Source organism: Lepus europaeus, chromosome 4 (assembly GCF_033115175.1).
Source record: "Lepus europaeus isolate LE1 chromosome 4, mLepTim1.pri, whole genome shotgun sequence".
NCBI lineage: Eukaryota > Metazoa > Chordata > Mammalia > Lagomorpha > Leporidae > Lepus > Lepus europaeus.
In genome coordinates, this window is record NC_084830.1 from 28396469 (window position 1) to 28684826 (window position 288358).

At 36.3% G+C, this 288358-nt stretch overlaps 1 pseudogene; it reads right to left on the reverse strand.

Annotated features, from left to right (window-relative positions):
• Nucleotides 1-24718: 24718 nt before the first annotated feature.
• LOC133758298 (protein tyrosine phosphatase type IVA 1-like) lies at nucleotides 24719-26204 on the reverse strand (annotated as a pseudogene).
• Between the last annotated feature and the right edge of the window lie 262154 nt (nucleotides 26205-288358).

The following is a 288358-nucleotide window of genomic DNA, read 5'->3' on the forward strand; positions in this document are numbered from 1 at the left end:
CTTTAACAATTTAAAGTAAACAAAGGAATAGAGTTAAATACATTAAAATAAATTGCAGCAATCAATACAGGAGTATGCACCATTTAATTTTATTATTAAAGATTTTTAAAACTTCAATGGAAAATGTTTTTTCAAATGAAAAGATGTTAATTTCACTCAAAGATAGTAAGTTTTAAAATAGAGCTCATTAAAACCATAGTATAAGATTTTTAATATTTTTGAAAGATAGTTAAAGTTTGGCAAAACACTAAACTTGCAGCAAAAATGATACATACATTTCTTTTTGGTTTCTGCTTTTTGGATTTTGAAAACATTTTATCTCACATATAAGGAGAGAACATGCAATATTTGTCTTTGTCTAACTTATTTCAGACAACATAATGTCCTCCAGTTGCATACATTTTGATGCAAATGATAGAATTTCATTATTTATAGTTGAATAATATCCCATTATAAATATGGAATATATATATATATATATTTATATCCTACAATTTCTTTATTCATTCATCTGGTGAGATACCTTGGTTGTTTCCATATTTTGCTTATTGTGAACAGTGCTGCTATAAACATAGTGGTGTGTGTATCTCTTTGATACAATGCAACAACCACCTATACTTGTCAACTGAAAATGAAGAAACTTCAACCTATGGCGAGAACATCTTACAAGTAATGAGATAATGGGTTAGATAGCTTTTTCCCAAGAAAACTTCCTATATTCTTCTTTGGTTAGTCAGATATCTTTCCCTTCTATTGTTTCTTCCTTAATATAAATTTTCTAAATAAATTATGCATATACAGGGGGGGCAATTGATTAATAGTAAAAATTCTTGTCATTATATAGTATTGATCTGCACTTCTTATGAATTTTGTTTTTACTTGATGGCAAAAAAGCAGGATTTTTGATTAATAACTTTGACACTTATTCTTAGGATGAATTTTTGTTTTTACTTCTAACAGAGAACAAGGCATTTGTATCTAAAATTTGCAGATATTTTTCTTTAAGTTTCACTCAACATATCTCATCTATTCAAAAATCCTTAGTTGAGCCCAAGAGTTTTCAATAACAGGGTCTCCATGAATCCTTGTATTACAATACTTCAGTGAATTTACGTGACTTGCTTTGAAGGAAATTTAAGAGGACATTTCTTGTGGAGTTATGCATTTATAGGGACCATAAAACATTCCAGGTAAAAGTTCTTAAAATTTTCCTAAGCTTGACATTTGCCTAGTGGAAGTTGTCAAGAGTAGTTAAACTATCAGAATAAATTTTTAAGTCCTTAAATATTAATTTAACATATTAAAGGAGAAAATCATTGAAAAATACATGTGCTTTTACAATTGCCAAACAAATTATTTCTGGGTGTTTTAAGAATCACTTAGCTGCTTTTTCTTCCATAGTGAAATCATCATCCAACCCTGAACGCTATATTACACTGTGGAAGGATTCTGTTGGAGATTTTTTCATCAATTGCAAAGAAATGTCCAGCAAAAACCAGATTCAAATACACACAGACATTTAAAAATTGCAATCCTTGGAAAAATGTTCCTGTAGGTTGATTATTTAACTGCAATGTAGTAATTTTCTCTGTCTCTATCTTTTGTCCATAAGTTTCTCCCTTTACGTAATCCATTCACTAAACAATTATTAACAATTTTCTGTTTTCCATATCTGGGTATATCCAAAAAGGATGCACAAATTTTATTTCAAAGAAGTCATAGCACAATGGTGGCTATCAACGGGTAACATGACACATTGATTAGTCCACATTGCTCTTTTAAAATCTTGACATCACTTTGCTTGGGAAATAGTGGTTGTAAAAACTATCCAGAATGCCCTGACCTTTATAGTTGTGTTTCCTATGGCTGGGCCAGCTCCTTTTTTTTTTTTTTTTTTTTTTTTTTCTTGCTCTACTCTACCATGGGCTAAGAAGAGCTGTGTAAACCACTCTTGGAGCAGGAGTAAAGGTTCTCCAATTGGAAGAGGAACATATGCAATAGCAAGAGTGCGTTTGGAGAACTCAGAATGTGACTGAAAGAGTGCCTCGGGGCAGAGGCTATTGCAAAGCACATAGGACAATGCTTTTTTTTTTTTTTTTTTGACTAGTTTATATAACTAGAGGAACCACTCAAAGGGATATCTGAAAATAAATCAGGAACAAATTATAGATCTATTCAAATGAAACAATGGGATCAAATTCAATGTGCAAAACATATAGCAACATAAAGTAATTATTTTGTTAGTTTTTGTTTCCCAATATGCAAAATGTAAAAATAAACATGGAGTACCCCTAATCCCAAAATTCAAAATTTGAAATGCTTGAAAATCTGAAACTTTTTGAGTGGCAATACGACACCACAAATGGGAAATTCTACACCTGACTTCTTGTGAGAAATTGAAGTCAAAACATAGTGCACTAAAACCATTGCATAAAATTACTGTCATGTGTATAAGTTGTATAGACAGCATAAATGATTTTTTTAACTGGGAACTACCCCTAGGGTACTTCATTTTACACACACATACACACACACTCTATCTCACACTCACACACTTCTGGTCCCATGTATTTCATATAAGGGACACTCCGACTATAATTTATTTAAGTATGACAAGGAAACATTCCTAAATGGAAAAAAATGCGATATGTTACTTTAGGTTAGAGTATATTGAAATATTTAGGCCTCTTAGGAGGATTCCATGTCTAGTAGTTTATGTGGGAGCTAAATGTTATCTTTTTTAAAGATTTATTTATTTGAAAGTCAGACTCACACACAGAAGGAGAGGGAGAGAGGGAGAGAGAGGTCTTCCATCTGCTGGATCACTCCCCAACTGGCCACAATGGCCAGAGTTGCACTGATACAAAGCCAGGAGCTTCTTCTGGGTCTCCCATGCAGGTGCAGGAGCTCAAGGACTTGGGCCATCCTCCATTACTTTCCTAAGCCATAGCACAGAGCTGGATGGGAAGAGGAGCAACTGGGACTCGAACTGGCGCCCATAAGGAATACCAGTGCTTCAGGCCGGGGCTTTAACCTGCTGTGCCACAGCACCAACCCCAAAACATTAATTTCTTTACCTTGGCTATTAGATTTGGCAGAGTATATCAGAACAGTTAAATAGGGAAAGATTTCTGCTGTAAGAATTATACTACTCTATAAATGTTTGACCAGAAAAGGAAAAAAAAAAAGATAAAAACACTCAACATTAACAAGGAAATCTCACACAAGGACAACAAAAGAAGATTGAGAATGTTTGAGGATAAAAGAAAATCAGAGGGTCAAACATAAAAGGGAAACTTTTAAAGGATGACCTCTTCGATTTTATTTGTATTCATCCAACTGTTTGCCTTCTTATAGCAACTACATGGGGGGAATGCAACTGTCAAATGTAGGAATGACTCATGGATTTTTAAAATGTCCACTGTAAAGCAAATACATTTTTTTAAAGAAAAAATCTCATTTATTTTGGTTGTACCACAAGTTTTCTTGTGACAGACTGAAAATATATTCAGTTCTCCTTTTAAAAGGAATGCTTTATACAACACCACTAATTTCAAGATAAATTTTTCAAGCAAAAGTACTGAGGGTAACTAAAATATCCTCACCTGTTTCAAAGGACTCATTAAAATGAATCTGTGCTGTTTCACTGAGTGACTACTTTATAACAACATGATAACAAAGCATGTTTTACATTTGCAGGCACACAGCAGGAGTTGGAAAGACTGACAGAGACTGTTAGAGATGTTTAATTTTTGTTTGTTCCTTTTAACAAGTAGAGGTGCCCAGGGCACTGTATTTAATAGCACTAAGATCAGAAAGGTAGACAAATCACTCAACAAAGGCCAATATACAACATATTTTATGTGTCTGGGTTTCTGATCCATGAACTCTTCGGCTTCCTGCTGGAGGGCTTTCTCTTTATACTGGTGTTCTCCAAGGCGGTTTTTCTTAGACTTTCTTTGTACTTAAGAAACTTGTATCAACGGATCATTCCTGAGAAAGAAAATTAATGTCTGTTTTCACCAGTTTGAAATATTTGTATGTTTAAATGATTTGGGTTTGAAGTGTCGGGGTATCAGGGCAGCTAATTCTGATGTAACAAAGCAAGCATTTATGTCAGTGGTACTGGGTTAATTTCTCTGTAAGTGAGTTTAAACAAATACTTTCCAACCAAGTTGCAGAAGATTTTGACATTAGAATTTAAGGATGACAAATACACAGGTTTTTAATGAAAAGAGTAAAAAAGACAATCTGAAATGCATTTTGGCAAACAAACATCGGTAAATATTTCATACATTAAGCATATAAATAAGATTCAAAGTTATTTGTGAATAATGGTTAATGATAATATAGACTAATAGTTTGTATTTGTGTGTATGTGTATGAATGTTTTATAAAGTACAGTGTTTTCACAAAATCCACTTTCCTTTCAAATAATCACATGCAATATTCTATTTAACAATTTCATATCCAAAATTGAAATAAATTCAATTATTTTTCAAGGAAGCATTATGGATCTGCAGAAAAGGGAAGATGAAATCCACTTAATCTTATATTTCTTTCTTCTTCCATTGTTACATTATTATGTGTTCCACAAGTTGTCTCATGACAGAACTTGTGGAACGCACATAAATGCAGAAGAGAATTCCTGAAGCAACTATGTTTAAAAGGAAGGTTAGCAAATCAGCATAAAGTGAACAATCACACTGTCCAGATATGATGAATGATAATAATCTATACTGCATTTTTTGTATGATTCTCTGTATTATTTGCAACATTGACTTTTGGAAAAAATTCTCAGAGAACTTCCTGGCATTAATCAACATTTTGTTGTTCTATGGCCAAACTTGGTCAATCCATGAAGCAGAGAGTATCCTCACCATCATGTCCCTCATCACAGCAATGACTCCAGTCCTCACATTTATGTCTGCGTAACCTTAGCTGTTTATTTCCCAAGCTATGGTTCCCTATTCGGAGTTTCCCACCCAGGAATGTATCTTCTACTCCACATTTTCTATCTCTATATACAATTAGTGTAAAAATCCTTGAGCTCAGTGTATTTTAATTTGTTTACAGAGTAAGTGTTCTTGAGAATCTGCTTTCTATTATCTGAAATAATGATTTTCATCCCTTATCTCAGTCTTCATCTTGAATACACACGCGCACACACACACACACACACGAAAAACAAAAGCTTGTCCAGTGACAAAGTATTCAACCTGCAAAAGAAAACTTTTCAGTGATCATGAAACTTGCAGCTTCACAACTGAGAAGGGCTATTGGTGTGGCATCTTGAAATAGATGGCAGCTTACATATGCTTTTCCCTTTTAATTTAAAGGCTAGAGTGACCTCCAGGAAAAGCCATAAGTGAATGGATTACCGAAAAATGTATTACAAGGGCTGGAGCCCTGGTATAGGGTGTTAAGCCACTTTCCGCATTGCCTTATTGGATCTCTAGTTCAAGTCCTCCTGGCTGCTCTGCTTTTGATCCAGGTCCCTGCAGGTGCACCAGGGAAGGCAGCAGATGATGGCCAATGTAGTTGGACCCCTGCCATCCAAATGGAAGATTTGTATGGAAATTCAGGCTCCTAGATTTCAGCTGGCCCAGTCTTGGCCTTTGCAGCCATTTGTATATATGATGTCTTTCTTGCTCTCTCCCTCTCTGTTACTTTGTTTTTCAGATAGGAAAAATAGATCTTAAAAAAAAAGAAATGTGTTATATAGTGACGTCCCTGTACTCAGAAATTTATTCATCCTTGAAATACACATGGCTGCTGTGATGAGGCACAGGGCTTGACATTGCATATGGTTAGGATCAAACCAGGCATATCCATGTTATTTGTCAAGTTTACAACATGCTGCATCCAGTCCTTCTATTAATTGCATGATATTGTCTCTTTGAGAAAATTGCTAACTCTCACTGAGATCTTTTCCCTATGTACAAAATAAGGAATATGGCAGTGTCTTCATTGCAATGTTGCTTTTCCCCCATATTCTTAAAAAATTTAAGGCATTCAAATTTACTGTATTTCATATAAACTGATTTAGGAACATAGTGAAACTTCCCATCCTTCCCTCCCTCCTGCCCTTGTTCCCTTATTGCTTTAAGGACTTTATTATGTAAGGCATTTGATTGTTTGATGCTATGCCACTTAGAAAATATTCAACGCCTGTCAGCTATCAGTATTTCATTTTCTAATATTGGCGAACATGTTAGGATTCTATTCATTCTTTCTGTCTCACACAATATATTTAATCTTGTTCTTTTAATCACAATTTATGGGACAGGAGAGTATGGGGCAGCTGAGAAAACATCTCATAAATGCACGCTTGAAATGATCAGTGGTTTTTAAAGAGACCATTATGTCTGATGCAGTGAGGTCAGTGATTTTCTCCCTGTGTGTGTATAGAAGAAACAAATTATCAATATGCTTTTATAATAAATATTAGTTTTAAAATTACTTAAAGCTCACATGTGTAGCACAGTATAGGTATTAAGGTAACTGTTTTTAAGAAACTAATAATTTGTTATATAAAACACTTTCTAATTCATTCCTCAATTAAAGAGCTTTCTTTTTTTTTAAAGAAATTATTTGAATTGCAGAGTTAGAGAAGTGGGGGAGGGAGGGCTAGAAAGAGACAGAGTCGGTGATATTCCTTTCACTAGTTCACTCCTCAAATGGCCCCAACAGCCAGAGCTGGGCCAAACTGAAGCCCTGAGTCAGGAACTTGCTTTGGGTCTCCCATGTGGATACAGGGGCCCAAGCATTTGGGCCATCTTCCACTGCTTTCCTAAGCACCTTAGCAGTGAGCTGGATTGGAAGTAGAGCAGCCAGGTCTCAAATCTTTGCCCATGTGGGATGCGAGCATCACAGGTGGCAGCTTTACCCACTGGCTTTACCTGCCATGCCACGATAGTAACCCCTCCTCCAACAAGAGCCTACTTTTACCGTTGCAACTTTACAATAGAAACAGAAAGCTTATGTCAAAAATATTTCAGTACAGGCCGGTGCCGCAGCTCACTAGGCTAATCCTCCGCCTTGTGGCGCCAGCACACCGGGTTCTAGTCCCGGTCGGGGCACCGATCCTGTCCCGGTTGCCCCTCTTCCAGGCCAGCTCTCTGCTGTGGCCAGGGAGTGCAGTGGAGGATGGCCCAAGCCCTTGGGCCCTGCACCCCATGGGAGACCAGGATAAGCACCTGGCTGCTGCCATCGGATCAGCGCTGTGCGTCGGCCGCAGCGCGCCTAGTGCGGCGGCCATTGGAGGGTGAACCAACGGCAAAAGGAAGACCTTTCTCTCTGTCTTCCTCTCACTGTCCACTCTGCCTGTCAAAAATTAAAAAAAAAAATATTTCAGTACAATTGTGGATGTCATCCTAATCTCAAATTCATTTATAACAGAAACATAGGAAGTGCTACTTGTCTATTCTATTTTATTTCCATTTTATTTTTTTCTATGCAGATAAAGACAGGGAGAGATACAGAGAGAAACAAAGAGATGGACAGACAGAGCTCCCATTCATGGTTAACTCCTCAAATGCCAGCAAGAACAGGAACTCCTAATTAAGAAAAGTTCAGCTGGCGCTGAGGCTCACTAGGCTAATCCTCTGCCTGCGGCACTGGCATCCTGGGTTCTAGTCCCCGTTGGGGCACCAGATTCTGTCCCGGTTGCTCCTTTTCCAGTCCAGCTCTCTGCTGTGGCCTGGGAGTGCAGTGGAGGATGGCCCAGGTCCTTGGGCCCTGCAGCTGCATGGGAGACGAGGAGGAAGCACCTGGCTCCTGGCTTTGGACCTGCCGCAGTGTGCTGACCATAGCGGCCGCTTGGGAGGTGAACCAACGGCAAAAGGAAGACCTTGCTCTCTGTCTCTCTCTCTGTCCACTCTGCCTGTCCAAAAAAAAAAAAAAAAAAGTGGGTGGCAGGAACTCTATTGCTCCAACAATCACCCACTGCCTTCCAAGGTCTGAATTAGCAGGATGCCGAATCAGGACCCAAGATGAGGACATAGGGATAGCTTAACCATTGGCAAAATGCTGACTTCATTTGTCTGTTCTTAATTCTGGTCAATTCTCAGTAATTCAGCATTCACCACACTGGCATGCCCATATTCTCCAGACATATTATTTTTAACTGAATACCAGGAATTCCATACGACAAATTCCATTATTGACTAATAATTTTGAACTCAGCTCTAAATGATAGACCCTTAAAAAAACCATCAAGCTGTTGTTAAAAATAATTCTTTATATCAATATTCTTTGTTCAAATGTATCTATTTTTCTGTATCTTTTATACAGTTTATTTCAATCAAGATCCATGTGTTATAATTAATTATTAAGAATGTCCATGTGTCGTTACAATTAATGTATCTTTGAAGTCATCCATAATTTGGAAGTTCCCCCTCCATCTCGTTTTTTCTGCAAATTTGTGGAAGGAATTGAGAAGTCCTACTTATACTGTTAGAGTTCTGCCACTGTGATAAATCAAGTGGTTCAGAAGTGGCCATACCTATGTGTTTATACAATCCTGAATATTCTTTTTGTGGTGATTTCCAAGCCCACTGTGAGTTGCAGTTTGTTTCTCCTATTAGATCTGGGAGAGTTTGTGACCACGGTTAACTGTTTTGTTCAATGCAGTTGGGGTAGATGTGATGCCATGGCAATTCTACAGGGAAGTCAGCAAAGGACATAGTTGTTTTTTTTTTTTTCCTGTATCATTCTGTTTCTATGGTTGTTGGTGCTGGAACACAACCAACATCACCCTGTTGTGCAGAAAATCAAGACACTTATTGGCAGTCCACCTAGGCCCTCAGCTCATGGCCAGTATTTCCCACCAGTCATGTGAATGGGTGAGACTTTTGATAATTTCACATCCTTCAAACATTCTGGTGAGACCTCCAATGTTGTGAAGCATAAATAAAGAATACAGTCAGTGCCATGTTTCATATCATAAAATTTGTGAGACTTAATAGCTTAAAATGACAATAATCACTTAAGTTTTGGGAGATTGTATTTTGCAAGAATTAGTATTGTAACTATTTCTGGATTTTATTGCTTACCTTATAGGTGGCATTATCCGTTTCAATCAAAAGGGCCAGAATCTTTATTCATCTTATTTTGTGGCCTTAGTATTCTTTTGCAACAAAACTGGTGATCTTTGCTTAAATCACATTTCCTTATAGGTTGTTAAATCTTGAAATGCTAATCCTACCATTCCTCATACAATAACTAGAGTATTTATATAAGGGTAGCATTTGCTGTCATTGGTTGTGCACCTAAAATACAATTTGAATGAAAGCAAGATTAAAAATACAACATCTAGGCTGGCGCCGCGGCTCAATAGGCTAATCCTCCGCCTAGCGGCGCCGGCACACCGGGTTCTAGTCCCGGTTGGGGCACCGATCCTGTCCCGGTTGCCCCTCTTCCAGGCCAGCTCTCTGCTGTGGCCAGGGAGTGCAGTGGAGGATGGCCCAAGCCCTTGGGCCCTGCACCCCATGGGAGACCAGGATAAACACCTGGCTCCTGCCATCGGATCAGCGCGGTGCGCCGGCCGCAGCGCGCTACCGCGGCGGCCATTGGAGGGTGAACCAAGGGCAAAAGGAAGACCTTTCTCTCTGTCTCTGTCTCTCACTGTCCACTCTGCCTGTCAAAAATAAAAAAAAAAATTTAAAAAAAATTAAAAAAAAAATACAACATCCAGACCTTTAAAAATTCTTTTTTTTTTTTTTTTTTTTTTTTTTTTTTTTTTGACAGGCAGAGTGGACAGTGAGAGAGAGAGAGAGAGAGAAAGGTCTTCCTTTGCCGTTGGTTCACCCTCCAATGGCCGCCGCGGTAGCGCGCTGCGGCCGGCGCACCGCGCTGTTCCGATGGCAGGAGCCAGGTGCTTCTCCTGGTCTCCCATGGGGTGCAGGACCCAAGGACTTGGGCCATCCTCCACTGCACTCCCTAGCCACAGCAGAGAGCTGGCCTGGAAGAGGGGCAACCGGGACAGGATCGGTGCCCCAACCGGGACTAGAACCCGGTGTGCCGGCGCCGCAAGGCGGAGGATTAGCCTGTTGAGCCACGGCGCCGGCCTAAACCTTTAAAAATTCTTATTGGCACTGGTATTGATGGATGATTCCTAAGCTAGACCAGTGTAAATGACATCAGAATATCCTGTTCAGGAAGTCTGCTATAGTCCCTAAGAATCTGAATTATTAGCAAATTTCCAGGCAATACTTGTGCTAATGGTGGTCAGGGTACCAGACTTTGAAAATCACTATTTGATGTTTCTTTTGCATTCCTAGAAGTAAGTATTCTTAAATTCCTATAACTTTACACCTTTTTTGAAATCTATCCAACAAACTTTTATTAGACTTAAATGTTAAATTCATGACAATTTGTTCTTTGTGATTATATTTCTAATTTCTTATTCAAGTAAGATTTCAACAAAACTAAAAAATCTATTAAAATATAAACACAAAAACCACAACATCATATATGCATTCATTGCTTTATTTATGGCTCCTTTCTTTACCTTCTTTAATCCAATCTTATAAAGACTCATTTACATTTATTGTGTCTCTTCCAATACCCATTCACATGTGGCATGCTATGTCCTGGCTTTAGAGTAGCTATACCGTTGAATATTAAGGAACACATAGTCAATAAAATGAGGAATAATTTTCTTCATTTTTTATTTTGATACAAACATTGAAACACATTAAACTGTAGTCCTAGAAAACATAAATCTTTGCTTGGAATTTAAGATGGGTGAATGGTAGAGTGAGGGGCGTGGGACTACCAAGGAGTAATTTGTGTGGTCATGGATATCTTCATTGTGTTGCATGTGAAACTATTTAATTCCACAGTATACATAAAATCTAGATTATTTCCAGTTAGATCTCAATAAAGTTGGCTAAAAATAAAGAAAAAAAGTTTATATACTTATTTCCTGTAACTTTACACATTATCAAAACAACTAACATTTTCAAACAGTGATTCTAGTTTCAAACTTCTGGATTTCCCTGATGGCTAAGAAGTAAGATCTCAAATGACTCAGTTTATTTTAAAAGACTTATACCTACAAATGTAGGAGTACAGAGTAACAATTCCATACATGTACATCACATATAATTATCAAATCAGCATTTTTGGCATTTCCTTAAACATTTATCCTTTCTTTGTGTTGGGTACTTCAGACTCCCCTGTGTAGTCCTTTCAAAAATACATAATTTTTTAGAAACTGTCATCATCTTACTCTTCTATAAAACACCATACCTTATTCCTCTCATTTAATTGTTTTTTTTAACTTTTATTTAATGAATATAAATTTCCAGTATACAGCTTATGGATTACAATGGCTTCCCCTTCCCATAACTTCCCTCCTACCCGCAACCCTCCCCTCTCCCGCTCCCTCTCCCCTTCCATTCACATCAAGATTCATTTTCAATTCTATTTATATACAGAAGATCAATTTAGTATAAAATACTTCAACAGTTTGCACCCACATAGAAACACAAAGTGAAACATACTGTTTGAGTACTAGTTATAGCATTAAATCAAAATGTACAGTACATCAAGGACAGAGATCCCACATCAGGAGCAAGCGCACAGTGGCTCCTGTTGTTGACCCAACAAATTGACACTCTAGTTTATGGCGCCAGTAACCACCCTAGGCTGTCGTCATGAGTTGCCAAGGCTATGGAAGCCTTCCAAGTTCCCCGACTCTGATCATATTTAGACAAGGTCATGAAAGACAGGGTGAGGATAGTAACCAATGATCCTAAGAGTGGCCTTAACCAGGTCTGAACAATTATACAGCATTAAGTGGGGAAGAGGACCATCAGTACACACAGGTTGGGAGTAGAGCCATTGGTGGTAGAGTAGAGGTTATGATTACAAAGGAATGAGGCTCAAGTGCACTAGACAGGGTCTAGAACAAAGGACAGAGTCATTATTAGAGGAGCTAAGAAAGGTGCTGTCTAAGCTACAAGTAATTTTTCTGATTGAGAGGCAAATAGAACCTGATAGAAGGGGCTTGATAATAATCTGGTGGGCTTTAGGCCTTGTAAGTTAAGAGGCCCAGACCTATCTATCTCTTCACATGGGGTATATCCTAAGGGAGGTGTGAACCTCCTAGGGGAAGGCACTCTGTTGACTTTCATTACTTGGCTGGCCTGGGAGGAGAGCTGGCCAGGTAAAGGCAGGTGGCATCTCTAACAAGAAATTTACAGTTCTGCCTGCAATGTTGCTGACCCTACTTGACCATCCCCTCAGCTGCAGTGGTCACTTTGGAAGTTGGGCTGAGTGAAGGGCTTTTCAGCTTGGAGCCAATAAGATCTGTGGCTCTGACCTGGGCATCCTTCGATTCCAGGGCAGGTCCATTTCCAGTGATGCAACTCTTGGCAGAGCTGCCAGGGCTCTTCACAAGCTGACTTCTGCTGAAGCCCAGGCTTACCACATTGAAAGCCACTGCAGTGGACTGGCCTGTTGGGTCTCCTTGAGGGCAGATCACTGCACAGATCAGCCATTAATAGGCCTGCCACCCATTGCTTCTGATGCACATTTGTACAATCTCCCTCTATTACCCCTCCCTCCAACCTGGCTTACCTCTAGTGACCACTGTTTTATTCTTCTACTCTCTATACCTATGAATTTTTAATTTTAATTTTGTTTTTACTGTCCATGTATGACTGAGAAATTGTACAGGCTTGTTTCACCTACCAGTGTTGCTATAATTGATAAGAATTCATTCTTTTTTTTTTATGGCTAAACAATATTGTTAGGAAAAGAGTTGCAGATTGGTGGTTCCTCACACGGGGCACCAAAATGCTAGGAAAAGAGGTGTTGAGAGGAGGCAGTATACGAATTTACAGCCAGACTGAGTTTATTCAGAGAAAATGAATCCGTAGAGGTGGGTGACCAACTGCCCATGTGTCCATGATGGAACACGTGGCAGAAGGCCCTGACCCCAGGGGCTGAGCTTTTTTGTATTTTAGGAAGGCTGGAATGGGGGTGGTTATGGGGCAACAGGCAGAGGGGAATTCCTGGAACTGGTCTTTGTGGTGACTGGAGGGTGTGAGACCTATTTGAGATTCAAGGGCAAGAAATACATTCCAGTGTTTATCTCCTTTGGGCAATGAGGTAGAATGGTTGAGGCTTACGTCCTTGTTCCATCAAATATTGTTTATTTTTTTGTGCACGTCTGTGTATGTGTACATACATCACATTTTCTCTATTTTTCTGTTGATCTGTACCATGATTAATTCCATATCTTGGCTGTTGTGAATAGTGCTGCAATAAACATGGTAATGCATGGCAATACATGGTAAAACGATTGCATTTCCTTTGGATTTATACCCAGTAACGGGATGTATGGACCACATGGTTAGTCTATTGTCAGTTTTTTAGGGAGTCTCTATTCTGTTTTCCATAGTGGCAATGCAAATTTACATTTTGCCAATAGTGTATCAGAGGTCCTGTTTCTATGTATTAAGTGATTTTAATTTGTATTTTTTTATGACAAGGATCATCATCTTTTATTCTGAGGTATTTTGAGCTGCCGCTTCATAAACAGACTCAATGAAATATGTATGTTTATACCTTTAAAGAAATTACCATAGAATAAACAACATAAAAGCCTAACCTCAAACTTGATTTGTAACCCATCAACTAAAAATGAAGGAAATTACCAGAAAGTGCAAAGTCTATCTTATACCATCTTCTCACATTTTCCCATAAATTTCTCAGGAAGTAACTCCTGATGGTAGACAGTTCAACAAACATTTATCATATTTATGCTATGTTGTGAAAAAACTAGAACCAAATTTCAAGAAAGTTCACTAAATATAGCAATAAAGGTTAATTTTTCTAATTTGGGGAAGATTGACCAAAAGACAAAGAAAATTACTCAGATAACACAAGTCAAATAATTTAAATTTTATGTGGATGTAGTGAACATTTTAGGAAAATCTTTTCTAATACACCAGAATAGAGGGCGGTAAGTACATAACGTATTAAGACTTCAAAGCTGAAGTGTGCTGATTTATCTGCATACTTGTTACATTTCCTCCTCAGTTTATAAACTTATACGCCATAATGTTCTCTCGAGCTACTGCATCACATTTGAAACTCTAGATCAAGAATATATTTATCTACCCATGGGAGAAGCAGAGAGACAGACAGATTTTCCATCTGATGGTTCACTCCCCAGACACCCTCAATGGTCAGGACTGAAGCTGAAACTCGGAACCAGCAACTCAATCCATGACTTCCACGTGGGTTGTAGGAACTCCAGTTACTTAACACCACTGCCTTCCAGGACCTGTGCTAGCTGGAAGCTGCAGTCAGGAGCCGGAGTTAGCTATTGTACTCAGGCATTCCAATACAGGACACAAACATCTCAACTGGCAACTCAACTGCTGGGCCACTCACCCACCCTTAGAAAATTAGTATGAAATTTGTTCTTCAATTAGCAAACTTATGCAGTGCTCATCAATCTTATGTGTGTAATTATGAAAAATACTTTTATAATGCCTTTTAATAAAAAACATCAGATATACCATATACAAAAGAATATCTCATTAGCTATAACCCCTTATGTCTACTTTCTAAGCAATGAAACAGTAAATAGAGTGAATTAGAGGAGGAACTAAGATATTTATACAAATTTATACAAAATCGTTTATACAAATGAATTTCAGTTGTGTGAATATATACAGAAATTTCTTGCCTGAAATTTTCAGCATAGATATTGATATCCTTAAGAACTTCTCTGGCTGCTTCTTTCAGATTTTATAGTAGTTTATTAGTTTAGTAGTTTATTACAGTAGTAATCTTTGATTCCCCACTAAAGCATAATTAATTTGTATAAAATTCCCAAAACTAAAAATATATTCCATAAAATCCAACCTTAAATAGAGATTGTAAATATAGAAAAAATAATTCATTTTTGAAGTCCCTAGTGTGGCAGAAGAAACAAGTTCAAAGAAATAAAGGGGGAGGGGTGAGTTCAGAAAACTGCAGAAAAGAAAAACAACAGAGAGCCTGGGGCATCTGAGACAGGGGAAGAGTAAGCTTCCTCTGAAATGGAAGTAACTTTGAAAGCATCAATCCCATCCTTCAGCAAGAAAAAACTGAGAAAAGTTAGTCAATGACTTTTCTTGGACCATTGGATAATTGAGATTGTGGCGAGACAGCATGGCAAGTTTTAGAAAGGTAAGGTTGTTTAGCCAAGATCTCATATGTGGGGCAGATGGAGCCAAACACTGATAATATCACTTACATGGTGATTTTGATATAATGCCCAAAGCATTGATGGGGACTGTAAGACACAGAATCTCCTAAGACATGCTTAAACTTCTGTGGTTACCTCTAGAGCCCCACTAATTCTCACAGTAAAAGTATGATAAATATTCCCTTACGGCTCTCACAGAGAGAGATGCAGAGTAAGTATGGTGAAGTATATCAAAGCCTTTCACAGACAAAAATTAAATGTACAATGAAAAAAGCCTTAGCTAGAGACTTTGCTAGGGAAGTCCAGTCTTTTCAAAGCTTGTCTGTTTCACTAAATAGTTAGAAGACAGTTGATAAGGAGCAGGCAGTCAAAAAAAAAAAAAAATAGACTGGGAACATAGCCGCTCAAGAGAGGAATGGCAACAACAGGAGAAACAATGCTACAACATGGAAGAATCAAAGGTGAAGCTCAGAGCCTTGAGACATGCACCTACTAAAGCTTGGAGATGTAATTGGAAGATTAACTATTTAGTGTCCCTCACCCGTCCTACCATTGAACCAACAAAGTCCCTTTATAATAAAAGCTGATTAAATCTGAAAGATTGGCAAGAAACTGTTGTAGTTATTGATATGGGTATATAAACTAAATGTATAGCCAATTCATGATTCCATGCTCAGTAAAACCTCTCCACCTAGAAACTGTAAAATTTATACAAAACAATTCTGGGGTTAAATTGGGAATAGACATGAAAATTTTTAATTAAAAAAATCATAGCCATAAAAATGCTAAAATTTAAATCCATATGTCAAAAGCAGTAATCAGACAAGAAACAAATTTCTAAAATACTATCATGTTTTAACATGAAGATGAATTAAGCCAATATCAGTCTCAATAAATAAGGAAAAAGAATAATAAGACAAAACACACATACACAACACACAAAACCATACAATAAAAATTGAGGCAGAAATCTTTGAGATGGAAGGACTAGCTGAAAAATCAGAATTCTAGAGGCTGGCACTGTGGCATAGCAAGTTAAGCAATCGTCTGAAGTGATGGCATCCCATATGAGTGGGTGTCCATTCAAGTCCTAGCTGCTCCACTTCCAATACAGCTCCCTGACAATGCTCCTGGAAAACAATGAGAGATGACTGAAATGCTTGGGTCCCCGCAACCACATGGAAGACCCAGAAGATGCTTCTGGCTTGGGTCTGGCCCATGTCTGGCCATTGTAGCCGTTTGGGGAGTGAACCAGCAGATGGAAGATTTCTCTCTCTCTCTCTCTCTCCCTCTCTCCTTCTCTCTCAACTTTCTCTCCACTTTCTCTTTCTCTAACTCTGCCTTTAAAATGAATAAAATTTTAGAAAAGAATTCTAGATTTTTCAAAAAGTATAAGATTGAACAAACCACTAACTAGCTTACAAAAAAGGAAAAAAAAATAAGACAAGAAATGACCAGGAGGATAATTAATGAAATAAAAGAACTCTAAAAAATATTTTGAGGTTTTTGTTTGGATAGTTTAAGAATTTTATCTTTAATTCAGAGTTCATTATTCTATGTTAATGTTCTCGGATATGCAGTGAGCCCTTTCAGGATATAAATTTGGTGGTTTTGTTTTGGAAGGTATCTTAAATCATAGTTACATTCAATGAGCTCTATTTCATTGCATTGCTTAAGGATTCCAATATTATGAATGCAAGTGTGCTTCAAAAAGTTCATGCAGAATAAAATTAATGTGTAATTTGGTGAAAATATTTTTAAAATATATACCTTTAAAATATATATCATAATATGCATTTTTGTGAATCTTTGGAAGATTCCTTCATATTATTCAGAGTCACAGGTTTTCACTACACTCTGTGAAAGTAGTGTTTTCATACTATTTTCATTTTGTTGGTTGTTTTCTAGTCTTTCTTCAGTGTTTTTTTTTCGATATTTTTGTTTATATTTTTAAAATATTTTTAAAAATTCTCTCCTGAGTTTAATCATCTCACTCTTACTCTTTTTCGTTTTGCCTTTTCCTTTCTTCACATTTTGTTATTTTGAATAAAGATGCTTATTAAGTTTGCACTCTTTACTTGCGATTGTCTTTGGCTTCGTAACTGTTTTGGAGGGGATAGATTTTTCCCTATTAGTTTATGTGATATGTGACTTCTTGATGTGTTTTCCACTAGATAGGTATGGAGTTGTTGACCCTCTGGCTCATTTTAATGCTATTTCTGTGGTTGAAATATTTCTGGTTTATGACACCCACTTCTGTCAGTCTAGCAAAGTCCAGATCTTTTAATTGTTTGCTTATTTGTCTTTGTTTCCTTTGGTGATGAGGAGAGGGATTAAGGATCCTCCAATTTGTGGTTCACCTACATCTTGCAATAATCATTTTTTATTTCCTTTCCCATCACCTCTCCATCGCTAAAGGCATTTCACCTTTCATGACTCTTAAATACCACAGAAGGCATGCATGTAAGACTGTCCTTTTAAATTATTTCTGTCACAAAATAAAACTTTTAATGCCTTAATATCCCTTTTCCTATAGTTCATGCTTTGACTTGCCTAATCAGATGTCTAGTTTGTTCAAACATAGTGTGCACTTTAAGTAGCAGTATCATGTACTGGTATCCTCTGCCTGTCTTTGCCAGTCTTCCTTTGCCTTTGTTCTCTACAGAGTACTGAAAGAGGCAAAAGTGGAATGAAAAATTGATAGATGATGCATAGCTGTTTTGAAATCTTAGCATTTTCAATCATCAATTTATGCTGACAGTGTGGTTCTTATAGATTTATTTTTCCTTCTTATTGTATTGCGTGCTTTTTGGAAGATGTATTAGAAGATACCTCAATAGTCAGCAGCCATTATGTTTATCAATGCCTCTTCATAAAATCTTTCAAGTGTTCGAAGTTGCACATTAGATCCTATATAAATCTTTCCTTTTCATGGTTAGTGTTTAAAATCATTTTTCATTTCCTTTACCCTTTTTCTAAGAAATTTTAACTGCTTATAATATAACAAAATTTTATATATTATTTATCCATAATATTATTCTAAAGAATCATTTTTATTTTATTTTACCTGTTCAGAAACAATCAGAAGGAAATACAATGGACTTTCAAATGTCACAAAAACTATCAAGTAGGCCTAAATTCAGTTTTAGATTTACAAAAATATTAAGGTGATAGTAGAGAAAATTTTCATAATCTACCCTTGCACACAGAATTCCCCATAGTACATTTGTTGTAAGTAATGAATCAATATTAATATTTTATTATTTTTAAAGATTTATTATTGTATAAGAAGCAGAATTACAGAGGGATGAAGTGACAGATCTTTCTTTCTTTTTTTTTAAAGCTTTTGTTTAATGAATATAAATTTCCAAAGTACAGCTTATGGATTGCAATGGCTCCCCCCCTCCATAACTTCCCTCCCACCTGCAACCCTCCCCTTTCCCATTCTCTCTCCCCTTCCATTCACATCAAATTCATTTTCAATTCTCTTTAGATACAGAAAATCAGTTCAGTATATATAAAGTAAAGATTTCAACAGTTTTCCCCCACATAGCAACACAAAGTGAAAAATACTGTTGGAGTACTAGTTATAGCATCAAATCACAGTGTACAGTACATTAATGACAGAGATCCTACATGATGTTTTTTTTAAAAAAATTGATTAATTTTCTATGTAATTTCCAATTTAACACCAAGTTTTATTTTTGTTTGTTTGTTTGTTTTGTTTTGATTTTTTCATTTTCAATTATCTATATACAGGAGATCGATTCAGTATATACTAAGTAAAGATTTCATCAGTTTGCACCCACACAGACACACACAGTGTAAAAATACTGTTTTAGTACTAGTTATAGCATTACTTCACATTGGACAACACATTAAGGACAGATCCCACATGGGACGTAAGTACATAGTGACTCTTGATGTTGATTTAACAATTTGACACTCTTGTTTATGGCGTCAGTAATCTCCCTAGGCTCCAGTCATGAGTTGCCAAGGCTATGGAAGCCTTTTGAGTTCGCCGACTTCAATCTTATTCTGACAGGGTCATAGTCAAAGTGGAAGTTCTCTCCTCCCTTCAGAGAAAGGTACCTCCTACTTTGATGGCCCCATTCTTTCCACGGGGATCTTGCTCGCAGAGATTTTTCATTTAGGTCTTCTTTTTTTTTTTCCCCCCAGAGTGTCTTAGCTTTCCATGCCTACAATACTCTCATGGGCTCTTCAGCCAGATGTGAATGCCTTAAGGGCTGATTCTGAGGCCAGAGTGCTATTTAGGACATCTGCCATTCTATGAGTCTGCTGTGTCTCCCACTTCCCATGTTGGATCCTTCTCTCCCTTTTTATTTTATCAGTTAGTATTAGCAGACACTAGTCTTGTTTGTGTGATCCCTTTGACTCTTAGACCTATCAGTGTGATCAATTGTGAACTGAAATTGATCACATGGACTAGTGAGATGGCATTGGTACATGCCACCTTGACGGGATTTTATTGAAATCCCCTGGCACATTTCTAAATCCAACATTTGGGGCAAGTCCGATTCAGCATCTCCCCAAATGTACATCTCCCTCTATTTTTCTCATTCTTATATTTAACCGGGATCACTTTTCAGTTAAAATTTAAATACCTAAGAATAATTGTGTGTTAATTACAGAGTTCAACCACTAGTACTAGAACAAAAAAATACTAAAATGGATAAAGTATTACATTGTACAACAACAGTCAGCACAAGAGCTGATCAAGTCACTGTTTCTCATAGTGTCCATTTCACTTCCACAGGTTTCCCCTTTGGTGCTCATTTAGTTGTCACTGATCAGGGAAAACAAATGATATTTGTCCCTTTGGACTGGCTTAATTCACTCTGCACAATGTTTTCCAGATTCCTCCATCTTGTTGCAAATGACCAGATTTCATTGTTTCTTACTGCTGTATAGTATTCTATGGAGTACATGTCCCATAATTTCTTTATCCAGTCTACTGTTGATGGGCATTTGGGTTGGTTCCAGGTCTTAGCTATTGTGAATTGAGCTGCAATAAATGTTAATATGCAGACAGCTTTTTTATTAGCCAAATTAATTTCCTTTGGGTAAATTCCAAGGAGTGGGATGGCTGGGTTGAATGGTAGGGTTATATTCAGGTTTCTGAGGAATCTCCTGACTGACTTCCATAGTGGCTTAACCAGTTTGCATTCCCACCAACAGTGGGTTAGTGTCCCTTTTTCCCCACATCCTCTCCAGCATCTATTGTTGGTAGATTTCTGAATGTGAGCCATTCTCACTGGGGTGAGGTGAAACCTCATTGTGGTTTTGATTTGCATTTCCCTGATGGCTAGTGATCTTGAACATTTTTTCATGTGCCTGTTGGCCATTTGGATTTCCTATTTGGAAAAATGTCTATGAGGTCCTTGGCCCATCTATTAAGTGGGTTGTTTGTTTTGATGATGTAGAGTTTCTTGATTTCTTTGTAGATTCTGGTTATCAACCCTTTATCTGTTGTGTAGTTTGCAAATATTTTTTCCCATTCTGTCGGTTTCCTATTCACTTTCCTGAATGTTTCTTTTGCAGTACAGAAACTTCTCAATTTGATGCAATCCCAATAGTTAATTTTGGCTTTGACTGCCTGTGCTCCTGGGGTATTTTCCAAGAAGTCTTTGCCAGTACTATATCTTGCAGGGTTTCTCCAATGCTCTCTAATAATTTGATGGTTTCGGGTCATATTTTAGGTCTTTAATCCATGTAGAGTGAATTTTTGTGTAAGGTGAAAGGTAGGGGTCTTGCTTCATGATTCTGCACGTGGAAATCCAGTTTTCCCAGCACCATGTATTGAATAGATTGTCCTTACTCCAGGGATTGGTTTTGCATCCTTGATCAAATATAAGTTGGCTGTAGATGTTTGGATTGATTTCTGGTGTTTCTATTCTGTTCCATTGGTCTATCCATCTGTTTCTGTACCAGTACCATGCTGTTTTGATAACAACTGCACTGTAGTATGTCCTGAAATCTGGTATTGTGATGCCACCAGCTTTGTTTTTGTTGTACAAAATTGCTTTAGCTATTCGAGGTCTCCCATGTCTCCATATGAATTTCAGCATCAGTTTTTCCAGATCTGAGAAGAATGCCTTTGATATTTTGATTGGTAATGCATTGAATCTGTAAATTGCTTTTGGGAGAATGGACATTTTGATGATGTTGATTCTTCCAATCCATGAGCATGGAAGATTTTTCCATTTTTTGGTATCCTCTTCTATTTCTTTCTTTAAGGTTTCGTAATTTTCATAGTAGAGATCTTTAATGTCCATTGACTGGTTCATTCCCAAATGCCTGCAACCGCCAGGCTGGGTCAGGGCAATGCTAGGAGAAAGAAACTCCATCGAGATCTCACACAGGTAGTAGTGGTCCAAATACTCAGGTTATCTTCTGCTTTCCCATGTGCGTTATCAGGGGAGCTGTATCAGATATGGAGCAGCTGATAATCGGACTAGTGCTCCAGTATGGCATTAGAAAATAAGAACTTGGTAGTATATGCACTCATTTCTACAGAAACATCTTTTCTTTCAGTCTCCATAAGCTAATAGAATAAAGAAAGAAATGGAAGTATACTAACCCATGTACATACAGATAAATGTATATTGTGATAAACAAAATTACTTACTGATGTCTCCAACTCTAACCCATCAACCATGTATTACTGGAAGCCCACTGCTTTCCACAATCTGTGTCATCCATTTATTTTCTAAATTCTAGTATACCATTCTAGTAGTATCACAATTATTAACCCATAGCCCAGTGGAGAACAACTTTATCAACCAGATATTGGGTTAGTGTGCTGTTCCTTTCACTTTTAGTCTTACTGACTCCATTAATTCCCAAAGCTACTGGATCAGCACCTTTCCTCCCTTATCTCCATCTGTGAAGTTGTGGCATCCATTTTTTAAAAAATTTATTTTATTTATTTGGAAGGCAGAATTGAGAGAGAAAGAAAGAGTTGGTTTCCATTTGAAATATAGATGAACTGCCTTATCACAATAATCTTTCCTTCTTCCCGGGATGTTCTACCTTCTAAAATAATTATTTTTTTAAATTTAGAATACATTAAGGTTCACTCTGTGCAATAAGTTTCTATAGACTTTTTTTAGATTTATTTATTTATTTATTTGAGAGGTAGAGTTACAGACCGTGAGAGGGAGAGACTGAAAGGTCTTCCTTCCACAGGTTCACTTCCCAAATGGCCGCAGCTGATCTGAAGCCAAGAGCTAGGCACTTCTTCCGGGTCTCCTGCATGCATGCAGGGGCCCAAGCACTTCTACCACTTTCCCAGGCCATAGCAGAGAGCTGGATTGGAAGAGGAGAAGCCAGGACTAGAAATTACATCCATATGAGATGCTGGCACAGCAGGTAGAAGATTAACCTACTGCGCCATGGCACAGGCCCTGATATAGACCTTAACAAATGCATAATGTCCTATATCTAGGCTTAGATATAATATGTTATACTTTCACCTTCCAAGATATCCCTGATACTTCTCTTCCTGCCTACCTCCATCTCTCAACATTTTTTAAAGATTTTTATGTATTTATTTGTTTATCTGGGGAGTCATCACTCCCCAGATGACTGTAATGGCTGGAGCTGCATTGATCTGAAGTCAGGAGCCAGAAGCTTCTTCCAGGCCTCCCACACGGGTGCAGAGCCCGAGAACTTGGGCCATCTTCTGCTGCTTTTCCAGGCCATAGCAGAGAGCTAGATAAAAAGTGGATCAGCAAGGACTAAAAATGGCACCACATGGAATGCCAGCACCGCAGGTGGCAGCTCAATCTGCTATGCCACAGTGCTGGCCCCTATCTCTCATCTTGAACCTCTGACAACCACCATTCTTTTAAATGTCTCTATAATTGTGACTACCAAAATGTCATATACTGAGAAAATATAGCTGCTTGTTTTTTTATTTTTTTAACCTGGCTTCTTCCCCTTAATATTATGTGCTTAGAATTCCTCTGTACCTATACATAACTTAATTACTTAATTTAGTTGCTAGATACAATACTTATTTGTCTAGTGAGAAACATCTTGATTGGTTCCAGGTTTTATTGATTATTAATACAATTTTCCATATTAATAATGTATGGAATTTGTATAGAATACAATTTTCAAATCAATTGGAACATGATTTCTAGGATATTATTACTGTATCTTAATAATGTCATGTTTATTTTTGTAAGAATCTGCTACACTTCCAAAGTTACCGAAACATTCTTACTATACCAGCAATGAATGAGATTTCCCATTGCTCCATTTCCTTACCAAGTATACTGCTATCAGGTTTGAAATGTTAACCATCCTAAGTCTGCCATGCTATCTTGTGGCTTTAAGTTTTAATTCTTCCTGACATATCACTTAAGTATCTTTTCATAAGCCTTGCCATTTGTATATTTTCTCAGGTGAGATGTCTTTTCATCGACTTAGAATTGGGCTATTTGCTTTTGTATTGCTGAATTTTAAGAATTGTTTGAATATTTTTGATGTCAGTCATTTCTTGGACATGTGCTGGGTCAATATGTCTGTTGGCCTTCATACCTCAGCTCTTCCATGAATACAATAATATTAATTGATTTTAGTTTGTTCAACTATTCCTTTCCATGAAAACTGCATTGATAACTTTCAGACTATATTTTGAGCTGAAAGCAGAAGCTTTTTGGATTAGTATAAGTGGGCATGGTAGATGGAAATTTTGAGAATTCTAATTCCTCAAGTTGACTACATGGGGAACCTAGGAGCATCAAAAAATTTTAGAATCAGTTAAGGATATATTAAGTACATTTATATTTCTACTCATAGGATTCTATTGATGTGAGAAAGCTAGACTGAAAATTAACTGCGTATATAAAAACATGATATAAATATAATGCAACATTAAACAAATATATTTTCATATATTCACATATGACTTAAAAAATCAATGGTTAAGCAAACTTGATGTGTACTGGTATGAATGTGGGAGATGTAAATATAGAGTGAGCAAGCAAATAACCATATGGTCCCCATGTTAAGTGTCTGAAATGACTGAAGGAATAAATTACATGAGGTCTAGAGTGTTCATAGTTCCAGGGATTTTAATTTTGTATGATACTAAAAATGTACCAGTGTTTTGCTGGGTATTTTGGCCCCTAGTCTTTATAAATTTCTTACATATTGATAAGATTCTGGCAGGGGAATAGATTTAAGATAAACTCAATACTGCATAATTATGGAAAGATCAATTGGTACAAATGTTAAGCACAACTTAAATGCTAAACTGCAAGAATCTTTGTTGCTAGATGTCCAAATAGGTTGGTTATAACCCAAAGAGGTTGCAGTTCTGCCAAACTTGTGGCCTGGCAAAACTGCTTTTTAGTAATGTTTAGGAAACTTCATTAAACTTATTCACCAAGCCAACTTGTTGGCTAAAATGTATGACAAATTAGAACCTGTTTCAATTCTACTTCCAAGTCCATAGCGTGAAGCACCCCAGTTTTATTGAATGCAATGGTTGTCTCTAGGATCACTGGAATCTTTGAAGTGTATCTGGATCTTTTTTTATTTTTTTAGATTTTATCTATTTGAGAAGTAGTTATAGAAAGAGAGTGGAAGAGACAGAAAGGTCTTCCAACCACTGGTTCACCTGCACATGGCCACAATGTAACTGGGTCAGACCAAAGCCAGGCACTTCATCTGGGTCTCCCACATGGCTGGTGGGGGCCCAGGCACTTAGGCCATCTTCTGCTGCTTTCCCAGGCACATTAGCAGGGAGCTGGATTGGAAGTGGAACAGTTGGGTCTCAAACTGGTGCCCATATGGGATGCCATTGTCGCAGGTGGTTTTACTTGCTATGCCACAGCACCGGCCCCTCAGCTGCATCTTAGGACTATATTTTTCCAAATACAAAAGCTATTTTCAGTTAAAAGCTGCATACCGCTTTGGTCTTATAAACATACTGCATCTTCATATATCATTCCACCTTCAATGAATGCGAGAGTAATAAGGACTAGAGTTCTCTCAAGCACTGCAACACAATGAACAGCAGTACAGCAACTGCTCTACACAAAATTTAATTTTTACAAGATTTAACCAGTCATCAACAATCTGGTAAGACTAAAGGCTAATGAAGATTATGCTAGAGATCGCACCATGCCCTAGTAAGCTAAGCCTCTGCACTGACATCCCATATGAGTGTAGGTTCGTCTCTCGGTGGCTCCACTTTCAATCCAGCTCCCTGCTAATGGCCTGGGAAAGCAGTGGAAGTGGCCCAGATGCTTGGGTCCCTGCACCCATGTAGGAGACTGGGAGAAGGTTCCCGCCTCCTGGCTTTGGGTCAACCCAGTTCCATTCATTGCAGCCATTTGGGGAGTGAACCAGAGGATGGAAGATATCTCTGTCTCTCCTCCTCTCTATAACTATGCGTCTCAAATAAATAAATGTTTTTAAAAATGCACGTCATGTTTCTCCACAAACGTCACGGCATACGTTGTTTCACATACTCTTACTAGTGTGGTCACTCCATATTTCTTTTTTTTTAAGATTTATTTTGTTTATTTGAACGATAAAGTTACAGATAGACATAGAGCCAGAGAGAGAGGTTTTTGATCTGCTGGTTCACTCCCCAAATGACCACAATGGCCAGATCTGAGCTGATCTGAATCCAGGAGCCAGGAGCTTCTTCCGGTATCCCACGTGGGTGCAGGGGTCCAAGAGGTCGGGCAATCTTCTGCCATCCCAGGCCAAAGCATAGAGCTGGATAGGAAGTGGAGCAACCAGGACTTGAACCAGCGCCCAGATGAGATGCCGGTGCTGCAGGCTGAGGCTTTAACCCGCTGGCCACAGCACTGGCCCCAAGTCACTCCATATTTCTTAAGTTCCTCAATAAATTTGTTTAACACTTCATTGGTTGGATTATAAAAATAAAGGATCTCATGTTCTTGTATGTGATTTCCACAGGATCGGGGCAGTTCATTTGAGCCATGTTAATTTACTTAAAAACATTTAGTAGGGCTATGAAAGAATTTTAAAAACTGAATACAGAAATCATGCAAAGAAACTACAATCTACCTCACTATCTTCTATTTAGAATTTTCAGTGTTTTGAGTGTGAATTTGGGAGTAATGAGAAATAAAATGAAGCCCTCTTAACAAGAAGCAGCCATTAGGGGGTGGTGGTGTTCCTCATGGTGGTAGCCATGCAGGCAGCGGCAGGGGCACCATACTCTATGGTGCAGTGAGTGGCTCCAAGGAGAGGGCTCAGCTTGTCTTTCAAATATTGAGTTCCACCCAGTAAAAACTTGCTTATCTCTCTCCATTGTCTTTAGATCATTGTTCCTTTGTTGTGTTTGCTTTTGTCCAGTACTTACCAGTGGAAGTGTCTGTTCCAGCAGGAGCATATTCAGCAGTTCTAAGGACATAGCCTCTCATATGTAGCATCCAAAGACGATTTATCTGCCATCCATCTTTGTGTTTATCTTTCTATTTGAAAGGCAGAATTAATGTGTGGGTAGCAGAGAAAGTGAGAAACAGAGATCTTCCATCCAATGGTTCACTTCCAACAACCTCCAGGGCTGGGCCAGGTCAGAGCCGGGACCAAAGAAGTGTATCTGGTTCACCTCTGGGGGCGGCAGGAACCCAAATACTTGGGCCATCTGCTGCCTCCCACACATATAGGCAGGAAACTGGATTGAAAGCAGAGGCCAAACACAGTCCCAGGACTACGATAGTATTTATCTCTCTTTTTCTCAATTATTCATTTTTAGATGACTAGCACTCTCGGAGTCAGATTGTCAATTATATTAGGTTTGCTTCCTATCCTTGATATTACCACCACTACTTAATCAGGTCCTCCCTCTCTTCAGGTTTCAATAATACTTTCTGCATTTTTTGTTTTTGAGGCCCCACCTATGGCTTACTTGAGGCTGTCGGCTTCGAGGGAGGGCACTTTGCTTTTAGATTTTAGTCTAATCTCAATACCAAGGCCACACAATTTATAGTTTCATTATCAAAGTACCCCACTTTCCAATAACAAAAGCCCACGTTTAATAATATATTCCCCCAAAGTAGATGGATTGAACAGCAGTAATGAGTTCATTATTATCTGTCATGTTCCTAGGAAAATATTGTAATCAGCTAGATGATTTTCCTCCTCATGGTTGTCAAAGAGTGGAGGAACAGGGGTCATGTAGGATCCTTTATCACTGACAGGCTGCTGACTTAAACCCCAGATGGGTTCTGGGATGAATTGCCAACACAAGTTCTCTCCAGTTTTCTCCCTTTAACTATACTGGATGCTAATATGTTCGAGAAGAAAGTATTTCAGATACTAGAAATAGAAGCTGTCAAGATATAAAAAGCCTACATCGGACCAACCCACTGGCCAGTATCACTTTTTCTGTATTATAGTCATAGCAGATAAAGATACCAAATCTGAGAGCAGTGAGTAAAAACATCACATTTCAGTAGTGAAGTATCAAAGGGTTGTGTGGTCATATTTTAAAACTGTTGTATTGAAAGTTTGGATTCAGATTGCATTTCCAAAATGCAGCCTAACTTTATGACAGTGGCCAGTGTTTAGTTTCTTTTCTTCCTTCCTTGCTTTTCTTTCTTTATTCTCTTTCAGTATATTTTAAAAATTCTATAGTTGTGTTATTTTTCAAGGATCAAGTCAAATGCTGTTTGAAATTCATGTATACTTTAATACAGCATATGTATATATACATGTACATACCTTGTGTTGTTTTTAGTAAATCATATTCTTCCATGGTTGTTAGTAGTAGTTCTGAACGACCGCTCTTATTTAATAATGTTGAAGAGTTGTCTGTACTTTTCTGTTTCCTTTCACAATCCCCTCTTGCCCCCACCCTTTCATTTTTTTCTACCATATCATCCTATCTGTTTGTATAATCACCATTTCTTACATCTAACACTTTTTGGTTACCTTTTGCTTAATTTCTCTTTAGCTTCTAACATACTTAACTTAAAAAAAAAAAAGATTTATTTTATTTATTTGAAAGAGTCACAGAGAGAGGCAGAGACAGAGAGAGACTTCTTCCTTCCGCTGGTTCACTCCCCAGATGGCTGCAACCACCGGAGCTGTGCCGATCTGAAATCAGGAGCTTCTTCTGGGTCTCCCACATGGGTGCAGGGGCCCAAGGACTTGGGCCATCTTCTACTGCTTTCCCAGGCCACAGCAGAGAGCTGGATCGGAAGAGGAGCAGCTGGGACTCGAACCAGTGCCCATATGGGTTGCCGGTGCTTCAGGCCAGGGTGTTAACCCGGTGCTCCACAGTGCTGGCCCCTAACATACTTAACTTTTAAACTGATTTGTAGCTTCTTCACTCACTTTTCATAATGGCAGAATAGTCCTTATTTCTCTGAGATTAATTATAGCCCCTACATTTTCTTTTGCATGAAGAATTAATACATAAACATTTTTGTTTTAGGTTTTTTTTTTTCTTTGACACTTTAGAAGAATTTCTCAAATATCTAGTGGTCTTTGGATATTTGTGAGTTACTTATATGGTATATGTTGACTGTAACTAATAGGTTCAGAAGCTGGACTCACCAACTAATGGACTTCATTTGTTTTTATCAGGAATGGATGTGGCCATATTTTGAAGAACCTACAAGTAATTTTGATGAGTTATTTTCCAAGAGAAGAATATATCAGTTTCTAAAGTGATCTTTTATATTTTTTTCCAGCATTCAGAAGACAGGAAACTAGGAAGGAACTTGGGGTTTCCTCCATTATGTGTACAGACTTGATCTGTTTCCATTAAGTTAGCTACCTCATTGCTATAGGTGGATTCTACTTGAGAGATCTTCTAGATCCCTCCACACATTCTTCTTAGTGGCTATGGGGAATGTGATGTCATTGTACGACTCTTATTTTTTCATTCCTTTAAAAAAGTGTCTTTTTTATGTTCTTTATGCAATATTAGCAGATATTCAGGAATAAATAAAGAAAAATATGTATATTTGCTCTGGATTTTCCTTGAAGATATTAACCATTATGGCTATCAAAAAATCTGAAATATAAAAATCAAGATTAATTTACTTAAATAATCACAAACCTATTATGTAATATGAAATTATAATTTATTATTTTTATTGACATAAACAGAACCGATTTAAAGTAGATCATAAATACAGTTCTAAGAATATAATGATAATTCCATCCATCCCTAACTCCTCGTTCCTTTTTTTCCTTTTTCCCATTTTTTAACTATTAAAATAACATGTATGTAATTTATCTTACAATCACAGGGCTGATGCTCCACTAAATACAGGGATCAATAAGTTAAAAGTAGAAATACCACTGTTGAACTGGAATATATACACAAGGGCTATAATAACAAATCCTAAGTTGTCAATTTCACTCGTATATATTAAGTTGCTATTATTGTTTTAAATATACGCTACTTTTAGCGTATATATATATGAAAGAATGTGATATATTTTTTTTTGAGTCTGACTTTTTATCTAAACATAATGGTCGCTACTTATATTCCACTTTGTTGCAAAGACAGGATTTTGTTGTTTTTGGTTTTGAGTAGTATTTCATCATGTATATATACCACATTTTCTTTATCCAGTCATCAGTCATCAGTTGATGGACATCTGGGTAGATTTCATATTTTAGCTAATGTGAATTGATCTACAAAAGCATAGAGGTACAAGCAGCTCTTTCATATGCTGATTTCATTTCCTTTGGTTAAATTCCCAGGAGTGGAATGGCTGTATCATTGGGAGATTTATTATTAGAAGTCTGAGGAATCTCTGTACTGTCTTCAATAATGGTTGCACTGGTTTACATTCCCACCAACAATGAACCATTTTCTACACATCCTTGCCAGTATTTGTTATTTTGGGATTTTTGTACGAAAGCTATTCTAACTTGGAGGAGGTGAAACCTCATTGTGGTGGTTTTTCTTTGCATTTCCCTGATGGCTAGTGATTCTGAACATCTTTCTATGTGTCTGTTGTCAATTTGCATTTCATCCTATGAAAAATGCCTGTTCATGTCCTTTGCCCATTTCTTAACTGAATTGTTTGTTTTGTTGCTCTTGAGTTTCTTGAAATCTTATATATTCTGGATATTAATCATTTATCTGATGCATAGTTTGCAAATATTTTCTCCCATTTTGTTGTTTCCTCTTTGTTGATGTTTCCTAAGCTGTGTAAAAACTTTTTGTGAAGAGGTATAAAAGTAGCCTTTGGGAGCAGAAATATTTTATATGTGATATTGATATAGTTCAGATTTATCTCATTTTTTTGTTCCCTTAACTCACATATTTTTAGAAATATATAAACTTAAAATTTAACAATCAGCATTTATCTAAAATACATAATTTAAAGTTACATTTTATATATAAGTATGCTTCAATGGTTATTTAGTCTGGAACATTATATTAAATGTTCTTTTTTTTATTTGACAGATAGAATTATAGACAGTGAGAGAGACAGAGATAAAGGTCTTCCTTCCGTTGGTTCACTCCCCTAATGGTCGCTATGGCCGGTGCTGCGCCGATCCAAAGCCAGGAGCCGGTTGCTTCCTACCGGTCTCCCATGCGGGTGCAGGGACCCAAGCACTTGGGCCATCCTCCGTTGCCCTCCTGGGCCACAGCAGAGAGCTGGAAAGGAAGAGGAGCAATCGGGACTAGTACCTGGCACCTCAACCGGGACTAGAACCTGAGGTGCTGGCACTGCAGGCAGAGGATTAGCCTAGTGAGCCATGGCGCCAGCCAAATTTTCTTTTCTTAATGCATATGCTCTAAAAGTTGAAAATTCCCTTTATTTCAAAAATTATCAATTCTAATAGTGGAAAAGGAAAAGGGTTATGTTGTATTGCTATTCTTTGTAAATCTTGCTTCAGAGATAAACCAAATGTTCAAGACAAAGGAGATTTGGCAAAGTAATGACTTCTGCTTCCCTGCAACATGGACTATTCCGATGCAGAAAAAAAAATGGCAATGACCATGCTTTGACAAAATATGAATTCTAGGATATAGATAGATAATGTATCCAACAACATAGATGATATCATAGATGATAATGTGGGCAACCTGCCCACTTCAAAGGCAGCTATTGATGTACATATGTTTGTATTTGTAGATCATCAGGCATATGCACACACATGCACATGTACAGATTTGAGATAGTGTAAAAACTGAGAGAATATAGATCAATATTTTTCATAGCAAAGAAAACTATGATAAGGAAAAAGTCAGTCTAAATCCAAGAGTACAGGAAAAGCCACCAAAGTCTCAACATGAGGATTTATTTAATACCTTGAACTGAATCCAGCCTACTTTAAGAAATATAAGTAGGCAGGATTACAGCATTCTCTAATTTAACAAAACAACCTGGAATATATTTCCGTCACAATCTGTGGACTCAGACTGATACCAGTTTATAAACTTGTTTTACTGTTTTGGCTTGAGCAAATTCCTGAACATTTTAAGAAACTGTTTATTAATACAGAAAGTTTTCAGAGAGACTTGATAAGATAGTTTATGCAAATATGTTAGGTACCTAGAAATAGGCCTATTTCAAATATTAAACAAATTTCTATTGTCATCACACTCGAGGAAGATGGTTATAAAAATTATAAAGGTTAGGCCAGAAACAAGGTATTATTCAAATCTCCCATTTGGGTGGTAGGAACCCAAATTCTTTGGGTCATCTTCCATTACCTCTGAGGTGTGTTAGTGGGAGAGTATGTCACAAGTGGAGGGAGGACTCATTTGCAGGCACTATGACCTGGGATATGAGCACACCAATTGGTGGGCTGTAATACCTGCTCCAGTTTTCTCTTTTTTCAAAAAAATATTTATGTATTCATTTGAAAGGCAGAGTCACAGAGAGAATGGAAACGAAAGAGACAGAGACAGAAAGAGAGAGTGAGTGATCTTGCATCCACTGATTCATTCCCCACATGGCTGCTGGGACTGGGGAAGGCCCCAAGCAAGTCCAAGGCCAAGACCTCCATCTTTGTCTCCCATGTGGTACAGGGGCCTAAGCACTTGGGGCATCTTCTGCTATTTTTCCCAGGCCATTAGCTGGGAGCTGGGCTGGGTCTTGAAATTATGTGGATATAGAATGTCAGCATTGCATATGGTGCCTTCACTCACTAAGCCTGGACACTGGCCCTTCCAGTCTCCTAATTTTGACAGATGTACTGTAGTTTTGTAAAATAGCAACCCTAGGAAAAGCTGGGTGAAGACTGTGTAGGAACTCTAGAAACTTTTATCATAATACTTCCACACTAAAATATTATTTTAAAAATTAAAAAAAATCGTTTTAAAGGTTAATTCTCAGTATCTGAGTTTTCTATAGTCTTGTGAAAGAATAAAGTTATTAATTAAAAAAACACAGCCAAAAAAAAAAAAAAGCCACAGTTTACAGGCCCTTTGACATCTTGAATAATTCTTAATGACCCTTTGCCTACCCACACATAGAACATACAAGGAGTAAAGAGTGTTGTTAAAGCATTAACAATTCAGTCAAAACAGCAATCCTGAAACATATGATGTGTCTTGATTGTGGAAGTATTCATATTAGAAATTGGAAAAGGAAAGAGTAAAATTGTGGGAATGTAGGTAGTGAGGAGAGGAGCTATGGTTGACAGCTCCAGCCAAAGTGCGACTGGGCAGCCCTTGCCTTGCCTGTCCCATGGCAGGTTGGCCACAGCCGTCAAACCGCAGACTTCCAGGTGCTGTCAATCTCTGGTCTGCTTGGGTGAGTGACCAGCTGTCCAAGGACAGTAAAACTGTGGGAGTGCAGGTGGCTAGGAGAGGAACTGAAGTCAGGGAGCTCCGGCCTAACTGCTGCTGGACAACCCATCGCCGACCTCTGCTAGTGTGCAGCTCGGTGATTGACAGCTCAAGCCAAAACACTGTTGGACAGCTCATAGTTTCTGTGCAGGTGATAGCACTAAGCAATCGGTGTTTTGATAGCTACATTCATTCAACCTGCCATGGGGGAGTTGCGCTGGCCTGGCCCCGGCTGCATGCAGGTCCCATTCTGTGCACTATCCAAATTCCGTTCCCTTTCTGTGCAGAACCCAAGCCTCCCTGTCAGTTGATAGTGCAGGCCCACCTCCCCATGTATCAGCAAAGTACCACCCCTCCCCCCCAAACACACATACACACGTGCACTTTCCATATAGCGGAAACAAATCTGGAACCAGAACAACTGGAAACATCCATCATGGCTGCAGGATGTGTCTCCCCCAATGACCTTTATAATAAAATTACAGTGACCGGCACTCCCACTCCTATTGTGCACCTGTTGCCATGACAGTTCTGATATTTCCTAAAAAGGGCACGAAAATGGGCAGTGTTGAACCCTGCCCCAAACTCCATCCTCTTAGTATTCAACTGGACTCTTCCCCTTAAGGATATAAAGAGAAGTCTTAACCTTGTTTAGAGGGCTTTTTTTTGTTGTTGAGGGTTTTTTCACTGTTGGCTCTTTTTCCTTGGTGAGCAGTTTTTCTTTGGGAATTTTGCATTTGATGCTTGTTTGTGTGCTACTTAAATCTTGAGTTTTCACTTTCGTTTTGCTCTGAATAATACTGCTTTCCTGTACATCTATATGCTTCCAACTTCAAATTCTCTCATGTATGGAGGGAAGAACCTACAATATACCCAGCTGGCAGCCCTGCTGGCCACAAAAAAACAAGAACAAAATGTGGTTTCATCAGAAATTCTTCCTCCATGGATAATACAAATAAATATATTTAGGTAATAGTAGCAGAATAATCCAGTGGATATCATTGCAAAAACAGAATGTGGAAAAATTCACAAGTCATTAAAGAAGAAAATTTAGTTTTACAAAGAAATTATTTATTTAAGAGTCAGAATGTGTATGAGAGAGATTCTTCTATTCACTGGTTCACTCCCCAAATGCTAGCAAATGCCAGAGTGCACAGGGCTGCAGCTTGGAGTCAGGAACTCTACACAGCTCTTTATTGTGGGACTGCAATTACTTGAGATAGCTTTGCTTCCTCCAAGGGCCTTCATGAGCAAGGAGCTGGAGTCAGGAATCCAAACCAGGCACTCTAATCAAGGGACTGAGTTTCTTAAGTGCGAGGCCCAATGTCTGCACCAAAATTTACTTTTGGTTTCACAATCACTTTCATGCTTGTAAAAAAAAATTACAGAATATCTTCATTGCTGGTATTTATGTGACTTCTTACTAGTTCTTCACGTTAAAATCCAGTTAATTATAAAATTATCTTAATGGATCCTGGTTACACAATCTACATAAACTGTGGATGACTTTTAACATCAGTTAACAAATTGATACTTTACTATCAGATAAAATCTATGACTATATTCTCAAAGCTGAGATATAGTCTGTCCATCAGCTTAGAAAGTTGTTCAGCCTGAACTAATCTCTTATTACTCTGGGAGAAATTTTTTATGTTAATCCAATCTAAAAGGGTACAAAGGATAAAACTAGCTATATGACTCTAACCACTCTTTCGTTAAAAAGCCTCACTTTGAAGTTTTTCTCTTACATGGTTGTAATTATCACTTCCATTGCCTATTTTACTAGAATGTCTATTCGTCCGTTTCTTGGGTTTCTCTGATATAATTGAAGGATAAGCTCAGAGGATCTCCATGGTGGTATAATCAGCACACTGAAACAGAATCTGAAGAGACCAAGCAAGAGACATAGAGACATATAAAGTCATATAATCAAGCAAAAAAAAAACTGTAGAAACTGGGAGAATAATGAAAGATAATAAAAGATTATTGCATAATATCCCAAAAATAGAGAAGTACAGATAGATGAACAGTCAAGAATGCATGGTTGTTTTCCTATGTTACATGAAATTCTATATTGATCAGGTGGTTGAGGTAAGTATTTTTTTTTTTACATTTCTTCCTAAAGTAATGTTTAAAGAAGGCATGAAATATCAGTTATTATTATTAATCTCATTGTAAGCACTATTAGATAATTAGCCCCTACAGTTTTTTTTTTGTTTGTTTTTTTGTTTTTACTCAATCTCTACCTAATTATTCTCCCTGCGTAGCCATCCTTTAGTGCCTCTCAGTTGCTCACCTGGAGTGCTGTATAAACATGCCAGTGTTCCTGCCCAGCTTTTTTCTCATCGTGGTCTACATTATACTTTACTTTTTCAACAAAAACCTAATCATGTTGCCTCTATGCCCATAAACATCTGTAAGCTCTGCTACCTACAGTGTCCAAATTCTTTGATGGGATATTTAAGGTTATTAAATATTTGGCCTTGCATATACTTCCAGTGTTATCTTTTGTGACTTGTCCCTTCTGTCTTCTTAGATGAACCTGTGAACATTCTCTGGTCATATCATGCAAGTCAAGACCATGAGTCTGTTTCAACATTATTCAACATTAATTTATCTGCTGACAACTCTCTTGGTCAGTTTTTGATTATTTTAGTAAGTTTTCTGAGAGAAGCTTCTGGTGAAGGAAGAAGGTTTATTTTGGCTTACAGTTTTGGGGTTTAAAGTCCTAAATCACCTGGTCCTATTATCTGTTGTCTGGGAAGAGTGGTGGAAGATGGCTACAAATGGATGGAGTATTGCATGGAGATTCAGGAAGCATAGAGGGGCAAACTTATCATCCTCTCTACGTGGTATTTCTTTATAAAGCCACCAAATTGCCTCTCATTGGGTAACGTCTCTGACAACCTAATCCAATCTATTAACTTTCTAGGTCTTGGCCTTCAGACACTTTAATTGAATTAAATCTATCCTTAATCCATTAACACAGAACTCTGAGGACAGAGTGTCCAACACATGTGCCTTTGGTAGACATCAAAAACATTATGCAGACAACAGAGGCCTTAACAGTTTCCTTTCTCCATTTAAAAACTGGTTCAAATGCCATTTCCTTTTAAATACATTCTACTACTAACTAACACAGCAAAAGATAGTATATGGTTACTTTCTATGTTTCTTACATGTTGAATTAAACATTTAGATTATACCACAATATAAAATTTTGATGTTTTAAAATAAACTTCACTTTAAAAATATTGTAGACATTATTACCTGTGTTTTATTTAATTCTTACCACAGGACATGTGAAAATGTATGCCACACACTTTAGTTTCAAGCAATTCTAAATTGATTACAATAAATTAATCTTGGCTGGCGCCACGGCTCAATAGGCTAATCCTCCACCTAGCGGCGCCTACATACCAGGTTCTAGTGCTGGTCGGGGCACCAGATTCTGTCCTGGTTTCTCCTCTTCTAGTCCAGCTCTCTGCTATGGCCCGGCAGTGCAGTTGAGGATGGCCCAAGGGTTTGGCCCTGCACCCTGAAGGAGACCAGGAGAAGCACCTGGCTCCTGCCTTCCAATCAGTGCAGTTCGCTGGCCGCAGTGCACCGGCCGTGGCGGCCATTGGAGGGTGAACCAAGGGCAAAAAGAAGACCTTTCTCTCTCTCTCTCTCACTGTCCACTCTGCCTGTCAAAAAATAAATAAAAATAAAAATAAATTAATCTTGTTTATCATTTGTATGATTAGTCACATTTGAGATTTCAAATATTCAACATTATATAGCATTTATAAGATTTTAAAAATTATAGCATTTACATTTTTCTAAATTTTTTATAATTCATGAAATCCTCAATTTTCCCTTAATACACATGAGTTCCTTGAATTTTCACTTGTTTTTAATCATATCTACTTTATATCTTAAGGTATATTAGTTATTAATGGTTTGATTCATAATGGGAAGTAAAGATGCACTAAATTTAGTTGAGCTAATCTCTTCTTAAGACCAATGTCAATTTGAATATTTATGTAAGTACTCTAACAGAAAGATGTTTCCCTCAAAATGCATGATTTTGAAAGATTTGCTCCTCATAAATCATCTTTGTTTACATGGGGCTTTGAGCTTAGCAGAGCACATCTTAGGTGTACTTCTAGAAAAGGCATCCTTTCTGAAAACAGAGCTGTTAAACGTCTTAAAATTTTCTTCTGCCTTAACACATTACTGCTTTTCACCACCTTTGTTTCTCTTTTTTAAAAAATTTTATGCAAAGAACACAAACTTCATGCATTTCATACATACAAATTTAGGAACATAGTGATTCTTCCCACCCTCCTTCCCTCCTGCCTGTACTCCCACTCTTCTTCCTCCCTCTCCCCTTCCCATTCTTATTTTTCACAATGATTATTTTTGGTTAACTATATTCATAAGATTAAACCTGTACTAAATAGAGAGTTCAACAAATATTAGGAAGGAAAAACAAAAACAAAAAAAAATTCTTCATTAGTCAAGACAAGGGTGGTTCAATTTCACTCCTATAGATTACCTTTTGGTTCTCAGAACAGATCAGAGAGAATATATGGTATTTATCTTTTTTGGGTTGGCTTATTTCACTAAGTATAATGGTTTCTAGGTACAATATTTTGTTACAAATGAGAGAATTTCATTTTTTATTGCTGTGTAGTATTCCATAGTGTATATATACCGTAATTTTTTTATTCAGTCTTCAGTTAATGGACATCTGGGTTGATTACATACCTTATCTATTGTGAATTGAGCTGCAATGTACACAGGGGTACAGATAACTCTTGCAAATTCTGATTTCATTTCCTTTGGGTACAATTCCTACAGTGGGATGGCTGGGTCATATGATAGATCTACATTCACATTTTTTTTTAAGATTTATTTTTTTTATTTGAAAGACAGAGTTACAGAGAGAGGTAGAGACAGAGAGAGAGGTCTTCCATCTGCTGGTTCACTCCCCAGATGGCTGCAATGGCTGGAATTATGCTGATTTGAAGCCAGGGGCCAGGTGCTTCTTCCCAGTCTCCCATGTGGGTGTAGGGGCCCAAGGACTTGGGCCATCTTCTACTGCTTTCCCAGGCCATAGCAGAGAGCTGGATCAGAAGAGGAGCAGTGGGGAATAGAACCGGTGCCCATATGGGATGTGGGCACTTCAGGCCAGGTCATTAACCCACTGTGCCACAGCACTGGCCCCCACATTAAGATTTCTCAGATATCTTCATACTGTCTTCCACAGTGACTATACCAGTTTACACACCCACCAATTGTGGATTAGTGTACCCCTTTCCTCACATGCTTGCCAACATTTGCTTGTTGATTTCTGAATGAAAGCCATTCTACCTGGGGTGAGGTAAAACCTCATTGTAGTTTTGATTTTCATTTCCCTAATGGCTAGTAATCCTGAGCATTTTTTCAAGTGTCTCTTGGCCATTTGAATTACTTCCCTTGAAAAATGTCCAAATCCTTTGCGTATTTCTTAATTGAATTATTTGTTGTTTTGTTACTGAGCTTTTGAGCTCTTTATAGGTTCTGGATATTAATCCTTTATCAGTTGTATGGTTTGCAAATATTTTCTCAGGCTCTGTAGGTTGCTGCTTCACTTGCTGAGTGTTTGTTTTGCGGTACAGAAGCATCTCAGCTTGATGTAGTCCCATTTGTCAGTTTTGGCTTTGATTGCCCGTGCATCTGGGTCTTTTTGAAGAAGTCTTTGCCTGTGCCAATGTCTTGCAGGATTTCCCTAATGTCCTCTAGTAATTTAATGGCATTAGGTTGCAGATTTTAGAGTGGATTCTTGAGTACAGTGTAAGGTAGGGATCTTGTTTCATACTTCTACAAGTGGAGATTGAGTTTTTACAGCACTGTTTGTTGAAGAGAGAATGTCTTTGTTCTGGGGATTAACTTTAGCTCCTTTGCCAAAGTTAAGTTGGTTGGAGATGCATGGATTGATTTCTGGAGTTTTTGTTCTGTTTCATTGGTATACATGCCTGTTTTGGTGCCAGTGCCAGGCAGTTTTGATTATAAACTGCCCTGTAGTATGTCTTCAAATCTGGTATTGTGATGCATCCAGCTTTGTTTTTGTTCTATAAGATTGCTTTAGCTATTTGAGGTCTCCTGTGTTTCCATATGAATTTTAGCCTCACTTTTTCTTTATCTGAGAAGAATGTCCTTGGTATTTTGATAGAGATTGCAGTGAATCTGTAAATTCCATTTGGTAGTATAAACATTTTTATTATCTTGATTTTCCCAATCCATGGACATGGAAGATATTTCCATTTTTGTCTTTCTTATATTTCTTTAATACTTTATAATTTTCATAATAGAGCTATTTCACCTATTTAGTCAATTTTATTGCAAGGTCTTTGATTATTTTTGTGACTATTTTGAATAGAATTGATTTTAAAAGTTCTTTCTTAGCCATGATATTATCAATATTTATAAAAGCTATAAATTGTTGTCTTTTAATGTTATATATTACTGCTTCACCTTTTATGAGTTCCAATAGTGTCTCAGTGGAGTCTTTTGGACCCCCTATTTATAGAATGATGTCATCTGCAAATAAGGATACTTTGACTGCTTCCTTTCCAATTTGTGTTATTTGATTTCTTTTTCTTGCCTAATGGTTCTTGCTAAAACTTTCAGGAAATTATTGAACAGCAGTGGTAAAAGTGGACATCACTCTGTGATTCTGGGTCTTAGTGGAAACGCTTCCAGTTTTCCCCATTCAGTAAGATGCTGGCTTGGGTTTATTCCTTAAATATCCAATTTGTTTAAGATTTCATCATGAAAGGACATTGTATTTATCAAATGCTTTCTGTGCTTCTATTGAGATAATCATATGGTTTTTGTTATTCAGTTTGTTAATGTGATGTAGCAAATCTATTGATTTGCAGATGTTGAATCATCATTGCATACCGGGAAAAATCCCACTTGGTCTGAGGGAATAATCTTTCTGATGTGTGGTTAGATTCAATTAGCTAATTTTTTATTTAGGATTTTTGCATGTATGTTCATCAGGGAAATTGGTCTACAGTTCTTTTTCTCTGTTGAATCATTACCTCGTTTAGTAACTAAGGTGATGCTGGCTTCATAGGTATTTAGGAGGATTCCCTCCCTTTAAATTGTTCTGAATAACTTAAGAAGCATTGGAGTTAGTTCTTTAAATGCCTGGTAGAATTCATCAGCGAAGCCACTGATCCTGGGCTTTTCTTTGTTGGGCTCTTTATTACTGAATCATTTTCAGGTTTGGTTATTAGTCTGTTTAGGTTTTTGATATCTTCATGGCTCAATTTTGGTAGATTAAATGTGTCCAGGAATCTTTTATCTTCTAGGTTTCCCAAGTTGTTGGTGTACAGCCATAGTAATTCCTGCTGATTCTTTTTATTTCTGTGGTATCTGTTGTTACATTTTCTTTTTCATCCCTGAATTTATTGATTTGTACCTTCTCTCTAATTTTTGGTTAGCTCAGCCAATGGTTTATCACTTTTATTTTCTTTTTGAATCAGTACTTCATTTCATTGATCTTTTGTAATTTTTTATATTCTATTTGGTTTATTCTCTAATGTTAATTCTTTCTTTCTTCCTACTATTTCCTCCTACTAATTTTGCTATTTTTCTGGGTCCTTGAGATGCATTGATAGCTCATTCATATGGCATATTTACAATTTCTTCTTGTAGGCATTAGTTGCTATAAACTGCTCTCTTAACACTGCTTTCACTGTACCCTCTAAGTTTTTATATGGTGAACTGTCATCTTCATTCATTTCTAGAAATGTTTGATTTCTTCTATGACCCACTGTTCATTCAGGAGCATGTTGTTAAGTATCCATGTGTTTGAATATGTTCTAGAGTTTCTTGGTTGTTGATTTCCAGCTTCAACCCATTATGGTCAGAGAAGATGCATGGTAAAATTTTGAGATTTTGAATTTTTGAGAATTCTTTTATGGCCTAGCATATGGCCTATTCTAGAGAAAGTTCCGTAAACTGATGGAAAGAATGTATATTCTGCAACTGTGGACTGAAAAGTTTTGTAGATATCATGTCTATTTGGTCCATAGTGTCAGTTAGCTCTTTTGTCTATTGATTTTCTATCTAGTTGATTTGTCCATTTATGAAATTGGGGTGTTGAAGTCCCCCCATTACTATTGTATTGAGTCTATGTCTCCCTTTAGATCCATTAACATTTCTTTTACATAGCCAAGCTTCCTGCAATAGGGTGCATATATATTTATTATAGTCACATATTCCTGTTGAATTGATCCCTTAATTGTTGCATAAAGCCCTTCTTTGTTTCTTTGAACTGCTTTTGTATTAGTCTATTTTGTCTGATTCTAGGATATCTACATCAGCTCTTTTTTTGGTTTCTGTTGGCATGGAATATCTTTTTCCATCCATTCACTTTCAGTCTGCGTGCATCTTTGTAGGTGAGATATGTTTCCTGTAGGCAGCAAATAGATTGGTTTTGTTTTTTAATCCATTCAACCAGTCTGTATCTTTTAACTCTACTTTTAGACAGTTGAGGCCATTTGCATTCAAAGTGACTATTGATAAATAAGGACATGGCCCTGGCATTTTCTCATAAGTATTCTTATTGTTTACTTTTATTTCCTTTGTACTTTTAATGGGAGATTGTCTGCCTTCACCTGCCTTCATAGTGATGACTATCTTTCTGTGTTTCTGTGTGTAGCACATCCTTAAGCATCTTTTGTAAGGTTGGACGAGTGGTGACAAATTCTTTGAATTTCTGTTTGTTATGGGAGGTCTTTATTTCATCTTTATTCATAAATGAGAGCTTTGCAGGGTGTAGTATCCTGTGTTTTTTTTTGTTGTTGTTGTTGTTTTAATGCTTGAAATATGTCTTACCATTCCCTGATAGCCTGTATTACTGTTAAAAGTTTGACTACAATGTATCATAGTTGAAGATCTTTTCTGGCATGGTTATTAGGAGGGTTTTTTTTTTAAGATTTTATTTATTTATTTGAGAGGTAGAGTTACAGAGAGAGGGAGATACTGAAAGGTCTTCCGCTCATTGGTCCATTCCTTTGGGGGCATGATATTATCTACCTTGTTTTTTCTTGAATTTTTTCCTTATTCTTGTTTCTTGAATTTCTCTCTCTCTCTCTCTCTCTCTCTCTCTCTCTCTCTGTGTGTGTGTGTGTGTGTGTGTTAGGCATTTGTAGAGATACTTGTTGTGTTTTTTTACTCTGATGTATTTTATCCATGAACTATGCCTCTGTGGTTTAGTGAAATGTCTATACTTTCAGTGACTCTACAGAGGTGTATGCTGGGTATGGCTAGGGAATGTTGGCCAGTGCTCCAGGGTGGGCTCCAAGTTGGGCATGGTAGATCTCCTCTTCTAACAGAAGGGAGGTTATGGTCACCTCTGGTGTGGTCACATCCTCATCTCCTCTCTTCTAAGGTGATCAATGCCTGGGTATTAGTCCTCAATGGGTGTAATACTCACCTGCACTGCAAGTGAACAGCACAAATGATCTGTGCAGTCCTCACTGTCAACACGGATCCTACTTAATGCCCCTCCACCCCAGGCAGTTAGGGAGCTCTGAGCATGTGCAGCCCCACACAGTGATTTCCCAGAGACACAGCTACACCTTGCATCATATTGTGCAGTCACAAAGTCCCCACAGTCTCAGCACACAAGACTCTCATAGTCACAGGGTTCAGAGTATGCACTCTGCCCAGCTTGCCTGTCCAGTCCACAGAGTGGTAGACGTTCCTAGAGCCAGCTGCCTGTGAATGCTCTACCTTGGCAGTTTGTGCCCTGGAACCTGCTTTACATTGGGAGCCCAGGGGCACTTCACAGTTCCACATGGGTGCCCAGCCCCCTATCAATCCTCCCAGCCATACTCAAAGTCAGCCAGGAGTGTGGAATTTTCCTTCTGCTAGAATCTCTGAATCATCATGTGTGTACATAAGAGTCTGGCCAAATGTCGCTTTCTCTTTGCCAGTTGCCGCCAGTACTGCTGACAAGATGGTGTCTTGTCTCAGCTGGTTGCTGTGCATGCACAAAAGATCTTCCACAGCTGCTGCTTATGCCCAAAATGGCACCTGCCCTCTCTTAGCCTGTTGTCAGGTTCCATTAGAGGGAGGAGGGTGGTGTGAGAGAAGTGTGCCATGGACACCCTCTCTCCCTTAGGACTCCAGGCTGAACTCATGCCATCCCTCCAGCTATATCAGCAGTGGCAGGGGTTGCTCTAGTCTAACCTCACCTCAGTCTCCACTTTCGTGGGCTCTTGGCTGCTGGAGTCATGTGTTGTGTCAGTGTTCATGCTTTGTGTCTACATCTTGCATTCAGATTCACGGTGTTCCTCTTCCTTCCATAGAATTTCCATTGTGGCTTTTCTCTAACTCTCCCTGAGAATGTACAACTCTCCCTGAGAATGTATTTCCTACCTTTTTTTTTAACTATTTGTCCCAATCCTAGCATACTATGCACTCCCCTATTCTGCCATATTGGAATCTCCTATTCCTTCTTTTTTCTTTCTTTCATACAGAACTTATGAATCAAACAGATTTTTTTTTACTGTAACTCATAATTTACAGGAGCTGGTGGTGTGCTTTTATTGTCTTTTCTCTACCAGGTGAACACAATTAATCCTTCAGAATTTATTTCAAATGTTACCTCTTCATGAAATGACCCTTTGCTTGCATTTTTTCTTTTTATTATTTTTGTTTTTATAGATTGGGGGGAGGAAAGCTTGTACAACTCCTTCACTCTCCGAATGCTCAAAACGTCTGAGGTGGTGCTGTGGCCAGAACCAGATACCAGAAACTCTATCCATGTCTTCCATGTGAGTGGCAGGGAGCCAGTTACCTAACTGTAGCTTCTGCCTCAGAGAGTATGCATCAATGGGAAGCTGGAATCAGGGGCTAGAGCTTGGTAGAACCCTGGCACTTCAATGGGCAACACTGGCCACCTAACTCCTAGGCTAAATGCCTGCTCCTGAAGCTTTTCTTCATTTAACCTAGCAAAGTAATTTATTCCCTCCTCTCATTGCTTTTGAAAAATTTACATTTTAGTATAATTTTTTGTTTGCAATTTATCTTCTCAACAAGATGAATTTCTTTTTTTTTTTACATTAATTTTTTTATTTAGTAAATATAAATTTCCAAAGAACAGTCTATGGATTACAATGCTTCCCCCCACATAATTTCCCTCCCTCTTGCACCCCTCCCATCTCCCACTCTCTCTCCCATTCCATTCACATCAAGATTCATTTTCAATTCTCTTTATATACAGAAGATTGATTTAGTATATATTAAGTAAAGATTTCATCAGTTTGCACCCACACAGAAACACAAAATGTAAAATACTATTTCAGTACTAGTTATAGCATTACTTCACATTGGACAACACATTAAGGACAGATCCCACATGAGATATAAGTACACAGTGACTCCTGTTGTTGACTTAACAATTTGACACTCTTGTTTATGGCATCAGCAATCTCCCTAGGCTCTAGTTATGAGTTGCCAAGGCTATGGAAGCTTTTGAGTTCTCTGACTTTGATCTTATTCTGACAGGGTCATAGTCAAAGTGGAAGTTCTCTCCTCCCTTCAGAGAAAGGTACCTACTTCTTTGATGGCCCCGTTCTTTCCACTGAGATCTCACTTGCAGAGATCTTTCATTTAGGTCTTCTTTTTTTTTTTTTTTTCAGAGTGTCTTAGCTTTCCACGCCTAAAATACTCTCATGGGCTCTTGAGCCAGATCCGAATGCCTTTAGGGCTGATTCTGAGGCCAGAGTGCTATTTAGGACATCTGCCATTCTATGAGTCTGATGTGCATCCCACTTCCCATGATGGATCCTTCTCTCCCTTTTTTATTCTATCAATTAGTAATAGCAGACACTTGTCTTGTTTGTGTGATCCCTTTGACTCTTAGACCTCTCAGTGTGATCAATTGTGAACTGAAATTGATTACTTGGACTAGTGAGATGGCATTGGTACATGCCACCTTGATGGGATTGTATTGGAATCCCCTGGCACGTTTCTAAGATGAATTTCTTGAGGATAATAGCTTACAAAATTTTTCTTTTATGGACTCCAAGCTGCCAACAAATATTCCAAAGCTAGAGAGTCAAAATAGGATTCTAAACTGAAGCCATGGCATTTTATCTCTTAAATGTATTTTGATAAATTAGCTTTGTATAATATTTTCATTGTGAATGTGCACTGAAATTACTTGAGGGTTCTTTTAAGAATTGCAATTGTTGCTGCTATCCCACAATCATCATCGTCTACTGTATAATGTTAACATTGTGTGGAACTATGTTTTTAAAGCTTTTATTTAATGAATACAATTCTCATAAGTACAACTTTAGGAATATAGGGGTTTTTCCCCTCACAACCACCCTCCCTCCCCCACTTCCGTCCCACCTCCTACTGCCTCTCCCATCCCATTCTTTTTCAAGATTCATTTTTAATTAACTTTATATACAGAAGACCAACTCTATACCAAGTAAAGATTTCAACAGTTTGCACACATACACACACAATGTAAAAAATACTGTTTTAGAACAAGTTTTGCAGTTAAATTTTCATAGTACAACTATAAGGACCGAGGTCCTACACAAGGAGTAAGTGCACAGTGACTTCTGTTGTTAATTTAATAATTAACACTCTTATTTATGACCTCAGTGATCACCTAAGGCTCTTGTCATGAGCTGCCAGGGTTATGCAAGTATTCTGTGACCACGAACTCTGTCAGTATTTAGACAAGTCCATAAGCAAAGTGGAAATCCTCTCTCCCCTTCAGAGAAAAGTATGTCCTTCTTTGGCCCCTTCTTTCCACTGGGATCTCATTCACAAAGATCCTTCATGTAGGATATTTTTGCCACAATGCCTTGGCTTTCCATGACTGCATTGCTCTCATGGGCTTTTGAGCAATATCCAAGTGCTTTAAGACTGATTCTGAGGTCAGAGTGTTACTTAAAGTGATTGTCATTCAGTGAGTCTACTGTGTGGATTGCTTTCCATGTTGGACATTCCCTCCTACTTAATTCTTTCTATTGTTATTACTCAGCACTTGATGACATTTATATTGTCTCTTTAACATTTAATCCTATCTATATATTCACTTTAACACTTAATATGATCACTTTAACAATTAAGATGGCATTTTACAGCTTTACAGTTAGAAACTTCCTCCTCTCTCTCTATTCCCACTCTTATTTTTACTGAGATCTATTTTCAATTGACTTGATATATATATATATATATATATATATATATATCTGATTATGTTAAGTAAAGAGTTCAACATATAGTATGAAGAATAAAAAAAGAAAAAAATGAAAAGAATAAAATAAATAAAAAATAAAAAACTGTTCCTTGACAGTCAAGACGAGAGCTGTTCAAGTTATTGTTTCTCAAAGTGTCAATTTTACTTCTACAGCTTTCATTTTAGGTGTGCTATTAGTTCTCACAGATCAAGGAGAACCTATAGTATTTGTCCCTTTGGGACTGGCTTGTTTCACTAAGTATGGAGTTTTCCAGATTGGTCCACTTTGTAGCAAATGACCAGATTTCATTTTCTTTTACTGCTGTGTAGTATTCCATAGTATACGTATCTGTATGTAACTATTGAAATAGACCTTATAAAACACTGTCAGGTTGAAGATGTCTACATTGAGTTAAATGTCAGTTCATGGTCCTGTCTCCTGTAATCATACATACTTTAAAGCTCCATCCACTTATGTGTACAAATTTCATAAGGGACTTATCTTAGTCACATCTATAAATTGACTTAAATGAATATTTCTCACAGTAACTGCAGCCTGGGAAGTCCATGATCAAGGTTCCAGTAGATGCTGTGTCTGGGGAGGGATTTCTCCTAGTATACAGAATGCTGTCTTCTCATTAAACCTGCAGCCTGCTGCTGTGTAGCTTCTTATAAGGTACTAATTACATTCAAGAGTATTTATAAGAGCTCTAGTCTCATGACCTAATTACTTTGTAAAGGCCTTGTCTAATGCCATTGTGTTGAGGGTTAGAATTACAATAAATGAATTTGGTGTGTTTGGGAAGGGAACTTTCAGTCCATAACAAGACTTTGTCATGTGGAAGATTCTATAGGACAACATAGAAACTACATACAAGTTTGATACCAGAAATATTCTATTTATCCTGTGATTTGCTAACTGTTTGAAAGACCAACACAACACATGTATATACGTTCTTTTTAAATATCAGTAACTGTTTTCCTATCAAATATTTTCATGTGGATTCTGAATTATGTAGTGAACATAATCATATTTGATGTTAACTTATTATTTTTAACCTCATCCTAAGGTAAACACAAACAATTGGGTCCTATATTTTTTAGTAAGTTATCTGGACCCATTTTCACTTCATTATAGAAGACTTTTTAAGCCTGGGGGCACAAGTGCTGACTTTACCTAAACTTAGAAACTTGCTTACTGTTTTTGATAATGGCATCAGGATTTAGGTTTTTGTTGGACAGCGAATGGGGTTCACAAATCACCTTTAGGTTCTTTCGGTAATAGGCAAAACTGCATTGCATTTTCTCTCTTGACATCAACAATTGGCTCATGCCAATATTCTATCGCCTTTTTTAAATTAAACTCTGCTTTTTGTGCTGCCACGTGGAACCACTTTAGCAAAAAAGGAGAGGCTATGTGAGATGCTTCCAGGGACTGCCATTTGAAGGAAAAGATGGGGGATTATTTGAATGTGGATGAAATAAATTGTTTGCTTTGGTAAGGTTTCTTACTAAGTAAATATAGGCCAACTTAAAAACAGGAAGAAAATCTTGACAATACAACCTTTATTTCATTTTCCCAGGCAAGAGAAATATTGGCTACCCAAGCAATATTTTAATGTGGTTTTAAAGGCTGTAGTATGACATATTACCTTGCTGGAATCAAATATTTCAAAAGCCTTTAATGATTTAAAATTATAATCAGGTGTTCAGAATCAGTTTCTTTAGGATTTTAGTTCAATAAAAACAAATTCATTGGAATAGGCTCAGAGAATAAAATGTATTTTCTGAAGGACTCTAAATTTTTCTGTTTTCAAAGCATATTTTTACTGCCACTCTTATTAGTCGGAGAGGGGTTGTATTGGTTGATCTTAAAAAAAAATGCCATTTTCCTAAATCACAATAACAGAATTTATCATGCACAGAAATGAGAACAGGTCATCCTTATGTCACTTAGTTGAGCATTGTATTTGAAATTTTCATTTAAAATAACTGATTCTGTAACAGATATATGGCTTTATGAGTGGTCAGAAGGCAAACCTTTATTTCTGGAGGCACATCACAGTGCCTGAGCACCAGCTTCTTTCATCTGAATGGCTGCACCCAGAAAACACAACTCACCATGTATGGGGACTAGTACTAGGGGAAGCTCAACATGCCAAGGAAGTAATGGATGGGAGTCTGAGGTTCATTTAATGCCTGGAATGGAAGAAAAAGAAATGGAACTGAGTGACAGAAGTAGAAAAGGAAAGCCTCAGAAATCAGTTAGGCAGAAGGCATCAGAGAAGTCCAGCTGGGAGGACAGGACCCTGACATGCACTCTTCAGGACATCAAGGGAGTTTGGGAACACTGGCAAGGGCAAGTTCTAGATACCTCCTTAATAATTAACAGCAGCCATAACAAAAGGTCATGATAATAATTATATTTCCATTAAGAGAGGTCAAGGAACTCTGCCTGCCATTTGCATTTAATCTGCCAATGTGCTTGTCAGATAGGCATGACTAACAAATACAGGAACTGAGGATCCCAGAGGTTAAACACCCTGTCTAACTAAACAGCATGTAATCAGAGAAACTGGTGTTCTACTGTACTCCATCATGTACCTGAGGAATGAAAGAGAAAAATACTATACACATAACTGCATTAGATTACAAGCTGAGGGTTGAATCTCAGAAAATAAAGCAGGGATCTTAGATTTCCAGTGAAGGAGAAAAGATGAAGAGACTAGTATGTCCTTGTTTTAGGATTAGATGGTATTCCACGTGTCTGACTCTGGGCTTTACTTTAGAATGCAAATAATAACGAATGCTCAGGTAAATAATAACGAATGCTCAGGTAGTAAGGCTGGTCCATAAAGATAAATATAATTTGCTGTGTAATGGAAAATGCATAATGATAGTTTAGCTCAACTAAATCAGTGCTTTTCAAAATTAAGGTTGGCAACAGTTATATTTTTAATTAACAAAATAATAAACTTTTTTTATGTTTTCTAGCTCCTGACGAGCTGCATTCCTGCCCCCTTTCCCATGCCTCAGGAATCTTCTATGCATTTGGCTATGTTAGATGTTTCATATATGGGATCATAGAGTAGGAAATCATTTATAGGGACAGGCATTTGCCATAGAAGTTAAGTAGCCTTTTTAAAATTAATTAATTATCTGAAACACAGAGTGATGAAAGAAACAAAGATGAAAGGCAGAGAAAGATCTTCTATCCCTACGTTTTTTCCCCCAAATGGCCACAACATCCAAATCTGGGCCAAGCTAAAGCCAGGAGACAGGAACTCCATTCTAGTCTCCTCTCCACAGATGGCAGGGGCCCATGTATTTGGGAAATCCTTTATTGCTTTCTCAGACACATCAGAAGAAAAGTGGATCAGAAACAGAGCAGCAAGGTCAAACCAGCACTCTGATATGGGAAGCTAGGGTCACAGAGGGCAGATCAACTTGCTGTGATACAACACTGGCCCATAAGCAGCCACTTGTTGTACATACAATCTCATACTGGAATGCCTGGGTTCAAAAATGGGCTCTGTTACAAAGTCTAGCTCCTTGGAAGGCAGCAGGTGATAGCTCAAGTAGTTGGTTCTCTTCCACTCACATGAGAGTTCTTAGCTTCTGGTTTTAGGCTGGCTCAGCCCTGATTGTTAAGGACATTTGGGAAGTAAACCAGCAGATGGGAGATCCCAGTATCTTTCTTTGCCTTTCAAATACAATTAATTAATTAATGAAAATCATTTATAAAACACAATGTTTTTTCTATTAAATTAGCCATATTGTATGTCTAGCATAAATGTAATATCAAATGTTATATCAATTCTACTTAAATTTAATCAATATTACTGGGACTATACAATCCTTTATTTTGTGGATACTCTCTGAATGAACATGATGTTTAATATTAAATTTTTCTATCCTGATTATTCAGAAAGAAACTTAGTTTTTCATAACTCCAATAATCCATCATAATTTAAATTGTATGCCTTTAGGGTTTTCCTCCTGCTCTAATAATTTTCTAATTTAATTTCCACATGTTACGTAATGGGCTTTTCTGTGGACTTGAATTTGTGTATATTTCAAAGATGGAGAGAAAAATATATCCTGCAAGGTTTAAAAAAAAAAAAAAAAACTTGGGCCTGTGAAATAAACAAATTCAAGAGGTGATTTACTAGCCACATTGGACATTTGTGTATTCACATTCTTTTTTGGCATCAAATACGCTGAAAAATTGTAAAAAATAATAAATATCTTGCTAAATATTCAGTGAAATGATTGAAATCTACACAAGATGGAGACTTTTGACCATAGGCAGGTTGCTTAATATTTCGCTGCCTTATTTGTCATGTGTAAAAAATAATAGTATATATATATATATTAAGTTTGTTATGAATATTGAAAATAACACATATACAGCATCCAGCATATAAAAAGTATTTTTAAAAATCATTATTTCTTTTGCTCTTTTTACTGTTTATTAATATACTTAAAATCTCTCAAATAAGTACACATTATTTTTATAAGTCATGAACAATTTAGGAATGAGTCACAATGTTGGCTTTTTTGATATCTTTAATTCAAAGTGGAACTGAAAATGCATATACTTGATAAATCTATCCACACATTTATTAAAGGAAATAAATTAAGCCTTTGTATATAATGCAAATTTAAAATGTTATTTAAAGAAAGAAAAGAAAAAGATAAATCAAAAGAGAAAGGAAGGGAAGGAGGGAGTCAGGGAGGTTGGCAGGAAGGGAAGTATCCTTATATTCTGAGGCTTTTATCCATGAACTACTTTGAATTTTTTCTCTTTGTGTTAATATCATATTAACATATGAATTGATGAAAATTTTGTTGTAATTATGCATTTGCTGTGACCCTGAGAATCTAATGTATTAATAAAAAGGAAGTTCTGGAAAAATATTAATTAATAGCATATGTATTTTTGTAATACACTAAACTATATTTTGTCAGCAAAAGAAACACTTCAAACAAATGCATGATAGATTAAAATGAATAGCTTGGAGAATATATCATAAAAATATAAAGAGAAGTTTAGCATTTGTGTTAATAGACAAAATAGCATTTAGGCAAAATATAAATACTAGTTATATATAATTCATTTAAAATAAAATGTATTTATAGTAAGCAACCCCTTTATGTTAAATCACATTGCTTTCCAAATATTCATTCTCTGTTCGTGGAGAAAGACTATCTCTTCTCTATTGATTTCAGCCTTACTGGCTTCATTCTTTAACTAAAGAAATAGAACAGAAGTGACTCAACTGTTGTCTATCAGAAGCACTGAAAGCTGTCGTGTGGTTCTGTCATCTGTCCATTTGCTGTAAGTTATGTAGACGTGTCCCTGATCAAGGGTGCTCCTTTCTCCTGGTGCTCGGGGTGAAGAGGAAGTGATGGAACCAAGCTGCAGGTGGTATGCAAATAGAACCTTTCATGTAGTTTTAAGCCTCAAGTTCTGCTGTCATTTGTTGCAATGTCACTTAGCTTTAGCTAACTGACATAATTCTTAATGCCATGTACTTAAAAAAAAATTAAGCCAGAACCAACGGGACGAGAAGGAAATATGATATTAATAGTATTGCTATTACAGTGTTTGCTTAAGTGATCCTCCTCAGTGTGGCTAAGAAAGGGTGAAACTGTGACTCTTTTACTTTAGGTATAACTTACAGGAATACCAAAAACTCAGGAATCAAAATGAATGATACATGTATGACTTTAGACATTTACATATCTTTGAGAATTAAAAAGTGATGCAAATTATGCATGATAAAAATATTCAATTTTTACATAAAAATATCAGTGTCTATTCTGTGCCAATCCATAATGGAGCGTGAAGCAAAAGAAAAAAAAAGAAAAAACTGATTTTAACCTTTTAAAATTACATTTAAAGTTATTTATCTTGCATAATAGGTTTTGTTGACCCTACTATATTTAGTGCCTAAGGTATGTGTTGAAGCCCTGTTTTTAATTATCCGGTAAATTGAATGAAAATAGATAGCAATATGTAAGATCCCAAAATTACATTTGATATGCTTAAAATATATAGATACAGGACGTGCAGCATCCAACACTGGGCATATTCTGTAATTTTCTTAAGCAAACATAGGACATGTATATGTATAGAATGAATAACAGAGCACTAAGGAAACACAGCCATAATGCAGTATACAGCTAGGACATAAATGCAAAATCATATAAACTGAAAGCAATATTATACATGCATGAAATCTGAAGAAACTGCTTACCTTACCTTTTGTTATTAGTACTCCACTCAAAAACTAAAACACAAGAGCACTCAAAAATAGATTTATCTTAGGCCGACGCCGTGGCTTAACAGGCTAATCCTCCGCCTTGCAGCGCCGGCACACCGGGTTCTAGTCCCGGTCGGGGCACCGGATTCTATCCCGGTTGCCCCTCTTCCAGGCCAGCCCTCTGCTATGGCCTGGGAAGGCAGTGGAGGATGGCCCAAGTCCCTGGGCCCTGCACCCGCATTGGAGACCAGGAGAAGCACCTGGCTCCTGGCTTCGGATCAGCGAGATGCGCCGCCCGCAGCGGCCATTGGTGGGTAAAACGGCAAAAAGGAAGACCTTTCTCTCTGTCTCTCTCTCTCTCTCACTATCCACTCTGCCTGTCAAAAAAAAAAAAATAGATTTATCTTAAAAGTTAATTTTATCAGCTGGCGCTGCGGCTCACTAGGCTAATCCTCCGCCTTGTGGCGCCAGCACACCGGGTTCTAGTCCTGGTCGGGGCACCGATCCTGTCCCGGTTGCCCCTCTTCCAGTCCAGCTCTCTGCTGTGGCCAGGGAGTGCAGTGGAGGATGGCCCAAGTGCTTGGGCCCCGCACCCCATGGGAGACCAGGAGAAGCACCTGGCTCCTGCCATCGGATCAGCATGGTGCGCCGTCCGCAGCGCGCCTACTGCGGCGGCCATTGGAGGATGAACCAACTGCAAAAGGAAGACCTTTCTCTCTGTCTCTCTCTCACTGTCCACTCTGCATGTCAAAAAAAAAAAGTTAACTTTATCAAACTTACAAAAAATGATTTTTCTGGTACATACTGTGTCAAATTAGAAAAATACATAAAATCTGCCTGTTTTACTTTTGTGATGGTTGTATGGCAATGATCCAATACCAAGATAGTAAAATAAATAATCTATAGGTCATTTAATACATCAATTTATATACAGTAAATAGATTAATTTTGCATATATTTTAAGTAATGAAAAAATGCAAAAATTTAACAAACTGAAAGATTTGTTTTTTCAAAAAAAAATATTAACCATCTAGCATGGATGACCAGGTTTTCTTTGTGATTTGCACTCCAAATAAGAAAAAAGCTACATAATCTGAAAAAATTCAAAAAAATTTGAAGCAATGGGAAACTTATCAGGGCTGTAGATATTTGAATAGCCAAAACAAGATAAAGAAAGCAAGCCAAAAGAGATGAGGTAGATATTTGAGACTATTTATCTTTGGAGACAAATACTGATTTCAAACATGAAACCAACAATGAATCTTTAAAAAAAAAGATTTATTTACTTATTTGAAAGGCAGAGTTATAGAGAGACAGAGGCAGAGAGAGAGGTCTTCCATCTGCTGGTTCACTCCACAAGGTTGCAACAGTCAGAGCTGGTCCCTTCCAAAGCCAAGAACCAGGAGCTTCTTCTAGGTCACCCAAATCGGTGTAAGGGCCTAAGCAGTTGGGACATCTTCCAATGCTTTCCCAGGCCATAGCAAAGAGTGGATCTGAAGTGGAGCAGCCAGGAAACAAACCAGCACCCATATGGGACGCTGGCACTGCTGGCAGTAGCTTTACCTGATACACCACAGCACCAGCCCTGGAAGAGTGAGAATCTTATCTTAAAGAGAGTTTTTGGGTATCACACAGGGCTTTAGGCACATACAGTAAGATCCAGAACTCAGCAGAAATGAAGACAGAAAATAGCCTCATATTGCCAAAAATGCTAAAGAGAATGAGTCTGTGTTACTCTAGATTACTATGTCAATAGCATAAATGCTAAAGAATAAACAGTTTTTTGCCTTCAAATTAGAGAACCTGGTACTGTGCCAACCCTGTTACTACAAAAGCCATAAAAGTTAAATGAGTCAAATATTTCTATGCATTGGACATAGGCAGTGCAACACTGTGATTTCTGAGAAAAGGAAAATTAACAAAATGAGCCTCAGAACTGGACCAGATCTCTACATGGGACTGACTTGCTATCTACAATACAGAAGTTCTGACTTCAAAGCAAAATAATGGGCCCTTCTGTGATGAGAGATGATAATGGAATTTTGGCAACAAAGCTGCTATAATTATGGAGTAGGAGATGAATTGATGGAACAGAATGTGGATTGCCAGACGCTGACTTATTAGTCTTTGGTGGAGAACAAGGCTGTTTCTCATCTAAGGTGAGACAATCTACCTGATGCTTACTAGGAAGCAACTGCTATAGAGCTGAGGATGGAATAGAGGTTTATGAGTAGAGGAAATGATAGAGTATATTAGAACTCTAGTCTAGCACGGATGTAAGATCTCAAACATCTGTAAGTTCTAAGTTTCATTTGGTACCAGATAAGGACTTCAAACACTTACTATAGAATCAAGGGCAAATGTATTCAAAAACTTAAAGGGAATTATAGTTTGAAGATTTGAGCAGATAAGTACTCTCAGCAGGAAAAAAAAAATCTATAACAATGAAACACTATGAGCTAATAAGCCAAATGTCTTCGATGAAAATTTCACTTGATAGTCTTATTAGCAAACTAGAGCCAATAAAATAAAGTTAGTAAACTTGGAAACAATTGATGCATAGAATAGCAAAGGGAAAAATTAAAAAAAAAAATGAACAGAGTGTCAGGAATGTGTGAAATCATGCCAAATAGTGAAGCATGTATAATTTGAGTCACAGAAAAAGAGAGGTAATGAAAATTGAACAGGATATTTGAACACATGGTGGTGAAATTTTTCTAAATTTTGATTTCCAGTAGAAATCCAGGTAGCACAAAAAACTCCAGGCAATAAAAGCATGAAAAGAAAAAAAAAAAAAAACTCACCAAGGTCACTACATCATATTCAAGTTGCGCAAAAAAAAAAAAAAATCTTGAAATTAGCCTGAGAATGTAGGATACATGACAGAGATAACAACTTCTTAGAAAAAATGGATAATGGAAGGCAATGGCAGAGTATCTTTAAAGTACTGACAGGAAGCATGAGAAAACTGAGAATTCAAAGGAAGAGATTTTTGTTTGAAAATGTGAGCAATGAAGAGTTTGGTTTTTTTTTTTTTTTTTTTGACAGGCAGAGTGGACAGTGAGAGAGAGAGAGACAGAGAGAAAGGTCTTCCTTTGCCGTTGGTTCACCCTCCAATGGCCACTGTGGCTGGCGCACCGCGCTGATCCCAAGGCAGGAGCCAGGTGCTTCTCCTGGTGTCCCATGGGGTGCAGGGCCCAATCACTTGGGCCATCCTCCACTGCCTTCCTGGGCCACAGCAGAAAGCTGGAATGGAAGAGGGGCAACAGGGACAGAATCCGGCGCCCCGACCGGGACTAGAACCTGGTGTGCCGGCGCCGCAAGGCGGAGGATTAGCCTGTTGAGCCACAGCACCGGCCACAATGAAGACATTTTAACATAAATAAATTGGAAAATTATATTACTAAAATATTGAGCCAAAGAAATAATAGGTTTTTCTTGGGGAAGGGGGGTGGGGGAAGAAAAGAAGTGATGCCGAGTAACAGATATACAGAAGGAAATGGAAGAGAATTTGAAAATGAAAAATAAAAAAGGATATAAACATTATTTGATCTCAAAATTAGAAACAGATCTCTTATAGCAAAATAATTATAAGCTATGAATTAAGCATATATTTAGAAGGAAGAGATGTAAAAATGACAGTATAAAATACAGTACAAAATGACTACAAAAATAGAACACAGGTAACTGATATTATACTGTTGGGGGTTAATTAAATGTGTGGAAAATACAAAGTGTGAAGTACAAAGCATTGGAATAGGAAGAAAGGAATTGGCAATGTATCATCTGATCTGAAGTTTAAAGTAGTGAAATGAGAAGTAGGAAATAATTTGCAAGGCCCATTGGTTATAAATTTGAATTATTACATTGAATAGCTAAAATAGTGATTCAAGTACACTTTCATTTTAACCTAAGGAAACATATTCTCAGCCCTAGAGTAAGTAAATATTAACATATTAACATGTCCATCAGGAGATATCATGAATTGATTCCAGGACTTCCCCTCACCCCATCAGATAAAAATAAATAGGTGGATGCTCAAGTTCTTTATGTAAAATGGCATATATTTGCACATAACCTATGTACATCCACCTCTATAATTTAAACAATCGCCATACCATTTGTAAGACATAATATGGTGTAAATATTACATGATTGTCTTAAGGTATTCATGGAATAACCAAGAGAAAAATCTGTATATACTCAGTACAAATGCAATGGTTTTTAGTATTTTCAAACCATGCTTGGTTAAATCCATGGATGTGGAACTCATGGATACAGAAGAGTGACTGTAATTATTTCTAAGACAGTAGTTTCTTAAATGCATGAGCAAAATAATACCTGATAAAAAACAAGAGAATAACGCATGATTTTTTTTTTTTTTGGACAGGCAGAGTGGATAGTGAGAGAGAGAGAGAGAAAGAGAAAGGTCTTCCTTTGCCATTGGTTCACCCTCCAATGGCCGCTGCGGCCGGCGCACCATGCTGATCCGAAGCCAGGAGGCAGGCGCTTCTCCTGGTCTCCCATGCGGGTGCAGGGCCCAAGCACTTGGGCCATCCTCCACTGCCTTCCTGGGCAATAGCAGAGAGCTGGCCTGGAAGAGGGGCAACCGGGATAGAATCCGACGCCCCAACCGGGACTAGAACTTGGTGTGCCGGCACTGCTAGGCGGAGGATTAGCCTGTTGAGCCGCGGTGCCGGCCATAACGCATGATTTTATAGATGCATGAAAGAATAACTTCACTAACATTTCTAGAGTTAATTCTTTGTGCTAAAAACAAAAGTAGTGAAGAATCTAACAACTTCCAGAAAGCAATATGAAGCAGAAACAAATTGTGTGTGTGTGTGGGGGGGTGAATATTTAAATAGAATTGTTAGTTGATAGAAGCATTAATTTTTTCTGGAAGCAAGTGTGAAGTGTCAAGCTAAGTTATTCACATCTCCCATGCATATGTGCATTTTCTGAATAATTATAATACAGATAACAGCAGTCCTAATTTACTCTAAAGTTTTGGTATATCTTCAGTGATAATTAACCCTGCTTTAATGTCAGTACATGCACACCACTGAGGCATAATTTATTTGAAACTTATTTTCCAAAGAATGATAATATGGTACCTAAAGTGCTATTAGACATTTCAAAGTCATGTCTTAGAAAGAAAAATGATTACACAGAATGTCAGGCACTTTCTGTATTTTAATCCTAGATGATTGTCTAATGATTTATCTTTAGGAAGGATTTTCTTTACATATTACAGCTGTGGTAACAAAGTCATTTCATGGACAGTTAATAAATGTTTACAAAATGAATAACTGGAGAGCAGAACTTACGACGGTTATAACTTAGTTTTAGCTTGCTATTCAGGTAACATAATGAACTATAAAAACCTTTCTGCCTTCAGAAATAAGTCTGACATAGTTGTGAAATTCCTGTCCTCCTACCCTAGGCGTAGCTTCTGAATCTTATCTCTTTCTCAACTATTTTTCTCATTGAAAAGCTGTGGGATTAGGGAAACTATGGAACCATTCTAAGTATGGGATGGCATATAGGTATTTTCTAGAATTATAATCCTGGCATTTCACAGTCCCAAGCCAAATATTCACATATCTAATTGTTAAGCAGTTTTCATAGTGTTCTTGTCAACAATGAGTCTGTGAATGCTATTTTCCATGAAACTATTTTTTTTTCCATTTGATGAATTCCCCCTAATTTTTCAAGATTAAGATATTTCCTTTTTATTGATTCTTCATTACAACAAACTAATTTTTAAGAGTTTTTTTATGTTTTATGCATTTTATTTTGTTTTTTTAAATTTTTTTAAAGTATACAAATCTCATGTATTTCATGTTAGGAACATAATGATACTTACAACCCTACGCTCCAATCCATGCACAATCCTACCCTCTCTCTCCCTTACTCTCCTGTTCCATCACTTAATTTTTACAATGATCTACTTTGATTTTACCTTATACTCATAAGATTAACCATAGATTAAGAGTTCAACAAATAATATGAAGAAAAAAAAATGTTTCTCAAAAGTAAAGACAATGACTGTAAACAATCATTGAAACTTAAATGTCAATTTCACTCCCATACATTACATTTTCAGTTCTCTATTAGTTACCACAGATCAGGGAAAACATATGCTATTTGTCTTTTGGGAACTGGCTTATTTCAATAAATATAATGGTTTCCAGTTGCACACATTTTGATGCAAAAGACGGGATTGCATCTTTTTTTTTTTTTTTACAGCTGAGTAGTGTTCCATAGTATATATACTTCATAATTTCTTTATCCAGTCATCAACTGATAGGTATCTGGGTTGATTCAATATCTTAGATATTGTGAATTGAGATGCAATACAAATGGTGGTACAGGTAACTCTATCATATGATGATTTCATTTCCCTTGGCTAGATTCCAAGGAGTGGGTTGGCCAAGTCATTTGGTAGGTCTATATTCAGTTATCTGAGGTATCTTCATACTCTCTTCACTGTGGCTATACTATTTACATTCCCACTAACAGTAGATTAGGGTACCTTTCCCCACATCCTTCCCAGCCTTTATTGTTTATTGATATCTGTATGAGAGCCATTTTACCTGTGGTGAGTTAAAGCCTCACTGTAGTTTTCCTTTGCATTTCTCTGGCTAATGATCCTGAGCATTTTTTCATGTGTCTGTTGGTCATTTGAATTTCATCTTTTGAAAAATGCCTGTTCAAGTCATTGGCCTTTTTTTAACTGGAATGTTTGTTTTGTTATTGTTGAGTTTCTTGAGCTCTTTAGAGATGCTGGATATTAATCCTTTATGAGTATCATAGTTCGCAAATATTTTCTCCCATTCTGTTAGGTGCCTCTTCTCTTTGCTGAGTTTTTTTTTTAAGGATTTATTTATTTATTTGAAAATCAGTTATACAGAGAGAGAAGGAGAGGCAGAGAGAGAGGTCTTCCATCCTCTGGTTCACTCCCCAGATGGCTGCAATGGCTGGAGCTGCGCCGATCCAAAGCCAGGAGCCAGGAGCTTCTTCCAAGTCTCCCACACCAGTGCAGGGGCCAAGGACTTGGGCCATCTTCTACTACTTTCCCAGGCCATAGCAGAGAGCTGGATCAGAAGAGGAGCAGCTGGGACTAGAACCGGCATCCATATGGGATGCTGGTGCTGCAGGCAGAGGATTAACCTACTACACCACAACTCTGGCCCCTCTTTGCTGAGTCTTCCGCAGTGCAGGAGCTTCTTAGCTTTATGTGACCCCAATTGTATATTTTTACTTTGATTGCCTTGCTTCTGGAGTATTTTCTAAGAAGTCTTTGTACATGTCAATGTCTTGCAGAGCTCCCCCAATGTTCTCCTCAAGTTTTTTGATGTTATTAGGTTATAGATTAAGATCCTTGATACATTTTGAGTTGATTTTTGTATAATATGTAAGGTAGAGTTCTTGTTTTCTATTTATGCACACAGAGATTCAATTTTCCCAGCACCATTTGTTAAAGAGAGTATCCTTTTCCAGCCAGTGATTAATTTTAGCTCATTTGTCAGAGATTAGCTGGTTTTAGATGTGTAGATTGATTTCTGGAGTTTCTGTTCTTTTTCATTGGTCTACATGTCTGTTTTTGTGCTAGAACCAGGCTGTTTTGAATCTAAGTGCCCTGTACTATGTCTTGAAATCTGGTATTGTAATTTCTCCAGCTTTGCTTTTGTTGTATAAAATTGTTTTGCCTATTCAGGGGCCTCTTGTGTTTCCATATTAATTTTACTTTCACTTTATCTAGATCTGAGAAGAGTGTGTTGGTATGTTGACTGGGATTACATTGAATCTGTATGTACTTAGAATAGTATGGACATTTTGATGCTGTTAATTCTTCCAATCAATGACCATGAACAATTTTTCTATTTTTAAGCGACTTATTCTATTTCTTTTTTTTTCTTCAAAAATAATTTATTTGCTTCTGATCACAACACAGGAAGCTTTGAGGACAGCAGGTGTGCCTCCTGGCTGCCCCCTTCCTGGCCTGCACCTGTACAGGCACCTCATACAACACCAGGCTCAGGGCGCCCAGCCTCTCCTCCCATTCTAACAGCTGCAGAGTATGTGGCCCAGCCAGACCCCACTCCCCTTCCAGTGTGGGCCCCTCTCAGCTGGGGCCAGCTCAGCCCTGCGTGTCTCAGACCAGCCCCGTCCACAGGGCCCCTGGGGGCTGCGCCCTGCAGCGGTCACTAGGCCCTCGCGTGCCCAGGAGGCGATGGAGGAAGGGCAGCCAGGCTAGTGAGGAACCAAGTCTTTATTGTGCTCAGACCAGGAGCCCGTGGGTCTTGAGGACCTCTGTGAACTTGCTGATCTTCTGCTCCACGTTCTTCTCGGCCTGCTTCCGGAGCCTCATGAGCTGCTTTCTTTTCATTGTTTCAAAAAAAGTTTTATTTCAAAGTCAGAGTTACAGACAGAGAGCGAGGCAGAGAAAGAGACCTTCCATCTACTGCTTCACTCCAGAAATGGCCACAGTGGCTGAAGCTGGGCCAGTCTGAAGCCAGGAGCCAGGAGCTTCTTCCAGGTCTCTCATATAGGTACAAGGGCCCAAACACTTGGGCCATCTCCTGCTGCTTTCCCAGGCCATTAACAGGGAGCTGGATTGGAAGTGGAGAAGTTAGGACTCAAAATGCCACACATATGGGATACCAGCTTGGCAGGAGGAGGCTTAACTTAATGCATTGTGGCTCTAGCCCCTATTTCTTTCTTTCATGCTTTACAATATTCATTGTAGAGACCTTTCGCTCCTTGGTAAATTTATTGCACAATTTTTCTGTAGCTATTGTGAATGAGATTGACCTTAGAAGTTCTTTGTCAACCATGGTATTGTCTATGTATACAGACTATTGATTTTTTTCATCTTTGTGATTTTTAAAAAATTTTTATTTAAGTTATACAAGTTTCATGTATTTCATATATACGAATTTAGGAACATAGTGATACTTCCCACCCAACCCTGCCTCCTGCCCATTCTCCAACCTTCTTCCTCCTCCCTCTCCCATACCCACTCTTAATTTTTACAAAGATCTATTTTCAGTTTACTTAATGATCTGAAAGCCAACTCTACAGTAAGCAAGAGTTCAACAAATAGTATGAAGGAAAATAAAATCTGTTCCTCACCAGAAATGACAAGGGCTATAACAATCATCAAATCTCAAAATGTCCATTTCATTCCAATACATTGCATTTTAGATATTCTATCAGTTAGCTCAAGGAAAACATACAGTATCTGTCTTCCTGGGACTAGCATATTTTACTAAATATAATGGTTTCCAGTTGCATCTATTTGGTTGCAAAAGTCAGTATTTTTTTTACAGCTGAGTAGTATTCCATAGTGTATACATACCATAATTACCATAATTTCTTTATTCAGTAAATAGTTGTTGGACATCTGGGTTGATTTCATATTTAGCTATTGTAATTGTGCTGCAATGAATTTGAGGGTACAGGTAACTCTTTCAGATGCTAATTTTTTTTTGGTGTGGGAGCATGATGACTGTATCATATAGTAGGTCTACTTTCAGATTTTAAATGTATCTACATACAATCTTCCACAGTGGCTGCACCAGTATTCATTCCCACCAACAGTGGATTTCGTACCTTTTCCCCACATCTTCACCAAAATTTATTGGTTGTTGATTTCTATATGAGAGCCATTACAACTGGGGAGAGGTGAAACCTCATGGTGGTTTTCATTTGCATTTCCCTGATGGCTAATAATTATGGGCATTTTCTCAAGTCTGTTGACCATTTGCATTTACTCTCTTGAAAAATACCTGTTAAATTAATTGACTTATTCCTTAACTGGATCGTTTCTTTTATTGCTGTTGGATTTCTTGAGCTCTCTATAGATTCTGTATATTATAGATTCTGAATATTAACCCTTTATCAAATGGAAATATTTTCTCCCATTCTGTTTGTTGCTTCTTTACTTTGCTGAGTGTTTCTTATGCAGTGCAGAAGTTTCTCAGCTTGATGCAGTCCCATTTGTCAGTCTTGGTTTTGATTGCCTGTGCTTCTGTGGTCTTTTCCAAGAAGTCTTTGCCTAGGCCAATGTCTTGCAGAGTTTCCCCAGTGGTTCTAGTAATTTGATGGTAGTGAGTCATTTATGCTTTGTGTAATTATCTTATTGAATAGATCTTCTAATCCATTTTATCTCTCCAGACCTTCAGGAACACCTAAAATTATATGTTGGGTCATTTCAGAGTATCCCATAAATTTCCAACACTTTATACAATTTTTTCTAATTACTTTTTTTGATCTTTCTGAAAAATTCCCATAAATTTGTCTTCCAGCTTAGATATTCTTTCCTCTGACTCAACATGTCTGTTGTTAAGGTTTTCTACTGCATTTTTATTTGACATTTTATTCAATCAAACTGATTTCTCTTCAAAATCTCAATCTCATGGGAGAATTTTTCTTTCATGTCATGTATGGATTTCTGTAACTCGTGAATTTGCTTCTCATTGCTTCTGAGTAATCGTATGAATTCATTTTCAGGTATTACATCAATCTCCTTGTCTTCATATTCTAATATTGAAGTATTATTTTGTTCTTTTGGGTAAGTCATGTTAACTTCCTTATTCTTATTTCTTAAGTTTCTGCATTTATATTTGGCATTTGTGAAACAATTTGTTGATTTTTCTCTTCTGATGGATTTTTGTCTTTGAACTTGCTACTATGGGTTAGTAGAGTGTCTGTTCTTTCAGTAAATACCCAGAGGCATATACTAGGTGTGGGGAGGGAACTATGGTCAATGCTCAAGTTTATGTGAGTATACAAAGTGACACCGAATTTGGGCATGGTAGATCTCCTTGTCAGAAGAAAGGAGTGGTTTTTTAATTATTTTTTTATTTAATAAATGTGAATTTACAAAGTGCAATTTTTGCATTGCTTTGGCTCCCCCCCCCAACCTCCCTCCCACCCGCAGCCCTCCCATCTCCCACTCCCTCTCCCATCCCACTCTTCATCAAGTTTAATTTTCAATTATTTTTATATACACATGATCAACTTAGTATATACTAAGCAAAGATTTCAACAGACTGCACCCACACAACCGCGCAAGATAAAGGAGTGTTTGTTTACTTCTGTTGGTGTAATCTCACCCTCACCTCATTTATTCCAAGGTGATCAGTGCCCAGGGTTAACACACAGTGGGTACACACTCATCCATGCTGCCACATGAACCCCACAAACTATTTGTGCAGTCCTCATATGAACATTGATATGGATACAATGACCCACCACAGGCAATCAGGATCTCTTAGCATTTTGTGCTGTACACGGTGATTGCCCATAGACCCAGCTGCACCCTGCTCCCTATCATGCAGTCTTTCCACAGTCTTAGCACACAAAGCTCCCTCAGTCATGGGGTACAGTAGATCCAATCCACCCTGCTAGCCTATCACATACATGGATAAAGCAGAGTCGTCCAAGTTGCCTATGGGTCCTCCACCTTGGCAGAACCTGTGATATGATGAGAAGTTGGAGACACCTCACAGTCCTATGTGGGCACCCACCCAGCTTTCAGTCCTCTCAGCCAGATTCAGTCATTGGCACTTGGATTTTTCCCTTGTAAAAATCCCTGGATCACACGTTTCTGCAACAGCTGCTGCTACTGATTTCACAATTGCTCCTTCTCCCAGCTCATTGCTGCTTGCCATTGTGGGGGGAGGGAGAGAGAGAAATATGACCTTTATCCACTTGGTTAGGTGGCATGCTGTCCCTCTTGGGGCTCCGGGCCAGACTTAAACACCATGTACCCTTCCAGGCTCTCCCTCCAGCTATATCACTAGTGGCAGAACCTGCTGCAGTCGGCTGTCACTTCAATCTCCAAAGCTGGTGCTTCCTTGAGCTCTCAGCTGCAGGGGTTGTGTGTTGTGCCCATGCTCCTTGCTGTGCATCTGCACCTTCCACACTGAGCCATGGTTCCCTTCCTTCTTGCGTAGAATTTCCACTGCTTATTTCTTTCCAACTCTACCATAGGGATGCACTTCCTCCACTTTTTTGCTACTGGTTTCTCCTAGCCTAACGCAGTATATTTTTCCCTATTCCACCATCTTCAACAGCCTCCTTTCAAAACTATTTTATATCTCTTTTTTAGTTTCTTACTCACATGTGATTATTTCTTTTCCTCATGTTTGTTCTCTGAGAAGGGCAGGGAAAGACTATTTCTCATTTGCAACTCACAGTGAGAAAACAAAATCTCCTAAACTAAGCATCTCCCTCCTGCTACACCTCTCATTTCACATCCCTTTATAATTCCTTTCCATAGCCACACTCTCCCTTTCTTATTTATCACTCCCGTTTCAGTTTTCCCATAAGTCCTATAATCATACCATTCTCAGTCACTAATGACCTTGTGTCAAAACCAATGAAAAAATCTCCAGTTTTTTTAATCTCTGAAAGTTATTTGTCATCATTGACAATCTTCTTTAATGGATTCTTCTCTTCTTCTGGAGGTGCTACCATTTGTTATGTTTGTTCTTATCCACTGGTTGATCCTTCTCATTGTTTGTTATGTCATTCACTTTATACCCATTGAAGTGAACACTTTGTCATTCTGATCTATAATTACTCTCAAGGAGATTTTGTATAGTACCATATTAAATATCATGTAAACATTCATGACACCCAAATTCACTTGTCCATAATTGTATATTCTATGACTAATTCAATATTTCCATTTGAATATGTAATAGGGGTTTTGAATTTAAAAGTGCAAAATTAAAATTTTCATTTTACTCTGAGACAAATATACTCTCTTAATCGAATTGTTCATGTTTATGTATAGCAGTTATGTATCTCCATGAAATTTTATTCATTAGAATGCTTCCTGCCTTTTGTTACAAATCTTTCTCCATGTATGAATCATACAACCTCTCCCAATAATATCTGACTGTAAGTCCTTGGCTTCTCGCTTCTAAAGTATTTCAGTAGGTTCTTAAAAATGTGTTTCTTTTTCCATTCTTCTTTTTAAATTATTTGATAGCAAGGTAACCATTGTTACTCTTTAAAACTATAACTATAAATTATCTCAAGGCACTAACTACACTGTAGCTTTCCCACACACTTGAAAAATATCCATAATCCTTAATAAGGCCTACAGTAGCTATGGAACCTACTCAAGAGTTCTTCAACAAAACATATGTGTTCTTTTGAAAGTACAGTGATACTTCCAGGGGTAGAGAGGCTGAGATAATTTTAGTGTAACAATAAGGGGTGGGGAATACCTGACTTATGGGTCATGTAACGCCTGTGAACTCGTGTGGTCTGTCTTCTGGAAGATGACTGCAATCAGGAGTTGTAATTCAATAAACCTGTAGCAGACTAGTTTTTAAGTTGATAATTTTGTGTGACCCAAGAATGATGCTAGAAATATCCAAATGGCCCACTGGATTCTCGACTTCTCTTCATAGTGTTAAGATACATTATCAGCCGGGATCCCCTTTTCTGTCAACACTTTCACGAACTTTCTTCTTTTGCTGTACAAAGGAAATTCTGATTTTACCATGTGAAGAAGGGATTTTTTCAGGGATTTGATAAATTTCAGGGGCACTTTGAAGAGGGAATTGGTCAAAGCTCTTTTATTAGGACATTTAGTTGGGCTCTTCCCTGGCTAGGTGGCTAGTTGAATGGCTATAAATTAGATAGATAGATGATGGATAGACAGACAATGCAATAGCCTATTTTGTCCTGTATTTGAATATTCTGATTTAAGATAGGCTTATAAGAGGATGAGAGTAATGACTATTTTTTTAACTTTTATTTAATAAATATAAATTTCCAAAGTACAACTTTTGGATTATAGCAGCTTCCCCCTCCCATAACCACCCTCCCACCCACAACCATCCCATCTCCCACTCCCTCTCCCATCCCATTCTTCATCAAGATTCATTTTCAATTATCTTTATATATAGAAGATCAATTTAGTATATATTAAGTAAAGATGTCAACAGTTTACACCCACTCAGACACACAAAGTATAATGTACTGTTTGAATACTAGTTATACCGTTAATTCACATAGTACAACACATTAAGGACAGAGATCCTACATGGGGAGTAGATGCACAATGACTCCTGTTGTTGATTTAACATATTGACACTCTTATTTATGAGAAATACTCTCATGGGCTTTTAGGCCAGAACTGAATGCCTTAAGGGCTGATTTTGAGGCCAGAGTGCTGTTTCGGACATCTGCCATTCTATGAATCTGCTGTGTATCCTGCTTCCCATGTTGGATCGTTCTCTCCTTTTTAATTCTATCAGTAAGTATTAGCAGACACTAGTCTTGTTTATGTGATCCCTTTGACACTTAATCCTATCATTATGATCAATTATGAACTGAAACTGATCACTTTAACTAGTGAGATGACATTGGTACATGCCACCTTGATGGGATTGAATTAGAATCCCCAGGCACGTTTCTAACTCTACCATTAGAGGTGAGTCTGAGTGAAAATGTGCCGAATTTATATAGAGAACAGATTTCATATATTTCATATATAAGATTTTAATCACATAATGATACTTCCCAGACTCCATCTCACCCTTCTTTACTTCTTTTTGTTTGTCTTAATTTTTGTGATTACATACTTTCAATTTGCTTTATAAACATAGGCTTAATCTTTCACCAAATAAAGAACATAATAAGTCGAAAATGGAAAGAACATTGCTCTTTAGGAGTTTCTAATAAGTTTAGTTCTTTCATCTTCTGACCATTTTCAAAGAATTCTTAACTATTCATGGAGTCTTACAGCAGAAAATCTAATAAACTATAGGTCAGTAATGCTTAGGGAAGCAGCCCATTTTCTTGAGTTAAGCAAAACCACATAAAAAGTGTGATAGATACAAAGAGGTGTCACTCAGATCCCCCTTCAATATAGAGTTTGCAGCTCTGGGCAGGGAGGTTAGCTGACACTTTTGCTTTAGGATGTTTCTTGCCTGTAGAGTGCTACTTCATTCTGGACTTCCCAAGATTGCAGCACTCAGGGCCGGTGCCGTGGCTCACTTGGTTAATCCTCTGCCTTGCGGTGCCGGCATCCCAAATGGGCACCAGATTCTAGTCCAGGTTGCTCCTCTTCCAGCCCAGCTCTCTGCTGTGGTGCGGGAGGGCAGTGGAAGATGGCCCAAGTGCTTGGGCCCCTGCACCCACATGGAAGACCAGGATAAGCCCCTGGCTCCTGGCTTCAGATCGGCGCAGCGCCAGCCGTAGCGGCCATTTGGGGAGTGAACTAATGGAAGGAAGACCTTTCTCTCTGTCTCTCACTGTCTATAACTCTACCTGTCAAATAAATAAATAAATAAATAAAATAAATAAAAAGATATCAGCACTTATCTGGTGACTGAATCACGTTGAAGCATAAAGCTGGGCATTTCTGTAGCACATGGAATCTGCTGAAAGGCAAGTATTCTCTCTGTAATCAGCAGGACCGTTCTGCTGGGTAAACCAATGACGTGTTACTTCTCTCCCTACTTAAATCTGCTTGTTTTTACTCCTCTTCATAGATGTTATCCCAAAATAAATATTTTGCCTCCTAAATTTTCTCTCAGACTGCTTCTGAAGATCTCAAACTGCAAGATATCATTAGAGGAGAGGTCTGAGAAAGTGAAAGACAAAATGAGATTTTGCAGCTATACCATTCCCTATCTACTCTAAATGAGGACGTCATCACTAATTGTAGGTGAAAAGAAAACAGGTCCTGAAGTTCCAGTATTAACTGTCACATTGGTGTTGGACAGGAGTGCTGTCCTCCTAGAAACTAGTGGTGTGACAAATCAGTACAAGTCCCAAAGTGGACTGTAGCTGCAGTACGATGTTACATGTTCATGGCATGGACCCACTAATGTGGACTTCCACTTACCAAGGATTATCAAGCTACTTAGGCCACAGAATGTCCAATTCACCAGCAACAGGGAGTATCTCAAGGTTATCATTAAGGCACCATTTGTCAAGGAGATTAATGAGACACTTGGAGATACCTTGACTTCCTTAAGTTCCTTTCATTTTGGTGGGCCTAGTGATTTGCTCTCCAAGAATTAATGTTTGATTCACCAGTGTGGATTCCTGTTTAATGTTGCATCAAACCAAATGATTCACTTAATACAAACAAGGAATGAGATCGGACCCCTGAACAGGATACTGACTGGTGACACCTTTTATCATAACATTCAGCAGCTACAAAAGTGACGGGGAGTTAAAATTGTGTACTGAAGGCACAATGAAGTCCTCGGATAGAGACATTATTCTGTAAAGAAGAGAACTCATCCATTTGGGTTGTGGCATTGTTTATGGTTAGAATTCTTGCATCCCATATCATGGTGCCTAGGTTCAAGTCCCATATCCACTCCTGATTCCAGTGTCCTAATGTGCACTCTGAGAGACTGCAGCTGATTTTTTATTTATATAAAATTTTTTTTCTAGTTTTCTCCAGAGAGACAGAACTAATATGATGAATAGATGCAGATATGAGTCTTCAAAATGTTCCTGGAAAACATATATTATTTAAAAAGTTTCCATTTTGGACACCAAAAATAACCATATTTTAATTCCAATTTGCCACAAACGTTGAAATTCCCTCATATATGAGACAGCGTTTAATGAAGGAAGTGGTTCACATAATGACAGAGACTGAGCCGTCAGTCCTACCACAGGCTATCTGCAAGCTGGAGACTCTATGTGATAGCTCTGACCAAGTCCGAATGCCTGAGAACCAAGGGAGCTAATGGTGCATGTAAGTCGCAGTCAGAGGCCAAAATCCTAAGACCCTAGAAGGCTGCTGGTATAAGCCCTGGAGTGCAAATGCTATAGACCCTGAGCTCTGATGTGCAATGGCAAGAGGAGAATATAGAAGAGAGTGAATTCATCTTTATTCTTTGTTTCCCTTCTGTCTATGACCCCAATCATTTGAATGCTGCCTGCCTACATTGAGGGTAGAAACTTCCCACTCAGTCCACTTGACACACTCTCACAGACACACCCAGAAATAATGAATAACTAGTTTTCCAGGCGTCCCTTAATCCAATCAAGCCAGTACCCAAAATTATAGGTTCAAAGGGGCGGAAGTAGAAGCAGCACCATTTACCATCACTTTTAATGTCTCATCAGGGAACACTAAACTTCCCATCTCACAAACTCGGACTGTGCAGAATTAGAGCTTCTAGGTCTTGATGTACTTTGCCATGATACATATCAGAATCCCAATGCTGTATAAGGTACGGCTGGTACCTAGAAATCGTGGGGCCCTTTTGTCTAGGGAGCAGCATGTGAGAAATCTATAGTTGGCAGAGGATACTGACCTTGATCATCAGGAGGCTGCTATTACACCATGGAAATAGGATTATAAATGGACTCCAGGTGTTTCACTTGGATGCTTCTGGGTACACCCTGATTCAACTGGCTGCAAATGACCAAATTTAGTAAGCCTAGTTATAGAATTACAAGGTAACTCACAGTTCATCTTCTCCTCAGGTGTGAGGGTCAAGGTTAGGCCAAAAGATGAGCCACAGGGGCCAGTGTTACCTAGGGTAAGTAGAATCTAGAGTGAATAATGGACAGAGTTTAATGATGAATATTAGTTGTGGCATTGAAACACACTACAGGGCTGAAGATCAGTTTTCCTCACTAACATCCTCCATTTTCTTAAGATGAAGGAAGCACTAGAATATTGGAGGAGGTGCTCTCTATATTTGGAGAAGTGGATATGACAAACACAAAAAGTAGTTTTTGGTAGACACAGGAGCATACCACTCAATTTCCATGTTAAGGAAGTGCTTGTTACCAGAATGCAAGAAATGAGGTAGCACAATGCCTCCTACAGGTTTACTTTGACTCCAGAGAGCTGTTTCACTCTAAGACTATATGGGGTAGCTTACATCCATTAAGCAAAGGCAGTACAAATGTTTGTCATTTTAGACCCAAATGAAACACTACAAAGAACCTCGATTTTCTTTTTAACTCAAGTTCCTCACTAGGATGAGTGAGACTTGTTAGACCTGTGGTACAGATTGACTTTTCCCTCTGTGCAATCCTAATCCTCCTTCCTTATTAATAACAGTAGTAGTAGTAGTAATAGCAGCAGTAATATCAGTATTTATTTGATATGGTGAATGAAAGTCTCAGTCCTCTGGTTCAGTCCCTCAAATGCCCACGACAGTTGGGGTTAGGCTGATATCAAAGCAGAGAGCTAGGAATTTACCCTGGGTCTCCCATATGGGAGGCAAGAATCTGATTACCTGAGCATTTACTGTCTCCCAAAGTCTGCAATAGCAGGAAATTGGAGTCGGGAGCTGGAGTTGGGCATTGTATCCATTCACACTAATATGGATGCAAGTATTTTAAACACCTGATCCTTTTTTATAAGTGATAATTGCTAATTTTTAAAATATTTTTTAAGATTTTTATTTATTTGAGAGGTAGAGTTACAGACAGTGAGAGGTAGAGTCAGAGAGGTCTTCCATCCGCTGGTTCACTCCCCCAGTTGACCGCAACGGCCGGAGCTGCACTGATCTGAAGCCAAGAGCCAGGCTTCTTCCTGGTCTCCCATGTGGGTGCAGGAGCCCAGGGACCTGTGTCATCCTCCACTGCCTTCCCAGGCCACAGCAGAGAGCTAGATTGGAAGTGGAGCAACCAGGACTAGAACTGGTGCCCACATGGGATGCCAGGGCCACAGGTGGAGGATTAACCTACACCACAGCATTGGCCCCAAAAATATTTATTTATTTAATTGACAGGCAGAGTTACAGAAAATCAGAGAGAGGTCTTCCATCTGCTAGTTCACTCCCCAAATGGCCACAATGGCCGGAGCTGGGCTGATCTGAAACCAGGAGCCAAGAGCTTTTTCTGGGTCTCCCAAGTGGGTGCAGGGGTCAAGCACTAGGGCCATCTTCTACTGCCTTCTCGGGCCATAGCAGAGAGCTGATTCTGTAGAGCAGCTGGGACTTGAACTGGTACCCAAATGGGATGCCTGAACTACAGACCAGAGCTTTAACCCACTGTTCCACAGCACTGGCCCCTCGGATTGAAATTAGAAATTCTTTCTTGGGGCCAGTGTTGTGGCATAGTGGGTAAAGCTGTCACCTGCAGTGCCAGCATCCCTTATAGGCACCCGTTTGAGTACTGGCTGCTCCACTTCCAATCCAGCTCTCTGCTATGGCCTGAGAAAGCAGTGGAGGATGGCCCAACCATCCAAGTGAGACACAGAAGAAGCTCCTGGCTTAGGATTGGCACAGCTCTGGCTATTGCAGCCATATGGGGAGTGAACCAGCAGATAAAAGACCTCTCTCTCTCTCTCTCTCCCCCCTTTCCTCTCCTCTCCTCTCCCCTCCTCTCTGTTTAACTCTGACTTTCAAATAAATAAACCTTAAAAAAAAGTTCTTTCTCAATCATGGCATTGTACATGTATACAGAGGCTATTGATATGGGATGTCAGCACTACAGGCGGTAGCTTTACCTGCTAAGCCATAATGCTGGCTCCAAAGCTATTTTTATGAATACACAATTGTAATATAAAAAAATACAATTTATGTAGTTGTAGTCATCAATACATATTTACATTATTTATTTTTCTAAAGAGTTTATTTATTTGAGAGGTAGAGTTACAGACAGTGAGAGGGAGAGACAGAAGGGTCTTCCATCCGTGGGTTCAGTACCCAAGTGGCCACAACTGCTGGAGCTGAAATGATCCAAAGACAGGAGCCGGGGGTCTCCTCTGGGCTTCCCACATCGGTGCAGGGGCCCAAGCACTTGGGCCATCCTCCACTGCTATCCCTGACTACTAGCAGAGAGCTGGATCAGAAGAGGAACAGCCAAGACTGGAACCAGTGCCCATATGGGATGCTGGTGCTGCAGGTGGAGAATCAACCTACTGTGCCACAGCGCGAGCCCCTACATTATTTTTAAAATCACTATTCTTCATCTCCTTATAAGAGATATATTTCTCATAAAATTATGTTTAAAAAATAAGCATTTATAATAAGTTTATATTGTCTTGAACAAGTGTATACTACCATTAATTTTAATTACAAATTAAAGTAAAAAGTTATACTGAAACCTAAAATGTTTTTAAAATATTTGATCATATCTTTAGGTCATAATACAGAAGAGGCGCTTTTTTTTCCCATTTAAGCTGTTATTTCATAGTAAAGAAAAAAACAGTATAGATGAGTTTTACTTAAATTTTTACTAAATAATAATTTAAAAGAAAACATAAAAACCAAAAAAAAGCTTACTTGGTTTCTATAATAGCCAAGTGTGAATGAAGTTTAAAGAACAGGGAAGTATAGGGTCAGCAGGTATTGCAAATGTTTTCTGAAGTTTCAAGTGTCAAACATTGAACTGATTTTATATTACTTTTTTTTAAAAAACACAATGCTTTATTTTTATTGCAAAAAATACTATTAAGAATTAATAATTTAAAATATTTTCCTTATTTTTAAAATGTTGAAAAAAGACAGCTCTACTTTGTATCCCAGGAATTAAGATTAATTCATTTTATTTTATAGAAAAATCCCAGTGTAATAGAATAATTTTAATTTTGTACTCCCTTTGGGTATTTTAACTAAAATTTTAGAAATAATTTGTTTTGATCAGTGTGTTTCAGTGTGAATGTATTAAATAGAATGATTCTGGCATTTGTGTGTAAATGTCCTATTTCACAGAGGGGAGCTGAATATTTGCAAAATTACAACCACAATATCACAAAAAACAGTTTGAGTAGCTGCTGAAAGGAAACTGAATGAGGGGATAATGAGAGACTATCAGAATAAGGGAACTCAATGAAATTAGGTCCTGGTGCTAAAACTGCCTTTAGTGTAACAGAGTTCATAGAAATTACTTGAGCAGAGCTAAACATAAACAAAATGACTCAATGGAAACTTTATCAGTACATGTTAAGCCAAAATTTAATAAGCAATAAAATTTTAGTAGGGTTTATTAGGTGAGAATTCCAAAAGTTGATTGGTTTTCAGTACAGCTTTTGCAGCAAGACAAACAAAAATTCAGAGGGTTAAAAATCAAAGAGGGTTTCTCCAGTTTCTCTCTTGAGACAAAATTTACTAGAGGCTACAATAATGCAGAAAATAAAAGTGTCTGTCGATGTATATCATGTGCAGGTAAAAAAGGAAAACAAATTTTGGACACTGCATCGCACATCAGAGTGCCAGTTTTAGTCCCAGCTTGTCTCCTTCCAATCCAGCTAATTCCTGCTAATTCCTGCTAATGCACCTGAAAGACAGCAGGTGATGGCTCAAATACTTGAGATCTGATACCCATGTGGGAGACCAGAATGCTATTCCTGGTTTCTGGCCCAGACCTGGTTTTTGCAGACATTTGGGTAGTGAATCAGTGAATGAAAGATCTCTATCTGTGTCTCACCTTCTCTCTGTCATTCTGTCTTTCAAATAAAGAAATCTTTACAAAAAAGAGCAAAGAATTTAGAAATAATGAAAGGAGAAACATATTCCTTACAGATATAGCTCTCAATAGATTGAGGCATTCATATTTTTTATATTTCTAATATATGTTAAGACACAAAGAGATACTATATCTTAAAAATTTAGTGCATTTTAAGTATTACATTTTTTCATGATAGGCAAGGAACAATTCTAGGAAATAACATTTGGGGTAATAAAAAGAACCAAATATTGTGTGGTAATATGTACTAATTATAGCTTTTGATTATACTTTGGGGGATTTTCATTATCCTAGTCACCTAGCATTTTGAACATAGGACATAAATACCTTAATCAGAAAGAACAGTAGTGGAATCCTAATGACACTCTGCCAAGTTGACTTATAATACTCATTTTTATATTTTTACATTTTCGAATTGCTAGTTTTTTTTTTACTTATTCACATATTAGGTATGTTTAATGAGGCCATTAACTGCTATATAATTCAGGAAAAAAAATAATAGCCCAACCAACTAGAGCTGCTGTAAATTGCATTCTAGTATAAGGCAGAATAATCAGGTGAGGGACTAGAACCTCACTCAGGTATGTACCTTCCAATTTTACTCTATTCTAGTGAGCAGGAGTTGGCTAATTCCTCTTTTCCCACGCCGATATTAAAAGCAGCTAGGTAATGCTGTTGGGGTCTGATTCTCACTACAACTTTATGACTCATTTTAGCTATGGACATGCATCAGTTCAAATTCTATGGTCAGGCATCTGAGTTGTTTGTCAGTTATATTTGTTGAGAAACTTCATTAGAACTCATACAGTACTAGTGAACCAATAGATGAGTCCATTGTCCAATCAGTTATATCAGGAGGCTGAAAACAAGGAGTGATCCCACAGATCAGAAAATGGAAGTTTAATTTGTCGAGTTTGAAAACCATATACAACATCAGCATTTTGAAGAAGCTTTGATGACTTGATCATTGTATAGAATTTTTAATACTCTTTTCTCCTTGATGAAATTTTCTGAACCCTAAGTTCCTATCATTTTTAACTTTCTTCATTCTATCTGAAACTTTATTCTCATTCATTTTCATATATTGAATATTCTTAACTCCTAATGTTGCCAAATTTACATATTAGACAGATGAAATAAAAGTATGGAATTTTAAGATCCTGAATTTGTGTTTCTGGCTGTGTAACAGATTAGATCCCTGGAGGATCCCTGCAGAGAGGGGGAAGTATAGAAACACTTTAAAAACCAATCTGTAAGGTAACCAGAAATACGCGATCCTTGGAGACCAATAAAAAAAAGATAGTATTTTGAATCTAGAAACTCAGACTTTGAAACTAAATTTTTCCTTGTGAGCATTCGATTAAATGTAACTTCAAATTTGTGTTATGTAACTACACAGTTTGCAGGAAATAAGTGATGAAGCTTGGGCCCATTCAAGTGAGATGGTCTTATCGGAGACGTATAAGGACAGAACTACAAAGGGCTATAATGTCATTATGAGGTAACCTACACATAAGCACCATTCATAAAAGTAACATCAAAAAAACATATGTTGGGGCCGGTGCTGTGGCCATCATCCCATATGGGCACCAGTTCTAGTTCCGGCTGCTCCTCTTCCGATCCAGCTCTCTGCTATGGCCTGGGATAGCAGTAGAAGAGGGCCCAAGTCCTTGGGCCCCTGCACCTGCAGGGAAACCCGAAAAAAGCTCCTGGCTTCGGATCGGTGCAGCTCTGCCCACTGCGGCCACTGGTGAGTGAACCATTGGATGGAAGACCTCTCTCTCTCTGCCTCTCCTTTCTCTGTGTAACTCTGACTTTGAAATAAAAATAAATAAATCTTTTAAAAAATTTATGTTCACATTAATGAAAAAAATCTTTCCTGAAAATTCAGTGCAAAAGCACTTCCTCTGTGGTAAAATTTCCATCTTGGAATGTCTCTCTATATTGGAAAGATTTTGAGTGACCATATGTTGTCAGTGCCCACAGAAAACATGCAAAAAGTTAATACAAATATCTGTCTTCTTGACCAAACATCTTAAATCAAGGAATCCAAGAATCTCCACAGAGAACAATCCAATGAACTTAAATAAAAATATACCAAGACTAGGAAGAACAACATACAGCCAGGTGGGAGCCATAAATCTAATAATCACCAGGTCTAGAGCTCACTAAGGGGAGATCGCTGAGGAAATAAATCCTAAGAATAACAGTATGTTCTCAGTATACCAGTATTCTCAGGGACTCGAAAACGTGGTTTAAAGCTATTAAAGCTCTGATTAGAGTCAGGTGATCTAGGATTGCTACTGCCTATAGCCTGAGTGACTGACATACACAAATGTTAACTCTTTCTGGGTAAGAATATCATCTGTATATTATGCTTGCCTCATTTTTAATGTTCACTGTGTAGACGGGAGGCAAAAGAAGCTGTACAGTAGTTTAATTTGGGAATATCTTGGTGGTATAAAGGCTGAACCTCCTTGTGAACATGTAAAAGTGGTAGAGTAAGCCTGCTACATCCGTGTTCTGCATCCACGAGTTCAACCAACTGTGGGCTGAAATATTTGAAAACTTTACTGTGTACTGAACATGTACAGTTTTTTTCTTGTTATTCAAACAATACTGTATAATAACAATTTACATCTATCTTGCAGTGCATTAGATATCCAAAGTAATCTAAAAGTATACAAGAAAATTAGTGCAGGTAGTATGCAAATACGGTGCCATTTTATTTAACAAACTTAAGCATCTATGCATTTTTTTAAAGATTCATTTATTCATTTGAAAGAGGAGAGGCAGAGAGGGAGGGAGGGAGGGAGGAAAGGTCTTCCATCCGATGGTTCACTCCCCAGATGGCCACAACCGCCAGAGCTGTGCTGATCTGAAGTCAGGAGCCAGGAGCTGCCTCCAGATCTCCCATGTGGGTGCAGGGGCCCAAGGACTTAGGCCATCTCTGACTGCTTTCCCAGGCCATAGCAGAGAGCTGGATTGGAAGTGGAGCAGCCAGTATTTGAACTGGCACCCATATGGGACGCTGGCGCTTCAGGCCACGGCATTAACCCACTGTACCACAGCGTCGGCCCCATATCTATGCATTTTGGTATTATGTGAAGATCCCTATAGTCAGTCACCCTGAGATATTAAGAAATAACTATATTGTATGGAAACCTAAATGTGCCTAGTAAGCCTGGTAGTATTAATTTTGCTGTTGTTGAAGTTCTATATTGAAATGAAACTGATTTTTTTATTTTTTAAATTTATATACAGTGAACAAATTTCATATATACAGATTTAAGAGCATAATGACACTCTTCAGGCTACCCTCCCTTACCATCCATGCTCCTGCCTTTTGTAATATTTTCTTTTGATTTTTACAGTGGCAAACTTTCAGTTTATCTTATAATCACATTCTTAACCTCCACCAAATAAAACATTCAAAAAGTAGTAAGTAACCACTGTTCCACAAGAGTATAGACAATGATTCTAAAAAATAATCAAATCTCGATGTGTAAAGTTATCTCATTTGCATTGCATTTTTGGAGTTGCCAGAAATCAAAGAAAATATATGATGTTTGTCTTTTCAAGACTGGTTTATTTCACTAAGCATAATGGTTTCCAGTTGTACCCATTTTGTTGTAACACTAGGATTTAATTATTATTTTATGGCTGAGCGGTATTTTAAAGTGTATGTACAAGACATTTTCTTTATTCAATCATCAGTTGATAGACATCTGGGTTGATTCCATATGTTAGCTATTGTGAATTGAGTTACAATGAACATGGGAGTAAAGATAACTCTTTCATATGTTGATTTCATTTAGTTTGGGTAAATACCCAGGAGTGGGATAGCTGAGTGAAATGACAGATTTATTTTCAGATTGCTGAGGAATCTTCATACTGTTTTCTATAGTGGTTGTACTAGTTTGAAGTACCCTTTTTGCCAACATCTTGCAAGCATTTGATTTTTGAATGATAGCAATTACAATTGGGATGAGGTAAAACCTCATTGTGGTTTTTTAATCAGCATTTCCCTCATGGCTAGTGATCCTGAGCATTTTTTTATATCTGTTTTCAATTGAATTTCCTCTTTTGAAAAAAAAAATTCAGATCCTTTGCTGGTTCTTTATCTGGATTGTTTGTTCTGTTGTTAAGTTTTTTGAGCTCTTTATAGATTCTGCTTATTAATCATTTATCAGTTGCATATTTTGTAAATATATTCTCTCATTCTGTCCATTTGCTATTCATTCTGTTGAGTGATTCCTTTGCAGTGTAGAGGCTTCTTAGCTTGATGTAATCTCATTTATCTATATTTTATTGTCTGTGTTTCTGGGGTTTTTCTAAGAAGCCTTAACATATGCCAATGTCTTGTAGGGTTTCCCTGATGTTTCCCTATAGTAATTTGATGGTATCAGGTCATAGGTTGAGATCCTTTATCCATTTAAAGTTGAATTTTACATAAGGTATAAGACATAGGTCTTGTTTCATACTTCTGCATATGTAGCTACAATTTTCCCAGCACCATTTGTTGAAAAGATTGTCCTATCTTTGGGGATTGATTTTAGCTCCTTTGTCAAAGATCAGTTGATTGTAGATGGAGGTATTAATTTCTGGGGTTTCTATTCCATTCTACTTATCTACATATCCATTTTTGTTCAGTGCCTGGCTGTTTTTATTATAACTGCCCTATAATATATCTTGAAATCTGGTATTGTGATGCCTCCAGCTTTGTTTCCTTTAAGATTGGGTTAGGTATTTGGATCTCTTGTGTTTCCATATGAATTTTGGCATTTTTTTTCCTAGACCTGAGAAGAATGTTATTGATATTTTGATTGACACCTCATTGAATCTGTAAATTGATTCATGTAGTATTGGCTGTTTTGATGATATGATACTATTTCTTCCAACTCACGAACATGGAATATTTTTTTTCCTTTTTTGTGTCTTCTCTTTCTCTTTTTTATAATTTTCATAGTGGAAATCTTTTACACCCTTTCATAAATTTAAGGTATTTAGATTTTTTGTAGGTGTTGTGCATAGTACTGATATTTCAGTTCTTTCTCAGCCATGACATTGTCTCTGTATACAAATCTATTGATATTTATGTGTCAACTATGTCCTGCAACTTTGCTGAACTCTTTTATGAGTTCCAATAGTCCCTTAGTGGAGTCGTCTGGTTTCTCTCTATATAGGATCATGTCACCTGCCAACAGAGATAATTTGATTTCCTCCTTTCCAATTTCTATCCTTTCATTGCTTTTTCTTGCCTAATGGCTCTGGCTAAATCTTCCAGAACTGTACTGAATAACAGTGGTGACTTGGACATCCTTGCCTAGTTCCAGATCTTAGTGAAAAGGCTTCCAACTTTTCCCCATTTAATATGATGCTGCCTCTGGGATTGTCATATATTTCACTGATGGTAATGAGGAATGTTCTTTCTATACCCCGTCTGCTTAATGTTGTTATCATGCAAGATATTGTATTTTATCAAATGTTTTCTCTTCTCCTGTTGGGATATTCATATGCTTTTTATTCTTCAGTTTATTAATGTGATGTATCATATTTATTTATTTAAATATGTTGAACCATTCCTGCATAACAATTTTAAGTCCCACTTGGTCTGGGTGAATGAACTTTCTGATGTGTAGTTGGATTCGATTACCCCAGTATTTTCTTGGGGATTTTTTTTGGATTTCTATCAGGGCTATTAGTCTATAATTCTCTTTCTCTGTTGTACCTTTCTATGGTTTTGGAATTAAAGTGATGCTGTCCTCATAGAAGCAGTTTGGGAGGATTCCCTCACTTTCATTTGTCTTTCATTTGTTTTGAATATTTGAGAAGAATGGAATTGGCTGTTCTTCAAATGCTTGGTAGAATTCAGCAGTGAATTCATCAAGTCCTGGGCTTTTATTTGTTGGGAGGGTCTTTAGTATTGATTTAATCTCCACCTTAGTTTTTTGTCTGCTTAGGTTTTCTGTTTCTTCATTTCTCAATTTTCGTAGACTTTATGTGTTCAGAAATCTATCCATTTCTTCTAGATTTTCCAATATGTTGACTTATAGGCCTTTGTAGTAATTCCGAATGATTGATTTTATTCCTAGAGTATCTGTTGTAGCATCTTTTTCATCTCATTTAATAATAATTTGGGTCTTCTTCCATCTCCTTTTCTATTTTTTGGATAGTTGGGCCAATGATGTATTAATTTTGTTTGTTTATTTCAAAGACCCAGCTCTTCATTTATCTGATTTTTTGTGTCTTTTTTGTTTCAATTTTGTTTATTTAATTTTTATTTTTTTCCTCCTGGCAATTTTGTTTGATTTGTTCTTGTTTTTCTAGGTCCTTGAGAAGCACTGATAGCTCATTTATTTGATACCTTTGTGATTTATTGATGTAGGCTCTAATTGCTATTAACTTGCCTCTTAACACTGCTTTTGCTGTATCCTATAAGTTTTGATTGTTTTCATTGTCATCTTTATTCATTTCCAGAAAACTTTTTAATTTTCTATTTTGATTTCTTCTATGGCCCACTGTTCATTCAGAAGTATGTTTTTCAGTCTCCATGTATTGCATATATTCTAGAATTCTTAAGTTAATTTCCATCTTCATTCCATTGTAGTCACAAGAGACATTTGGTCTAATTTCAATTTTTTTAATTTGTTGATATTTACTTTATGGCCTAGCATATAGTCTATTCTAGAAACAATCCCATGCACAGATGCAAAGAATGTGTATTCTGCAGCTATGGGTATGAATGTTCTGTAGAAATTAATTAGTCTTGCCAGCGCCACGGCTCACTAGGCTAATCCTCTGCCTTGCAGTGCTGGCCCACCGGGTTCTAGTCCTGGTCAGGGCGCCGGATTCTGTCCCGGTTGCCCCTCTTCCAGGCCAGCTCTCTGCTGTGGCCAGGGAGTGTAGTGGAGGATGGCCCAGGTCCTTGGGCCCTGCACCCCATGGGAGACCAGGAGAAGCACCTGGCTCCTGCCATCAGATCAGCGCGGTGCACTGGCCGCAGCGCGCCAGCCGCAGCAGCCATTGGAGGGTGAACCAACGGCAAAGGAAGACCTTTCTCTCTTCTCTCTCTCACTCTGCCTGTCCAAAAAAAAAAAAAAAAAAAGAAATTAGTCTATTTTGTATTTTGTCCATAGTGTCAATTAGCTCTGTTGTTTCTTTATTGTTTTTTGTCTAGTTAATTGGTCCATTGATGAAAGTGAGGTGAAAAAAAGTCCCTCATTACTTATTGTATTGGTGTCTGTTTCCCTTTACATCCATTAACATTTGTTTTAAATAGCTAGGCTCCATGGCATTGGGTGCATATACAGTTATGATAGTCACATCTTCCAGTTGATTTGATCCCTTAATCATTACATATGCCCTTCTTTGTCTCCTTTAAAAAAAAATTGTTTTAAAGCTATTTTGACGTATGTTAATTAGTATGGGTACTCCTGCACTTTTGCTTTTCATTAGTATGGAATATCTATTTCCATCCTTTCACTTTTAGTCCGCATGTATCATTGTTGGTAAGGTTTGTTTCTTGTAGGTAACAAATAGAAGGCCCTAATTTTTTAATCCATTCCAATAGCTTGAATCTTTTAATTGGATAATCTAGGCCATTTATATTCAAGTTTGTTTATATGTAATGACTTGTTCTTGCTATTTTTTCATAAATGTTACTGTTGTTTGCTGTGGATTTCCTTTTTACTTTTATTAGGAGATTTTTTTTACCTTCCCATTCTTTCATACTGATGAATATCTCCATCTGTTTCTCATGTAGCACATCCTTAAGTAGCATCTGTAAGGCTGAAGTAGTAGTGACAAATTCTTTCAATTTCTGTTTAAAAGGTCTTTCACCTTCATTTATAAATGAAAGCTTTGCTGCATATGGTATTCTAGGTTGATAGTTAATTTCTTTTGGGACTTGTAATTTCTCTTCCATTCTCTCCTAGCCTATGGGGTTTCTTATGGTAAACTGGGTATCAGTCTAATTGTAGATCCTCTTAAGGTAATCTGTCATTTATCTCATGCACATCTTTTCTTATGTTTTACTGTTGAAAGATTGGCTATAATGTGTTTTTGTGAAGATATATTCTGGTCATGTCTATTAGGAGTTCTGTGTGTTTCTTGTACTTGAATGTCCCTTTGTTTCTTCAAATTACACAAGTTTTTGCTATTATTTCACTTAATAGACTTTCTTTTTATAAAAGAATTATAGTTATTTGTTTGAGAGGTAGAATACAGAGAGAGGGAGAGAAAGAGAACCATCTACTGGTTCACTCCCAAATGGGTGCAATGTCTGGAGCTGGGACAATCTGAAGCCATTATCCAGGAGCTTCTTCTGGATCTCCCATGTGGGTACAAGGGGTTCAAGCTCTTGAGCCATCTTCTATTGCTTTCCCAGTTCTTAGCAGAGAGCCGGATCAGAAGAGGAGCAGCTGGGACATGAACTGGCACCCATATGGGATGCCTTTCATACCACAGCTCTGGCTCCTGAATAGGCCTTCTAATTCATTCTCTGTTTCAGGAACGCCTAAGCCTTGTATGTTAGGTCATTTGACAGTATCTCATAAATCTTGAACATTCCTCCTCCTCCTTTCCTTCTTTCCTTTTTGTCTGACCGAGATATTTCCAAAGCTATGTCTTCTAGTTAGGATATTCTTTATTCTTTCTCACCAAGTCCATTTTAAAGCTTTCCACTGTACTTTAACTCGACATAATAAATTTTTTCATTTATATTCAGTATGATTCCTCTCCAATATCTCTCTTGGCAAAATTTTTCATCCATGTCATGTATGAATTTCTTTAACTCATGAATCTTATGATCATTTTTTTAATTCCTTTTCAGGTTTTTCAATATCTTCCTCTTCACATTGTAATATTGAAGTATTGTGTTCCTTTGTGTGGGAGTCTTATTGTTTGTCTTATTCATGTTTCTCATATTTCTACATTTATTTTTAGGGATTTGCCGAACCACTTGTTGGTTTTCTCATCTGATGGGTTTTATCTTTGAACTATGCCTCTGTAGCTTAGTGGAGTGTCTGCTCCTTTAGTAGATATTCAGAAGCATGGGCTAGTTGGGCCAGAAAGCTCCAGTTAGTGCTGTGGAGTGGTGCAAGTTTTCCAGGGTGACACTCAAGTTGGGCATGGTAGATCTTTCTTTTCAGCAGAGGGGAGGGCATGGTCACATCAGCTGGTTTGATGACTGCTTCTCCTCTGTGCTGTGGCGATCAAAACCATGGACTACCCCACAGTGTCTACACACTCAACCCATACAGTTGCATGAATTGCACAAAATATCTGTGTGGTCCTCAGAACCCTCTGCAGTGACCCAATCCAAGTACTCAAGGAACTTAGCCTCTGAAGTCAGAAACAATGATTTTTCAGAGACCCTCTAACACCCCATTCTTCCATGAAGAGACTGAGGTGTTCTCAGATCCTGATGCCTTTGGTGTTGCTCCTTGGCAGCTTGAGTATGGTTACCCATCATAGAGTGAGGGGAGGGGAGTGACTCCTAGGCTACCCCATACCCTGCCAACTCTCCAAGTCAGAATTCCAAATTAGTGGGGCCCGAGGAATTAACTCCTCAGTTATAATCCCCTATTCCCATGCACACCAGCCAAAACTGCCTGCACTTACCTTATCAAGATGGTGCGTCTTCCCTGCTATTCCCCTGCAGCCTTTGTTGTGGGGAGAATGGGAAGCAGAAGGTAGTGTGCTCTCTGTTCATAGGGTTAGGTGGGCACCCTGCTCCCCTGCTAGCACTCCAGGCCAGATTCAAGGTCAGCGTGGACTGCAAGGTTCTGCTCTGGCAACATCAGCAGTGCCATAGGTTGCCACAGTCTCCTCTCACTTCTTTATAAGGAGATGGTGTCTCTTCCTGATGCTGATTCTTATGCTGACAGGAGTGGAACCAAAGCTCACTGCTAGGCTTTCTGCTGCTGAGTATGGCGCTCTGGGAACAGAGACTGGGAGAGGTATGGGGGAGGAAGCAAGGTGGCTCTCCTGCTCCAAGCCTGGCAGTTTCTAGGATCCCCAGGCTTTTAAGTCAGTTAGTGACTGTGGAATTCCCTCTGAGCTAAAACTGTGAATAGATAGGCTTGCATCAATTTCTTCCTCCCTTGACATGGTAAAATGGTAGCTGACAGTTGGCCGAGCCATGTGGCTGGCTGCAGCTGTGCCTCTTCTCTTCCTCCCTCTTGTTCCAAGGAGCTTGTTCTCTTCTTCACCAAAAATTTCCATCAGCCAGACCCTGGAAACATGGTCCTATTTTGTTCTTTTCATATCCCAGAGCTGCTAACATTAGTGTGGCGATACTCTATTCAGCCATTTTGGAAGACCTCTTGGGGTAAATCTTAAACCCCAAACCAGGCCTGGGCTGATGTGGTTTTTAAAGCAAATAAGATGTGTGCAAAGCCAGAATTAGTGAACTATAAGATGTGAAAACAAAGATGCCAAACACAGAGAAAATATTAAAGAAAAGTAATGAGGAATGTGAAATACAGGAGAAGGTATGAGAGTTAACAAAATGAATTCCAGAATTAAATAAAGAGAAGCTTTATTATAAAGTTTTATATTTTTGTACAGATGGTTTGCACATGCTGTTCATCATAAGTTTAATACTTAACATTGTGAATATCACTTATGCAGATATTATACCCATTTAAAATCTAAAACTAAATTAAAATCAGGATACCTTCCCTCTGATTGGTCACACAGCTTAGAAAAGAGGTTCTTAAACTTTGTAATTGTTTGTTGCTATATTTCTAAAAAAAATGTATATCCTCTCTTTAACAAAAAAGAAAAAAAAAAATCGACACTCCTGTACCCACTACATTTTTCATGTAATTTAGAGGGTTCATTCTCTAAACACCTCATGGAACAAAAGTAATGGTGTAAAAACAACTGGTTTTAACTAGGAATACTGTAGAAGGCTGAAAATTATAAGAATTGACATTGAATTACACCTGAAGAATAAATGACATTTACGTGTATTTAAAGAGGAAAAGCACCTTTCAATTAATGGATATAAATTTTATCCACTTATAAATTATATAAACATGTAACATTTAATAATAAAATGAAATAATATAATATGTGTAAGTGCAAATAAGTATATTGATAACATTTTCAAAATCCAAAGGAAAAAATATATATAAAAGATGTATTTACTTGAAAGTTCCAGAGAGAGGTAGAGCCAGAGAGGGAGAGAGAGAGAGAGAGAGGTCTTCCATTGCACTAGTTCACTCCCCAAATGACTGCGATGGCCAGAGCTGAGCCAATCTGAAGCCAGGAGCTTCTTCTGGTTCTCTGATGCAGGTGCAGCTGACCAAGGACTTGGGCCATCTTCTACTGCTTTCCCAGGCCATAGCAGAGAGCTGGATTGGAAGAGGAGCAGCCAGGACTCAAACTGGTGTCCATATGGGATGCTGGTGCTGCAGGTTGGGCCATTAACATGCTGCACCACAGCACTGGCCCCCGGGGAATATATATTTAATATAGTTGAAGTAAACATAACTAGCTCAGCAAAACTGCAGTATTGATAATACATTATGTTCTAAAAGTCTATCATTTACAATTTCATTAATGGTTACAAACTAAAATGGATCCCTCTGCATTATTCCTGTTTTCATACTTTTAGAACATAATTACCCTGCAGCTTCTAATTAAGTCTGTTTTAAGGCACAAAAGAAAGCTGCTTTGGATTTCCACTTCACATGAGGACTCATTAAATATTTTTTGCAACAAGCTATCTAATTAACATTCTCTAAGAATTATTTGAAAGGTAAGAACATGTTTATCAGTTTGATCAACAATAGTATATTCTATATAGTTAGACTTGCCAAGTGCCGTAGGCATTAAATACGTGCAAAAAAAAAAACAAACACAAAGAATTACTTTCTGTAACATAAGTGCTACATTAATTAACGTAAAAACTCATTTATTTTATTCATCTGTATAATTAAAGGCTTGTCAAACCATGTAGTTCTTCATCTCATCAGTGATGAGCTTCAGCATTACATATCTTCTGGCAAATTTTATTTAGTGACAGGCATCACATGTAGCAAATAAAATTGAAAACCTGAAGGCGATTATGTGAGGGACATTGATTGAAAAATAAACTAAAATATGTTTATTTTGGTGAGTTTTTTTCTGAAATCTTTGTACAGTTTTCTATAAGAGTTTCCCATGTTTTTTATTTATTCAACAAGAATATAAAATCATAACAAGAACAGTGAGGTTTGTGATGTTTTAACTTGTCCTTGGTTGGTCCTGTGCTCTCTTGCTCAGGATAACCTTGAAACATAGCATACCCTTTGCACCTCAAAGCTACCAGAGCATGCAGAAAAGGTCTAGAGATTTTTCCAAGCCTTACTCGGAGAAATCCCAAAGAATTGTCATTATCTGGCTATCTTCAGTCAATGGAATAATATATGACTGACTGCTTTAACAGCAGAATAGACCAAGTAGAGAAAAGAATTTCTGACCTGAGGACAAGACTTTCAAAATACCCCAGACAAAAATAAAGAGAAAATAATTTAAATGAATGAAGAAAATTTACATGAAACTTGGGATACCATAAAATTCCTATTATAGTTTTCCTGAAGGAGAAGAAAGAAAAAAGATACTGAGAACACGCTAAACAAAGTAGTTGAAAATTTACCACATCTTGAAAGAGACATGGGCATTCAAATACAGGAAGCTCAAAAGACACCTAGCCACCTCAACCCGAAAAGATCTTCTCCATTCTAGTCAAATTAGCAAAAGGTAAAGATAAGGAAAGATCCTAAAGACAGTAAGAGAAAAGCATCAAGTTAAAAACCAATCAGATTAATCTCAGATTTCTGAGCAGAAACCCTACAGGTCAGAAGAAAGTGGGATGATACAGTCAAGGTCTTAGAATATTCTCGGTTTCAAGTTTTGTTTTATCTAATGAAGCTGTCCTTTATAAGTGAAGGAGAAATGATGTATTTTCCAGATAAGCAAAACTTGGGAGAATTCATCACCAGCAAACTAACGTTACAGGAGCTCTTGAAGGGGGTTCCTGCCTTAGAAGTAAATATCATGAAAACACATGATCACCAAATTCACTAACAGAGCTGCTATGATCAGTATCCAATCAATGAAGTGACAAGTGTGAGTTCTTATCTATCAATACTAACTTTGAAACTAAATGGATTAACATCTCTAGCCAAAAGCTGAATGGATAAAAAAAATGAATTAAAAAAAAAAAACCCAGACCTCACTATAAGCTGCCTATAAGACACTTACTTTACAAAGATACACACAGACTGAAGGTAAAGGACTGGGAAAATATATACCTGGCAAATGGAAACCAAATTTGAGCAAGAGTAGGTGCCCTTTTATCAGATAAAACAGGTTTTAAATCAAAAACTGTAGAAAGAGATGAAGATATTGTATTTTGATAAAAGTTTTGATTCAATTGAAGATATAACAATCAAAAATATGTGTACCCAACAGAAGACCATCCAGATATATACAGCAAATGCTATTAGACATAAAAGGAATTCGAATATACTCCAATACAATAATAGTGGGTGATTTCAACACTTTACTCTGATCAGCAGACAGATCAACCAGACAGAAAATCAATAAAGATAAATCAGAGTTGAAACATACTATAAAGCAAATGGACCTAACAGACATTTACAGGACATTGCATCCAACAGCTGAGGAACACACACTCTTCTCATCAGCACATGGAACATTTTCTAGGATATACCACATATAATCAAATCACAGTAGATTTTAAAAGATTGAAATCATACCATCTATCTTCTCAGACCACAAAAGAATAAAACTAGGAATCAAGGAGAACAATAGAATACTCCTATACACATAGAAATTAAAGAACATGCCACTAAATGATCAATGGGAACTGAAGAAATTAAAAAGGGAATTTAAAACTATATTGAAAGAAATGAAAAAACACAACATATCAAAAGCTGTGGGATACAACATAAGCAGTATTATGAGGGAAGATTCTAAAATTAAGATCTTACATTAAAAAACAGAAATGTCTCAAATAAATGATGTATCTTGAAGACTTAGAAAAACATGAACAAACAAAACCTCAAAACAGCAGGAGGCAAGAAATAATAGGGATCAGAGTAGGAAGAAATTAAATTGAAGCTACAAAAATAATACACAAGATCAAGAAAATAAAAATATGTTGAGATGATAAACAAAATAAACTTTTATCCAGAGTAACAAGAGAATAAATAAATAAAATTAGAGTTGAAAAAGGAGACATTACACCTGACACCACTAAATACAAAGGATCATATGAAACTACTATGAAAATCTATATGCTAATAAACTGGAAAACCTCAATTAATGGGTTAATTTCTGATTATATATTATCTACCAAGATTAAATCAAGAATATATAGACAATCTTAACAGACTCATATCAATGAATGAAATTGAAGAGTAATTAGAATTCTTCCATCAAAGAAAAGTCCAGAACCTAGTGGCTTTACAACTGAATTCTACAAAACATTTAAAGAACTAACTCTAATATATTTCAAACTATTCTAAAATATGAAATAGGATAGAACTCTGCCAAACTTCTTTTATGATAACAGCTTCACACTGATATCCAAATCAACCAGATATAACATAAAAAGAAAACGATAGGCCTGTATAATTGATGACCATAGATGCAAAGATTCTCAATAAAATACTAGCCAAGCAACTCCAAAATCACATCAAAATGATCATATATCATGATTAAGTGGGATTTATCCCCTAGATGCAAGGGTGGTTCAACATTCACCAATCAATAAAGTCATAAATCGCATCAACAGAATGAGAAACAAAACCCATATTGTCATCTCAATAAATGTAGAGAAAACATGTGAAAATTTAATACCCTTCATGATATAAACACTCTACAAATTAGGTATAGGAGGAACATATTTTAAATTATAAAGGCTATTTATGACTAACAGCCAATATCAAACTAGCATTAGCATTCTTTATAGAATTAGAAAAACATTCTAAAATTCATATGAGGGGCTGATGTTGTAGCATAGTGGGTTAATCCATAACCTGCAATGCCAGCAACTCCTATGGGTGCAGTGTTGAGGCCTGGTAGCTCCGCCTCAGACCCAGCTACCTGCTAATGATTTGTAGAAAAGTAGCAGAACGTGGTACAAGTGCTTGGGCCCCTGCCTTCCATGTGGGAAGCCCAAATGAAGCTTCTAGCTCTTGGCTTCAACTTGGCCCAATGCTAGCAATTGTGGCCATCTGGAGAGGGAATCAGCTGATGCAAGATATGTATCTGTCTGTCTGTGACTTTCAAAATAAGTAAGTAAATATTTAAAAAGAAGCCATATGAAATCACAAAGGAATCATAATATCCAAAGCAATCCTTAGGTTGGGGGAGGGAAATCAAGCTGGAGCCATCATTTCAAAGCATACTATAGGCTATAGTATTAAAGCAGTGTGGTGCTGGCATAACAAGTTGAAGACAGATCAAAGGATCAGGAAAGGTAGCCCAGAAATTAATTGGCTATTATCAAAAACAGAGAGTAACAAATACTGGCAAATATATGGAAAAAAGGGGAACACAAACTATTGATTGGAACGTAAATTAGTGCAGTCATTGTAGAAAATAGTATTGTGATTTCTTAAACTAGAAATAAACTTGCCATATAGCCGGAATCCTGGTTATATACCCAATACATGAATGTATTATATCAAAAAGATACCTGCACCACTGTGTTTATAGCAGTTCTGTTCACAATAACCAAAATATGGAGTCAACCAAGGTATCCATCATCAGATAGATGGATAAAGAAAATGTGGCATATGTATGCAACAGAGTATTATTCAAAAGAAAAAGGAATGAAATTCTACTATTTGCATCAAAATGGATGCAACTAGAAAACATCATGTTGAATGAAATAAGCCAGATGCAGAAACACAAATACCACGTGTTATTCCTTACATATGTGAGCCAAAATTAAAAAAAAAAAAAACTAAAGAAAAATGCCTGTGTGTAGCAGTATTGTTGCAAATATATTTTTGACCAACTGTTTCATTTCTTTGTCAACTTGTGGTTAAGAATGTTATATTACTAGAGTTTTTTTTTTATTTTTATTTTATTTTTTGACAGGCAGAGTGGACAGTGAGAGAGAGAGAGAGAGAGAAAGAAAGGTCTTCCTTTGCCATTGGTCTACGCTCCAATGGCCGCTGCGGCTGGCGCGCTGAGGCTGGCGCACCGCGCTGATCCGATGGCAGGAGTCAGGTGCTTTTCCTGGTCTCCCATGCGGGTGCAGCGCCCAAGCACTTGGGCCATTCTCCACTGCACTCCCGGGCCACAGCTGAGAGCTGGACTGGAAGAGGGGCAACCGGGATAGAATCCGGCACCCCGACCGGGACTAGAACCAGGGGTGCTGGCGTTGCAGGTGGAGGATTAGCCTATTGAGCCACAGTGCCGGCCTATTTTGCCTTTCAAATAAATTTAAAAAAATACATAAACCAGACAACTATGGGAAGTATCAATTCCACATACTGGTTGAAGTTAATTGTATTTATGGGATTGGCATTTTGGTGCAGCAGATTAAGCTGTCACCTGCAATGATGGCATTCTCTATCAGCACTGGTTCGAGCCCAAGTTGCTTCACTTCTATCCCAGCTCCCTGATATTGTGCCTGGGAAATCATCAGAAGGTAGTATAACATTTGGGGCCCTGTCACACACGTGGGAGACATAAATGGAGTTCTGGGCTCCTGGCTTTGGCCTGGCTCAGTCTCAGACATTGTAGCCATTTAGGGAGTGAACTATGGAAGATCTCCTCCTCTCTTTACTCTGCCTTTCAAATAAATAAATCATTTTGTGATATTTTTTCATGTGAATACATGGAGAACAGATTTAGGAGTTTATAGACAATTCTAATATTCACCTCTACCTTCTGCCTCCCCTTCTTTCCTTCCTCCCTTTATCTGTTCCTTCTGCTTCTCTCTCTTCATTTTTTTACATTTTTGAGTTAACATTTTAATTAACATTATAATGGTTTAATGCTCCACTAAATAAAGAGATCAACAAGTAAAAAGAGTAATTCAGCAGTAATATAGGCAAGGGCTTTCAACAATAATCGAATGGAAAGACAACCATTTCATTCACATATAGATAGTTTTAAAATAATCACAGATCATTAAAACTCTAGTAGTGGCTGGCTCCGTGGCTCAATAGGCTAATCCTATTAGCCTATAGGCTCTCCCCAAGGGAGACCAGGAAAAGCACCTGGCTCCTGCCATCGGATCAGTCCCATGTGCCAGCTGCAGCGGCCATTGGAGGGTGAACCAACGGTAAAGGAAGACCTTTCTCTCTGTCTCTCTCTCTCACTGTCCACTCTGCCTGTCAAAAAATAAATAAATAAAATATAAAAAAAAAAGAAAGGCAAAACAGATTTTATAGAGATAGAGATGCTAGAGATGGATCTTTTCTCTGCTGGTTCACTACCAAATGGCCTACAGCACTTAGGGATGGGCCAGTTTGAAGTCAGGAGCCAGTTCTTTCCAGACCTCCCACAGGGGTGGCAGCAAACCAAGTACTTGAACCATCATCTTTTGTCTCCCAGCGTGTGCATTAGTAGGAAGCTGGATTGAAAGCAGAGGTGAGACTCAGCCCTAGGCACTGTGATATGAGATGTGAGCATCCCAAGGAGCAGTGAACTTTTTAACACAAGACCTGCCCCTGCCTGTCTTTCAATTACTTCAGATCAACTAGAACTGCTCAGGAAGAGATCCAAGAGTCCAAATTAAATCTGAATTTGACTTACGTCACATTTCATTGTGTACATTGAGCTCAACCCAATTGTCCAGTGTCAACCTTAGAGCTAAATCATTTTCAGTAACTCAAAGCACCCAGTTACTTTTGGTCATTCTTACACAATGTCAGCAGAAAGACCTCATACTAAATTACAAAATATTACATGCATTATTTGACAAACATAGTTCCAAAGTGCTATAGGGTATTTTTAGGTTATTATAAAATTTAGCTAGCTTGCTTAGTATATAATATCATAATTCTGAGATTTAATTAAGTTGCCACCATGGTAGGTTCCTAACAGAATATGACACATGGTCTGCTAGTAGCTCCAGTACATGGAGTATTGGGAGAATCAAAAGAAGTCATATATATATATATATATATATATATATATATATATATATATATAGTTAAATATATATTTAAAATACATATATATAGTTTATATATACTAACATATAAAAATCTGAACATATCAGTATTATTCTTAATTAGCCATAAATGGCACAAACTATAACTTAAACCTAATATGCTTTAAAATTAAAAAGTTTCTTTTCTACAAAATCTGTATTCTTCAGATACTAGTGAGTACTTATTCCATAACAGTTGTCTAAAGGGATAACTTTTCCGAATCCTATTACAGAGATCCAATGTCACACCCTAAGCATGCTGAGGAAATGTGCTGGTTGTGTTTCTTTTGATGTTGACACTGTCTAAATCAGAAATCAATAAGTATTGTAAAATTATCATTCACTTGGGCAGCTCACAAATACCTTAAATTCTTTTAAGCATTTGTAAATTTATGTGGAAATAAATAAACCTAAGGATGATTCATTGTTTGTACAGCAGCTGTGAAATCTCTAAAGGTAACTTAATGAAACCAAGCTATTCTGTCAACACCACTGTACAAATTGCGCCATTAAAGTTGGTGACAGTGATTTAGGAGATCTGATAGTTGCATTCATTTAACAATTATTTCCTGAAGTCTACTGTATGCCAAGAATTTTGCTAGGTTCCAAGAATTTAGGTTGAATTAAAAAAAGGCACTACTTTATTAGGATCATTATTTAATGAGAGAGACAATTGCAAACAAATAATTAGCGCATGGTGAGATAGTGCTAAAATGAAGGCTTGTGTAAGGTGTTATGGAAGCAGAGGAACACCCACTTTATGCCTGCTTTTTGAAGGGAAGAAAATCATAAATCTAGTAGAGTATTTATAAGGTCTTTTTGTAACTTAGGGAGGAATTAATCAATGAAGACAGAAGCATGACTCATGTTTTAAGATAATTACAGCCTAGCAACTTCAACCATTTAAGCAAAACATTATGAGACAAATGAAGATATGTATATATAAAACAAAGAGCGGTGCCTACAGATCTGTGGGTGTATATATAATTTATACATACAAGTGATATTGCTCTTCAAGGCAGTAAAGGATTTGAAGACAAAGGCAGAATTAAAGGATATGAACAATGATTGTTCGATAGAATACCTGGATTCTCTGTACTTTCGGGGGCGTTCTTTATCATAAAAGTTAATTTTTCCTCTATTATTGGATATCAATTTAACACAGTTATATCCATCTAATTCTATATAAACCTCTGGAGGAAACTTGTTTTATTCTTTGCATATGGTTTTCTACAATTGAGTTGATCATCAAAGTGTGTTTTGTTTGTGCACAGAAACACACTCACACATACCCATCAATGCTCACAAATAGCCAGGAGAAAAACACATTGATATACACCAAACTGTTAATAGAAATCATTTCTGATTTGTATCACATATGACTTCTGAATCTTTGTGCTTTTTCATCTTCGTTATTCATAGTTAATATAGTTTGCTTTTATAATCAGGAAAAGTAAACATTTTAGCTAGAAAAAAAAATGATCAGCATAGAACTTAAACCGTGATGACAAACATGATGTGCTTTTTAGGATTACACACTGAATATATATTTTTTTTATTTTTTATTTTTTTTAACTTTTATTTAATGAATATAAATTTCCAGTGTACAGCTTATGGATTACAATGGCTTCCCCCTCCCATAACTTCCCTCCCACCCACAACCCTCCCCTCCCCCACTCCCTCTCCCCTTCCATTCACATCAAGATTCATTTTCAATTCTCTTTATATAGAGAAGATCAATTTAGTATAAAGATTTCAACAGTTTGCACCCACATAGAAACACAAAGTGAAACATACTGTTTGAGTACTAGTTATAGCATTAAATCAAAATGTACAGTACATTAAGGACAGAGATCCCACATGAGGAGCAAGTGCACAGTGGCTCTTGTTGTTGATCCAACAAATTGACATTCTAGTTTATGGCGCCAGTAACCACCCTAGGCTGTCGTCATGAGTTGCCAAGGCTATGGAAGCCTTCCAAGTTTGCCGACTCTGATCATATTTAGACAAGGTCATAAAAGACAGAGTGAGGATAGTAACCAATGATCCTAAGAGTGGCATTTACCAGGTTTGAACAATTATACAGCATTAAGTGGGGAAGAGGATCATCAGTACACACATGTTGGGAGTAGAGCCATTGGTGGTAGAGTAGAGGTTATGATTACAAAGGAATGAGGCCCAAGTACGCTAGACAGGGTCTAGAACAAAGGACAGAGTCATTATTAGAGGAGCTAAGAAAGGTGCTGTCTAAGCTACAATTAAGTTTTCTGATTGAGAGGCAAATAGAACCTGATAGAAGGGGCTTGATAATAATCTGTTGGGCTTTAGGCCTTGTAAGTTAAGAGGCCCAGACCTATCTATCTCTTCACATGGGGTATATCCTAAGGGAGGTGTGAACCTCCTAGGGGAAGGCACTCTGTTGACTTTCATTACTTGGCTGGCCTGGGAGGAGAGCTGGCCAGGTAAAGGCAGGTGGCATCTCTAACAAGAAATTTACAGTTCTGCCTTCAATGTTGCTGACCCTACTTGACCATCCCCTCAGCTGCAGTGGTCACTTTGGAAGTTGGGCTGAGTGAAGGGCTTTTCAGCTTAGAGCCAATAAGATCTGTGGCTCTGACCTGGGCATCCTTCGACTCCAGGGCAGGTCCATTTCCAGTGATGCAACTCTTGGCAGAGCTGCCAGGGCTCTTCACAAGCTGACTTCTGCTGAAGCCCAGGCTTACCACATGGAAAGCCACTGCAGTGGACTGGCCTGTTGGGTCTCCTTGAGGGCAGATCACTGTACAGATCAGCCATTAATAGGCCTGCCACCCATTGCTTCTGATGCCTAGCTTTCTTTTCCTCCTGGTTTGTGTTAAAGCAGACCAGAGGATGCAAGTCAAAGGAGTGCCCGTATCCCATCTCTAATCTTCGGTGGCCTGAACTACAAGTCTATAGTCACAGGCATGTTCTGTAGTAGTTTTTCTAAGGTAGACAATGCCCATGAGGAAAATTATATTCTCACTTTAAAACTTTCTTTCCCTTTGGTCTGAAAGGGAGGTTTTTTCTACTTACTGTATACTTCGCTGATGGCGAAGTGAATCTAGCTATGAGATTATTATTTAAGTTCTTATTTTGGCTATGCTATTACAGAAAAATGTTAGCCATCTCTTTTATAAGGTTTAAAGATTAAATTGTGCATCCTACAGATTCCTTCATAATAGAATTAGTTTCCTACCTTGAAGAGAATAGAGAAATGAAAGAATAAGTTGGGCTTAGAATAGAGAAATGAGGGAGCAAGTCCTAGATCGCTTGCTGACAATAGCAATATTACATGAATACTTAGCAAACCGTTTCAACCATTAGATAACAACTTAAGAAAACATTTACCAGAGGGTCCAATGCCTTCTCTAAATTTTAAGAATCATATATTTGAAAACACCTCTTAAATATCTAACATGGTGTAGTTTGTTTAACCAGTAAACTTAAGCACAACCATCTAAAGCACACTGAATATATATTACAAATTCTTTTTTTTATTTTTGACAGAGTAGACAGTGAGAGAGAGAGAGACAGAAAGAAAGGTCTTCCTTTTGCCGTTGGTTCACTCTCCAATGGCTACCGCGGCCAGCGCGCTACGGTCGGTGCACCATGCTGATCCAAAGGCAGGAGCCAGGTGCTTCTCCTGGTCTCCCATGTGGGTGCAGGGCCCAAGCACTTGGGCCATCCTCCACTACACTCCCGGGCCATAGCAGAGAGCTGGCCTGGAAGAGGGGCAACCGGGACAGAATCTGGTGCCCTGACCAGGACTAGAACCCGGTGTGCCGGCTCCACAAGGCAGAGGATTAGCCTGTTGAGCCACGGCGCCAGCCAGATATTACAAATTCTAACACCTGCACAAATGAATAAACAGTAATTATATTTGTATATAGAATCCATCTTCAACTTTCACAACTTGTGGCTTGTCAGTTTCAGGCAATTCCTTTCTTTACCATCCCACATAAATAATAGGGAACACCAGAGTCCATTTACTTGTTAGACTCCAAAGGTATTCTATTGGCTGCATAAGCCCTTCCTGCCAGGACAGTGAGACTACATGTATTTAGTTGCAACACAGGCAGTATATATTTTTATAAAAGAGTTATGAGTTACAAAATTATGTAATAGAACATTAACTTTTGTTTCCCTTATAGAATACCTGTCTGCTATGGTCTGGATATTAATTTGGAATTTAACGCCTCCCCCTCCAAGTTCCATGTATTAAAGACTTGGATCCTAGGTCGTCGCTATTGGGAGTAAAAGAAATCTTAGACAACAAGGCTTCATAGGAGATCCTTTTTTACGTATTTAGAAATTATCTATGTACAAAATGTATCTCAGAGAACGACATTCATACATTTTTTGAAACATCCTTAGGTACTGCTAGATTATCAACTAATGTTACTATTCTACTCACCATAGACTGATCTTTACACAAATCCCATTTCAGCACATTAACCTTACCATTGTAGAGCCTACAGACACTGTTAGCAAAATTAGTTGAAGATCTAGCAGTACCTGAGCATGGCTCACAAACTGTATGAATGTCATTGTCTGAGATATATTTTGTACCTAGATAATTTCTAAATAAGAACTATAAATGAGAGTGTTATTGGGGATAACGAATGTTGACATATCTGTTAATGTGATGAAATTTTATATGCATAGAGAAAATTGAGACGTGAATGTAAAGTTTTATTAAGCATAAAATCTATATTATCAGAAGGATTTTGAGGAAAATTCAATATATGACAGACATCCATAAGTTCATGGGAGGAGTGGAAATTAAGCCTAGCAGTTAAGTTACTCACATCCTATATCTGGATACCTGGGTTTGATACCCATCTGTGTCTCTTCATGGCTCTTGAGTACAAATCTCTGCCAATGAAATGCTTCAAAGGCAGTGGTGATAGCTCAAGTGAGTGGGTTCCTGCTATTCACCTGGTACGCCTGGATTGGTAGGTCATAAGGCAACCAACCAGTAGTGGGGGGTACCAGTTTTCCACAATAGCTTTGTCATTATCTGCAGTGTATGTGAGTTCCCATTAATTCACAAGCTGGTTAGTAGAAGATATGCGTATTTATTTATAGCCGTCCAAGTGATTGTGTGGTAAAACACATTGTAATTTGTTTTTTAAAGATTTATTTATTTGGAAGCCAGAGCTACACAGAGAGAGAGGAAGCGGTCGAGAGACAAAGAGAAATGTCTTCCATCTGCTGGTTCACTCCCCAACTGGCTGCAACGGCCAGAGCTGTACCAGTTTGAAACCAGGGCCAAAGAGCTTCCTCTGGGTCTTCTCATGTGGGTGCAGGGGCCCAAGGAATTGGGCCATCTTCTACTGCTCTCCCAGGACATAGCAGAGAACTGGATCAGAAGTGCAGCAGCCATGTCTCGAACCGGTGCCCACTATGGAATGCCCACACTACAGATGGCAGCTTTACTCATTATGCCACAGTGCCAGCCCCAAAACACATTGTAATTTGAATTTCTGTTCTCTTGTTGACTAGACAACTGAGTACCTTTTCATATGTCTCTTTATCTGGGAAGAAGCAACTCTGGTATGTGAAGTAGTTTCAGAACTGCCCCACCAATGTCCTTTCTGAATTTTTCCATTGTGTCCTTGATTCTCGGATGGTCTGAAATGTTGAGATTGTGTAGATTGTCTGGCTTTTAGATGAGAGTAAAGTTTGATCCCTGGCAATATTTCCAATTTGAACTGAAGGTTCCTATTTTTTATATTTTCTTTAAAATAATTTTCAGCTAATTCCCCTTGTCATACATAAACACTAGTTATTATTTCTGTCCTGGTTTTAATATGCAGTAATTTATAATTTTTAAAATCCTATTGCTATTTTGATTTATTTTATGGTCATAGGCTATTTATAAACACACTATTGAACTCCAATCTTATATACCCCTCTTTTGGTGAACTTAGGAACACTTTTCTACTGGGTACATACCCTAATGTTTATAGCAACACTGTTATAACAGCAACAGTGTTATAAGTAGCCAGAAAACAGAAGCAACATAGATATCAAGAGGATCATGATGAAAATGTGTATTTTGGGCCTGGCGCTATGGCACAGCAGGTTAAGCTACAGCTTCTGAGGCCAGCACCCAATATTGGAGGGCTGAATATATTACTAGCTTCTCTGCTTCTAATCAAGCTTCTTCTTAATGCACCTGGAAAGGTAGCAGAGGATGACCCACGCACTAGGGCACCAGATACACATGTGGGAGATGAGGATGGAGTTTCCTGGCTTTGGCCTGGTCCAGAGCTGGCTGTGGTGGGGGCCATTTTGGGAATAAACCAGTGGGTAGAAGATATTTCTCTGTGTGTGTGTGTGTGTGTGTCAGTATTGTTCTGTCTTTCAAATAAAATAGCTTAAAAAGTATATATTTTCAAAATGAGTTACTACATCTCAAACATATAACTCAGTATGACCTATAAAATACAATAAATTATTAAAAAATGAAGGACAATCACATATCTATTGCTTAGTCTATAGTGTTCTTTTAAAACAACAGGAAATAATATAAAATGTTATTTTCAAGTTAAAGGTATGAAATTATTTTTAAGTGAATTATACATGTTAATTTCCTTTTTAGTGGTAAATTATAAAAGAAATCTCAAGACAATGAAGTGATGAAGTGACAGCAACAGTAAAACATTTAAATATACTGTAAAAGTTCATTAATGGGGCAAGAATTAGTGATACAGAATAAAAATAATGAGTTCAGTAAAAATGTTCTTTGACATATTTCCATTGTTCAATTATAAATGCCAAACCTTCTTGAAGAGGATCTTATCAACTATTCTATAATAAGAAAGTAAGGAAATACAGTAATATGCATATTAGAGTGACTTTGGAATTCTAATGCTAGTATTAGAACATTTGAATGATATATTTAAAATATATTACCTTTTTTTAAAGATGTATTTATTTGCTTGAAAGTGAGAGTTACACAGAAAAGGAGAGTCAGAGAGAGAGAGATGTCTTCCATCTACTGTTTCACTCCCCAACTGGCCGCGATGGCTGGAGCTGCGCCAATCCGAAGCCAGGAGCCAGGAGCTTCTTCCAGGTCCCCTATGTGGGAATAGAGGCCCAAGGACTTGGGTCATCTTTTTTTATAGAAAGCCTTTATTTAATAAATATAAATTTCATAGGTACAACTTTTGGATTGTAGTGGTTCTTCCCCCCATACCTGCCCTTCTACCCCCAAACCATCCCACCCTCCTACTCCCTCTCCCATCCCATTCTTCATTAAGATTCGTTTTTAATTATCTTTACATATAGATCAACTCTATACTAAGTAAAGATTTCAACAGTTTGCACCCACACAGACACACAAAGTATAAAGTACTGTTTGAAGAGTAGTTTTACTGTTAATTCTCATAGTACAATTCATTAAGAACAGAGGTCCCACATGGGGAGCAAGTGCACAGTGATTCCTGTTGTTGATTGGGCCATCTTCTGCTTTATCAGGCCATAGCAGAGAGCTGGATTGGAAGTGAAGCAGCCAGGACTTCAAACCCATATGGAATGCCAGCACTGCAGGCCGTGGCTTTACCTGCTACACCACAGCGCCAGCGCCTAAAATATCTTACTTTCTTAAAGTAGTACATAAATTCTGTTCCTCTTAGACAATTCTCCTGTGACCTGTTTATATTTCACAGTTGCTAAAATAAATGACTTTATTGAGTTACATTTAAATATATTTGAATTGCCAAGTAAAATAGGGGTAGGCACAAAACACAAGGGTAAGGCTGCTGCTTGGAATGCCGACCTCCCATGATGGAGTGCCTGGGATCAAGTGCTGCCTCTCTTCCCAATGCATCTTCGTCCTGATGCACACCCCAAAGGGAGCACATGATGGTTCAAGTGCTGGGGTCCCCACTATCCAGGTGGGAGACTTGGAAGAACTTGATGGCTACTGGCTTCAGCCTGGTCCTACCTATCTGTTGTGGCATACACAGACTGATCCAGTGGATGGAAGAGTGTGTGTGTGAGAGAGAGAGAGAGAGAAAGAGAAAGAGAGAGAGACAGACTATTCCTTCCAAATAAATGAATCAATTAATAAACTAAGTAATACATATTGATAAAATATTTTTAGTATTTTGATATTTCTGAAATAAATTGGGTAAATTTAGTGTCTGAATATTTTGGGACTGAAATATATTAATGAGCAGAAGTATATATTCTATCAAATCTTATTTTGCGATAGAAGCATTTTTTCCACTTTGCTTTTTATAATGTGCTGTTGTAATAATGTGGAAATTCATGAAAAATCTTAATGTATTGACAGTTTAGATTAGTTCCTTACCTGTTTTCTTTATGACTTTGACTTTTAAAGTAAATTTCAATGTATGTATTTAAAGAATATAATTCACTGTTATAAAAGACATTATTACGGTAGAACAAAGTAACCTGTCCATCAGACATGGTTACCTATTCTCCCTCTCAGCAAGAGAAGCTATACTCACGTAGCAACAATCCTTGATTCAGTACACCATTATTAATGGTCCTATGGTGTACAATAGATCATTCAGCTTGCTCTTTCTACATATGTTCCACTTTGTATCATTTGACTTGCCCCTTCCATTTCTTCTCCCCATTTCTGACCCCAGTAACCAGCGTTTATTCTGTTTTTATATATTTGCCTTTATTTAGATTCCTTGCATAAGTACAGTCCTGCAATGTCTCAATAGATGTCTAGAAACATGGAAAAAATGAGCAATAAACATATTTGCCATAATATCTTGCCAAGTGAAACAAGGCGTATAATTTCTCATGCCAATTTAAATTCATTTTCAAACAGATAAAACAAAATAACTTGAGGAAAAAGTAGACAGTTTTTTAATGGTTTTGCCAAAACATGTTGTCCACATTTTAACTTCTTTCACATGATGTGGATTTCTTAAACTGACATACTGATTTTGTTTTTCATTCATCAAGTTATTATGAACTGCCTACTATGTACAAGGCTCTTGTATGAAAAACCCCTCCGCTTATGGCATCTCCATTCTAGTGGACAAAAAAATGAGCACGCAGATTTCAACATAAAAAAGTTTGTCTTATGTTGGAAGGTGGTAAGTGATACAGGAAAATTATACAGCATAATTAGAAGAGTGAATGGACAATCGTTCCAATGAAATCTGGTCCAATTCTCCCATACCTGCCCTTCTACCCCAGATCCTGCTAATGTACCCAGGAAATCAGTGGAAGATGGAACAGTTCCTTGATGGAGTTCCAAGCTCCCAGCTTTAACTTGGCTCAACTCCAGTCATTTTGGCCCTTGGGAAGAGACCTAGCAGATGGAAGATCTTTCTCCCTTTCCCTCTCCCCTTGCCCTCCTCCACTCCCTTTCTCTGTAACTTTTACTTTATAAGATTTATTGAACCAAAAAGCAAAGAGTAAATGTGTTGATCAGATGCACATTGGGAGTTGTATGGCAAAAGTATTTGTGTAGTGGCCAGTGCTGTGATGCAGAAGGCCCTGGTCTGCAGTGCCAGAATCAAATGTGGGCACTGGTTCGAGTCCCAGCTGCTCCACTTCCAATCCAGCTCTCTGCTATGGCCCGGGAAGGCAGTGGAGGATGGCCCAAGTCCTTGAGCCCCTGCACCTGCATGGGAGACCCGGAGGAAGCTTCTGGCTTTTGTGGCCATCTAGGGAGTGAACTAGCAGATGGAAATCCTTTCTCTCTGCCTCTGCCTCTGCGCCTGCCTCTCAAATAAATAAACCTTTAAAAATTTGGGAAAAAAATTACATAGGACATGGTTTTAGTCCTAAATGAGCCATCAATATATGGTGTTGTTTTCCCCATATCTAGGGAAAAATTGTATAGGAAGCCAAGCATCAGAAACAAGGATTTGCTATTGTGAGAAAGGAGATCTTGTGGCTGGAGTGGTGTGTTTTTTGTTTTGTTTTGTTTTGCTTTGTTTTGTTTTCATTTGAAAGACAGAGAAAGGTAGAGACAGAGAAAGAGAGTTCTTCCATTTGCTGGTTTACTCCCCAAATGGCCACAACAGCCAGAGCTGGGATGATTTGAAGCCAGGAGCTTCTTCCAGGTCTCCCACGTGGGTGCAGGGGCCCAAGGACTTGGGCCATCCTCCATTGCTTTCCCAGGCCACAGCAGAGAGCTGGATTGGAAGTGCAGCAGCCAAGACTCGAACCAGTGCTCATATATGAGGTTGGTGCTACAGGCTGGGGCTTTAACCTACTGTGCCAGAGCAATGGCCCCATAGCTGGAGTTTTGCCCAAGGTGAAGAGGAGACTGATGTCAGAGCTCTGAGCTATGCATTTGGAGGTTGAGCTGGAGGCAGAGTGAAGACATTGACTTCTTGATGGGCTCCATGCTTGAGATGAAGGGAAAAAGAAAGTGGAGATAAAATATAAATTCAGCATTCCCAGCTTGAAGACTGGGGATAGATAATTAAGACAGGTACTGAGAAAAGATAGAATGTGGTGTAATATGTATAGATTGCAATATTGCTGTTTGTGGAAAACTTAAAATTTTAGGGTATGCTTAGTTTTGGATGAATTTGAGATTCAAAAAAGATGAAATGGTGGTTCTAAAATGGATAAATGTATTTTTCAATTTTATTTAAGGTATACAAATCTCATATATTTCATATACACAGACTTAAGAACACAGTGATACTTTCCAACCTTCTCTCCTCCCACTCATGCTCCAGCCTTCTTCCTCTTCTCTCTCCAATTCTTACTCTTAATTTTTCCAAAGATCTATTTTCACTTTATATTCATAAGGTTAACCCTACACTAAGTAAAGAGATTCAAGAAATAGGATGAAGACAAAAAAACAAAAAACAAAAAACAAAACAAAACACTGTTCCTCAACAGTAGAGAAAAGGTTTATAAACAATCATTGAATCTCAAAATGTCTAGTTCACTCTAACACATTATATATTAGGTACTCTATTAGTTTCACAGATCAGGAAGAACATATGCTATCTGTCTTTTTGGAATAAGTATATTTTTATATTTAATTTATGGAAATATGAAACTATACAATGAAGCTGAAAATATGCTTTGTTCTGAATTCAAAATGAGGATGTGAGTCTATAACATAAACTGAAAGCATCCACAGTCAGGAAGGTGAATACTAAGATGAGGAGGAGAAGGAAGAACAAAGTGAAGAAAGATTTTTGAAAGAACCATGTGTCAGAAATCAAAAGAATAATATTCTGAAAAAGGATATCATGATCTCTTGGGGATAGTGCTCTTGAGAATTTGAGTAAAGATCATTGGAAAGCTACATGTATCATTATTTTTCTATGTACCTGACCTAGTTCATGGGTAACCTAAACAAAATAATTTTCAAAGGCTTTGTTTGGAGCCAAAAGCCAGGTGAAGGTGGATTGAGGTATGAGTGGGAAGGGAAGATGTGACATCAACCTATTCAGATATTTTTAATGTAAGTTTTGCAACACATATCAGGTAAATGTGGTGGCAGACTAAAATAAGGGGCAGATGACAAAACATATGGTTATTGCTGAAATATATTGCCATTGTGAAGTTTTATTCATAGTAAATATGATAGAGAATTCATAGTGTCAAATGTAAGAGCTTAGATTTTAGCCATATAAAATATTACTAACAAGTCTAAAAGAAATGTTATATATCTTGTATTATATATAACATTTAATATAATAATTTAACAATAACATTATATTCCTTATAGATTAACTTGGCAACCAGCTTTGGTCAAACCAACATAGAATCAAGAATGAATGGGGTGCCTATATGTAGTGCAAGTTTTGTATTATATTTTTAGAGATGTTCAAATTATTTTCTCTGGTGTTCTTGGGCTTACAAACTGTTTCAACATTTCTACACCTGGCATGGAGGGATTAGACAACGGTTTTCAACAGGGGATTTGAAGTAAGGGTGAAGTAATTCTATGGATTACCACTAGAGGACAGAAGAGGGTTAGGCAACATGTGAGGAAAACTATTAAGCAACCAGTCCTCCTGGAGGCTAGGACAGACTTCTTTTGCATGAGGAAGTCAGAAATCAGAACCAGACAATAGTTTTGACGAAGCTCATTATTTTTAATTAAAATGAGAGAGCAGAAATACTTCCCAGAGTCACTGTTTGTTTGCATTTCAAAGGTAGTAAGCAATTTTCACTTTATCACCCTGTACTTAGACTTTTACTGTAGCTATCGCTTAATTCTTCATTATGTGTATTGGCTTCTAGGCTTGTCGTGGAACTATATGTAAAAGTTTTGAAGTCTGGAATTGTATCTCATTTTGAGCAGTTCTTTCTTACTTGACTCTCTAGAGATTAGATTTCAACTCTCAACAATATCACAGTAGAGAGAGGCAACAAAAAAGATACTCCCAGATTAATGATCAGGGAAGCAATGATACCAATAAAGGGCACTCATATTCCTCCACACATTTGGTATGGTCAAGTTTAATGCCACAGCCATTGCCTAGGAAATCCATGGGTGTATATATATAGTTTATTTTCTTGGTGAAGAAAGTACAGAGAAAATGATTTGTATTCACTGTGTAATGCAGGCCATTAGTTACATGCTGTTGTGTATTATTTCACTAAATATTCTCAAATTCTTTCACATGGAAATTCTTCTCTTTAGTTTGCAAATAAAGGAACAAAGGAAGACTTAGCAATGTGCCTAATATCGTGCAGCTAGTATACATTGAAGCTATTAAAGAAAAGTACCCAAGATGAGATGTACATAGAAACTGATTTTATTCTTATGCTATTGCCAGCCATAGGAGAGAGAGTACAGAGGAAGCTGGAAAGTGCACCTTCATGAAATATGCAGTGGGGAGAGTTAGAACTGGGGTGGGGGAGATCAGAGTCTATGTTTGCTAATTAGCCTTACCAAAGGAAAACTAAGCTTCCTCTAATCTTCCCAGCAGGACATAGATTCACAACCAGGCAGCTGGGACTCTCCTGCCCTAAGATTCCTTTCAAGTACATGGCTCTGGGCCTTTGACAATGAAAGTCCTGTATGTTTAAGTGACAAGAGTCTTTTCAAAGGTATTTATCAAGAAAGTTTTCTAAAGGAAATGCTCCAAGAAAAAGAAGGTCAGGGACTTAGAGAGCAGGAACTCCCTAAATTTTATTACCCAGAGTGAGACCCAGGTACACCAATTTAAATTTAGCCAACACAGCTACTACTGTGTGAACAAGGACACTTTCTTTAGATCAAGGGTACTTGAAAAACAACACCCAACTTCACCTCTTCCAAAGGTTGCACAGAAGCAAAATCTCCCCTTATTTAATGTCATGAACCAAAGAAGAGTGGATGGGAATCCATGCTGGGTACCCTTGGCTCTGTGGAATTTTCTCTTGCAAAATAATGATCTCAGAGACTTCTCAAGGCTTTTCTAAATCTGCTTACATCGATTTTTTTTCCCACTAACTTAGGGAATAAAGGTGAACTTGGTTCTACATTTTGAGGGCAATAGACTGAATTCATGTAAGTTGACATATCCAGAGCCTAAAATAGGAAACCTTCAAGCAGATCATCGATTGCTGATTCAGATAACAAGGTAATGTCTTTTCTTAGGTTTGTGTAGCAAGGAGAGTATAACAGGATTACTCCTAAAGAGGATGGAGGGTATAGAGGTGGATGGAGGCAAGTCATAGCTGATGTAAACTTTCCAGAAGCATTAAGTAAAGATCTAGAATACTGGAAGGCAGACAATGTGTTTCACACACTCATGTTTTCTCAATAATTAGGGATGCTTGTGAGGGTCAATTAATTTTCCAGCCTATCTCATGCAAAATAAAGGAGAAAACACAACACCCACATATAATAACACCAGCAACAAAACTTTCCTTCTTTCCTATATGCACCAACCTCAGCTCCCGCTTGTTCCCGCTAGTGGAAAAATACCATAAATTAAGAAAATAATTTTTTTAGATTTGTTTCTTTTGTCTATATGAGATAATATGAAAGTCCATTTTTTGCATTAAAGTTAATTATAGAGTGTCATTAAACTACTAGTGTGAATAAGCAAAGAATAAAAATGAAAAAGTTAAAGTACAGGAAGAAGAGTGGCCTATAGATTCGAACATCAGTTAGAATGCTGTGTCTCATCTCCAAGGATCTGTTTAGTGCCCAGTTTCTCTCTTCAGCTTCCTGCTATTGCAGGCGCTGGCAGTCAGCAGTGATGTCTCAAGTAATTGAGTTCCTGCCACCCCTAAAGGAAAGCTGGACTGAATTTGTGGTTTCCGGCTTCCACCTACCACAGCCCATCCTCTGTGGGCACTGGTGGAGTGAACCAGCAGACGAGGGCTCTATTTTTCTGACTCTTGTCTATTTTTCTATGTCTGGCTCAAATAAACAGGCTGTTAACTAATTTATTTAAAGTACAGGGAGAGATAAAAAGATAGATTGATGAAAAATATCTAAATTCACAAATTCACTAATAAAAAAATTTATTAAAACAGCTTTTAAAAAAATACATAGAAAAAAATTAAGATCCAGCTATGCAATTCACTTACATATTGTCTGCAGTTGCTTTCTCTCTACAACAGCAGAGAGCATGAGCACTCACAAGAGAGACTGTAAGCCCCACACTCCTACAATACAATGTTGGTGGGAGGAGTGTGCTAATGCTGCCATAGGGCACCGCCAATTCCTGGGCTTGCTGCTCATGGGCAGCATGTTTCTGCAGCTAAAAATAATTTTATGAGTGGTATCATGAAATACTACTTTTATCACCTTCTTTAATATGTTGTTGGATTGATGTTTTCTTTTTAAAATCAATATGTATTGCTTTACCTTGTTTGAAAAGGAGAGAGAGAGAGAGAGAGAGAGAGAGAGAGAGAGAGAGAGAGAGAGAATGAGAGAGAATGAATGAATATAAATCAATCTCCCTTTGACTGGTTTACTTCCAAAATTCCTACATACCCACGAAAGTCAAGGTGGGTCAGAGTGAACCCTGGAAACAAGAACTCAACAAGAGACCCAACAACTTCAGTTATCTCCTGCTGCTCCCTGCCCAGGGTAGGCATTAGCAGGAGCCTGGAATAGAGAGCAAAGTCGGGACTCCAACCAAGGCACTTAGTTAAAGAAGTCGAGATTTCACCCAAGCAGTGGCATAACAGCTGTTGCAAATACCCTCTCCTATTGTTAAGAATTTTCATAAAAGCAAGAAGTATCCTAGAATGCAAAGAATGAAATAGAAAGCATTTTAACAATTTGAGAACATCATCTCCAAATATTTAAAAGAACTTTACGTAACATGGTCCTCCCATTGTGAAATAAACCTTGATATCCAAAATAATTAAGAATCAAAATACTCACTTTATCCTTATTTGTTAGATGAAAATTTAGAGGCAGCTTAAATATTCAGTAATGCAGATTTTCTTCAGGAAACTTCAAGATTTACTATTTCAAACAGCCATTAAATGTAATATAGAAATATAAGATATGTATATGCTTATGGTAATAGAAAATGTTAAACATTATTAAATACAGAAACAAAGACACAATTTTTTTTAAACTTCTATTTAATGAATATAAATTTCCAAAGTACAGCTTATGGATTACAATGGCTTCCCCCCCACAACTTTCCTGCTACCCGCAGCCCTCCCCTTTCCCACTACCTCTCCCCTTCCATTAACATCAAGATTCATTTTCATTTCCTTTATATACAAAAGATCAGTTTAGTATATATTAAGTAAAGATTTCAACAGTTTGCACCCACATAGAAAACAAAGTGAAAAATACTGTTTGAGTACTAGTTATAGCATTAAATCACAATGTACAGTGCATTAAGGACAGAGATCCTACATGAGGAGTAAGTGCACAGTGACTCCTGTTGTTGACTTAACTATTTGACACTCTTGTTTATGGCATCAGTAATCTCCCTAGGCTCCAGTCATGAGTTGCCAAGGCTATGGAAGCCTCTTGAGTTCACCAACTCTTATATTTAGACAAGGTCATAGTCAAAGTGGAAGTTCTCTCCTCCCTTCAGAGAAAGGTACCTCCTTCTTTGATGACCCGTTCTTTCCACTGGAATCTCACTCGCAGAGATCTTTCATTTAGGTTTTTTTTTTTTTTTTTTTTTTTCCAGAATGTCTTGGCTTTCCATGCCTGAAATACTCTCATGGGCTTTTCAGCCAGATCCGAATGCCCTAAGGGCTGATTCTGAGGCCAGAGTGCTGTTTAGGACATCCGCAAAGACACAATTTTTAAATGATTATTTTTATTAGATGAACATCTAAGACAAGAAAACAGTATAGGAATCAAAATGCAACCAGTCATTCCTCCTCCCCAGAATTGTGCAAAAATTATTTTTTTCCTTTTGTTTTTACTTGGCCACCTTCAATAACAATGAAATATTTATAAATTATAAAAATCCGTAATTTTGAAGATACATGAATACTTCAGTTGTATTCAAGAGTTTTCATGCGTACCCATGCACCTTAGACACACATTAAACTGCACCTGACCAGGAATGACCCCCAGACTAACTTCTCAAAGGCCTAAATTTCTTGTGATCCTGTTTCTGGCGCAGAAAGAACTCTTCAAGGTATCAGAGTACAGATACGTGGATTTTCTGTCACCTTCTCATTGACTTTCTCAACTAATTTAAAGCTATCCTTTGAGAAAAAATTTAGAGTTGGCTGGAATCAATTTTAAGGCTTATCCTCAAGCATAAAATAGGCTGTTACAATATCCAGGTTGACATACAAATAAACATTTTAAGTCTTATCATATGACATCTTCTGAGAACACACATTTGACCTCTAAGAAATAGAAACCATTATTTATTATTATAGAAAACCTCTGCTATTTAACTAAATAGTTTTTTAAAAACCCCTGATATCATCAAGTGCTTTGATGAATGATTCGAGGGGATAGAGAGGCTCTGGTATTTAGTGACTGAAATCATATTCCTCATGTGTATCAATGCTACTTTTTTAATGTAGTGGCATCATCCGTATCAATATATGGATCATGAATAGATGGCCCATGGATTAAAGTGCGAATTCTCTCACTGATGTTTATGATTTTACTGATCTGAACCCACCCTATGTTAACATTTTTGCCTGAGCCCTAGAAGTTCTTGGATGAAATTAGAACTTGATTGCAGTTTCTCATTTATTATGATTTGAGAAGCTACTTCTCTGCTTTTAAACAATCCCTTCTTTTGTCTACAATCATAAATACTATATATCATTTAAAATATGAGTTATATAAGATTAAGATAAAATACAATATGATTATGCACTGAGATGATCAGGAAACCAGTACAAAAGATATAAGAATGGGTTTCCTATCTAATAATACAATCAGAATTTATTTAATAAAGTAAACAAACACTTGGATGTGTAAGTCTACTTTATATATCAACTTCTTCATGTTTTTACATATTATTCTTGCAAAAAATCTGTGCCAATAGCATATTTGCATTCTTACTTTGTTATATGCTTACCTGGAGAAAGTATATACATATGTTAATACTCTAGGGTTCTCAGGTCCTCTTTTTTTCTGATGCAGTCAATTTGTCAAAAATAATTTTGAGAATAAAAGTAAAGCTAATACGACTAATAGACCAAATTTCCTCAGCACCCCTCACTCCAGTGTTTCCAGTTCTCAGAAAGGATGATGCTTCCAAATCTTGGGAGGTAAATAGGAAGGGTAGTGACCTAATATCTCTCCTTATTATCTGTTTGTACCCCTGAGCATTCAACTTTATCTGGAATCTGTCTTAGATACAATCAGGCTTGATAACTAAACAATGGATACTCATTAAGTGTTCTTAGTCCCTAGGCAACCACAGATGTCAATCACTGGAGTTTGAACAAAGCTTTTTCAAGTATTGCTTTTTAAAAATCCTTGAATAGCTCAGCTCTCCAAGATTATCATTTTCCCAGGCTTCTTTAGGCTGGAATATATTGTTGTTGCTGTGTCAGACCTGTCTTCTTGCCTTCCATCTCTTCCTTCTCATCTACCTCTTTAAATAAATATCTTAATGATTGCCTATTTCAACCCTGCATATAAAATCTATAATATGTCCAATTTATATATTGTACTTATTTGCTATCTGTCTGTATCACCAACTATAATTTTGGTCTATAAAGCCAGGGACAGTTTTATTGTGTTGGAAAACTCCTAAAATATTTAGAGAATATATACTCTTTAAATGACTGGTTCAAAGGAGGAGTGTGTGTGTGTGTGTGTGTGTGTGTGTGTGAGACGGGGATGGAGGATGGATAATAGGATGGAATATAAATTCTCCTACTGAGAATTTATGATTACTAATAATCTGGACTAGGCTGGGGCACAAACCTCCACAAGCATGTTCTGTTGCTGTGTGGGTTTTCTGAGCAACGGTCACGGATTTGTTTTTAAAGGGAATTCAAGTAGTAAACATTTTTGGAAGCTTAGAACCAGCATCTCCCTTTGGGTCATTTGGCAGATTGATTTCCTGACTACTATAATTCAGCCATTCCCCCTCACCAAAGTCATTCCAGGATAACAAAGTTATCCTCCTCTCCTCAGAGATGATTCAACACTAAAGATAACATCTTGATCCTGCTCCAGAGAGGAGGACACACAGGACAATAACAGCCAGCCCTAGGTAATCAGAGTCAGATCCTAATTTCAGATCTCCCCATCTGTAGCGCAGCCCACTGCATGTACCGGTAATCTTTGGACCTTCCAACATGTCGAGGGAGTGTAGAGCTGTTTCTGATATGGCTATTGCTTTTGCCATAGGTGATAAACTATATTTCTAGTCCAGAATTCTTATGTCTTTGAAGGTAAGGTTCAAACACTTCAGTTTCTAACTTTATAGACGCTCTACTGTTCTAATGAAATCTGTTATTAGCTTAATAGACACTCTACTGTTCTAATAAAATCTAATAAAATAAAATTGGATTCTCTAAGCATGTACACACTGCTCATGTAGAAAAGTTCCATTTAAAATGTCAGTTTTTTAAATATATAATTTTCAGTTTCTGAAATATATATTACTACACAGAAAAATAAGATTCTATGCATTCCTATGACAACATATTGCATATGAGCAATATCACAACAAGTAAATTCCAGTGATACAATACATTCCACTTGATGCATTGTAGTATCTAGTTGTTCTTTTAACTTTTCAGTTATCTAGGGGGTAATGTAGTTATAGTTTCATTTGCTTATTTGCCATTACTTTAACTGGTAAAATGTCTGTTCATGTATTTGACCTATTTTGTAGCTCGAGAATTTGTCTTTTACTGTCAGATCTTTAGAGTTTTCTTATATATGTTTGACACTAGTCATTGGTTTCATATAATTGGTGCAGTCATGTGAATTTTCTTCTTTAACCTGTTGTAATAGTGGATTACATTGTTTGATTTTCAAGTGCTGAACCAGCTGTTATACCTGAAGAAAAATCCAACATCCTCAGGATACATAATTCTTTTCACCTCAATATTTTGTGAAGGATGTTTGTATAATACTATAAGTCCATATTTTCCTCATGTGAATATAAATGCATTCTCTGTGTGCTTTTGGCATCAGGGTAATACTCTCAGGAAATTTCTTTAAGAGATTGTACTATAATTGGTGTTAATTCAGCCTGCAATTTTTGGTAGATTTGTCCAATTAAGTAATTGTACCTGGGGACTCCTTTATCTGTACCTTTTAAATTACAAATTCCTCTTACATTTATAAGGCTATTCAAGTTGTCCACTTGATTTTGATCGAGTTTTGGTAGTCTGGGGAATTATTCCATATGTTCTACATTTTTGAATATATAAGCATAAAGTTGTTCATAGCATTTTATTAGCCTTTCAATGGATAAAGTCTCTAATGCTCTCTATTTTATTTTTGATATTGGCAGCTGTTTTTTTCATTCTTTTTTGAAAGATTTATTTATTTATTTGAAAGTCAGAATTACAGAGAGAAAAGGAGAGAGACATCTTCTATCTACTGGTTCACTTTCCCAGATGGCCACAACAGATGGGACAGGACTAGGCCAAAGCAAGGAGCCAGGGGCATTTTGCAGGCCTCCCACATGGGTGGAAAGGACCTAAACATTTGGGCCATCTTCTGTTGCATTTCCCAGGCCATTAGCTGAATCCGAAGTGGAACATCTGGGATTCAAACCAGCCCCCATATGGGATCCTGGTACCACAGGCTGCAGCTTTACCTGCTATGCCACAACCCTAGTCCCATATATTTTCTTTTTCTTCTCACTTTGTTATTCTTTTACTGTATATTTTGAAGATATTAAGGCTAATTTCCGGTGTTCTTATTTTATTTTTTATCATGATTTTTTATATTTTCCTGTTTTTAATTTTATTTCAAATATTATTTCTTTGGCTTGTGTTGAGTCTATTTGTCCTCTTTCCTCTAGTGCATGGGATAGGAAATTAGAAAAGAGAAAAGTAGCAAATCAATATTCTAATGAAAGCATGAATTATTATATGTCTATGCACTGCATTATCTACATCCCATAAATTTGCTATGGTGTATTTTCATTTTTATCCAGGTACATATGCCTTTTTAAATTTTTTTGATTTAAGACTTCCTTGTAACTCATATATTGTCCTGAAATGAATTATTTAATTTCAAAGTGCTAGAGGATTTTTTTCTGTTGTCTTTCCACTATTGCCTTCTAGTTCAATTTCATTGTGGTCAGAGAAACTTCATTTTTAAAAAGTTTTTGAGAGTTGTTTTATGTGTCAAGATATAGATACATCCTAGAAAAGCTTCTATGGGCACATGAGAAATGAGTATTCTGTAATTGGATGGAATATTTTATAATTATAAATTTGATCCTTTTGGTTGATAACACTGTCTTGGCCTTTTCTATATTTATGTTCTATAATGTTCCATTGTATAAATGATATTTGTAGATCTTTTAAAATTGTCATGTATAATTTTGAATTTTAATATTTTTATTTCCATTTTTCTTTCATATATTTTGATTCATTATACATTCTTAGACTAATTACACATACATGTGAGACTTTCTTGATGGGTTGATTCTTTTATCCCCCAATTAGGCAATGCCAATTTTTGTATTCAATGATTTTCATTGGTCTGGAATAAATTTTATCTGATATTAATATATCAACTCATCCACTCCTAAATTTAATTTTTTTAAACTTTTATTTATTTTAAAGCAGAGTTAAAGAAAAAGAAATAGGTATATTTCATCCACAACTGCTGGGACTAAGGCCAAAACAAGGAACCATAACCCTATCTGAGTCTCCAATGTGGTGTCAAGGGCCCAAGCACTAGAACCATCTTCTGCTGTTTCCCCAGGCACATTCGAAGGAAGCTGAGTAGGAAGTAAAGCAGCCAGGATTTGAACCAGCACTCATATGTAATGCTGGCATTCCAGGTAGCAGCTTAACCCCTTGTACCACAGTGCCAGCCCACACACCCGAGTTTAAAATTAGTGTTAGTATAACATAATTTTCCATTCAGTCACTTTTATTGTGAAGATTTTGTGTTGGAAATTAATTCTTTGAAGACAGTATTTCATTGAATCTCTTTTAAACTTGTTCTGACAACCTAATCCTTTATTTCATATATTTTGGTCATTTATTTATTTGTAAAGATATATTTTATGTATTTGAAAGGCAGAGTTACAGAGAAAGGAAAGAGACATAGAAATCTTCCACCTGCTGGTTCACTTCCCAAATGGCTGCAATAGCCAGCACTGGGTCAGATGGAAGCCAGAAGCCTGGAGTTTCACTCAGGTCTCCCACACGGGTGCCAAGGGCTCCAATATTTGGACCATCTCTGATGCTTTTCTTAGGGCATTAACAGGGAGCTAGATCAGAAGTAAAGCATACAGGACTGGAACCGGCACCCATATCAGATACCTGTGTCTCCAGTGGTGGCTTCACCTGCAACTCCACAACCTAGACCATTTCCTTTTAAAGTAATTAGTGCAATATAAGAGATTAATTCTTCCTTTTTTGTTTGTTTTCCATTTCTTTGTTTCTTGTACCTCTGTTTCTCATTTGAGGTTTTGGCAGAGTGGACAGTGAGAGAGAGAGACAGAGGGAAAGGTCTTCCTTTACCATTGGTTCACCCTCCAATGGCCGCTGTGGCTGGCACACCGTGCTGATCCAAAGCCAGGAGCCAGCTGCTTCTCCTGGTCTCCCATGCGGGTGCAGGGCCCAAGCACTTAGGCCATCCTCCACTGCACTCCCGGGCCATAGCAGAAAGCTGGACTGGAAGAGGAGCGCCCCAACTGGGACTAGAACCCAGTGTGCCAGTGCCGCAGGTGGAGGATTAGCCTGTTGAGCCGCAGTGCTGGCCCTCATTTGAGTTTTTTAAAATATTGTTTTATTTATACTTCATTTTTTAAAGATTTTATTTATTTGAGAGGTAGAGAGAGAGAAAGGTCTTACATCCATTGGTGTGCTCCCCAAATGCCTGCAATGGCTGGAGCTGGGCTGATCAGAAACCAGGAGCCAGGAGCTTCTTTCCGGTCTCCCCAGCAGGTGCAGTGGCGCACATATTGGGCCATCTTCTACTGCTTTCCCAGGCCAGAGCAGAGAGCTGGATCTGAAGAGGAGCAGCCAGGCCAAAAACCAGAATCTATATAGGATGTTGGCACCTCAGACGGAGGCTTAGCCTACTATGCCACAGTGCCAGCCCCTATTTATACCACTTTTTAGTACAGTTTTCAATAATTTTCTTAGTAAGTGCCCCAGGTCTTTCTCTGCCTATCTCACAACATATAAATACAAATACATGTACATAGCTGTCAATACTTGCTGATAATTTTTTTACAACACTGAATTATTGAGACTTAATTTTATGTCCATTTTAGGTCTTTACTTTTTAAATATATGTCTGGAATATTTCATGTACATTTTTTGTGCAACAAAACAAGTATTGTTACAAGTTTTTCTTCAGTCATCATGTATAGTTGAAGAAACTCATGAGGGGCCAGTGCTGTGGTGTAGCAGGTAAAGCCACCGCCTGCAGTGCCAGCATCCTATGTGGGTGCTGGTTCGAGACCTGGCTGCTCCACTTCTGATCCAGTGCTCTGCTATGGCCTGGGAAAGTAGTGGAAGATGGCCCAAGTCCTTGGGCCCTTGCATCCACATGAGAGACCCTGAAGAATCTCCTGGCTTCAGATTGGTGCAGCTCCAGTCATTGCAGGCATCTGGGGAGTGATCTGGTGGGTGGAAGACCTTTCTCTCTCTGCCTCTGCTTTTCAAGTAAAAATAAATAAATCTTAAAACAAAAACAAAAACAAAAAAAAAACTCATGAGTGAGAGTGAATGTATTAAATCCAGCAATCTAAGATTACCAATCCTAAAGTTCTCTTTCTTTTGTGATGAATCAACTCTTCTTTCAATATTTCCCCTCTGGGTGGAGAGTTTTCCTTAATGGTTTATTAAAACAGTGTTTGTGGAGGGGACTCTAAGAGCAAGATATTTGGCTTAGCAGTTAAGATATTTCTTGGGATGTTTGCATCCCATATGGGAGTGCAGGAATTTGAGTCCTGGCTCAGCTGGCTTCCTGCTGATGTACCTTCTGGGAGGCAGAGGGCTCCCAGAAAGGCTGAGGCACTGATCCTTCTAGTGCTAGGTAGTGTGAACAATGGAATTTATTGCTTTCTGCAGGTGTGGAATGGCCACACTTATAAACCCGTCAGTCAGCACTTGCTGGCGGCTGTGAGGGATGTCCTGGTTCACCGTGAAAGTGTCTGGGTTCCACCGAAGCCTCTGCCTTAGACACTTGAAGTCCACTGTTGACAAAAGATGGGGGATTGCAGATGATTTGGTTTTTCAAACTCTGCTTCCACCATTGCAGCAGGAAAGTCAAGTAATTTTACTATGGCCACTGTCTATACAGAACAGAATTACTTTTACTTAAAATGTTGTTTATAGTTTTGCCTGCATGTGTTGGTGCATCTAGCTTTTTAGGCTCCTTGAGTGCCTTGTGCAGAATGTGCAGCAGACAAAAAGAAAACCCGGGAAATTTCCTTCAGTGCTGGTCTTCAAGTCCTAAGGTTTCTCGCCATCCCCCACATTCTAATTTGCATATTTAGTGACTTCTTAAGACCATTGAGTTTTTGCTGGAGTTATCTGACTATATTTAAATAGTGAGCCTATGTCATGTTCCCCACTACCCCAGTGGATAGCTACTCCTGCCACAACTTTTAAGTTTTATCTTCAACTTCTTCCATTTTCATAACCTGAATACACTTTGAAGATTTAGTTAAAGCATCATTTTTTATATGACCTCTTTTTCCAACTGTTGGACATCTTTTTCTATTCTTTCTCTTTCCAAAATCGTGCTTGTCAAAAGTCAGCTCTCTAAGGAACATTGGAAAAAATGTATTGATCAGGCAAAGCTAAGTTTATTAGTCTTGTTATAGAAAGGCAAGACACTACCTTGACAGAATAGTAGTAGTGTCAGCAAAAGGATCAGAAACAGTCTGACTTCTGTTCTACAAACTTTATCTCCTTATAATTTGCTTGTCTAATTTTTTCTCCCCATCTTTTTTTATATGCATGCTTCCTCTGAAATTACAAACATTGCAAGGCTTATAAAGACCCATTTTCAACAGAATTGTTTTGAAAGACATCTGGATAAAACTGCAGCATCCCCTAGCAATAGTGATGACAGCCCAGAACGATTTTCAACTATCTCAAAAACAGGTTTTGCAGCAGTTGGAGAATGAAGGAAACAGTTACCTCAGCTAAACCACAGGACACATATGCCTGTCCTCAGTCTGTCAAACTGTGGGATACTTTAGCTCAGTTATTTGAACTATACCTGCTTTCTTATGCACATCAGCTGAATAAAGTCTTTAAACCATGATTTTTTTTTCTTTTTTTGCCACATCTCAAGGTAAGTAAATTAGGTAAAGATGGTTGCAGAAATTTATGTGCTCTACTTTGTTATTTTTAGTCAGTGATGAGGTAATGGCTGGGAAAGGACTGATTTTAGGATGGTCATGTTTAATTGTTTAGCATAGCTAGAAGACCTCCCTGAAATGAATTGTAATAGACACTGTTTTACTTCATTTGTAATCTTATCTTCCAGGAACAAAGTATCAAAGGAAAAAGTAGCTATATTTTTTTTTAAAATTTATCTATTTATTTGAAAGAGAGTAACGGGGAGGGGGGGAGACACTATGAGAGAGATCCTCTATCTGCTGGTTCACTCCTCAAATGGCCACAATAGCTGGGTTAGGCCAGGCTGAATCCAGGAACTCTATCCAGGCCTCCCCAGTGGATAGTAGGGACCCAAGACCTTGGGCCATTTTCTGCTGCTTTCCCAGGTGCATTAGCAGGGGGCTGGTTCAAAAGTGGACCAACAAAGACTCAAACTGGTCCTTATATAGGATGCAAACATCACAGGCAGCACATTATCCCACTATGCTGTAATGCTGGTCCCTATTTTAGTTTTCAATGTCTGTTCCATTAGTATTTCAACTAGTTGCAAATGTGTCTGAGCAGTGGTTAGGATGCCACATTAAATACACTCGTCCCATATCAGAGTGCTGATTCTAGTCCTAACTACTCTGCTTTGGATCCAGCTTTTTGCAAATGTGCACCCTGGGTGGCACCAGATGATGGTTAAAGTACTTGGGTACCTGGTACCCATGTGTGAGACTCACTGGGATCTGGGCTTTGTCCTGATCTAGTCTTGGATTTTGAAGGCATCTAGGATGGAGGTAGGAGATGAAAGAGCACTTATGAGGTCTCTCTATGTAGGCTCTCTGTGTCTCCATCATTCAAATAAAATGAAAACAAATAAATAAAAATTGAAGAACATAATTAAGTAAATACAACAGCGTATGTTTGACCCCAACATTTTTCAATGTAATAATATGTGTGGTTCTAAGATTATTTAGTATCAGCATTTGAAAATTTTAAAATTTTTATTTATTAGCCATATATTATTACCTTACATTTATTTATTGTAATTATTTATAATTGCAGCTATTACAACAACCATAATTATTTCACTATTATAGACAGTGCTAGTTGCAGGCCAAATAGTATTTTATTCATCTTTGTAAGCCATTTGGTGAGTGTTTTGTAGGCATAAAATGCAAAGAAATGTATTTATATTAAGAGACATATTTAGAGGATAACAACTATATGAGTAAAGCCCAATACCACAAAAATTAAATACATTTCTAATCTATATTGAACTGTATTAAATCATTTGCTTACTATAACCCAAGGTTTAGCCTAAGGTATATCTGGATTAAAAGCATGCATTTCTCTTCCATGAATAAAGATCTTTGAGATTACATTTCTGTTCTCAATTAAATCATGTTCTAACCAAAAATGAAGTCTTTCATATAATTTAACAGAAATAATTCCAATTGAAGATACATAAAGTGTATCAAGGACCCCTCCATGTAAAAGCAACCAACAGATAATCTGTTTCCCTTTGATTCATTCAGTAGTCACAGAAAGGAAAATGTTAAATATCAAATAAGAGAGATTTATATTTAAGGCAATGAAATATCAACAATTTACGAAGTTTCATCTTATTTTCTCAATCTTTTATGCCTTTTCAGACATATTTTATTTTCAGGAATGTTGATGGGATGAAAAAATTGATTGCAAGAAACATTTGTTACATAACATCTGCAAGGAGGGGATAACTAAGTGCTTTTGATTTCTTGTCACCCAGAAATATTGGGACCAGTGTTGTGGGATAGCAGGTAAAGCTGCTGCCTGCAACACCAGCATCCATATGGGTGCTAGTTGGTGTCCTGACCTCTCCACTTTCAATCCAGTTCCCTGCTAATAGCCTAGGAAAAGTGGTAGAAGATGGCCCAGGTTCTTGGCCCCTGCTACTTATGTGGGAGACGTGAAAGAAGCACCTTGCTGTGGCCTGTCCCAGATGTTGCTGTTGTGGCTATCTGGAAAGTGAACCAGCGGATGGAAAATCTCCCTCTCTCTCTCTCTCTCTAACTCTGACTTTCAAATAAATAAACATATCCTTTTAAAAACCACAAAATGTACAGAATATCATCTTCCCCTAGGTTTATGCAACAGTAAAAATAGACTTATTACTAAAGGTGACATAATGGGGTAAAATGATTTAGGTCAAATTTTTGTCATGTGATTTCAGTGCTGTTTTAACTTTTATTTTTAAGGATTTATTTATTTGAAGGCATAGCTATAGTGAGAGAGAGAGAGAGAACATTAGCACTAGCTTCCATCCAATGATTCACTTCCTAATTGGCCAAAATCACCAATGCTGGGTCACACTGAAGCCAGGAGCCAGCAACCCAGTCCAGGTCTTCCATGTGAGTGGCAGGTGTCATAATACATGGATCATCATCCTTAATCATCCCAGATCATTAGGAGGAAGCTAAATCACAAGCAAAGTAACTGGGACTTGAATCAGCACTCTGACATGAGATACCAGCACCATAAGCAAATACAAATACTCTAACAAAATGCTGGCCCCAAGGAGTCTATTTTTAAACAAATAATATTTTTGTTATAATATGATTTTCTTTGCTGATGTCCTCACATATTTCACATATATGCATGTTGGAAATATTGTCCACATATGGTATTCTGAATTTTAGGAATATCTTAAACTTAAGATATTTGCAATGAAGTTAGTTTTCATTTTAATACATACTTTCTGAGTCCAGCATTGAGGCAGATATTGTAGGCAAAATAGGGACCCACTTTAAAGAAGCTAATATGAACAAGTTATATCTACAAAATATAGCTACATTGGTGGATCTTTTACTACAGCAATCTGGAGTTGAGGCACTCCAACAGTATGGGCAATCAGAGGGCAGGTGGAACACAGGTTGACTAGTACAAGTTTATAGAAAAAATAATCATATGTAGAATGTCTCTGCATGTGGGAAGATCCACAGAATAAGTTGAAGGAAGATGGCATGTTCTTTCTCCCATGTTTACCAAAAACTATAATTCAGAACTTAGTATAGGGAAAACTTTGAGGAATTAAAAGAAAAATAACTTGGGGAAATCATGCATTTTCTATTTTGAGTACTTTCATGTAAATATATTGTCTATGGTCAACCAAAAGCTTTTTTTTTTAAAGATTTATTTATTTATTTGAAAGCAGAGTTACACAGAGGCAGAGAGAAAGAGAGAGGTCTTCCATCTGCTGGTTCACTCCCCAATTAGCCGCAACGGCCGAAGCTGAGCCAATCCAAAGCCAGGAGCTCCCTCTGGGTCCTCAACATGGATGCGAGGGCCCAAGGACTTGGGCCATCTTCCACTGCTTTCCCAGGCCAAAGCAGAGAGCTGGATATGAAGTAGAACAGCCGGGACTCGAACCGGCGCCCATATGGGATGCTGGTACTGCAGGTGGCGGCTTTACCCGCTACGCCACAGTGCCGGCCCCCCAAAGGCTTTTCTGTCCTTAGGAGATTGCTAGCCAGTCAGGAAAGCCCAATAATCATTTCATGAGATTCTTGTAACATCTCCCCAGAGCAATCACTGCTATTGAAATATGCAGGCTTGTGTCCCAGCTGCTCCACTTCTGATCCAGTTCTCTGCTGGTGGTCTAGGAGGGCAACGGAAGATATAGCCCAAGTACTTGGCCCTCAGCCACTCACATGAGAGACCAGGATGAAGCTCTTGGCTTTGGCCTGGGTCAGCCTTGGCTGTTGTGGACACTTGGTGAGTGAAACAACTAATGGAAGATATTTCTCTTTCTCTTCCTTCTCTGTAACATAAATAAATAAATCTTTGACCACATTTTGGAAACTTTTTTTTAAGAGTTCAACTAAAAAAATATAGTGTCTAATCTTTTTTTTTTTTTCAAATATACCTACATCTACATTGTCTATTAAAGCACACCAGATGTTCTGAAATTAAATTGGAGTTCTGTACAAATATACTTAGTAAATGTATAATAGGAAGATATTTATTCAAACTTGTTTATATTTTATTAAGAATAAACTAAGTCACTAAAATTAAGTCCTTACAAGTTAAAATTCAAAGGAATTAAAGTTAAAACACAACTTCTTAAATGTTAAATTTCTTCAGCTTGAATTAAAGGGCTTTTTATACAGAAACTTGTGTAGAGTTGGGATTGCTGGCAAGAAGTAAAGCTTATGTCACTTTTATTCTTTTTAAGGGTGAGGTTACTTTAGAACTTTAGGAATTGAAATAGTCAGTGGTCTTTATCTTATGTGACTAATTTTTTTAATTATTATTATTATTATTTTTTTGACAGGCAGAGTGGACAGTGAGAGAGAGAGAGAGACAGAGAGAAAGGTCTTCCTTTTTGCCACTGGTTCACCCTCCAATGGCCGCTACGGCCAGTGCATCTCACTGATCCAAAGCCAGGAGCCAGGTGCTTCTCCTGGTCTCCCATGCGGGTGCAGGGCCCAAGGACTTGGGCCATCCTCCACTGCCTTCCCGAGCCATAGCAGAAAGCTGTCCTGGAAGAGGGGCAGCCGGGACAGAATCCGGCGCCCCAACTGGGACTAGAACCCGGTGTGCCGGCGCCGCAAGGCGGATGATTAGCCTGTTAAGCCACGGCGCCGGCCTTATGTGACTAATTTTAAGAAAGACCTTATAATTATTGATAGCCAAGGTTATCATAATACAAGCCCTCTATAAACAAACTTTAGGATTCAAGCTAAACTCTGGGGCAAGGGATATGCATGTCTAAGGAATTTATTTTCCCAGGATGCAGTATTGAATTTGATAAACAGCCATTTTGCCAAAGACTATAAAGACATTCACTTATATCCAAGGAACATGAGATAGGCTGAGAACCGGCTTGGTTTCAGTCTACTATTATAAAAGTCAATTTATGATAATTGTACAGAGAATAAGACCTTTGAATTTAAAATAAATTTGGAGATATCACCCTCCATAAGACTATCCTGGACACTTTGCTGTTTTCGAAGGGGAATTGAAATTGAGGGATTTCCATTTACTTGCCAAATTCATAATTTTATAAAAGTTGCAACCCCTGTGTTGCATGAAGAGACCTTCTTTTTAACCCATAATTCAGATCTTCCTAATTTAAGCTTTACCTTTGAGTGCCATGTTTCTTACCACCCAGTGGCAACCTGTCTGTACACTAAATGTGCCCTTCTTTGGTTGTAAGCCAATGTTTTAAATCTCAAATAAAAAAAAAAAAAGACTGCTATGCTGGATTTTTTGCTGATCCACTGGCCCATGTTTTGGAGAACTATGACCCTGGAAGATGTGGAGGATAAAAATCAGTGTCAGACAACATTCAATATACCTGTCATATACACTTCCTGCTTTGACTTGCAGTTTTCTTGTTTGTGTTTGCTATATCTCACTGTAGTGGATGAGACCTCTAGGATCTCAAGGGGTTCTATCATTGCCTCTGTTTTTCAGTATGACTAAACTAAGACTCTAACCATATAGCCTAATTCTTAAATTGGTCCCTTTCTCTTGGCTTTTCTACTTGACAGGAAAATTCAGTTCAAGCAAGAAAAATACATTCTAGCCTCTAGTGTCTATAAAGCTTGTATAAGTTAATGAGAATGTCCAATTGTCCATGGAAAACAGATGGAATGCAACATCTTTAGCTAGTTCTTCTTTGCCCCAAGACACGTTGCTTTAAGCATTTAATCACTTTTGGGGAAAATAATAGGGGAACAAATATAATAAACATGGAGAAAATAGCTTAGCACAAAAACAGGTTATGAAAATTAGAATATTGTCATAGCTTTATGATACTGTGTATATTACTTGCCATGTATATTGATAAATGTTGAGGAAAGAGAAGACTACTTATAAAAATATATTTGAAAATGCAATGTCTAAACTGGGTTTCACACTCTGTAAGGAATTGAAAGTGTTTTAAAATAACATGGTAGCAATTGTTTTAAAGGTTTTAAAATATTGGACATTAATCAATTAGGTTATCTCCTCTTCAGTGTAACCTGCTCTTGCCACCCCAAAAGTGACATCTGGATTTTTGGTTGGTTAAAGAAATACATTACCTGAGATATAGTCAGAAATATTGCAAAAAACAGAATAACTAAAAATATATAACATTTTATCTGGGAATTATACTTAAGGAAAAACCTGTCTTATATGCTTTTGAGGAAAGTATACCTGTTTTTAACATCTTTATCTTCTCATGAGAAATTGCTCTGAATATAGATAATAAGGCACTGCAAGTTCTAGGCTATTTCATTAAACTAATCCATGTTATTTTTCACATGTTTGTGTACAAATGTACATGCATGTATATATACACATAAACATACTACATGAATAGAAACAGTACCCTCCCCAGTGAATCTGAGGAAATCATTGCCTTTTATTTATAGCACTTATTCAGATTCTAGGTAATACACACAATTTTCTACCTATTAACCATGTACACATTTTAATATTAAGATTGCTTTGTTAATATGTACTATTGGTATTTAAGTTAATATAGTAAGTCTTAATATCTATACATTAAGCCTTAAATTGCTTATTATTTTTCTTTCATTATTCTTAAGAATCCATAATGCTTCTTATCTAGGACCTTTGTATCAATCAGCCTTCTTCAGAGAAACAAATGATAGGATAAAGATAGATGACAGATTTTTATGGGAATTGGTTCACCCAGTTATGGAATTGAGAATTTCCATGATACATGTTTTCAAATTGTGATTCGTACAATTCTGTCTCAGTCCAAAGGCCTGAGATGTGCAGTGACAGAGAACGGTTATAATTTCCAGAGTGTGTAGACTTAATATCTTGAAGTCCTGATGTCCTATAGCAAGAGCAGAGGAGTGTCACAGCTCCAGTAGAGAAAGAGGAGAATTGTCTTTATTTTGCCTTTTGCTCTATGCAGGCCCTGAACATCTACATTGTGTGTGGGGGGAGGTCTTTCTTATTTAGTCCCCTTTTCAAAGGGTATTCTCTTTCCAAAATACCCTCACATATGTACCAAAGAATTAAGCTCTACCAGCTATCTGGCTGTCCCTGTCAAGTGGACACATAAAATTGACCATCAAAGACTCCATCCATATAAATAAAATTCCTAATAGTAACAACAATATTATGATCAAGTATACACTGTGCATCTTTTCAATCCTTCCTAGGAATTTTCTCCTTTGTTCCTCCCACCATGCCAGGATGTAGGCTTAGCTTTTCTCATGTTGTGAATGGTAACACTCAGGTATTAGGTAAGTGCACATGTAAGGTCCTTGCACGAGTGGGAGCTAGAATTTGAACGTAGGTCATCAGTTAGCAGAGCTGATGTCCATAGGTACTTTATTAAGTAAGATTAGTATGTGAGCCTGGCAGGAAAATAGTGTCTCACATAATAATTTACAATTCCTTTAAAAAAAAATTATCTGGGAGACAGAGAAAGACACACACACTCATTTGCCACTTGCTAGTTTATTTCCTACATGCCCACAATGGCTAAGGGCAAAACTTGGAGGCAGGAACTCCATGCACACCTAATACACGAGCAGCAGAAACCCAACTCCCCGAGTCATTACCGCTGCTTCCCAGAGTCCGCATCAGCGGGAAGCTGCAGTTAGGAGTCAGAACAGGCATCTAACCCGAATCTTAATCCATGTTTCAGCTGTTAGGCCAATTGCCCACTCCTAGACCCTTTTGAAACAAAGTATAACGTTTGCTACCTCACAGACTGGTGGCAATCATCGGCATATTCCATTCCAGAAGCAGTTCAGCCAAGTGGGTCTAAAGATTTGGTTTCTTAAACTAAAATGAGGAATGTTCTCTCAATATAGTTTATGTATATGACTTAAACTATGTTAAGCACATGGTATGCTCTCAAATCACTCTATAATTAGCTTATTAATAGTAATAAGAATATAACTAGTGGAATATTTAAAAGAATAATTTTCCTTTGAGTATGAAATCTTCCAATCCTGCTAATTAGCTTAATTATGCCCGTCCTGTTCTCTTAATTATATTTACTTTTAACATATGGGAAAATCAATGTGTAAACAGAAATCTTAAATAACTTTTCATGTGTTGATTACTGGACGAATTCAATTTTTTTTTAAATGTATTTTTTTGAAAGGCAGAGTTACCGAAAAAGAAGTAGATATAACCATTTTCCATTTGTTGGTTCAGGTTCCAAATGGCTACAATGGCCAGGGTTAGGCCAGGCTGAAGCCAGAAGCTAAAAATTTCATCCAGGTCTCTCACATGGGTGGCAGGGACCCAGTACTTCATCCATCCCTGCTGCTTCCCAGGTACATTAGCAGGGAGCTGGATTGGAAGTGGAGCAACTGGGACACAAATTGGTGCCCATATGGGATGCTAGTGTCACAGGCGGATGGCTTAACCTGTTATATCACAATAGCAGCCCCCCAAAATTTCAAAGATAATGCATTTTTGGTGCTTGTTAACAAACAAGATATGTTTCATTCTCCATTCTGGAACTTCATTAAATAAATGATTATGTTTGTAGGATAATGCTTAACAGATTGAAAACTCCTAAGAGACAGGCTTTCTTTAAAAATCAAGGTTTTCCATGGTGTCAACATTACGTTGCAACAAGTTAAGCTGCCACTTGGAATACATGTATCCCATATGGAAGTGCCTGGTTTTAGTATTAGCTATCCAGTTGTTTTGATCTAGCTACCTTCTATGCCCATGGGAGGCAGTGGACCATGGCTCAAATTCTTAGGTTCCTGCCACCCATGCAGGTGACCCAGATGCAGCATCTGGGTCTGGGATTCAGCTTGGTCCAGTCCCAGCTTTTTCTGGCTTTCATTTGGGAAGTGAACCAGCAGATGGGAGATTTCCCTCTTCCTGTGTCTACTTCTGTCACTTTCAAATAAATAAATAAATCTTAAAAATAAAGGTTTTTCAGTATACCTCAAATAGTTCCCTAGCCGTGATGAAATGGAAGAGGGCTCCTGAATGTGTAAGCTCCTTTGGTTTCTTGGCTCTTCTACTGAAGCTTTCCTTAAATCCACTGAGGTATAAACAAAATCGTTTGTCTTAAATAAGCTTTGGAGATGTGACACAGATAGCGCTTGCTTGTGGAAAAAGTGACTTTCCTTTTTCCGTTTTTAAAACACAAAGTGATAGTACTGACCTCAGATTACTAGATTTTATCTTTTGTGTGTACTGAAAAATGAGCTTGCTTTACTTCCTGAAGGAAATACAACTAAGTAGCAAGCTTGAAATGTTTCTAATGATAGATACAATTTTTGAAAGCTCTATGAAGCATTTATTTTCTCTACTGTTCAAAAACTGCCAGATTTATGTTAGGCAGGAAATAATCTGCTTATGCTTTGCACTTCAAGTAACAATTTAAATTCATATTTTCTCCTTCCAAATTAAGGCAAAACATCATTTGGAAAATGGCCAATAGTTTCATAATGCTGAGGTGTGGATGTTCAGGGGATATTTGGTATACAGATCTGCTGTGTACTGGACTTTGGACATTGTGTGCATAGACAAATGTTATATTTCTTGACCTCAAGATCTAACATCACAACCTTAGCAACCTCACTTGAAGTCATTTGACTTAGACTATGTTTGGAAATGAGAAATTCTTTGTACTATAAACGTGAGTTGATTTTTAATGTTACTATATTTTTAAAGTTCCCTTTACTAAAAGTTAGAAGGATGATCCCTTAGGCAAGATATTTTAGTAACTTTAAAGAAAAAAAAAAGATTTAAAGCAAGATGAATTGAGAACTTAATAATGGATATAAAGTATATTGACAACGTAGAGGGAAAGGAAAGAATGATAAACAATTGGAAAATTTAAGTTGACCATCAGCACCTGTTAACGTCTTATTCATCCTTTGTGACCAAATTCTTACAGCAACAGTTAAACATTAAACAGCAGTTTTCAGCCTAGCGTGCACATCAAGTGAGCTGGGGAGCTTCAATTCTAACTAGTGCTTCAATATCATCACCAGAAATTCTAATAATAATTTAGCTCCTGTGGTGTACAACTTGAAATATCATACATAATAAAACATCCTTTAGTAAATCTAATTTGTAATATTCTAAAGGAATGCTTAATGCATGTGCTATTATATATTATGGTATAATGTAGTATGAGGAGGTTTTAAAAAATTAATGGAAAAGCGAATTATGATAAACTGTGTAATGGATTTAAAACTTTTTTGCACCAACATGTACTTAGCTCTTAATTCTTTCATGAATTTTTGAAATTCTTTTGTGTAATATAGCATTTTATAGTTATAAAATATTTAATTATGTGTTTTATAAAATTATCCTAATAATCTTCTTTTATCAAAGAGTGAAGTACATCAAGAAACTATATTAGGACCTGATATTCACTATGAAAGCTGCCAAAGGACAAAACTAATTTTTTTGGTCTGTCTATGCTTGTTTTCCTAATTCTTAAGAATTGACATTATCTATCAGCTATGGAATACCAGAACTATTATGCTTCCCATAACCTCTACTATAGTTTATCTTATGTTGTATTTCCATCCTTGACTGGTCTCCTAGCATACTGTAAAATTTTTGAAGATCAGGCAATGATTTTGTTTTTTCATGTCATCATGTTCTTTTATTTGTTTATGTTTTCATTCCTTTAGCACTTAACACAATTATGTTCTGTGTACCACGTTCTAAGTAAATCTTTGCTGAATAAATCATAGATTTTCTGAACTCCTTCTCATTTATTCTAACCCCATACATTGTTATATGTATTATGTCTTACCCATCGTATAATAAATTGAGAACACTTCCATTTTTTGACTCTGAATTCCTTGAAAGTGAATAATATTTAATATTTTATGGAAATTCTCCACTATAGTTGGCATGTAGCTGCAGCATACTAATATGACTGAAATCTAGAATTGGTTTATAGCATGGAAATGTGAGCCCAAGGTATTAATTAGAACATCACCATTTGTCAGGGATCAACTTAATTGTAAATGTATGCTTTTTCATAATTGCAGCATTTAATGAGCATAATTATTCAATTATTGATTCTATAAATTTCACAGATTACAAATACATTTTATATAAGCATATTAAACTGTGAAACATATCTGCCTTCAATAAGTGCATACTTCTGACTGAATGATAAGTAACTATTTGGGCAATGTACTTTTTAAAAATTCCATTTAAGCAAGAAAATTTTTCATATGGAGTATATGAATGTGAATATTCATATACACTCACATAAAAAAGTGCTCAGTAAACTGGAAAAACACAATATGCTCATGAACAAACTTGAGAATAGTTTATCAAATAATTACTCTTTATGGTTTGAATTCTTTAGATGTTCAATTTGAATTTATTTCATTTCATGGTCTAATGAGAAAACTTTTTCATTTCTTGCTGTCATCTGCTGATTTCAACCTCAATAAGTTTTCTAGTTAAATACACTTTGAATTCATAAACACTCTCATTTCTGATCAAGCTGAAAGTATTGAGTCATCAAAATGAATGCCTTTTATTTCATGATGGCTCATACAAAAGAAATGCCCATAGGCATCTCAACTATCCAATTTTCACACATTTGCTGAATTCTATTAATATTCTATTTAATACTACATTCTCACAGATATATACCAATATAATCCTTTCTCTGCCTTTTCTCATTTCTTATTGTCCTTGCCCAATAGAGGGTAAAATGGAAACGTTTGTGTTGATATTAAATATACAAAAGGTTTACAATGCCATCTAATATGTACTTTGAATACAATGAATTGCATTTTATAAAGTTTTTATTCTTTGACTCAACATCTTATCTTTTACCATAACTTAGAATATCCATGCCCTTCTTACATGATGCATCTTACAGACAATTTGTCAGTGTGATATATCTGCATTTTAGGTACTATAGCTTAGGTGCTAGAAACCAAGAAATCGGGAAATGGCTCAGATTTTACTCTTTACCTAGGTTGCTAACATTAACCATCATCATCATTGTTTATAGGTATTGAATTTTTTTTCTTTTCTTTTTTTTTTTTTTTTTTTGGACAGGCAGAGTAGACAGTGAGAGAGAGAGAGAGAGGTCTTCCTTTCCGTTGGTTCACCCTCCAATGGCCACTGTGGAAAGCGCACCGTGCTGATCCGGAGCCAGGAGCCAGGTACTTCTCCTGGTCTCTCATGCGGGTGCAGGGCCCAAGTACTTGGGCCATCCTCCACTGCACTCCAGAGCCACAGCAGAGAGCTGGACAGGTATTGAATTTTATCAAAATATTTTGCATATCTTTTAGAAAAATTAACATAAAATCATTTCATATGTTAATTATGTGAATTTTATTTATTGATATTTAAGAATTAAACCTGGCTTCTTTGAATAATTATGCAGTTATTTATTTTCCTTTTCACATATTATTGACTTAGTTCATTGATATTTTATGGTGTCATAGATTTCATTAAGGCAATTAGGTTTTAATATACTTTTCTTTTTATCATAAAGAATATGTTGTTTTCATAAATGGGGTTTTCTTTTTCATTTTAAAAATAAACTTATTTTAATTTCATTTCCACAAGTATTTTTATTTATTTATTTGAAACACAGAGTAGTCTCTCTCTCTCTCTGTGTGTGTGCATTTTAATCCTCTATTATGCTATGGAAAATATTATTTACTTTTTAAGCCTGCCTTAGTCTATTTTTGTCATTTTCTAAGGTTTAAAGAAGAACACACCAAACTTACTATTTTTGTTTTGAGGAACAAAGGAGTTTTTTTTTCTTCCTTTTAAGGGAAGAACTACATTGAGTTAATAATTACTCTTTCCGTCAAGTTTCCTTAAATCAGTCATATATATATATATGAGGGATGCAACTACCTGAACCATCATTTGCATCCCAGGGCGTGAGTTAGCAAGAAGCCAGACATGGAATCTGGACTGATGTACAGGCACTCATGCAGGATGTGGACACCTCAAAACCAAATGCCTACACCATATCCATTATAACACTTTTAAAATTTATGTATCTCAAATTGTAGCAATGATACTACTTTTATTCCTAATATTAATATGTGCCTCCTCTCTTTTGTAAATCTTCATTTTACTAGGAGAAGCATACATTAGACTTTTCAAAGTACTAACTTTATTTTTTTTGTTTGTTTTAATGTATGGAAAGCATAGAAACTGGGACACCAGTGTCACAGGTGAGTGCTTAACCCATCCTGTGACAATACTGATCCCCTCTGTACTGTCTAGTTAGGACCAATTGCTAAAATCAAAAAGTCTTATTTTGCTTTGCCTTCCTTCTTCTGAAAGTTTTATGAGTTTTTGTAGTATATTTTACCATAATGTTGTTAAGTGCTGTTTCTGTATATTTAGAATTTTATCTTTCTAGCTTTGGCTTAATGCTTTTCTTTGGCTTATGAAGTTCTTATTAATAGTACTCTGACATTTCAACATGTTCTCTTTAGTCCTCCTTTGCAAACACATTTATGTGTGTGTAAACTTATGCAGGACAACATTCCCTTAGGTTCTATAATAAACAATCTTGTCTGTCAATTTTACTGGACCAAAGGATGCCCAAATACCTGGTTAAACATTGATTATGAATATGACCATGAGGGTGTTTTCAGGAGTCCTTTTTTGTTGTTCTTCCTCATGAGATGTAATCAACTGCATTTGGGGCATTTAGCAAATTAACATGGATCACAGGGTATTTGGAAAACAGGAACAAATGCCTTTTTAAAATTTTTAATCTTTTACAAGTAAAAATTGTACTTATTACATTCAGCTTTTTTGGAAATATATATACAATCTGGCTTGACTAAGTCAAACTAATTAACATATACATTCCATATTTATATTTAGAGGATTAGAACACTTAAAATCTACTCTTGTCAATACTGAAGAATAAAAAACACATTATTATTAACAGGAGCCACCATACTGTCAAATAGATGTTTTGAGCTTATGTCTCCTACCTGAAAGTTTCTTTACCATTTGACCAACATATCCCAATTGCCCTCTATAACTCCCACCCTATCCCCTGGCATTTCTGTGAGGTCAATCATTTTAGATTTCATTTGTAAGTGGGACCATGTCTTTTTTTATGCCTGGCTTATCTCATTTAACATAATGTCTTCCAGGGTCACCCATGCTGTTACAAACGATGGTTTCCTCCATTTTTGAGGCTGAATAGGATTTCATCGTGTATGTATCCATTCTTCCATTGATAGCAACTGCCTCTTTACCAGGAAGAAGAATACAGGTTATTTTATGTAATGAATTTGTTGAGACATGCATTAGAAGGACAGATCCATTAGAACACTATGTATTTTGGGAGTGGCAATGTGGCATAATGGCTAAAGACGCTTCCTGAGATGCCAGTATCCCACATGGGAAGAGGAATTGAGAGCCAGAAGAGTTCCAGCTGCTGCAATTCCTATGCAGCTCCCTACTATTGTGCCTGGGACCCTGCACACATGTTGGGGACTAGGAAGAAGCCTCAGACTTAGGCTGGCCCAGCACTAGCCTTTACCGTCAGCTGGGGAGTGAACCAGCACATGGAAGATCTCTCTGTCAATCTCTCTAACTCTGTTTTCCAAATAAAATACATTTTAAAGAGGCTATCTATTCTTAGATCAAAAAGGTGAACAAAATACAGTTGAGACAAGTTTAGAGGCAAATGATAAGAGAACTAGTCTATGAATTATATAGGTAAAATACAGCTTTAAAATTTTAAGTATTTTCAATAATAATATTAAAAAGAGTGTGCCGGCCGCAGCGCGCCTACTGCGGCGGCCATTGAAGGGTGAACCAACGGCAAAAAGGAAGACCTTTCTCTCTGTCTCTCTCTCTAACTGTCCACTCTGCCTGTCAAAAAAAAAAAAAAAAAAAAAAAGAGGAGATACTTACGATAATTCTAGGGACTGAATATTTATATATCCTAAAAGTTAATATTGAAATCATAACTCTCTGTGATGATGGCGACAGCGACTGATGTCATCTCTCTCGCCCTCCTCCTTTTTTTTCCCCTGCTTTCCTCTCTGTCTCTGACATGTACAGGTACATGGAGAACATTGGAACCTTTAAAACAGTGGAATGTCCAGAAACAAGACTTTCCAGAACTGTGATCTAGAATTTTCAGCCTGTGGAACTGTAGTAAACACATACTTGTGTTTAAGCTACCACGTTCATGGAATTCCAAATGAGTAAGATAGTAAAGAAGACAGATATTTTAATTCTTGTTTGCCTTTGGTATTTGGGGTAAAAATGAGATCAAATTAACATGAGCTTATCCTCACTCTGATAAGTACTATCAAGATATATTCATTTTAAAGATATGTGTACCCACTGTCATGATAATAAGTGGCTTAAACAAAAGTAACAAATCAGTGACTACTAATGAAATAAATATTTCCTGGGTAATGGAAAACATTGTAGAGATTCAGGGAATGAGAGGCTGTTTTTTTAAAATTGAGACCTATAATTTAAAGTTAAAAGGAAAACAAATATTCTCCTTGATTTGGGCTATCCATTTCAAAACATCATGGTGTAGAATTTATGTAGCAATAGGGTTCTAAAATTCCCGCACATGGGAAATCTCTTAGGACTCAGATACACTCCAACAGTGACCAATCATCTTCCTATTTGCATAGGACAATGCTCATTTTAGCACTGAAAGTGTATATCACAAAACCTATCAAGTTGGAGCCAACAGGATTTGTGTCACCATGAGTTGAGTAGTGGAAAAATACTTTGTCTATGATTATTTAAATATTTCAAATTATTTATAAGAGACAATAATTGTCACACTGTTCTAATTGTTTCACTGTTCACATCTTACATTTTTAGTCACAAAAACATTTAGTAAACTAAGGAAGGGATCAGTCATTCTCAGTAAATATGGAATCAAAGCTAAGGAGTGTGGACTATTTTTATGAACTGTTATCTAGGCCTTAGAGAAATGAAAAGGATAACTTAGGTACTGCAAAATAGAACACTCTCTCTTAATAGAAAATTGATAATTAACAAATGTCATTCATGCACAACTGTTGTGACTTATGAGTCTTTGATTCTCATTGTTTTACATATGTAGACTTTATAAAAAAGGTATAGAATTTTATGTGGCTTAGTTTACCAAAATTTACTATTAATTATAATAGTTATATACACATAATTACATATATATTAATTATATTCAAGAGTCTTCCTGTCAAAGATTATGCTGAAGGTTTTCTTTCTTTGTTGGTATTTGGAGATTCAAAGAAAGCAACTTGCAGAAAATTTCCCTGTTTTTATTCACTGACATTTTGTAATTATTATGTGAGAATTTTACTAGTTTAACTTCTAAAGGGGAGAAGCTACTTTCCTCATTACTAAATATTTTTCTTATCAACCATCAGAAGTTTTTAAACAGAATAAAACAAACATGAATTGAGAATAGAGTTTAATTACAGTCCATAGAAAATAAATCTTTAGGATGTTAAAATTTAGTATAAAAATGTTGCTTGTAATAGAAAAATGGAAACTTAAGATTATGGGAGGAGAAGTTGGCATTTGAGAGCTAATAATATAGAAATAGAAAAATAATATTTTTAGAAAGTTAAAACATTAAACACATTGTCAGGAAGTAAGAAGTACAGAATTAAAGACTTGTGTGTTTTATTCTGAAACTTATAAAGTACAACAAAGTTAAAATAGTGCCGATTTTTAGCTTTTTTGTATCTCTCTCCATATATACACATACATGTATAGGATACCCATTTTCATACACATATGTTTCACATGGGTATATAATAAATGATGTGTAAATTTTATTTGTCATTTTATTATTTATGAGAATTGATCCTTTCTTGGTTAAATACTTAAAGTACAGTATTTTAAAGCTCAGATGGCTAAAAAGAATATGTAGCTGCAAATAATAAATTTATGTCTGAAAATTTCTTATCATTAAACATTCCTATATTATAAAATAAAAAATATTGCACAGCTAAGTTTTTTCCTTAAATGACTTTTCCAAGGGTGATCTTGTGTGACTTTGCATTACTCTCTTGTGCCTCAGAGGTAAAAGAAGCCCAAGTGAGCAGATGGCATAAACACATCAGCTGTTAACTAAGCATATCTTGGTCTCACCTGGACCATCTCCCCTGGTAGATGGCTGGATGGTGTCAGGCCATACTGGCACATCGCTCCTTCTAATGTTTTCTTTTCTTTTTGCAACAATGGTATAACATTTTATCAACCTCCCCTAGAAAATTTAAATGATTTGTTGCACAATTGTGTGTGCAGGTAAGTAAAATTTACAAGTCTTAACAGAAGCTATTAACTTATTCATAAAATAAGCTATACTGTGACATATAGTCACAGAAATGTTCAAAACAGTTTACATTTAACCATCTATATGGTCTCATGCATTTCCACAATTGTCAAAAGTCATAAAACACATTGCAGTACTTTTGGTAAATAAATTTAAAACAAATTGTACATAAAGAAAAGCACTAGACCCCTTCACTGAAGAAAATATGAAACAGATAATTTATGAAAAGGTAAGCCAGAGCCTATATGATGAGAATAGAAATAGACAACTGATTTTAAGCTTTAGCTTATCACTAACATGATCCACTGTGTTAAGATAGACATAGGATTCTTGCTAAATATTATGTAATTATTTCATTCGAAGAAGATTCATTTGGTGCACCTTTTGTTCTAGATACTAAGATAGTCATTAGGGATAATAAATTGAAATGTCCAAAAGAACAGAGCCATAATTAAATAACAATTTGTAATTCTCATATGTACTTTAAAATGGAAGAATTGACTGTTGTATATGCTTATAAAAGGAATCTGTTCTAATTTAGAAAGGTCAAATGCAGGTTATGTTAATAACATATACAAAAATGTTACAGGAATACAAGCAACAAAAAAGTGAATGGGTGAGTTATTTTTAGGTAGATACAACAGCACACATATGCACATGTTGGAAAAAATGGCAAAAAGAGTTGGTTGTGATGAAAGAAGAAAAGAAGATTTTAAGACAAGGCTGGAAAAAAAAACAAATGTCCTTAAAACATTGGAAATAAAGTGGTGTTTATTCTATGAACAAGAGAGCACTGAGATGATTTTAGTCAAAAAAGTGGCATGCCTATATTTTTCTATATTTCATTTTTTTCTTTAAAATATTCTACACATTTTCAAATAACTAAAGATAGCATGGGGTTTGTGGTATGGCACAGAAGGTTAAGCCATGTCCTGCAATGCTGGCATCCCATATCAGAATGCCAGTTCACATGCTGGCTCAGCACTTCAGATCCAGCTTCCTGCTAATGTGCCTGGGAAGTCAGTAGATGATGGCCAATAGTTTGGTCCTCCATGCTACCCACGTGTGAGTCCTGGATGAAGCTCCTGATCCCTGGCTTTTGCCAAGTTTAGCCCCCTGAATATTTTTGCCATTTGGGGAGTCAACCAGCACTTGGAAAATCTCCCTTCTTTCTCTCTTTCTCTGTTACTTCTTCTTTTAAAGACTACTTATTTTTATTTTAAAAACAATGTTTAGAAAATCCAAATGTCTATCAATAAGGAAATAATACCAGCCAGGTAAAAGAAATATACCTCTTAAAGAAATACACAGGGTAAAAAGGAATAAGTTAATATAGAATAAAATATTTTGTTCTTATTCATCAAATATAATAGCTATTTAAAATCACAGTAACAGTGCATTGGGTACTTAGAGCAAGTGAGTAAGTGAAATGTATGATAGCACTGCTAAGGGATAGAAATCAGGAATTGGGGCTATTTTGTTCTAATAAACCTGCACGGTACAGACATTGCTATGTTATTTAGGGGTGAATTTAGGATAGTAATTAATATATATGGAATGTGTAGAATAGCTACAAAAAAACTGAAAAGGAAGTATATTTTTTAAGACTATAGAAGAAAGTGAAATCAATTAAAGTACTTGATTAAAACTGAAGAAGGTCAAACAAAGGAAAAAAAAAGCAATGAAAGACAAGTGCGGTTTTCAGAAAATACTTGCAAAACTGGTAGATATTAACGCAGTAAATACCCTCTATGAGAATGGTCCAAATACATACATTATAAAATTTTTCAAACTAGGAAATTAGATAAGATACAGTTACATTTCATCTCTTAAATTTACTTCAAATTAAAGTTCTAAAATGTTAAGAGTAAATATATTAAGAAAGACATTCCATTCCAATATTAATAAAATGAAGACAGAATATCTATAATAGTTACAGACAAAGCAGATTTCAGAAAAAGGAAAGCATCAGGTATAAAGAACATGTTAGAATTGTAAAGTGGTCAATTCTCCAAAAAAGACAGCAGTCTTCTACACAGAATCATGAAATGAGTATTTTGAAAAAGTGAGGAGGAAGCTAAAATATCTATGAGAAGTAATAGGGAAATACACTCCTGTAGCTAGAAATCTTAAGATTTGTTCCTTCATTAATATTTCATTGAGGAGACCAATTTTTTTTAAAAAGAATATCAACTAAATATATACAAGCTTTAAGACATACCATAGTTTAGTAGTAGAATAAATACTTTTTCTCTAGCTCGCATGAAACATTCACCAAGACAGGCCACATTGTGGGCTTTAATAAAAACACATTATCGTGGCCAATACCATAGCGAAGCAAGTAAAGCTGCCGCCTGCAGTGCCAGCATCCCATACGGGTGCTGGTTCGAGTCCCAGCAGCTCCACCTCTGATCCAGCTCTCTATAATGCCCTGGGAAAACAGCAGCAGATGTCCCAAGGCCTTGGGCCCCTGTATCTGCCTGGGAAACCCGAAAGAAACTCTGGCCATTGCAGCCATTTGGTGAGTGAACCAGTGGATGGTTCACCGCCTCTGTTCTCTGTAACTCTCCCTTTCAAATAATGTGTTTGGTTTTTTTTTTTAAGATTTATTTATTTATTTGAAAGGAAGATTTAGAGAGAGATGTCTTCCGTCTGCTAATTAACTTCTGAAATGATCCCAATGGTCAGTGCTGAGACCAAAGCCAGGAGCCAGGAGACTCCTCTAGAATTTCCACACAGGTGGCAGGGCCCCAAGCACTTGGGACATCTGCTGCTGCTTTAGATGGACCATTGGCAGGGAGCTAGAAGGGATGTGGAACAGCAGAAACAATAAACTGTATGGAATACATGGCCTATATATGATGTCATTGTTGCAGGCAGTGACTTTACCTACTATGCCACAATACTAGCCCCTGAACAATGTTTGGAACTAGATCAAAATAGAAAAAACAAGTATTGTGGGGTAAAACTAAAATAATACTTAGAGGAGATGTTTATATTATGACATATGTAAACTAGGTGAAGTAAAATATCTAAAACCAATAACAGAAATATTTGGAAACAAAAAAATGAAGAGAAATTTAAAAGGAACAGACATGAAGAAAAAGGAAAGACCAGAAATCAGTGAAATGAAAAACATGGAAATAGAAAAATAAATAAGTATGATATTATATCAAAAGGTAAGTAAATTGACAAGTTCCTAGTCAAGATAATTATGAAAAAGTAAAAAGTATTGAAGATGCAAATTACTGATACTATCCATAAAAGAGAAATCACTATTTATTCCAATGATAGCAAAGGGATAACATAGGAAAGCCATGAATGAGGCTATATCCACAGATTTGAAAATGTAGAAGAAATGGACCAATTTCTTGAAAGACAGAAAATTCTAAGTCACCCACAGTGAGAAACAGATAACCTGAATTGGCCCATACCTAATATATTGGATCAATGCATTTCAGCGAAGGGAGCACCAAGATCAGATTATAGTTGCACTGGTAAATCTACCAAATATTCAAAGGAGAATTAATACCAAATATTCACAAATTATTTCAGAAAAGCGAAGTAAACACTCTGAACTCATTATCTGCGGTCAGAGTTATTCCAATGCCAAAGACAAATAAATGCAGTGAAAGAAAGGAAACTAAAAATCAACAACTCCCTTAAAAACAAATGTAAACATCTTCAACAAAAATATTTGCAAATGGAATTTAAAAATATGCAAAAATAATTTTACACCACCATCCATTGGGATTTATTCCAGGTATACAAGGTTGACTGGACATGCACAAATCTATCCCTGTGGTTCATTATAACAATAGGCTAAAAAAATTATATTCATGCAAGAATTGGTGCAGAAAACATACATGATAAAATTCAAAACAAATTTCTGATAAAAATTTGCAGTAAATAGAGTGAAATTTATAGCTACCTAAACACAAATGACTAAGTTCTTTCCTCTTGAGACAAAGATGCCAGCTCTCACTCTTCTAATCTGACATAGTACTAGAAGTTCTAGTCACTGTAACAAGGCCATCCAATAAAATACAAGACAAATTGTGAAGAGAGAAATAGTTTACATTTTAAAATCACACTCAGTCCCTGTCTATGAGAATTTTTCATGAAAATTATTTTATCACTTTAGCAGCTGTTGGTTACAGAGGACTTTGGTGAGAGTTACATTCTGTGTGTACTTTTAAAAAATTTGTATTTATTTCCTACCTTTCCTGTTATAAAGTTTGATATCCATATATAGTACAGTCATACTATAGTAACCAAGGAAGATTAGTACCAGGAACCTATTTGATTCCCTGCTGTGGCCAGGGAGTGCAGTGGAGGATGGCCCAAGTCCTTGGGCCCTGCACCCCATGGGAGACCAGGATAAGCACCTGGCTCCTGCCATCGGATCAGCGCTGTGCGTCGGCCGCAGCACGCTGGCCACGGCGGCCATTGGAGGTTGAACCAACGGCAAAAGGAAGACCTTTCTCTCTGTCTCTCTCTCTCACTGTCCACTCTGCCTATCAAAAAAAAAAAAATAAATAAATAAAAGTCATCAGAGGGGCTGGCACTGTGGCTCACTAGGCTAATCCTCTGCCTGCAGCACCGGCACTCCGGGTTCTAGTCCTGGTTGGGGCGCTGGTTCTGTCCCGGTTGCTCCTCTTCCAGTCCAGCTCTCTGCTGTGGCCCGGGAGTACAGTGGAGGATGGCCCAAGTGCTCAGGCCTTGCAACCGCATGGGAGACCAGGAGGAAGCACCTGGCTCCTGGCTTCAGATCGGCACAGCATATGGGCTGTGGCAGCCATTTGGGGGGTGAACCAACGGTAAAGGAATACCTTTCTCTCTCTCTCTCTCTTTCTCTCTCTCTCTCACTGTCTAACTCTGCCTGTCCAAAAAAAAAAAAAAAAAAAGTCATCAGAGGAAAAAAACTCCACAAACCCCTAAAAATAAATGCAGTAATTCAAAAAACAAGAATAAGGAAAACACCATGATGCCTCCGAAGAAACAACACAATACTTCAGTATCAAAATGTGAAGATAAAGAGATTGATGAAATGCCAGAAACAGAATTAAAAAGATTAATCATAGGATTACTCAGAAGCAATTAAAATCCAGGAATTAAAGTAATCCACACATGAAATGAATGAACTTTTTTTCCCATGAAATTGAGAATTTTAAAGAAAAATCAAATGAAATATGAGAAATGAAGAACTCAATAGATAAAATAAAAATGTGGTAGAAAGCCTTAACAACAGACTTGGTGAGGCAGAAGAAAGAACATCTAAGTTAGAAGACAAATCTCTGGAAATCTTACAATCAGACCAAAAACAAAAATATGAAATTAGAAAACTTTAAAGACTATTGAAGATTTGTCAGATACTATCAATCAACAAAACATATGAATCTTAGGAGTTTCTAAGATGTGGAAAGAGAAAGGATTAGAAGGCCTGTTCAGCAAAATAATTACAGAAAATTTCCCCAATTTAGAGAAAGAAATTGATGTTCAAGTATAGGAAGCACAAGAACTCCTAATAAACATAACCAGAAAAGATCTTAACCACGACACATTGTAGTCAAACTTCCACAGTAAAACATAAAGAACAGATTCTGAAATGTAAATGAGAGAAATGCCAGATTACTTTCAGAGAAACTCCATTTAAACTCACAGTTGACGTCTCATCAGAAACACAGGCTTGGAGAGAATGGAGAGAAATAGTCCTAGTCTTGAAAAAAAAAAACAAAAAACAAAAAACAACAACAACAAAAAAACAACCTGACAACCCAGAAAACTGTATCCTGCAAAGCTCTCATTTATGAATGCAGATGAAATAGACTTTCCATAACAAAAAGTAATTGAAAGAATTTGTCACCCCTTGTCCAGCCTTACAAAAGATTCTTAAAGATGTGCTGCACACAGAAACACAGAAACATGGTCATCACTATGGAAGAAGTTGAAGGCAGAATATCTCCCAGTAAATGTACAGAGGAAATCCAGAAACATGGCAGGGCCAAGTCATTACTTATCAATAGTAAACTTAAATGTAAATGGCCTCAACTCCAGTTAAATGATATGGACTGGCTGAATGGATTTAAAATAAAAGACCCATCTATTTGCTGCCTACAAGAAAGATATCTCACCAACAAAGTACCAACAGACTGAAAGTGATAGGATGGAAAAAGATATTCAATGCTAATTAAAACCCAAAAGAGGCCGGCACCGCGGCTCACTAGGCTAATCCTCCACCTTGCGGCGCCGGCACACCGGGTTCTAGTCCCGGTCAGGGCACCGGATTCTGTCCCGGTTGCCCCTCTTCCAGGCCAGCTCTCTGCTGTAGCTAGGGAGTGCAGTGGAGGATGGCCCAAGTGCTTGGGCCCTGCACCCCATGAGAGACCAGGATAAGCCCCTGGCTCCTGCCATCGGATCAGCGCGGTGCGCCGGCCTCAGCGCACTACCGCGATGGCCATTGGAGGGTGAACCAACGGCAAAAGGAAGACCTTTCTCTCTGTCTCTCTCTCACTGTCCACTCTGCCTGTCAAAAAAAAAAAAAAAAAAAAAGAACAGTTGTAGCCATCCCAGTATCAGACAAAACAGACTTTAACACACAAACTCTTAAAAGACACAAAGAAAGGCACTATGTAATGATTAAAAGATCAACACAACAGGAATATGTGACTAAAATCAACATATGTGCATTCAGTTACATGGCACTTGGCTGTTTAAAATAAATGTTAATAGACCTAACGCGAGACATAGACGCTATATGATAGTAATTATGAATGTCAACATCCCACTTTCAGTAATGGACAGATCAACCAGACAGGAAAGCAGCCACTGTGCACTTGCTCCTCATGTGGGATCTCTGTCCTTAATGTGCTGTACATTTTGATTTAATGCTATAACTAGTACTCAAACATTATGTTTCACTTTGTGTTTCTATGTGGGTGCAAACTGTTGAAATCTTTATACTAAATTGATCTTCTGTATATAAAGAGAATTGAAAATGAATCTTGATGTGAATGGAAGGGGAGAGGGAGCGGGAGAGGGGAGGGTTGCGGGTGGGAGGGAAGTTATGGGAGGGGGAAGCCATTGTAATCCATAAGCTATACACTGGAAATTTATATTCATTAAATAAAAGTTAAAAATTAAAAAAAAAGAAACAGAATTAATCAACACTACCGAACAAATGAATCTAACAGATATCTACAGAAGTTTTCATCCTACAGTTGCAGAATGCACATTCTTCTCACCAGTGCATGGAAGTTTTTCTAGGATAAACCATTTGGTGAGTCATAAAGCAAGTCTTGGCAAATCTTCTCTGATCACAATGGAATGAACCTGTAAATCAACAACTGAAGAATCTCTAGACAAATGCAGACACATGGAGACAGAGCAACATGCTCTTTAATGATTAGTAGGTCAGAAGAAATCAAAAGAGAAAAAAAATTCTGGAAATGATTGAAAACAACAACACAACGTAACAGAACTATGGAATATGGCAAAAGCAGTGTTAAGAGGGAAGTTTATAGCAATTAGTGCATATATCAAGAAATTGGAAAGAAAACAGATTAAGTGAACTATCAGTGCATCTCAAGGACCTAGAAAAACAACAACATACCAAACACAAAACTAGTAGGAGAAAAGAAATAATTAAAATTAGAGAGGAAATAAATAAAATTGAAACCCAAAAAAGCTATACAAAAGATCAGAGAAAGGAAGATCTGTATTTAAAATTAATAAAGTTAAAACACCATTGGGGCTGGTGCTGTGGCTCACTAGTCTAATCCTCCACCTGTGGTGCTGGCACTCCAGGTTCTAGTCCCGGTTGGGGCGCCAGATTCTGTCCCGGTTGCTCCTCTTCCAGTCCAGCTCTCTGCTGTGGCCCGGGAAGGCAGTGGAGGATGGCCCAAGTGCTTGGGCCCTGCACCCACATGGGAGAGCAGAATGAAGCACCTGACTCCTGGTTTCAGATTGGTGCAGCGCACCAGCCGTAGCGGCCACTTGGAGGGTGAACCAATGGAAGGAAGACCTTTCTTTCTGTCTCTCTCTCTCTCTAATACTGCCTGTCAAAAAATAATTTAAAAAAACTACCATTGGACCAAGTAACCCCTCCAAAAAAATGAGGGAGAAGACACAAATCAATAAAATCAGAGATGAAAAATGAAATGTAACAACTGATGCTATAGAAATAAAAATAATCATCAGGAATTACTACAAAGAGTTATATGCTAACACACTGGGGAACTTAGAAGAAATGTATAGATTCCTAGACACATACAACCTACCTACCATGAGCCATGAAGACAAAACAACAACAAAAAAAAAACAAACAAAAAAAAACAGACCCATTACCAAGAAGGAAATTGAATCAGTAATAAAGACCCTACCAACAAAGAAAAGCCCAGGACTCAATGACTTCATGGCTGAATTCTATCCAACATTTAAAGAAGAATTAAATCCAATGCTTCTCAAGATACTCAAAACAATTGAAAGGGAGGGAATCTTCCTAGATACCTATGAAGAGCACATCACCTTAGTTACTAAGCAGAAAATGATCCAACAGAGGAAGAGAACTATAGAGCAATTTCTCTAATGAACATACATGCAAAATTCATCTACAAAATATTAGCTAATTGAATCCAGCAACACATAAGAAAGATCATTCACCAGGATCAAATCGAATTCATCCCTGATATACAGGGATTGTTCAACATTTGTGAATCAATAAATCTGACACTTCACATTAACAAACTGATGAAGAAAACATTCTAATTACCTCAGCAGATGCAGAGAAAGCATTTGATAAAACAGAACATACTTCATGATGAAAACCTTAAGCAAATTGGGCATAGAAGAAACATTATTCAACACAATCAAAGCAATTTATGACAAACCCATAGCCAGGAACTTATTGAATGGGGAAGAGTTGGAAGCATTCCCACTAATTTCTGGAACCAGACAAGGATGCACAGTCTCACCATTGCTATTAAATACAGTCTTGGAAGTTTTAGCCAGGGCCATTATGCAAGAAAAGAAATCAAAGAATTACAAAGCAGGAAGAAGGAAGTCAAACTATCCCTATTTGCAGATGACTTGATTCTATATGTAGAGGATCCAAAAGACTTTATTAAAAGATTACTGTAACTCATAAAAGAGTTTAGTAAAGTGTCAAGATATCAAATTAACACATAAAAATCAAGAGTTTTTGTATACACAGACACTGCCATGGCAGAGAAAGAACTTCTAAAATCAATCCCATTGACAATAACTACAAAAGATTAAATAACCTGTAATAAATTTAACCAAGGATATCAAAGATCTCTATGATGAAAATTACAATATATTAAAAAATAAATTGAAGTCAGAAATAAATGGAGAAATCTTCCATGTTTTTGATTGGGATTTCAATATCATCAAAATGTCCTCATTACCAAAAGCAATCCACAGATCCGGTGCAATTCCAATCAAAATACGAAGGGCAGTCTTTGCAGATTCAGAAAAAAATGATGCTGGAATTTATATGGAAACACAGGAGACCCCAAATGGATAAAGCAATCTTATATAACAAAAAACAAAGCTGGAGACATCATAAAACCAGATTTCAAGACATACTACAGAGCAGTTAAAATCTAAACAGCCTGGTACTGCCAAAAAAATCATATTGGTAGACCAATGGAACAGAATAGAAACTCCAGAAACCAATCCACACAACTATAACTGAAGGACTTGAACAGGGATTTTTGAAAAGAGGAAATTCAAATGACCAACAGAAACATGAAAAAAATGCTAATGATCAATAGCCATAAGAGAAATACAAATCAAAACCACAATGAGGTTTTACCTCACCCCAGTTAGAATGGCTTTCCTACAGAAATCATCAAATAAATGCTGGCAAGGATGCCTGAGAGGAAAAGGTACCCTAATCCACTGTTTGTGGGAATGTAGACTGCTGCAGCCACTCTGGAAGACATTATAGAGATACCTCAGAAATCTGAATGTAGACCTGCCAATATGGCCCTGTCATCCCACTTCTGGGAATTTATCCAAAGCAAATGAAATCAGCTTATGAAAGAGTTATCTGTACTCCCATATTTATTGCAGCTCAACTCATGAAAATTAAGATATGAAATCAACCCAAATGCCCATCAACTGAAGACTGGATAAAGAAGTTATGGTATATGTACACCATGGCGTACCACACAGCAGTAAGAGAAAATCAAATCCTGCTGTTTTCAACAAAATGAAGGCTACTGCAAATTATTATACTCAATGAAATAAGCCAGTCCCCAAAAGAAAAATACCATATGTTCTCCCTCATCTGTGGTAACTAATAGAGTACCTGAAAGGTCATCTATAGAAGTGAAATTGACACTTTCAAATGCCATGATTTTGAACAGTCGTTGTCTCAACTGTTTAGGAATAGTTTCTTTCTTTTTCACACTATTTTTGAACACTTTATTTAGTATAAGGTTAACCTTACATGTATAAAATTTATTGAAAATAGATCTTTGTGAAAAGTAAGAATGGGAAGAGAAGAGGGAGGAAGAAGAAGGGTGGGAGCGCAGGTAGGAGGGAAGGTAGGTTGGGAAGAACCACAATGATCCTAAATTTGTATGTATAAAATGCATGAAGTTTGTATACCTTAAATAAAAGTTTTCTAGGTAACAATAAAAGCAGTCAGAGCAAGATACACTACAAGGAGCAAATGAAGGAATGCATTTCTCAAAATCCAAATTTTGCACTTAAAATTGACTTTTTATTGTAATAAATTATTTTACTACTACCTATAGTTTACTAAGCATTTAATATATGTGATTTGTAAATATTTTACATAGATTATAGGATATTATATATATATTATTTAAAACCATAAACAAGTGTAAAGATACCTACTAAGCATTTAATAGATGTGTCTTAGAAAATGGAAGGGAAGAGATTCAGATGAAGAAGTGTGAAAGTAACTCAAATGTAAATTTTAGCTTTATAGACGTTTTTAAAGAAAGAATGCTTTCACATAATCAGATTTTTTTGGTTAAAAAGTAAGCAAACATAATAAATTATAATGCAATAAAATTCACAAAATATGAAATGAAATCCTTCTAACGAACTGAAAATGTAAGCCATAGTTAGAATATCTGGATAAAAATATGTGTTTTATGTGATAAATTATTTGTGTTGAGAATATATAATCACATTACAGAAATAAAAGTAACACATGGTATAAATACATAATGTTCAAATCATGTTATATATGTATAAAATAAATAATATGGAATGTTTCAGAAGCAAATAATCATGAACAAATATTTAGACTAGCTTATTTGTAATAACCAAAAATGAGAAACAAGCCAAAATGATAACCACTATGTAGATGTTTAAATCAATCAATTAACCTATCTATCACCAAATGGAATACTTAACAATTAGATGAAATGTGGGAAACAATCACAAAAGTGTTACATAAGAACATTTTGGGGTGATGTTTATATTAATTATTTGGTTATGGATGATGATATAGAGGAAATCCATGCATTAAAGGGATCTTCAAAGAGTTCATAGAATGTTTGTATTATGAAAAAACAGCTATGCATGGATTTAAAAAAGCTTTGGCACCAAAATAAATTTAACTTTAACTTCAATTTTCTATGAAACTTTGGAGCACCTTCATACATGCTTGTCAAAATTTATAATACCATGCACTTAAAATATGAGTAATTAATAGTAAACAATTATACCCCAATGAAGCTTTAAAAACATATCAAAAGAAAAGCCTTACCCTTTCTTCATTTGCTGTTATAGTTTTGATAAAGTTTATGGAAATACAGAACAGTTGGCACCAGCAAATATAACTTCTCTCTTAATAGAAATGATGTTTTTTCTTGTTTGTTTGTTTTTTTTATTTTTTATTTTTAAACAGGCAGAGTTAGTGAGAGAGACAGGGAGAAAGATCTTCCTTCCATTGGTTCACCCCACAAATGGACGCTACCGCTGGCGCATTGTACCGATCCGAAGCCAGGGAGCCAGGTGCTTCCTCCTGGTCTCCCATGTGGTTGCCTTCCCTGGCCACAGCAGAGAGCTGGACTGGAAGAGGAGCAACCGGGACAGAACTGGCACCTCTACTGGGACTAGAACCTGGGGTGCTGGCACCACAGGAGGAGCATTAGCCTAGTGAGCTGTGACGCTTGTTTTTAATTTTGTGGACCATTATAATAAGTAGTGTATGAAATACTTTGTGGTAATCCCCCTTACATTATTTCAATGAATATAGTTAAGTAATTAAATATTTCAGTAAGTGTGACCACAAAGAGCCCTGCACCCTGTTCAACAGGCAAGACAAATGTGACTAAGGCATAATCTCTGCTTTCTGGGAGGTTCATTATTAAAAACAAAGAGAAAAACAAGAGTTGAGCTGTAATACAGGGTGGTAGGTACCATAATGGAGGTCTAAGCAAGTAACTGGCCTGATCAATTTGGAAATAAGAGGACAGAACCATTAATATTCTGATTATGTTTAATGATGCTTTCTGGAAAAGATGATATTTACATTTAAATATCAGGAGCAGAGTTTGGTGTGTTAGGGTATTTGGTGGAAATTGAGATAAATGAAATAAAATAAGAAAATAACACTGAAATATGAAATAAGCATGTTTACTCTAATTCTTCCATTTAATGCTGTTATATTTGATTCTGAACTGTCATGTAGTAAGACTCCTAATTTATGTAAAAGCCTGGACGTTACCAATAGGGAACATTTTTTCCAGCTAGTACTGCTAAATGAAGACGAAAGCATATGCTTCTCTGACCCCTGCTGTGTAATGATTTTGATAGCTTTGAGGAATAGCTTAATTTCATAACAAGCTATTTTAACTTTTTCTCAACAAACGTTCATGGCAGTCTAGTCAGTATTTAATATTATAAAGTATAACTCCAGTACCAAGAAGGATCCACAATGTTTTAGTATGTGAAAGCCCAAAGGATACTTCACCTTCCATTTATACTGTATTTTAATAAAGCAAATTATGTATTTCTGTCCATATAATATTTATGCTCAGCATGTTATTATAGGAATTACCCTATGAATAAAAAAACTGATGTTCTTACTGTTATGCTTACTATTGACAATAGAATTTCTAAAACAATAATTGAACATATTAGGCATATTAAAATACTATAGATAGAGGCATACTGAAATATAAGTAATTCAGTTGGTTGCTTAATTATTTATTTATTTATTTTTTGACAGGCAGAGTGGACAGTGAGAGAGAGAGAGAGACAGAGAGAAAGGTCTTCCTTTTGCCGTTGGTTCACCCTCCAATGGCCGCCGCGGTAGGCGCGCTGCGGCCGGCGCACCGCGCTGTTCTGATGGCAGGAGCCAGGTGCTTCTCCTGGTCTCCCATGGGGTGCAGGGCCCAAGCACTTGGGCCATCCTCCACTGCACTCCCGGGCCACAGCAGAGAGCTGGCCTGGAAGAAGGGCAACCGGGACAGGATCGGTGCCCCGACCGGGACTAGAACCCGGTGTGCCGGCGCCGCAAGGCAGAGGATTAGCCTACTGAGCCGCGGCATCAGCTTTAATTAAAATATAAAATGTGTTATTTCAAATAAGCCTGTACCTTAAATTAAGAATTCTTTGTATTGATCACAGATTTGTGCTTTCTTTGTTCTGCATGAAAATACAGTATAGATTTTTCACATACTGGAAAATGAATAGAAGTCCATTGTAAAGGAATTACTCTAGGCTGGCACCGTGGCTCACTAGGCTAATCCTCCACCTTGCGGCGCCGGCACACCGGGTTCTAGTCCCGGTCGGGGCACCGATCCTGTCCCGGTTGCCCCTCTTCCAGGCCAGCTCTCTGCTGTGGCCAGGGAGTGCAGTGGAGGATGGCCCAAGTGCTTGGGCTCTGCACCCCATGGGAGACCAGGATAAGCCCCTGGCTCCTGCCATCGGATCAGCACGGTGTGCCGGCCGCGGTGTGCCGGCCGCAGTGCGCCAACCACGGCGGCCATTGGAGGGTGAACCAATGGCAAAGGAAGATCTTTCTCTGTCCCTCTCTCACTGTCCACTCTGCCTGTCAAAAAAAAAAAAAAAAAAGGAATTACTCTATAAATGGTTCAATATAACATCTGCCATCAATATTAAACTTATGTTACCTAAATTTTCAGTGCTAAAAACAGAACAGCACTGTATTTCATAGTGACTTTTGATCTTACATGTCAACATTACAAAATACACAGTCAAATAGAAAAATGGGCAAATAAGATATTAGACCATGCTATCTACTGATAAAAATATACAAATGCCATTTGTATGCATTGATGTATATCTAACCTGTCTTAAAATGATTGTATTTTCAATAAAATGTACTTGAGTTTTACCTCGCAGATAACCACCACAGTGCTACTTAACTGCTCTAGGAACACTATTTGCACTCACCTCTGACAGGAATGAATGTTCAGTCAATCCAGGTGGTTAGTTTTACAGTATTTATCAAAATTTTAAATGTTTATTTTTATGAGGTATTTCATTTCTGAGAATTTATCATACAGATAAATATATATGGGTAAAATCTGAATACTACAAAGGATCACTTAGTAGGGAGTCAGTGAAACAAATGATGATATATTCCTAAATTATGTATCAATTTGGAACACAATGAGTAACGCATTTTCATGCGGAGAAAATAAATACCTCACCTCTGAACACAATACAATTTCTACTTCCTACTTCTAGGAATTTGCTAAATCTTAAGGGTATTAGTTAAATAGCTTAATGAATGTCCTTGGTATATGAACACACTAATATGAAGTATTTTGTACAAAACAGAGGAGATGCTGGTGTGATACAGAGTATGTTTCCATGTAAGAAACAGAGAACATGCTTACATATTTGTGTGTATGTTTAATATTTCTGTAACATTTTAAAAACTTAAAATATTTTAAACTGTATATAATATCTGTATATAATATTTTTGCTAAAAACTGTAGTTACAAATGCAAGGAACTGAATGCATTTCTACAAAATGAAGACCTCTATATTCATGTCAGAGAGAAAATACATAAAACCAAGCAATAGTGGTATCTGTTTTCATCACTACTTTTATCTTTCTCTCCAGATATAATAAAAATATTAAGTTTAAAAAAATCTGCAGAAAATGACACACTCCTTTAGCAAAATTACTTGTAGAGATTTGAATAACTCAATAAACCAATTTTAACTGATATGATGGAACATTCAATTTAAAAAAGGTAGAATACACTTCTTTACAAGTACATACAAACCATTTACCTACATTAACTGTATTCTGGGCAATACATTCAGAATAACTGAACTGACATAAATGATGTTCTCTGTGCATAAAGTAATCAAGGCAGAAAGAGATATCAAAGCTATTTAAAATATTCTTAAAAATTGAGGAATTAAATAAATCAAGTGACTCTTGGGTCAGTAAAAACATCAACAAGGAAATTAAATAACTTTTTGCATTGAATAAAATGAAACCCCAGTATATCAGAATTAGCTTGATCCTGATAAAATGGCTGGTAGGAGACAATTTACATCAATAAATATCTATAGTAGAAAGGAGAAAGGTCTCAAATTACTTATACAATCTAACACATTTTGGTGTACTTAAACCACAAAAGAATAATGTGAGTATGGTATGATATGACCAAAATCATCTTGTTTTATTTATCAGTTTACTTTCTTTTTATGATCTAGTCCCTTTTATTCTTTTGATTGTCTTTAATTTAGCATTTGTTAAAATTCAATTTATCTTAACTATTGACATATTCTTTATAACACAGCTTCCCAGATCCGAGTCATGTAGGGTCTTAAATACCTGCCTTAAACTAATCAGATTCCATCTTCAAATAATAGTGTATCATTTCAAATATTTATTTACCTTTATTAAATTAGATTTCTAATTTTATCTGCAATTTCTTGTGCTATTTCATACAGTTTGCTTTTATAAATGTCATAACATATTATTACCACTCTTGATTTATACAAATGTCCTTCAAAATAATGAAAAATGAGACAAATATATAGTTTGTTTTACCTTTACATATTTTATTTTTATTTATTTGTAGCTTATTATTTATTATAAAATATTTATTAGCTTTCATGTATTTTGAAATACCAATTTTTTATCTGGTGTCATGTAATTTAGCCTTAAATATCCTTAGATAGTTATTATTTTTCCTTCATTATTGAAGCTTGTTTTTAAATGAATTCTGGTTTTGACTTTCAGAATTTTTCTTAAGTTCTTTCTATGGTATTTATTTCTCTGTTAAAATTATTTTTCTGGAAATCTAAGACCTACTAGATGTTGAATAGTTTCTACTAGGTCATAATTATTTTATTATTCTGGTCAAATGTCGTATTATTTATTTCATATTTAATTATTGCTCTGTAACTTGTGAAATTGTGGCTTTTTTCTTGGCTCAACTAATGATTTTGTTATTGTTAATTTTGTTTCAGTTATTGTATTCCAGATATCTTTAAGAATATAGAAAGTGATGCAAACTACTTCAATGGCTGGAATTAAGCACATCTTTCCTTTATGGTAAGCCATCATTGGGAGCCTTTGAGAAATCCTAATGAGCAGATAGAATGCTCTGTCACTCTCAGTTAAACCAGGCTTCTGATTCCTCTCACAATGATTTTTATTAATGGCAGTGATGCATGTTTTCTGGGTGAATGTCTTTCAAAATAAGTCCCATCTGTAATTGTAAATATTTAGTTTAGACTTCACTTCAGAGAGAGTTTGTTTCCAGTTATAAGTTACTTGATAAGTGACAGCAGGGGTGTGGCAGGACCTGAGGGATGGTGGCATTACTTAACTGCTTTGTCTAGGCTGTTTCAGGAAGGCTTGATACCCTAGAGACACATGAAGCTTTTACTTTACTGTTGGCTCTTCCTTGGTACTCTTCTGAGCCTAGAACGTTTCTTTGACTCTCCCCTAGGAAGACAGGGTGAGTTTTCTTGTTTGAGTTATTCCATTCTGTCCGCTGCAGTGGGGTTTCTCTCTATATAACAAAGCTATGCCCTTTCTCTAAATATATTAAGAATCTTCTCCATATAAGAGAAGAAGTGGAAAGAGCTAGGAACAATCTTGGATCTCAATATAGCTGCTCCTGTTTTCTTCTCACCTTGCTCCACTCCATGAATGATGGCTTCTTAGTGTTCTCTGAAACCTTTCTTGAGTACCTAGTGGTGGTCCTGGAGAAAATGCCCACAAGAGATGCAGGCTGAGAGCTTACCCACTGTAAATAGCCTCTAGGGCTTTGGCTACCTCAAATTGCTGGAGCCTTCTTTATGGTGTCTGCCAGTGTCTTTCCTAAGGAAGCCTGCTCTCATCTCTCCTCCAGCACTGGTCCCTCCTTTAATACGGGTCCAGTTATTGCCTTAAGTCTTCAGTTGTCCAAGGGCTTCAAGAAAATCCTTGTGACGAGGTAAGATTAGAGTGATTTTATTTTCATTATTTATGTTCCTGCCTGGAATTTTTTCAACAAAGTATGCAAAAAACCTTGTATATCCTTATGCAAAATGTGACTTATAAGCTATACATCAAAAATTCAAAGGTTAAGAACCCTAAACTGTCTAGATTTAAACATAGGAGGGAATATGTTTGAACTTGGATTGGGAAAAATTTCTTGAGTAGGAAATACAAAATATACCCTCCTCCCTAAAAAATGAAACACTAGTAAGTTAGTCATTTTCTAATGCAAAACTTTTCAAGAATCTTATTTAGAAAATGAAAAAGTAAATCTACTGACTGCAAGAAAAACCTTTAAAACATATATCTAATAAAGTATTGTATCCGGAGTTTAAACACAACTCTCACAACTTATAAATTACCAGAGAATCAATAATAGGCAAGTTATTTGTGCTCATAATTCTCTAAAGAAGATAATTGAAAAGTCAATACTCAAATGAAATATGCTCAATACCATGCATAATTAAATTAATGCGCAGTTAAGGTTAGGAAGAAATACCAAAACAAATCACTAAAACAAATTAAACTGTTTATAAATGGAGGCGGGAATCAAGAATTGTTGAAGATATGAAGCAACTGGAATGTCCCTATATTGATAGTGGGATTGTTATATGGTACATCACAACTTTGAAAAATGTTAGTATTTAAAAAAAAAATGAAACACCTGCTTGCTATCTGCCCTAACTATTATTTGTTTTGTTTCTGAAATAAGAAGAAATATAAATCTACAGAAAGTATTTTGGGTATTCTCAAAGAACTGAAGCATGCAATATCAAAGTGATGCAGTTGAACTTCACATGCTTTCTATATAATCTTGAATCTTATCATGATCTTGCCTAAATAACTTTTTATCTGTAAAATACCTAGATTATTAGTTTTAAAACTAATCTTTATTTAAGAGGAATTATGATTTATCTATTGAATTTTCTTAAAGATAGGTCAACTATAATAATCTTTATATTCTCAGAGGATTATCTATATCCTAAATGATTTACAGTATAGAAGATAGATGGGAAACAGCTCTGGACTTAATAACAAAAGATATTTTATTAATTATTGTTTAATTTAGAAAGTTGCTGAAATTATTATATTCAGTAAGATGGAAGAGGCAGTGACCAGTTAGAAATATTGTAATTCTGAAAATAAAATTGATTTTATATTAAAAACCATGGAAATTAAACAATTGCATTGAATTTCATTAATTTTACCATTTATCTTGTTCTAAGGAATAAGAGTTCTCTGACTTCTGAAACTCTGTCACAATATTTTTTCCATATGAACACCCAGGATCATTAACCTAAAAATACTTGAGAGATAAAATTAGCTTTCATTGTAATAAAAACACAGATCATGAATAAACTAAGAAAATTTTACTTCCTTTTGAATAATGACTTTATAGAAATTGTCCATATAATATGCTGGATTCATGCTTGGCAAAACAATCTACCTTTTTTTTTTTACTTCTATTGAAATTGTCTCAGTGAAATTGAAACTGCATCAAATGTTCACTATAACCAAAGAACTAATTAACTTTAATTGAAAGTCTCAGTACAAGGCACTATGTCATGATAGAAAATCACAAAATAGACAAGAAAAATACAATTTTATTTATTCCATTATAACAGATCTAAAATTAAACCAATTGAAAATCTATTCACACACCCTTTGTTCATTATGTAGAATTGAATTTACTGAATTGAACACTGAATTGAAATTAGGTCATATCATTTATTTGTGAAAGAAATGAAACACATTGTTTTCCTATCTGCTGAACTCATAAAGACTGTAAGACATTTAGCTCTATTGAGATATTAGTGAAACAGTTAAAAGAAATAACACTAAATGTCCAAATAAAATTGTGTTTAATAAACATAAAATTTAATAAATCTTTGGAGATGTGCTAAATCTATTTGGTTTGTTTTCTTTTCCTCAGGCCATACTATTTGGCATTCATCCTTAATACGGTCTTTAGGCTTTTATTATATACCACTTGAAAACAGGGTCAATATTTACCTATTGTCATCCAATATATGTTGAGCTCTCTTTACATTTTGACATTATATTAGTGACTAAAGATGAACAGCCAAAGGTTGAAGGAGTGAGAAAACTAAAAACTAATGAATTACATTTTTTTTACATTTTAAACTATATATTTTTACACAAAGCATCAAGAAAGATCAATGTTGTGGATGGAAGTTTAAGAAAGATTGAATTTTATGAATGACACAAAGCTAATTCATTAAATAGTTCAAGTCTCAATGGTAAATAGTGAATAAAGTAAGGGGTAGATACAATCTATATAAAGAGTTCCCCAAGAAGCATGCATTTCAAGAATAAATTCTATGATATGTCAAAAAATGTAATGGCTATTTGGCTTGAACCTAATTATAAAGCAGGACTTCTTTGCACAGGAATATTGACTGTGAAGCAACAACTGGACATTAGGAAGCATAAATTAGATCATATTTGTATATTAGGGTATTTGTATATTAGTGTTGTAGGATGATGATAGCAATCATGATTCTTACCTTACACTGAAGAAGAATTTCCACGTGGACAGGAATAGTGAACAACACAAGATTTATTGGAAGTGAGAAGCTCCAGCCACCGCAGTCAAGAGGGAGATTCTAAGAGAGGAATTGCCAGAAGAAGCTTGCCACTGCTGACTCTTTTTATTTTTTTTAAGATCTATTTATTTAAAAGGCACACACACACACACACGGAGAGAGAGACAGAGAGATAGAGAGACAGAGAGAGACAGAGAGATGAATCTTCCATCCACTGGTTCACTTCCCAAATGGCAGCAATGGCCAGGGCTGGGAAGGCTGAAGCCAGGAGCTTCTTCTGGGTCTCCTGCATGGATGGCAGGGGCCCAAGGAATTGGCCATCTTCTGCTGCCATACCAGGCATATTGACAGGGAGCTGAATTGGAAGTGGAGCACCTGGGACAAGAACCACTACCCATATGGGATGCCAGCACTACAAATGGTGGCTTAACCCACTACAACACAGTGCCAGTCCCCAACATTAACTTTTTGTTATTATTTAACATTCTTTTCTTTTTTTAAAGAAAACTAATAACTATAAATTTTGAAATGTACAACCTATGGATTATAGTGGTTCCCCCCCCCATAACCACTCTCCCACCTGCAAACCATCCATCTCCTACTCCCTCATCCCATTCTTCATCAATATTCATTTTCAATTATCTTTATGTACAGAAGATCAACTTAGTATATACTAAGTAAACATTTCAACAGACTGTACCCACACAGACACACAAAGTATAGAGTACTGTTTGAGTAGTAGTTTTACCATTAATTCACATAGTGCAACACATTAAGGACAGAGAATGGTACCCCCTTCTTTGATGGCTCATTCTTTCCACTGGGATCTCACTCACAGAGATCTTTCATTTAGGTCATTTTTTTGTCACAGTGTCTTGCCTTTCCATGCCTGAGAAACTCTCATAGGCTTCATAGCCAGATTCTAATGCCTCAAGGGCTGTTTCTGAGGCCAGAGTGCTGTTTAGGGCATTTGCCATTCTATGAGTCTGCTGTGTATCACGCTTCCCAAGTTGAATAGTTCTCTCCTTTTTCATTCTATCAATTATTATTAGCAGACACTGGTCTTATTTATGTGATCCATTTGACACTTAATCCTATCTTTATGATCAATTATGAACTTAAACTGATCACTTTAACAAGTAAGATGGCATTAGTACATGCCATCTTAATGGGATTTGGAGTCCCATGGCACATTTCTAGAACTACCATTAGGGGAAAGTCCAAGTGAACATGTGCCGAACTGTGCATCTCCTCCCTCTCTTATTCCCACTCTTATATTTAACAGATAATCACTTTTCAGTTAAATTTAGACACCTAAGAATAATTGTGTGTTAATTAAAGAGTTCAAACGATGGTAATAAGTAGGACAAAAAATATACTAAAAAGAATAAAACAGTAAGCTGTTCCACGATAGGATAAGGGATGATCAAGTTGTTTCTCATAGTGTCTGTTTCACTTCTACAGGTTTCCTTTTAGGTGCTCGGTTAGTTGTCACAGATCAGGGAGAACATATGATATTTGTCCCTTTGGGACTGGCTTATTTTACTTGCCACTGCTGACTCTTTTATACACAAAGTGGCTCTCTCTGGCCCATTTCTGAATAGTGAGTACAGATAACCAATCAGCAGGAGGGTCAGAATAATAACCAAAACAAGGCAGGGAAAGTAACTAATTAGAAAACAAAGTATATGCTAATTAGACATGCTACCTAACAGGGAACTGGCATTGGAATAGCTTGTTTTGCATGGAAGTTTGCAGAGTTTCAAATTAGGTCCATTGAGCAGAAATCTGAAAATCACATTGTACATATTTCTCTTGTCTCCAGCCTTCTCTCTCAGGGCTCCTAGACAGTTACATCATTTTTTCTTTCCTAAGTTTTCTTTTTTTTTCAGGGGCGTTTGGAGTCCCTGTAATTCATATTAGAAAAGTCACTGATAATTATATGAGAAATAGAGTAAGTCATGGGACAAGTAATTACCACTGGATGGTTGCTTCCACTTCCAATATAAATAAGGAACTGCTCTTAACACAAGCAGAGAAAATTCCCTTTTTTAATCCTCAAACTTTTTTTTTTCAAATTTATTTAACAAATATAAATTTCCAAAGTACAACTTTTGGATTATAGCGGCTTTTCTCCCTATCACCTCCCTCCCACCCGAAACCATCCCATCTCCCACTCTCTCTCCCATTCTATTCTTCATCAAGATTCATTTTCAATTATCTTTATATACAGAAGATCAACTTAGTATATACTAAGTAAACATTTCAACAGACTGTACCCACAAAGACACACAAAGTATAGAGTACTGTCTGAGTAATAGTTTTACCATTAATTTGCATAGCACAACACATTAAGGACAGAGATCCTACATGGGGAATAGGTGCACAGTGACTCCTGTTGTTGATTTAACAACTGACACTCTTTTTTATAATGTCAGTAATCACCTTAGGCTCTTGTCATGAGCTGCCAAGGCTGGGGAAGCCTCTGAGTTCACAAACTCCAACCTTATTTAGACAAGGCCATAATCAAATTGGAAGTTCTCTCCTCTCTTCAGAGAAAGGTACCTCCTTCTTTGATGGCCCCGTTCTTTCCACTGGGATCTCACTTGCAGAGATCTTTCATTTAGGTACTCTTTTTTTTTTTTTTTTTTTTTTTTCCAGAGTGTCTTGGCTTCCCATGCCTAAAATACTCTCATGGGTTCTTCAGCCAGATCCGAATGCCTTGAGGGCTGATTCTGAGGCCAGAGTGCTGTCTAGGACATCTGCCATTCTATGAGTCTGCTGTGTATCATGCTTCCCATGTTGGATCCTTCTCTTCTTTTTAATTTTATCAGTTAGTATTAGCAGACACTAATCTTGTTTATGTGATCCCTTTGACCAATTATATAGGAACAAATTGCACTGCCATTTTTTTCTAAACTACACATAGCATTGAACATGATCTAGAGACATCAACATTTTAATCTATGATTACTTTTTATGCTAATCATAAAGGCATTTTTTAGTAAAACTTAAGAACCATTAAGGGTTCTATCATCTTTTTCCTCTGATGCTATGTGTTTTGATTTTTTGTGATTTATTGTTTTTTGATAATTAATAATAGGTTATAGCTAAAATATTTATGGAAAAAAAAGAAGCATAATGATAGATGTGATCATGAAGGTACAGGAAATACATAGTCAAGGAGTCAACCTCTGAGAATTTGTGGAGTGGGAACATGAATAAATTACAAAGAGATTGTAATTACGCTTTGAATCCTGGCTGACTTGGTTCTGTTGCTGCTTTCTGCTAATGTACCTGGGAAAGCATTGGATGATTGCTTATCACTTTACAGGAGATTGAGATGAAGTTCCTGACTGCTGATTCAGTCGTGGCCTGATTCAGCCCAGTTTGTATTTGTGGAGTGAAACAGTGGGTGGAAGTTCTCTCTGTCACTCTGCCATTCATAAATAAATAAATGTCTTCAAAATATTAAATATTATATTAAAACAATAGTTTTTTTATTAAATTATTAATAGTACTTTATTTGCATTCTCAATTTTTATGAGTTTTTTAAAAACATATTTGTGAATCATTTGCATTGTTATTATTTTCTGCTTGTGCTATTTTCCCAAATTCCTTTTAGTTTAGACTTTTCTATTCCAATGAATGTGCATACATTGTGCATGAACATAACCAATAAATTTATATTAAAATGCTATCAAAAACAGTTTTTAAATCATACTTAATTTTATTATATTCATATAAATTGTGTTGATTTAAATTTTTTCAATAGAATTATAAATATTTCTAAATTTATCCCTTCTGAATTTTTTATTTCTGTAATAAACATATAACCAATAAAAATGGCCACTTTCTAATAATAGTCTTTCTTTCAAAGAGCAGTGTATTTTAGGAATTTATTATATTTTAATTGTAGCATTATTCTAAACAGTAGAAACAAAGCAGTATATATTTTTCATGTCATCAATTAATGTGTATTTTATTCAGAATCTTCTCATTTTTCTCTTAAATCATATATAGTAATAAAAATGCAGGATTAATTCTATAATATATAATTTTAATAATTATCACAAGAGTTCCATAAATAGCAAGAACCATCTTATTTCATGAAAATATTTTGTCAAGTCATTTGTATAAAACATTAGACACGTCATCTATGGTCATAGGGAGGGGCTAATGAAATAATGAGATATTTTCCCCAATTTTTTTGTATAAAGGATAAGAAGATTAAATTTTATGGCTTATATTGAAGACAATCTAGTTATTGTTATGGTAAAAGTCATGGATATGAAGAGTTGTTTATGAATCATGTGTTTATTACATTAATACTCATAGCAAGATTATATAGTTTGATTTATTGTAACAACCAAAAGCTTACAGGTTTAATCCTTTGCTTCACTATTTTCTTCTCTACTGATCTGTTATTTGAATTTTAAACATGATGAAGTTTCCTTAATCTTTCATCAGAGAAGCTAATAAACTAACAATCTCCAATAAAAAAAATCCAAAACAATTTGACCTCCTATGCAACCAATATTTTCTATCTCAAATCTCGTCCAGAGGGGATTTCAAGATGTCTGAATAGGAAAATGCTGTGCTGATTTTGACAAGGAAAAGATAACAGAAGGAAAGCAGAGCAGTGTATTCTCAGGGAGGAGTTGGAGAGAAGTTTGCAGTGGAAATTCAACTGAGAGAAGAGGAACACCATGGAGCAGTGTGTAAATTGCAGACACACAGCAGTGAGCAAAGACACCATCCACAACTTCTGCAGCTGGGGCCTGGAGGAGACAACAGCTTCTGAAAGCAAGGTGATAGCAGACTGCTGCAGCCCATGCCACGGGTGATACTGCATGAGGGAGAACCTTGCGAACCACACTAACTTTGAATCCCTCCTTCCAACTAATCTTTGATAGAGGAGCTAGAATCAACCCCTGGAGAAAGGACAATCTCTTCAACAAATGGTGCTGGGAAAATTGGATCCCTGCATGCTTAAGTTTGAAACAAGATCCCTACTTTACACCTGATATAAAAATAATTACAATATGCATCAAGGGTCTAAATCTATGTGAGATATTAACAAACTACTATTTGAGAACATTGGAGAAATTCTGCAAGACATGGGCATTTGTAAGTCTTCTTGGAAAAGACCCCAGAAGCGCAGGTAATCAAAGGAAAAGATAGACAAATAGTATTATATCAACTTAAGAAGCTTCTGCACTAGAAAAGAAACATTCAAGAAGGTGAAGACAACCAAAAGAATGGGAGAAACATTTGCAAACTATGAAACTGATAAAGTGTTATTATCCAGAATTCATGATGAGTTCTAGAAAATCAACAACAACAAAACAAAGAATCAGTTAATAAATGGGCAAAGGACTTGAACAGTCATGTTTCAAAAGTGGAAATTCAAATGGCCAATAGACATATGAAAAAAATGTTCAAAATCAATAGCCATCAGGGAAGTGTAAGTCAAAACCACAGTGGGGTTTCACCTCACCCTGGCTAGAATGGCTCTCATATAGAAATTAACAAACAATAAATTCTGGCAAGGATATGGGGAAAATGTTTCTTAATCCACCATTGGTGGTAATGCAAACTAGTACAGCCATTGTTAAGACAATATTGAGATTCCTCAGAAAGTTGAACACAGATCTACAAAATGACCCAGGCATGCCACTCCTGGGAATTTAAACAAATCAAATGAAATCAGTCTATGGAAGAGTTATCTGTATCCCCATGTTTATTGCACCTCAGTTTACAATAGCTGAGATATGGAGTCAACCCAGACGCCCATCAACTGATGACTAGATAAAGAAAATGGTGTATATCCATCTATTATGTAATACTACTCAGCTGTAAAAAGAACAATATGCTGTCTTTTGCAACAAATGGATGCAAGTAGAAACGATCATTCTTAGTGAAAATTCCAGTCTCCAAAACACAAATACCCTGTTTTCCTTGATCTGTGGTAACTAATAGAAATAAAAAATGCAATGTATATTAGCAAAATTGACATTTTCAGCATTAACTATTTTTTTTTTGGATAGGCAGAGTGAACAGTGAGAGAGAGAGAGACAGAGAGAAAGGTTTTCCTTTTCCATTGGTTCACCCTCCAATGGCCGCTGCGGCCGGTGCACACGCTGACCCGAATCCAGGAGCCAGGTGCTTCTCCCGATCTCCCATGTGAGTGCAGGGCCCAAGCACCTGGGCCATCCTCCACTGCACTCCCTGGCCATAGCAGAGAGCTGGACAGGAAGAGGAAAAACCGGGACAGAATCTGGTGCCCCGACTGGGATTAGAACCCGGTGTGCTGGCGCTGCAGGCAGAGGATTAGCCTATTGTGCTATGGCAGCGCCAGTAGCATTGACTATTGATAACAGCCATTGTCTCTAATGATATAGAATAGCATTTTTTTTCTTTTTTCCTTTTTTCTGAATTCTTTACATAGTGGAGGGTTAACCTTATGATTATATAATAAACTGAAATTATATCATTGCAAAAATTAACAGAATAAGAAAGGAAAGAGGAGGGAGGGTGGGAGTATATTCCTAAATCTGTACATATGAAATGCATATTTGTTCACTCTACATAAATAAAAAGTTATTTTAAAAATTTTGTACAAAGTCATCTCTTTTATAAGGTCTAAAGATTAAATTGTGCGTCCTACAGATTCCTTCATAATAGAATTAGTTTCCTACCTTGAAGAGAATAGAGAAATGAAAGAACAAGTTGGGCTTAGAATAGAGAAATGAGGGAGCAAGTCCTAGATCGCTTGCTGACAATAGCAATATCACATGAATACTTAGCAAACCGTTTCAACCATTAGATAACAACTTTTACCAGAAGGTCCAATGCTTTCTAGAAATTTTAAGAATCATGTATTTGGAAACACCTCTTAAATATCTAACATGGTGTAGTTTGTTTAACCAGTAAACTTAAGCACAACCATATAAAATGTTTTTAGTTTATTTCTACCAACAAGTATAAAACATATGATGCAGAGATTCAGGTCACACGAATTAAAATGTATCTTTGATTAATTTTAGCAGCTTCAATGTATGGAAATCTTATCTATAAGCCATTTAAAATAAAACTGAATAAAATTTTCCTATGTGGACATACAATATGTACACACATATAACATAACATAATAGATCAATATAGCAATTTTAATAATAGCTTTTAAAATCTTTAACTCTTTTTGTAGATTGCCATTTGATTTGAATTGCTTTTTGTTTTTAGTAACCTCAGTGAACCATACTTTCTCTCAGTTGGTACTGTTAATAACTTATTGGCTTCATCTGTTTACAGAGCCATCCCAAAGTACTGAATACAATAGAACTGGCTGGAAAAAGTCCATAGGAACCTAGAGGAGGACGGCTAAACACAGAACCAACAACGCTTTAGTTTTATGAGCAGCAAATCATATATAACTGTGGATGACAAAAGACTTTAAGTCGCCATGTTTAAAATTATAAACTCATCAACCAACAAGAGGCACTTGCTTGCTTCACAGTATTTTTGAAAGCACCTGTAGGATTTTACAAGTATTTAACCCTTTAAGCCTCTGGGGCTTTCTCATTAAGATAACTATCATGTCTAGTAACACAAGATCAGTAGACTTTTTATTTCTCAAACATTTGTATTAATAGCATTTTCCATTATAGAAACTTAAAATTTAGTACCACGTCACATCTTGACAGTACTTCTAATATAATCCAAATAGCCTGATTAGTTGTTGTCTCTATAAGATGAGAGACATAGGTCCTTCGATTTTTTCCGTTGGGCCCAAACTGGAAAAACCAAAGTCCAAGATTTACTGGAAATTTTATAGCCCAGATTGTTTGAAACTTTGATTTTTTGAATGCCTGTCAAGAATGCCAAGAAGGCTCAAAACCCAAAATATCTGGTTGAAATAAGATTCCTTAAAATCATGACATAACATAGACCAAATTTGATCATTGTTACAAGGTGATTATTCAAATCTTTGAAAATAAGCACATATTTAAAGAACCCATAGCTCTTAATAAAAATTCAGCTGTTTTTGAACAATTAGAATTTAACAGACATCAACAGAACATAATAGATTACTTTAACACATTGCTTTAACAGAGAATCAGATTTTAATTCTATGTCAAAGAGAAATTGAGCTTCCTGTGATCTTTTGCTGTGAGGTTTCCTTCCTTTACCTTCTTTTATATTGATGACAAAGTCAAACATTTTGAGTATGTTAATGCCATACTGAACACCATATTTATTGATTCCCTTTCTACTTCCTAGCTCAACTGAATTTCATTTGTATATTCCTCATCACACCAGTCCCTTATTCATCATTGCATTGCTATTCTTATCTTTGCTTTCTCTATGTCTTTGTCTCTGTCAACATCCACACTAGCACTCTCCAGAGATTCTTGGTTCTTAGTACCCAGCATTTATAAATAAAACCTTGAATTCTAATTGCCTTATTGTGAATGTAGGTGTCACATTCTCATAGCCATTTAAAACTTAGATTTCTGTGAGTTACCGTGCTAATTTCTCAAATGAGGAAATAATATATTTATTTATTTCTGCTTGAAGATCAAACTCACATACGGGAATATAAACATAAATGGATGTATGTGTGTGAAAGGCATAATTCACTTATTTTTTCCTAAGTCATTCATGTGGCAAGAACTCAATACATATTTCCTCCTTTATCATCATCGTCATCACCACTTTTACAGAAACAGCCCTCTATTTCCTCTGCATACGTAGATGGGAACATTATTGTCTGAAAACTTAATATGAGTTCTAGCCTTTTACCAATTTTCTTGTGTACAATACTTTATTGTTAACTAAAAGGCACAATGGTGTACTTCAATTCTCTATAAATTTTTACTTTGCTTAACTGAAACTTTGTATCTTTTAAATAGAAATTCTTAACCTATTGATTTAATTCTGCAGTTCATTGAGTGTTACATGGATGAATGGCAACATATCCAGTCATATATTTTTTTCTACACTTACTGTGTGGAATTCACATTTAATCTGCAAACTCTGCTTTAATAAAATTATTGACTGAATCAACTGCCATTCTCAGCTACTAATAACTAAAGGCAAAAATTATTAAACTCTTCATTCCTAGTTGATCTCCTTCTATATGTTTCTGAACTCTGATCCCCAGAATTTAATCTGATGATGGGCAGACTTTTCTTAGTTTCAATTTGCATATTATAACTTTAATGTAAAGAACTTTGATTCCTATATGTCTTTTTTTACTTGACAAGACTCAATGTAAAAATAAGTGTGAAAGAGTATGATGCTAACTAAATATAATATTTCATAACAAAAAAATTCATTAGTGTTTTGTTATTGAAGGTGGACATTAATAGATGAAACTCTGGATCTATGGATTAGTACAAGTCAGTACAAAGTCTTCAATTCATTAAAGTGTCAGAGCCCACATTAACTTTAAATGCATTTTGGTTTCTCTTGGCCCTGGGATGCCTAATTCATTTTAAAGGCAAGTCCTTGATTACATTAAAACATGAATTTGATCATTCGGCCGCCTTTGAATATTTGCATAACTTTTATGCATAAAGGGATACTGAATAAGATGGTTATTCCATACGTATGAAACATTAGGGATTCCGAATCCCTAATCCCCAGAGGCTGGGGAGGGAATAGAGATTGGGATTGGGAAAGATTGAAGGATGGGTGCCAAGTTATATCTACATAGGAGTAAGGAGTTCTGGAGTTCAATTGCACAATAGGGTTAAGAATGATAATGTTCCAGGTCTTAGCTATTGTGAATTGAGCTGCAATAAACATTGAAGTGCAGACAACTCTTTTATTTGCCAATTTAATTTCCTTTGAGTAAATTCCAAGGAGTGGGATGGCTGGGTTGTATGGTAGGGTTATATTCAGGTTTCTGAGGAATCTCAAGACTGACTTCCATAGTGGCTTTACCAGCTTGCAGTCCCACCAAGAGTGGGTTAGTGTCATTTTCAACCACATCCTCTCCAGCATCTATTGTTGGTAGATTTTGAATGTGAGACATTCTAACCGGGGTGAGGTGAAACCTCATTGTGGTTTTGATTTGCATTTACCTGATTGCTTGTGATCCTGAACATATTTTCGTGTGCCTGTTGGCCATTTGGATTTCCTCTTTTAAAAAATATCTATTGAGGTCCTTGGCCCATCTCTTAAGTGGGTTGTTTGTTTTGATGTTGTGGAGTCTCTTGATTTCTTTGTAGATTCTGGTTATCAACCCTTTATCTGTTGCATAGTTTGCAAATATTTTTTCCCATTCTGTCAGTTGCCTCTTCACTTTCCTGACTGTTTCTTTTGAAGTACAGAAAACTTCTCAATTTGATGCAATCCCAAATGTTAATTTTAGTTTTGACTGCCTGTGCTTCTGGGGTATTTTTCAAGAAGTCTTTGCCAGTACCTATATTTTGCAGGGTTTCTCCAATGCTCTCCAATAATTTGATGGTGTCGGGTCATAGATTTAGGTCTTTAATCCATGTATTGTGAATTTTTGTGTAAGGTTAAAGGTAGGAGTCTTGCTTCATGATTTTGCACGTGGAAATCCAATTATCCCAGCACCATTTATTGAATAGATTGTCCTTACTCCAGGGATTGGTTTTGGATCTTTGATCAAATATACGTAGGCTGTAGATGTTTGGATTGATTTCTGGTGTTTCTATTCTGTTCCATTGGTCTATCCATCTGTTTCTGTACCAGTACCATGCTGTTTTGATAACAACTGCCCTGTAGTATGTCCTGAAATCTGGTATTGTGATGCCACCAGCTTTGTTTTTGTTGTACAAGATTGCTTTGGCTATTCGAGGTCTTCTGTGTCTCCATATGAAATTCAGCATCATTTTTTCCAGATCTGAGAAGAATGTCTTTGGTATTTTGATTGGTATTGCATTGAATCTATAAATTGCTTTTGAGAGAATGGACAATTTGATGATATTGATTCTTCTAATCTATGAGCATGGAAGATTTTTCCATTTTTTGGTATCCTCTTCTATTTCTTTCTTTAAGGTTTTACAGTAGACTGGATGAAAAAAATATGGGACATGTACTCTATAGAATACTATACAGCAGTCAAAACCAATGAAATCTGGTCATTTGCAACAAGATGGAGGAATCTGGAAACATTGTGCAGAGTGAATTAAGCCAGTCCAAAGGGACAAATATCATATATTCTCCCTGACTAACAACAACTAACTGAGCACCAGAGGGGAAACCTGTTGAAGTGAAATGGACACTATGACAAACAGTGACTCAATCAGCTCTTGTCCTGACTGTTGATGTACAATGTAATACTTTATCTATTTTAGTATTTTTTTGTTTTGTTCTAGTACTATTGGTTGAACTCTGTAATTAACACACAATTATTCTTAGGTGTCTAAATCTTAACTGAAAAGTGATCCTGGTTAAATATAAGAATGAGAAAAAGAGAGGGAGGAGGTGTACAATTTGGGACATGCTCAATCGGACTTGCCCCAAATGGTGGAGTTAGAAATGTGCCAGGGGATTCCAATACAATCCCATCAAGGTGGCCTGTACCAATGCCATCTCACTAGTCCAAGTGATCAATTTCAGTTCACAATTGATCACACTGATAGGTCTAAGAGTCAAAGGGATCACACAAATAAGACTAGTGTCTGCTAATACTAACTGATAGAAACAAAAAGGGAGAGAAGGATCCAACATGGGAAGTGGGATACACAGCAGACTCATAGAATGGCAGATATCCTAAATAGCACTCTGACCTCAGAATCAGCCCTTAAGGCATTTAGATCTGGCTGAAGAGCCCATGAGAGTATTTTAGGCATGGAAAGCAAAGACACTCTGGCAGGAAAAAAAAAAAAAAAAAAAAAGAGTACCTAAATGAAAGATCTCTGCAAGTGAGATCCCAGTGGAAAGAACGGGGCCATCAAAGAAGGAGGTACCTTTCTCTGAAGGGAGGAGAGAACTTCCACTTTGACTATGACCTTGTCAGAATAAGATCAAATTCGGCGAATTCAAAAGGCTTCCATAGCCTTGGCAACTCATGACTAGAGCCTAGGCAGATTACTGAGGCCCAAAATAAGAGTGTCAAATTGTTAAGCCAACAACAGGAGTCACTGTGTACTTACTTGTCATGTGGGATCTCTGTCCTAATGTGTTGTCCAATGCGAAGTAATGCTATAACTAGTACTGAAACAGTATTTATACTTTGTGTTTCTGTGTGGGTGCAAACTGATGAAATCTTTACTTAATATATACTAAATTGATCTTCTGTATATAAAGATAATTGAAAATGAATCTTGATGTGAATGGAATGGGAGAGGTATCAGGAGATGGGAAGGGTGTGAGTGGGAGAGAAATTATGGGGGGGAAAGCCATTGTAATCCATAAACTGTACTTTGGAAATTTATATTCACTAAATTAAAAAAAGAATGGTAATGTTAATTTACTGTGTATTTCTACATTAAAAAACTGTAAGATAGAATTTTTAGATGTTTTCACTATAAAGCAATATAAAGTTCATTAAAAGATCAGTATATTTACCCAGATTAGAGCTTATAAAATGTACATATTTAATAAAAAATCACATAATACCCAATAAATATGTAGAAATTTTGTATATCTGTTAAATTTTTAAATAAATTTTTAATACCAGGATGGTTTTAATTCTGAAAATCAAAATTAAAAAGTAGTACACTTGGCTAAAAAAATTAGGGGAAGCTGGGTGTCATTCATTAATTATAACAAACATATTAATATGGGATGCTGATACTATAGTAAGCTGAGAAGGATTTGTAAGTTATGACAAATTCTTCTTACTAATTTAAGGTGCTAATAATGGGGGAAGCCTGGTATTAATTTTTTTAATTAAAATTTTTTAATGTAGCAGTAGGCATTAATACTAAAGGACAAAATGGGGCAGATATTTCAAAGATAAGGCCCCCCTTGTTATGCCTGCATTCCATATTAAAGTGCTTAGATCTCTCTCTCTCTCTCTCTCTGTGTGTTTATAGACACATTGGAAACTATAAAATTAATGAAATTAAAATCATATATGTTCATGAAAGATAGGCTTGTTAAGGCAGGGAGGCACAGAAGCAAAGGTGCTGGCAAGGCCATCCTTTTGGGCTGTTAGACCTGTTGTGAGAAAGCTGCTCTAGGTCCACCCCATACCCTTGGCTAAAATATCACAGAGACAGAATTCCCAGAAACCAATAACATTTTTTCCCTTGACCATTACCCAGGGCATCTTGTGCTTGCATTCTCGTAAGTATATATGTTTATATTGCTGTACACTCTTATGTATGAATGATATCAAGGTTAGTGACATTTTCTGATTCTTTTGGGGCCTCTCCATTCTCACTTCCTTCCACAATTATGTAAGGTTTAATACCTAATAAATGACATTTCCCTAGTTTTTATAGTGTATTTTGTTCCCTGTTTACAACCTTATTAATGCAATATTCATAGGCAATTTATGTTTATTGCAACACTATTCACAATAGCTATAATACAGAATCTATCAAGGTGTCCATCAACAGATGAATGGGTAAAGAAAAGATGATATATCTACACAATGGAATTCTTTTCAGTCATAAAAAATAATGAAATCTTGTAATTTGCCGCAAAATGGATGGAACTGAAGGATATTATGTTAAATGAAATAAGTCAGATACAGAAAGCCTTGCAGCATGTTTTCTCTCATACATGGAAGCTAAAATAACTCAATCTGAAACATAGAATATTCACTGTTGGGAATGGGAATGCAGAGTGGTTGGGTACCATATACCAAAATCAGAATAAGATAGAATTAGTAAGTTCCTGGTTTTACAGCAGGGTGACTATAGTTTGCTATAATCTATTAAATATTTTCTGAGCAAACAGAAATGAGGAGTTCTTGGCCTCCAATCATTGAGTAGTGATGGGAAGTGGGAGGCATTGGTTGCTAGGGTTTGATTAGTACACATTGTATACATATATTGAAATGTCACACTATATCCCATAAATATATAGAATTACTGTTAATAAAAATTTCATCTTTTTAAAACATATGGTAAATAAAAATATTTGTAAGAAAAAAATTAGAAATTTAAAGACAATTAATATAAATTAGACAGTGATTGCTGATAAGCAAGGAGAGACTGGAGCTATCAGGAGAGCCAAAAGGAAGTCTTTGAACATACACTATCATTCCATGTGTTGGCATGGACAATGGGTATTTTGCACACTATCTAAATTATTTTTAAACATACATATATTTTGTATCCCTTTTTGTTATAAATCTTATAACTCACAATTCAACATATTGACAGGTAGACTTCTTATTGCTGTCTATTTTGAAAGAATTCTTTCAATGGCCTGGTATGAGAAAGAACCAGGTATATGAAACAATGGCAACAAAGATTGGTTAAACAACACTGGAAGTTGAAAATTATATTACTTTGTGGCTAAATATAGATTTTAATAGACTATTTTAGGCTGGCGCTGAAGCTCAATAGGCTAATCCTCCGCCTGCAGCACCAGCACACTTGGTTCTAGTTCCATTCGGGGAGCCAGATTCTGTCCCGGTTGCCCCTCTTCCAGTCCAGCTCTCTGCTATGGCCCGGGAGTGCAGTGGAGGATGGCCCAGGTTCTTGGGCCCTGCACCCACATGGGAGACCAGGAGAAGCACCTGGCTCCTGGCTTCGGATCAGCGCGGTGTGATGGCCACAGCTCTCCGGCCGTGGCAGCCATTGGAGGGTGAACCAACAGCAAAAGGAAGACCTTTCTCTGTGTCTCTCTCTCTCACTGTCTACTCTGCCTGTCAAAAAAAAAAATTAAAAAAAATTAAAAAAGACTATTCAAACAACATATAGATCTGAAATTTAAATGCATTTGAAATAGTTCATAATGCCTTCTATTTGTAACTACATAAACCAAATATGAAACATAAAAGAGGCTTTTCAAGAAGGAAAGAGTGAAACTATTTTATCAGAGGCCAAAAATCTTTGGCTCCCATATAAGGTTCTGTGAAAGGATAGAAATTTGGGTGTAAGTGAAAATCTTCTTATCATTTGATTAATGTACAGCCATCCAGACAAGGAGTAATGAGTTGATTTTTCATGCAAATAAAATAAGGATTTTGCTTTCAATGTGTTAATTTCTATTTGCTCCGGCATTTGCTTTGTCTATAAAAGATGCTTCCAATAATCTGGTTTTGAGAGCTGAGATGAATCGCCTTTCAGGATACCTTTTGCATTGAACTGGAAATTGGAGGATTAAATTAATTCTTTTGCTGAAAATGTAAAACTGGCAATACCCTCCAGTGCATTTTCTCAAGGGCTACTTTTGCAGAATTGCAAGGCAAGAAATGTTTCTATATTCTCTCAAGAAAATGGGTTTAATGGAAAGATGATAGAAGTCTTCATTCAATTTAGGAAGAATATTCAAGAAATTCTCCAACTCCATTCAACAGGAACTATGAATAATTTAGGAAAAATTTGAAAATTCAGTTTTAATTGCTCAAAAACCAAGCCCAGAGGGAGGTCTTTGATAACAATTTGTAATCACTATTTGCATGACTTAACAGTCACTTCCAAATGTGTATTTCCACAGATCTATGCCCATAGTTCACTTCTAGTCTAGATATCATATTTTAATAACAGTGTACTCCTTGTGTGCTTACATATATGTCTCATTTCATAATTCTACACTATTAGGTATTTTTGTCTTTGACGTTTCTCTCTGTACCACACCTTTGTTTCTTTTCTGCCAGAGAATCATTGTCATTTATCATCTTCTTTTTTTCTCATTGTCCCTTTCTCTCACAAATGCATTTCTGAGGAAGTTCCCAAACATTCTGCTGAATCTCATCTTGATAGAAATCTCAGTAATCTTCACACAGTGCAACTGAAAGTTCAGTTTTCTTTTCCTTTACATTACTCAACTGAGCAACATTTACAAATAAATATTTCGAGTTTTGGAAACATTCTTCTATATATTCGAAGATATTGTTCTTCCTCCATTCTATTTCTACATTAAGTTCCCTTAGATTGTTACATTACTGTTTTGTAGAAACATTTGGTAGACTTTGAGAACGTAACACAAGAGTATGTCAAAAGTTTATGGAATAAGTGAAATTAAAATCATGACAAGAAAAGAAAGGAATGTGTGTATCAGTCTTTTGTGAATATAGTTTGGTCAACCTTTATATATACATATATAAACACACTTTATATATATTATACATTTGTAAAACAAATGGTTAAGAATGTTATACTGCTATGTTTCTAGTGATCTGTGATTATTTTAAAATATACAATATATTAGTGAAATGGACATCTTTTCATTCGAAAGGCACTTGCCTGTATCCCACTGAAATATAGTACATTTACTTGGCCTAAATTCTTGTTGAACTATGGTTCTTTTACTTTTCTTTTTTTTTTTCTTTCTTTTTTTTTTTTCCTTTTTGACAGGCAGAGTGGACAGTGAGAGAGAGAGAGGGACAGATAGAAAGGTCTTCCTTTTCCATTGGTTCACCCTCCAATGGCTGCTGCGGCTGGCGCATCGCACTGATCTGAAGCCAGGAGCCAGGTGCCTCTCCTGGTCTCCCATGCGGGTGTAGGGCCCAAGCACTTGGGCCATCCTCCACTGTCTTCCTGGGCCATAGCAGAGAGCTGGCCTGGAAGAGGGGCAACCAAGATAGAATCTGGCGCCCCAACTGGGACTAGATCCCGGTGTGCCAGCGCCACAAGGCGGAGGATTAGCCTGTTGAGCCACGGTGCTGGCCTAGCTACTAATTTAATACTGGTTCAACCATATTATGCTGCTTGCTGGTTATGATAATAAAAGGAATCCACAGTAACAAAGTATTGTAATTTTTTCACAAATATACATGCTCTATCTGAAAAAATGACAATATAGAGGAAATAAAGATGTAAAAGGTATTACTGTGAATATTACTGAGTACATATATATTATAATTTTCTTCCAATTTATTTTTAACTTAACAGTTGAAATGTTTCTCATCTTTTATGGTATAAACAGCATTTAAATATTCATTTATTTGACAATGAATGAGTTCGATCTCCCATATGCTGTTTCACTCCTAAGATAACCAAAATGGTTGAGAGGGAGCCAGGTTGAAGCCAGGAGCCAGATAGTCAATCTGAGTCTCCCATGTAGATGGTAGGGACCCAACCATACCTCCCATTATATGCATTAATAGGAAATTGTAATTCGAAGCAGGACTGGGGCTAGAACCCAGGTACTCTCATAAGGGATGCAGGCATCTTCATCAATATGGCAAAGCCCAATCCAAATTAAATATTTCATACATAATTTTTGATATTAAATATATACAGTATTATAATTACCACATGAAATTTATCTAGTCATATATTTATTTTTATGTAGTATCACTAAAATATTCTCATAAGTCAAAATGTGCTTAACTAGATCATTATTATGGAAAACTATTATTTTCAAATTTTAATACTATGTTTAAATATTATATTGTATTTTTTTAAACTTTTATTTAGTAAATATAAATTTCCAAAGTATAGTTTATGTATTACAATGGCTTTTCCCCCCCATAACTTCACTCCCACCCGCACCCATCCCATCTCCCGCTCCCTCTCCCATTCCATTCACATCAAGATTCATTTTCAATTATCTTTATATACAGAAGATAAATTTAGTATATATTAAGTAAAGGTTTCACCAGTTTGCACCCACACAGAACATAAAGTGTAAAATACTGTTTCAGTACTAGTTATAGCATCACTTCATATTGGACAACACATTAAAGACAGAGTTCCTACATGAGGAGTAAGTACACAGTGACTCCTGTTGTTGACTTAACAATTTGACACTCTTGTTTATGGCGTCAGTAATATCCCTAGGCTCTAGTCATGAGTTGTCAAGGGTATGGAAGTCTCTTGAGTTCACTGACTTTGATCTTATTCCGACAGTGTCATAGTCAAAGTGGACGTTCTTCCCTCCCTTCAGAGATCTGGGATCTCACTCTCAGAGATCTTTCATTTAGGTACTTTTTTTTCTTTTTCTTTTTTATTTTTTTTTTCCAGAGTGGTTTGGCTTTCAATGCCTGAAATACTCTCATGGGCTCTTGAGCCAGATCCGAATGCCTTAAGGGCTGATTCTGAGGCCAGAGTGCTATTTAGGATATCTGCCATTCTATGAATCTGCTGTGTATCCCGCTTCCCTTGTTGGATCGTTCTCTCTCTTTTTTATTCTATCAGATATTATTAGTAGACATTAGTCTTATTTGTGTGATCCCTTTGACTCTTAGACCTATCAGTGTGATCAATTGTGAATTGAAATTGATCACTTGGACTAGTGAGATGGCATTGGTACATGCAACATTGATGGGATTGTATTGGAATCCCCTGGCACATTTCTAACTCTACCATTTGGTACCACTGTTGGTGGGAATGCAAACTGGTAAAGCCACTATGGAAGTCAGTTTGGAGGTTCCTCAGAAACCTGAATATAACCCTACCATACAACCCAGCCATCCCACTCCTTGGAATTTACCCAAAGGATATTAAATTGGCAAACAAAAAAGCTGCCTGCACCTTAACGTTTATTGCAGCTCAATTCACAATAGCTTACACCTGGAATCAACCCAAATGCCCATCAACAGTAGACTGGATAAAGAAATTATGGGATATGCACTCTATAGAATACTATGCAGCAGTAAAAAACAATGAAATCTGGTCATTTGCAACCAAATGGAGGAATCTGGAAAACATTATGCTGAGTGAATTAAGCCAGTCCCAAAGGGACAAATATCATATGTTCTCCCTGATCGGCGACAACTAACTGAGCACCAAAGGGGAAACCTGTTGAAGTGAAATGGACACAATGAGAAACAATGACCTGATCAGCTACAGTCCTGACTGTTGATTTATAACTTAATACTTTATCCCTTTTAGTAATTTTTTGTTCTACTTAATTCTATTGGTTGAACTCTGTAATTAACACACAATTTTTCTTAGGTGTTGACATTTAACTGAAAAGTGATCTCTGTTAAATATGAGAGGGAATAAGAGAGGGAGGAGATGTACAATTTATATAATATTTTTATCAACTTCTTTTTTCCTAAAAAGCTTCCTGAAAAGATCTTAATGATTTCACAGTATTTTATCATATATAATCGGTAACAATTTTCTGTCTTCTTTTTTTATTTTTAAAGATATTCACAGCTATCCGTTTTCACTGACTGTATTTTCCTAGAATTATACATTTATCATATGGTTTTTGTCTTCATGATGCTTCCACCTATTTAAAATTCACATGTCACTCTATTCTGAAGCTATTTTATTTAATCACAAAAAAGGCAATGGAGTAATTAAGATAGAAGGGAAGGAAGAAGCAGACCAGGAGAAAGGCTGCTGAGATGTCAGGGTTCATTTGTCTAAGGCTGCACCTGAGAGTGAATGAGCTTCTGGGAAAGGCCCAGGAAAGACAACTACAGCCAAGATCTTAAAATAATCCATTATGAATAAGTTCAAAGCTTAGGTCTCAGGACCATGTCTTCTTTTCAGGGAATGTCAGGTCTTTCCCAACCAGAGGGGGGCAGAAATGTTGGTGGGGCGGTGACATGACCTGCATCTTGCTGGTAGCTTGTTTCATCCTAACATTGTAACAATACTCTTGGATTATACTCCCCTGAGTATGCCAGGAATGCCATGGAGAGGCTAGCAGGAGGGGCGGGGCATTAACCAGTTTCCCTTACACCATACCCCACATTAGATCAAAGAAATGTGAGCCAGCAGGGCTTACAGTTCTGGGTGCCCTAGCGCTGCAGAGACACAATTTCTGCTTCTGACCTTGCAAGTCTTACCAGGTAGCAGTCCAGAGATATTATCTACCTACAACCATCTTCTGGTAAGAGTATAATATCTGAGTATTTATATACTACATAAATCATAAAAAATCATAAAATGATAAAAATTCAGGTCAGATACTGTGAAAAATCATCCAGCAAATTTAACAAAGGTTTGTTATTCTAGAGCAAAAATGCTTACATCTATATTTCCAATAAAAATAAAATATATCTAATTCATAAAATAACTATAATGGCTTTTAAATATATTTAAAAGTATAAAAGCACTCTAACAATATATTCTAATAAAATTTAAGTGATGTCTAATTTATAAAATATTAAATGTAATGAATTCTAGACCTATATACTTAAAAGTATAAAAGCCATTAAAATAAAATTATATATCAAATTCCAATTTATCTGAGAGTAAAATATTATACATAAAAATAGTAGCAGAGATTTAATTTTAGGCTTTGAAGAATAAAAAAATTCTACCAATAAATATTGAAACATAGATTTGAATACCTTTACAATCTCTTTATCCATAAATAAAAATCGTAGAGGTAATTAATTAAAGTGTAGATTCCTGGGACCCAAGCCTAATTTGCTGAATCATGATCTTGGAGGAAAGTGCCAACAGCCACCATCTATAAACTCCAAGTTTTTCTTGTACAAGCTAAATTTGGGGACTATAGATCAATAATCTTTAGCCCAACTGTCCAATATAGAAATGTATAGTGGAATAATTATAGAATTTTGGTTCCTGGCATAATTTTTTCCTTCTTGAATGTTCAGATTTTCTTCGAGAAATTAATATGTTTTTCTTAGGTGCATGGTTCAAGTAGGGCTATTCCTAAATTCTACGTGGAGGAACACCAGGCTGGGCCCTCACTAGATTAAGCTGTCTCTTTGACTATTCTGATCATTTCCGGATCAGCATGAATATGGAGTCATTGACCTTTGTAGCTGGAGAAAATGGACACTATTTTTTTGTGCTTTCAGAGATGGTGGCATTGGCTCTGGTGAATTAGGAGTGATATAGAAATTTTGCTCCCATTGGAGGAATCCAGCAGGTAGAATCAAACCAAGAGAAACTGAATCATCCCTGATAAATCCTGGTTAGGAGGTTAGCCATATTCAGGCCAAATGCTGTGTTTTGCATTAAGATTTGCCTTTTTTCAGATATTTTTTGTGCACATAAGTAGGTTTCCTGATTCTAATTTAGACTATTATGAGATGTATTTTTGTAATAAAATATGTATGCAAAAATCCATTTGAATCATGAAATTAAACTAGTATTAACTGGAAATCTACAAACATTGAAATGCAAAAAAATATAGAAATCAAGTTTTAGAAATATATTAGATGGCATGCAAAGTAGTCAACTAGAACTATTTTAAGAAGGAAGAAGTAAATACAGAAAATTGTACATAATTTATAATCTTAGGTCAGGTGTTATACTCAAAAATCACTAAAGAAATTTGATTCCCTCTCATTCCCATGTAACTTCAATAAATATATTAAGTTCTAAGTAATCAGTACATACTCAACATGTATCTGTTCTATGAAGGAGTTAATCACATCATTAACAATTAGAGTAATGTGTCATTGGACATTCAAATCTGAATGGTCAAAAGCAAACTTAAAGGATTAAAAACAATGGACTTGCTAGGCATACATTTAGCTCAGCAGTTAAGACATCTGCATCTCATATCAGAGTCCCTCTGGTTGAGCATCCTCTTCACTCCTAATTCCAGCTTCCTATGAATGCACATCTTAGAAGGCTGCAGACAATGGTGTAAGTCCTTGTATCTCGATCACCTATTTGGGAGACCAGACTCCAGCTTCCTGCTAATGTGCATCCTGGAAGGGTACATGTGATGGCTCTAGTACTTGAGTCCCTAGCCACTGACATGTGACACCCACACTGAGTTCCAGGCTCCTGGTTTCAGCTTGGCTCAGTCCCAGCTATTGAAGGCATTTGGGAAGTAAACCAGGAGATAGCTTATAGAACCCCTAATAAACATGACCAAAAGAGATCCTCACCACGACATGTTGTAATCAAACTCACCACAGTGAAACACAAAGAAAAGATCCTAAAATGTGCAAGAGAGAAACGTCAGATTACTCTTAGAGGATCTCCAATTAGACTCACAGCAGACTTCTCATCAGAAACCCTACAAGCTAGAAGAGAATGGCGAGACATAGCCCAGGTACTAAGAGAGAAAAACTGCCAGCCCAGAATATTATATCCTGCAAAGCTCTCATTTGTGAATGAAGGTGAAATAAAGACCTTTCATAGCAAACAGAAATTGAAAGAATTTGTTGCCACTCGTCCAGCCCTGCAAAAGATGCTTAAAGATGTGTTACACACAGAAACACAGAAACATGGTCACCAATATGAAAGAAGGTAAAGGAAGGAAACCTCACAGCAAAAGATCACAGGAAGCTCAATTTCTCTTTGACATAGAATTAAACTCTGATGCTCTGTTAAAGCAATGTGTTAAAGTAATCTATTATGTTCTCTTGATGTCTGTTAAATTCTAATTGTTCAAAAACAGCTGAATTTTTATTAAGAGCTATGGGTTATGTAAATATGTGCTTATTTTCAAAGACTTGAATAATCACCTTGTAACAAGATCAAATTTGGTCTATGAGTTTATAATTTTAAACATGGAGACTTAACGCTTTTGTCTTCCACAGTTATATATGATTTGCTGCTCATAAAACTAAAGCGTTGTTGGTTCTGTGTGTAGCTGTCCTCCTATAGGTTCCTATGGACTTTTTCCAGCCACTTCCATTGTATTCAGTACTTTGGGATGGCTCTGTAAACAGATGAAGCCAATAATGTATTAACAGTACCAACTGAGAGAAAGTATGGTTAACTGAGGTTACTAAAAAAGCAATTCAAATCAATTGGCAATCTACAAAAAGAGTTAAAGATTTTAAAAGCTATTATTAAAATTGCTATATTGGTCTACTATGCTATGTTATATGTGTGTACATATTGTATGTCCACATGGGGAAATTTTATTAAGAGTTTTATTTTAAATGGCTTATAGATAAGATTGTCCATAAATTTAAGCTGCTAAAATCAATCAAAGATACATTTTAATTTGTGTGACCTGAATCTGTGTATCATATGTTTTAGACTTGTTGGTAGAAAGAAACTAAAAACATTTTATATGGTTGTGCTTAAGTTTACTGGTCAAACAAACTACACCATGTTAGATATTTAAGAGGTGTTTTCAAATACATGATTCTTAAAATTTATAGAAGGCATTGGACCTTCTGGTAAATGTTTTCTTAAGTTGTTATCTAATGGTTGAAACGGTTTGCTAAGTATTCATGTGATATTGCTATTGTCAGCAAGCGATCTAGGACTTGCTCCCTCATTTCTCTATTCTAAGCCCAACTTGTTCTTTCATTTCTCTATTCTCTTCAAGGTAGGAAACTAATTCTATTATGAAGGAATCTGTAGGACGCACAATTTAATCTTTAGACCTTATAAAAGAGATGGCTAACATTTTTCTGTAATAGCATAGCCAAAATAAGAGCTTAAATAATAATCTCATAGCTAGATTCACTTCGCCATCAGCCAAGTATACAGTAAGTAGAAAAAACCTCCCTTTCAGACCAAAGGGAAAGAAAGTTTTAAAGTGAGAATATAATTTTCCTCATGGGCATTGTCTACCTTAGAAAAGCTACTACAGAACATGCCTGTGACTATAGACTTGTAGTTCAGGCCACCGAAGATTAGAGATGGGACACGGGCACTCCCTTGACTTGCATCCTCTGGTCTGCTTTAACACAAACCAGGAGGAAAAGAAAGCTAGGCATCAGAAGCAATGGGTGGCAGGCCTATTAATGGCTGATCTGTACAGTGATCTGCCCTCAAGGAGACCCAACAGGCCAGTCCACTGCAGTGGCTTTCAATGTGGTAAGCCTGGGCTTCAGCAGAAGTCAGCTTGTGAAGAGCCCTGGCAGCTCTGCCAAGAGTTGGATCACTGGAAATGGACCTGCCCTGGAGTCGAAGTATGCCCAGGTCAGAGCCACAGATCTTATTGGCTCTAAGCTGAAAAGCCCTTCACTCAGCCCAACTTCCAAAGTGACCACTGCAGCTGAGGGGATGGTCAAGTAGGGTCAGCAACATTGCAGGCAGAACTGTAAATTTCTTGTTAGAGATGCCACCTGCCTTTACCTGGCCAGCTCTCCTCCCAGGCCAGCCAAGTAATGAAAGTCAATAGAGTGCCTTCCCCTAGGAGGTTCACACCTCCCTTAGGATATACCCCATGTGAAGAGATAGATAGGTCTGGGCCTCTTAACTTACAAGGCCTAAAGCCCACCAGATTATTATCAAGCCCCTTCTATCAGGTTCTATTTGCCTCTCAATCAGAAAACTTAATTGTAGCTTAGACAGCACCTTTCTTAGCTCCTCTAATAATGACTCTGTCCTTTGTTCTAGACCCTGTCTAGCGTACTTGGGCCTCATTCCTTTGTAATCATAACCTCTACTCTACCACCAATGTCTCTACTCCCAACCTGTGTGTACTGATGGTCCTCTTCCCCACTTAATGCTGTATAATTGTTCAAACCTGGTTAATGCCACTCTTAGGATCATTGGTTACTATCCTCACTCTGTCTTTTATGACCTTGTCTAAATATGATCAGAGTCAGCAAACTTGGAAGGCTTCCATAGCCTTGGCAACTCATGACGACAGCCTAGGGTGGTTACTGGCGTCATAAACTAGAGTGTCAATTTGTTGGGTCAACAACAGGAGCCACTGTGCACTTGCTCCTCATGTGGGATCTCTGTCCTTAATGTGCTGTACATTGTGATTTAATGCTATAACTAGTACTCAAATAGTATGTTTCACTTTGTGTGTCTATGTGAGTGCAAACTGTTGAAACCTTTATACTAAATTGATCTTCTCTATATAAAGAGAATTGAAAATGAATCTTGATGCAAATGGAAGGGGAGAGGGAGCGGGAGAGGGGAGGGTTGCGGGTGGGAGGGAAGTTATGTGAGGGGGAAGCCACCGTAATCCATAAGCTATACACTGGAAATTTATATTCATTAAATAAAAGTTAAAAAAAAGAATATTAATCTCTGTATATCTCTCTCTGTTTCAAATCAATAAAAAATAAATTTTAATGAATGGACTTGATGAAATTCAATGTAGTGTGGAGGTTTAGAAGAAATGGTAACTATAGTAATTAGGCTTTATGTCAAGAATTGATAGTTTTGTATCAATGATAAAAGTAGAAAAAGTTTAGTAATAGGCAGAACTGATTTTAAGATATGAGAATGCTGATTTTGAGCTTAATATAAAATATCAATACCACTAACAATAGCCAATAACACAACCATGTTTGTTTTTTTTCCTAGTTTTCAGAAATATTGGAGATTTTTATATATTTTCTCTCTTGATGATTTTCAGTAGCCTCATGAGATTAAAATGTTGCTGCATAGGGGCCCTAATACAATGTGTTGATACTGAACTATATTTAAAGAAAGATATATTTTATTTATTGAAAGGCAGAGCTAACAAGAGAGAGAGTAAGAGATTGATCTTCCTTCTGCTGGTTCACTACCTCGATAACTGCAATGGCTGGTGCTGAGCCAGACAAGAGCCAGGAGCCTAGAGCTTCATCTGGATCTCCCACATGGGTGCAGGGTCCCAAGCACTTGGGGCCATCTTTCACTGCTTTTCCATGTACTTTAGCAGAAGTAGAGGAGCCAGAACTCAAACCAGCAGCCATATGAGGTGATGGCATTGCAACTGGCAACTTAACCCAATATAACACAACACTGACCAGGTAATTACCTGTAGATTCAAAATTTCTTGAGAGTGAGATTATTTTTACACATACCTAGGTAAAACTGAAAAAGCAATCCTAGAAAAAATACATTTTTAAATCAAAATTCTTTTCAAATCACAGTTTACAATAAATTATACTGTATATATACTTAATTGTGGACCAAGCTGATACTAACAAAATATTGAATGGAGGATATTAATAATAAATCAGGCTATTTTAAGTAAGTTAATTTGAAATGAAAGTATCACTTTATCTTAAATTTTAGATTTACACATTTTCTTATGAAATGACATTAAAATGAAAAATTAGTTTTCCCTTTATAAAATATCATCAAAATTATGCCTACATGTTATAGAGAGTGAACATAGACCCCTGTATCTGTATTTTAAAATTATTTCATTAAATTTAAAACTTTCTGAAAAAATTTTATAGTACAATAAATTGATTTTATTTCATATTGAACTCATTTCTACAATGAGTATGAAGGTCATTTTGCAACAATATTTTAAGGTTTCCTCTTTTTCAGAGATCTCTTTTAATTTCTTGATCTTCAGTATAAATACATTTGAAATCCTTATGGCTGCATCATTATTGTTCATTTTCTTAACCATGGATAATATAGGAATGTCACATACTAGTTCATTTGGCTTCCTATGACATTAGATAAGTTGTTTTCATAAACTTCGTTATATCAAGTGTTATTAGAAATTTTGTTAGTTTTAATTATTTTATATAATTGAGTTGTGACAATTTTAAGTGCAATGCAATTAAAAATAGGCCCAGAAAGAATCAAAAAGTGGAAGATGTAGACTGACATTAGCATCAACGGAGAGAAATATTGGAGTGGAACTAAATTCAGCTATAGGCAGTTCTTAACTGAAAATTATGCTCTTAATATGATCTTATATTCTCTGGAAAATATTTCATTAATAAATATGAAGATCTAAGGGAACAAATTCTTAGGTACCCACCAAGGCAGACCTTCTAAGATCAAGTCTCAATCCTCAAAGAACCTTTAGCCATCTTTAATCCGCTGTGCACTACCTCTGTGAATACCCTTCACAGGGTTCTCAGAATCTGCCTGGATTGTTTGTATAATGTATGAAGGGCTAATTTTCCACATTGTTTTATAAGGATCCCATAAACTTTTAAAGTGGAGTTTTATTCCACAGCTTAGAAGTTCACCTGTTTTCAATTGCTAATGTAGACATTTATTTACATTATCTCTAAGAATAGAAATGAGCACTGTGGCATTAGGGGCCAGCATTGTGGTGCAGCAAGTTGAGCTGCCACTTGGGTTGCTGGCATCCAAAGCCAGAACACTGCTGGAGTCCTGACACTCCACTTCTGATCCACCTTCTGCCTTATGCACCTGGGAAGGCAGAAGAAGACCCAACTGTTTGGGACCTCACCATTCATGTTGGAGGTTTGGATGGAGTTTTCTGCGTCCAGGCCCAGAGCCTGCTGTTGGATGCATTTGTGGAGTGAATCAGTGTATGGAATCTCTCTGTCATTCTCTTTTTGTGTCTCTGGCCCACTCTCTCTGTCACTCTGCCTTTCAAATAAATAAATCTTAAAAAAAATATGGTGACATGAACAGTGAGAAAACTGTGGATTACACATGTTTCCTGGTAATAATAGGGTATACTGTTAATAGGTTTAAAACCATATATAAAACATTCATAGTATTTTTTAAATCAAACTAAATTTAAAAGTATTTATAGGCATATAGAGGATAAATGTCCAGTTCCGCTTTCTCTGTACAGCATTATGCAGTACTTTCAGTGCTTTTGAGCTTTTTATTATAATCTATTTTGAATCTTTTGTAGTAATTGCAAAGGTACAGTTTAACATTTATTAGGGTCACTACTTAAAACAGCACTGCACTGATCAAAGGGCTTGAGATGAAGTCTTCATATTGAAGACTGTCATTACAAGAGGGGAGAAAATATAGAAAGTCAAATAAAAGTCCTAAAGTGAATACTTTTGGAATGAGAACAGAAGTTTATAAAGTGAATCATCAGCTAAAATATATATGATTGCTTGTGGGTATGTTTCATTGTTCAGCAGTAATCAATATGACAATCCAAGTCAGATACTATAATAGCAATAACTTTTAAAAGTCTTTGAACATCTATTGCTCAGCTCTTTTGTGTTATTTGATTCAGGGTGCTTCAAATTTGAAACAATCTGAGTAGAATGCAATCATTGTGTTTGAAATTGTTAGCACAGGCAATTGAAAGAACTGCACAATTTTATATTTGATGTTACTGCTAGTATTTTATGTCTTGTAATAAAATGAAAGGTAAATACACTTAGTAAAGAAGACTCCACTAAAATATATGTTTTACTGTATCAGCTATTTTCTATTTGTAAATTATACTTTTGTAGAAAAATACACAGCCATATGCATGCTCGCTCTCTGCTCTCTCTCTCTCCATTTCACACACACACACACACACACATGTACTTTGTAATTCCACAGATGAAAGTGCAGAACACACTTCCTAATCTCTTGTAATAATAATGTTAATAGATATAAAACAGTATTATTAAAACCAAGAGCTAGTAGTTTGTGTTTTGTTCAGAATTGCACGGAATACGTGTCAATTTTCAAATTTCTGGTTACTTACTGTATTTTTTATTTCTAAGGTTTTTTTTTTAATGGAAATTATTTTGTTAATTGAAGCAGCTTCCAGAAGCTTTAGCTTGCATAAAATTTCCATAAGAGAAAGTAGAAGTTAAAGAGGACTGGAAGAATGTCAAACCAGGCCAAAGGATGACAGACTTGGAAAGGGTTTTGTTTTACTCATGAGTATCCCTAATGCCTATTAGGAAATCCAGGGAACTAGTTTTATCTATTTTGTTTCTTTTCCTCCCTGATCTTTGCAAGTTCATATAGAGGTATCCGAAGAGGAAAACTGAAGAATGTAAATGGATCAGAAGTAGAGAACTAGGGAGCCTAATGAGCAAAGCCAAGGCTGTTGAAATATGCATTTCATCAGACCCAAATACTTCTAATATCAGATCAGTATTTTCAATAGAAGAATTATGTATCCTTAACTAAAATTAAAAAAGTAAACAATATTTTGACCTTATCTCTCTTATATCTTCTGCTAAGTTCCAAAATTCCCATCCTCTATACAACCATACCCTCTAAAAATAAATAAATAGAAGACAAACCTCAGAAACATCCACAAGCAAATTTCAGACCAATTTTATAGGGATAGTCAGTATTCATTCTATGCTCACTTATTCATTGTTTGTAAAATGCAAGGTAATATAAGGGTCAATTTTGTTTTGCTTATTCTCAGAACTATGGAATACATTTGAGATGATAGAAGAGAACAAATTTAGTATAAGAAGCCAAGACTGGAGATAATAGAAAGCAGAATAAGATGAGTTTTCAAATTAGTAAGATATAAAATGTTTGTAAAATACAAAGTATATGTGTACAATGACTGCAAAGACAGAGGGAGTAGTATTGAATTATCACAATCAATGAGAGATCTAATTCAAGATATTCACTTTGCACTTATTTTCACACATGACAGAAATAAGTTTGAATAATGATACATATTTATACCTTTCAATAGACTACAGGAAGTGATGTAGGACTGTATTTCACATATTTAATTGAAAAAATTGCAAAGATAAACTAAGTATTGTTATAAATGATTCAAAATGAAAATGCATATTAAATGAGCATAGAAATATTAAAATGTATGAATCAATCAATGCTGATTGGCACGTACATATAAAAATTTAATAATATTTTATTAGCAAATATAAGTAGCCCCTAAAGATTTTATTACAAATTAGAAAGGTCACAGAGCCAATGAAATAAATAAATGGAAAAAATTGAAGCATGAATATTTTACATATGTAAAAACAAGAGTAATTTTTGAAGATTTGTTTTATGCCAAAATTAAGCCTATATTGGACATAAATTTAGTTACTACTATAAATATAAGAAGCAGGTATTAGTTTTCTCCTATTGGAATCTTGTCACAATCTCAGTCCAGAGGAGTTAACCTTGTATGGAGGTAAATAGTTGAACTCATTTCTACGAACCTAAAATCCATTGGACATTACTTTTAAAGGCATTCTGGCATTCACATCTGCTAAGGTTTTAATGTCTGTCCGCTCCAAGATTCATGTTGACAAGATCAAAAAGTGAGAACTTGGAGAGGTGATCAGGCCATGAGAACTCTGTGCTCATGTTAGGAATTACTGCCATCAGAAGAGGGCAAGTTCAGCAGCCTCTGTCCTCTCTGGTTCCCTCCTGCCCGGTGATGGCAGCTCAGCAGGACCCTCTTCAGACACAGACATCTTTATCTGGGACCTCTAGTCTCCAGAACGAACTAATACAGTTCTGCTCATCATGAATCAGCCTCTCTGTGATATTGTAGCAGTGCAAATTGGACAAGGATAGCATTCCATGATCACACCCCACTTCCATATTTGACTAAAATCTTGCAGTAAAAATAAGATTTTCCAAAATAGGACCATGGAATATATTAAAATAATGATGTTTGAGATAAAAAGAATACTGGAAGGAGTGAAAGTATAAAAACACTTATGGAATCTAATTCGATTTCTTAATATTCATTCTTAGTTATCCTATTATTCAGCTGGACAAAAAGAAATATATACTAGGATGTAACTTTAATAATTCAGATGCAAGAATTTAAAGCTGGCATAGGGGCAGATTCATTATAAAATAATCAAGGGGCAAGTATGTGGCACAGCAATTAAGAAGCTGGGTGGGATGCCCACATCTCATAATGAGAGTGGCCTGGGTTCGATTTCCAGATTCACTCCCAATTATACTTCCCTGCTAATGCAAATTGGAAAACAGAGGGTAAGGGCTTAAAGATTTGGCTCCCTGGCATCCTGTGGAAGACTCAAGATTGAGTTCCCAGCTCTTGGTTTCAGCCTGGCCCATATTCATATATGGCCTGCTTTTGTGTAGTTAACTGGAAAAAGAGATTCTCTCTCTCTCAAAAAGATTTTTCGAAAAAATTAAAATAGCCCCAAATCAAGTATTTCCTCAAATATGTTTGTTTTTTAGTTAGAAATGTGTGTATAAGTGATAGACTGAGAGAGAAGAAGGTGTTAGGTGGAGAGAAAAAAAGAGAGGAGAGTGAGAGCGAAATATCCTAACTTTAAGTATTTAAGGATAAATAAATGTAAATTGATTTCAGTGTGTATCTGACTATATATTAATATTTATATATATACCATACAAATTACTTCAAAAAGTTTGTGGAAAATGAAATACTGTATAGATTTACACATTTTTATAAACAAATAAATTTTATTCTTAATAATTATTGGGTAACCAAAATTTGATAATTTGGAAGAATGATGGCTCAAAATGGAATTACTTACTCGTGAAAAAACAGAAACCAAAGATGCGTTTAAACATTTTGGGCATAAAAATAACTGCAGATGAAAAGAACTAAGTAAGCAATACTTGGAGGAGTGAACAGTGAACTTATAAAGTGAACTTATAAAGACTTAGAATACACATACATTTATCCACTACTCATCTTAATCATTAAATCATCTACCCTCTATCTCTTCCCTTACCTACTAATTAAAACATTGCCCATTGTTTTAAAGATATGCCTCTGAATCTTACTCTTTTCAAATTCAAATTTGAGCTCATTGATGTATGACCTTGATATAGAAATAGTGTGATTAATTGATTCCATTTCATGGAATTCTGATTTGCAATCTTTACACTATGAAATGCATTTGTGGGGCTCTTCTCCCCCTCCCCTCTTCCCTCCTCCCTTTGTTCACTATCTTTTTCTGGAGTTGTCTTCCTAAGAAATGATGCATGCAAAAGACTCTTGTTTGACTTCCTACATATAGGAAAGTATTTTACATTGATCTTTGAAATTTAAGTTTTATGAATAAAATTCGTGAGTTAAATTTTGTCACCTCAAAGTTTGGAAATTCTTTTCCAGTGCCCTCTGAAATACAGTCTTACTGATGGAAAATCAGATGCCAGGTGATTTTTTTAAATTCCTTTTCTGGAATCTTTAGGATTATAAGTTTATTTTTTAAAGTCTTATTATACAATTAAATTCTACTTGTGACTGACTACTTTTTCTGCTTTTGCAAACTGATAGATTTTATTAGTAGCATTGTCACATATACATGCATATTCCCAGGCATATGGAAGATATTTTGAGTAATATGTATCATTGCATAAATACATTTTATGGAAAAAATATCAATAAATAAAAAAGTGAATCTTCTTTTAACAAAAATAAGATTTCTTAACTATATGCATTTTAAAATTAATTTGCTCTTACAAATATACATGCAGTTTTATATACAATATAGGTATATCTGATTATACACATCACATCTCTATAATTTAGGAAATATTTACCACTGAATAATATATACTAAAAGACTGTATTTTTGTTCGTTTGAGATTTAATGTGGCTGAGGAGAGTAGAATGTTTTTTAGTAAACTCTGAATTGAGCTCACTGAATTTAAATTGTAAATCAGTATTAAGGAGTAGTATTTTCAACTGCGAAGGCAAGAATCTGTATACAGAGGTGGGTGTTGAGGCATCCTGGCAGAAGCCACTGCTTAGGACACCTGCATGCCTTGTAAGTGTGTTTGGGACTGAATGTGTTTGTATTTTAATCCAGTTTCCTGCTGAAGCACCTGGGAGACAGCAGATAATGGCTCAAGTGCATGAGTCCCTACCATGCCCATGGGATAACTGGATGGAGTTTCTGGCTGCTGGCTTTGTTGGGCCCAGTTCTGTCTTGTTGCAGGCATTTGTAGAGTGAAACAATAGATGAAACATATCTCTCTCTCTTTCTGTGTGTGTGTGTGTGTGTCTATGTCTATCTTTGTCACTCTTTCAAATGAATAAACACTTTTTAAAAATATGTATAATAATGAGGAGTTTGAATTTCATGTATTACCTTCATGCACATTTATGATGCCATTGCAAAAATCAGAATTCGTTATTTTTTCAAAAAAATTCACAATTACAATAACATTTTTCTTTGCCATAATCCTCTATATAAGGCTTTCCTCAAGGTATTTTACGTTAATTGTTGTAATTTTTCCTTGATCTATAATATCAGTATGCAAGGCCAAGGAACTTTTCCAGTGTACATTAATAATCAACGAGTAGTTTTTTTCTGGAGGAGGTATGTCAGGGCAATTTGACAAACAGTGTTCTGAGGGATCATGACCTTGGAGGACTCTAGCAAGCCAATTTCAGAATTTGACGAGGCTGTCAAAATTTATTTCAAAGAACAGTGTGTTAATATAAGTGATTAAGACTGAAGAAAACATATGCAATGGTTTTTATTTTTCAAAATTAGACTGTAATTAGAGAATAAGATCCATACAGAACCAGTTAGAATTAAAATGTCTAATGAAAAGAGCATGGTGCATAGGCGAGTATATACTTGTGTCTTTGTTTACAACTGTAATTTTATAAAAGTGTGGAAAAATTTACAGATATGGTTTTCATTTAGTCAAATATACCTGACAATTAAAATAGTTAATGAATATGCTATTAAAATTGCACGTTTTGCTACTGCAGAAGGTAAAAATATGTGGCAAGAAAAATTAAAGCCACAAGTGTTAGTTTAATTTGTTAGCATCAGATCTAAGCAATTTTAATTTCTTGTAGCAGATAAGATAGTGAGATAGGTATGCGGCAATATTGCTACAATTATCAAGGAACATTATTTTTGATCTATCAATTTAAGGTAACTACTAGAACATTTCTTGAATCCATTTCAAAAATATTTATTTTTGCTTTAAGAAGAATGGGAATATTTAGAGAAGCAGCAAAATACTCTCCTAAGTCAATTTCCCTCCCAAAAATATCTAAAAATGGAACTGCAAATGAAACCCACAATGAGATGCCATCTCATCTCAGTTAGAATGGTTATTATCAAAGCAATAAATAACAAAGTGAAGATGTAGAAGAAAAAGAACGTGTATACACATTTGGTCAGAATGTAACAGTAAGTCAATTATGGAAAACAATGAAAGACTCCTCAAAAAAACTGGAAATAGAAGTACCATATGATCCAGCAAACTAGTAGGGGCATATCTGAAGGAAAGAAAATCATTATATTGAAGAGATTTTTGCACTGCTTTGTATTGTAGCACTATTTACAAGAACCTATATGGAGTCAATCAAGATGCCCACTGATGAATGGAAAATGAAAATGTGCTATATATACAAAACAGAAATGTTATTTAGCCATAAAAAAGAATGAAATCCTGTCATCTGTAAGATAAAGTACATTATGTTAACTGAAGTAACTCAAGCACAGAAAGTGCTACAAGTACTACGTATTATCAATTATGTTTAAAAATACAGCTGATTTCGTAGACGTACATGGCAGAATAGTGGTTATTACAGGCTTGAGAGGGTAGGGGTGTGGGTAGAGGTGAGTGGAGAGGGGGTGGTCTACAGGGACAGAGGTGCAGGTAGATAGGAAGAATAAGTTCTGATATTCTATAGTGAAGTAAGTACAGTCGAGAACAATTCATTGTATAGTTTAAAATAGTTCAGGGGGGAGAGGATTCTTAAAGTTCGCAACACAAAGAAACAATAAATATCTGAGATGGTGGATTTACCAGTTGCCCTGATCTGATCATTATACATTGTATATGTGTATTAAAATTGTACACGGTAATCACAAATATGTACACTTTTTGTGTGTCAGTTGAAATTTTTCATTTATTTTTATTATTAATATAAAGAGAATAGATTCAATGTGTTTCACAGATATGATTCTAAGAACATAATGATACTTCCCTGCTTCCCTTCCTCCCTCTCTTCTCCCCCTTTCGTTTTTAGATCTTCAGTTTTGCAATAGCACACTTTGAATATATATATTTTATGATCACAGGTTTAATGCTCATCCAAACACAGTGTTCAACAAGTAAAAAAGTAGAAAGATCACAGTTCCACAGGAATATTGACAAGGGCTATAAACAATAATTGGCAAAGGATATCAATTTCATTGCTACATATTGTTATTTTTGTAGTCTATATAATAGCTACCACAAATAAGAGAAAACATGAAAATCTTTAAAAGTGTGCTTATAGATATTTAAAAACACTTTTATGATAGACGAATAAAGTATTATATTTTATGAAAATTTGAAGGCCATATTCAAGTTGAAATAGACCTACACATTCATATCAATTTATATACTTAGTTTGCATGATCAAAATACCACTTTTCATACTTTAATTATATGGAGAAGAATTTGTTATTTTTATGAAAACATCTCTTTATATAGAGAATCATAAAGTTTACATATAACTGTTATTATGTTGTTCAAATTGTATTCCAGGTCTATAAAACCGTAAGAGGTTACAATAGCCCAATTCATAGTTCAATATTGATATATAAATATTATATTGGTAAATGTAGCAAAGACAAAGAGAATGATAGTTATTCCTCATAACTATAATAATCATTGTTATTTCTCACAGCTGTGAAAGCATAAACAGTATCCATTATACAAGCATAGTAAAATAATTTAGAGACAGACTCAGAAAGAAAACAGTATTCATGCATCTCAAAATGCTATTCTTCCATTTTACTCTCTATCCTTATTATAATGGTATTTCTGGTTAAAGTTGGTTCTCTGTTTTTTTTTTTGTGTTCAATGTTATTTAATTGGTCAAAATACGAGAATTTGAATATTAACAATATAGCATTAAAAGTGTTGTTTTAGAAGGCACATTAATACACTGTTGGTGGGAATGTAAACTGTTAAAACCATTTGAAAGATAGTATGGAGATTCCTCAGAAAGCTGAAAATAGATCTACCACATGACCCCACCATCCCACTCCTCAGAATTTACCCAAACAAAATGAAATCAGTATATCTAACCCCCATGCTTCTTATACCCTAATTCACAATAGCTAACATATGAAATCATTACTGATGTCCATCAACCAATCAATGGGAAAAGAGAATGTGGTATACATGAATTATGGAATATTACAGAGCTGGAAAAAAGAATAAATTACTGTGTTTTACAATAAAATCAATGCAACTGGAAACCGTTATTTTTAGCGAAATAAGCCAGACCCCAAAAGACAAATTTCATATATTTTCACCGATCTATGGTAACTAATAGAGTATAAAAAATGTAATGCATATGAGTGAAATTGACATTTGAGATTTTTTTTTTTTTTTTTTTTGGACAGGCAGAGTTAGACAATGAGAGAGAGACAAAGAGAAAAAGGTCTTCCTTTTCCGTTGGTTCATCCCCCAAATGGCCAATATGGCTGGTGCGCAGCGCCGATCCGAAGCCAGAAGCCAGGTGCTTCCTCCTGGTCTCCCGTGTGGGTGCAGGGCCCAAGGATTTGGACCATCCTCCACTGCCTTCCCGGGTCACAGCAGAGAGCTAGACTGGAAGAGGGGCAACCAGGACAGAATCCGGCGCCCCAACCGGGATTAGAACCCCGGGGTGCCAGTGCAACAGGTGGAGGATTAGCCTAGTGAGCCACAGCGCCAGCCCAACATTTTGAGATTTGATGATTGTTTAGAGCCCTTGTCTTTAATGTTTAGGAACAGTTTTTTTTTTTTTTTTAATTTTTTTTGGTTGTGTTTTGCTTTTTTCTTTTTACTGCTTATTGAATTATTTACTTAGTGGAAGGTTAAGGTTTTTTTTTTTTTTAATTTGTATTTATTTATTTATTTATTTTGACAGGCAGAGTGGATAGTGAGAGAGAGACAGAGAGAAAGGTCTTCCTTTTCCATTGGTTCGCCCTCCAATGGCCGCTGCGGCCAGCGCATCTCGCTGATCCGAAGCCAGGAGCCAGAGGCTTCTCCTGGTCTCCCTTGCGGGTGCAGGGCCCTAGCACTTGGACCATCCTCCACTGCCTTCCCGGGCCATAGCAGAGAGCTGGCCTGGAAGAGGGGCAACCGGGATAGAAGCCGGCGCCCCGACCGGGATTAGAACCTGGTGTGCGGGCGCGCAAGGTGAAGGATTAGCCTGTTAAGCCACAGCGCCGGCTTAAGTTTATGATTATAAAATAAACTTTAAAGGGTTGGCGCTGTGATAGCAGGTAAAGCTGCCGCCTGCAGTGCCAGCATCCCATATGGGCGTTGGTTTGTGTCCCAGCAGCCCTACTTCTGATTCAGCTCTGCAAAGGCCTGGGAAAGCAGTAGAAGATGGCCTAAGTCCTTGGGCCCCTGCACCCGTGTGGGAAGACCTGGAGGAAGCTTCTGTCTCCTGGCTACAGATCTGCATAGCTCCAGACTTTATGGAAAATTGGGGAGTGAACCATTAGATGGAAGATCTCTCTCTCTCTCTCTCTCTCTGTCTCTCCTTCTCTCTCTGTGTAACTCTGACTTTCAAATAAATAAAACATATATTTTAAAAAATGAACTTTAACTATGTAATTGTTAAAATTAAAAGAAAGATAAGAAAGGAAAGTGGGATGGTGAGAAGAAAGATGGGAGCAGGGTAGGGTGGGAAGTATCACTATCCTAAATCTGTATATCTGAAATACATGAAATTTGTTCACTTTACATAAATAAAAATATTTTTAAAAAATATTGCTTTGGTGATTACTGATGTCATAAATAAGAGTGTCAATTGTTAAATCAACAGCAGGAGTCACTGTATACTTGCTCCCCATGTAGGATCTTTGTCCTTAATGTGTTGTATTATATAAATTAATGCTAAAACTACTAGTCAAACAGACTTTATACTTTGTGTATCTGTGTGGGTATAAACTTTTGACATCTTAGTATATGCCAAGTTGATCTTCTGTATATATAAAGATAATTGAAAATAAATCTTGATGAAGAATGGGATGGGAGAGGGAGTGGGAGATGGGATGGTTGCGAGTGGGAACGAGGTTATGGGGGAAAAAACCACTATAATCCAAAAGTTATATTTTGGAAATTTATATTTATTAAACAAAAGTTTAAAACAATCAATAAAGCAACGAATCAAGAAAAAAAGTTTTCCTTTGGGGCAAGCATTGTGGAGTAGCAGATTAAGTTGTGGTTTGTAGCAATAAGATCCCATATGCACGCTGGTTCAAGTCCCCACTGCTTCACTTCCTATTCAGCTCCCTGCTAACATACCTGAAAAAGCAGTAGAAGATGCTTCAAGTGCTTGGACCCCTGCACCCACAGAAGAGATGGCCCAGCCAACTGTTGCAGCCATTTTGAGATTGAACCAGTGGACAGAAAACCTCTCTCTCTCTCTCTCTCTCTCTCTCTCTCTCTCTGTTTCCCTTTTTCTCTCTGTAACTCTCCCTTTCAAATAAATAAAAAAATAAATCTTTAAAAAAAAAACTGTTGCTTGTTATACATTATATCAATTAAAAAATTTACTAGATTTATACCATATGCCAAAATCTGTGCTGTATAGTAGGGATCGATCCTAGTTATGCTTTGAAATTGCTCAGTTTTCAAAAGAAAAAAAAAAGGTATTCAAGTACAGAGAAGTAGGGAGTTTGGGGTATAAAAATCACCCTCAGAAAAAGTACAAATTAGAAATGTACATTTACAGTACACAACACAATTATTTTTAATGTTATGAGCTTTGATGAGATCATTTAAAGAGAAAATACACATAAAAAGAAGCAGAAATTTTTTGACTCTGAAAAATGCATGGGAGCTGGGCCTGGCGCTGTGGCTCACTTGACTAATCCTCAGCCTGCAGCACCAGCATCCTATATGGGTACCGCGTTCTAGTCCAGGTTTCTCCTCTTTCAGTCCAGCTCTCTGCTGTGGCCTGGGAAGGCAGTGGAGGATGGCCCAAGACCTTGGGCCCTGCATCCGCATGGGAGACCAGGAAGAAGCACCTGGCTCCTGGCTTCGGATCGGTGCAGCACTGGCCATAGTGGCCATCTGGGGAGTGAACCAACGGAAGGAAAACCTTTCTGTCTCTCTCTCTGTCTGTAACTCTACCTGTCAAATAAATAAAAAATCTTAAAAAAATGCATGGGTGCTTAATTTATAACAGAAATATGAATTCAGCAAGAGTCCTATATCATAAACTATCTATTGTGGGGAAAGCCAGGAAAAGATGTAATGGAGGCAACATAAGATAGCATTTCCAGAGTGAGGAAGAAGCTGTATTAAAATTTATTGTGAAATCCATTAGAAGATTAAAATGACCACTAGATTTGTAAAAATGACAATAAAACAACTCAAGAAATAAACCTATCAGTTGCGACAATAAATTCAAAAAGCAAATGCAATTTAAAATTTTAAATTACATTAAATGATTTTACTGCAGAAGCAATTAAAAATTCTATTAAATAGAAGTATTTAATTACAAGAAAAATAAATAAGAATGTAAAGATGAACTTCAATTAAAATGTAAAGAAATCACTGGGGTTTCTAAAATAAGTTCAATAAATAGCTCAAATCAATAAAACAAGTATATAAATGTCCATATAATGCATCAAATTTGAAATTCAAGATTCATAGAAATATCAAGAGAATAATAAATATAATTGGCAAGTAATGGAATGACAAATTAATGGAAATTCATAGAATTCAGTAATCATTCTTGGTATTGCCATTAAATATATGAAGGATTTCAAATGAAATTCAATAGGGAAAGGACAGGCAAGATACGTAACTGAATTGTCATTATTTGGAGGAAGGAGAAATTTAATAAAGAAATACACTTATTTTTAAATTATTCTTAAAAATATATTTATCTATTTATGTGAAAGTTAGAGTGACAGAGTTGGGGAGACAGATTTCACTGTTTCACTACCAAAATGGTATCAACAGCCAATACCTGGTGTCCCAATACTTGTGCCATCATCAGCTGCCTTCCCAAGTGCATTGTCAAGGACTTGAATTGGCCTTTGGATATGGGATGCTGGCATCACAAGCAGCGCTTTAAATAGCTATGCTGCAACACAAGCCTCACTTATTCATTATTAAAGGTCATTTCAAATTTTAAAGTCATCCTTGCTCAAATTTTATGAAGTCATTCAGATCCTAGAAAAGGAAAACATGCTTTATAATTCCTTTTCTTAAACGATTGCTAACTGTATCCAAATCTACCAAAGGTACCTTCCAAAACAGAGATTTCATGTATGTCCAATAATGATTTGAAATTATAAACCAGACCTGCTTTATAAAAAGTCAGGAAGTGAGGAAGAATAGAAATTCCGAAAGGATCTCTGCTTTGAATACATTTGAGATACCTGTTAAAACTAAAGAACCTGGAAACAGAGATAAGCTAATGTCTGTGCTGCATTATATGAAACTTTGTAGCAGAATGTCATGAATTCAAGTACTGGTTCTGTTACTTAACACCAATGCAGTTTCTTGCAAATGGAAACATTGTCAAAGTATCACCAGATAGATGATTTTATACACCCTTAACCATGTTATTTGTCAATTCTCTTCATTTGAAAAGGAGAGAACGTATTAAAAATAGAACAACTTTGAGTTTGTTGACTTTTTTTCAGGAAATAGCAGACCAAGAGTAATGATGAGGTATTAGTGAAGCAGTCAGTGGGGGCTAGTAAGACAATTTATGTTGTGTTACATTAGTTTGAAGAGAGTCCAAGGAAGCATAGTATTACACTGCATAGGAAACAGCATAAGATAAGTGTTTGTGCAAGTGTCTTAATTGTGTCTACAATATGAGGGGAATGAATTGAGGCTAAAATTATATGGAAAAGAAGCAACAGTTTTATAGGGATGGGGTAAGTTGGATAATACAACACCTGTGTGATTTGGAAAAGAGATTTGGAATAAATCCAGAAAATGATTATGTAACTGTTTTTACTGGTTTTCTATATTAAATCTTTCAGTACCAGTTTATTTCTAAAAATATCCCTAAATAAGACATCTTTAATATGAAGAAATAAGTCTTTGAGATAGAGGGAAAATACAGGAGAAAAATGTTTGCTAAATTATGGTATCATATATGAGAAATTTGAACAAGAAAGAACTAGTTTTAAATAATCACTCCTGAAAACCACATGTGGTAACAGAAAGTCCTCAATCTCGTTGAGTCCAGTTTCTCCGTTTTTAATATCTGAACACTAAACAATCTATCTTTTCTTAGCATATCATTTAGATGATATGATAAAAATGGATAATTGCATATGGCACAACTTAATATTTGACTGACAGGAATTATTATAGTTAAGAATAGTAAGAAGAATTCTATGACGCATTTGGTTATGATAGAGGTCATTCAAGTTGCCACACTACAAAGCATCTGAAAATGAAACTAGGTTTTTTAATTAGTGAGACACTAGTTTTTGCAGGTAAAAAAAACCATCACTGGCTCATGGACAAGCAATGTTACAAACACGAACAAATGGTTTATTAAAACCCCACATTGCTTTAATATCAAATGAAATATATGTGAGTAAGAGTTAGATACAAAGTGAATGAAAATCTTATGATTAACATTTCATAGAATGATAAAATATCAGGGTAAGAAAGAGCTTACAGAGAATTACAGGTTTGGAAGATAATTCAACTATTTTATCCTGCTAATCCCATTTAATTAACCAGAGTTTACAGAACTTACTAAAACTAATGATGAAGATAAAAATAATATAATTCTTAGGAGGAACAGTGTTTATCAGAAATCTACCTTACAACATATCCATAGTCTTTACAATATATTGTAATGTTTAATGTAGATTGCCTTTAGTTTTTCACCTAATTCAGTTCTTTAAGAATATTAAAAAGATCAATGAAGTTTAATTCACTGAGGACAATTAATATAAGCAATAAGCAGGGTGACCAAAATAGTTAATATAATTGATCTCTTTTCGTAAATATCTCACACATGAATAAAAACAATCACTTCCTTGAGTTCTTGGTACCTATGCGTCATATGTGCAAGTGGTCATAAATAGGTATAATTAGAAATTAAAATCACTCGAGATTTTGTTTCACAATCCACAATGTATACCTGATTTATTAATTCATTTAATAAATATCAAAAAATACTATTTGTAAATCAGGAATTTCTAGGTATTTGAAATTTAATGATGAACAATACATGATAAATTCTGTCTTTGTAGAAACCCCATTCTATAACATTGATATGTTTCTTGCATTAACTGATATTGCTTAATTACATATGCTTATAATAGGGAAGCATCTTAATTAACTAATAACTTTTTTGATTATCTGTATTTGACAGGCACTAAAATAAACACAATTATGGATTATCTAAGTTAAATCTAATAAGGTGCATGTGACTGCCAAGTGCATTTTCCTTACTTTGGATGAGCAAATGCAAACAAAAATCAACTATGTTGGACAATATTCTCAAAAGATAATATATATTCAAGGCATGAATATCAAGTAGAATTTGTTTTTCAGTATTAAGAGTATTAAGAGATGCTTTTAGAACATTAATAGTTTGTAAATTTGATGCACGATAAACAGTTGAAATCATTTGTTTTATTAAAAATAATCACCATATTCAAGGCATTCTAGTCTTTTTTCGATTTAAACACTCCATAACAGTAAAGTAACTTCTACTCTAAGCAAATTTCAAGCACATCAAATTGTTCACTTGACTTTGTTTTCTAATCTATTCTTCTTTGCAGTATATTCATAGTATTCAGGCAAACTGACAAGAGCAGTATGTATTTTATGAATAAACATCAGAAGAGACCCAGATACACAGCTGCTGCACATGTCAGTTTCCATCATTTATGATTCTCACATATTGCCCATTATGTGCTGTCCTCAGAAGACGCAGGATGTAATCATTGCTCTCATAGCAATAATACAGGGACATCGTATAGGCTCCAGAGGAGGCGTTCTGCTGATCATGGTCCTATCCTCTACCTTAATTATATACTACATTTGCATTACCGAGAGTACAACTGCTGCCAAGGAACTGTTATGATGTCAATGCAATTGCACTGATTTTATGCCGTCTCAGCATTGTTCAAATTCAAGATCCTTACTGTGCAAAATTTGATAGAAAAGGCAACTGGATATTTAAATCATCCCTATCAAGCTGATATTTGAGATAAATCAAATGTATACTCTTAAAATTTGCCGAGGAATTTAAATAGTGTTATATAAGCTTAATAATGACTTTAGGTAAATGAACATTTATCTTTATACTGAAATATACTTAGTTTGGATATATACTATTGCTAATATTAAGACATTTGTGATTGCAAAATGGTAATTTCTGATGAGTTAGTCCAGTGACTAACTAGTTAGACTAGTGACTACTAGTGACTACTGTATTGCTTGAATTCCTAAACATTATGGTTGAAAAGTTTTGTTGATTTTGACAGTACCTGTTGAAAAATAAAGATAAAATATCTTTGGAGAAGACCTCAAATTTCCAAGCTTTTACAAATTTAAAAGTATTTCAAGTTTATGCATATCATGATATTATCCCAAAATAAGACACTTGCCATAAAACTAAATGACCATTTAAATAGCTCATTCACACACTCAGCAAGCATTTTACTAAAGGCTTCCTATTGGAAGAACAATAGAGTGTGCCACTGATAAAATTTCAAACTACAGAATAAGATAAATATCTAAGTCACTATAAACTGGTGCAAGTCAGGAATTTTTAAAAATAAATATTAACAAAGATTGAGGTTTATACACAGAGACATTAGAATGATTTGTGGAGATGTAATTGATAAGATCACATTTGAAGTATAGTTCATATCCTACAAAATCTCTGCTCTGCATATTATTCAATCTCATTTGCACCTTTGTTATTTTGAACCACTACCTTCATTTGCTTCCTTACCCATTTATCTTCCTCCAAATATTAGAAATGACATTGTTCACTGGGCAATACCCTCTCTTGCTTTCTCTAGTTCTTTCCTGTAATATCTCTGCTATATCTTAAATCATCACATTTTCCTTTTTATTGTTGTCATATAAGCACATTGAAATGTAACACATACAAAACACTCCCTCGACCCTATGACCCTACTGAGCTATTGTCCCACATTTTGCTGCTCTTTAGGGAAAATACATTTTAAAATTCCCTTTTTCTTTTCTTTGATTTCTCATCTATGGTTCTCCCTTCAATCCACTTCTAACAGATGCCCATTCAATTATCATCAAGATCACTGACATTTTTCTTTCCCAAGCCACTGTTCCTCATCTTTACAACTGTCAACTGTTGGTGTTTCCAGGTACCCAGTCCTATGTTCTCTTCAATATTCCCTAAACCCTCCCTCTAAACTTATTCCCTATATTAAGGCTTTTTACAAAATGTGGCCTAAACCAAACAGTCATAAAACCCTTTTAGTGGGTCATGATCAAATTTTGCTTTCAAAGAAATACAACAGAACATTGGTGGAGTTGTTGGTTAATATCTCACACAATTAATTGTGTTAAAAATAGGTTTTCTTATAGGTAGACTGGGACAGCTCATTGGTTATCTCTGGCGATGTCCCAAATCTTGTACTGTTTCTTAGTCAACATAAGATTGAGTTTTAATAGGTAATAACATATAGAGTGCTATTTAAGGATCAACAGATCAATTAAATTTCTAGGGCAAGCTTATTTATATTATTTACCAATATGTAAATCGGTACCATACACCTAATAAATTTTTATATAATTAAATTTTTTATACACCGATCAATTGGTTCAGTGAGCTCTAAACAGATCCTACTAGGAAATTTTCCAGACTACACTAAAACAAAGATTCTGTGTGCATATTCATGTGTTTCATAAAATAAAGTCAATATAACTTCTTTTCAACTTAGAAAAAATGAGAATCTATGTCTAAAAATATTTTTTTACTTTATTACCAATCGTTGCCAGCACATTCTTTCTCTTGTTGTATTAATAAAGACTTAATACATATGTGGTCTGCAGAATCCTGGGAATCTTTTCAAATATCCAATTCTGTGTAATCAATACAAGCAATTCTGTGAAACTTGTATTTCATTGTTTATGAAACAATATGGCTTAAGAAGTAAAGTGCTTTTACTGTGGATCAGGAAAGCTCAACAGACCTTGCCGTAAGTAATTTTATTCAGCTCCATAATTTTAAATGCCATTTGTATGTGGTGGCTCTCATATTTGTATCTATAACCATTTCTGTAAATTCTAGATATGTATAATGCATGTGTGTACTTGACATTGAATATATAATGGACATCTCAATTGCAATAAGTTGCAAAATAAACACATCAATTATATTTAGGTCATTTTTCATATTGCTATATTAAATTACCATATATTCAATATTTCAAAAATGGAAAACAAATTTTTCTTGTTCTTTTCCTTATTGTACCCATCAGCTCTATCAGCAAATGAGAATCTGCTTCAAATATATCTAACATCTAACACTTTCCTCCACTTCACTGATACTATCCCTGCTAGTTACATCACACTCCTGCCTAGAGTGCTGGACCTCTCCCTGTCTCCATTCTTTTCATGCATAGAATATGTGTTCTCCTGTGCCGCCAGGATTCCCCTTTGAACTAAAGTGCTCATTTTCCCCAGCTGCTGAGAATGTTGGCTATTGATGGCTTACAGCTGTGTCCCTCTCTTAGCCTTGCCTTTAGCCAAAGGTTCTCATGGGGGCAGTTTGAATCCCAGTGACTGACTGAATTCAGGGTACAAAGGCCTAAGCACTCTTGATTCACTTTGGGATAGCTCCAGAGTGTCAATTCCTGAGCTTCATGTGGCAGTATTTGAGACCTTTGTTGCAATTGTATCATAGTTTAATTTCTCCTCTTCCTAATCCCACTTCCCTTATTTTGTTTCCAGGGAACCAAATCTATGACACCAGGTTAGACCCATTTATCCATGAATGATCAGAATATATTTCCATTTATGTCAGATCAAGGTATTTGTCTCAAATAACCTATCTTCCTACCACACACAAAAAAGTTTTCAATATGATTTTTTTAAGTTTCTAATAAATAATGACATTATCTCTCATCCTGGTTTTTAAATATCTTTCTTTCTTTTTTTTTTTAAAAATCACGCTGTCCTAAATTTTTTGTATATGTTTTATCTGGCAAAATTCCTTTGTTTTAGAGCCCTAGTGTCTGCTGTCTGCTCAGCTGGGATGATTTTACTGATCTTCAACATGTGTAGGTTCATCCCATCATTTTAGATCTGATTCATTAGAATCTAACCACTTTCCAAAGTCCTCTTCTGGCTACTAAACATGAAGCATCATCCCATCCCCTTTCAGTCTTTTAGGGATACTCTGAAGAAAGCACAGGCCATATTTAGAGATGTAACAATTAACAACAAGCGCCCTGGAGTATTAATATTCCCTTCCTTCACTTTAGTTTTAATCTGCCACTTGCAACATGAATTCCTTATCATTGTGCAAAGCATACAAATAGAGTGGATGCTGGTAGCCTAAGGTACCTCCTTAACACCAAGAGAGAGAGAGAGAACTGTGGGGGACTTCTGTGGCAAAGTCTCTGAGGGATGTGGGTGGAGACATGAAGCATTTGCTTTTATGAAGTCTGTAAATAAAGTGTTAAAAATATCCAAAAAATATCCAAAGTGGCAATTTTCATCAATGAAACATACAAATTCAATTTAAAAACCATTTAAAGACATAGGGTGGTACTGAAAAAATAGTATTAAAATGAAAGAATAATGGTAAATGCAGTCTCAATGGAAATTCTAATGATAGTACTAATGGTGATTAATCAGTGGCTATGGGGAATGTGATCCGTACTAAACATAAGGTAGTTGCAAATAATGAATGGCCATTTAGAGAGAGTTAACATTGCTTCCCACACTTGATCCTAGCCAAAAGACTGAGAAGCAATAACATGGATTCCTAATACACTACAACATTTACTGAAAGGTAGCTTAAAGGTAAAATGTTAAAAAACAATGAATATGATAGCGTGCAAGTATAAAATCAGCCCTGGGTTATTGTGCCTTCACTACATATATTACTGAAATTAGATACTATAGCCTACTGAGAATTTAACTGCATTACCTGTCATATAATTTGCATAAAGTTAAAACCAGAAGCAAGAGCTTCAGTGGCAAAAAATTTAGTTGAAATTATTGCATTAAGAACATAAAGGGTTAATTAATCCAGCAAAAATTATTACATATTTTACCTTTGCTGTTCCAACAAAAGTGTATATGACTCAGCATTTCACATCATTCATATTTGTTCTAAGAATATTTTTGAAGATAGCAAATTCAGTTTTCATTGATGTTAGTTTTTTAAAGGTAGAGAATCCCCTTGTTATGCCAAAAATGATACACACGGTATCATTTTTCATTTTTAAAAACTGTTTTTTCTCAAACTTTTCTTATTTTATAGACTGCATTTGAGTAGATGATCATATGCACATTTTAATCTATACACATACATATGCAACACTTTAAATTAGAAATTAAGTTTGCCATTGAGGCAAAGTTGAAGGTGATGAGAAAGTGTTGATTAAAAAGAATGGGCCTGTGGGAAAATTAAATAATTATATGCAAATATCTGAAGATTAAAAATGTGGAAAAGACAATTGTCTCGCTCTATTTTGTCACAGAGAGGCAAATTGTAGCAGTGGTAAAAATTATATTAATGCTAATGAATTTTTCACTTATTCTTTACCATCATCATTTTTCACAGTAGCTGAAGATCATTATTTTACCTCTATTATAAGTAAAAGATACAAATATTGGTAAAAATTAGTAATAGAAATAAAATATTTGTAAAAGATACAAAATATACTATGCTACTTAGGAGTTTCTCATCTGCTCATATTCACTATAATATTATTTATATTAATAAAGACATTTCAGTTTTCTAAAAGTTACCTTTGCATTTTATGAATATTCCTGGAAAATATTTGTGGTGATTCACATAACATTTTTCAGGTTTTTTTTCTGGGTCAAAACAAATTGTTTATTAATTAGTTAATGGTATGAATTTATCTCTTGAAAATAAGATTCAGTTGAATATAAACTTTTTTTCACATATCTATTATAATACATAAAATAGAAAACAAAGCAACTCTTAAGAGAACAATTAGCTCAAAAATGAAGTCCACAACTTACAGTTAATTATAACTTTCTAGAAAGACATAGTCTGCTATGTCAGTGGCACAGAAATTCATGGTAGGGTCAAATATATTGAGATTATTTACAATGTGGCACATAAAAGCAAAGTCTTTACTTACATAACTACTTTAAGTGTTGTGACGACTTTACTACAAGGTACATCTTAAAATTTAGCTAAAATAATAACTTTTTATTAATAAACTTTGAATTTCTCAGTGTTTACAATAATTAAATACAAAAATAGACTTGAAATATAGTTACCACTTAAAAAATCTTCAAGATTTCTTTATGATACATTTTCTTATAATTAACAATGTATAATTCAGAATAAATAATGAAAATTAAAAAACCCTCATGCTCCATACACATTTATCAATATCACAATAATAAATTAAACTTAGTGTTCAAGTTGTCTAGATTGATAATAGCAGAAACATTAAAAGTTCTACATTTAGATAACTTAAAGTCAACATGAAAAATTTTATCTCATTATTAAATTCACATTTTGTCTTTTTGTTTCAATATAAATTATCTATAAAAGCATTAGGGGGCGGCACTGTGGCACAGTGGGATAACGCCCTAGTCTGAAGCGCTGGCATCCCATATGGGCGCCGGTTCTAGTCCTGGCAGCTCCTCTTCCTTTCCAGCTCTCTGCTGTGGCCTGGGAAAGCACTAGAGGATGGCCCAAGTCCTTGGGCCCCTTCACCCAGGTGGGAGACCTGGAAGAAGCTCCTGGCTTCCAATCAGTTCAGCTCCGGCCATTGTGGCCATCTGGGGAGTGAACCATTGGATGGAATACCTCTCTCTCTCTCTGCCTCTCCTCTCTTTGTGTAACTCTGACTTTCAAATACATAAATAAATTTTTTTTAAAAAGCATTAGAGGTATTATATTAAAGGTAAAAATTTCAGCCTCAGGCTCAGAGCAATTTAGGCTCTCTTTTCAACGTGATATAATTTTTAATACCTCTGCTTCCTAGGTAGAAGAAAGATGAAATAAATTGCTAAATATAATGGTGAAAATCAAAATAAATAATGCACTTGAGGCCGGCACCATGGCTCAACAGGCTAATCCTCTGCCTTGTGGTGCTGGCACACCGGGTTCTAGTCCTGGTTGGGGCGCCAGATTCTATCCTGGTTGCCCCTCTTCCAGGCGAGCTCACTGCTGTGCCCCAGGAAGGCAGTGGAGGATGGCCCAAGTGCTTGGGCCCTGCACCCGCATTGGAGACCAGGAGAAGCACCTGGCTCCTGGCTTCGGATCAGTGAGATGTGCCGGCCGCAGCGGCCATTGGAGGGTGAACTAATGGCAAAAAAGGAAGACCTTTCTCTCTGTCTCTCTCTCTCTCACTATCCACTCTGCCTGTCAAAAACAATAAAAATTTTTTAAAAAGTACTTGGAATTATTTATATATTCTGTATCATTGTTTAAGTCTCATTTGATAGTATTATTTAATATTACATGCCAAATAAAATGCTGCAGGCATCACACAGAAATAATATACTCATTTTTATCAAGTACCAATATCAGGTATATAGATTTTAACACAAAAGTTAATTTGTACAATTTTCCCTTTTTTTTCAGTTTGTAGCTTTTGCATTAAGCAAATTTAGGATAAACTCATTAAAGCACATATTTCAGAGCACAAAACTAAGTGATATTTGATAAACTAGATATTTGGTTTTACAAATATATAGCACTAAGACTGGCAAAACATAAAAAATAAAATGGCTTTCCAAGCTATTTCTATTGTGAAATAGAATTAGACTACTTGTTTTTTTAATTAAATTCATTTCAAAATATTATGAGGAAAGCCACAACTAGAGAAAGAAGCCTTATAAGTTGTTTAGGTAACATGCTAAATAATACATGAGGAAATCCCACTAATTTCCAGATAGACAAAATTCCAACTCACTAACTCCTTATGCCTTTGCTCAAATCAAATCTCTTTCTTTGTGAGTGAAAATCCAATTTTAAACAAAGCACTGAAGGAAAAACATAATTTCCTTAAAATGTACGTAACCTAGCACATAATAACAACCCAATAAGAATAATAGATTTGAAATTCATATGGTTTAAATTCTCTTCCAAATAAAATCCCAAGAGATTGCTTTATATAACATTACAAAATAAATCTACATTTAGCTTTGAATATGTAAGAAATACTTAGAAATAGAAAAAAATCAAATAGAGACTTTACTAATCAGAAACATATAATACTATATCATTTGAACCAGTTCAGTATTAGCCAAAAATAATCACCATCATCATTTATAACTATAACATATAGTTTTTCTAATCAGAAATGATGCAGCAGTGAACAAAACAGGTTAAAGAAGTCAATCTACCTTCATTGAGTAAATTTTAGTCAAAATGGATTACCTACCTTGTACTTCTGAAATGTTTGAAATTCCTGGATAAGAGATAAAGGGTTTCATTACTCACCACAAAACAAACAGCAAAATTTCCCATCTTTGCCAATTCCACAAAGGTATTCAGATGGTCCCAAATGATGCTTCACACAAAATAGGTATACATCATAATTGAAGATCTCTAAAAGGAAATACAATCAATTATTATTGTCTATTTTAATGAGGTGAAAATAGCCTTGCACAACCTTTGTTCCTAAAGGAGACATTGTCTTTATGAAACTGGACAAAAAACATATTGGTATATCAAAGAGATATTATCTCTATCTTCTTAGTTGAATTTCTAAATAAACAATTTGGAGTAGGTAGTATAGAACAAGTTTGTCAATGTCTGGACTCACAAGAAGTTCAAAAACAGAAGAGACTAATGGAGAGTTTCTCCCAATAATTGCTAATTACCTAAAACTGAAAATCTTCATAAATTAACAAAGTTCATACTAAATTTAAAAAAGAAATACTGAGAGAATAAATTCATGTGAAATGTGATGAGGATATTCTTCTACTTAGAACCTCAGGGATAGAAGTTGTGCAGACTGCTACTTTCCATAGTTGTGACACTGAGGGAAGGGAGAAAAGATAATTCCTGGGACGTTTTTATGTATCAGACCTAAAGTTGATGGACAAAACTTTTATTTGCATTCCATTGGCTAGAGCTCAGACTCATATCACAGCATAGAATTATCATATCATAGCAAAGAAATAAAGCAATGATGAAATAAGCTTTATTTATGGCTTGTCAGTTTTTTCTAGGAGAGTTAAATGTTACTGTAATGTGTTGGTCATCTAGACAAGTGGTGTTATTTGTTGTGAAAGGGAGCATAACAGGAAAGATGTCAGAAATGTGGTTTTGATGGATTCAGTCTACACTTAAGAAGTCTTCAGAATATAGGAGCTATTTAAAAGAGTGACTCAATAGAGACAGAAAATGTCAAAATCTGAGATCTTTTTCATCTTGACAATAGAAGATATCTTTTGGGTTGTGATGAGAGCCACACATAAAAGACTCAAAAGGAATCTCAGTTGAGTAGGGGCAAAGCCAGAAATATTCAGAGTGCTGAAGCCAAATGAAGAAAATATTTTCATGATTGAGAAGGGATCAGTTGTGGCAACTATGCTGAAAGGTAAAGCAAGACAAGAAGTTGGAATTGATTATACTGAGGAAGGTCATTGCTGCTTTTGTGAGGACAGTTTTTATGAACTGAGAGGTGTGTAAATCTGATTAACTGAGTACAAAAGGAAGAACAATTAGACATCATGAATTCACACAATGTGTCAAAAATTTACTGTGAATGTAAAAAGAAATTTGGGATTATGACATGAGTAGCAGAGGAGTAAAGTGAGCATTTTTAGGAGTGGTAGAATAATAGTATATGTTAAAGACAATGATGTATTAAGTAAGGATGACACTGAAGTAGAGAGAAAAGTTTGCATTGTTTGCATTATACAATCTGGTAATATGGTACTGTGTAGTTCATCCATATATTGCTTAAATTCAAATTGTATAAGGCTATAACATTTATAATCATGTCATATTTACATGTTTCTTTTTAAATACACATAAAAAGCCTTAGTGATTTAATAGAGAATATGATATAAACTATTCCAAAAAGAAAATAAAAAAACTAGTAGAAAAGATGCTGCACTATAGCTTATGTTGTTTCCAGATTAAAAACAAATCATTCTTTTTGGTACAGTGTGAAATAAATGTGAAGGTTGTTAGAATCAAAAGGAATTGCTTAGAGCAACCACCATCACCTCAAAAGCACTTCTACAAAGGCACCTGCCCAGGAACTGTCCACTCAGTCTCAGACTGATGTTAACCTGGTTATTAATCACTGAGGCCAAACATTGTTTTAGCATATGCATGTAATCCTCTTCATTTTCACCTTTAAAAACTTTCCTTTTCTTGAATCTCTTTGATTATGCTTGTGGTTTACTATAACATGTGTATTCCTATTGTGATGCTTTGCCATTCCCAAACAAACGTCATTATTCTTTAGTCTTTCTGTACAATTCTTATTATGTATTTAATGTATTTAGTTTGTGATACTATGTTGTATTCACAGTTTTTGGTATTACATAACATTCAGATAAACCCTATATAGATCAATCCTGAAAATAAGCTTCCTAGTTGGAGCTAAGTGTTAAGGCACATTTTGGGATGTCCACAACCCATATCACATTGCCTGAGTTCAGGTTCAAGCTCTGCCCTCATTTCCAGCTTCCTGATAATGTGCCATTTGGGAGTCAGTATGTGATGGCTCAAGCAGTAGGGTCCCTGATACCTATGTAGGAGACCCAAGTTGAGTTTCCAGCTCCTATTTCAGCCTGATCCAGTCACAATTGCTGTAGGCATTTGGGAGGTGAACCAGTGTATAAGAGGTTTATCTGTTTTTCTTTCTCTGCCTCTTCAATAGAGGATATAGATAAAAATAAAAACACATTAATATGATAGGAAGATAATGTAATGAGTAGGCACTTATTTCAGGAAAAAGGAAATGGAATAGGAAAATTTTAGAAATGTACGTATACACAGGTGAATAGCTTTTGTTTTGATGAAAAAAGGTGATAACAGAAGGCTCAGAAAATAGAGCTTTAGGTAAAAAATATTCTTTAAAGAGGATAAAAAATTATGTCATATGGCTACATCAGAGATGTTTAAAGCAGAAATGAAAAAAAAAGGTTGGAGAATGTTAAATAAAGGGGAGTAAAAAGGTAGGAATTACAACTTGGTTTTAATTAAGGGAGCAGTGCGAAAAGTGGAAGTCCAGGAAGAAATTAAAGCCTGCACAGTGTTATAGAGTGATCACATTTTTGCCTAACAAAACAGCCACAAGATAGTTTATCCTTGTGAACAGTTAAGTGAACAGATATGAAATTTGATCAGAAAAAAAATTACAAAATTACTACAAACTGTCAATTCCCATTGAAATGCTTGTTGCAGCCAATGTAATATATAATCAATATGGTTAAACATATATATATATATATATATATATTAATGAAGTGAAGAACAGAAGCATATGATTGCAGATTACTTGCTGTAAGGATATTTAAATGAATATAGTAAATCAAAACAGTATTTCTCTCGAAGCCATTATTGTGTCAAGGTAAGGGTTTGCTTTGAACATATCTTACACTATATTTTTAATTTTACACACAGACACATAGACACATAAGAGAGGTCATCAAAAACTAAAAGACATGTGGGCTGGTGCTGTAAGTGTAATACGTTAAGCCTCCACCTGTGGCTCTGGCATCCCATATGGATGCTGGTTTGAGTCCCTGCTGCTCCACTTTCAATCCACCTCCGTATAGAAGGCCTGGGAAAACAACAGAAGATGTCCCAAGTGCTTGGATTCGTACATCAGCATGGGAGATCAGGAGGAAGCTACTAGCTCCTGGCTTCAGAATGGCCCAGCTCTGGCTATTGCAGCCATTTGGGAGTGAACCAGTAGATGAAAGACATCTCTCTCTGATTCTCCATCTCTCTGTAACTCTGTCTCTCAAATAAAAAAATCATTAAAAATTAATGTTAGTACATATTATGATAAAACTGTGCATGTATTTAAAAATGTTAGAGCAAAATGTATTTTTTAATTTTGTTTTTCATGAATTTTTGTTATCTATTTTATTTGACAGTCAGAAAAAGAGAGAGTGACACCAAGAGAGAGTTATTCCATTCAGTGGTTCCCTCCCCAACTCTCCACAACATCTAGGACCATGCTAGGCTGAAACCAGAAGACTGCAACCCAGTCTGGGCCTCTCTGCTGATCAGTAGAGATCCACGTGCTTGATTCACCAACAATTGTCTCGTAGGGTGAAAAAAAAGCAGAAAACTGGATCAAAAGTGGAGCTGGGACTCAAATTAGGTACTCTGATACGGTATGCAGGAATCCCAAGCAACATCTTAACTGATGTGACAAATCCACCCTCTATTGAACTTCTTGAAGTTCCTTTATACACCCTAAGTGTGTGCGTGCATGTGTGTGTGTGAGGTGGGGCTTGAGGATAATTTCCATTCTCAGCCATCCAGTATCCAATACAAAGAAAAAAATAGTCATACACTAGCTTAACTTCCTATCATTTATCTCCAGGCAATCGATGTAATGTTACTTCTACACCTTCCCTGTATGCATCACATACACACAAAAACAATACCGCAAGGAATGGAAATCATTTTTCTTCTAATAATTGTATCATCGTGTTGGTTATTGACTGAATTTAGAGTGGGTGTATTCTAGCGGTTTACAGGGGGAATTTACCACTCTAGACCAAAGCATTTTAACAAGGTGGAAGAGATGGGACTTCAAGTGAGGACTGAATTTAAGTCTGTGGAAAAGACAGGAGGGAAAATACTGGAGCATATCTTAGAGTTGAGAATGAGCAAAATATATTTTGGAATAAAGGACATTGGTCTGAAGAAATGAAGAGGGAGGTTTGTGAGATGAGAGGGTACATAAGAAGGGAATAGTTTCAGTTCATATTTGGAAATCCTTGAACCTCATTCTAGATTTTACTTTAATGTTACTTATTCCATTGTCATTATGTTTGCAATTAATGGTGATTCCACATCTTTGATATAAAATCTCATTTCTTCAACTTCAACTTATCTTTATCCTCCTTCTAAAAATATTTTTTGCCTACCAATTCATTCTTCTAAACATGCATTCTGACTTGCAAATCCCCAAAATTAGAATTCTCTCCCAATCCCAAATTAACAAGTTATTTTTTTTCATTCATGCAGTAGGTCATTCTTGCTTCATGCTTAATTTACTCATTTGTTCTCATTACCATATAAGTTGGATGCACATACCATAATTCACCTAATACACACACATATGTACATATAGAGTCTTATTATTGGCTACTGAAACCTGTTAGTATCCATTTGCCTCTTTGAATTCTGGCATTTGGTACTCTGCATATATTCTGTTGTATCTTTCACAATTTTAGGGAAATTATAATTAAGATAACAAAAAGCAGGCCCCAAATTTAAATTTCAAATAGTTGTGAAATATTTCTTCTTCAGTTGCAAATATTGTGTACAACTATAAAGGAAATCTGTGATTCTATAACCTTAATCACATTGCTACCTGTAACCTCTCCTCAGTACATGCACACACACACACACAAACAGCAGAAAGCTCTATGCCTGGAATCACTTTTATTACTTTAAGATGAGAAAAATCCATTCTAAGTACATTGTTCATAATTAAATCATAACATTTAACATCCTTGAATTGAAAGCAAAGATAACCTCTCTGGAATAATAAAAACAAAAAATAATAAAAACAAAAAATAATTCTAATTTGTATTCCTGACTCTCATCAATATTAAGACTAATCATTATTTGACAAAAGAAAAAGATTTAAGAAGAATTTCACTCCAGGATTATTTTTTTTAACTTTTATTTAATGAATATAAATTTCCAGTGTACAGCTTATGGATTACAATGGCTTCCCCCTCCCATAACTTCCCTCCCACCCACAACCCTCCCCTCTCCCGCTCCCTCTCCCCTTCCATTTGCATCAAGATTCATTTTCAATTCTCTTTATATACAGAAGATCAATTTAGTATAAAGATTTCAACAGTTTGCATCCACATAGAAACACAAAGTGAAACATACTGTTTGAGTACTAGTTATAGCATTAAATCAAAATGTACAGCACATTAAGGACAGAGATCCCACATGAGGAGCAAGTGCACAGTGGCTCCTGTTGTTGACCCAACAAATTGACACTTTAGTTTATGGCACCAGTAACCACCCTAGGCTGTCGTCATGAGTTGCCAAGGCTATGGAAGCCTTCCAAGTTTACCGACTCTGATCATATTTAGACAAGGTCATAAAAGACAGAGTGAGGAGAGTAACCAATGATCCTAAGAGTGGCATTTACCAGGTTTGAACAATTATACAGCATTAAGTGGGGAAGAGGACCATCAGTACACACAGGTTGGGAGTAGAGCCATTGGTGGTAGAGGTTATGATTACAAAGGAATGAGGCCCAAGTGCGCTAGACAGGGTCTAGAACAACGGACAGAGTCATTATTAGAGGAGCTAAGAAAGGTGCTGTCTAAGCTACAATTAAGTTTTCTGATTGAGAGGCAAATAGAACCTGATAGAAGGGGCTTGATAATAATCTGGTGGGCTTTAGGCCTTGTAAATTCAGAGGCCCAGACCTATCTATCTCTTCACATGGGGTATATCCTAAGGGAGGTGTGAACCTCCTAGGGGAAGGCACTCTGTTGACTTTCATTACTTGGCTGGCCTGGGAGGAGAGCTGGGCAGGTAAAGGCAGGTGGCATCTCTAACAAGAAATTCACAGTTCTGCCTGCAATGTTGCTGACCCTACTTGACCATCCCCTCAGCTGCAGTGGTCACTTTGGAAGTTGGGCTGAGTGAAGGGCTTTTCAGCTTAGAGCCAATAAGATCTGTGGCTCTGACCTGGGCATCCTTCGACTCCAGGGCAGGTCCATTTCCAGTGATGCAACTCTTGGCAGAGCTGCCAGGGCTCTTCACAAGCTGACTTCTGCTGAAGCCCAGGCTTACCACTTTGAAAGCCACTGCAGTGGACTGGCCTGTTGGGTCTCCTTGAGGGCAGATCACTGTACAGATCAGCCATTAATAGGCCTGCCACCCATTGCTTCTGATGCCTAGCTTTCTTTTCCTCCTGGTTTGTGTTAAAGCAGACCAGAGAATGCAAGTCAAGGGAGTGCCCGTGTCCCATCAGCGAAGTATACAGTAAGTAGAAAAAACCTCCCTTTCAGACCAAAGGGAAAGAAAGTTTTAAAGTGAGAATATAATTTTTCTCATGGGCATTGTCTACCTTAGAAAAACTACTACAGAACGTGCCCGTGATTATAGACTTGTAGTTCAGGCTACCGAAGATTAGAGATGGGACACGGGCACTCCAGGATTATTTTTAAAAATGAATTTATAGTAAGCAAAATAAATGAAGTCTGAGTAAGATATTATTGGGCTTTATTTGTATTTATTTATTTAATGTTAAATTTATTTTATGAGCTTATGTATTCTATAGTTGTCATACAGAATACTAATATAAAAATTCTATACTTGAGAACACTTAAAGGAGAAACACATTTCATCACATACTCCCAGAACTGTCACAGACCTACCCACTCACCCTTTGAGTGATATGCTTCTGAATGAAACTAAGAGTAATCAATACATAACTTTAATTAGAATGCAGATTCATGAGCACACATCTGAGATGAGTGGAAGGCTGGAGGAAAATAAACTATCAAGAACTGCAATGGAAAATAAAGAAGCAACAAATTGATAAGTCTCATGGATAACAAGGAAGGTGACCAAAAGATGTACAATCTGTATCAGCGACAAAAGACAGCATCTCGAATGGAACAACACTGATGAATACAAAAGCTGGAATCAGACGGGATATTTATCAATTGGAATAAGCAATTTTGGTGACTAAGCTAAATGCCATGATATTGAACAATAAAAATGGAACGCCACATAATAAAATATAAACGATAGTATTTAAATAAAATATATCGAATCTATTTTCAACTTACTTGGCAGTGAAGAAACCATGACTAATCACATGTGGACAGCAGATGGAGGACCCCCCCCCCCATTGGGCATATGGGAAAATAGACTTGTTTTTAAGTCACATGACAGTTTACAAGTCCATGCTTAACATTTCTTATTTAAAATTACTCCTTATGCAAGTTTCTTATGTAAAAGGAAAAAAAAATACATACCTTGCCAATGCTTTACCAGTAATATAACTGAATACTCACAAAAAAGACAAAGTGATAGAATCAGTCAATTTAAAAACATTTTCTCATGCTAAAATATATTGTCTCAAGCACAAATCAATTTTACAGGTATATATTCTTTAAGCATTTAAAACAACACTTTTGACAATTAAGCCCAAAAGAAATTATACTTACTTCAGGCAAAGAAAATCTTGGAAATAAATTATCGACATTAAACAATCGATATTATTGGTTCCACAATTATCAAAAACTAAATTCAGTTCTTTATTTTTCTAAGATGTATTTATTTACTCGTAAAGCAGAGTTGCACAGAGAGCGAGACATAGACAGAAAGAGATCTTCCATCCACTTATTAACTCTCTTTCTACAATGGCATTACATGGGCTGGGCTGGGTGGAAGCCAGAATCCTGGAGCTTCTTTCAGGTCTCCCACATGGTGCAGGGGCCCAAGCACTGAGGCTATCCTCCACTGCCTCACTAGGCACATTAGCAGGGTGCTGGATCAGCAGTGGAACAGCTGAGACTTGAACAAGTGCCCATGTGGTCTAGAAATCTGATATTGTGATACCTCCAGCTTTGTTTCTGTTGTTTAAAATTGCTTTGGATATTTGGGGTCTTTTGTGTTTTCATATGAATTAGAGAATTATTATTTTTAGTTTTGTGAAGAATGTCAAAATTTTGATGGACATTGCATTATAAATTGTTTGGGTAGCATGGAAATTTTGATAATATGAATCATGTAAACCATAACATGGAAGATTTTTCCATTTTTTTTGTCTTCTACTACTGATTTTTGTGTGTTGATTTTGTATCCTGCAACACTGACAAATTTTATCTTCACAGTTCTGGTTGTTTCATTCTGGGTCTTTTGACTTCCTTAGATAAAAAATCTTGTCATGTGCAAACAGAGATAATTCAACTTCCTCATTTCCAATTTGTATCCCCTTAATGACTATGTCTTTGTTAATGACTCTAAGAATTCCAGAATTATATTGAATAAATGTGGTGAGAGTGAACATCCTTCTCTGGTTCCAGATGTTGGTGGAAATGCTTCAAACTTTTCCTCATTCACTATGAGACTGGAAAAGCAAGTAAAATTTCTTCCCACAAAACAAAAACGCTAAAAATCACAGATTAACCAATAATAACCAATCAACAGTTAGGATGCATTTACTGCTTGGAGAACTTGACGCTTTACATTGTTGTTATAAATATGAATGGGAACTAGTCATTGCACTGCAGTCCTTGCACAAAATGGCTATGGGGATAAAAATTATGACATGGCTGTCACAGCACATCATAAGTGAGCAAATATGAGCTGCAAAACACTGATGAGATAATGATTAACACTTTTGACATTAAATATATGAGAAGTTTATGATTATCTAGCAGAGCTCAAGATTCTAGACATGAACTAAATGGCTTTGGGTAAAGCCAGACAGGACAAATCAATTCAATTTACTTTACGACAAAATGGCAAGATTTACAGATAAGACAGAAGCTATATATATAAAATCTATATTGAGTTGAGCAAAGCTTTGATTTAATCTCACTTTCTATATTAAACAACTCACATAGGATCTAGATCATGGTTTTCAAGAATTTTAAGCCTCCTGAGGAAACTTTACTACTATGAATCAAGATACTTAATGCCACAATAGATGGGGTGTTGGTAAAATAAAAAACACAAAAATCCTTCATTTAAAGTTAAGTAAGCTTTTCAATTGCAATCTTGTTTAGTTATAATTTTATATCAAAGCAATTCCAGGAGTACTTCATGTTACCAGTAAATGGTATGGGCATATAAATATAGATATAAACAAATATAAATATCTGATAGAAGTAGTCTCAAACACATGAAGAAATACGTTCCTGGATGGTTATCTTATTTCACTATTTTCCATGGCAAATTCTGAGTGGAATGTCATTGTGTTAAGCCATCACAATTAACTTGGGCATAACACATTACTAAATAGTAGATAGGGTCCGGAGCCATGACGCAGGTTAACCCTCCACCTGCAGTGCCGGCATCCCATATGGAGCCGGTTCTAGTCCCGGCTGCTCCTCCTCCAATCCAGCTCTCTGCAATGGCCTGGGAAAGCAGAAAATGGCCCAAGTGCTTGGGCCCCTACACCTGTGTGGGAAGACCCAGAGGAAGCTCCTGGCTCCTGGCTTCAGATCAGTGCAGCTTCAAGCTGTTGTGGCCAGCTAGGGAGTGAACCAACGAAGGAAGACCTTGCTCTCTCTCTCTTCTTCTCACTATCTATAACTCTACCTCTCAAATAAATAAATAACATTTTTAAAAATAAATATTAGATAGGCAGAATAAACTTTTTTAAAAAATTGTATATTTCTGTAGTTAGGGGTGTGATTTGTAAAGATATTGTTCCAATTTGCATTGCCCTTTGATGTGGAAACTCTGGATATCTGTATGGTGGGCACAAAAGTTGAGTTTGGACATATGTTATGTATTGTAACAATGATTATCAAGTTTTTAACTTTGAGACTTGAATCAGAAAATGGAGCATAGTTGAAACTAAATGCACACTCTGAAATATGTAATTCTTCCCATTACATTAGAATAGTAAAAAATACCCAAGAGTCTAAAATACTGACAGGTTGTACAGTTAATGGCAACAAGTACTTTCCTACAGGCATAAGTTGTGTGATATGCACACAAATTACATAGTGAGTTTTGTAGTATTGAACTGACATGCCTGATACTTCACACAGTGGAAGTTCAGAATTTTTTTACATCATTATTAACCAACTTGTTGTTTCTTCCTCCTCAGAAATTAAGAATTTTAAAGCACCTTATTGAAAAACTTGTAAACATGTGCATCTTATTTAAATTTATTTTAGTACAGGCACTAAAAAAATTATTTTATTATGCAACAATCATTTGTTGTAGATCAACTGTGTACGGACTGAGCATTATTTTCAGTGTTGTTCATGTATAATATTTTAATGTAAGGATTCATCTTCCTTACATAAAAACAAACATGTATTTTCTCATAATTCTGGATGCTATGCTTCCAAAATCTTCAAAACAGCAATGCAAATCATACATATTTTTTTTCATTTTAAGAAGCACTCAGAACTTGGAGAAATTATGGTTGAAACAGATTTGTCGATTTCTAATACCAAAATATTTTCCATTAATTAATAGTAATATATCCATTCTGATTGTGTTTAGATAAACTTTTGTTCTGTTTTTGCTCCAGCTAATTTCTCTTTGATAGAAAATACAAAATTACACCATTCAGTGAGTATGCAGCTTCACTTTTCATAGTTCAATCTACAAGAGCCTTTTTTGAACCCTATTCATGATTCCTCTTAATTGTTCCCTTATTTATAAAATTGTTCCTTTTTTAATTATTTTTATGAGTATTTGCTGTTTCTTAAAATTCAGTGAAGGCAATATACTAATACCCCAATAACTTTACAGTCTGGATATAATGGTGACTAAAATATTCCTGAACATATTTAAAATCTGTGAAGGGATTAAAAGAGCTAGAAATTACTACATGAAACATCAGGGGAGGGTTTATAATATATGAGGCATTTGAGGTTTGCTGAATTTGGTGCCAGGAAGCAGGATAAATTTGAAGACATTCTAATTTGGGGATTAAGTAAAACAAAGCACAGGGTCATGGATGCTATACTCACAAACTGGCTACCAGTAGCATAATCATTATTTCACATTTTTATTTGTTAATGGATTTGCACTATTCTGAGTAGATACTTAATGAAATTTATAGAAAAATTCCATACAGATGTGCATATAGGTAGAGTGAATGGAGAGCATTGCAAGAATAAATAACCTTTGAAAATAAATCATGATGAATTACTGAGATTGACAGCAAATATTCTAAAAGTTTTAAATCCCTTTGCAGAATGATTTGTTTATTCTGGATACAGCAAGAAGTGTGACTGCATTTGAGTGAGCTAACAGAAGAGTAGAGAGAATATGATGACAGAGAAATAATAGATGCTAGTTAACAAATATGTATAACCATTATAAAAGTTTAGCTTTAGCTTTGAGTGGAAATGAAAACTTTTGAATGATTTTGAGATTCAGAATGATAACAGATGGGGCTGGTACTGTGGCATAGTATGCTTAGTCTCCATCTGTGATGCCAGCATTTCATGTGGGTGCTGGTTCATGTCCTGGCTACTCCTGTTGTGATCCAGCTTTCTGCTTGTGGCCTGGGAAAGCAGTTGAAGATGGCTCAGTTTCCTGGGTCCCTGCACGACATGGGAGAACCAGGAAGAAGTAAACTGAAAATAGATCTTTGAAAAAATTGAGTGGGAATTGGAGAGGGAGGAGGAAGAAGCCTAGGAGCATGGGTGGTAGGGAGGGTAAGGTGGGAAGCATCACTGTGTTCCTAAATCTGTTTATAAAATACATGAAACGTGTAACCTTAAATAAAATTTAACAAAAAACAATGGATAAGAATTAACATAAACTTCAAAATATGCAAGGATGACCAGATCACCAAGGAACAGCAGAGAGGATGAAGTTATTATACAACTGTAGTGTAAGCCATGGGGAAGTACTGGCATGTCCTGTGGACTGCAAAAACTGGAAATCACCATCAGCACATAAATGGGTACAAAAATCTGAGAGGTCTGAATGAAGCTCAAGAAATTTAGAAAAGTGGCTAGAAAACAGGAGGATATGAAGGAGAGCTCACACAATTCAGAAATGAAAATAAGACAAAGGAAAGCATATTTCAAAAATGGAAACAAATCAATGCCACAAAAAGCAAAATGAAGGAGAGAAGCAAAATAATGGGACAAGACAAGAAAAAAAGACAGGATTTGTTTTTGTTTTATTTGACAGGTAGAGTTATAGACAGTGAGAGGGAGACACAGAGACAGAGGTCTTCCTTCCGTTGGTTCACCCCCTAAATGGCTGCTATGGCCAGTGCTGCGCTGATCTGAAGTCAGGAGCCAGGTGCTTCCTCCTGGTCTCCCATGCAGTGCAGAGGCCCAAGCACTTGGGCCATCCTCCACTGCCCTCCCCGGACCACAGCGGAAATACTTCCCACCCCACCCTCCCTACCACCCATGCTCCAACCCTTCTTCCTCCTCCCTCTCCGATTTGAAGAAAAGTTCATATAGCCCCAGTACATCAATATGTGGAAGACAAAGTCCATAAAGTAGGAAACTAAAGGAATATAGGAGAACAAATACTTTAAACTTCAATGCCCTAAAACTTTCCTAGAAGAAATATTACTGGGAACAGTAAATTTGACATCTGAAAAAGTTGTCAAAGAACAGTAGGCAGCTAGCAAATTATTATTCTATAGAATATTTTAAAAATGCTTTGGGCATCCAAGTAAAGTATTTCACAACCAAATATAATGCATAGGTAATTTTAATAAAAAGATGTATAGTACAGTTAAAAAATGAGCAGAGTGGTTTTTATCCTTATGATGTTTGTAATAAAATTTTATACAGCCTCTTGTGTGTGTTATCTCATCACAATAGTCTGGACTTATCATTTTGGGTGGGATCATCTTGTCATTATAAGTGGTTACAATAAATGCATGCATGTTAAATGCATTATGATTTACTGAATTGCCATTAAATAATAATTTTTCCCAAAGAGAATATTGTTTGCATTAGGAATAATGTTAGGTAAGGTAACCAAATGTAGTTTTTAAAGAAGACTGTGATCTGAGTTATAGGAACTTGTCAGAATTAATGAAACTTGAACAATTCTAAGGTATTTGACATTGCACATCATTTTAATTATTTTTAATATTTTCACATTATGCAGGATGAATTAAAAGGTATCAATAGAGGAGAAACACTTAGACTGTAATAAGATTTAATTCAGTGATTTATATCTACTGCTGTTTCATGTTATTATTGAACAGGACTTATTTTTGGCTGAACTACATACCATGGAAGGAATTATTTGAGCCTTAAGCCCTTTTTCGCAACAACAGGTGAATATTAGTGACACTGGTTAAGGTTTAAAAATAGAACATGATTTTGCATATGTATGAGGACTAATTTAGTTTATTTTGTAAAATTTGTACATGAGTTCGGGCTTCAGATATAAAAGAATATCTGAGATGATTAGGATTGAAATGTAAAAGAATGTCTGAGATGAGTAATTGCATTATATCCAATAGATTTTCTGTATTTCAAGGATATGATTATTGAAAATTACCTCTTACTTTGAGAAATTAGAATTCAATATAACAGAAAGTGAATTATTAAAATATAAAATCCAAGTGATCATATATAGATGTATCATTTAAAGACAAATAAAAGTTGAATAAACACAAGGTAATCTGTATGTATAATCTGACCATAAGATCTGCACTCACTTCATTTATAAAGAAAATATATTCATCCAAAATGGCATTATTACTAAGCTATATGGATGAAAAGCTGTATGAATGAAAAAACAAATACAGGTATTATTTCGAAACTGCTGCTCAAAGTTCTGTAAGAGGTGTGGAAACTACATTCAGGTCTCTGCTATTCTTTTTCTCTCCCTGTTAAATGTGTTCAGAAAGTTATCACTATTGCACCAAGAATTCAGTTCTGCTTATTTTTTTATTCAGTAAAGAAAAATATTAAGTGTGGAAAGTATCATTATGCTCCTAAACCTGTATATGCGAATGCATGAAATTTGTCTGCCTTAAATAATCTTTTTTTAAAAAAGGCAGTACATCCAGTACTGAAATACTAAAAAATTAATGATTTTGTGATAAAGCTGTTTATAATTATATTTATTTCTTTATCTCTGAAATGTTTTAAGCCATTAATTATAAAGATTATATTTTCTTCATGCATATAGGAAAAGCTAGGTTTCATAAAGTTACCTCAGATTCTGATATAATTATGTTAATGGTGTCCATTTTAAGATACTAAAAACAAAATCATCTTCCTATTTATATTAATGTCTGAGAAGAGTAAGTTCATACCTATTATTTAGATTCTACCCACAATGTTAGTTGTTAAGCACCATGTCTTGATTTTCTAAGTTTCCAATGAGAGATTTGCTTTCTAATGCATTTCAATTTATATTTAAAACTCTTAATATTCATTGACTTTCCCTTTTATAGTAAGCAAGAAGACTAATTCATATATTCTTAGGCTTATGTTTCATAAGAAAAGTATAAATTGCCTACATAATCTGTGGGGTCAATAGCAAATGAAAATGTGACATCACTTATTCACAAATTATTTTAAAAAAAAAATGACAGTGGCAGACAATTTAATCAAGAGCTGTGTCCTGCTTGGCATGGACTTTGTCATAGGTACAGGATGTCTGCCCTATCAGCAAACTGTAACAGAGCCAATATAGTGTAGTGGTTAAGACTGTGATAGACCCCTCTTCATCCTGGTTTTGCTGTCTAATGTGATCAACCTTGGACCAAAAATACTGAGAAAATAATTCCAGAAAGAAACCATTCTTGGGTTTTAGACTACATGATATCTGAGTCCTGTGAAATCTGACATTGTCCTGCCCAGGAGATAAATCATCACTTTGCTTTGAACACCATGCTGGATACGCTGCACAACTTTAAGTCACTTAGCAGCCATCTAGTTTGTCAGTTCAACTGTCACAGTATACTGGGGCTTATAGTCAAGGAACTTTCAGTAGTACCTCAAAGCTATTACAGAATGCCCACAGTGCTCAGCTCACTTCATCTCATCCTGTAGGAATTGTATTGTCTCACATCATCACAAGAAAGGTGATGACGATGAAATGAGGCATTTTTAAAGATTTATTCATTTATTTATTTGAGCGGCAGAGAGAGATAGAGATGAGAAAGAGAAAGAGAGCGAGAGCGAGAGCGAGAGCGAGAGAGAATGAGTCTGTGTCTGTTTTATCTGCTTTTTCACTTCCCAAATGCCCATATTCAAGGCTGGGCTAGGCCAAAGCCTGGAGCCAGGAACTTCATCTGGGTTTCCCATATGGGTAGCTGGAGCCTACAAAATTTGACCACCTTCTGTTGCTTTCCCAGGTGCATGAGCAGGAAGTTGATCCAAAGGATGTAGCTAGGACCCCAACCTGCATTCTAGCATAGGATACCAGTGTCACAAGTGGTAGCCTATCCAGGTCTACCACAACTCTAACACAACACAGTCAGATGCTTTGAGGGAAAAAAAAAAAAAGTAAACATTCACATAACTTTTAATTTAGTATATTTTTATCATTGTTCTATTTCAGTATTTATAGTGGGTATTAATCTCTTACTGTGTCAAATTCATAAATGAAAATTTATTATAATTATGAATGCAAAGGGAAAACCTAGTTTCTATAGGATTTGGCACCTTCTGACATTTTCAGTATCTATTTGATATCATGTAATATGTTCCAATAGCTAACGAGAAACCGCTGTGTAGTCTTACAAGCAAAATGCCTAGATTTTAATTGTATATTATCAATTTCTGTCTGTTTAAGCTTAGATACATTACTCATTAGCTTTCTGCTTCAGTGGTATTTGCACAAAATAACAATAGTCTCTGGTAAATGAGACAATTCTGAGGAATGAACAAACTAACACAAACGAAAGGTCAAGGGATAGTATCTAAGATAAGTAGAGTATCCCTTCATTAATATCAGCTATTATTATTTTTATTAAAAAACATCACGTGTTTTAATGCAACTGGTTGATTGGCTAATGTAGATTATCTTTTCTCACACTGTTTTCTTGAAACGGCATCTTAACTTTCAGAAATCCTTTTGTTGAAACTTTGAAGGAAGATGTGAGCAGACAACTACGGTTTCTACATATATATTCTCAGGCTTATACTAGTCTGGTATTTAATTTAAGAGGCAAAATTGAGAAAAAAATTATCCATTTTTTCTCTGGATGAATATTGATAGATTTAAAGATGTTGCATTAAATCTTTCAATGTTTCATTATTGAAACTTTTATTTTAATTTCATTTACCATGAACATTTTCCATGAACATGAAGCCCCCACCTGTTTCTAATGATCTAATTTTAATATTTTAAAACATAGGTAAATTAAGATATAATTATATGATATTTATAACTTACATTGGAAATTTTTGGAATTAAGCACATGAAATAATGATGTACACTGATGTTCTTCTAGACTCTATGGACATTCAGTTGATCTAATGATGCATTCATTCTCCTTGGGAGGTCAGTGGGCATTTACAATTAGAAAGCCTACACTCCAGAGGCCGCCTCATCAACCATTCCCATAATCTGCATCTTGAATCAACATCAGGACTTTAGTAGTAGCATAATGGATGTTAGAAATGGACCCCCATGGATGAATGAGTTGTGTTCACTCTGTTTCAAGTAGTTTCTAAAGCATCCTCATTTTTACAGTCTAGTAAGAATCAAGTGAGCCCTCCCACTTCTTGGTAAGGGAGAGCAGACTGCTATAATCTAAGTTTCCCAGCTCAGTTACTGGTCCAGAATTTTTTTATTTTTTGTCTTCCTTGTTATCCAGCCTAACTCTACTTCCACAGTCTGTTATTATATATCTCAGGTGAATTTTTCAAGGAATGTGCTTTTGGAGCATCAAAGATGGAAGAAAATAAAACTAAACCAAACAGTTCAGATTCATTCCAGTTGACTGAAGAAGGAATAAGGCAATTACTGCTTATCACCTTATGAATGTTTATTGTGTACAGAATAGGGCCAAAGAGTCTTCATTTTTTAACTGTAATAAGATTACCCTAACCTAGCCCGAATAATTAGCATCTACCAATATCCCTTAAAATATTAGCTAAAAATAGCCAATTTAAGAAGAGCCACATTACAACTATTACTAAAATTGTCAACATTTCAGAGTTACTGAAAGAAGAAAGTGTAACTGACAATTAATTATTACCTACTTCATAATAGGAATGGTGGATAAACGTTCTTACATTATTTAATTGTAGGCTACCACTTTCATCTCTGAAATTTAAAGAACTGGGAATCCATCACTCCTATCTATAAGACAGCACAAAGGTGGGCAAATGTAAAAATCAGTTAACTTTTTTTGACCAACTGAGGACTGAATTTGCAGGGTGAACTGCCAGCCTGGTATTTGGAGATACAGGTGAATCCAGAGTCACAGTCAATATTTGCTAACCCAAAGCTATTCAATTGCAGACATAAACCAGTAGGAAGACTTACTTGGTAATGTGACAAACTGCTGAAGATGGACTATGGACAAGTTTGAGAATGAGTGACTCCTGGGGGTTCACAATCTAATGAGAGGAACTTTTATTTCACACACATTATGTATAGGAAACCTACCAGCTTCTTCTGGTAAAGTATTAAATCCTACCCCCAAAATAAAACATGCAAATAGCAATAGAAATTATTTTAGGTGGTAATTAGGTAAACTTTCCTCAAAAAATTGGAACTAATAGATATAGATGTATGTTTTCCCTTAGTGCTCTTTGTGATCCCTTAAATGGATGCCCTTGAAGAGAGACACTAAAACATTCAATGACTTTTTCAAAGCAAGAAGTCTTGAAGTAGCCGCTGTGAATGACAGCTGAACACAAATATCTGACTACTAGAAGAGGAGTCGTGTTCACAGTACATAAATATTCACTGAGATGGTATCTTTAAATATAACTTGCAAATAATCTGACAGCAAAAATGTATTTTTATGTTACCCAGTGGAATTAAAGTGAACTTTTCTTCTTTCCATTTTCTGTCATAAATTTTAACAAAGTTGTTTCCAATTTTGGCATCTGCTAGATGGGTTTATATTTTCAAAGAAATTTGTTGGTAGTTTTAAATGATTTCATATTGACCTTTACCAGGGATTAATTTTCTGATATATTTTAAAATCATAATATATTTTATTTGCCTTTTACATTTTTACATATACACATTTGTTTCGATCTGATGGCATTGGTTAAATGATAATATGTTATAATATCTACTAATTATAACATTTTTATGACATTAAATAGCACATTATTGATCCGGGAAAGAGGAAGCATTATCAAGATTCTTCTGTATTAGTTTCCCCATAATCACAAAGATGCTGCAACAGTTGATGACTCTAAGTTTTATTTATAAAACTACAACCACAAAGAGAATTTCTATTTTAGACTAAAATAAAATAATGGGGATCAAATTTTACCCTCTACTTGAAACAGTCAAATATCCAGGCAAAATACCAAATTTTTTTTTTAGGTTTTCAGACCTTACACAGCAGGAAGTACGGGAGAATGATTCCTGGGAAAGAGGAAGCAAACAGGGTACATTTTACAATCCCCCAGGATATTGTGTCGGCATTGGTTCTACGCTATAGTTCAGTAGGAAGAAAACAAAGTGGAGCCAAGAAATCTTCTTAGTTCATGAGAAAAAGCCAAATTTGAAAAGGCATAATTAATCACAAGAAATCATACTAGAAAATGAGAAAGAAAGAAAGAAAGAGAGAGAGAGAGATTGATTGATTGATTCAAATATTCCTGGCAAGACCAATTTGAGGACTGACCAGCATCTAAATGAATAAAATATACGAGGCCAGGGAAAGTAGTACCATCCAAAGCAGCAGTGGAAACAATTCTGACGATCTCAAAAGACTGGAGAATATTTCCCATTCTCATAACCTGTAGTGGATAACTGTAGATCATAGAATGTAAGATGGATCACTAAGAAGGGCACTGACTTGTTAATAGCAAAACTGAGCAACAAACTGATAAATTCTTTGGTTTCATATAACTAAAGCTGCAAAATAATCCATAGAAGAAATCAATGGCTTTTAAGAAATTTATCTTTGTCTTGGATTCACAATAATATATATTTATGTATAATAATGCTCTTGTGAATATATAAATATCCAGAAGGTAGCAGGATGTGAGAATTAAAAAGTCAAAATATCTGAGTTCTAATCAATATTAGTCAGATTTTTCAAAAAGCATGAATGAGGAGAAAGCAAAAGAAAAATCTCCACCAATGAAGATGAAAATCAAGAGAATCATACTTTAAAATAATTTTGTGGATGTGGTAGACAATTTATTATAATTAAAATCCATATGTTCAAGAAGGAATATGAAAAGTCAAGAAAATGAAATTGTTATAATCTTTGAAATTAATCTAAGTCATCATATTTTAACAGATTCACAGGGACAACATCATTATGATTATTCAATAGACACAGAAAAAAATATATATGTGACAAGTCCCAAATCCATCTCTGATAAACACTATCAGTAAACTAGGAATAGTAGGGAATATTTTCATACTGCGAAATGGTATTTCAGGGAAACCCCTGGATAATAGCATCATTAATCACAAGTTCAGTATTTCTCCATTAAGATTGCAGCAAGTCACATGTTTGCTCTGTCCATTTCCATTCATAGTTACAATGCAGGTTCTCTTAGGATCATTGGTTAGTATCCTCACCCTGTCTTTTATGACCTTGTCTAAATATGATCAGAGTCGGCAAACTTGGAAGGCTTCCATAGCCTTGGCAACTCATGACGACAGCCTAGGATGGTTACTGGTGCCATTTACTAGAGTGTCAATTTGTTGGGTCAACAACAGGAGCCACTGTGCACTTGCTCCTCATGTGGGATCTCTGTCCTTAATGTGCTGTACATTTTGATTTAATGCTATAACTAGTACTCAAACAGTATGTTTCACTTTGTGTTTCTATGTGGATGCAAACTGTTGAAATCTTTATACTAAATTGATCTTCTGTATATAAAGAGAATTGAAAATGAATCTTGATGCAAATGGAAGGGGAGAGGGAGCGTGAGAGGGGAGGGTTGCGGGTGGGAGGGAAGTTATGGGAGGGGGAAGCCACTGTAATCCATAAGCTGTACATTGGAAATTTATATTCATTAAATAAAAGTTTAAAAAAAATTAAAAAATTAAAAAAAAAATAAAATAAAAAACCCAACATTCGGGTTCTAGGAGTTCCTGAAGGCATGGGGAGGGAGAAAGGATTAGAAGGCCTTTTCAGTGAGATACTAGCAGAAAATTTCCCAGGTTTGGAGAAGGACAGAGACATCCTAGTACAGGAAGCTCAAAGAACCCCTAATAAACATGACCAAAGAGATCCTCACCACGACACATTGTAATTAAACTCACCACAGTGAATTATAAAGAAAAGATCCTAAAATGTGCGAGAGAGAAACGTCAGATTACTCTCAGAGGATCTCCAATTAGACTCATAGCTGACTTCTCATCAGAAACCCTACAAGCTAGAAGGGAATGGCAAGATATAGGCCAGGTACTAAGAGAGAAAAACTGCCACCCTAGAATATTATATCCTGCTAAGCTCTCATTTGTGAATGAAGGTGAAATAAAGACCTTTCACAGCAAACAGAAATTGAAAGAATTTGTCGCCACTCGTCCAGCCCTGCAAAAGATGCTTAAAGACTGTTACACGCAGAAACACAGAAACACAGTTATCAATATGAAAGAAGGTAAAGGAAGGAAAACTCACAGCAAAAGATCACAAGAAGTTCAAAACATATATTAGAAAATATTTTTGGCAAATGGCAGGGCAAAGTTACTACTTATCAATAGTCACATTGAACGTTAATGGCCTGAACTGTCCAGTTAAAAGACACAGATTGGCTGATTTGCTTAAGGAACAAAACCCATCTATTTGCTGCTTACAAGAAACACAGCTTTTCAACAAAGATACATACAGACTGAAAGTGAGAGGCTGGAAAAAGATATACCATACCAACAGAAATGGAAAAAAGACCGGGCGTAGCCATCTTAATATCGGACAACATAAACTTTACCACAAAAACTGTAAGGAGAGACAAAGAGGGGCACTATATAATGATTATTGGATCAGATTCAACAGGAAGCTATAACGATTATCAATGCATTTGCACCTAATTACAGGGCACCGGTTTATTTAAAAGATTTGTTAAGGGATTTAAAGGGAGACTTAGACCCCAATACAATAGTACTGGGGGACTTCAATACTCCACTCTCAGAGATAGACAGACCAACAGGACAGAAGATCAACAAGCAGACAGTAGATTTAAAAGACACTATAGCCCAAATGGATCTAACAGATATCTATAGAACTTTTCATCCTACACATAAAGCATTTACATTCTTCTCAGCAGTACATGGGACCTTCTCTAGGTTTGACCACATACTAGGCCATAAAGCAAGTCTCAGAAAATTCAAAAGAATTAGAATCATACCATACAGCTTCTCAGATCATAAAAGAATGAAGTTGGAAATTAGCAACTCAGGAATTCCTAGGGCATATGCAAACACACGGAGATTGAACAACATGATCCTGAATGAACAATGGGTCATAGAAGAAATCAAAAGAGAAATCAGAAATTTTCTGGAAGTAAACAAGGATAACAGTGCAACATACCAAAACTTATAGGATACAGCAAAAGCAGTGTTAAGAGGAAAGTTTATATCAATAGGTGCCTACATCAAGAAATTGGAAAGGCACCAAATAGATGAGATTTCAATTCATCTCAAGGATCTAGAAAATCTGCAGCAAACCGACCCAAATCTAGTAGGAGAAGAGAAATAATTAAAATCAGAGTAGAAATCAACAAGATTAAATCCAAAAAAAACATTACAAAAAAACAGCCAACAGCCGGCGCCGTGGCTTAACAGGCTAATCCTCCGCCTTGTGGCACCGGCACACCGGGTTTTAGTCCCAGTCGGGGCACCGGATTCTTTCCCGGTTGCCCCTCTTCCAGGACAGCTCTCTGCTATGGCCCAGGAAGGCAGTGGAGGATGGCCCAAGTCCTTGGGCCCTGTACCTGCATGGGAGACCAGGAGAAGCACCTGGCTCCTGCCATCGGATCAGCACGGTACACAGGCCGCAGCGGCCATTGGAGGGTGAACCAACGGCAAAAAGGAAGACCTTTCTCTCTGTCTCTCTCTCTCACTATCCATTCTGCCTGTCAAAAAAACCAACCAAACAAACAAAAAACAAAAACAAAAACAGCCAAACGAGGAGCTGTTTTTTTGAAAAAATAAACAAAATTGAAACCCCACTGGCCCAACGAACTAAAAAAAGAAGAGAAAAAGACCCAAAGCAATAAAATCAGAGATGAAAAAGGCAACGTAACAACAGACACCACAGAAATAATAAGAATCATCAGAAATTACTACAAGGACTTGTATGCCAGCAAACAAGGAAATCTATCAGAAATGCAAAGATTCCTGGACACATGCAAACTACCTAAATTGAACCAGGAATACATAGAAAACCTAAACAGATCCATAACTGAGACAGAAATTGAAACAGTAATAAAGGCCCTCCCAACAAAGAAAAGCCCAGGACCAGATGGATTCACTACTGAATTCTACCAGACATTTAAAAAACAACTAACTCCAATTCTTCTCAAACTATTCAGAACAATCAAAAAAGAGGGATTCCTCCCAAATTCTTTCTATTAGACAGCATCACCTTAATTCCTAATCCAGAAAAAGATGCAGCATTGAAAGAGAATTATAGACCAATATCCCTGATGAACATAGATGCAAAAATCCTCAATAAAATTCTGGCCAAAAGAATGCAACAACACATCAGAAAGATCATCCACCCAGACCAAGTGGGATTTATACCTGCTATGGAGGGATGGTTCAACGTTTGCAAAACAATCAACATGATACACCACATTAACAGACTGCAGAAGAAAAACCATATGATTCTCTCAATAGACGCAGAGAAAGCATTTGATAAAATACAACACCTTTTCATGATGAAAATTCTAAGCAAACTGGATATGGAAGGAATATTCCTCAATACAATCAAAGCAATTTGTGAAAAACCCACGACCAACATCCTATTGAATGGGGAAACGTTAGAAGCATTTCCACTGAGATCTGGTACCAGACAGGGATGCCCATTCTCACCACTGCTATTCAATATAGTTCTCAAAGCTTTAGCCAGAGCTATTAGGCAAGAAAAAGAAATTAAAGGAATACAAATTGGGAAGGAAGAACTCAAACTATCCCTCCTTGAAGATGATATGATTCTTTATTTAGGGGACCCAAAGAACTCTACTAAGAGACTACTGGAACTCATCGAAGAGTTTGGCAAAGTAGCAGGATATAAAATCAATACACAAAAATCAACAGCCTTTGTATACACAGGCAATGCCACGGCTGAGGAAGAACTTCTAAGATCAATCCCATTCACAATAGCTACAAAAACAATCAAATACCTTGGAATCAACTTAACCAAAGACACTAAAGATCTCTACAATAAAAATTACAAAACCTTAAAGAAATAAATAGAAGAGGATACCAAAAAATGGAGAAACCTTCCCTGCTCATTGATTGAAAGAATAAATATCATCCAAATGTCTATTCTCCCAAAAGCAATTTATACATTCAATGCAATACCAATCAAGATACCAAAGACATTCTTCTCAGATCTGGAAAAAATGATGCTGAAATTCATATGGAGACACAGAAGACCTCGAATAGCTAAAGCAATCTTGTACAACAAAAACAAAGCCTGAGGCATCACAATACCAGATTTCAGGGCATACCACAGGGCAGTTGTTATCAAAACAACATGGTACTGGTACAGAAACAGATGGATAGACCAATGGAACAGAATAGAGACACCAGAAATCAATCCAAACATCTACAGCCAACTTGTATTTGATCAAGGATCCAAAACCAATCCCTAGAGTAAGGACAGTCTATTCAATAAATGGTGCTGGAAAAATTAGATTTCCACGTGCAGAAGCATGAAGCAAGACCGTTACCTTTCACCTTACACAAAAATCCACTCAACATGGATTAAGGACTTAAATCTACAACCAGACACCATCAAATTATTAGAGAGCATTGGAGAAACCCTGCAAGATATAGGTACTGGCAAAGACTTCTTGGAAAAGGCCCCAGAAGCACAGGCAGTCAAAACTAAAATTAACATTTGGGATTGCATCAAATTGAAAAGTTTCTGTACTGCAAAAGACACAGTCAGGAAAGTGAACAGGCAACCGACAGAATGGGAAAAAATATTCGCAAACTATTCTACAGATAAAGGGTTGATAACAGAATCTGCAAAGAAATCAAGAAACTCAACAACAACAAAACTAACAACCCACTTAAGAGATGGGCCAAGGACCTCAATAGACTTTTTCCAAAGAGGAAATCCAAATGGCCAACAGACACATGAAAAAATGTTCAGGATCCTAGTCAACGGGGAAATGCAAATCAAAACCACAATGAGGTTTCAACTCACCCTGGTTAGAATGGCTCACATTCAGAAATATACCAACAATAGATGCTGGAAAGGATGTAGGGAAAAGAGACACTAACCCACTGTTGGTGGGAATGCAAACTGGTTAAGCCACTATGGAAGTCAGTCTGGAGATTCCTCAGAAACCTGAATATAACCCTACCATTCAACCCAGCCATCCCACTCCTTGGAATTTACCCAAAGGAAATTAATTTGGCAAACAAAAAAGCCATCTGCACATTAATGTTTATTGCAGCTCAATTCACAATAGCTAAGACCTGGAACCAACCCAAATGCCCATCAACAGTAGGCTGGATAAAGAAATTATGGAACATGTACTCTATAGAATACTATACAGCACTCAAAAACAATGAAACCCGGTCATTTGCAACAAGATGGAGGAATCTGGAAAACATCATGCTGAGTGAACTAAGCCAGTCCCAAAGGGACAAATATTATTTGCTTTCCCTGATCAGTTACAACTAACTGAGATCCAATGGGGGAATCTGTTGAAGTGAAATGGACACTATGAGTAACAGCGACCTGATCAGCTCTTGTTCTGATTGTTGATGTACAATGTAATGCTTTATCCATTTTAGTGTTTTTTTTGTTTTTGTTCTAGTACTAGTGGTTGAACTCTGTAATTAACACACAATTATTCTTAGGTGTTTAAATTTTAACTGAAAAGTGATCCCTGTTAAATATAAGAGGGGGAAAAAGAGAGGGAGGAGATGTACAATTTGGGACATGCTCAATCGGACTTGCCCCAAATGGTGGAGTTAGAAACCTGCCAGTGGATTCCAATGCAATCCTGTCGGGGTGGAGTGTGCCAATGCCATCTCACTAGTCCAGGTGATTGGTTTCGGTTCACAGTTCATCGCGCTCGTGGGTCTGGGGGTCGTCAGGATCACACGGACAGGACTAGTGTCTGCTGGTGCTTACTGGTGGAATCAAGGAGGGAGAGAATGATCCAACATGGGAAGTGGGAGACACAGCAGACTCCTAGAATGTCAGATGCCCTAAATGGCACTCTGGTGTCAGAATCAGCCCTTAAGGCATTTGGATCTGGCTCAATAGCCCACGAGAGTATTTTAGGCATGGAAAGCCAAGACACTCTGGAAAAAAACAACAACAACAAAGAAGACCTAAATGAAAGATCTCTGCGAGTGAGATCCCAGTGGAATGAATGGAGCCATCAAAGAAGGATGGGAGGAGAGAACTTCCACTTTGACTATGAACCTGTCGGAATAAGATTGAAGCTGGCGAACCCTAAGGGCTTCCATAGCCTTGGCAACTCATGACTGGAGCCTAGGGAGATTGATGACGCCATAAACAAGAGTGTCATATTGTTAATTCAACAACATGAGTCACTGTGCACTTACTCCTCATGTAGGATCTCTGTCCTTAATGTGTTGTCCAATGTGAAGTAATGCTGTAACTGGTGCTATAACAGTATTTTTACACTTTGTGTTTCTGTGTGGGTGCAGACTGATGAGATCTTTGTTTGTTATATACTGAATCAATCTTCTATATATAAATATAATTGAAAATGAAAAAAACTTGGTTTTAAATTGGAAATTGCATGTTGCCTTCCATTATATTATTCAATTGATGTTAATGTGTCTGTAATGACAAAATTGTTTAAGAGTTTGATAGCAGAGATCAATAGAAGACTTTAACGATAAAAGAAAAAGAAAAACAATCTGTCTCAGGCAATCTTTATTTATATGATCAAAATTGGATTATTCAAAAAATTGTAATGTCCAGTGCCTATATTCTACTCTTATGACATGCTTAATGTACAGGGTTCAATATTTTGGCTCAAAACTGCCTAGTTGATTAAATTTTATAGGCTTGAAAAATTATTTTATAAGATTGTGCAGTGGTAGGTACTATAAAAACTGGGTCTGCATGCTGAATAAGCTGCTCCATATCAGTTTATTTGACTGGGTCTGTGTAACAAAATCATCATTTTTTCTAGTTGTTGTCCTTAAGATCTGTTAAGAGTTGATATAAAAAAAGGGACATAGATGAAGGAATATCAAATCATTTTGCCATTTGATCAGGAAATTAATAAAATGTGCATGTTATTCACTAAAGGGTATTTGTGTCTTGTACTCCAAAAACTGCTTGAGCAGAGAACTGTATAGTCTCTATGTTCTCATCTTTTATATTTCAAAATACAGCTTATGTGTAGGTACATTACTCATGTATTCATAGAGGTATTCATATCAGAATAAACAACAATCAAATTGCTCACAAGTCACAGAGCAGATGACTCACAAGCAGCATCCTCCACAGAAACCAGTGAGAGGTTTGGGAATCTTACTGGGGGCGCATTTGGAAGAGTCTGAGGAAGGAGAACTCCAAGTGCACCTGGACCCTGGGAGTCCCACACTTTTGTGAGTTCAACTGCAGGGGCCCTGTCAGGTTCTCACAGTGAAAGTCAAAGACAAAATCTGTTTCTGGCAGTATAAGGGTGAAAGGAAGCATTTTAAAATCCTCTGTAGCATTGCTTCCCTTAGTTAATTCTGCCCTCAGAAGGAATTTTTAAGGAAAGCTTAACTTGTTGTGTTTTACCAGAGCCTGCATGACCTTGGAGGAGCATTTTACAGAACTCCAGCTGATGATAGGAGAAGGGCAGTAAACAACACGAAAGAAATATGCACATCCAGATTCACAAAACTGAAATTTCTCCCAAATGGACCTAACCCAAACATTCCCTTTCCATGGCTTATTATCTTCAAACTGTCAGAAGTCAAATATAAGGAGCGAATCCTAAAGACAGTGAAAGAAAAGCATCAAGTTACACATAAAGGAAAACACATCAGCTTAACGCCAAGCTCCTCAACAAAAACCTTACAGAAGAGACTGTGCTGCTATAGTCAATGTTATAAAATAAAATCTGCCAACCAACAATACTGTATTGAGGAAGTGAAAAATACGCAATGTTTGCTTAAGACCAGGAAAAGCTGAAGGAATTCAACACTGCCAGAAGAGCCATACAGGATATACTTCAAGGAGCCACACACAGAAGTAAAAGGATGGTAGCAACCTCCATGAAAATACAGAGAAACTCATCAAGACACAAAGATAAACTATAAAACAGGCAGAAGATGATTTCAATAATTTTTATACTAACATGTTTATGGCCTAATATATGGTTTATCTTAGAGGCCATTTCATATCTTTAGGGAAAGAATGCATATTCTGCATCTGTTTCGAACATGCCTGTTAACTCCTCTTGTTCTACATTATGGTTCAACTCATGTCTGTTAACTCCTCTTGTTCTACACCATGGTTCAACTCAGACATTGATTTTTTTTTTTGTTCTGAAAAATCTGCTTATTGATGACAGTGGGTATTGAAGTCCCCAAATGTTATTGCATTCGGATTTATCTCATTTTTAGATCTAAAAATATTTGCTTTATACATTTGGGTGGCTAGGTGCTGTGTGCACATATGTATATAAACATACAATTATTCATGTTGCTGCTGATTTGGTCTTTTGTAAAGATTTTATTTATTTATTTGAAAGGTAGAGTTATAGAAAGAGAGAGGGAGAGACAGAGAGAGAGAGTTATTCCATTTGCTCATTCACTCCCCAAATGGCCACAATGACCGGAGCTTGGCTGATTAGGAGGAGCCAGGAGCTTCTTCTGAGTCTCCCACATGAGTTAAGGGGCCCAAGTACTTGGGTCATCTTCGACTGCTTTCTCAGGCCATAGCAGAGAGCAGGATCAGAAGAGGAGCAGCTGCGACTTAACCACTGCCCATTTGGGATGCTTGCACTGCAAGCAGAAGCTTAGACTACTAACTATGCCACAGCACCAGTCCCCTGATGTGCTTCTTTTATCAATATATAATAGCATTGTTTGTTTTATTTTAGTATTTTTAAATTAAAACTCGCTTTATCTTATAATGATATAGCTATTCCTATTACCTTTTTGTTTTCGTTTCCTTAAAGTATATTGTCTAACCCTTAATTGTCAGACTATATCTGTTTTCATCTGTGACTAGAGCTTTCTTGTAGGCAAAATATACTTGCCTTTTTTCCCAGTTTTCATCTTTTTAATGAGCAATTTAGTTCATTTATATTAAGGTTATTATTGACATGGAATAATGTACCGTTGCCACATTTTAATGGCTTACTGAATATTTTCTATGCTCCTTTTAAACAAAAATAATCTACCTTTTTAAAAAAAATGTACAAGGCAGAGACATAGATATATAGATGGTATAGAGAGACCGTCCATCTGCTAGTTCACTCTCCTAATGCCTAGAATAGCTGTGATTGTGTTGGGATCACATCTATGATCCAGGAATACTATGGAGGTCAACCATATGGGTGGCAGGAACCAACTGCTTGATATATCACTGCTGTCCCCCAGGGTGTGCATTCACAGGAGGCTGAAGTCAGAAGCTAAAAGCCAGGAATTGAACCCAGCTACTCCAGTGTGTTATGTGGGCATTTTAACCAGCACCATAACCACTGCACTGAATGTTTAAAAAATAATCTTTTAGTTTCTTTTTTTTTTCATGTGCTTTTTTGAGGTAACCTCAAAGAATAAAGTAAAAATGCAACAAAGGAAATGCAATGGGGGAAAAGAAGACACTGATAGGCTTTTCTACAAATGGTGCTGGAACAACTGAAAATCTTCTATTAAAAATAAGTAAATCAAGAATATAAAACTTAACACTCTTAACAAAAGTTTGCTCAGTAAATAGTAGTCCTCAATTTGAAATGGAAAATTATCAAACTCCCTAGGAAGAATGTAGGAGGAAATACAGAGGAGTTTGAATTCAGCAATGATTGTTTTAAAGATACAACATCAAAGGCACAATCCACTAAAGAAATGATTGATTAGTTGGACTTCATTTATGTTAATATTTTGTCCTGTGAAAGGCACTGTTAAAATAATAAAAATACAAGCCACAGACTAGGAAGAAATATTTGCAAAAGACATATCTGGTAGGATACTGTTATCTAAAACATAAAACAACTATTAAAATTCAACAGTTCAAACACACATAACTCCCTTGTATAGTGAGTTAAAAACCTCAATGGACACATTACCAAAGATATAAAGGTGAAAAATAAATATATGCAGAGATGCTCGATATCACATGTCATCAATGAAATGGACACTTAAATAACTAGGGGGTGTGATCATAGAACTATTATATGGGGCAAAATCCGTAATACAGGGATCATCAAATATAGGGAAGATTATAAGCAACAGGATTTCTCATTCATTGCTGATAGAAATACAATATGGCTGGGCTGACACTGTGGCTCAGAAGGTTAAGATGCCACCTGCAATGCTGGCATCCCATATGAGTGCCTGTTGAAGTCCCAGCTGTTCCACTTCCAATCCAGCTCCCTTCTAATGCCTTGGAAAGCAGTGGGGGATGTCCCAGGTGCTTGGCCCTTGGCATCCCTGTAGGAGACCTTGGAGAAGCTTCTGGCTCCTAGCTTCAGCCTAGCCCAGACATGGCTATTGTGGCCATTTGGGGTGTGAACCAGCAGATGGAAAGCCTCTCCCTCTCTGTCTCTCCTTCTCTGGAACTCTGACTTTCAAACAAATAAATCATAAAATGGGATAGTCAGTGTGGAAGAGAGTTTGGCAACATTTTATAAAACTAAACATGTTATTAGCACATGATCCAACAGCTATATTGTTTGGTATTTATCAAAAAGTGTTGAAAATATAGATCCACATAAAAACTTGCATAGACATTTACAGCAACTATATTCATAATCACCAAAACTTGGAAGCAAAATTGGAGATGTCTTCCAGTAGAATAAAGGATAATCAAGCTGTGGTACATAGGGACATTGGAATATTAATAATTGCTAATAATAAATGAACTAATTGAATGGCCAAAAGATACACAAAAAAATGTTCAGGACCACTAGCAAACAGGGAAATGCAAATCAAACCCACAATGAGGTTTCACCTCACCCCAGTTAGAATTGCTTACATACAGAAATCAACTAACAACAGATGCTGGTGAGGACATGGGGAAAAAGGGACACTAACCCACTGTTGGTGGGAATGTAAAGTAATAAAGCCACTATGGAAGTCAGTCTGGAGGTTCCTCAGAAACCTGAATATAGCCCTAGCACATGACCCAGCCATCCCACTCTTCAGAATTAATCCAAGGGAAATTAAATTGGCAAATAAAAGCGCTATCTGCACTTCAATGTTTATTGCAGCTCAATTCACAATAGCTAAAACATGGAATCAACCTAAATGTCCATCAGCAGAAGACTGGATAAAGAAATTATGGGATATATACCCTACAGAATACTGCACATTGGTTAAAAAAAATGAAACTCAGTCATTTGTAACAAAATGGAGGCATCTGGAAAACATCATGCTGAGTGAAATAAGCCAATCCCAAAGGGACAAATATCATATGTTCTCCCTGATCTGTGACAACTAACTGAGCACCTAAAAGGAAACCTGTAGAAGTGAAAGGGACACTATGAGAAACAATGACTTGATCAGGCCTTGTCCTGACTGTTGAGGAACAGTTTACTGTTTTATTCTTCTTAATATTTTCTTTTTCTACTTAATACCATTGGTTGAACTCTTTAATTATACACAATTATTCTTAGGAATTTAGGTCCAACTGAAAATTGATCCCTGTTAAAAATAAGAGTGGGAATAGGAGAGGGAGGAAGCGTATAGTTCAGCTCATGCTCCCTCCGGCTTATGCCTAAGGGTAAAGCTAGAAACGTGCCATGGTACTCCAAATCCCATTAAGTTGGCAGGGATAAATGTCATCTTACTATTTAAAGTAATCAGTTTAAGTTCATAAGATATTATTTAGTGCCAAAGGGATCACATAAATAAGACCAGTGTCTGCAAATAATAATTGCTAGAATTAAAAAGGAGAGAACGGTCCAACATGGGAAGCGGGATACACAGCAGACTTATAAAATGGCAAATGCCCTAAACAGCTCTCTGTCCTCAGAATCAGTCCTTAAGGCATTCAGATCCAGCTAAAAAGCCCATGATAGTTTCTCAGGCATGGAATGCCAAGATACTCTGGCAAAAAAAAAAAAAAAAAAAAAAAAAAAAGAAAAAAAAAAGAAAAAGAAAAACAAACAAACAAAAAAAAAACCCACCTAAATGAAAGATCTCTGTGAGTGAGATCCCAGTGGAAAAAATAGGCCATCAAAGAAGGATGTACCTTTCTCTGAAGGGAGGAGAGGACTTCTACTTGAATTATGGCCTTGTCTAAATAAGGTCGGAGTTTGTGAACTCAAGAGGCTCCCATAGCCTTGGTAGCTCATGACAAGAGCCTAAGGTGATTAATGACATCATAAATAAGAGTATCAATTGTTAAATCAATAATGGGAGTCACTGTGCACTTACTCCCCATGTAGGGTCTCTGTCCTTAATATGTTGTACTATGCGAATTCATGGTAAAGCTAGTCTTTAATCAGTACTTTATACTTTGTGTCTGTGTGGGTGCAAACTTTGAAATCTTTACTTAGTATATACTAAGTTGATCTGTATATAAAGATAATTAAAAATGAATCTTAATGAAGAATGGGATAGGAGAGGGAGTAGGAGATGGGATGATTTGTGGGTGGGAGGGTGGTTATGGGGGGAAAAACTGCTATAATCCAAAATTTATACATTTGAAATTTATATTTTTAAATAAAAGTTTTCAAAAAAATAATAAATGAGCTATCTATCCATGAGTATATGTTTTATTAAATGAAATCTGAAAGTTTAAAAATGATACTAACTATATCATTCCAACTGTATGATATATTAGAAAAAGCAAAATTATGAACAGAATTAAAATGATCAGAATTTGCCAGGTATAGGAGAGGGGGAGTTATATATAATAGATCACTGGAGGATATTTTAGGATAGAACCACAGTTTTTGGTGCCTCAAGCCTGAGAATCACTGACTTGGCAGTTTGAAAAGGGGAAAGCACCCTTTGTACCCCTTTATATCAAGAACAAGGTCCTGGCTATCACAATCCCTAGTGTAACTGACATATAATATCCTGGGTACTGAAGCTACACATTTTAGGAAGCCCACATTTACCTCAAAGCCACACCTCTATTCCCACAAACTGCTGCAATGATACTTACAGATGCAGTGACATTGAGTAAAGCACAATAAATCACTCAGAGGTTACACTTCTGTTCTGAACTCACTAGAACCATGGCCAAAGCAACAAGCCAAGTGATACCGTGCATTTTATCTAAGTCAAAATTTCTTTTAAAACCCATCCTATAAAGAAGAAGGCACTATTATACCAGATGTGCAGACATCAACATAGGGAAATAGAAAACATCAAGGAACATGATGTCACCTCCAAAAGAACACAGCAGTTTTCCAGAAATAGATCCTGATCTGATGGAGATACATAAATAAGGTGTCCATGACTACCTTGTAAATGGCAGAGCTAGATTATAATCTCACATGGATTGGAACATATTAATTACTATGTGCCAGTTAAGCAGTAAAACATAACTTTTTAAAAACTCACTGTATAGGGGCTGGCGCTGTGGTGCAGTGGGTTAACGCCCTGGCCTGAAGTGCCAGCATCCCATATGGGCACCAGTTCTATTCCCAGATGCTCCTTTTCTGATCCAGCTCTCTGCTATGGCCTGGGATAGCAGTAGAAGATGTCCCAAGTCCTTGGGCCCCTGCACCCACGTGGGAGATCCGGAAGAAACTCCTGGTTCCTGGCTTTGGATCGTCGCAGCTCCGGCCATTGTGGCCATCTGGGGCGTGAACCCACGGAAGGAAGACCTCTTTCTCTGTCTCCACCTCTCTAACTCTGTCTTTCAAATAAATAAAATAAATTTTTTAAAAAAATTACTGCATATTATTTGTTGAGGTTAATTGCCTATTTATATGAAATATTTTTAATAACTAAGTAAAATAAAACACACATATAAATACTAAGGATACTACTGTTTTTTAAAAAAAGAGTTCCACTCAATTACAAAAATTTAAATACCTTGTGATAAGTTTAATCAAGGATGTGAAAGATCTCTACAGTGAAAATTACAAAAAGAAACAGAAGACACAAAAAATGGAAAAATATTCAAGAACTGGAAGAATTAATATCAACAAAATGTCCATACTACCCAAAGTAATTTACAAATTCAAAATGATGCTAATGAAAATACCAAGGATATCCTTCAGGAAAATATAAAGAACAATCACTGAAAAATTCATATGGAAACAAAAAAAAACCTGAGCCAACAGATACATGAAAATTTTTTTTAAAAGTTCAGGATCACTGCCATCATGGAAAAGATTCTAGAATGTGCATGACAGAAATGCCAGTTTACCTTCAGGCGATCTCCAATTAGACTCACAGCTGATTTCTCAACAGAAACACTATGGATTGGAGAGATTGGGAAGACATAGTCAAAGTCTTTAAAAGAAAAAAAAAAATCTGTCAACCCAGATTGTTGCACTCGGCAACGCTCTCATTTACACATAAAGCTGAAATAAAGGCTTTCCAAAAGAAGCAAAAATTGAACGATTTTGTCACCAATTGTTCAGCCTTACAAATGATACATAAAGATGTGCTACATAGAGAAACACAGAAACATAATCATCATTATGAATGAATGCAAAGGCAGAAAATATCCTAGTAAAATCACAAAGGAAAACCTAAACAAATAATAAAAAAAAAATTACAGAAAAATGACAGTACCAAGTCATTACGTACCAATAACAACCTTGAAAGTAAATAACCTTGAAAGTAAATAGCCTTGGGCTGGTGCTATGGTGTAGTGGTTAAAGCCAAGGCCTGCAGTGGAGGCATCCCATATGGGCGCTGATTCGAGTTCCGGCTGCTCCTCATCTGATCTAGTTCTCTTCTAAGGCTTGGGAAAGCAGTAGAAGATGGCCCAAATCCTTGGGCCCTTGCACCCGTGTGGGAGACCTGGAAGAAGCTCCTGGCTCCATATTGGCACAGCTCCAGCTGTTGCAGCCAATTGGGGAGTGAACCAGATGATAGAAGACCTCTTTCTCTCTCTCTCTCTCTCCTTCTCTCTCTGTGTAACTCTCACTTTCAAATAAATAATTAAATCTTAAAAAATTTAATTCTCCAATTAAATATAAATACTGACTAGATTAACAAACAAGATTCATCTGTTTGCTGCCTACAAGAAACATCAAATCAACAAAGATACATTTGGACTGAAAGTGAAAGGATGGAGGAAGATATTTCATGCTAATGGAAAGCAAATATGAGAAGGTGAATCCATCCTAATATCAGACAATATAAACTTTGGGGCACTGTGTAATGATTAAGGGATCAATTCAACACATGATATGACTATAGTAAATGTATTTGCACCCGATGCCAGGGCACCTGGTTATTTAAACAGTTGTCAATGGATCGAAAAAGAGACATAGATATAGTAATAATGGAGGACTTCAACACCCTACTTCCATCAATGGACAGATCAGTTGGAGGTAATCTACACTACAGACTAAATGGATATAACATCACATTTCATCACACAGTTGCAGATTTGACATTTTTTTCATCAATGCAGTGACTTTACCTAAGAGATACTATATGCAAAGCCATAACACAAGTCAACAAATTCAAAATAATTGAAATAATGGACCACAATGGAATGAAGCTTAAAATTTACAACATATGGAACTCTAGAAAATGTGCAAAAAAATGGACACTGAACAACATGTTCCTGAATGGAGAGGGTCATAGAAGAAGTCATAAAGAAAATAACAAATTCTGATTAGTGAATGAAGATGGCAATAGAAGATATCAAAATCAACATGATACAGCAAAAACAGTGTTGAGAGGGAAGTTCATAGAAATTAGTACCTACATCAAGAAATTGGAAAGGCATGAAATAAATGATCTAATAATGCATTCCATGGACCTAGAATAATAAGAACAAACCAAACCCCAAATTAGGAAGAGGAAAGAAATAATAAAATCTAGAGAAGAATTAAACAATATTTACACCCCCCAAAATACAAAATATCACTTAAATGAAGAGCATTTTTTTAGAAAAAACAAGCAAACAAATAAACAAAATTGGTACAAGTAGATCTGAAAAATAGATCACCAAATGACCCAGTCATTCCACTCCTTTGAAATTTACGTAAGGGCACTGAAATCATCATATGAAAAAGTTATTTCTATCCCCATATTTATGGTAGTTCAATTCACAATAGCTATGACAATAGTCAACCCAGATGTCCATCAACTTTTGACTGGACAGAGAAAATGTAGTATATATACACAATGGAATACTACAAAGCACAGAAGAGAAAGAAATCCTTTCTTTTGCAACAAATATATGCTTAGTGAAATAAGCCAATCCTGAAAAGGCAAATATCACATGTTTTATCTGATATGTGATAGTTAATATAGAATATAAAAATGGATAACTTGAGATTTGATTATTGTTTCTAGCCATTGTTTATACTCTGGAACTGTGATCTATTTTTTTTTTACTTGTTGAATATTATGATAAGTGGTACATTAAGCCTGTGATTAAAGAGTAGACTTAAATTATATTTTTGCAATAATTAAAGAAAAAAAGAAAGGAAGGAAGAAGGGTGATTGAGGGAAGGAGAGAGGGAAGGAGGAAAAAACGGTTATCTTCTTAGAATTATACCTATGAAGTACATGAAACCTGTTATCTTTATATTAATAAAAATTTAAAAACCTAAAAACATAGTTTTCTCCAAACACCACACACACACACACACACACTGACAATGATGTATTACCTCACTCCAGTTATAATGCCTTTATTCAGTAATAACAATACAAAAAATAGTGATGGTAGGATTTTATGGATATGAGCCCCACATAAAAAATGTTTGTGGGAATACAAATTCATAAAACCACAATAGAAAGCAGTATGGAGAGGGGCCAGTGTCGTGGCTCATTTGGTTAATCCTCCGCCCTTAGCACTGGCATTCCATATGGGCACCAGGTTTGAGTCCTGGTTGCTCCTGTTCCGGTCCAGCTCTCTGCTGTGGCCCAGGAGGGCAATGGAGGATGGCCCAAATGCTTGGGCTCCTGAACCCACGTGGGAGACCAGGAAGAAACACCTGGCTCCTGGCTTCGGATTGGAGTAGCTCCAGCTGTTGCGGCCATTTGGGGAGTGAACTAATGGAAGGAACACGGTTCTCTCCGTCTTTCTCTTTTACTGTCTAACTCTATCTGTCAAATAAATAAAAATAGATAAGTAAAAAGAAAGCAGTATGGAGAATCCTCAGAAAACTAAAAATAGATCTACAATATGACCCAGCTATCTCACTCCTCAGAATATACCCAGAGGAAATGACATTAGCATGTGAAACAGACCCTTGCACTCTCATGTTTATAGAAGCTGAATTCACCATAGCAAAGACATAGAATCAAACTAGATGTTCATCAACTTATGATTGGACAAAAACTGTGATACACATACACAATCACTCACTCATAAAAATGAATGAAATCTTGACTTCTGAAATAAAATGAATAGAACTGGAGATCATTATGGTAAGTATAACAAGCTAGAGCAAGAAAGACAAATATTGGGTCAAGTGCTGTGGTGTGGTAGACAAAGTCTCTACCTCCAGTGTGGGCACCCCATATAGGCACCTGTTCATATCCTGCCTGCTCCTCTTCCAATCCAATTCTGTTAATGTTCTGCGCCCAAGTACTTGCATCCCCACACCCATGTGGGGGCTGGAACAAGCTCCTGGTTCCTAGCTTTGTAATGGCCCAAGTCCAGCCCTTGTGGCCATTTGGGGAATGGACCAGCAGATGCAAGACCTCTCTTTCTCTCTCTCTTTCTGTAGCTATTTCAAATTAATAAATAAAAATAAAATATTTAAAAAAGAAAGACAACTATCACATGTTTTATTTGTGGAAGCTAATATGTAGAGAGTATAGAAAGTGTGGATGCTATATCATTTGGTATATAGTTATAAATATTGCTTCATTAAATCATGTCATGTACATGAGAAATATCCTGCCCCACATTATATCATTATCATTAACTCCTCACCTTATGATATGAATATATCTGTTTTCAAGAAAATATAATATAAATGTGCATCATTACAATGTCTAGGTATGGTTGAATTTGGCAAAATGTTAAATCTTAAATTTTAAAATAAGTCTAAAAATACACTGATCTCCCCATATAAATTTCAGTAGGTTTTTTTCCCAGCTCTGTGAAAATGTCATTAGTAATTTTGTAAGGGATCCATTGACTCTGTAAATCAATATGGGTAGTATGGGCATTATAATGCTATATATTATTCTAATCCATGATCATGTGATCTCTTTCCATTTGTGTTCTCTCCAACTTCTTTCATCAGTGTTTTACATTTTTCACTGAAAAATTTCTTCATCTTGGGGTTGCTTTCTTGATTTCTTTCTCTGATTATTTATTAACTGTGTATAACACTGCTGATTTTTGTATATTAACTTTGTATCCTATGACTGCTTAATTCATTTATTAGGTGTAATCGTTTTTTGATGGAATATTTGGGTTTCTAATATCTGAGAGCATGGCACTTGCAAACAGAGACAACTTAACTTCCTCCTTCCCAATACGAATGATATTTCTTATTCTTAACTAATTGCTCTGGCTAGGACTTCCGGTACTATGCTGAGTAAAGGTGAGGAAAATGAGAATCCTCATCTTTTCCCAGAATTTAGATAGAAAGTCTTCTGATCTTGTCTCCTTCAATATGTTGTCAGCTGTGGTCTTCTTATGCTTGGCTTCTATTATTTTGAGGTGCATTCATTATGTACCTAATTGTTTCAGAGTTTTTAATCTCAAATGCTTTTTTTTTTTTAAATCTATTGGGATGATTATATCTTGTTTTCCTTTCATTCTATTGATGTGATGGATCACATTTTTATGTGCCTTTATTAAAGCATTCTTGCATCCCTGGGACAAATCTTTATTTGATAAATATCCAATATCAATGTGGTATTGGATTCAGTTTTGTAATTTTTCCAGGATATTTCAACTGTTTTTCAAGGATATTGGCTTGAACCTATCTTCTTTTGTTATGGCCTTTTGGTTTTTGTATTTTGTCAATGCTAGCCTCATTAAATGAATGGGAGGAATTATTTCCTTTTTAATTTTGGAATAATTTATAAAATTGTTAATTATTTTCATATTTGGTAGAGTTCAGCAGTAATGTCATTTGGTCCAGAACTTTTCTTTGATGGAATACTTTAATATTGAGTAATTATTCTTGCTTGCAATTCCATTAATTTGCATTTTATATTTGAGGGACAGTTAGATAGATACACAGAGAGAAATCCCATCTGTTGATTCACTCCTAGACCTACAATACACAGAGTTGACTGGGACAAATCCAGGAGTTAGAACCTCATTCTAGATTTTCTTTATGGCCAACAAGAGTCCAACTATTTGAGCTAATACTGTTGCCTCTCAGAATCTGCATCAATGGGAAGCTGCAGTCACGACCTGTATCCAGGAATTGAATCTGGGTACTCCAAGCTGCAATGTATGTATCTTAACCCACATCTTAATTTCTAGACTCATTGCCTCCCATGGGTAATCAATTTGCTCATTATTAATCTTGGTAAATTGTACATGTGCAGAATTTGCCCATTTCTTCTAGGTCATCAAATTTGTTGCCTTAGTTATGCATAATAATCTGTAATGACACTATATATTTTTAGTTGTAATATCTCTTCATTTCTGAATTTAATTGTTGGAGTCTTTATTCCATTTTCCTTTAGCTAAATGTTTACCAATTTTGTTTATGTTTTGAAAGAAATAAGATATTTTTGGATCTATTATTTTTATTTCTGCTCAGAGATTTACACAGTTCTACTGCTTTTGAGTTCCATTTGTTACTGTTTTTCTAATTCTTTAGGTATATTAAATTATTTATTTGGGATGTTTCTCCCTCTTTAATGCAGTTGATTGGTACAAACTGCTCTCATTACTTTTGCTGTATTTCATAGGGTTTGATACATTGTGATTTCATTTTCACTCATTTGAAGAAATTTTAATTTCTGTCTTATTTTTTTATTTGGCCCCTTGGTTGTTCAGGAATAATGTGTTGAATTTGCAGGTATTCTGTTTAGTTTCCCAAATTATTTCCCCAAGTTGTATATTACACATAAGGTTACTATGGTTAAATAAATTATCCAAGATTGTACAATAATGCCTATTGTTTAAATATCAGTACCAGTGATAGCTGGAAGGAACGGTGTTATCTCGAAGGTATGTGGTGATGATGAAGGAATGAGAAACAGATAAAGTCCCTGTTAATAATGAAAAATTGTCCTTAATATATGAAGTATTTAGCAGTACATAATATATAGTCACTGTCCAGTAAATGAGGTTTTTTTTTGTGATTCTTTCAATCTTCTCACACATTTTATGGCAATTTCTTTAAATATTTCTCCCATTTAAGGAACTAGTTACACATAACAGACCTTACAATAGAGTAAGCAATAGAATTAAATGTTAACATGTGGCACATATTATCATTTTAAATTTTGGAGACTATCAACTTAAGTGTCCCATTTTTACATGAATGACATTTAATAAAATGTAGATAATATGGATGAAGACAACAATCACCATTAAAACCTTCTGCCACTGGTAGTGGATTTGGAATTTGCAGTGATACATTCCAGAGATAGCTCTGGACAGAGATTTAGAATTTGTCTCTCTCAGTCTTGAATTTAGCTTAATTACAGGCTCATTTACATGCTTTTTCTTCAAGGAAAAATAAAATGTTCACATATTTGTAAGGCATTATAGTTAAAATAAAATGGGCATGAAGTAATGAACCAATAACATCCACAGATCTAAGGGAATGTTGAATTTTCTGTCACAATGAATATGATAGAATTGAACAATATAGAAGCTTTTGCCTACCATATTATAATGATAAAAGGATTTAATAGCTAACTTTTATTACACATTTTCATGCTAGGTATTACAGTAATTTTATATGGAATATCTCACTAATATTTTTCTATTTTTTATATGAGTACAATGAGACCTGGAAATGTTAATACCTTTGCATAATGGCAAATGGCTGTTAAGTAACAGTCGCAGCCTTTCTCTCCTTAAAGTGACAGAATGTAGTATGCAGAGAGAACACAAATGAACTGGAATATGTAGATGGGAAGAATTTTAAGAAGCAGTGATCACAATCCTTGATTAACAAATCAGAAGTATTCCAAATCATTAAAAGAAAAATTAGTGTGTTATACAGAATAATGGCTGTTCAGAAAAACATCCATCTGCTGCCCCTCACAACCTGTGAAATTGTTATGTCTGTAGCCACCGGACTTTGCAGGTGTGATTAAGTCAGGAATTTTAACACGGAAATTCATACTGAATAATCCAGGTGGGTCCAATTTGATCTCAAGTGTTCTTATAACTGAAAGGGAGATGGAGGAGTGTCAGAAACATAAAGAGATTTGTAGACATCACTCTGCCGGATTGAGGATTTGGCCTCAGATGGAGGACCGGGACTATTAATCAAGAAATGCTGGTGGTCTCTAGATGCTGGTAAAGGCAAAGAAATTACTTTCCCACTAACACCTACAAAAAGGAATTCAACCCTGCAGACCCATGTGCTTGATCCCAAGAAACCTATGATGCAGACATCAGAAAGAATGTTGACGAGTAGAACTAAAAGATAATGTGAATTTTCCCTGACCTTTTTGAAATTCCCTCAGGGTACAGACTTCTGACTTCCAGAACTGTAAGCTAACACATCTATGTTTGTTTTTAGCCACTGAATCTTTGGTACTATTTTTCCAAATAGCCATTGAAATCTAATAATGCTGATCTCTGTAATTAATAAAAGTATAACACTGAATATATGCATAAGTATGTAATCACTGAAATTACTAATGAGAAATAATAACAGACCTAGCCACAAGTTATTGAACACATACTCTGTACAAACCAGTTCTGTTTTTAGCAATTCATTGATGAAGGCTCCAGAATTCCATTTCAGAGGAAATGAAACAGCTTCAAGAACTTCAATACATATCCAAAAGACAGAAAGTAAGCAGTGAAACTGAGGAATTTTTTTTTTTTTTTAACAGGCAGAGTGGACAGTGAGAGAGAGAGAGACAGGGAGAAAGGTCTTCCTTTTTTCCATTGGTTCACCCCCCAATGGCTGCTGCGGCCATTGCACCTCACTGATCTGAAGCCAGGAGCCAGGTGCTTCCTCCTGGTCTCCCATGTGGGTGGAGGGCCCAAGGACTTGGGCCATCCTCCACTGCCTTCCCGGGCCACAGTAGAGAGCTGTGGTCAGTGCCCCGACTGGAACTAGAACCCGGGGTGCCGGCGCCACAGGAAGCTACAGCACATTCAGAAATAAAAGAAGTGTGCTACCATAGAATTAATGAACACATATCAGCAGTAGAAAGCAAACTTCAATTACTCCTACAACATTTTATGTGGGCTACTGAAGTCAAATGTCACTGACTCAGAGTCAGTGAAAAGCCTACATAGAATGTTATCCATCAAATGTATTAAGGTTCATTACTGTATACATATAAGGTCAAGCTGTTTAAACTGGTTCAAAAATGTTTGATAGAATTTATTGAAATGTTTAATAAAGGACCATTGTTCATAGCACATCAACATTTATGTTGGACTTGAAAACAAAAGAAATAATATTTCTATTCTTGATTTACATTTCTCATATCACCTCAGAATTTTTATCAGTATTATCATGGCACCAAAATTTTATATGAGTGAAAGCTTAAAAATCTTATGAGTTAGAATGGAAATAGTTCTACAACTTAGAGATATGTTAGTGTATAGGTAGTTGAATTTAATATATTAATGGGTAGAGGTAGACCCTAAAAATATTCAAAGTTGAGGAGGCAGGTATTGTGGTACAGTGAATTATGCCACCCTTGCAATACTAGCATACCATATTGTAGCACTAGTTTGAGTATTTGCTGCTCTGCTTCCACTCCAGCTCTCTACTAATGTGCCTAGCAAGTGAAGAATCATTTGAGTCCCTGACACACACCTGGGAGACCCAGATGGCTGGCTCCTGGCTTTGGTCTAGCTTACCTTTGGCCATTGTGGCCATTTAAGGAGTGAACCAGTGGATGGAAGATATCTTTTTTTCTTCCCTTCTCTTTCTGTCAATTTACCTTTCAAATCAATCAATCAATAGATCTTTAAAAAACTGAATGCTGATTAAAACCTTTAATTTCATTCACATTTATCTGAGGTTATGTAAATTTTAGTATGATTAAAAGTCACTGAAAGACATGGATGTGGAAGACTTAACTCTTTTTTTTTCAGTTCAATTATTATTAAGGGTAAGAAATTAAGGGGTTTGGATCCCTTCAGTTAAATAACTAATGCTATGTTTAGTACACAGGAAAGCTGTTGCACACATTGGAGGAGAATAGAAAAAGGGTTTAACACAAGTCGATTAAGTGGAAAGGTTTTATAATAGTAAAAGCAAGATAGTGATGACAGTTTTAACAAAGAAAAATGATGCCTAAAAAAGAATATTTTGCAGTGTGCCAGATTCATGAAATAAAAGTCAGCCCCTACATAATTTTAACCTTGAGGGAAAAAGACCTGAATGCAGGATCTGAAGGATTAGGAATCAAAGTTTATGACTGGAATATGTGATTATGTGAATGGGAGGACTGTGTTAACAATAGTAAAAATGGAGAGAGCATCAATCACTTGAACATTATCAAACTCACTGAACTCCAGTCTTCTGTATTTTACTTGACTCATACAGCCTTACTCATCTTAAGACCTTTTCTTCCATTGGTTTATATATTGATTTATGTGTTTACTTCTTTAGAAATGTTTCTTTATTGCTTCTTGTTCAATTTTAACTTTAAAGATATTAAACATGCAAGACACACACTACATATATATGAAACACAATAAACAAATGTAAACATATACAAAAATTACTGAAAGTATAAATTATTCCCATGTATCCAACATCCATCTTTCACAGCCACCACCTCACAATAATCTTGCTTCATGATATATGCCACATACCTCACAAAACTACTTTAAACAAAATCCTATATATCATTATCAGATAGAATTTAATCAGTAGGTGTCTCAGTCTTTGAAATAAAACACAGAGGAAAATGATTTAGACACCTAAAAATTAAGAGTTATAATTTATTGTTAGAATATCTTATCAGTATTTAAGCTAACAAGTACCTCACAAATGTCATTTAAGAACTACAAAGTATTTGCTTGATGGACCAAAAAATGTTCTACTGTCATTAATTTACAAGATTTCTCCTGTTCAATCTCTGACTCACCAATCCAACCATGACAATCAGTTTCGAGAAGTAACATAGAGATTATTCATTAGATTTTTTTAAAGGCTGAATTTTGCTGATGGCATTTTCTCTCACCTGTATTTACAGTAAATGGGTGGTTGAAATTAGGTTCTGGTGAAGCTCAGGCTAGGCTATGTGTCAGGTTAACACCACAACTTCATGGCCTCTTTGTGTATCTCTTTTCTTCCTTTTGCCATGTTAATGTTACATGATTCTCAATGTCTGACCTAATTATCATTAGTGATATGTGATGTCTTGACCAATCATACATACATCATAGATTCAAAAATGTTTCCAAGTATGTGGTTATACCTCCTAAGTATATTTTGCTGTTCCATATCACCCTCCTGAATATTTCTATCTAATAGACTATACTTCACAGTCCCAAAAACATCTCAAAATTGATGTATACAAAATTAAGTATTTGTATTTCCTGGAAACCTGTTTCATTTTTTTAACATTTTTTATTTCTACAAGGTGAAGCATAGTGATACTTACTACCCCCCTTTCCCACCCATCCAGACTACCACACTCTCTCCTCCTTCTTTCTTATTCTTGCTTTTAATATGTAAAATGACATACCTCTAGTTTATTTCAGAATCTTAAGATGAATCCTCCACTAAGTAAGAATTCAAAAAAGGAAAAAGTATTCCACAACAGTAAAAAATAGAGCTATAAACAATAATAATTTCTCAAAATATCAATTTCATTAATATACATTATATTTTTGGTACTCAGTTACCACAGGTAAGAAAATATGATATTAATCTTTTTGGTACTGATTGATTTCACCAGGTATAATATTTTTCAGATGAACCCATTTTGTTGCAAAAAAATAGGATTTCATCCTTTTTCCCAGTTGAGTAATATTCCACACTACCTATAGATTTTTTAATCTATCTATTTATCTATATATTTTCTTTGTTCCCTCATCAGTTGTTGGACATCTGGGTTTAATTCATATATTAGATACTGTGAATTGAGCTGCTATAAACAAGGGGTACAGATATCTCTTTCCTATATTGATTTTATTTTGTCTGGGTAAATTCCAAGGAGTGGGATTGCTAGGAAATATGGTAGAGCAATATTCAGATTTATGAATAATCTGCATACTATCTTTCATAATAGCCATAATATTTTTCATCCCCACTTTGGGAACCTCTTGCTTCACAAGCTCACTGGCAATGTTTTCTGATTTCTATACAAGGGCCATTGTAACTGGGGTGAGGTGAAATCTCACTGTGGTTTTGATTTGCATTTCCCTGATGGCTGATGATAATGAGCATTTTTTCATATGTCTGCTGTCCATTTTAATTTTATTTTTTGAAAAATGCCTGCTCATGTTCTTGGTCCATTTCTTAATTGGAATATTTGTTTCATTGTTGTTGAGTTTCTTGAGTTCTTAATAGATTCTGCACATTAACCCTTAATCAGTTGCATAATTTGCAAATGTTTTCTCCCATTCTGCCAATTGGCCATTCACTTTGCTCAGTGTTTCCTTTGCAGTACAGAAGCTTCTTAGCTTGATGTAACCCATTTGTCTATTTTTGCTTTGATTGCCTGTGCTTCTTAGGTTTACTGAACAGTCTTTGTCTATGACAATGTCTTGCAGAGTTTCCCCAATTTTATCCTCTGGAAATTTAACAGTATCAGGTCAAAGATTTAGATCCTTGAACCATTTTGAGTTGATTTTTGTATAAAGTATATGGAGTCTTTGTTTCATAATTCTGTGTGCAGGGATCCAATGTACAAGCTTCATTTGATGAAGAAATTGTTCTTTCTTCAGGGATTCAGTTTAGCTCCTTTGTCAACGGTAAGTTGGTTGTGGGTGTTGGCTTGATTTCTGGGTACTCTATTCTGTTCCATTGGTCTACATACCTACTTTTGTTCCAGTACCAGGTTTTTTTTTTTTTTTTTTTTTTTTTTTTTTTATAACTACCCTGTGTCTCAGGATTTTAACCCACTTCCAAAGGGGAGTTAATCTGATTGGCTGGTGGGCCCCCAGGTGTGGCCAGGAAAGGGCATGAGGTCACTGGGACGTGGTGAAGGTATCAGGTAGGAGGTTAGGTCACACAGAGGCGTGGTGAAGGCGTGGTCTTCCAGCTCACAAACCTAATCAACTTTAACCTCTATGCCTGCCTACTTCATTCCCCCATCAGAGACTCCATCCCCTTAATCCTAAGGGAAGTTGATGAACGTCAAATCATCTCTTCTATAACTGTCCTGCCTATCCAGGGTCTGGGAGTCTCTGCCTATCCTAACAAATTTGTTTTGTGAGCTAGAGAAGTTTCGGTCATTGCCAACGTATATGTCCCCTGTATGGTTTGATATCTTTTTCTTGCCTAATAGTTCTGGCTAAAACTTCCAGGACTATATTGAATAGCAATTGGTGAAAGTGGGCATCCTTGACTGGTTCTGGATCTTAGTGGAAATGCTTGTAACTTTTCCCCATTCAATATGATGCTGGCTGTGGGTTTGTCATACATTATCTGGATTGTGTTAAGGAATGTTCCTTCTATACCGAATTTGCTTAAAGTTTTTTCATAAAAGGGAGTTGCATTTCCTCAAATGCTTTCTCTGCATCTATTTAGATAATCATATGATTTTATTCTTCAACTTGTGAATGTAATCTATAACACTTATTGATTTGCATATATTGAACCATTCCTGCAGACCCTGGATAAATCCTCTGTGATCTGGTTGATTGATTTTTCTGATTTGTTGGATTTCATTAGTATCTTGTTGAGGATTTCTACAGCTATTTTCATTAGTGATATTTGTCTATAATTCTTTATTTGTTGTATTTTTTGGGGGTGGGGTTTTGGAATTAAGGTGATGTTAACCTCACAGAAGGATTTGGGAGGTTTCCCTCCCTTTAATTTGTTTTGGGTAGTTTAGGAAGAATTGGCATTAGTTCTTCATTAAAAGTCTGATAGAATTCAGCAGTGAAGCCATCTGGTCCCAAGATTTCTTGTTGGAAGGATATTACTGATTGAATCTCTGTCTTGGTTATTGTAATATTTAGGAGTTCAACTTTGTTACATTGTATGTGTCCAAGAATCTATCCATTTCTTCTTAATTTTCAAATATGTTGCCATCTAACTATTTGTAATGATTTCTGATAATTCATTTTATTTCTGTGTTATCCATTGTTACATCTCCTATTTCATCTCTGATTTTATTAATTTGGATTGCTCTCCCCCCCCTTTTTATTTGGTTAGTTGGTTCAATGTGTATCAATTTTATTTTTTCAAAAAATAATTATTCGTTTCACTGATAGTTCATATTTTGTATCAATTTTGTTTTTTCTTCTCTTTTTTAATTTTTCCTTTTAATTATTTCTTTTTTAATTTAATTATTCATTTCTTCCTATTAATATTTTGGGTTTGGTTTGTGTTGTTTTTCTAAGTCCTTGAGTTGCATTAATAAATCATTTACTGATGCCTTTCCAATTTTTGATGTATGCACTAATTTTATAAACTTCTCCCTTAACATTCTTTTGCTCTTTCTCATAAGTTTTGATGGGTTGTATTGTCACCTTCTTTTATTTCCAGTAATTTTTTATTCTCATTTTGATTTCTTCTATTATTCACTGTTAATTCTTGAGTGTGGTGTTCAATCTCTATATGTTCGCATATTTTCTAGAGATTCTTAGGATGTTAATTTGCAATTGCATTCATTGTGTTCAGAAAAGTTTCAATTTTTTGAATTTGCTGGGACTTGCTTTATGCCCTGGCACATGGTCTATCATAGAGAAAGTTCCATGCACTGATGTGCTTATATATATATATCTCCACACAATGCCATGATTGTGACTATAATGATATATAATAATTTAATATTTTATTAAAATATAATAATTTAATAAAATATAATTTATTATAGTCACATTTTCCTGTCAAATAGATCCTTTAATCATTACATGATGACATTCTTTGTATTTTTTGATAGTTTTTGTGGTAAAGTCTATTTTGTCTGATATTAGGATGAATCATCATTTCTGTTAATATTTTATTGGCCAAAGATAATCAAATTGTGAAGATGTGAAGGCTGATATCAAAGAGGAATAGCGCACTCTTCTTTCAAGAATATTTCAAACCTCTAAAATCTATGATCAAAAAGTTATATCAAAGAGGCCGGTGCTGTGGTGTAGCAGGTAAAGCTGCCACTCGCAGTGCAAGCATCCCAAATAGGCGCCAATTCCAGTCCCGGCTACTCCTCTTCCAATCTAGCTCTCTGCTATCGCCTGAGAAAGCAGTAGAGGATGGCCCAAGCCCTTGGCCCCCTGCACCTGAGAGGGAGACCTGGGGGAGGGTTCTGGCTCCTGGCTTCAGATCAGCACAGCTCCAGATGTTACAGCTATTTGGGGAGTGAACCAGCGGATGAAAGGCCTTTCTCTCTCTCTGCCTCTCCTCTCTCTGTGTAACTCTCACTTTCAAATAAATAAATAAATCTTTAAAAAAAAAGTTATGTCAAAGCCATAGAAATTGTAATAATTAAATATAAATAATCCCTTCCATCCAATAGACAAAATGTAATTAACCCTGCCATCACATTTATGTTCTAAACCAAAGAGTAAATAAAATTAACTGTACTATCTTTTGTTAGAAATATAAATCACACAAAATATTTAAAACATTTTAATAATCATCTTAATCATAAAACTATTCTCAATAACAAAGATAGATGAGAAAAAACTGGAAATACAAATGAATTATCATATACTCAAGTGACAATTATAACTTTGGAAATTGTTCATCAAAATTTTGATAGTTGAAAATATTTACCACTTTAAACTTATATTTCCTCTCCTTTTTTCCATTTGAATTTTCAAATTGTTATTTATTTACTTGTTTCTTGCCTTGTTCTAAAACACATGCTAGTGGACATCTTTTTAGATATTTAATTCTCTGTTTAAAAGGTTATATTTAATTTGAACTGCTGAACTATTAAGAGTGATAGAATCTGAATTCTTCCAAGAAGGAAAATTTTCTTGTAGCAACATCTATTACCAAAAGGTTATTGTATACGATGTTTTCTGTTTGAACTTTGAAATGCAATTCTTTCCATTCAGCTTTCTCCTCAAAGATCTGACCAGGAGTAACTGTACCTAACTTTCCCGTGGGTTCTGTCAGTGGGAAATACCATCAGGAGTTAAAATGCCATGTGCCAAATTTTTTCTGGGTTCCTTTCCTGTTGTGTCCCTATAGCATGGTTCTCTTCCCAATAAAAATTATCCATTCCTATCCAGTTATCTTCTCCACACAGCAATTCCTACATTCTAGAAGCAACTTTTCCTCCTGCAGACTCAGGCCTAGTGATGGTAACACCACCCAGCCATGACTGGTCCCGGTGTCCTCCTTCATCTCATGCTGGCAGTCCCCTGTCACACTGTCCCCATGTTGGCAAAATGAAACTTTATTAAATTTTCTCAATCACCACTGCTGATTAGCCCTTTTTATTCCCTTCAGAATCCAAACTCACAGGCTCATTAACAATTGCAATGCTTGATTATAAACAGAAACTATTAATGAAATTCCAGCAGTGTTCACTAACAGATTCCACAGAGAATGTATGGTAACCTAACAATTACTACTGAGAGTCCACAATGGATTTTAAATTACTTGATCAATAGATAACCATGTGCTGCTTTGTGAAATGCATGCTATGAACATAGCTAAATATCTGCTCAATATTGGAGAAAAATCAAAGAGAAATCAGCAAGCATGAGAGATGTTTCTGGAGTATATTATATGTATTAGACATCATGCTGAACACTTTGCAAATGCTATTTTATTAGCCGATACTTTTCCAGAGGGAAATCTTTATTCAGCAACAACCTACTTCTGAAAGTGAGTGAAGATACAAAGGAAAAGAATTAATTTATTTATTGATTTCACTTAGAGTAATAAAATGGCCTTCAAACCTTATGGGGCACTCTTCTTGAAGCTACACTAGAAATGGACCATCGGGCACAATTATGGCTCTTATTCCTATTGACATGCACCATCAAGAAGAGTAATTTCAGACACTCACAAGGTCACCAGGATAGTGAATGATTTCATTAAAGCTATCAAACTTATCTTACCATTGTGTCTCTCATTACATCCTAACATACTCTTTCTAATGGAAATAAAACAGAAATTTTAATTAACTCTTGATGTGCAGACATTATTTAGGAAATGCAACTGATACACAATAATTTTCTAAATACTTGTTATATAACGTATGAATGGCATGTGTACTTATAAAAATGAATAAAATTTAAGAAAGATAGCATGCCACATACTAATCTCACCATATAGTTTTTATTAATGGTAAAGGAAGGTATCAGATTGTCAACAATAGATTACTTGATTGAACTTAAAGCAAATCAGATTGAAATTACAAAGAAGTACAAAGATGGATTTATTTGAAAGGCAAAGTGACGGAGAGAGAGAGGGAGATACACGAAGAAACAGGGAAAGATCTTCCATCTACTGTTTCAGTCTCCAGATATCCACAATAGCCAGGTCTGGGCCAAACTGAAGCCAGTAGTCCCTAACTCCATCTAGGTAGGGTTCCAAGCACTTGGGCCATAACTACTGTCTTCCAGCTATAGTAGCAGGAAGCTGGATCAGAAGCCTGGCACAGCCAGGACTCCAGCTGGAACTCCAATTGGAGATGGTATTTCAAGTGGCACCTTTACCCACTTTGCCACCACTTGGCCCCAGTTGTTGCTGTTTAATATAGTCATCCCTTTCATGGACACTTGTTTTGAAAACACAGTTTCTTTTATCTTCACTTTAAGTATCTTTTCTTTTTTTTTCTTTTTTTAAATTTTATTTTATTTTTTAACTTTTATTTAGTGAATATAAATTTCCAGTGTACAGCTTATGGATTACAATGGCTTCCCCCTCCCATAACTTCCCTCCCACCCACAACCCTCCCCTCTCCCGCTCCCTCTCCCCTTCCATTTGCATCAAGATTCATTTTCAATTCTCTTTATATACAGAAGATCAATTTAGTATAAAGATTTCAACAGTTTGCACCCACATAGAAACACAAAGTGATACTGTTTGAGTACTAGTTATAGCATTAAATCACAATGTACAGCACATTAAGGACAGAGATCCCACATGAGGAGCAAGTGCACAGTTGCTCCTGTTGTGGACCCAACAAATTGACACTCTAGTTTCTGGCGCCAGTAACCACCCTAGGCTGTCGTCATGAGTTGCCAAGGCTATGGAAGCCTTCCAAGTTTGCCGACTCTGATCATATTTAGACAAGGTCATAAATGACAGGGTAAGGATAGTAACCAATGATCCTAAGAGTGGCATTTACCAGGTCTGAACAATTATACAGCATTAAGTGGGGAAGAGGACCATCAGTACACACAGGTTGGGAGTAGAGCCATTGGTGGTAGAGTAGAGGTTATGATTACAAAGGAATGAGGCCCAAGTACGCTAGACAGGGTCTAGAACAAAGGACAGAGTCATTATTAGAGGAGCTAGGAAAGGTGCTGTCTAAGCTACAATTAAGTTTTCTGATTGAGAGGCAAATAGAACCTGACAGAAGGGGCTTGATAATAATCTGTTGGGCTTTAGGCCTTGTAAGTTAAGAGGCCCAGACCTATCTATCTCTTCACATGGGGTATATCCTAAGGGAGGTGTGAACCTCCTAGGGGAAGGCACTCTGTTGACTTTCATTACTTGGCAGGCCTAGGAGGAGAGCTGGCCAGGTAAAAGCAGGTGGCATCTCTAACAAGAAATTTACAGTTCTGCCTGCAATGTTGCTAACCCTACTTGGCCGTCCCCTCAGCTGCAGCAGTCACTTTGGAAGTTGGGCTGAGTGAAGGGCTTTTCAGCTTAGAGCCAATAAGATCTGTGGCTCTGACCTGGGCATCCTTCGACTCCAGGGCAGGTCCATTTCCAGTGATCCAACTCTTGGCAGAGCTGCCAGGGCTCTTCACAAGCTGACTTCTGCTGAAGCCCAGGCTTACCACTTTGAAAGCCACTGCAGTGGACTGGCCTGTTGGGTCTCCTTGAGGGCAGATCACTGTACAGATCAGCCATTAATAGGCCTGCCACCCATTGCTTCTGATGCCTAGCTTTCCTTTCCTCCTGGTTTGTGTTAAAGCAGACCAGAGGATGCTGGGTCAAGGGAGTGCCCAAGTCCGATCTCTAATCTTTGGTGGCCTGAACTACAAGTCTAAAGTCACAGGCATGTTCTGTAGTAGTTTTTCAAGTATCTTTTAAAATATAAATATGGCATAACTGCAAAATACAAATGAAAACTCCATTTACTGAGTTTCCAATCAGGAAATTCACTTTTAAAACAAGAAAAACTTCCTAGATGACCTATCTCCAGAGGTGTTTTTTTTTTTTTTTTTTTTTTTTTACCAGAAAGTGAAGTTGTAAATCAAGAAGATAGAATGGATGCCAGATGAAAGTAAACGATGAGGCTGCAGACCTGTGGGGATCAGTGATGACATTTGTGACTTATACTTGTGTTCTTCAGGACATGCTCACCTGTACCCATGCTATTTGCAAACATCTCAAGCAATGAGTGAGAGTGGACAAGCGAGTAAACTACACCACTGTGGAGCCAGTATAGACAGGTTCTAAGTGGTTTACTAGAAGCTCAGAGGGGTGGAAGGAATACAAGGTTTTTGGGATTAAAAAATAGGGAAGCTGGGTATGATTTAGTACTTGTGATAAAGATACTAACATGAGGTAAAATAGGGCTAGGGATATATAGAAACTCTTTGTATTATTAGTTCACAATTGTTCTTTTATAAATTTAAAACTCTTCTGAAATAAAATGTTAAGGAAATAACCTTGGGCCGGTGTAGCTGGTCAAGTTGCTGCCTGTGATGCTGGTATCCCATGTGGGCACCAGTTCATGTCCCTGATGGCTTCCAATCTAGCTCCCTACTAATGGCTGGGAAAAGTAGCAGAGGATGGCCCAAGTGTCTGGGTCACTGCCACCCACATAGGAGAACCAGATGAAGCTCCTGGCTACTGACTTTGGCCTGACCCAGTTCTGGCAGTTGTGGCCATCTGGGAGGTGACTCAGTGGATAGAAGATATTCTCTCTCTCTCTCTCTCACTCTGACTTTCAAATAAATAATAACATTCTCTTACTAGTGTAAAAATAAACTGAGTTGTTAATAGTGGGTAAATTATAATATTTAAAAATGTGGGTAAGCACAAGTAACATGCTGATCCTAAGAAGGAACAGTAAGAATTAAGCTGGTTTTACAAAATTCTTTTTGTTCTTCTAACATGAGATAAGTTGTGTGTCCCACAGAAGTCTGTTTCTTTGGCAGTCTTGTCTCGTAATTGCTACAGCATGGCACAAATCCATGAGAGACATGAGATGGACATTTTGCTTCTATAAGAAACACATTCCTTTTAACAGCTCTTGAGATTCTAAGTGGTTGTTCTATATCACAGTGTAACACAAGCTTTTAAAATAATTTTGGTCATGAAAATATACCTAGAGCACATAGCATAGACAAAGGAACAATTCAATTATTGCAAAGGAAAAGTTATTTTAAGCTGGCATATGGCTACTCATATTGTGTAATACTAAGATGTTGGTAAAAAGCTTCCCTCACAGCCTCAGGTTAACAAATGAAAGATTAAAGAAAAATAAAAGGAATGATGGTGCTTACATTGTTTCCTATTTGTTGCTCTTAAAATGAATATATAATAATAATAAAAAAAACTTGAGGCTGGTGGTGTGGTGGAGCAGGTTAAGCCTCTGCTTATAATGCCAGCATCCTGTACAAGCACCAGTTAGAGTCCCAGCTGCTCTACTTCTGATCTGCTCCCTGATAATGCACCTGAGAATGTAGCAATGGTGGCCCAAGTACTTGGGTTCCAGCACCCATATGTGCGACTCTAATGGAATTCCAAGCTCCTGGCTTTGCTCTGGCCAATCCTGGCCTTCGCAGACTTATAGGGAGTGAACTAGTGGGTGGAAGATCTCTCTTTCAGTATCTCCCTGTCTATTTCTCTGTAATTCTATCTTTCAAATAAAATAAACAAATACTTTAAAAAGAGAAGTTAACAGGAAAAACACTTGACTCTGTAATAACTAAAAATTACCTGAGTATTTTTAAGCTAGAAATTCTATAATTAGCAGTTTTTTTTTAAATTAAGACATTTTCTTGGTTCCAGTCAATAGAAAATGGCAATGTTTTCAGGAAAAAAAGAACCAATTAAGTCTGTTGGCCAGGCACAACTCAAAGATGTGACTATTATATCCTTTATAGAAACCTTTAAGTATATTAACATGCCAATCAGTTTCTTAAAATTGATAAAATAAAATTAACTAGAGTGTGGTTCTCTTTTTTGTGTATGTTGTCTTCAAGCTGACCACAGGTAGAAGTAGACAGACAAATTTTCAGGGAAAAAAATGTGCAAATGTAGTTAGTATAGGGAACAAAGAGAAATCACATAGATTAAAAAAATTACCTAACTTTTTGAGAGTTTTAAGCTGATTGCTGTAGTAATTTAAATATTTGCTTCAACATGGTTTTGGTTACATAAAAGAAGGGGTGGGCATATAGTTTAATAGACACGCTGTTAGTTGTGATGTCCGTGTACCATATCAGAATGTCTGGATTCAAGTCCTGGCTCTGCTGCTGATTAAATCTTTCTGCTAATGCACAACAGGACAAGGCAGGAGATGATGTCTCAAATGATTGTGGCTCTGCCTCTTTCCTATGTGGGAGAACTAGTTTGAGTTGCCAACTCCAGGCTTAAATCTAGACGAGCGCCCGCTATTGCAAATTTTTAGGGAGTCAACTGGCAGATGAGAGCTCTCTGCATTCTGTCTCCCTCTCTCTCTACTTCCCTCTACCTCTTTTTCAAATGAATAGATCCAATCTTAATGGTACAGGACCTTTCCTCCCAGGAGGATTTTAAAATTGCTATGGTTCAGTACAGTATATAATTATGTCTCCCATTATCCCCTTCCTAAATGTGAGATATATTGCAGTTATGCTTTTGTTGTTCTCATTTGGGCTTCATAGGCATGGGGCAAGTAACCTGTCATTTTAGTTCACAGGCTCCCAAAGAAAAAGAAGTCACATCCAGACATAGTGAGATAATGATATCCTGGATATAATCTCTCTTTCACTACTGTATGTGATACTGATGACACACTTTCTTCAGGAGTGGATAAGCTTGTTTTACATGTCAAATGAAGAGAAATTAGTGTCTGTGGCCAGAGAGAAAGTGTCCTTGATTTTATTCCTGTTCAAAGTGTAATTCAGCACTATATAGTCGTCATGATTGATGTATAGTGACCCTTACCGGAGAGCTTGTAAACTCTGTCCATTTTAATTACCAGTTATCCATGTGATGTGCTTTGGCTGACAGTGTGTGAATGTGAATTGAAGTAGTGCTAGTGACATATAAGAAGTTCAGAGTCATTATGTTGCCCCGTGGTTATACATCTTTCCTCTGTGATAAGATAAAAAAATATTCTAGTTGGGTTTTATCATTTAGTTTTGATCCTTGGATATTAAAAATAGGTAATTGTTACATTCAACCTGAGATAAATATGTTTTAATAGTCCAGTCTTTCTTGTGAACTAGCAACGTATTGGGATTGTTTGTTTCCATAGTGTAGCTTGGTTTAGGCCAATTTGAAGTATGAATTATCTGTACAATTATTTCTTTAAAATGCAGCATTCTAAACCCAGATATCAAACTCAGTATAAATACTTATGTTTTTCTTTTTTTTTGTCTAAAAACAATAGTGGAATTTATTTTTGTAATAATTATAAAAATGTTTAACTTATACATTAATAAATATGAACAAGTTTATTGCAGTTAAACTTTCCCCAAAGAATTTTCACTTGATAGTGTAAAAATAGATATTTTTAAATTATTTTGGCTATCGACACTATTTAAGGGATGTTACATTATAAAGACAGAAGATAGAATGCAGAAGGTAGCAGTTAAATCTCTAGTCTGAAAATTAATAGGCAATCTTTCCTTATCAGCAATTTTTCTTTCAGTGGTCACGTGCTCATGGTCATCAAGAAAGATGAGCCAGTATTGAGGAGAAGGGAGAGACAAAGACCACCTCTCTCTTTTATTTCAATATCTTGTGATAACTGTTCTATTTGAACATTAATTTTTGTTATTTTTTAAAATTCTTTAATGGGCATAGTTAAAGAGAGATCGATCGATCGATCTATTTATCTATCTATCTAACTTCCATCAGCTGGTACATGACCCAGATGGCTGCAACAGCTAGCGGTGGTGCAGGCTGAAACCTGGAGATTCTTCTGGGTTTCCAGAGTAGGTGCAAGGGCTCAAGCACATGGGCCATCTGATTCTGCTTTCCCAGGCCCATTAGCAGGGAGCTGGATTAGAAATGTAGCAGCTGGGACATGATCCGGTATCCACATGAGATGCCATTGTCACAAGTGGTGGCTTAATTTGCTATGCCTGAACACTTGTCCCAACATTAATACTACTGTTAATCTCTTACGATATCTAATTTATAAATTAGGATTTATCATGTATATATTATATACCATATATATTATATATGGTACAGTCCAGAGTTCAAACATCCATTGAAGGTTCTAGAAATATATCCCCTACAGATAAATGGGGACTATTCAAGAAATCTTATGACAATAATCCTAAGACTCTAACAGTTAATGTTCACTCCTGTCATTGCCTATAGCAATAATAAAATCAATATCAACCCTCAAGATTTGAGCCCTATGTTTATAGTTATCTTTGTGGATTATTAGATAAGTGAAAAAATTTGATTGTTAGCAGAGATCTAGCTATTATTTATTCTTCAAGATTTATTTATTTGAAAGTCAGAATGAGAGAGAGAGAGAGAGAGAGGGAGAGAGAGAGAGAGAATATCTTCCATTCACTGGCTCACTCCCCAAATGGCCACAGTGGCCGGGGCCGGGGTTGGATTAGGCTGAGGTTAGGAGCCAGAAACTTCATCTGGGTCTATCATGTGGGTGCAGGGATCCAAGAACTTGGACCACCCCCCACTGCTTTCCTAGGCACATTAGCAAGGAGTTGGATCAGAAGCTGAGTAGCCAGGGCTCAACTGGTAACAACATGGGATGCTAGCACTGTCAACAGTGGCCTCGACCCATTATATTTTTCTAAATATAAAAATCTTCAGTTGGCTTCCAGATTGGACATCACTAAAAATGATGACCTACCGCTTTTACTCTAATTCTAAAACAACATTAAATCCATAATGATATCTATTAGGTTCAAACTTTCTAAAAATGAAGATAAAATTTAGAATTTTCTATGGAACGTGACAGAAAAACAGATTAATATTAATGAATCTTGTATTACCTAAAACTGAAACCAATAATATTTCATATGTATGTAAACTTTTAATACTTTTTTCATTAATCTATTTTATCTTTAACAGAACCATTAAAATATCATTGTTGTTTTCTTTAGAGGAGAGCACAAATTATATTTTATGTCCTATCATCTCTTTGAATAATTTTACCAAAGATAAAGAGAAATGCAAGTTAAACCACTTATTTCAAATAAACACAATAGCCTACATTTTTTATGTTTTTCACACAGGCTGATGATAGCACCACAATGCAATCCCATCAGTCAAAAGGATTGAGGGCTTTGGAAATGTATTTTTTTTAACTTTTATTTAATGAATATAAATTTCCAAAGTACAGCTTATGGATTACAATGCTCCCCCCATAACTTCCTTCCCACTGCAACCCTCCCATTTCCCACTCCCTCTCCCCTTCCATTCACATCAAGATTCATATTTGATTATCTTTATATACAGAAGATCAATTTAGCATATACTAAGTAAAGATTTCAACAGTTTGCACCCAAACAGAGACACAAAGTGTAAAGTGCTGTTTGAGTACTAGTTATACCATTAACTCACAATGTACAACACATTAAAGACAGAGATCCTACATGAGGAGTAAGTGCACAGTGACTCCTGTTGTTGACTTAACAAATTGACATTCTTGTTTATTGCAAAGTAATCACCCTAGGCTCTAGTCATGAGTTGCCAAGGCTATGGAGGCCTTTTGAGTTCACCGACTCTGATCTTATTCATACAAGGTCGTAGTCAAAGTGGAAGTTCTCTCCTTCCTTCAGAGAAACATATCTCCTTCTTTTATGACCTGTTCTTTCCACTAGGATCTCACTCGCAGAGATCTTTCCTAAGTGTTGAAATTTAACTGAAAAGTGGTCCCTGTTAAATATGAGTGGGACTAAGAGAGGGAGGAGATGTACAATATGGGACATGCTCAATTGGACTTGCCCCAAATGGTAGAGTTAGAAATGTGCCAGGGGATTCCAATACAATCCCATCAAGGTGGCATGTACCAATGCCATCTCTCTAGTCCAAGTGATCAATTTCTGTTCACAGTTGATCATACTGATAGGACTAAGAGTCAAAGGGATCACACAAACAAGACTAGTGTCTGCAAACACTAACTGATAGAATAAAAAAGGGAGAGAACGATCCAACATGGGAATCGGGATACACAGCAGACTCATAGAATGACAGATGTCCTAAACAGCACTCTGCCCTCAGAATCAGCCCTTAGGCTGACGCTGTGGCTCAATAGGCTAATCCTCCATGTGTGGTGCTGGCACCCTGTGTTCTAGTCCCAGTCAGGGCACCAGATTCTATCCTGGTTGCTCCTCTTCCAGTCCAGCTCTCTGCTGTGGCCCGGGAGTGCAGTGGAGGATGGCCCAGGTCTTTGGGCCCTGCACCCACATGAGAGACCAGGAGGAAGCACCTGGCTCCTGGCTTCGGATCAGTGCAGTGCGCCGGCCACAACGCGCCGGCCTTAGCAGCCACTTGGAGAATAAACCAACGGAAAAAAGAAGACCTTTCTCTCTCTCTCTCTCTCTCTCACTGTTTAATTCTGCTTGTTAAAAAAAAAAAAAAAAGGAATCAGCCCTTAAGGCATTTGGATCTGGCTGAAGAGCCCATGAGAGTATTTTAGGCATGGAAATGTATTTACCACCCATATCTGACATTGACAACATTTTGGGTACTCTTTCCTGGAGTTTTCCAAAATATCCTCTCATTTGAATTTAGTGTAGAAGAGAGCCTTGTTAGAAAATCTGTTCTACCACTACACAGTGATCACAACGTAAAAAATTTATTCTGTGAGTCTAAAACCAGTTATTCCATGAGTATAGTACAGATTGAAAAATCCAAAACCAAATATTGCTAACTGCTAAGTTTCTTATAGCATATTTTGATTTTGCCACCTATATTTTCATAATGATCTCAAATATATTTTTACATGAGTGAAGGTGATTTAAATTCACATTTTATCAAAATGTCAAACATTTGAATGAATTAGATTATCACTGAGATCTTATTTTACTGAGATACAGGAATGAGCTATTTCTTAATAAAATCCTTCATTTTTTATGAAAATGTCTCTATTAAAAATATCACTAGTAAAAGTAGTGAAACAGATATTTTTACATTTAAGGAAATAGTCATCAGCATTATCAGTGGCTACATTCCTCTGTAATCGCTCAACCAGATTATTTTAATTCTGGTAAAATTCGTGTTTTTCTTTAAGGAAGCTTGAAACTATGATTGGTGCTTGTCAAATCTTGATATATTTTAACTTCAATAGTTGGCAGTCTATAGCAGTCATTTTAAAAATAGCTTTAGTAAAGTATAATTTACATACATAAAAATCTTTTTTTAGTGTACCATGACAACTTTGCTTTAAATTTTTTCTTGCTACATATTCAAAACCATGGGGATTTATTTTTCTCAAAATGTATTTTTAAAATTTATCATTTTAAAATTCTATATTTTACTTCCTCATTTTCCCTCAATATTTTTATTTTCTTCTTCATACTTTTAATATCCTGAAGTGCATATTTTATGTCTGACATGAAAGCAAAGGCAACTTATTGGTATTGTTCTTTTCTTCTTATTAAACTAAATTACGAGGGGGTAAAACTTAAATACTATGTTTTATTATTTCTTAAAATATCGTAATAATCCCATATATGTTTGCTAAAGACTAATGAATCACTCATGAATAATGATGTTGCTAGAAAGCATAGTTCTTTAATATTACTTTAATATCAATAATTTTAATACCTCAGATAACTAACTATACAGCAATTATGGTCTAACATAATACATATATATGTCTACATTTCATACTTGATAAATTTGAAAAGAAGTTATGGAAAGATTAATACTTTTTGTCCTGACTGCAAATCTCTTTTCCTGTTCAAATAAATAACTTTAACAATAGTCAAAAATAAATGCTTTCATAAACATCATTAATTATTTTGCATTGTTTCTTACAATAGTAGACATTTAATTTTGATAAAATTTCAACATAATTGTATAGTAATTTTTATTGTGTTATATTTAGAATTATTTCTTAGAATTGAAAGTAAACACATAAGTTAACAACAATGTAAGTAGCACGTCTCTTTTGTTTTATAGCAACCTTACTAATTTTTAATAGATATAATAGCAATTTAAAGAAACATAAAATCAATGAAGATTTATTAATTAAAAGGAAAGAGAGGGGCTGGCACTGTGGCAAAACAGGTTAAGCCACCACCTGCAGAGCCTACATCCAAATGGGTGCCAGTTTGAACCTCGACTGCTCCACTTCTGATCCAGCTCCTGCTATGGCCTGGGGAAAACAGCAGAAGATGTCTCAAGTGTTTTCACCCCTGCCACTCACATGGGAGACCCAGATGATGCTCCTGGTCCCTGGCTTCAGCCTGGCCCAGCCCTGACCATTGCAGCTATTGGGGCATGAGCTAGTGGATGGAAGATCTGTCTCTCTCTCTTTCTCTCTCTCTCTGTCTCTCTCTGTCTCTCTCTGTCTCACTCTCACTCTTGCTCTGTAACTCTGCTTTTCAAATAAATATATCTTAAAAAAAGAAAAAGAAATGATGTGATAATATGTGTTGGGCATTGCCTAAAACCTCCATTACAATATGGCGCCTGGCGGATGTTCGAGGGGCGTGTCTGCGGCTGCTACGGTTAAGCTATGTAAGATCAGACCACCAGCAGGGATAGGTCCGTTTTAGTTCTGGACACGTGGACAGTGCATGATCCTTATACCTCACTTAAGATGCCCCTGTGTGTGGTCCACCCATGCCTGCATGACCTTTTTACTGATTGGCTCCCCTACTGCACGTGTCTTTCGTAAGCTTTATAAGCCTGTACCCTTCCTCAATAAAGTAGTTCCTGCTTCGACAGAACTCACAGGTGCTTGCAGTGTGTTTGACCCATTGACCTTATCTCTCCCATTTGCCTTGTCAGGGAGTGCCTGTACTGTCCCCTGCTGGTCAGGGGTCAGCCTCAGGCTTAAGATCCCAACAATATGCAATTTATTTATGCACTTAATTTTACAAAGATTAAAGAAAAAGTCAACATTAAATAACAGATCCAAGTCTAATAAAAGCTGGAAATTGAACATCATTTGCCATATTATTCTTTTTATGTCTGTATCATTGTTTCTGGTCTACCTTACACTAGATGCATGTTTGTTTCCATTCTTTCTCTTTCTCCTATTTCCTCCCAGCAGAATTTACTTTTTTTTTTAAATTTATTATTTACGTTCTGGTTAAATTTCAAATTCATCTCACCTTTACTTTACAGAGATTATAAAATAGTTAATTTTTTAAATTTATTAATTTTCCTTACCACATGTTGCTATCTTAAAAAAAAAAAAAACTATTTACCAATGCAAGTTATTTTTCATTTTCAAATGGTAAATCAGGCTTTTAGTTTGCCTGTAAATTTGGAAATATTCTATTTCCCACATAACTGTTCAAAGTTTTTTTTTTCTTTTTTTCAGATCTATCCTGGCTATCTATTTAATATAATCAATATCACCTAATATAATCAATATTACCTAATATAATCAATATTACCTAATAAGTGTTTGTCAGAGAAATGGTGGGAAATGTGCAACTGTGACTAATTCCAGTTTCAGAACATTTTGTGCACTAGTTTGCTTTTAAACATTTGAACTCCACTATGTCTTATCTCTGTATCAGGTGTGGCCTTCTTTCACAACAGGGTAAGATGTTTCATATCACAGACAAATTCCACTTCATTATCACCTTTCAGTCTGATGTGGCAAAGGGAGTTTAAAATGATGGCTGATTTTTAACGTTTAAACTTCAGCAATGAAATCTGGATTGCTCTCCACCAATAGGTCAGCTTTTTCTGCCTCAGTCAACATTATTCACAGAAAAACACAAGTACAGTTTATGTTAAATGTCATGACAATGATGTCTAACTTATTTAACAAAAAGTTACCAAAAGGTGTTTTCCAATTCACTGGCAATCAGGTGCTAAGATATTGATTATCTGATCCTTGACAGCCAAAGACCCTGGTCAAGTCTCTCTAGCCAAAGATAATAATATAGTTTTCCATCCTGTATTGTAAATATTATCATATTCTATGCATATCAACATTTTGAAAATATTAGAAAGCCCATCTTAAACAACATGAAAAGTGTAGCTACAATTTACATAGAACATGTATTTCTGTGGACACATGTTGAATTAAAATTATCATCAATGTCATATATAACAAGATTTCTACATTAGTTATTAGTCATAAAGACTAATGGCTGCAATGGCCGGATCTGCACCGATCCGAAACCAGGAGCCAGGTGCTTCTTCCTGGTCTCCCATGTGGGTGCAGGGGCCCAAGCACTTGGGCCATCCTTACTGCCCTCTTGGGCCACAGCAGAAGGCTGGACTGGAAGAGGAGCAACATATTCCGGTGCCCATATGGGATGTCGGCACCGCAGGTGGAGGATTTTCTGAGTGAGCCTTGGCACCAGCCCCGGATTATAAAAATTTTAACAAGTTATACTAGCTGATTTCAGAGAAACAAGGGAAAGCTTAATGTTCTATAATTAAATGATTAAAGTTTAAAACAAAGTGCTTTACTCTAATGGGAATTGAGAAATTTAGTGTTGTTAGCCATTTTGGATGGGCTAATTAGAAATTTTAAAATCTTTTAATTTTTTTTTTTTTTTGACAGGCAGAGTGGATAGTGAGAGAGAGAGAGACAGAGAGAAAGGTCTTCCTTTTTGCCGCTGGTTCACCCTCCAATGGCCGCCTCGGCCAGCGCATCTCGCTGATCCGAAGCCAGGAGCCAGGTGCTTCTCCTGGTCTCCCATGCGGGTGCAGGGCCCAAGGACTTGGGCCATCCTCCACTGCCTTCCCGGGCCATAGCAGAGAGCTGGCCTGGAAGAGGGGCAACCGGGATAGAATCCGGTGCCCCGACCGGGACTAGAACCCGGTGTGCTGGCGCCGCAAGGTGGAGGATTAGCCTGTTAAGCCACGGTGCCGGCCTAAAAATTTTAAAATCTAAACATGACTGCTGCCACTGTTCTTAGCATCCATTGTACAACACCTACATTATACTTTTACTTTTTTTAAAGATTTAGTTATTTATTTGAAAGTCACAGTTACAGAGAAAGGAGAGTCAGAGAGAGAGGTTTTCCATCTGCTGGTTCACTCCCCAATTGGCTGCAACAGCTAGAGCTGCACCGATCTGAAGTCAGGAGCCAGGAACTTCTTTCAAGTCTCTCATGTGGGTGCAAGGGCCCAAGGACTTGGGCCATCTTCCACTGCGTTCCCAGGCCATAGTAGAGAGCTGGATCTGAAGTGTAGCAGCCGGGACTCAAACCGGCACCCATAGGTGATGCTGTTGCTCCAGGGTATTAACCTGCTGCACCACAGCCCTGGCTCCCCCACATTATGCTTTTTTGAGGAAGAAATTTTGACAAGATTTAATGTTAAGGAATATTATTCTATGTATATTTGTTTAAAATATATTGAGTAGGGGCCACCTTTTGAGGCAGTGAGTAAAGCCCTATCTGCAAAGCTGTCATTGCATATGGATTTCAGTTCAGTTGTTTGCTGCTCCACTTCTCATCCAGCTCACTGCAAAGGTCTGGAAAAAAGCAGTGGAAGATGGCCCAAGTGTTTGGGTCCCCACCACCCACCTGGGCGACCCTGATGGCTCCTGGCTCCTGGCTCCTGGTTTCAGCATGGCCCAGCACTCACTATTGTGACCATCTGGGCAGTGAACCATTGCATGGAAGATATATCTCTCTGTGTAACTTGGACTTTCAATAAATCTTTAAAAATACTATTAAAATATCAAGTACCATAGTATAAGATGATGCTAATTACATTTTGTCAAAAAATCTAATATCTCCTTGTATGAATTATAGTTTATAAATTTCTGTACAGATGGGAAAAAACAAAGTATTGGGGAGTGTTATATGAAAATACTCAGATAGTGTTCAAGTCAGATTTACATATGCATATCTGTAAAACAACCAATAATACATGGCTAATCACAAAAAGATGGCATAGTATGATAGTCTTTGTTCAGTTTAGTATTAAAATTTCTTATGCTATCTCTAAAGTTAACTATATATATAAATATCTTAGAGAAAATATGACTTTATTGTCCATTTTATGACATATTGTCAATAATAAATTATGTTGACTAATAGCTTATACCTCTCATGATTGGACAATACTTTATCTGATATATTTTTTATATATTGAATGATTTTGGCAGTTTATTTATTTGAAAGGCACAGGGAGAGTTAGTGGTAGGCGTAGGGGTGGAGGTAATCTTCTATCCACTGGTTCACTCCCCAAATACCTGCAGCTGCCAGGTAAAAACTAGGAGCAAGAACTCCATCTAGTCTATCACATGTGAGGCGAATCTTATTATATACATACTATAAGTGAGGCATTATTATAGGCAATTTCATAAACATTCTTTTACTTTCTATCCTACATAATCAATAACCATTTGATTATTATAAAGATTGGCCAAATCATTTATTTAGTAAATTTCAATAAGAATTTTTGGATTTTATCTTTTAATATACTATCTCATTTGCATTAACAGTATTTTATAATGAAATGAAGGAACAAAGGAAGGAAGGATGGAAGGAATGAAGGAAGGAATGAGGGAGGGGGAAGGGAGGGAAAGAAGGAAGAAAAGAAGATAGATAAATTCTATTTTGGATCCTCAGTCTACGAGAATACTATATCAGCTGAGTAAATCTACTCATCGACAATACCAGTAGAAGAAAGAAAGGGATAAGCAAATACAACAAGCCTATAACAGTGGCTTTAAAAGGGCCATAGGGTATGGGTGTTACTAGGGAGAAAAAATATCAGAGATTAAGTAAGAAGCCATCCAACAAATAAAACAGCATGATAGAAGAGTAAAAGCAGGTGTGCATGTGGCATGGTTGGGAAACTGTGATTACATAAATTTGGATGAATACAAGAGTACTAAAAGGTAAACAGGGAGAAGTATTTGTTTATGACACTACAACATAAAGGAAAATGTTTAAATTATGATATTATACATAAAACATATACGAGTGAAAGTCTTTTCTAATGAATGAAGCGCATAGCCTAGAGCTGCTTCTGACCAAATCAACTGAGCAATTGGATCCACTCATTAATTCCCAGCTTTTCTTTTTTTTCTTGGTATGCATAAGAGAATATGATGATTATGTAACTCTAATGCTCACATCTGGCAGCTCTCCTATACCTCTTTCTGGTACTGTAGTTTTAAATGGTTCTGTTTTACCAGCTGGCGAAAGTCTCAGAATTCTGTCTAAAATATAACCATTCTCATCTTTTCAAGTCATTAGTTTTCTGGTAAAGTCATAGCAAGCCCAGACACCATACTGAGGACATCTGCATCTGAACATCATAAAGCAGCTTTGAACCCAATGGAAAACTTAGTACAAAATTGGCTACCATGATGATTTGAATATAAGTGCACTACATTGAATTTCTCTTCTTTTTATGTTCAAATAATGTGATCTGATGGCCACTGCATGCTATATTAAAAAGTAAATGAATATAATTATCAATACAGTAGAATATGTAATGTAAAATAAAATTATAAATAAATTTAAGTTATTTGGAAAGAGTGTGCTGAAAAAATTATAAAACTTCAAATGTTAATCATTTTTGTGCAAAGAGTTATTACAGCTGAATGTCAAGCCTTCAGATAACATCTCCTTCATTCTTATAAGCATGATATTAATGGGAAAAATTTGCAACCCTTTCCACACTAGAGAATGTTCAAATTTATGAATTCACATAATGCTCTGGACTTATTCTGAGCACTTTTCATAGAAAAATTAGTTCCCCACTAGTAGTAACTCCATAAAGATAGAAGTATTATGCGTTCACATAATACTATAACAGTTTCCCCATTATAAACCCATGTCAACATACAAAGCACATACATATATTGTTATTATGTGAATGGACTTGTTAACTAATAACAGCAACAAAACTCAATATTATAAAGAATGTGGACCTTTAAGAAGTCAAACTTCCACTGGGATTTGAAGTATGAATAAAGATTAAATGTGAAGGCAGAAGGAATTATTGCAGTATGAAGAAGGACATTGTAGATATAAATTCCATAATTTCTGAGTCAATATAGCCTATGTATCTATATATGTGTGTATGCATTCATGTCTAAAGTCATACATACTTACATGTGAAATTAACTTATGTATATAAATCTTATTTATAACTACACACAATACTTAAGAATATGAGAATTGCTTCTATCATTTCTTAGTCCTGATTTCTCAGGGATCTTAAGTCCACAGTCTGGAAGTTACCAAAAATAGTAAGTCTTAAATATAATCCTAGGCCGGCGCCATCGCTCAGTAGGCTAATCCTCTGCCTGCGGCGCTGGCACACCGGGTTCTAGTCCCGGTTGGGGAGCTGGATTCTGTCCTGGTTGCCCCTCTTCCGGGCCAGCTCTCTGCTATGGCCCGGGAGTGCAGTGGAGGATGGCCCAAGTCCTTGGGCCCTGCACCCGCTTGGGAGACCAGGAGAAGCACCTGGCTCCTGGCTTTGGATCAGCAAGGTGTGCCAGCTGCAGCGCACCAGCCGCGACGGCCATTGGAGGGTGAACCAATGGCAAAGGAAGACCTTTCTCTCTGTCTCTCTCTCACTGTCCACTCTGTCTGTCAAAAAAAAATATATATAATATATATACATACATATATATGTATATATATATATATATATATATATATATATATATATATAATCCTAAAGATCTCTAGGGCTACATGTAGGAATAAGTGTTGAACTTGCACAATTCAATTTTAGTGACTATTTCATTTTGAAATGTTCCTGGCCTAACATCAAAATAATATTTTATTTTACTATTCATCCCATGTCTTTGCCTTGGATATTTCATCTACTTCTCAGCACCAAATGGACAAGTTTGAGACTATATTTGTAAATATGCTTACTGTCTTCATGTAGATATATTAATACTTTATTCATACTTACTTTTCTCTGCATTTCACAAATTCCATCTTGGGGCGTGCATTGTGCTGCAGTGGTTTAAGCTGCTACCAGGGACACCCGCATCCCAAATTGGCATGCCAAAAGTCCAAGCTCTTCCATTTCTCTTCCATCTCCCTAGTGATGCTCCTGGAAAGACAGTTGATATGGGCCAATTACTTAAGTTCTTCCACCCATGTGGGAGACCTGAATGGATTTCCCGATTCCTGGCTTTGTCAGCCTACATGTGCCTCTCTTGCTAACTTTCTCTCACTCTGCCTTTCAAATAAATAACTCTGTATTTCTAAATCCATCTCTTTAATTTCTTTTTACCCATTTCATTGTCCAAATTGCCAACTATGTAGTATGATCTTTTTTATCAAACTCTGTGATCTCACTGGATAGTTTGATCTTAACTTTCAAAATTGCCAATTGACATTTTCTAATTCTGTGAAACAGAGTTGTGTTAAAATCAAATAATAAAAAAAGAGAAACACACAACATTTAGGATATAAATAGAAAAGTCTGAAAATAAAAATTCTAGCATTATCAACACTGCCATATAGGGAAGATGGAGATTCTAAAGGTGATAATGAACAAATAGAGAACTATGTAGAAAACCTTGCATCATGCCATGGAAAAGAAGTGTTAACAGAAAAAGCAACTCAAGGCCGGCGCCGTGGCTCACTAGGCTAATCCTCCGCCTTGCAGTGCCGGCACACCGGGTTCTAGTCCCGGTCGGGGCACCGATCCTGTCCCGGTTGCCCCTCTTCCAGGCCAGCTCTCTGCTGTGGCCAGGGAGTGCAGTGGAGGATGGCCCAAGTCCTTGGGCCCTGCACCCCATGGGAGACCAGGAGAAGCACCTGGCTCCTGCCATCAGAACAGCGCGGTGCGCCGGCCGCGGCGCATCTACCGTGGCGGCCATTGGAGGGTAAACCAACGGCAAAAAGGAAGACCTTTCTCTCTCTCTCTACTGTCCACTCTGCCTGTCAAAAAAATAAAATAAAATAAAAAAAGAAAAAAAAAGAAAAAGCAACTCAAATACTCTCTCTCTCTCTTTCTCTAATCTTCTTCATCTGTCATCCATCTATCTACCTATCAACTATGTAACATATTACTTTTATTCAAGAAGAGTGTTCAATAGCTGTTAGTTTAACAAGGAGGGAAATATGGTGTATATCCTCGGGGTAAGTTATAAAAAGCAGATTGTTGGTACAGGATGTTAAGTGTGGTACAGGGGCTTCAGCCACCATTTGTGACACCAGCATCCTCTCTAGGAGCACTGGTACAAGTCTCAGCTGCTCTGTTTCTGATCCAGCTTTCTGCTCCTGTGACTGGAAAGCAGCTGAAAATTGCTGGAGTCCTTGGACCCCTGGAATCTATGCGGGAGGCTTAGATGGAATTCCAGGAATGGCTTTAGCCTGGCCAAGCTCCAACTGATGTGGCCATGTAGGGAGTGAACTCACCAGTGCAAGTTCTGTCTCTTGCTCTAGCTCTCTGTCTCTGTGAATAAGCATTTCAAATAAATAAAACCTTTAAAAATGAAATGAAATAAAATTATGGTTAATTATGGGATGTTAACTTTTCAAGCTATCATAAGCGTAGATGAGGAGATGTGGAGACAGTGAATGCAATAGATCTGTTCTGTTAGGAAGCCTGGCTTTAAGGTTATCTTGATATAAACAAAACATGAAGAATATCAAATCCAGCCTCACGCCTTGGTAGTGTGAGCTGAATCTTAAAGAACATAGGCAGAGATGATACTGGAAAGGGAAAAAAAGGCCAGTTTGTAAATGGTATTGTGTTGTGATAAGAAACTGATTTTTAAATATATTTTCTTATTTTATATATTTGAGAGGGAGAGAGAGAGAAAAAAAAAAAAGCCACAAACTGCTGTTTTATGTCCCAAAATATCTGAAACAGCTGGGACAGGGCAGGGTAAAGCTGGGAACAGGGAAATTAATCCACATTTCCCACACAGGTGTCAAGGACCCATCCATTTAAGCCATCATCTGATACCACCCAAGGTGTACATTAACAAAAAGCTGGAATCAATTATCCCATGTATCCAATTTTGGGCTTAATATCTCAACCAAAATTGTTATATTTAATAAGAAAATCATAAATTTCAGAATATATGTACATATATTTAATGTGATATGATTTGAATATTTGTACTTTACCATTTTCCATTTCTTCAAAAGGTATTGTATAGTGTACATAGATAGTAAAACCTTTGGAAACAGAATCCTTGGCTACATGACTTAACTTTGTTGTGCCTGAGTTTTCTCATAAGTAAAAAAAAAAAATAATGCACTTATTCCATAACAGTGGCATAAGGTTTAATTAAAAATGCATGCAAAATTATGGAAAGCAACTAATAGTGAGAACTAAAATGTTTACTATTATAAGTGTCTCAGTTTTACAAATTAATTGCTCCTAATAATTGATTGATAAACTTAAGAAAATAGCTGAAAGAACGTGGATGAGAGGATGCTTTTCCAAAGTCCACATTCTTAAAATATGAAATTAATATATAAAAAATCTATAACAAATAGATTTTCAGAAATCCAAGATGGCTGAATAAGGAAAAATATACTGGTTTTAATGAGGGCAAGGTAGCAGAAAAAAAGCAGGTGAAGTATATCCCCAGATGAGATTGGGGAGAAGACTGCAGTGGAAATTATACAGAAACAAGAGGTACACTGTTTAGTATGTGGAAAAAGTGGATGTGCAGAAGCAAGTATGGACATTTCACATGATTTCTGCAGCCAGGGGCTGGAGGAAATGCCAGATTCTAAAAGCTAGGTCAGGGCAGATTGAGGCAGCCCATGCCACTGGTGATACTGCATGAGGGAGAACCCTGTAGACAACACTGACATTGAGTCTGACCTGAAGCCCTAGTAGGGGGCAAGGTACCCACCTAGTTTAGAGAAGGAAATGCATATTTCTTTTTTATTTTAAATATTTATCTACTTATTTAAAAGACAGAGTTACATATTTACAGAGGCAAGGAAGGAGGGAGGGAGGGAAGGAGATAGAGACAGGTATCTTCCATCTGTTAGTTCAGTCCCCGAATGAACACAATGGCTGGACCAGGAGCCAGGAGCCAAGAGATTCTTCTGGGTCTCCCATGCGGGTGCGGGGACCCAAGGAGTTGGGTCGTCTTCTGCTTTCCCAGTCCATAGCAGAGAGCTGGATCAGAAGTAGAGCAGCTGGAACTTGAACTGGCAATAATATGGGATGCCTGCACTGCAGATGGCAGCTTTTCCTGCTTCACCATTCCCCCACAAGGGTGTGGTAGAGACTGTGGCACCTGTTGAATGCATGTGCAGGAAAAAGGGATTTTACCAGAGTGCAAAATTGGCTTTTCCCACAGACTTTGTGTCTGGCTAGATGGATTCACAGGGAGATGGGCACCCACATAGGATTGTGAGGTGTCCCCATGCTCTCAACCTATCACAGGCTGCAGGGACCAAACTGCCAAGGCTGAGCACCCACAGGCAGCTAGCTCTGGAAAAGACTCTGCTCTATCCATAGGCAGGGCAAGTTCACAGGGCAGAGAGGGGACACTCTGCACCCAAGGCTCCGGCACTCCTGTGCACTGTGTGGGAATTCTGTGACAGGGTGTGGAGTATAGTTGGGTCTTTGGGCAATCACTGTGTGTGGTATCAGAGGCTCAGAATTCCCTGAATGCCTGGGGTAGGTCATTGCAGATGGTTCTATAATCACACTGAGTACTGCACAAATCCTTTGTGCAGATCATGTGCCAGTGTGAGTAAGGGCTGTACCCATTGTGGGCTAACCCAGGCACTGATCATCTTAGAAGAAAGGATAATCCCCTTACTCCTGCTGAAAAAAAAATCTATCATGCCCAACTTGAGTGTCACCCTGGATTCTTGCCCCACCTTCAAGTACTGAGCAGAACTCCCTGGACCCACCCAACACATGCCTCTAGGTATTTAATGAGGAACAGAGACTCCACTTATCTACAGAGGCTTAGTTCAAATATAAAAGCACCAGTGGAGAAATCAACAATGTTCCCACAAATGTGTAAAAATAAATGCAGACATTCAGGAAACCAAAGACAAGGAATAAAACATGACTATCCTAAAGAAACATAAAAACACTTCAATATTAGAATATTAAAGTGAAGAGTCTGATGAAATACATGAAAAGCAACTCAAAAGAATGGCCATACGATGTAAGCAAATTCATGAAGTAAAGAAATCCAAATATGACATAGATGAAAAACTTTCCCATTAGATAGAAATTTTGAAAGAACCAAGTGGAAATATTAGAAAGGAAAAATTCAATATGTCAAAAAATGCAAACCTTAAAAGCAAACCTATTGAGGCAGAAGAAAGAATACTGCAGCTAGAAAATAAATCTGGAAATATCTCATTTGAAGAAACAGAAGGAAAAGGAGGACGAGGAAGAGTAAGAAATGGAGGAGGAAGAGGAAGAGAAAGAAATGGAGGAGGAGGAGAAGAGAGTGGAAGAGTAGGAAGAGGAGAAAGAAGTATAAATTAGAAAAATAAAAAAACAGTGTTTGAAATTTATAGGGTACTATCAAATGGCCCAACATATTAGCCTTTGCGTTCCTAAAGGTGAGGAAGGAGAGAATGAATTAGAATACTTATTGAGTGAAACAATGACATGAACTGTCCATATTTGAAGAAAGGGATATCCGAGTATAGAAAGCAGGAAGAACTCCTAATGGACATGACCAGAAAAGATCTTAACCATGACACATTGTAGTCTAACTTTCCACAGTGAAAGATAAAGAAAAGATCCTAAAATGTGCATGAGAGAAATACCAGATTACCTTCAGAGGATCTCCAATTAGACTCACAGCTGATTTCTCATCAGAAACCCTACAATCTATGAGAGAATGGAGAGACACAGTCCAAGTCTTAAAAGAAAAAAAATCTATCAATCCAGAATATTATACCCTGAAAAGCCCTCATTTATGAATGAAGGTAAATACCTTCCAGAACCATAGAAATTGAAAGAATTTGGCACCACTCATCCAGTCTTACAAATGATGCTTCAGGATGTGGCACACATCCTTTTGGATAGAAGCTTAAGACTTGTCATGCATTTTTGCAATTTAATTTGCTATACTGTGGGAATATCTGCCTAATCCACATATTTGGGTGCATACATAGAAAGATCTGCAGTCAGCATGCAAAGTCAATAAAAAATAAACTTTGTGGGAATAAGATACCAAGTGTCCTGGCGTACTTGGATGATAGTGCACAGAAGTGAACACTGTAGTTTAATTCATTTACCCTTAGTCATTCTGAAACTGCGACTGACACGTCACTCCGACAGTAGAGACTAAAATAACTGAAATAATCATGAAGAGTCAAGGTCATGACGTATTTTCATGTAAAGAATAGAACTTTACTGATAATTTCAACAAAGAAAGACAATACATTCATAGTGGCAAAGATTCCTTGGGACTATTCAATAAACATTCAAAGATAAATAGATTAATAGAAGGAAAATGAATCACTAAATTGGCTACATAATATTGATTCAATATTATGTATCCACATACATATGCATATAGTTATATACATATATAATCATGATTTGTATTTGAGTCCATTATTAATATAAAAGTAAAGTGATTTTAAATGGTGCTTAGATCAAGAAAAAATATTACAGTGATACTCAAAATGTCTCTTGCTGATGATTATACATAAAGAAGACAAAAGGAAATGGATGCATTAAAGACACATGTAAGATGAGATTCATATAGTTGAGGTTGCTTGTTGTCTTCTGATTCATACACATAGTACTAATCTTCTTAAATATAATATGAAAAACTAAAAAGTACTCAAAGACAAAAGCACATTTTAAGTTAGATATCTAAGACTAAAGTAGAAGTTTCAAATTAGAATCATTACTAAAACATTAACGAAAGCAATAGGAGTTACAGTATGGCCACTGATATTTCAGGAAACACACAGAGTTTTTTAATTTAAAAATCATTGTTACAAAGAGTTTAGAGTAGTTAAGAAGGTGATCTTTGGCCATATGATATTGAGCAGAGATTTATTGAAGGAATGATCTCATGAGAATCCTAGCATACAGAGCAATAAGGAAAGACCTTGGGCAGAATATCAGTTATAAATATTATATAAATACGTCAGAAATAGCTACTTAAAGTCAAAGAACTAGGAAGAGTTCTATGCTTCCATTCTTTTCTATATGGTAGCCCCATGGCAACTGTATTGTTCAGAACAGTGTCAGGTTTTGATACTATCGTTTAATCGATGATCCAATTCAATAACCCTCCAAAATTCTCCATTTGTTAAAGATGCCTATTTTTGGCCTGCACCCCACTTCGATCATATTGTTATTCAAACCATCTGTATCACAACCTTTACCTTCTATGTTACCCTAATCACTGTTGACAACACTTGCTGTCAAAATTTTAACAAGTTAATCAAATTTAAAGTAACTTGATTAATACATTTCTCCTCAGATTCAAGTCTTGACTGTATACAAAAAGGAAATGTCTACTGACATTTAATACTGTCTTCAGAAAAATCAAAGAAAAGTTTAGTTTGTATTGAATACAACCAGGAGTGAATTTGGCAAGTGAACTGAGAAACAAGGGGCCTGACTTGGCTGACATAGTAAGAAACCTGTACCTACTCCAAAAACCCTTTCTGCTGTGCACAGAGGCTCCTTGGTGTGCCACGTGCCAGGTGGCCCCACAATCATGGTGGAAGATGAGAGTTTTTTAATTGACCGGCTCTTCCCCTGACAGACACTTGCAACAGAGGTTGCTTTTGGCTATTACAACTACTCATTTTATCTTCCCTTGGGTTCCTTAAGTCTTCCCCTGTTGCTACTTTCTCCAATTTCATAATCCTAAATGCTCCTTTGTGAACAGAAATTATTTCAGTTGATTGATCTGTCTACCAGGCCCTTTGCCTAATGACATGGAAGCATCTGGACAAAATAAGACTGTGTGTGTCAGTCTATATTCGCATGAAGAATCCTCAAAGACTTACAAAAAGCTGAATGAATTTCAAAATTTTTGTGCCAAAATAAATTTATCTTTTAATTTATTTTATTCATGAACTGTTTCAAATACCTAATTATTGTGAATGGTAAAAAAATGTTACTTACTCATAGTAAATTTGAAGAATAATGTAATTAATGTTTATAATCATGATTTTTCTAGATTGTATATATTTATAAAATCTGTGTGTGTTGGGGGTATATCAATAGAATATTAATAATTAATATAATTTTAAATAATTTAATGATTAATAGAATTTTACTTTTGTTCTATGGACAAGTAATAAATATATCTGTAATGACAGAAAGCACATCCACTCCCATAATAGAAAACTAAGCAAACTGGAGTATACTTGAATATCTAAGTAGAAATTTAGAAACTATTTTTCCTGTAATATTTTAACTACTTTCCTATGTGACACATATTATCTATAAATTTCATCTATTAATCTGTTCACCTTTCAGAAAACAACAAAAGTATTCATGGAAATGCAATCAGAAGATAAATTTATTTTGCTGCCAAAAATTTGAAATACATGCATTTAGTGGTATTCAAAAAATTCATGGAAAGTGTGTATTATGGAAAAAACTATTTATAAATTTTAAATGTATTTTATACCAAAGTCAACTTAATTTTTCATATTCCACTAACACTTAGAACTCTCCTCATATCTATCTTCCTATCCATATCTATCAGTTGATTTTCTGGAAGAAGTATGAGTATTATGTCATGAAAAAAAGGAATGTAAAACTAGAACTAATTGCAATTGATGCTGCAGTCTGGACAGAAGCTAAGTTCATATGTTTGAGGAAACAAAACTCCATAAACCAACCTCAAACCCTAAAATTCATGGCTGGAAGTTTGAGGAAAAACATGAATCATGTAGTCTCAAAGTATTTTTCACGACATATAGCAATTACAAAGAGAATAACAAAGACTATAGAAATCTGGTAGACAGGATATTAACCAAACGGTCAAGGAAAACATCACCCATATTAAGACAACTAGATATCATAAATCTGTTAGGATGTTGCATGAAGAACACAATATAATCTATGTTGTTTGTTTGCCAAAAAACGCCTAGCTCCATTCGAGAGAAAATATTGGGCAAATCCACTGAGGGGCATTTTACAAAACAACTGATAATTATTCTTTGGAAGCAGGTCAAGGTTATTGAAGATAAGCATGGATAGACTCTTTGTATAGCTTTTAAAAGATCCCACAAATTTATTTTTAAATGTATATGAAGAATTTAAGGAACAAAACTAATCATCAATCTTTAAAACTGAATAAAGAGGAATTATGTTGTACAAGATATTAAAGTATAGCAAATTATGTTACAAATATGGAACTACAGCAAGAAAAAATAATTGAACTTGCAAAAAAGTATAGATAGCAAAAAGAAAAAATCCATGAAAGTTTGTGAAACTGATATGTAATTAATCACAAAACAAATGGAAAGGAATGCTGATTTAGTAAATAGCTTCAATAAGTGAAATATGAAATGGAGACAAAGAAAAATGAACTTTTCTCTACAATGCCATGAATAGAGCTTTGTCAAATTAAAGAACCAAATATAACAGAGGATTTTATAAAACCAGTAGAAGAAAGCAAAGCAGCAAATTTTTGTGACCCAGATGTGGGTAAGTGCTTCACACAAAAACCTGAAAAGAACACATCAAGGCATATATCTGAGTATTATCTGTGAGTGATTGTAACTAAGGATTTCTTCACAATACAAATACTAGAGGCAAAATTATTAATTCAAATCAAGGAGAGGGAAGGTATTTGTTGTTTCTAAAATGCCATCACTTTAAGGAACTGCAAATACACTATGATAGCAATAACAAAATGATTCCAATAGAAAATAAAAGGACAAAAGTTATGACAGACATCAGAGAAAAGGCAAACAGTTGATGTATATCAACAAATTACTAAATTTGTTATTAATCAGATAAGCTTAAATATAAAAAAAAAGAGCTATCACCTCTAGAACAGAAAACTGGGTAAGGGAAATGGATAGAGACATGAAGGGAACAGAATTCTCCTGCAGAGCTGGAGGATGAACTTGAGTGTTCACATATGATTATACAGTATTACTTGTGGCGAGGGAAAGTTGGAAGCAAGCTAAGTATTTATGTCTGAAAAGTAGATAGCTAAAATATGGAGGATTCAGAACACAATTCCATCTAGCTCAACCAAACTTTAGACAGATTTTTTTTTTTCACTGACCATTTTTCCTCTTTTTCCATAGATAATTTAATTTTAAAAAATTGCAATTGTACATTCTGTTTCTGTCCTTTGAGATTTGTCTCCCAGACTATTGTCAGTTTTACTACCCAGGAATGTGTTTCTCAAGGAACAGTGGTGATTCCTTGGAAGCCTAATTACTAAGGAAGATGGTGCCTGTTTCTCTGTCTCTGTGGGAGGATAGGAGCCAAAGGGAAAATTAGCAAACCAAATAGCATATTCACATGGATAATCCTGCTCTGTCAAGTCTTCTCATACTTTTCCAGCAGCTCATCTCAGAGCTCAACACTTCTCCCACCTTGTGTGCCAGGGAGTTCTGGACTTCTACTGCAGCAGTCTTTTTTTTAAAAAAAAATTGTTTTTGCCTTTGCAACACTTCTGCTGGAATATTTATTTGGCAATGTACACCATAGAGTACTATGCAGCAATTACAAACATTGGAAAAGGCATAGCTTTAAGATAGCTATCTCTTCAAAGAACAAATCTTACTGATAAGAAATGGATATCTATCTATATTATATATATTATGCATATATTATATATATACACACATAGAGAGAATTCATCATTTAAATGCTACTCATGTTAAAATATATATCAGTAAATGTTAAAATAACCACTTTCCAAGAATATGCACAAGCAATAACATATAAGTAGATACACGCTATTTGAACAGAGGAATGTGTATGATGAAATAAAAGCAACAAATTTACTCCCTACACAAGAAAATTTTGCAAAGACCAACCACCATAATGCTGGTTGTTAATTCCACTGAGGAATATGATTAAAACAAACATCTGCACTAGAGGTAAGGAAAAACACACAAACAAGTCACTTTTTTTACCCCTTAAATATTTTGAAGACACACTCATACATATACACCCAGGGAAAGGTTGGGAGTTGCCCACATTTATGGAAGGAGGAGGCATATGGGAGGTGGAATAGACAGAGCTGGGTTGGATAAAGGGTTCCAAAATGCAGTCAGATCAAAGCAAAGTGTTCCAGTGTTTTATAGCACAGTGAGGTGACTAGAGTTAAAAATAGTGTTCTATATGCTGTATAAATGACTAAAGAAGGGACCTGATTGGCTCCAAACAGAGAAACAATGAAGCAATAGACAGACTAGTGGCCTCCTTTGATTGTTTTATGCCATGTATATGCATTGAAATATTGTAGCACCCTCCTTAAAATGTATAAGTATTACAAAAATTGTAATGAATTATAAAAATTAAAATAAAACTAAAAAAAAATTTAAGATGGTCAACAGAGCATTACAACAAGGATGGTTTTCTTTCTTTTTTTTTTTTTAACTTTTATTTAATGAATATAAATTTCCAAAGTACAGCTTATGGATTACAATGGCTCCCCCCCATAATTCCCTCCCACCCGCAACCCTCTCCTTTCCCACTCCCTCTCCCCTTACATTCACAACAAGATTCATTTTCAATTCTCTTTATATACAGAAGATCCATTTAGTATATATAAAGTAAAGATTTCAACAGTTTGCCCCCACATAGCAACACAAAGTGAAAAAATACTGTTGGAGTACTAGTTATAGCATTAAATAACAGTGTGCAGCACATTAAAGACAGAGATTCTACATAATATTTTTTAAAAATTAATTAATTTTCTATGCAATTTTCAATTTAACACCAAGTTTTTTTTTTTCATTTTCAATTATCTTTATATGCAGAAGATCGATTCAGTATATACTAAGTAAAAATTTCATCAGTTTGCACCTACACAGAAACACAAAGTATAAATACTGTTTTAGTACTAGTTATAGCATCACTTCACATTGGACAACACATTAAGGACAGATCCCACATGAGACATAAGTACACAGTGACTCCTATTGTTGATTTAACAATTTGACACTCTTATTTATGGCGTCAGTAATGTCCCTAGGCTCTAGTCATGAGTTGCCAAGGGTATGGAAGCCTTTAGGGTTCTCCGACTTTGATCTTATTCCGATAGGGTCATAGTCAAAGTGGAAGTTCTCTCCTCTCTTCAGAGAAAGGTACTTCCTTCTTTGATGGCCCCGTTCTTTCCACTGGGATCTCACTCACAGAGATCTTTCATTTAGGTGTTTTTTTTTTTTTTTTTTTTTTTTTTTTTTTTTAACCAGAGTGTCTTGGCTTTCCATGCCTAAAATACTCTCCTGGGCTCTTCAGCCAGATCTGAATGACTTAAGAGCTGATTCTGAGGCCAGAGTGCTATTTAGGACATCTGCCATTCTATGAGTCTGCTGTGTATCCCACTTCCCATGTTGGATAGTTTTTTCCCTTTTTGATTCTATCAGTTAGTATTAGCAGACATTAGTCTTGTTTGTGTGATCCCTTTGACTCTTAGACCTATCAGAGCCATCAATTGTGAGCTGAAATTGATCACTTGGACTAGTGAGATGGCATTGGTACATGCCACCTTGATGGGACTGAATTGGAATCCCCTGCCATGTTTCTAATTCCATTATTTGGGGCAAGTCCTATTGAGCATGTCCCAATTGTACATCACCTCCCTCTATTTTTCCCACTCTCATATTTAACAGGGATCACTTTTCAGTTAAAATGTAAACACCTAAGAATAATTGTGTGTTAATTACAGAGTTCAACCACTAGTACTAGAACAACAACAACAACAAAAATACTAAAATGGATAAAGTATTACATTGTACATCAACAGTCAGGACAAGAGCTGATCAGGTCATTGTTTCCTATAGTGTCCATTTCACTTCAACAGGTTTCCCCTTTGGTGCTCAGTTAGTTGTCGCCAATCAGGGAAAACAAATGATATTTTTCTCTTTGGGACTGGCTTAATTCACTCAGCATGATGTTTTCCAGATTCCTCCATCTTGTTGCAAATGACCGGGTTTCATTGTTTTTTACTGCTGTATAGTATTCTATAGAGTGCATGTCCCATGATTTCTTTCTTTCTTCTTTTTTTTTTTTTTTTTTTGACAGGCAGAGTGGATAGCGTGAGAGAGAGACAGAGAGAAAGGTCTTCCTTTTTGCTGCTGGTTCACCCTCCAATGGCCGCTGCGGCCAGCGCATCTTGCTGATCCGAAGCCAGGAGCCAGATGCCTCTCCCGGTCTCCCATGCGGGTGCAGGACCCAAGGACTTGGGCCACCCTCCACTGCCTTCCTGGGCCACAGCAGAGAGCTGGCCTTGGAAGAGGGGCAACCGGGATAGAATCCGGCGCCCCAATTGGGACTAGAACCCGGTGTGCCGGCACCGCAAGGCGGAGGATTAGCCTGTTAAGCCACGGCATTGGCCTCCATAATTTCTTTATCCAGCCTACTGTTGATGGGCATTTGGGTTGGTTCCAGGTCTTAGCTATTGTGAATTGAGCTGCAATAAACATTAAGGTGCAGATGGCTTTTTTGTTTGCCAATTTAATTTCCTTTGGGTAAATTCCAAGGAGTGGGATGGCTGGGTTGTATGGTAGGGTTATATTCAGGTTTCTGAGGAATCTCCAGACTGACTTCCATAGTGGCTTTACCAACTTGCATTCCCACCAACAGTGGGTTAGTGTCCCTTTTTCCCCACATCCTCTCCAGCATCTATTGTTGGTAGATTTCTGTATGTGAGCCATTCTAACTTGGGTGAGGTGAAACCTCATTGTCGTTTTGATTTGCATTTCTCTGATTGCTAGTGATCTTGAACATTTTTTCATGCGTCTGTTGGCCATTTGGATTTCCTCTTTGGAAAAATGTCTATTGAGGTCCTTGGCCCATCTCTTAAGTGGGTTGTTTGTTTTGTTGTTGTGGAGTTTCTTGATTTCTTTGTAGATTCTGGTTATCAACCCTTTATCTGTTGCATAGTTTGCAAATATTTTTTTTTCCCATTCTGTGGTTGCCTCTTCACTTTCCTGACTGTGTCTTTTGAAGTATAGAAACTTCTCAATTTGATGCAATCCCAAATGTTAATTTTGGTTTTGACTGCCTATGCTTCCGGGGTCTTTTCCAAGAAGTCTTTGCCTGTACCTATATCTTACAGGGTTTCTCCAATGCTCTCTAATAATTTGATGGTGTCAGGTCATAGATTTAAGTCTTTAATCCATGTTGAGTGAATTTTTGTGTAAGGTGAAATGTACAGGTCTTGCTTTATGTTTCTGCATGTGGAAATCCAATTATCCCAGCACCATTTATTGAATAGACTATTCTTACTCCAGGAATTGGTTTTGGATATTTGATCAAATATAAGTAGGCTGTAGATGTTTGGATTGATTTCTGGTGTTTCTATTCTGTTCCATCGGTCTATCCATCTGTTTCTGTACCAGTACCATGCTGTTTTGATAACAACTGCCCTGTAGTATGTCCTGAGTCTGTTATTGTGATGCATCTGGCTTTGTTTTTGTTGTACAAGATTGCTTTGGCTATTCGAGATCTCCTGTGTCTCCATATGAATTTCAGCATCATTTTTTCCAGATCTGAGAAGAATGTCTTTGGTATCTTGATTGGTATTGCATTGAATGTATAAATTGCTTTTGGGAGAATAGACATTTTGATGATATTGATACTTCCAATCCATGAGCATGGAAGATTTTTCCATTTTTTGGTATCCTCTTCTATTTCTTTCTTTAAGGTTTTGTAATTTTCATTGTAGAGATCTTTAACGTCCTTGGTTAAGTTTATTCCAAGGTATTTGATTGTTTTTGTAGCTATTGTGAATGGGATTGATCTTAAAAGTTCTTCCTCAGCCATGTCATTGCTTGTGTATACAAAGGCTGTTGATTTTTGTGCATTGATTTTATATCCTGCTACTTTGCCAAACTCTTCCATTAGTTCCAATAGTCTCTTAGTAGAGTTCTTTGGATCCCCTAAATACAGAATCATATCATCTGCAAACAGGGATAGTTTGAGTTCTTCCTTCCCAATTTGTATCCCTTTAATTTCTTTTTCTTGCCTAATAGCTCTGGCTAAAACTTCCAGAACTATATTGAATAGCAGTGGTGAGAGTGGGCATCCCTGTCTGGTACCAGATCTCAGTGGAAATACTTCCAACTTTTCCCCATTCAATAGGATGTTGGCCGTTGGTTTTTCACAAATTACTTTGATTGTATTGAGGAATGTCACTTCCATACCCAGTTTGCTTAGAGTTTTCATCATGAAAGGGTGTTGTATTTTATCAAATGCTTTCTCTGCGTCTATTGAGAGAATCATATGGTTTTTCTTCTGCAGTCTGTTAATGTGGTGTATCACGTTGATTGTTTTGCAAACGTTGAACCATCCCTGCATACCAGGGATAAATCCCATTTGGTCTGGGTGAATGATCTTTCTGATGTGTTGTTGCATTCTATTGGCCAGAATTTTATTGAGGATTTTTGCATCTATGTTCTTCAGGGATATTGGTCTGTAATTCTCTTTCAGTGCTGCATCTTTCTCTGGCTTAGGAATTAAGGTGATGCTGGCTTCATAGAAAGAATTTGGGAGGATGCCCTCTTTTTCGATTGTTCTGAATAGTATGAGAAGAATTGGAGTTAGTTCTTCTTTAAATGTCTGGTAGAATTCTGTGGTGAATCCATCTGCTCCTGGCTTTTCTTTGTTGGGAGGACCTTTATTACTGTTTCAATTTCTGTCTCAGTTATGGGTCTGTTTAGATTTTCTATGTCTTCCTGGCTCAATTTAGGTAGGTTGTATGTGTCCAGGAATCTGTCCATTTTTTATAGATTTCCCTGTTTGCTGGCATACAAGTCCTTGTAGTAATTTCTGATGATTCTTTTTATTTCTGTGGTGTCTGTTCTTACGTTTCACAACAAGGATGGTTTTCTGATGACAGGGTCCTGGGTGACTGGGTAAGCTGCATGCTCCTGAAGCCATCGCTACTTCCCAGACTTCATTCTCTATTACTCTTCTTCTCTAGCGCTCAGTTCTAGCCAACTGGCTTTCTCAGTATTCCCTGGTTGTAGCAAGCTTGTCATTGCTAAAAGCCTATATACCACCACTTATCCTAATATACTTTCATGGCAAAACCTTCCTCACTGTGCTTTTTAAAACTGCATCTTGTTCACCTCCCATTTCGTCACACTCTTCACCTTCCGCTTATAAAGAGCCCATATTTCCACCCACCATACTGTGCATTTTTGTTATATCGTTCCTTCTAGGAAGTAAGTTTCACAAGATCAAGTTTTCTTTGTCTTGATATTTGATGATATTTCAGAGTATACACTTGCTAATAACAAATATATTGTCCAATAAGTCATTACTTAATGAATGAAATAATATCTTGTATTGAGTCAATCTAAAACTAGAATTAAAATAAACATCATAAAGCAGTAAGCATCAAAACCTTCAGCAGAAATTCTAAGCAAGATATAAAGCTAACAAATGCAAAAATATATCCATGGATGGTTTTGTCCTTAGACACTAGCAAGTGCGATTGTCACCAAGGACTTCATGTCTCAGAAAGCCCCAGCTTTCTGACATCTTTTTGACAGCTTTGTCAAGAGTTTTGAATCCTCAAGCTTTATTTTTTAAAAAATTTATTTAAGGTAAACAAGTGTCATGTATTTCATGTAAACAGATTTAGGAACACAGTGGAACCCCCCCACCCCCAATCCTCCTTCCTGCCCATGCTCCAATCCTCCCTCCCTCTCCCTCTTGCATTCCCACTTGTAATTTTTACCAAGGTCTATTTTCAGTGTACTTAATGATTATGTAGTTAACCTAACTCTAAAAAAGAGAGTTCAACCAACAGTATGAAGAGAAGCGAAACAAAATAAAATAAAGCAAAACACTGTTTCCTAGCAAAAGAGACAAGGACTATAAACAATCATAGAATCTCAATTTCACTCCAATGCATTACACTTCAGGTACTGTATTAGTTACCTCATATCAGGGAAAACATATCTGTCTGTCTGGGACTGGTTTGCTCCACTAA